Source organism: Aristolochia californica, unplaced genomic scaffold (genome assembly GCF_029961685.1).
Source record: "Aristolochia californica isolate CCGP_79_NKW_82.1479 unplaced genomic scaffold, dmAriCali1.0.hap1 SCAF_2, whole genome shotgun sequence".
NCBI classification, from domain to species: domain Eukaryota; kingdom Viridiplantae; phylum Streptophyta; class Magnoliopsida; order Piperales; family Aristolochiaceae; genus Aristolochia; species Aristolochia californica.
In genome coordinates this window covers 24477027-24765384 of record NW_027181881.1, presented here as the reverse complement: position 1 = coordinate 24765384, position 288358 = coordinate 24477027, and positions in this window count along the sequence as shown.

Genomic DNA, 288358 nt, shown 5'->3' with positions numbered 1-288358 from the left:
TTAAGCCTAGGAAAACAAAATGCCACTTTCGTAGGGAGCACGATTGCATTTAGCGCATGCAACAAGCCGTTAAACCCCTACTCTGCAGTAGTGGACGAGTTATGTCTCGTGAGGGTTTGCATGGAATTTACCCACAAAATTCATCTAAATCAATAATATAAAAAGAAAAAATGAAGAAAATTTACTCCTCATTATCATATGACTAACACTTAGTATCGTAAAATATCTGAAAATCATATGAGATCTTGCAAAATTTGAAAACCTGTGTAAAATATAGCCTATTATTAATCCAAATACACTCATTGTTACTCCACCTGAACCAATGTGATCCATAAGCTATTACTTCAACAGAACAAAGAGGCAACAAATAACAATAAAATCCTGGTCACATTACAATTAAGAGAAAATAGTAGAGTAAGCCTATTGTCTGACAATCTCACAAAAGAAATATACTAATTTCAATCTTGACCTGCAACTTCTTTCAAATTACAATTCGTCATCAAAGTTAAGGAAACTCATTGCTTCCAGATTTAAAACCATTTTACGCTATTACCAGCGCACTTTTGCTATTACCAGCGTAATTTTTTTTTCACTGAATACTTTTGGTATTACCATCATTTTGTATTCGTCTTCACTGCACATGCACTTATTTTTAAGTGACCGACTGTTCTGGTGCATGTCCCTGGGTTTGCCCAGGCTGTTTCTGAAGTTATTTGTCTTTTGCAAGCAAGAGCATTTTCATTCGCATTCATACATTACAACAAGGAATTTCACTGAGGTATACAAAGGAATGAGTTCAAACAGGCATACAAGACTATTCAGACTAACATAGATCAACACTAGATTTACATGTTCTCTTTTGCAACTAAGTTCCAAGTCTAATGCAATAGTAAGTTATCCCATTGAATTCTCATGAATCACAACAAATGATATCAGATTTCTAATAGGCATATTCTACACAGTTTTACGAAAATTTTTGAAACACATTTAAGCAACTTATTTTAACTCTACTAATGTTAACCACATACTAAGAGGAGTAGTTTGAAAACCACGAACAAAAATCAAAAGAAAATTATTGCTAAGGCATAAAAGAGTCGTTTTCCCCCCCCCCCCCCCAAACCTAAACCTAACATTGTCCTCAATGGGGAAAAGTTAAAACACTATAACGACTACAAAAAAAAAAAAAATAATAATAATAATAATAATAAAAATAACAGCTTAGCTAGTTATACTCCAACAGGGTGAGGGTTAAGCTCCCTCAGGGCTCCTAAATCCATAGGTGGGACCATATGTGTTAGGTCATCAACAATAATACCGAAAAGTCAATAAAGGCCCCCAGGAATGATACATAGTCTCCCTCGAAGAAGGTTTACTCGTATCAGCCGTACCCGTAGGTAATCATCCGTAGATGAAACCGCTATCCCACATCACACTTTGAAGAAATCTCCGTGTGACTGGCCATTGAAGGTAGCAGGAATCACGCACTGAACACAAGTCCTTAAGTTACTAACTATAAGGTTTTCATTCAATACTTCAAGATCGAACTAGTCAATCCCAGAACGGTTGTTTGAGTACAGACCTCTCAAACTAGGGACCAAAAGTCTGGTCATCGACTACCGGAACCATTTATGCTCTCAGCCGGCAAATAAGAATGAATAAACCAAAACAAAAAAACAAAAATAAAATAAAATAAATAAATAAATAAATAAATAAAATAAAATAAAAATAAAACTGTAATGTACAAAGGGATAAAAACGTGGGGATTGCCCACAATGTGCTAAGTTTATAGTCGTAAGCAAGACTTTGACGCATTCAAGATGAATTCTCACGACTTTTATACCTCGCAAGCGTACGAATCGTTCATGTAATCTAGCAGTAAGCGAGGGTCATATCCACAGGGAGGATTGAATTTCGTGTATTCTTCAGTCAACTAGCCTAACCAAATATGATGAATTAATATGAACTAAATACTAATTATATCCTAAATTATCAAGCAATAATTTAATTAACTACTTGCACAACAGGAAACGTCAACTCTGGATTTTACCGTGATTCGTGTCTCTCTCGAGCGCCATGTAACCACGAATCCGGATTCTCAATCCTTGCGTCTAGCCCCTCTCGATCGCCTAGAGTTAATGACAAAGATCGGATTACAATAGAATGCAGAGAATTAATTTCCTATTGTGATTATGCCAAAATTATCAACTTTGGATTATACCATGATTCGTGCCTCTCTCGAGCACCACGTAACCACGATTCCGAATTCTCAATCCTTGCGTCTAGCCCCTCTCGGGCGCCTAGAGTTAAAGACAGAAATCGAATTAAAATACCAAAATCTAACCTCAATTATAATCTTACCCTAATTAACTAATTTAATCAAATATCAAGAAAACAAATCTTAAATAAACCTTAATTATCAAATCAGATTCAATTAACATTCAAAACCTAAGTTCAAACCATATGAAAAATTAAATTCAATAATGACGAATTACTCCCCTTCTTCCTCCTCTCGCTCGGGCAGCAACTCGTTCTCACGGGTGCTGCGATTTCCGGAAATTGGTGGCGTCGGGTGGCAATAGTGAGTGGCCGGAGGTAGAGACGACGCCGGCGACGACGGTTAGAAGCCGACGGACGGAGGTAACGTCCGGCGAAGAGCGAAACAGAGCTGACGTTCTCTAACCGGCTCTCTCGAGTCTCGGTTGGAGTCGGAATGGCTCCGGGACTGGTCGGAATATGTAAACGACGCCGGAGGATGGTCGGAAAGAAGAAGTGGCACCGGAGAAGCTCTCTCGAATCCCCTCTTGGCCTGGCGAGCAAAGAATGGCAGCGTCGAACTCGGCGCGATGGAGACTCTCTCGAGCTCTCCTCGGGTCTGTTCTCGGTTGCCGGATGGTGGTGGACGACGGTGGCCCGGCGAACGGCTGTGGGTAACTCCTCTCGGATCCTCCCCTGTTTCGGTCGATGGTGCTCCTCTGTTTTTCAATACTCTCTCTTTTCCCTTCACGCTCCTTCCCCCCTCGGGTTTTCCCTCTCGGGTCTCGTTTCGACCTCCTCTTTCCACGCCCCTCTCTCGGGTCCCCCCTCTCGGGTCCCCTTTCGACCCCCTCTTTCCACGCCCCCCTCTCGCTTTAAATACCATTTTATTTATTTTAAAACGATTTGACCTAAAAATCATCTCCATTTCACTAAGGGCATTTTGGTAAATATCTCCTTCTCCACCATAATTCTCCTGAAATTCCATAATTAAATCTATAAAAAGCATTTCAGGAAGAAATAAACCTTAAAAACAATGAAATATAATTCAGGAGAGAAAAATATGCAATATCGACAATAATTAATGGCAAATTCAATAAATACTCATTTCATTTGAAAACCGATAAATAACCACCTATAACACAATTATAAAGGTTATTCTATTATAATTAACCTAGTTCTCATGTCAGAATATGACATCTATCAATGCCTAAAACATGTTGAAGATGCAAATGACCTAATGATCCAAAAATTTTGAGTAGGAATGATTCTAAAGTTAACGTGCGGTAGGATATTTACTAGAGCCAAACAACCCACTTTTTGCCTATTTACAAAAAGCGGATCTAACAATCATAGATCATTGTAAATATTTTGATTGATTAATGATATTTAATGGCTATAATTTTTGTTAGAAATGACTTATGGTTTGGGAGTCAACACTCGGTTAAAAATGCCTCGCCCCCCCTTTTCCGATGATTGCAAAACCTATATATATATAAAATTAAAAGAGTTTATAATCCTTAAAAATCACAGATACTTTTTGGAATTATCTCTCTCCGCATTTGTGCATTTTGATTTTGGATGTTCAATTTTTTTCAAATCCAAACTTGATTTTTCACTCTCCCATTTTTCTAGTAAACAAAAAGATAAGGCAAATAAATCACAAGAAATTGAAAATTTTACAGTTTATGTATGCAAAAAATGGAAAAATGTAACAAATGTAAGTGAATAAAATTATTTTACGCACTAAAAATGAACACCAAAGTTTTGTTATGCTTGTTTTGGAAATTCTACCCCCAATAGTTTGGTGGAATTTTATAAGAGAGATATTTCTAATTGATCCCAATATGTTTTAAATAAGGATATGCATATCTGAAACAAGTTGAAGATGCAAATGGCCTAATGATCCAAAAATTTCGAGCAGTAGGAAAAATTAAATTCTCAAGTTAACGTGCGGTGGGATATTTACATGAGCCAAACAACCCACTTTTTGCCTTTTTTCAAAAAGTGAACCTAACAATCATAGATCATCGTAAATGTTTTGATCGACTAATGATGTGTAATGGCTATAATTTTAGTTAGAATTGACTTATGGTTTGGGAGTCAACACTCGATGAAAAATGTCTCACCCCCCCTTTTCCGGTGATTGGAAAAGCTAATGTATAAAAAAAATAAAAGAGTTTAAAATCCTTAAAAATCAAAGATACTTTTTGGAATTATCTCTCCCAGCCTTCGTGTATTTCAATTTTGGATGTTCAATTTTTTTTCAAATTCCAAACTTGAGTTTTCACTCTCCCTTTTTTCTCGAAAACAAAAATATAAGGCAAGTAGATCACAAAAAATTGAAAAGTTTATAATTTATGTATGCAAATATTGAATACTATAAAAAATGTTTGTGAAGAAAATTATTTCACACTCTAAAAATGAACACCAAAGTTTTGTTATCCTTGTTTAGGAAATTCCACCAATACAACCCCTAATAGCTTGGTGGAGATTTATAGGAAATAGATTTCTAATTGATCCTAACATGTTTTAAATATGTATATGCATGCTTAAAACAAGTTGAAGATGCAATTGTCCTAATGATCCAAAAATTTCAAGGAGTACGAAAAATTAAATTCTCAAGTTAACGTGCAGTGGGATATTTACCAGAGCCAAACAACCCACTTTTTGCCTATTTACAAAAAGCGGACCTAAATATCATAGATCATCGTAAATGTTTTGATTGATGAATGATGTGTAATGGCTATAATTTTTATTTGGAATGACTTATGGTTTGGGAGTCAACACTCAGTTTAAAATCCCTCGCCCCCCCTTTTCCGATGATTGGAAAACCTAATATATTAAGGACTAAAAGAGTTTAAGATCCTTAAAAATCACAGATACTTTTTGGAATTATCTCTCTCAGCATTTGTGCATTTCCATTTTGGATGTTCAATTTTTTTTCAAATCCAAACTTGAGTTTTCACTCTCCCATTTTTCTCGTAAACAAAAATATAAGGCAAATAAATCACAACAAAATAATAATTTTAAATTTTATATATGAAAAAAATTGAAAACTATAATAAATGTAAGTAAAAAAAATTATTTCGCGCACTAAAAATGAACACCAAAGTTTTGTTATCCATGTTTGGGAAATTCCACTAGTACAACCCCTAATTGCTTGGTGGAATTTTATAAGAAAGAGATTTCTAATTGATCGTAACAACGTTTTAAATATGGACATACAAGCCTTAAAAATATTGAAGATGCAAATGACCTAATGATCCAAAATTTTCAAGAAGTAGGAGAAATTTAATTCTCAAGTTAACGTGCGGTGGGATATTTACCAAAGCCAAACAACCCAGTTTTTACCTATATACAAAAAGCGTACTTAACAATTATAGATCAATGTAAATTCTTTGATCGATCAATTATGTGTAATGGCTATAATTTTTGTTAGAAATGACTTATAGTTTGGGAGTCAACAGTCAGTTCTAAATGCCTCGTCCCCCTTTTACGATTATTGCAAAACCTAATATATAAAAAAATAAAAAAATTTACAATCCATAAAAATCACAGATACATTTTGGAATTATCTTTCTCAGCATTTGTGCATTTCCATTTTGGATGTTCAATTTTTTCCAAATCCAAACTTGAGTTTCACTCTCCCTTTTTCCCGTGAATAAAAAATAAGTCAAATAAATCACAAAAAAATGAAAATTTTAGATTTTATGTAAGCAAAAATTTGAAAACTAAAATAAATTTAAGTGAAGAAAATTGTTTCACGCCCTAAAAATGAACACCAAAGTTTGGGAAACTCCACCAGTACAACCCCTAATAGCTTGGTGGAATTTTATAAGAAAGAGATTTCTAATCGATCCTAACATGTTTTAAATATGGATATGCATGCCTGAAACATGTTGAAGATGCAAATGACCTTATGTTGCAAACATTTTAAGTAGTACGAAAAATTAAATTCTCAAGTTCACATGCGGTGGGATATTTACCAGCGCCAAACAACCCAGGTTTTGCCTATTTACGAAAAGCGGGCCTAACAATCATAGATCATCATAAATGTTTTGATCGATTAATTATGTGTAATAGCTATATTTTTGTTACAAATGACATATGGTTTGGGAGTCAACACTCAGTTAAAAATGCTTCACTCCCCTTTTTTCGATGATTGGAAAACATAATATATTAAGAACTAAAAGAGTTTACGATCTTTAAAAATCACTGATACTTTTTGGAATTACCTCACTCAACATTTGTGCATTTCCATTTTGGATGTTCAATTTTTTTGCAAATCCAAACTGAAGTTTTCACTCTCCCATTTTTCTCATAAACAAAAAGATAAGGCAAATAGATCACAACAAAATGAAAATATTAGAGTTTTTGTATGCAAAAAATTAAAAAACTATAACAAATGTAAGTGAAGAAAATTATTTCAGGCGCAAAAAATGAACACCAAAGTTTTGTTATCCATGTTTTGGAAATTCCACCAGTACCACCCCTAATAGCTTTATGGATTTTATAAGAAAGAGATTTCTAATTGATCCTAACATGTTTTAAATATGGATATGTTTGCCTAAAACATGTTGAAGATGAAAATGACCTAATGATCCAAAAATTTTAAGGAATAGGAAAAAATAAATCTTCAAGTTAACGTGCAGTGGGATATTTACCAGAGCCAAACAACCCACTTTTTGCCTATATACAAAAAGCGGACCTAAAAATCATAGATCATTGTAAATGTTTTGATCAATTAATGATGTGTAACGACTATAATTTTTGTTAGAAATGACTTATGGTTTGGGAGTCAACACTCGATGAAAAATGCCTCACCCCCCCTTTTCCGATGATTGGAAAAGCAAATTTATAAAAAAATAAAAGAGTTTAAAATCCTTAAAAATCAAAGATACTTTTTGGAATTATCTCTCCCAACATTCGTGCATTTCCATTTTGGATGTTCAATTTTTTTTCAAATCCAAACTTGAGTTTTCACTCTCCCTTTTTTCTCGAAAACAAAAATATAAGGCAAGTAGATCACAACAAAATGAAAATTTTGGAGTTTATGTGCACAAAAAATTGAAAACTATAATAAATGTTAGTGAAGAAAATTATTTCACGCACTAAAAATGAACACTAAAGTTTTGTTATCCATGTTTGGGAAATTCCACTAGTACAACCCCAAATAGCTTGATGGAATTTTTTAAGAAAGAGATTTGTAATTGATCCTAACAAATTTTAAATATGGATATGCATGCCTAAAACATGTTGAAGATTCAAATGACCTAATGATTCTAAAATTTCAAGGAGTAGGAAAAAATAAATTCTGAACTTAACGTCCGGTGGGATACTTACCGGAGCCAAACAACCCACTTTTTGCCTATTTACTAAAAGCGGACCTAACAATCATAGATCATTGTAAATTTTTTGATTGATTAATGATTTGTAACAGCTATAATTTTTGTTAGAATGACTTATGGGTTGGGAGTCAACACCCAGTTAAAAATGCCTAGCCCTTCTTTTTTCGATGATTGGAAAACCTTATATATAAAAAACAAAAAGAGTTTACAAGCCTTCAAAATAACATATACTTTTTGGAATTATCTCTCTCAGCGTTTGTGCACTTCCATTTTGGATGTTATATCTTTTTTCAAATCCAAACCTGAGTTTTCACTCTCCTATTTTCTCGTAAACAAAACGATATGGCAAATAGATAACGACAAAATGAAAATTTTAGAGTTTATGCATGCAAAACATTGATCCTAAAATGTTTTAAATATGGATAAGTATGCCTGAAACATGTTGAAGAAACAAATGACTTAATGATTCAAAATTTTCAAGGAGTAGGAAAAATTAAATTCTCAAGTTAACATGCGGTGGGATATTTACCAGAGCCAAACAACCCACTCTTTGTCAATTGACAAAAAGTGGACCAAACAATCATACATCATCGTAAATTTTTGATCAATTAATGAAGTGTAACGGCTATAATTTTTGTTACAGATGACTTATGGTTTGGCAGTCAACACGCAGTTGAAAATGCCTCCCCCCCCCCCCCCCCCCCCCCCCCCCTCACTCGCGCGCCTTTTCTGATGATTGCAAAACCTAATATATAAAAAACTGAAAGAGTTTACAATCCTTAAAAATTACATATACTTTTTGGAATTATCTCTCTCAGCATTTGTGCATTTTCATTTTGGATGTTAAATGTTTTTCAAATCCAAACTTGGGTTTTCACTCTCCCATTTTACTCGTAAACAAAAAGATAAGGCAAATAGATCACAACAAAATGAAAATTTTAGAGTTTATGTGTGCAAAAAATTGAAAACAACAATAAATATAGGTGAAAAAAATTATTTCACGCAAAAAAAATGAACAGCTAAGTTTTCTTATCCCTGTTTGGGATATTCCACCTATACAACCCCTAATAACTTGATGGCATTTTATAAGAAAGAAATTTCTAATTGATCCTCACATGTTTTAAATATGGATATATATGCCTGAAATATGTTGAAGATGCAAATGACCTAATAATCTAAAAATTTAAACGAAGAGAAAAAATTAAATTCTCAAGTTAAACGTGAGGTGGGATATTTACCTCAGCCAAACAACCCACTTTTTTCCTATTTAAATAAAGTGGACCTAACAATCATAGATCATTGTAAATGTTTTGATCGATTAATTATGTGTAACAGCTATAATTGTTTTTAGAAATGACTTATGTGTAAAATGCCTTGCTCCCCCTTTTCCGATAATTTGGAAACCTAATTTATTAAAAACTAAAAGATTTTAGGATCTTTTAAAATCTCTCATACTTTTTGGAATTATCTCTCTCAACATTTGTGCATTTCCATTTTGGATGTTCAATTTTTTTTCAAATCCAAAATTGAGTTTTCATTCTCCCATTTTTCTCGTAAACAAAAAGATTAGGCATATAGATCATAAAAAAATGAAAATTTTATAGTTTACGTATGCAAAAAATTGAAAACAATAACAAATTTAAGTGAAGAAAATTTTTTCACGCACTAAAAATGAAAACCAAAGTTTTGTTATCCATGGATGGGAAATTCCACCAGTCAACCCCTAATAGCTTGGTGGAATTTTATATGAAAGAGATTTCTAATTGATCCTAACATGTTTTAAATATGGATATGCATGCCTGAAACATGTTGAACATGCAAATGACCTAATGATCCAAAAATATCAAGGACAAGGAAAAATTAAATTCTCAAGTTTAACGTGTGGTAGGACATTTACAAGAGCCAAACAACCCACTTTTTGCCTAGTTACAAAAAGCGGACCTAACAATCATAGATCATCGTAAATGTTTTGATCGATTAATGATGTGTAATGGCTAAAATTTTTGTTAGAAATGACTTATGGTTTGAGAGTCAACACTCAGTTTAAAATGCATACCCCCCCTCCTTTTCCGATAATTGCATAACCAGATATATAAAAAAATAAAAGAGTTTACAATCCTTAAAAATCATAGATATTTTTTGGAATTATCTCTCTCAGCATTTGTGTATTTCCATTTTTTATGTTCAATTTTTTTTCAAATCCAAACTTGAGTTTTCACTCTCCCATTTTTCTCATAAACAAAAATATAAGGTGAATAGATCACAACAAAATGAAAATTTTAGAGTTCATGTATGTAAAAAATTGAAACCTATATTAAATGTAAGTGAAGAAAACTATTTCATGCACTAAAAATGAAAACCAAAGTTTTGTTATCCATGTATGGGAAATTCCACCAGTCAACCCTTAATAGCTTGGTGGAATTTTATAAGAAAAAGATTTCTAATTGATCCTAACATGTTTTAAATATGGATAAACATGCCTCAAACATGTTCAAGATGCAAATGACCTAATGGTCCAAATATTTCAAGGAGTAGGAAAAATTAAATTCTCAAGTTAAAGCATAGTGGGATATTTATCTAAGCAAAACAACCAACTTTTTGCCTATTAACAAAAAGTGGACCTAACAATTATAGATCATCATAAATGGTTTGATCAATTAATGATGTGTAACAGCTATAATTTTTGTTAGAAAAGACTTATGGTTCGGGAGTCAACACTCAATTAAATAACCTAACTTAGGCTTCGCCCCACTTCCCCACCCCTTTTCCGATGATTGAAAAACCTAATATATAAAAAACTAATGGAGTTTACGATCTTTAAAAATCACAAATAATTTTTGGAATTATCTCTCTCAGCATTTATGCATTTCCATTTTGGATGTTCAATTTTTATTCAAATCAAAACTTGAGTTATCATGCTCCCATTTTACTCGTAAACAAAAAGATAAGTCAAATAGATCACAACAAAATGAAAATTTTAGAATTTATGTATGCAAAAAATTGAAAACTATAATAAATGTAAGTGACAAAAATTATTTCGCGCAAAAAAAATGAACACAAAACTTTTTTTATCCATGTTTGGAAAATTCCACCAGTACAACTCCAAATAGGTTGGTGGAATTTTATAACAAAGAGATTTCTAATTGATCCCAACATATTTTAAATATGGATATGCATGCCTAAAACATGTTGAAGATGCAAATGATCTAATGATCTAAAAATTTCAAGGAGTAGCAAAAATTAGATTCTGAAGTTAACGTGCGGTAGGATATTTACTAGAGCCAAACAATACATTTTTTGCCTATTTAAAAAAAGAACACCTAACAGTCATGGATCATCGTATATGTTTTGATTGATTAATGATGTGTAATGGCAATAATTTTTGTTAGAAATGACTTAAGGTTTGGGAGTCTACACTTTGTTAAAAATACCTCGCCCCCCCTTTTTCGATGATTGCAAAACCTTTTATATAAAAAATTAAAAGAGGTTAAAATCCATCAAAATTACAGATACATTTTAGAATTATCTCTCTCAGAATTTGTGCATTTCCATTTTGGATGTTCAATTTTTTTCAAATCCAAACATGAGTTTTCAGTCTCCCATTTTTCTCGTAAACAAAAAGATAAGGCAAATAGATCACAAAAAAATGAAAATTTTAGACTTTATGTATGAAAAAATATGAAAACTATAATAAATTTAAGTGAAAAAAATTATTTCACAAACTAAAAATGAACACCAAAGTTTTGTTATCCACGTTTTGGAAATTCCACCAGTACAACCCCTAATAGCTTGATGGAATTTTATAAGAAATAGATTTCTAATTAATCCTAACATGTTTTAAATATGGATATGCATGCCTGAAACATGTCTACGATGCAAATGACCTAATGATCCAAATTTTCATGGAATTGGAAACTTAAAGTTTCAAGTTAACGTGTGGTGGGATATTTAACAGAGCCAAACAACCCACTTTTTGCCTATTTACAAAAAGTGGACCTAACAATCATAGATCATCGTAAATGTTTTGAATGATTAATGATGTGTAATGGCTATCATTTTTGTTAGCAATGACTTATGGTTTGAGAGTCAACTCTCGGTTAAAAATGCCTCGCACTCCCCCTCCCCCCCCCCCCCCCCCCCCCCCCCCCCCCCCCTTCCCCCCTTTTCCGATGATTGCAAAACCTAATATATAAAAAACTAAAAGAGTTTACAAAATTTAAAAATCACAAATACTTTTTTGAATTATCTCTCTCAGCATTTGAGCATTTTGATTTTGGATGTTCATTTTGTTTTCAACTCCAAACATGAGTTTTCACACTCCCATTTTTCTTGTAAACAAAATGATAAGGCAAATAGATCATAAAAAAAAAACTAAAATTTTAGAGTTTATGTATCCAAAAAATGGAAAACTATAACAAATGTAACTGAAGAAAATTATTTCACGCACTAAAAATGAACACCAAAGTTTTTTTATGCTTGTTTTGGAAATTCCACCAATACAACCCTAATAGCTTGGTGGAATTTTATAAGAAAAAGATTTCTAATTGATCCCAACATGTTTTAAATATCGATATGTATGCCTGAAACAAGTTGAAGATTTAAATGACCTAATTATCCAAAAATTTTGAGGAGTAGGAAAAATTAAATTTGCAAGTTAACGTGCGGTGGGATATTTACCAGAGCCAAACAACCCACTTTTTGCCGTTTTACAAAAAGCAACCTAAAAATCATTGATCATCATAAATGTTTTGATCGATTAATGATGTGTAATGGATATAAATTTTGTTAGAAATGACTTATGGTTTGGGAGTCAACACTCGGTGAAAAATGCCTCGCCACCCCCTTTTACGATGATTGGAAAAGCTTATATATAAAAAACTAAAAGAGTTTAAAATCCTTAAAAATCAAAGATACTTTTTTGAATTATCTCTCTCAGCATTTTTCCATTTACATTTTGGATTTTCATTTTTTGTTCAAATCCAAACTTGAGTTTTCACTCTTCCTTTTTTCTCGAAAACAAAAATATAAGGCAAGTAGATCACAAAAGGCTGAAAAATTTATAATTTATGTATGAAAAAAATTGAAAACTATAATAAATGTAAGTGAAGAAAATTATTTCGCGCACTAAAAATGAACATCAATGTTTTGTTATCCATGTTTAGGAAATTCCACCAGTACAACCCCTAATAGCTTGGTGGAAATTTATAAGAAAGAGATTTCTAATTGATCCTAACATGTTTTAAATATGGATATGCATGCCTGAAACAAGTTGAAGATGCAAATGACCTAAGGATCCAAAAATTTCAAGGAGTAGGAAAAATTAAATTTTCATGTTAACGTGCGGTGGGATATTTACCAGAGCCAAATAACCCATTTTTTGCCTATTTAAAAAAAGTGGACCTAAATATCATAGATCATCGTGAATGTTTTGATCGATTAATGATGTGTAATGGCTTTAATGTTTTTTAGAAATGACCTATGGTTTTGGAGTCAACACTCAGTTAAAATGCCTCCCCCCTCCTCCCATTTTCCGATGATTACAAAAGCTAATACATAAAAAGCTAAAAGAGTTTACAATCTTTAAAAATCACAAGTACTTTTTGGAGTTACCTCTCTCATCATTTGTGCATTTCCATTTTTTTTGTTCAATTTTTTTTTTAAAATCCAAACTTGAGTTTTATCTCTCCCATTTTTCTCATGTACAAAAGATAAGGCAAATAGATCACAACAAAATGAAAATTTTAGAGTTTATGTTTGAAAAAAAGAGAATACTATAATAAATGTAAGTGAAGAAAACTATTTCATGCACTAAAAATTAACACCAAAGGTTTGTTATCCATTTTTGGGAAATTCGACCAGTACAACCCCTAATAGCTTGGTTGAATTTTATAAGAAAAAGATTTCTAATTGATCCTAACATGTTTTAAATATGGATATGCATGCTTGAAACATGTTGAAGATGCAAATGACCTAATGACAAAAAATTTTCAAGGAGTAGGAAAAATTAAATTCTCAAGTTAACGTGTGGTGAGATATATACCAGAGCCAAACAACACATTTTTTGCCTAATAACAAAAAGCAGACCTAACAATCATAGATCATCATAAATGTTTTGATCGATTAATGATATGTAACTGATAGAATTTTGTTAGAAATGACTTATGGTTTGGGAGTCACTCACTCAGTTAAAAAGGCCTCACCCCCCTTTTCTGATTATTGCAAAACCTAATATATAAAAAACAAAAACAGTTTACAATCCTTAAAAATCACAAATACATTTTGGAATTATCTCTCTCAGCATGTGTGCATTTTCATTTTGGTTGTTCAATTTTTTTTCAAATTCAAACTTGAGTTTTCTCTCACCCATTTTTCTCGTAAACCAAAAGATAAGGCAAATAGATCACAACAAAATGAAAATTTTAGAGTTTATGTATGCAATGAAGTGAAAACTATAATAAAAGTAAGTGACAAAAAATTATTTCATGCACTAAAAATGAACACCAAAATTTTGTTATCCATGTTTTGGAAACTCCACCAGTACAACCCCTCATAGCTTGGTGGAATTTTATAAGAAAGAGATTTCTAATTGACCCTAACATGTTTTAAATATGGATAAACATGCATCAAACATGTTGAAGATGCAAATGACCTTATGATCCAAAAATTTCAAGAAGTAGGAAAAATTAAATTCATAAGTTAACGTGCGGTGGGATATTTACCAAAGCCAAACAACCCACTTTTCGCCTATTTACATAAAGCGGACCTAACAATCATCGATCATCTGAAATGTTTTGATTGATTAATGATTTGCAATGGCTATAATTTTTGTTAGAAATGACTTATGGTTTGGGAGTCAACACTCAGTTCAAAATGGCTCGCCCCTCCCTCTTTCGATGATTGCAAAACCTAATATATGAAAAAATAAAAGAGTTTACGATCCTTAAAAATTACAGATACTTTTTTGAATTATCTCTCATAGAATTTGTGTATTTCCATTTTGGATGTTCAATATTTTTTCAAATCCAAACTTGAGTTTTCACTCTCCAATTTTACTCATAAACAAAAAGATAAGGCAAATAGATCAAAATGAAACTTTTAGGGGTTATGTATGAAAACAATTGAAAACTATAATAAATGTAAGTGAAGAAAATTATTGCACTCACTAAAAATGACCACCAAAATTTTGGTATCCATGTTTGGGAAATTCCACCAGTACTACCCCAAATAGTTTTGTGGAATTTTATAAGAAAAAGATTTCTAATTGATCCTAACATATTTTAAATATGGACATGCATGCCTTAAACATCTTAAAGATGCAAATGACCTAATGATCCAAAAATTTCAAGGGGTATGAAAAATTAAATTCTCAAGTTAACGTGCGGTGGGATATTTACCAGAGCCAAACAACCCACTTTTTGCCTATTTACAAAAAGTGGACCAAACAATCATAGATCATCATAAATGTTTTGATCGATTAATGATGTGTAAAAGCTATAATTTTTATTAGAAAAGAGTTTTGAGTACACACTCAGTTAAAAAAGCCGTGCCCCCAACCAACACCCCCCCCCCCCCCCCCCCTCCCCTTTTCCAATTATTGCAAAACCTTATATATTAAAAAATAAAAGAGTTTACGATCCTTAAAAATCATAGATACTTTTAGGAATTATCTCTCTCAGCATTTGTGAATTTCCATTTTGGATGTTCAATTTTTTTTCAAATCCAAACTTGAGTTTTCACTCTCCCATTTTTCTTGTAAAAAAAAGATTAGGGAAACAAATCACAACAAAATGAAAATTTTAGATTTTATGTATGCAAAAAAATGGAAACTATAGTAAATGTAAGTGAAGAAAATTATTTCATTCAGTAAAAATGAACCCCAAAGTTTTGTTATCCATGTTTCAGAAATTCCACCTATATAACCCGTAATAGCTTGGGGGAATTTAGTTAGAAAGAGATTTCTAATTGATCCTAATATGTTTTAAATATGGATATGCATGCCTGAAACACGTTGAAGAAGCAAATGATCTAATGATCCAAAAGTTTTAAGCAGTAGGAAAAATTAAATTCTCAAGTAATCATGTGGTGGGATGTTTACCAGTGTCAAACAACCCCACTTTTTTCCTATTTAAAAAAAGCGGACCTAACAATCATAGATCATTGTCAATGTTTTAATTGATCAATGATGTGTAATAGCTATAATTTTTGTTAGAAATGATTTATGGTTTGGGAGTCCACACTCGGTTAAAAATTCCTCAACCCCCTTTGCCGATTATTGCAAAACCTAATATATAAAAAACTAAAAGAGTTTACAATCCTTAAAAATCACAGATACTTTTTGGAATTATCTCTCTCAGAATTTTTGCATTGCCATTGCGGATGTTCAATTTTTTTTCAAATCCAAACTTGAGTTTCCACTCTCCCATTTTTCACCTAAACAAAAAGATAAGGCAAATTGATCAGAACAAAATGAAAATTTTAGAGTTTATGGCAAATAGATCGCAACAAAATGAAAATTTTAGAGTTTATTTATTGAAAAAATTGAAAACTATAATAAATGTCCGTGAATAAAATTATTTCACACACTAAAAATGAACTCCAAAGTTTTGTTTTCCATGTTTGGGAAATTTCACCAGTACAACCCCTAATAGCTTGGTGAAATATTTTATGAAAGAGATTCTAATTGATCCTAACATGTTTTCAAAATGGATATGCATGCCTAAAACATGTTGCAGATGCAAATGACCTAATGATCCAAAATTTTCAAGGTGTAGGAAAAATTAAATTCTCAAGTTAATGTGTGGTGGGATATTTACTAGAGCCAAACAACCCACTTTTTGCCTATTTACAAAAAGTGGACCTAACAATCATAGATCATCGTAAATGTTTTGATTGATTAAGGATGTGTAACGGCTATAATTTTGGTTAGAAATGACTTATGGTTTGGGAGTCAACACTCGGTTAAAAATACCTCGCCCCCACATTTCCTGATGATTGCAAAACCTAATATATAAAAAACTAAAAGAGTTTAAAATCCTTATAAATCATAGATACATTTTGGAATTATCTCTCTCAGCATTTGTGCATTTCCATTTGGGTTTTAAATTTTTTTTCAAATCCAAACTTGAGTTTTCACTCTCCCATTTTTCTCGTAAACAAAAGGATAAGGCAAATAGATCACAACAAAATGAAAATTTTGGAGTTTATGTATGTAAAAAATTGAAAACTTTAATAAATGTAAGAGAAGAAAATTATGCCATGCACTAAAAGTCAACACGAAAGTTTTGTTATCCTTGTTTGGGAAATTCCACCTGTACAACCTCCAATAGCAGGGTGGAATTTTATATGAAAGAGATTTCTAATTGATCCTAACCTATTTTAAATATTGATAAGCATGCCTAAAACATGTTGAAGATGTAAATGACTTAATGATCCAAAATTTTCAAGGAGAAGGAAAAATTCAATTATGAAGTTAATGTGCGGTGGGATATTTACCACAGCCAAACAACCCACTATTTGCCTATTTAATAACAACAGACCTAACAATCATAGATCAACATAAATGTTTTGATCGATTAATGATGTGTAACGGCTATAATTTTTGTTAGAAATGACTTATGGTTTGGGAGTCAACACTCAGTTAAAAATGCCTCGCCCCCCCCATTTTCGATGATTGCTAAACCTTATATAGAAGAAAACAAAAAGAGATTAGGATCCTTAAAAATCATAGATACATTTTGGAAGTATCTCTCTCAGCATTTGTGCATTTCCATTTTGGATATTCAATTTTTTTTCAAATCTAAACTTGCTTTTTCACTCCTTTTTTCTCGTAAACAAAAAGATAAGGCAAATATATCACAACAGAATAAAAATTTTAGAGTTTATGTATGCAAAAAATTGAAAACTATAATAAATGTAAGTAAAGAAAATTATTTCATTCACTACAAATAATTACCAAAGTTTTGTTATCCATGTTTGGGAAATTCCACCAGTACAACCCCAAATAGCTAGGTGGAATTTATAAGAAAGAGATTTCAAATTGATCCTAACATGTTTTAAAATATGGATATGCATGCCTAAAACATGTAGAAGATGCAAATGACTTAATGATCCAAAATTTCAAGGAGTAGGAAAATTTTAATTCTCAAGTTAACATGCAGTGAGATATTTACCAGAGCCAAAAAACCCCAGTTTTTGCAGATTTACAAAAAGCGGACCTAACAATCATAGATCATCATAAATGTTTTGATTGATTAATGATGTGTAACGGCTACAATTTTCGTTAGAAATGACTTATGGTTTGGGTGTCACACTCAGTAACAATGCCCCCCCCCCTGCCCTTTTATGATGGTTGCAAAAACCTAATATATTAAAAACTAAAAGAGTTTACATTCCTTAAAAATCACTGATACTTTTTGGAATTATCTCTCTCAGGATTTTGGAGTTTAAGTATGCAAAAAATTTGAAAACTATAATAAATTTAAGGTGAAGAAAATTATTTCACTCACCTAAAAATGAACACAAAATTTTTGTTATCCATATTTGGGAATTCCCCAAGTACAACCCCAAATAGCTTGGTTGAATTTTATAAGAAATAGATTTCTAATTGATCCTAACATGTTTTAAATTTGGATATGCATGTCTGAAACATGTTGAAAATGCAAATGACCTAATGATCCAAACATTTCTAGAAGTAGGAAAAATTAAATTCTCAAGGTAACGTGCGGAGGGGATATTTACCAAAGCCAAACAACCCACTCTTTGCCTATTGTAAAAAAAGCAGACCTAACAATCATAGATCATCATAAATTTTTTGATGGATTAATGACGTGTAACAGCTATAATTTTTGTTAGAAATGACTTATGGTTTAGGAGTTAACATTCAGTAAAATTGCCTCGCCACCCCCACTCCCCCCCCCCCCCCCCCCCCCCCCTTTTTCTAATGATTGCAAAACCTAATATATAAAAAACTAAAATAGTTTATGATCTTTAAATATCATAGATACTTTTTGAAATTATCTCTCTCAAATATTGTGCATTTCTATTTTGGATGTCCCCCCCCCCCCCCCCCCCCCCCCCCCCCCCCCTTTTTCTAATGATTGCAAAACCTAATATATAAAAAACTAAAATAGTTTATGATCTTTAAATATCATAGATACTTTTTGAAATTATCTCTCTCAGATATTGTGCATTTCTATTTTGGATGTTCAATTTTTTTCAAATCCAAATCTGAGTTTTCACCCTCCTATTTTTCTCGTAAAAAAAAACATAAGGCAAATAGATCACAACAAAATTAAAATTTAATTTTAGAATTTATGTATGCAAAAAATTAAAAACTATAATAAAAGTAAGTGAAGAAAATTATTTCATGCACATAAAATGTACAACCAAAGTTTATGTTATCCATGATCGGGAAATTCCACCAGTACAACCCCTAATAGCTTGGTGGAATTTTATTAGAAAGAGATTTCTAATTGATCGTAACATGTTTTAAATATGAATATAAGCATGCCTAAAACATGTTGAAGATGCAAATGACCTAATGATCTAAAAAAATCGAGTAGGAAAAATTAAATACTCAAGTTAACGTGCGGTGGGATATTTTCAAGAGCTAAACAACCCACTTTTTGCTTATGTACAAAAAGCGGACCTAACAATCTTAGATCATCATAAATGTTTTCATTGATTAAAGATGTGTAACGGCTATAATTTTTGTTAGAAATGACTTATGGTTTGGGAGTCAACACTCAGTTAAAAATGGTCTCTCCCCCCCTTTTCCGATGATTGCAAATACTAATATAAAAAAAACTAAAAGAGTTTACAATCCTTAAAAATCACAGATACTTTTTGGAATTATCTCTCTCAGCATTTGTGCATTTCCATTTTGGATGTTCAATTTTTTTTTATATCCAAACTTGAGTTTTCACGCTCCCATTTTTCTCGTAAAACAAAAAGATAAGGCAAATAGATCACAACAAAGTGAAAATGTTAGAGTTTATGTAAGCAAAAAATTGAGAACTATAATAAATGTAAGTGAAGAAAATTATTTCACGCATAAAAAATGAACATCAAAGTTTTGTTATCCATGTTTGGGAAATTCCACCAGTACAATCCCTAATAGTTTGGTGGAATTTTATAAGAAAGTGATTTTGTAATTGATCCTAACAAGTTTTAAATATGGATATGCGTGCCTGAAACATGTTGAATATGCAAATCACCTAATGATCCAAAAATTTCAAGTAGGAAAAATTAAATTCTCAAGTTAACGTGCAGTTGAATCTTTGACAAAGTCTAACAACCCACTTTTTGCCTTTTTTTAAAAAATGGACTTGACAATTAAAGATCATCGTAATTATTTTAATCAATTAATGATGTGTAATGGCTATTATTTTTGTTAGAAATGAGTTATGGTTTGGCTATCAACACTCTGTTAAAATTGCCTCGCCCCCCTTTTTCAATGATTGAAAAACCTAATAAATAAAAAACTAAAAGAGTTTATGATCCTTAAAAATTACAGATACTTTTTTAAATTATCTCTCTCAGCATTTGTGCTTTTCCATTTTGGATGTTCAATTTTTTTTCAAATCTAAAATTGAGTTTTCACTCTCCCATTTTACACGAAAACAAAAACAAAAGGCAAATAGATCACAACAAAATGAAAATTTTATAGTTTTCAATTTTCTTTGCAAACATAAACTATAAAATTTTCATTTTATTCTTTTTGTTTACGAGAAAAATGGGAGAGTGAAAACTCAAATTTGGATTTGAAAAAAAATTGAACACCCAAAATGGAAATACACAAATGCTGAGAGTGATAATTCCAAAAAGTATCAGTGATTTTTAAGGATTGTAAACTCTTTTAGTTGTTTATATATTAGGTTTTTCAATCATCGAAAAAAGGGGGGTGAGGCATTTTTGACTGAGTGTTGTCTCCCAAACCATAACTCATTTCTAACATAAATTATAGCAGTTACATATAATTAATCGATCAAAGCATTTACGATGATTGTTAAGTCCGCTTTTTGTAAATAGGCAAAAACTGGGTTGTTTGGCTCTGGTAAATAACCCACGGCACGTTAACTTGAGAATTTTATTTTTTCTACTCCTTGAAATTTTTGGATCATTAGATCATTTGCATCTTCAACATGTTGCAAGAATGCATATCCATATTTAAAACATTTTAGGATCAGTTAGAATTCTCTTTCTTATAAAATTCCATCAAGATGTTAGGTGTTGTACTAGTGGAATTTCCCAAACATGGATAACAAAACTTTGGTGTTCTTTTTTAGTCCGTTAAATTATTTTCTTCACTTAAATATATTTTAGTTTTGAATTTTTTTACATACATAAACTATAAAATTTTCATTTTAATGTGATCGATTTGCGTTATCTTTTTGTTTACAAGTAAAATGGGAGAGTGAAAACTCATGTTTGGATTTGAAAAAAAATTGAACATCTAAAATCGAAATGCACAAATTCTGAGAAATATTATTCCAAAAAGTATCTATGATTTTCAAGTATATCGTAAAATCTTTTTTTATAAATTAGGTTTTCCTATCATCGAAAAAGGGGGGCGAGGCATTTTTACCTGAGAGTCGACTCCCAAACCATAAGTCATTTCAAACAAAAATTATAGTTGTTACACATCATTAATCGATCAATACATTTATGTTGATCTATGATTGTTAGGTCCGCTTTTTGTAAATAGGCAAAAAGTGGGTTGTTTGGCTCTGGTAAATAACCCACCGCACGTTAACTTGAGAATTTATTTTTTCCTACTCCTTGAAATTTTTGGATCATTAGGTCTTTTGCATCTTCAACATGTTTTAGGCATACATATCCTTATTTAAAACATGTTAGGATCAATTAGAAATCTCTTTCTTACAAAATTCCACCAAGCTATTTGGGGTTGTACTGGTAAAATTTCCCAAACATGGATAACAAAAGTTTGGTGTTCATTTTTTGTGGGTGAAATAATTTTCTTCACTAACATTAATTATAGATTTCAATTTTTTTCATACATAAACTGTAAAATTTTCATTTTGTTGTTATCTATTTGCCTTTTCTTTTTGTTTTCGTGTAAAATTGGAGAGTGAAAACTCAAGTTTAGATTTGAAAAAAAATTGAACATCCAAAATGGAAAAGCACAAATGCTGAGAGTGATAATTTAAAAAAATATCTGTAATTTTAAAGGACTGTAAACACTTTGAGTTTTTTATATATTAGGTTTTGCAATCATTGGAAAAGGGGGGGCGAGGCATTTTTAACAGAGTGTTGACAGCCAAACCATAACTCATTTCTAACCAAAATTATAGCCATTACACATCATTAATCGATTAAAACATTTACGATCATCTTTGATTGTCAGGTCCACTTTTTTAAAAAAGGCAAAAAGTGGGTTGTTGGACTCTGGCAAAGATTCAAAACTGCACGTTAACTTGAGAATTTAATTTTTCCTACTTGAAATTTTTGGATCATTAGGTGATTTGCATCTTCAACATGTTTCAGGCATGCATATCCAAATTTAAAACTTGTTAGGATCAATTAGAAATCACTTTCTTACAAAATTTCACCAAGCTATTAGGGGTTATACTAGTGGAATTTCCCAAACATGGATAACAAAACTTTGATGTTCATTTTTAGTGCGTGAAATAATTTTCTTCACTTACATTTATTATAGTTCTCAATTGTTTGCTAACATAAACTCTAAAATTTTCACATTGTTGTGATCTATTTGCCTTATCTTTTTTTTTTTTTTTGCGAGAATAATGGGAGAGTGAAATCTCAATTTTGGATTTGAAAACAAATTGAACATTCAAAATGGAAATGCACAAATGTTGAGAGAGATAATTCCAAAAAGTATCTATGATTTTTAAGTATTGTAAACTCTTTTAGTTTTTTTTTATATTTGTATTTGCAATCATCCCAAACCATAAGTCATTTCTAACAAAAATTATAGCCGTTACACATCTTTAATCAATCAAAACATTTGTGATGATCTATGATTGTTAGGTCCGCTTTTTGTACATAGGCAAAAAGTTGGTTGTTTAGCTCTGGAAAATATCCCACCGCACATTAACTTGAGAATTTAATTTTTCCTACTCCTTGAATGTTTTAGATCATTAGGTCATTTGCATCTTAAACATGTTTTAGGCATGCTTATATTCATATTTATAACATTTTACGATCAATTAGAAATCTCTTTCTTATAAAATTCCACCAAGCTATTAGGGGTTGTACTGGTGGAATTTCTCGATCATGGATAACATAACTTTGGTGTACATTTTTAGTGCATGAAATAATTTTCTTCACTTACATTTATTATAGTTTTTAATTTTTTGCATACATAAACTCTAAAATTTTCGTTTTGTGGTGATCTATTTGCCTTATGTTTTTTATTATGAGAAAAATAGGAGGGTGAAAACTCAGGTTTGGATTTGAAAAAAAATTGAACATCCAAAATGGAAATGCACAATTGCTGAGAGAGATAATTTCAAAAAGTATGTGTGATTTTTAAAGATCGTAAACTATTTTAGTTTTTTATATATTAACTTTTGCAATCATTGGATGTTAACTCCTAAACCATAAGTCATTTCTAACAAAAATTATAGTTGTTACATGTCATTAATCCATCATAAAATTTACGATGATCTATGATTGTTAGGTCCGCTTTTTGTAAATAGGCAAAGAGTGGGTTGTTTGGCTTTGGTAAATATCCCTCCGCACAATAACTTGAGAATTTAATTTTTCCTACTTCTAGAAATGTTTGGATCATTAGGTCATTTGCATCTTCAACATGTTTCAGGCATGCATATCCATATTTAAAACATGTTAGGATCAATTAGAAATCTATATCTTATAAAATTCGACCAAGCTATTTGGGGTTGTACTTGGGGAGTTTCCCAAACATGGATAACCAAACTTTTGTGTTCATTTTTAGTGCGTGAAATCATTTTCTTCACTTAAATTTATTATAGTTTTCAATTTTTTTGCATACATAAACTCCAAAATTCTAAGATAGATAATTCCAAAAAATATATGTGATTTTCAAGGAATGTAAACTCTTTTAGTTTTTAATGTATTAGGTTTTGCACTCATCATAAAGGGAGAGGGGGGGGGGAGGCATTGTTACTAAGTGTGACTCCCAATCCATAAGTCATTTCTAACAAAAATTGTAGCCATTACACATCATTAATTGATCAAAACATTTATGATGATCTATGATTGTTAGGTCCGCTTTTTGTAAATTGGCAAAAACTGGATTTTTTGGCTCTGGTAAATATCTCACTGCACGTTAACTTGAGAATTAAAATTTTCATTGAAAATTTTGAATCATTAAGTCATTTGCATAGTTAACATGTTTTTGGCATGCATACCCATATTTAAAACATGTTAGGATCAATTTGAAATCTCTTTCTTATAAAATTCCACCAAACTATTTGGGGTTGTACTGGTGGAATTTCCCAAACATGGATAACAAAACTTTGGTGATTATTTGTAGTGAATGAAATTATTTTCTTCACTTACATTTATTATAGTTTTCAATTTTTTACATACATAAACTCTAAAATTTTTATTCTGTTGTGATATATTTGCATTATCTTTTTGTTTACAAGAAAAAAAGGAGAGAGAAAACGCAAGTTTAGATTTGAAAAAAAATTGAACATGCAAAATGGAAATGCACAAATTCTGAGAGAGATACTTCCAAAATATATCTGTGATTTTTATGGATCTAAAACTCTTTTTGTTTTCTTATATATAAGGTTTAGCAATCATCGAAAATGGGGGGCGAAGCATTTTTAACTTAGTGTTGACTCCCAAACCATAAGTCATTTCTAACAAAAATTATAGCCATTACACATCATTAATCGATCAAAACATTTACGATGATCTATGATTGTTAGGGCCGATGTTATTAAATAGGAAAATAGTGGGTTGTTTGGTTGTGGTAAATATCCCACCACATGTTAACTTCAGAATTTTTCCCTCTCCTTGAAATTTTTGGATCATTAGGTCATTTGCATCTTCAACATGTTTTAGGCATACTTATCAATATTTAAAATAGGTTAGGATCAATTAGAAATCTCTTCTTTATAAAATTCTACTCTGTTGTTGGAGGTTGTACAGGTGGAATTTCCCAAACAAGGATAACAAAACTTTGGTGTTCATTTTTAGTGCATGACATAATTTTCTTCTCTTACATTTATTACAGTTTTCAATTTTTTCCATACATAAACTCCAAAATTTTCTTTTTGTTGTGATCTATTTGCCTTATCCCTTTATTTACAAGAAAAATGGGAGAGTGAAAACTCAACTTTGGATTTGAAAAAAAATTTAAAACCCAAATGGAAATGCACAAATGGTGTGAGAGATAATTCCAAAATGTATCTATGATTTTTAAGGATTTTAAACTGTTTTATTTTTTTATATATTAGGTTTTGCAATCATCAGGAAAAGGGGAAGCGAGGTATTTTTAACCGAGTATTGACTCCCAAACCATAAGTCATTTCTAACAAAAATTATACTCGTTGCACATCATTAATCAATCAAAAAAATTTCGATGATCTACGATAGTTAGGTCTACTTTTTGTAAATAGGCAAAAAGTGGGTTGTTTGGCTCTGGTAAATATCACATCGCACGTTAACTTGAGAATATAATTTTTCCTACTCCTTGAAATTTTTGGATCATTAGGTCATTTGCATCTTCAACTTGTTTCAGGTATGCACATCAATATTTAAAACATGTTAGGATCAATTAGAAATCTCTATCATAAAAAATTCCACGAAGCTATTAGTGGTTGTACTGGTGGAATTTCCAAAAAATGGATAACTAAACTTTGGTGTTCATTTTTAGTGTGTGAAATAATTTTCTTCACTTAAATTTATTATATTTTTCAATTTTTTGCATATATAAACTCTAAAATTTTCATTTTGTTGCGATCTATTTGCCTTATCTTCTTGTATACAAGAAAAATGGGAGAGTGAAAACTCTAGTATGGATTTGAAAACAAATTGAACATCCTAAATAGAAATGCAAAAATGCTGAGAGTGATAATTCCAAAAAGTATCTATGATTTTTAAAGATTTTAAACTCTTTTATTTTTTTATATATTAGGTTTTGCAATCATCGAAAAGGACAGGCGAGGCATATTTAACCGAGTGTTGACTCCTAAACCATAAGTCATTTCTAACAAAAATTATAGCCATTACACATCATTAATTGATCAAAACATTTATGATGACCTATGATTGTTAGGTCCGCTTTTTTTAAATTGGCAAAAAGTGGGTTGTTTGGCACTAGTAAATCTCCCACTGCACGCTAACTTGAGAATTTAATTTTTCCTACTCCAAGAAATTTTTGGATCATTAGGTCATTTGCATCTTCAACCAGTTTCAGGCATGCTTATCCATATTTAAAACTTGTTAGGATCAATTAGAAATCTCTTTTTTGTAAAATTCCACCAAGCTATTAGGGGTTGTACTTGTGGAATTACCCAAACAAGGATAACAAAACTTTGGTGTCCATTTTTAGTGCGCGAAATAATTTTTTTACTTACATTTATTATAGATTTAAATTTTTTACATACATAAACTCTAAAATTTTCATTTTGTTGTAATCTGTTTGCCTTATCCTTTTTTTTATGAGAAAAATGGGAGAGTGAAAACTCAAGTTTGGATTTGAAAAAAAATTGAACATCCAATATCAAAATGTACAAATGCTGAGAGAGATAATTCCAAAAAGTATATGTGTTTTTTAAGGATTGTAAACTCTTTTTGTTTTTTATATATTAGGTTTTGCAATAATAAGAAAGGGAGAGGAGAGGGGGAGGGGGGGCGGGGGGGAGGAATTTTTAACCAAGTGTGGACTCCCAAACCATAAATCATTGATCAATTAAAACATTGACGATCATCTATGATTGTTAGGTCCGTTTTTTTAAATAGGCAAAAAGTGGGTTGTTTGGCACTGGTAAATATCCCATCGCATGATAACTTGAGAATTTAATTTTTCCTACCGCTTAAATTTTTTGGATCATTAGGTCATTTGCTTCTTCAACGTGTTTCTGGCATGCATATCCATATTTAAAACATATTAGGATCAATTAGAAATTTGTTTCTAACAAAATTCCCCAAAGCTATTACGGGTTGTATAGGTGGAATTTCCGAAACATGGATAACAAAATTTGGGGTTCATTTTTACTGAATGAAATAATTTTCTTCACTTACATTTATTATAGTTTCAATTTTTTTGCATACATAAAATTTAGAATTTTCATTTTGTTGTGATTTGTTTCCTTTATCCTTTTTTTTACAAGAGAAAAGGGAGAGTGAAAACTCAAGTTTGGATTTGAAAAAAAAATTGAACATCCAAAATGGAAATGCACAAATGCTGAGAGAGACAATTCCAAAAAATATCTGTGATTTTTAAGGATCGTAAACTCTTTTATTTTTTAATATATAAGGTTTTGCAATATTTTGAAAGGGGGAGGGGGGGCCCGGGCATGGCTTCTTTAACTGAGTGTGTACTCCCAAACGAAAAATCTTTTCTAAAAAAATTATAGCCTTTACACATCATTAATCGATCAAAACATTCACAATGATCTATGATTGTTTGGTCCACTTTTTGTAAATAGGCAAAAAATGGGTTATTTGGTTCTGGTAAATATCCCACCGCACGTTAACATGAAAATTTAATTTTTTCTACTCCTTGAAACTTTTGGATCCTTAGGTCATTTGCATCATCAACTTGTTTCAGGCATGCATATCCATATTTAAAACATGTTAGGATAAATTAGAAATCTCTTTCTTATAAATTTCCACCAAGCTATTAGGGGTTGTACTGGTGGAATTTCCTAAACATGGATAACAAAAAATTAATGTTCATTTTTAGTGCACGAAATAATTTTCTTCACTTACATTTATTATAGTTTTCAATTTTTTACATACATAAATTATAAACTTTTCATTCTGTTGTGATCTACTTGCCTTATATTTTTGTTTTCGAGAACAAAGAGAGAGTGAAAACTCAAGTTTGGATTTGAAAAAAAATTGAAAATCCAAAGTGGAAATGCACAAATGCCGAGAGAGATAATTCCAAAAAGTATCTTTAATTTTTAAGGATTTTAAACTCTTTTAGTTTTTTATATATTAACTTTTCCAATCATCGGAAAACGGGTGGCGAGGCATTTTTCACCGAGTGTTGACTCCCAAACCATAAGTCATTTCTAAAAAACTTTATTGCCATTACACATCATTAATCAATCAAAACATTTACGATGACCTATGATTGTTAGGTCCTCTTTTCTTAAAAAGGCAAAAAGTAGGTTATTTGGCTCTGGTAAATATCCCACCGCACGTTAACTTGAGAATTTAATTTTTCCTACTCGAAATTTTTGGATAATTAGGTCATTTGAATCTTCAACTTGTTTTAGGCATGCATATCCTTATTTAAAACATATTGGGATCAACTAGAATTATTTTTCTTATAAAATTCCACCAAGCTATTAAGGGTTGTATTGGTGGAATTTCCAAAACAAGCATAACAAAACTCTAGTGTTCATTTTTAGTGCGTGAAATAATTTTCTTCACTTACATTTGTTATAGTTTTCAATTTTTTGTATACATAAACTCTAAAATTTTAGATTTTTTATGATCTATTTGCCTTATCATTTTGTTTACAAGAACAATGGTAGTGTGAAAACTCAAGTTTGGAGTTGAAAAAAAATTGAACATCCAAAATCAAAATGCTCAAATCCTGAGAGAGATAATTCAGAAAAGTATTTGTGATTTTAAAAATTTTTAAACTTAAGTCATTTCCAACAAATAGCCGTTACACATCATTAATCGTTCAAAACGTTTACGATGATCTATGAATGTTAGGTCCGCTTTTTGTAAATAGGCAAAAAGTGGATTGTTTGGCTCTGGTAAATATCCCACCGAACGTTAACTTGAGAATTTAAGTTTTAGATCATTAGGTCATTTGCATCTTCAACATGTTTCAAGCATGCATATCTATATTTAAAACATGTTAGGATTAATTAGAAATCTCTTTCTTATAAAATTCCATCAAGCTATTAGGGGTTGTACTGGTGGAATTTCCAAAACGTGGATTACAAAACTTTGGTGTTCATTTTTAGTTTGTGAAATAATTTTTTTCACTTAAATTTATTATAGCTTTCAATTTTTTTCATATATAAACTCTAAAATTTTCATTTTGTTGTGATCTTTTTGCCTTATCTTTTTGTTTACGAGAAACATGGGAGACTAAAAACTCAAGTTTTGATTTGAAAAAAATTGAACATCCAAAATGGAAATGCACGAATTCTGAGAGAGATAATTCCAAAACGTATCTGTAATTTTGATGGATTGTAAACTCTTTTAGTTTTTTATAGATAAGGTTTTGCAATCATTGGAAAAGGGCCGAGGCATTTTTAACAGAGTGTAGACTCCCAAACCATAAGTCATTTCTAACAAAAATTATAGCCATTACACATCATTAATCGATCAAAACATATAAGATGATCCATGATTGTTAGGTCTGCTTTTTGTAAATAGGCAAAAAGTGGGTTGTTTGGCTCTGGTAAATATCCTACCGCACGTTAATTTCAGAATTTAATTTTTGCTACTCGAAATTTTTGGATCATTAGGTCATTTGCATCTTCAGCATGTTTTAGGCATGCTTATCAATATTTAAAATAGGTTAGGATCAATTATAAATCTCTTTCTTATAAAATTCCACCCAGCTATTTGGGGTTGTACTGGTGGAATTTCCCAAACATGGATAACAAAACTTTGGTGTTCATTTTTAGTGCATGGCATAATTTTCTTCTCTTACATTTATTACAGTTTTCAATTTTTTGCATAAATAAACACTAAAATTTTTATTCTTTTGTGATCTATTTGCCTTATCCTTTTGTTTACAACAAAAATGGAAGAGTGAAAACTCAAGATTGGATTTGAAAAAATAAAATAAAATCCCAAATGGAAATGCACAAATGCTGAGAGAGAGAATTCCAAAAAGTATCTGTGATTTTATATATTAGGTTTTGCAATCATCAGAAAAGAGGGGGCGAGGTATTTTTAGCCTAGTGTTGACTCCAAAACCGTAAGTCATTTCTAACAAAAATTATAGTTGTTACACATAACTAATCAATCAAAAAAATTTCGATGATCTACGATTGTTATGTTTGCTTTTTGTTAATAGGCAAAAAGTGGGTTGTTTGGCTCTGGTAAATATCAGACCGCACGTTAACTTCAGAATTTAATTTTTCCTACTCCTTGAAATTTTTGAATAATTAGGTCATTTGCATATTCAACATGTTTCAGGCATGCACATCAATATTTAAAGCAAGTTAGGATCAATTAGAAATCTCTATCATAAAACATTCCACCAAGCTATTAGTGGATGTACAGGTGGATTTTCCAAAACATGGTTAACAAAACTTTGGTGTTCATTTTTAGTATGTGAAATAATTTTCTTCTCTTACATTTATTATAGTTTTCAATTTTTTGCATACATAAACTCTAAAATTTTCATCTTGTTGTGATCTAATTGCCTTATCTTTTTGTTTACGAGAAAAATGAGAGACTGAAAAATCAAGTATGGATTTGAAAAAAAATTGAACATCCAAAATAGAAATGCACAAATTCTGAGAGAGATAATTCCAAAAAGTATCTACTAATTTTAAGAATTTTAAACTCTTCTTGTTTTTTATATAAAAGGGGGCGAGGCATTTTTAAAACGAGTGTTGACTCCTAAACCATAAGTAATTTCTAAAAAAATTATTACTATTACACATCATTAAGCAATCAAAATATTTACGATGATCTATGATTGTTAGGTCCGCTTTTTGTAAATAGGCAAAAAGAGGGTTATTTGGCACTGGTAAATATCCCACCGCACATTAACTTGAGAATATAATTTTTCGTACTCAAAATTTTTGGATCATTAGGTCATTTGCTTCTTGAACATGGTCCAGGCATGCTTATCCATATTTAAAACAAGTTAGGATCAATTAGAAATCTCTTTCTTATAAAATTCCACCAAGCTACTAGGGGTTGTACTAGTGGAATTTCCAATACATGGGTAACAAAACTTTGGTGTTCATTTTTAATGTATGAAATAATTTTCTTCACTTACATTTATTATAGTTTTCAATTCTTTGCATACATAAACTCTAAAATTTTCAATTTGTTGCGATCTTTTTGCCTTATCTTTTTGTTTACGAGAAAAATGGGAGAGTGAAAACTCAAGTTTGGATTTGAAAAAAAATTGATCCAAAATTGAAATGCACAAATGCTGAGAGAGATAATTCCAAAAAGTATCTGTGATTCTTAGGGATCGTAAACTCTTTTCTTTTAGGTTATTAGGTTTTGTACTCATTGGAAAAGGGGGGGCGAGGCATTTTTAACTAAGTGTTGACTCCCAAACCATAAGTCATTTCTCACAAAATTTAAAACCATTACACATCATTAATCGATCAAAACATTTATGATGATCTATGATTGTTAGGTCCGCTTTTTTTAAATAGGCAAAAGTAGGTTGTTTGGCTCAGGTAAATACCCAACTGCACGTTAACTTGAGAATTAAATTTTTCCTACTCAAAATTTTTGGGTCATTAGGTCATTTGCATCATCAACCTGTTTCAGGCATGCATTTCCTTATTTAAAACATGTTAGGATCAATTAGAAATCTCTTTCTTATAAAATTCCACCAAGCTATTAGGGGTTGTACTGGTGGAATTTCCCAAACAAGGATAATAAAACTTTGGTGTCTATTTTTAGTGCACCAAATAATTTTCTTCACTTACATTTATTTTAGATTTCAACTTTTTGCATACATAAACTCTAAAATTTTCATTTTGTTGTGATCTATTCGCCTTACTTTTTTTTTTTACGAGAAAAATGGGACAGTGAAAACTCAAGTTTGGATTTTAAAAAAAATTGAACATCCAAAATGGAAATGCACAAATGCTGAGAGAGATAATTCCAAAAAGTATCTGTGATTTTTAAGGATTGTAAACTCTTTTAGTTTTTATATATTAGGTTTGAAATAATCGAAAAAGGGGGGTGAGGAATTTTTAACCGACTTTTGACTCCCAAACCATAAATCATTTCTAACAAAAATTATAGCTATTACACATGATTAATCAATCAAAATATTTATGATTATCTATGACTGTTAGGTCCATTTTTTTTAATAGGCAAAAAGAGGGTTGTTAGGCTCTGGTAAATATCCCACCGCATAATAACTTGAGAATTTTAATTTTTCATACAGCTTAAAATTTTGGAATCATTAGGTCATTTGCTTCTTCAACATGTTTCGGGCATGCATATCCATATTTAAGACATGTTAGGATCAGTTAGAAATCTCTTTCTTATAAAATTCCACCAAGCTATTACAGGTTGTATTGATGGAATTTCCCGTACGTGGATAACAAAATTTTGGTGTTCATTTTTAGAGAATGAAATAATATTCTCCACTTACATTTACTATAGTTTTCAATTTTTTGCATACATAAAATCTAAAATTTTCACTTTGTTGCAATCTGTTTGCCTTATCTTTTTCTTTACAAGAAAAATGGGAGAGTGAAAATTCAAGTTTGGATTTGAAAAAAAATTCAACATCAACGGAAATGCAAAAATACTGAGGGAGATAATTCCAAAAAGTATCTGTGATTTTTAAGGATTGTAAACTCTTTTATTTTTTTATATATAAGGTTTTATACTAATCAGAAAAGGGGGGGGGGAAGGCATTTTTAACTGAGTGTTGACTCCCAAACCATAAGTCATTTCTAACAAAAAAATATAGCTATTACACATTATTAATCGAACAAAACATTTTAGATGCTCTATGATTGTTAGGTCTGCCTTTTGTATATTGGCAAAAAGATGGTTGTTTGGCTTTGGTAATTATCCCACCGCACGATAATTTGAGAATTTAATATTTCCTACTCTTTAAAATTTTTGGATCATTAGGTCATTTTCATCTTCAACATGTTTGAGGCATGTTTATCCATATTTAAAACATGTTATGATCAATTAGAAATCTCTTTCTTATAAAATTCCGCCAAGCTATTAGGGGTTGTACTATTGGAATTTCCCAAACTTGGATAACAAAACTTTGGTGTTCATTTTTAGTGCGTGAAATAATTTTCTTCACTCACATTTATTATAGTTTTCACTTCTTTGCATACATAAACTCTAAAATTTTAATTTTTTTGTGATCTATTTGCCTTCTCTTTTTGTTTACGAGAAAAATGGGAGAGTGAAAACTCAAGTTTGGATTTGAAAAAAAATTGAACATCCAAAATGGAAATGCACAAATGCTGAGAGTGATAGTTCAAAATTTTATTTGTGATTTTTAAGGATTGTAAACTCTTTTTGTTTTATATATATTAGGTTTTGCAATAATCGGAAAAGAGGGGGGGGGGGGGGGGGGGGGGGGGGGGAGGACGACGACATTTTTAACTAAGTGTTGACTCCAAAACCATAAGGAATTTCTAACAAAAATTATAGCCATTACACATCATTCATTGATCAAAACATTTACGATGATCTATGATATTTAGGTTCGCTTTTTGTAAATAGGCAAAAAGTGGGTTGTTTGGCTCCGGTAAATATCCCACCGCATGTTAACTTGAGAATTTAATTTTTCGTACTCCTTGAAATTTTTGGATCATTAGGACATTTCCATCTTCAACTTGTTCCAAGCATGCATATCCATATTTAAAACATGTTAGGATCAATTAGAAATCTATTTCTTATAAACTTCCACCAAGCTATTGGAATTTCCTAAACAAGGATAACAAAACTTTGGTGTTCATTTTTACAGTGTGAAATAATTTTATTTACCTACATTTTTTATAGTATTCAATATTTTTCATGCATAAATTATAAACTTTTAAATTTGTTGTGATCTACTTGCCTTATATTTTTGTTTTCGAGAAAAAAGGGAGAGTGAAAACTCAAGTTTGGATTTGAAAAAACTTGAACATCCAAAATGGAAATGTACAAATGCTGAGAGAGATAATTCCAAAAATTTTCTTTGATTTTTAAGTATTTTAAACTCTTTTAGTTTTTTATACATTAGATTTTCCAATCATCGGAAAAGGGGGGGAGGCATTTTTCATCGAGTGTTCTCCCAAACCATAAGTCATTTCTAACTAAAATTATAGCCATTACACATCATTAATCAATCAAAACATTTACGATGACGTATGATTGTTAGGTTCACTTTTCGAAAAAAGGCAAAAAGTGGGTTGTTTGGCTCATGTAAATATCCCACCGCACGTTAACTTGAGAATTTAATTTTTCCTACTCCTCGAAATTTTTTGATCATTAGGCTATTTGCATCTTCAACTTGTTTTAGATATGCATATCCTTATTTAACACATATTGGGATCAATTAGAAATCTCTTGCTTATAAAATTCCACAAAGCTATTCGGGGCGGAATTTTAGAAACATGCATAACAAAACTTTGGTGTTCATTTTTAGTGCGTAAAATAATTTTATTCATTTACATTTGTTAAAATTTTCCCTTTTTTACATACATAAACTCTAAAATTTTCAAGTTCTTGTGATCTATTTGCCTTATCTTTTTGTTTACTAGAAAAATGGGAGAGTGAAAACTCAAGTTTGGATTTGAAAAAAAATTGAACATCCAAAATCAAAATGCTCAAATGCGAAGAGAGATATTTCCAAAAAGTATCTGTGATTTTTAAGGATAGTAAACTCTTTTAGTTTTTTATATATTAGGTTTTTCAATCATCGAAAAAAGGGGGGTGGAGGCATTTTTAACCGAGTGTTGACTCCCAAACCATAAGTCATTTCTAACAAAAATTATAGCCATTACACGTCATTTATCAGTCAAAACATTTATGATGATCTATGATTGTTAGGTCTGCTTTTTGTAAATAGGAAAAAAGTGGGTTGTTTGGCTCTAGTAAATATCCTACCGCACGTTAATTTCAGAATTAAATTTTTCCTACTCAAAATTTTAGCATCATTAGGTCATTTGCATCTTCAACATGTTTCAGGCATGCATATCCATATTTAAAATATGTTAGAATCAATTGGAAATCTCTTTGTTCTATAAATCCACCAAGCTATTTTGGTTTGTACTGGTGGAATTTTCCAAAAATGGATAACAAAACTTTTGTGTTCATTTTTAGTGCGCGAAATAATTTTTGTCACTTACATTTATTATAGTTTTCAAGTTTTTTCACACATAAATAATAAAATTTTCATTTTGTTGTGATCTATTTGACTTATCTTTTTGTTTACGAGTAAAAAGGGAGAGTGCAAACTCAAGTTTGGATTTGAAAAAAAAATTGAACATCCAAAATGGATATGCACAAATGCAGAGAGAGATAATTCCAAAAAGTATAGGTGATTTTCAAGGATCGTAAACTCCTTTAGTTTTTTATATATTATATTTTGTAATCATCAGAAAAGGGGGGCGAGACATTTTTAACTGAGTGTTGACTCCCAAACCATTAGTCATTTCTAAAAAAATTATAGTCATTACACATAATTAATCGATCAAAACATTTATGATGATCTATGATTGTTTGGTCTGCTTTTGGTTAATAGACAAAAAGTGGGTTGTTTGGCACAGGTAAATACCCACCGCACGTTAACTTGAGAATCTAATTTTTCCTGCTCCTTAAAATTTTGGATCATTAGGTTATTTGCATCTTCAAAATGTTTCAGGCTTGTATATCCATATTTAAAACATGTTAGGATCATGTAGAAATCTCTTTCTTATAAAAGTCCACCAAGCAATTAGGGGTTGTACAAGTGGAATTTCCCAAACATGGATAACAAAACTTTGGTGTTCATTTTTAGTGCGTCAAATATTTTTTTCATTTACATTTATTATTGTTTTAAATTTTTTGCATACAAAAACTCTAAAATTTTCATTTTGTTGTGATCTATTTGCCTTATATTTTTGTTTACGAGAAAAATGGTAGAGTGAAAACTCAAGTTTGGATTTGAAAAAAAATTGAACATCCAAAATGGAAATGCACAAATGCTGAGAGAGATAATTCCAAAAATTGTCTGTTATTTTTAAGGATCGTAAACTCTTTTAGTTTTTAATATATTAGGTTTTCCAATCATCAAAAAAGGGGATCGAGTCATTTTTAACTGAGTGTTGACTCTGAAACCATAAGTCATTTCTTTTAAAAATTATAGCCGTTACACATAATTAAGCGATTAAAACATTTATGAAGATCTATGATTTTTAAGTCTACTTTTTGTTAATTGGCAAAAAGTGGGTTGTTTGGCTCGAGTAAATATCCCACCGGACGTTAACTTGTGAATTTAATTTTTCCTACTCCTTGAAATTTTTTGATCATTAGGTCATTTGCATCATTAACATGGTTCAGGCATGCATATCCATATTTAAAACATGTTAGGATCAATTAGAAATATCTTTCTTATAAAATTCCACCAAGTAATTAGGGGGTGTACAGGTGGAATTTCCCAAACAAGGATAACAACACTTTAGTATTCATTTTTAGTGCATGAAATAGTTTTTATCACTTACTTTTATTATAGTTTTCAATTTTTTGCATACATGAACTCTAAAATTTTCATTTTGTTGTGATCAATTTGCTCTATCTTTTTGTTTACAAAAAAATGGGAGAGTGAAAGCTCAAGTTTGGATTTGAAAAAGAATTTAACATCCAAAATAGAAATGCACAAATGCTGAGTGAGATAATTCCAAAAAGTATCTGTGATTTTTAAGGATTGTAAACTCTTTTAGTTTTTATATATTAGGTTTGAAATAATTGGAAAAGCGGGGTGAGGAATTTTTAACCGACTTTTGACTCCCAAACCATAAATCATTTCTAACAAAAATTATAGCTATTACACATGATTAATCAATCAAAATATTTATGATTATCTATGACTGTTAGGTCCATTTTTTTTAATAGGCAAAAAGAGGGTTGTTAGGCTCTGGTAAATATCCCACCGCACAGTAACTTGAGAATTTTAATTTTTCATCCAACTTAAAATTTTGGGATCATTAGGTCATTTGCTTCTTCAACATGTTTCGGGCATGCATATCCATATTTAAGACATGTTAGGATCAGTTAGAAATCTCTTTCTTATAAAATTCCACCAAGCTATTACAGGTTGTAAATTGGTGGAATTTCCCAAACGTGGATAACAAAATTTTGTTGTTCATTTTTAGAGAACGAAATAATATTCTCCACTTACATTTACTATAGTTTTCAATTTTTTGCATACATAAAATCTAAATTTTTCACTTTGTTGCAATCTGTTTGCCTTATCTTTTTCTTTACAAGAAAAAAGGGAGTGAAAATTCAAGTTTGGATTTGAAAAAAAATTGAACATCAACGGAAATGCAAAAATACTGAGGGAGATAATTCCAAAAAGTATCTGTGATTTTTAAGGATCGTAAACTCTTTTATTTTTTAACATATAAGGTTTTATACTAATCAGAAAGGGGGGGGGGGGGGGGGGGGGGGGGGGGGGGGGGAGGCATTTTTAACTGAGTGTTGACTCCCAAACCATAAGTCATTTCTAACAAAAAAATATAGCTATTACACATAATTAATCGAACAAAACATTTTAGATGATCTATGATTGAATAATTTTCTTTTCTTAAATTTATTATAGTTTTCAATTGTTTGCATACATAAACTCTAAAATTTTCATTTTGTTGCGATATTTTTGACTTATCTTTTTGTTTACAAGTAAAGTGGGAGAGTGAAAATTCAAGTTTTGATTTGAAAAAAAATTGAACATCCAAAATGAAAATGCTCAAATGCTGAGAGAGATAATTCCAAAGAGTATCTGTGATTTTTAAGGTTCGTAAACTCTCTTTTTTTATATATATTAGGTTTTGCTATCATTGGTAAAAAAGAGGGCGAGGCATTTTTAATTGAGTGTTGACTCCCAAACCGTAACTCATTTCTAACAAAAATTACAGCCATTACACTTCATTAATATATCAAAATATTTATGATCATCTATGATAATTAGGTCCGCTTTTTGTAAATTGGCAAAAAGAGGGTTGTTTGGCTCTTGTAATTATTCCACCGCACGTTAACTTGAGAATTTAATTTTTTAGACTTCTTGAAATTTTTGGATCATTAGGTCATTTGCATCTTCAACATGTTTCAGGCATGCATATCCATATTTATGTCAGGATCAATTAGAAATCTCTTTCTTATAAAATTCCACATAGCTATTTGGGGTTGCACTGGTGGAATTTCCCAAACATTGATAACAAAACTTTGGTGTTCATTTTAGTGCCTGAAATAATTTTCTTCACTTACATTTATTATAGTTTTCAATTTTTTGCATACATAAACTCTAAAATTTTCTTTTTCTTGTGATCTATTTGCCTTATCTTTTTGTTTACGAGATAAATGGGAGAATGAAAACTCAAGTTTGGATTTGAAAAAAAATTGAACATCCAAAATCGAAATGCTCAAATGCTGAGAGAGTTAATTCCAAAAAGTATATGTGATTTTTAAGGATCGTAAACTCTTTTAGTTTTTTTATATATTAGGTTTAGCAATTATAGGAAAAGGGGGGAGATGCATTTTTAACTGAGTGTTTACTCCCAAACCATAAGTCATTTCTAACAAAAATTATAGCCATTACACATCATTAATCTATCAAAACATCTATTATGATCTATGACTTTTAAGTCCACTTTTTGTTAAGATTCAAAATGTGGGTTGTTTAACTCTGGTAAATATCCAACCGCACGTTAACTTGAGAATTTAATTTTTCCTACTTCTTGAAATTTGTGGATTATTAGGTCATTTACATCTTCAACATGTTTTAGGCATGCATATCAAAATTTAAAAAATCTTAAGATCAATTAGAAATCTCTTTCTTATAAAATTCCACCAAGCTATTAGGGGTTGAACTGGTGGAATTTCTCAAACATGAATAACATAACTTTGGTGTTCATTTTTACTGTGTTGAATAATTTTCTTCACTTAAATTTATTAATGTTTTCAATTTTTTTGCAATCATAAACTCTAAAATTTTTATTTTGTTGTGAAATTTTTTACTTATCTTTTTGTTTAAGAGAAAAATGGGACAGTGAAAACTAAATTTTGGATTTGAAAAACAATTGAACATCCAAAATGGAAATTTTCAAATGCTGAGAGAGATAATTCCAAAAAGTATCTGTTATTTTTAAGGATCGTAAACTCTTTTTATTTTTTATATATTAGGTTTTGCAATCTTCGAAAAATGGAGGGTGAGGCATTTTTAACTGTGTGTTGACTCCTAAACCATAAGTCATTTATTAAAAAAATTATAGCCGTTACACATCATTAATCGATCAAAACATTTACGATAATCTATGATTGTTAGGTCCGCTTTTTGAAAAAAGGCAAAAAGTGGGTTGTTTGGCTCTGGTAAATATCCTACCGCACATTAACTTGAGAATTTAATTTTTCCTAGTCCAAAAATTTCAAGCAGTAGAAAAAATTAAATTCTCAAGTTAATGTGCAGTGGGATATTTACCAGAACCAAACAACCCACTTTTTTCCAATTTATAAAAAGCGGACCGAACAATCATAGATCATCATAAATGTTTTGATCGATTAATGATGTGTAACACATAATTTTTGTTAGAAATGACTTAAGGTTTGGGAGTCAACACTCAGTTAAAAATGCCTCACCCCCCCTTTTTCGATGATTGCAAAACCTAATATATAAAAAAGTAAAAGAGTTTACAATCCTTAAGAATCACATATACTTTTTGGAATTATCTCTCTCGGGATTTGTGCATTTCCATTTTGGATGTTCAATTTTTTTTCAAATCCAAACTTGAGTTTTCATTCTCCCATTTTTCTCGTAAACAAAATGATAAGGCAAAAAGATCCCAACAAAATAAAAATTTTAGAGTTTATGTATGCAAAAAATTGAAAACTATAATAAATGTAAGTGAAGAAAATTATTCACGCACTAAAAATGAACACCAAAGTTTTTTTATCTATGTTTGGGAAATTCCACTAGTACAACCCCTAATAGCTTGTTGGAATTTTATAAGAAAGAGATTTCTAATTTATCCCATGTTTTAAATATGGATAAGCAAGCCTGAAACATGTTGAAGATGCAAATGACCTAATGATCCAAAAATTTTGGGTAGAAAAATTAAATTCTCAAGTTAACGTGCGGTGGGATGTTTTCTAGAGCCAAACAACCCGCTTTTTCCTTATTTACAAAAAATCAGACCTAACTATTATAGATCATCGTAACTATTTTGATCGATTAGTGATGTGTAACGGCTCTAATTTTTGTTAGAAATGACTTATGATTGCAAAAATTAATATATAAAAAACTAAAAGAGTTTACAATCCTTAAAAATCACAGATACTTTTTGCAAGTATCTCTCAGCATTTATACATTTCCATTTTCGATGTTTAATTCCTTTTCAAAACAAACTTGAGTATTCACTCTCCCATTTTTCTCGTAAACAAAAAGATAAGCCAAAAAGATCACAACAAAATGAAAATTTTAGAGTTTATTTCACGCACTATAAATGAACAACAAAGTTTTGTTATCCTTGTTTGGGAAATTCCACTTGTAACACCCCTAATAGCTAGGTGGAATTTTATAAGAAAGAGATTTGTAATTGATCCTCACATGTTTTAAAAATGGATATGCTAGCCTGAAACATGTTGAAGATGGAAATGACCTAATGATCCAAAAATTTCAAGGAGTTGAAAAAAATAAATTCTAAAGTTAACGTGCGATGGGAAATTTACCATAGACCAACAACCCTCTTTTTTCCGTTTACAAAAAGCGGACCAAACAATCATAGATCATCGTAAATGTTTAGATCAATTAATGATGTGTAACACCTATAATTTTTGTTAGAAATGACTTGTGGTTTGGGAGTCAACACTTAGTTAAAAATGCCTCGCCCCCCTTTTTCGATGATTGCAAAACCTAATATATAAAAAAATAAAGGAGTGTACAATAATGAAAAATCATAGATGCTTTTTCAAATTATCTCTCTCAACATTTGCGATTTTTGATTTTGGATGTTCAATTTTCTTTCAAATCCAAACTTGAGTTTTTACTCTCCCATTTTCCTCATAAAAAAAAAGATAAGGCAAAAAGATGACAACAAAATGAAAATTTTAGAGTATATGAATGGAAAAAATTAAAAACTATAATAAATGTAAGCTAAGAAAATTATTTCACAAACAAAAATTGAACACCAAATATTTGTTATCCATGGTTGGGAAATTCCACTAGTACAACCCCTAATAGCTTGGTGGAATTTTATAAGAAAGAGATTTCTAAATGATCCTATGTTTTAAAGAAGGATATGCATGCCTGAAACATGTTGAAGATGCAAATGTCCTAATGATCGAAAAATTTTGATTAGAAAAAATTAAATTCTCAAGTTAACATGCGGTGGGATGTTTTCAAGAGCCAAACGACCCACTTTTAACCTATTTACAAAAAAGTGAACCTAACAATCAGTTATACTCAGTTAACGATGTGTAACGGCTATAATTTTTGTTAGAAACGACTTATGGTTTGGGAGTCAACACAGTTATAAATGCCTCGCCCCCCTTTTCTAACGATTGCAAAACATAATATATAAAAAACTAAGAGAGTTTTCAATCCTTAAAAATCAAAGATACTTTTTGCAATTATCTCTCTCAGTTATAAATGACTTATGGTTTGGGAGTCAACACTCAGTTATAAATGCCTCGCCCCCCTTTTTCGACGATTTCAAAACCTAATATATAAAAAACTAAAAGAGTTTTCAATTCTCAAAAATCACAGATACTTTTTGAAATTATCTCTCTCAGCAATTGTGCATTACCATTTTGGATGTTCAATTTTGTTTCAAATCCAAACTTGAGTATTCACTCTCCCATTTTCTCGTAAAGAAAAAGATAAAGCAAATAGATCACAACAAGATGAAAATTTTAGAGTTTATATATGCAAAAAAATTGAATACTATAATAAATGTAAGTGAAGAAAATTATTTCATGCACTAAAAATGAACACCAAAGTTTTGTTATGCTTGTTCTGGAAATTCCACTCGTACAACCCTAATAGCTTGGTGGAATTTTATAAGAAAGTGATTTCTAATTGATCCTAACATGTTTTAAAAATGGATATGCATGTCTGAAACATGTTGAAGATGCAAACGACCTAATGATCCAAAAATTTCGAGTAGAGAAAAATAAATTTTCATGTCATCATGCGGTGGGATATTTACAAGAGCCAAACAACCCACTTTTTGCCTTTTTACAAAAAGCAGACCAAACAATCATAGATCATCGTAAATATTTTGATCAATTAATGATGTGTAACACCTATAATTTTTGTGTGAAATGACTTATGGTTTGGGAGTCAACACTTAGTTAAAAATTCCTCGCCCCCCTTTTCCGATGATTGCAAAACCAAATATATTAAAAACTAAAAGAGTTTACAATACTTTAAAGTCACAGATGTTTTTTCGAATTATCTCTCTCAGCATTTGTGATTTTCCATTTTGGATGTTCAATTTTTTTTCAAATCCAAACTTGAGTTTTCGCTCTCCCATTTTTCTCGTAAACAAAAAGATAAGGCAAAAAGATCATAACAAAATGAAAACTTTAGAGTTTATGTATGGAAAAATTAAAAACGTAAATAATTGTAAGTGAAGAAAAATTATTTCATGCTCTAAAAATGAACACCAAAGTTTTGTTATCCATGTTTGGGAAATTCCACAGGTACAACCCCTAATAACATGGTGGAATTTTATAAGAAAGAGACTTCTAATTGATTGTAACATGTTTTAAAAATGGATATACATGCGTGTAACATGTTGAATATACAAATGACCTAATGATCCTAAAATTTCAAGGAGAAGAAAAAAATAAATTCTCAAGTTCACGTGCGGTGGGATATTTACCAGAGTCAAACAACCCAATTTTGCCTATTTAAAAAAAGTGGACCAGACAATCATAGATCATCATAAATTTTTTTATCGATTAATGATGTGTAACGGCTATAATTGTTGTTAGAAATGACTTATGGTTAGGGAGTCAACACTTAGTTAAAAATGCCTCGCACCCCCTTTTTCGATGATTGCAAAACCTAATATATAAAAAACTAAAAGAGTTTACGATCTTTAAAAATCACAGATACTTTATGGAATTATCTCTCTCAGCATTTGTGCATTTCCATTTTGGAAGTTCAATTTTTTTTAAATCCAATTTGAGTTTTCACTCTTCCATTTTTCTCATAAACAAAAAGATAGGGCAAATAGTTCACAACAAAATGAAAATTTTAGAGTTTATGTATGGAAAAAATTGAAAACTATAATAAATGTAAGTGAAGAAAATTATTTCACGCACTGAAAATGAACACCAAAGTTTTGTTATCCATGTTTGGGAAATTCCACTAGTACAACCCCTAATAGCTTGGTAGAATTTTATAAGAAAGAGATTTGTAATTTATCCTAACATGTTTTAAATAAGGATATGCATGCCTAAAACATGTTGAAGATGCAATTGACCTAATGATCCAAATATTTCGAGTAGAAAAAATTAAATTCTCAAGTTAACGTGCGATGGGAAATTTACCAGAGCCAAACAACCCACTTTTTGCCTATTTACAAAAAGCTGACCTAACAATCATAGATCATCGTAAATGTTTTGATCGATTAATGATGTACAATGGCTATAATTTTTGTTAGAAATGACTTATGGTTTGGGAGTCAACACTCGGTTAAAAATGCCACCCCCCCCCCCCCCTTTTCCGATGATTCCAAAACCAAATATATAAAACCCTAAAAAAATTGACAATCCTTAAATATCACAGATACTTTTGGATTTATCTTTCTCAGCATTTGTGCATTTCCATTTTGGATGTTCAATTTTGTTTAAAACCCAAACTTGAGTTTTCTCTCTCCTATTTTTCTCGTTAACAAAAAAATAAGGCAAATATATCACAACAAAATGAAAATTTTAGAGTTTGTGTATGTAAAAAATTGAAAACTATAATAAGTGTAAGTAAAGAAAATTATTTCACGCACTCGAAATGAACGACAAAGTTTTTTTATCCATGATTGGGAAATTCCACTAATACAACCTCTAAAAGCTTGGTGGAATTTTATAAAAAAGAGATTTGTAATTGATCCTAACATGTTTTAAATATGGATATGCATGCCTGAAACATGTTGAAGATGCAAATGACCTAATGATCCAAAAATTTCAAGGAGTAGGAAAAATTAAATTTTCAATTTAACTTGCGGTGGGATATTTACCAGAGCCAAACAACCCACTTTTTGCCTATTTACAAAAAGCGGACCTAACGACTATAATTTTTTTTAGAAATGACATATGGTTTGGGAGTCAACACTCAAATAAAAATGCCTCGGCCCCCATTTTCCGATGATTGGAAAACCTAATGTATGAAAAATGAAAGGAGTTTACGATCCTTAAAATTCACATAATTTTTTTGGAATTATCTCTCTCAGAATTTTTGCATTTTTCCCTTTTGGATGTTCAATATTTTTTCAAATCCAAACTTAAGTTTTCACTCTCCCATTTTACTCGTAAACAAAAAGATAAGGCAAAAAGATAAAAAAAAATGAAAATTTTAGAGTTTATGTATGCAAAAAATTGAAAACCATAATAAATGTAAGTGAAGAAAATTATACAACACACTAAAAATGAACACTAGAGTTTTGTTATCCATGTTTGGGAAATTACACCAGTACAACCCCTAATAGCTTGGTAGAATTGTATAAGAAAGAGATTTCCAATTGATCCTAACATATTTCAAATACTGATATGCAATCCTATAACATGTTTAAGATCCAAATGATATAATGATCCAAAAAATTCAAGGAGTAGGAAAAATTAAATTTTGAAGCTAACGTGCGGTGGAATATTTTCCAGAGCCAAACAACCCACTTTTTGAATATTTAAAAAAAATGGACCTAACAATCATAGGTCATTGTAAATGTTTTGATCGATTAATGATGTGTAACGACTATAATTTTTTTTTTAGAAATGACTTATTCTTTGGGAGTCAACACTCAATTAAAAATGCTTCTGCCCCCATTTTTTGATGTTTGGAAAACCTAATGTATGAAAAATGAAAAGAGTTTACGATTGTTAAAAATCACAGAAATTTTTTGGAATTATCTCTCTTTGCATTTGTGCATTTCCATTTTGGATGTTCAATTTTTTTTCAAATCCAAACTTGAGTTTTCACTCTCCCATTTTACTCATAAACAAAAAGATAAGGCAGAAAGATCACAACAAAATAAAATTTTTGAGTTTATGTATGCAAAAAATTGAAAACTATAATAAATGTAAGCGAAGAAAATTATTCAACATACTTAAAATGAACAACAAAGTTTTGTTATCCATGTTTGGGAAATTCCACCAGTACAACTCCTAATATCATTGGTAGAATTTTATAAGAAAGAGATTTCTAATTGAACCTAACATGTTTTAAATATGGATATGCAAGCCTATAACATGTTTAAGATGCAAATGACCTAATGATCAAAATTTTCAAGGAGTAGGAAAAATTAAATTCTGAAGGTAATGTGCGGTGGGATATTTATCAGAGCCAAACAACCCTCTTTTTGCCTATTTAAAAAAATAGAACCTAATAATCAAAGATCATCGTAAATGTTTTGATCGATTAATGATGTGTAACGACTATAATTTTTTTTTAGAAAAAACTTATGCTTTGGGAATCAACACTCAGTTAAAAATGCCTCGCCCCCCTTTTTTCGATGATTGCAAAACTAATATATAAAAAATAAAAAGAGTTTTTGGAATTATCTCTCTCTGCATTTGTGAATTTCCATTTTAGATGCTCAATTTTTTTTAAATCCAAACTTGAGTTTTTAATCTCTCATTTTACTCGTAAACAAAAAGATAAGGCAAAAATATCACAACAAAAGAAAATTTTAGAGTTTATGTAGGAAAATATTGAAAACTACAATAAATGTAAGTGAAGAAAATTATTCAACACACTAAAAATTAACCCCAAAGTTTTGTTATCCGTGTTTTGGAAATTCCACCAGTACAACCACTAATAGCTTGCTAGAATTTTATAAGAAAGAGATTTCTAATTGATCCTCTCATATTTTAAATATGGATATGCATGCATAAAACATGTTGAAGATGCAAATAACCTAATGACCCAAAAATTTCAAGGAATAGGAAAAATTAAATTCTGAAGTTAACGTGCGGTGGGATATTTACCAAAGCCAAACAACCCACTTTTTGCCTATTTAAAAAAAGTAGACCTACCAATCATAGATCATCGTAAATTTTTCTATCAATTAATGATGTGTAACGGCTATAATTTTTGTTAAAAATGACTTATGGTTTGGGAGTCAACACTAAGTTAAAAATGCATCGCACCCCCTCTTTCGATGATTGCAAAACCTAATATATAAAAAACTAAAAGAGTTTACAATCTTTAAAAATCAAAAATACTTTTTGGAATTATCACTCTCAGTATTTGTTCATTTCCATTTTCGATGTTCAATTTTTTCTCAAATCCATACTAGAGTTTTCACTCTACCATTTTTCTCGTAAACAAAATGATAAGGCAAATAGATCACAACAAAATGAAAATTTTAGAATTTATGTATGAAAAAATTGAAAACTATAATAAATTTAAGTGAAGAACACTATTTCGCGCACTATAAATGAACACCAAAGTTTTGTTATCCTTGTTTGGGAAATTCCACCAGTACAACCCCTAATAGCTTAGTGAAATTTTATATGAAAGAGATTTGTAATTGATCCTAACAAGTTTTAAATAGGAATATGCATGCCTGAAACATGTTGAAGATGCAAATGACCTAATGATCCAAAATTTTCAAGGAGTAGGAAAAATTAAATTCTCAAGTTAACGTGGGATGGGATATTTACCATAGCCAAACTACCACTCTTTGCCTATTTACAAAAAGTGAACCAAAGAATCATAGATCATCATAAATGTTTTGATAGATAAATGATGTGTAACATCTAAAATTTTTGTCAGAAATGACTTATGGTTTGGGAGTCAACACTTAGTTAAAAATGCTTCACCCTCCTTTTTCCGATGATTACAAAACCCAATATATAAAAAATTAAATGAGTTTACAATCCTTAAAAATCTCAGACACTTTTTGGAATTACCTCTCTCATCATTCCTACATTTCCATTTTGGATGTTCAATTTTTTTTCAAATCCAAACTTGAGTTTTCACTCTGCCATTTTACTCTTAAACAAAAAGAAAGACAAAAAGATCACAACAAAATGAAAATTTTAGAGTTTACGTATCCAAAAAATTAAAAACTTCAATAAAAGTAAGTGAAGAAAATTATTCAAAGCAATAAAATTGAACTCCAAAGTTTTGTTATCCATGGTTGGGAAATTCCACCAATACAACCCCTAATAGCTTGGTGTAATTTTATATGAATGAGATTTGTAATTGATCCTAACATGTTTTAAATATATATGCATGCCTGAAACATGTTGAAAATTCAAATGACCTAATGATCCAAAAATTTCAAGGAGTAGAAAAAAATTAATTTCTCAAGTTAACGTGCGATGGGATATTTACCAAAGCCAAACAACCACTTTTTGCCTATTTACAAAAAGCGGACCTAACAATCATAGATCATCGTAAATATTTTGATCGATTAATGATGTGTAAAGACTATAACTTTGGTTAGAAATAACTTATGGTTTGGGAGTCAACATTCAGTTAAAAATGCCTCATACTCCTTTTTCCGATGATTGCAAAACCTAAAATAAAAAAATTAAAAGAATTTACGTTCCATAAACATAGATACTTTCTGGAATTATTTCTCTCAGCATTTTTGCATTTCCATTTTGGATGTTATTTTTTTTTTTGTAATCCAAACTTGTGTTTTCACACTCCCATTTCACTCGTAAACAGAAAGATAAGACAAAAAGATAAAAACAAAATGAAAATTTTAGAGTCTATGAATGCAAAAAATTAAAAACTATAATAAATGCAAGTGAAGAAATTTATTCAATGCTCTAAAAATGAACACCAATGTTTTGTTATCCATGTTTGGGAAATTCCATTAGTACAACTCCTAATAGCTTGGTGTAATTTTATAAGAACGAGATTTCTAATTGATCCTAACATATTTTAAATATGGATCTGCATGCCTAAAACATGTTGAAGATGCAAATGACCTAATGATCCAAAAATTTCAAGGAGTAGGAAAAATTAAATTCTCAATTTAACGTGCGGTGAGATATTTACTAGATCCAAACAACCCACTTTTTGCCTATTTACAAAAAGCATACCTAACAATCATTAATCATCATAAATGTTTGGATCAATTAATGATGTGTAACGGCTATAATTTTTGTTAGAAAAAGCTTATGGTTTGGGAGTAAACACTCAGTGAAAAATGCCTCGTCCCCCTTGTTTCAAATATTTGAAAACCTAAAGTATAAAAAATGAAAAGAGTTTATGATCCATTAAAATCACAGAAACTTTTTGGAATTATCTCTCTCAGCATTTGTGCATTTCCATTTTGGATGTTGAATATTTTTTGAAATCCAAACTGGAGTTGTCACTCTCCCATTATACTAGTAAACAAAAAGATAAGGCAAAAAGATCACAACAAAATTAAAATTTTAGAGTTTATGTGTGCAAAAAATTGAAAACTGTAATAAATGTTAGTGAAGAAAATTATTCAACGCACTAAAAATTAACACCAAAGTTTTGTTATCCATGTTTGGGAAATTCGTCGAGTACAACCCAAAATAGCATGGTAGAATTTTATAAGAAAGATATTTCTAATTGATCCTAACATATTTTAAATATTGATATGCATACCTAAAACATGTTGAAGATGCAAATGACCTAATGATCCAAAATTTTCAAGGAGTAGGAAAAATTAAATTCTGAAGTTAACTTGCAGTGGGATATTTACCAAAGCCCAATAACCCCCTTTTTGCTTATTTACAAAAAACAAACCTAACAATCATAGATCATCGTAAATGTTTTTATTGATTAATTATGTGTGATGGCTATAATATTTGTTAGAAATGACTTATGGTTTGGGAGTCAACACTAAGTTAAAAATGCCTCCCACCCCCTTTTCTGATGATGGCAAAACCTAATATATAAAAAACTGAAAGAGTTTACAATCTTTAAAAATCACAGATACTTTTTGGAATTATCTCTCTCAGTATTTGTGCATTTCCATTTTTGATGTTCAATTATTTTTTAAATCCAAACTTGAGTTTTCACTCTCCCATTTTTCTCGTTAACAAAAAGATAAGGCAAATAGATCACAACATTATTAAAATTTTATAGTTTATGTATGCAAAAAATGGAAAAACATAAAAATGAAAGAGAAGAAAATTATTTGACGCACTAAAAATGAACTCAAAAGTTTTGTTATCCATGTTTTGGGAATTCCACTAGTACAACCCCTAATAGCTTGGTGGAATTTTATGAGACTGAGATTTCTAATTGATCCTAACCTGTTTTAAATATGCAGGCCTGAAACATGTTGAAGATGCAAATGACCTAATGATCCAAAAATATCAAGGAGTAGGAAAACTTAAGTTCTTATGCTAACGTGTGGTGGGATATTTAACAGAGCCAAACAACCCACTTTTTGCCCATTTGCAAAAAGTAGACCTAACAATCATAGATCATCATAAATGTTTTGATCGATTAAGGAGGTGTAACGGCTATAATTTTTGTTAGAAATGACTTATATTTTTGGAGTCAACACTCAGTTAAAAATACCTTGCCCCCTTTTTCTGATGATTGCAAAACCTAATATATAAAAAATTTAAAAAGTTTCTATCCTAAAAAATCAAAGATACTGTTTGGAATTATCTCTCTTAGCATTTGTGAATTTCCATTTTGGATATTCAATTTTTTTTCAAATCCAAACTTGAATTTTCACTCTCTCATTTTACTCGTAAATAAAAAGATAAGACAAAAAGATCACAACAAAATAAAAATTTCAGATTTTATGTATGCAAAAAAATTGAAAACTATAATAAATGTTAGAGAAGAAAATTATTCAACACACCAAAAATTAACACCAAAGTTTTGTTATCAATGTTTGGGAAATTCACCAATACAACTCCTAATAGATTGGTAGAATTTTATAAGAAAGAGATTTCAAATTGATCCTAACATATTTTAAATATGGATATCCATGCCTAAAACATGTTGAAGATGAAAATAACCTAATGATCCAAAAATTTCAAGGAGTAGGAAAAATTAAATTCTGAAGTTAACGTACGGTGGGATATTTACCAGAGCCAAACAACCCACTTTTTGCCTATTTACAAAAAGTTGACCTAACAATCATAGATCATCGAAAATTTTTTGATCGATTAATTTTTTGTAACGGCTATAATTTTTGTTAGAAATGACTTACGGTTTTGGAGTCAACACTCAGTTAAAAACGCCTTGCCCCCCCCCCCCCCCCCCCCCCCCCTTTTCCGATGATTGCAAAACCTAATATATAAAAAACTAAAAGAGTTTTCGATCTTAAAAAATCACAAATACTTTTTGGAATTATCTCTCTTAGCATTTGTGCATTTCCATTATGGATGTTCAATTTTTTTTGAAATCCAAACTTGAGTTTTCACTCTTCCGTTTTTCTCGTAAACAAAAAAAAAGGAGAATAGATAACAAGAAAATAAAAATTTTGGAGTTCATGTATGCAAAAAACTGAAAACTATAATAAATGAAAGTGAAGAACATTATTTCGCACACTAAAAATGAACACTAGTGTTTTGTTATGCATGTTTGGAAATTCCACCAGTACAACCCTTAATTGCTTGGTGGAATTTTATAAGAAAGAGATTTGTTATTGATCCTAACATGTTTTAAATATGGATATGCATGCCTGAAACATGTTGAAGATGCAAATGACCTAATGATCCAAAAATTTGAAGGTGTAGGATAAATTAAATTCTCAAGCTAACGTGCAGTGGGATATTTACCAAATCCAAGCAACCCACTTTTTGCCTATTTACAAAAAGCAGACCTAAAATTCATAGATCATCGTAAATGTTTTGATGGATTAATGATGTGTAACAGATATAATTTTTGTTAGAAATGACTTATGGTTATGGAGTCAACATTCAGTTATAAATGCCTCGCCCCTTGCCCCCCTTTTCAGGTGATTGCAAAACCAAATATATAAAAAACTAAAAGAGTTTACGATCCTTAAAAATCATAGATACTTTTTGGCATTATCTCTCAGCATTTGTGCTTTTCCATTTTGGATGTTCCATTTTTTTTAAATCCAAACTTGTGTTTTCACTCTTCCATTTTTCTCGTAAAAAAAAGATGAGGCAAATAGACCACAACAAAATGAAAATTTTAGAGTTTATGTATGCAAAAAATTGAAAACTATAAAAAATGTAAGTGAAGAAAATTATTTCACGCACTAAAAATGATCACCAAAGTTTTGTTATCCATGTTTAAGAAATTCCATCAGTACAACCCTTATTACTTAGGTGTAATTTTATAAGAAAAAGATTTCTAATTGATCCTAATGTGTTTTAAATATAGACATGCATGCCTGAAACATGTTGAAGACGTAAATGACCTAATGATCCAAAAATTTCAAGGAGTTGGAAAAACAAAATTCTCAAGTTAATGTGTAGTGGGATATATACCAGAGCCAAACAACCCACTTTTTGCCTATTTATAAAAAGTGAACCTAACAATCATAGAGCACCATAAATGTTTTGATAATTAATGATGTGTAACGGCTATAATTTTTGTTAGAAATGACTTATGGTTTGGGAGTCAACACTCAGTTAAAAATTCCTCACCCCATTTTTTTTATTATTGGAAAACCTTATGTATTAAAAATGAAAAGAGATTACGATCCTTAAAAATCACAAGAACTATTTGGAATTATATCTCTCAGCATTTGTGCATTTTTATTTTGGATGTTCATTTCTTTTTCAAATCCAAACTTCAGTTTTTACTCTTCCCTTATACTCGTAAACAAAAAGATAAGGCAAAATGATCACAACAAAATAAAAATTTTAGAGTTTATGTATGCAAAAAAATGAAAATTATAATAAATGTAAGTAAAGAAAATTATTCAACATACGAAAAATGACCACCAAAGTTTATTTATCCATGTTTGGGAAATTCCACGAGTACAACCCCAAATAGCTTGGTAGAATTTTATAAGAAAGAGGATTCTAATTGATCCTGACATATTTTAAATATGGATATGCATGCCTAAAACATGTTGAAGAAGCAAATGACCTAATGATCCAAAAATTTCAAGAAGTAGGAAAAATTAAATTCAGAAGTTGACGTACAGTGGGATAATTACCACAGCCAAATAACCCACTTTTTGCCTATTTACAAAAAGCGGACCTAACAATCATAGATCATCGTAAATGTTTTGATCGGTTAATGATGTGTGATGGCTTAAATTTTTGTTAGAAATCACTTATGGTTTGGGAGTCAACACTCAGTTAAAAATGCCTCGAACCCCCTTTTGCGATGATTGCAAAACCTAATATATAAAAAAAATAAAAGAGTTTAAGATCTTTAAAAATCACAGATACTTTTTGGAATTATCTCTCTCTGCATTTTTGCACTTCCATTTGGGCTGTTCAATTTTTTTTTTAAATCCAAACTTGAATTTTCACTCTCCCATTTTTCTCGTAAACCAAAAGATAAGGTAGATAGATCACAACAAAATGAAAATTTTAGAGTTTATGTATGCAAAAACTTGAAAACCACAAAAATGAAAGTGAATAAAATTATTTGACGCACTAAAAATGAATACAAAAGTTTAGTTATCCATGTTTGGGAAATTCCCCTAGTACAACCCCTAATAGCTTGGTGGAATTTTATGAGACAAAGATTTTTAATTGATCCTAACCTTTTTTAAATGTGAATATGCATGCCTGAAACATGTTGAAGATGCAAATGACCTAATGATCCAAAAATTTCAAGCAGTAGGAAAAATTAAATTCTCAAGTTAACGTGTGGTTGGATATTTACCAGAGCCAAACAACCCACTTTTTGCCCATTTACAAAAAGCGGACCTAACAATCATAGATCATCATAAATTTTTTGATCGATTATTGATGTGTAACGGCTATAATGTTTTTAACAAATTAGTTAAGTTTTGGGAGTCAATATTCAGTTAAAAATGCATTGCCCCCCTTTTTCCGATGATTGCATTACCTAATATACAAAAAATTAAAAGAGTTTACGATTCATAAAAATCATAGATACTTTTTGGAATTATCTCTCTTAGCATTTGTGCATTTCCATTTTGGATGTTCAATTTTTTTTCAAATCCCAACTTGAGTTTTCGCTCTCTCGTTCTACTCGTAAAGAAAAAGATAATACAAGAAGAACACAAGAAAATAAAAAATTTAGAGTTAATGGATGCAAAAAAATGAAAACTATAATAAATGTAAGTGAAGAAAATTATTCAACACACTAAAAATTAACACCAAAGTTTTGTTATCCTTTTTTTGGAAATTCCACCAATACAACCCCTAATTGCCTGGTACAATTTCACAAGAAAGAGATTTCTAATTGATCCTAACAAATTTTAAATATGGATATGCATACCTAAAACATGTTGAAGATGCAAATAACCTAATGATCTAAAACTTTCAAGGAGTAGGAAAAATTAAATTTTCAAGTTAACATGCGGTTGGATATTTACCAGAGCCAAACAACCAACTTTTTGCCTATTTACACAAAGTGGACCTAACAGTCATAGATTATTGTAAATGTTTTAATTGATTAATTATGTGTAACAGTTATAATTTTTGTTAGAAATGACTTATGGTTTGGGAATCAACACTCAGTTAAAAATGCCTCGCCCCCCCTTTACCGATGATTGCAAAACCTAATATATATAAAACTAAAAGTGTTTACAATCATTAAAAATCACATATAATTTTTGGAATTATCTCTCTTGACATTTTTGCATTTCCATTTTGGATGTTCAAATTTTTTTCAAATCCAAACTTGTGTTTTCACTCTCCCATTTTAATCATAAACAAAAAGATAAGGCAAATAGATTACAACAAAATGAAAATTTAAGAGTTTATGTATGGAAAATTTTGAAAACCTAAATAAATTTAAGTGAAGAAAATTATTTCACACTCTACAAATGAAGACCAAAGTTTTGTTATCCATGTTTGGGAAATTCCACTAGTACAACCTTTAATAGCTTGGTGGAATTCTATAAGAAAGAGATTTATTATTGATTCTAAAATGTTTTAAATATAAATATGCATGCCTCAAACAAGTTGAAGATGCAAATGACCTAATGATCCAAAAATTTCAAGAAGTATAAAAAATTAAATTCTCAAGTTAACGTACGATGGGATATTTACTTGAGCCAAACTGCCCATTTTTTGCCTCTTTAAAAAAAGCTGACATAACAATCATAGATCATCGTAAATGTTTTGATCCATTAATGATGTGTATCGGTATTAATTTTGGTTAGAAATGACTTATGGTTTGTGAGTGAACACAGAGTTAAAAATGCAACCCCCCTCCCCCTTTTCCGATGATTGGAAAACCTTATAGATAAAAAATTAAAAGAGTTTACAATCCTTCAAAATCATAGATACTTTTTTCAATTATCTCTCTCAGCATTTGTGCATTTCCATTTTCGATATTCCATTTTTTTTCAAATCCAAACTTGAGTTTTCACTCTCCCTTTTTTCTCGTAAACAAAAAGATAAGGCAAATAGCTCACGACAAAATGTAAATTTTAGAGTTTATGTACGTAAAAAATTGAAAACTATAATAAATATGAGTGAAGAATATTATTTCACTCACTAAAAATGAACACCAAAGTTTTGTTATCCATGTTTGGGAAACTCCACTAGTATAATCCCTAATAGCGGTGTACAATTTTATAAGAAAGAGATTTCTAATTGATCCTAACATGTTTTAAATGTGGATATGTATCCCTAAAACATGTTGAAGATGTAAATGACCTAATGATCTAAAACTTTCTAGGAGTAGAAAAAATTAAATTCTCAAGTCAACGTATGGTGGGATATTTATCAAAGCCAAACAACCCACTTTTTGCCTATTTATAAAAAGCGGACCTAACAATCATAGATCATCGTAAATGTTTTGATCGATTAATGATGTGTAACGACTATAATTTTTGTTAGAAATGACTTCTTGTATGGGAGTCAAGACTCAGTTAAAAATGTCTGGCCCCCCGTTTTCCGATGATTGCAAAACCTAAGATATATAAAACTAAAAGAGTTTACAATCCTTAAAAGTCACTGATACTTTTTGGAATTATCTCTCTCAGCATTTGTGCATTTCCATTTTGGATGTTCAATTTTTTTTCAAATCCAAATTTGAGATTTCACTCGCTCATTTTTCTAGTAAACAAAAAGATAAGGCAAATAGATCGCAACAAAATGAAAATTTTAGAGTTTATTTATGAAAAAAGTTGAAAACTATAATAAATGTAAGTGCAGAAAATTATTGCACGCACTAAAAATGAACACAAAATTTTTGTTTGGAAAATTCCACTAGTACAACCCCTAATAGCTAGGTGGAATTTTGTAAGAAAGAGATTTCTAATTGATCCTAACATGTTTTAAATATGGATATGCATGCCTGAAACATGTTGAAGATGCAAATGACTTAGTGCTGAAAAACTTTCAAGGAGTAGAAAAAATTAAATTATCAAGTTAACTTGCGGTGGGATATTTACCAGAGCCAAACAACCCACTTTTTGCTATTTACAAATGGCGGACCTAACAATCAGACATCATCATAAATGTTTTGATCAATTAATGATGTGCAACTGGTATAACTTTTACGAGAAATGACTAATGGTTTGGGTGTCAACACTCAGTTAAAAATGCCACGCCCCCCATTTTTTATGATTGCAAAACCAAATATATAAAAAACTAAAAGAGTTTACAATCCTTAAAAATCATAGATACTTTTTGGCATTATCTCTCTCAGCATTTGTGCATTTCCATTTTGGATGTTCAATTTTTTTTCAAATCCAAACATGTGTTTTCACTCTCTCATTTTTCTCGTCAACAAAAAGATAAGGCAAATAGATCACAACAAAATGAAAATTTTAGAGTTTTGCATGCAAAAAATTATAATAAATTTAAGTGAAGAAAATTATTTCACGCACAAAAAATGAACACCAAAGTTTTGTTATCCATGTTTGGGAAATTCCACTAGTACTACCCCTAATAGCTTGGTGGAATTTTATAAGAAAGAGATTTCTCATTGATCCTAACATGTTTTAAATATAGATATGCATGCCTGAAACATGTTGAAGGTTCAAATGACCTAATAATCCAAAATTTTCAAAATTATATTCTCAAGTTAACGGGAGGTAGGATATTTACCAAAGCCAAACAACCAAGTTTTTTCCTATTTACTAAAAGCAGACATAACAATCATAGATCATCGCAAATGTTTTGATCGATTAATAATGTTTAACGGCTAGAATTTTTGTTAGAAATGACTTATGGTTTGGGAGTCAACACTCAGTTGAAAATACCTCGCCCCCCTTTTTCCGATGATTGCAAAATAAAATATATAAAAAACTAAAAGAGTTTACAATCCTTAAAAATCACAAATACATTTTGAATTACCTTTTTCAGAATTTGTGCATTTCCATTTTGGATGTTGAATTTTTTGTCAAATCCAAACTTGATTTTTCACTCTCCCATTTTTCTCGTAAACAAAAATATGGCAAATAAATCGCAACAAAATGAAAAATTTAGAGTTTATGAATGAAAAATAAATAAATCTAAAAAAAATGTAAGTGAAGAAAATTATTTCACACACTAAAAATGAACACCAAAGTTTTGTTATCCATTTTAGGAAAATTCCACAATTAAAACCCTTAATAGCTTGGTGGAATTTTATAAGAAAAATATTTCTAATTGACCCTAACTTGTTTTAAATATGAAGTAGAAAAAAAAAATTCTCAAGTTAACGTGTGGTGGGATATGTACCTGAGCCAAAGAACCCTGTTTTTGCCTATTCACCAAAAGTGAACCTAACAATCATAGAACATCATAAATTTTTTGATTGATTAATGATGTGTAATGGCTATAATTTTTGTTAGAAATGACTTATGGTTTGGGAGTCAACACTCAGTTAAAAATGCCTCACCCCCCCTTTTCCGATAATTGCAAAACCTAATATATAAAACACTAAAAGAGTTTAGAATCCTTAAAAGGCACAAATAATTTTTTGAATTATCTCTCTCAGCATTTGTGCCGTTGAATTTTGGATTTTCAATTTTTTTTCAAATCCAAACTTGTGTTTCTCTCTCCCATTTTTCTCATAAACTAAAAGATAAGGCAAATAGATCACATCAAAATAAAAATTTTAGAGTTTATGTATGAAAAATATTGAAAACTTTGATAAATGTAAGTGAAGAAATTTATTTCAAGCATTGAAAATGAACACCAAAGTTTTGTTATCCATGTTTGGGAAATTCCACTAGTACAATCCCTAATAGCTTGGTGGAATTTTATAAGAAAGTTTTTTCTAATTGATCCTAAAAATTTTTAAATATGGATATGCATGCCTGAAACATTTTGAAGAAGCAAATGACCTAATGATCCAAAAATTTCAAGGAGTAGATAAAATTAAATTCTAAAGTTAATGTGTGGTGGGATATTTAACAGAGCCAAACAACCCACTTTTTGCCTATTTACAAAAAGGGGACCTAACAATCATAGATCATCGTAAATTTTTTGATTGATTAATGATGTGCAACGGCTATAATTTTTGTTACAAATGACTTATGGATTGGGAGTTAACACTGAGTTAAAAATGCCTCGCCCCCTTTCCGAATGATTACAAAACCTAATACATAAAAACCTAAAAGATTTTTCAATCCTTAAAAATCACAGATACTTTTAAAAATAATCTCTCCTTTTTGGATGTTCAATTTTTTTTCAAATCCAAACTTGTGTTTTAACTCTGCCATTTTTCTCGTAAACAAAAAGATAAGGAAAAAAGATCACAACAAAATAAAAATTTTAGAGTTTTTGTATAGAAAAAATTGAAGACTAAAATAAATGTATGTGAAGAAAATTTTTTCAAACACTAAAAATAAACACCAAATTTTTGTTATCCTTTGTAGGGAAATTCCACAATTACAATCCTTAATAGCTTGGTGGAATTTTATAAGAAAAATATTTCTAATATCCTAACATGTTTTAAATATTGATATGCATCGCTGAACAGAGTTGAAGATGCAAATGACCTAATGACCCAAATATTTCAAGGAGAAGAAAAAATAAAATTCTCAAGTTAACGTGTGGTGGGATATTTACCAGAGCCAAACAACCCTATTTTTACCTATTCACCAAAAGCGACCCTAACAATCATTGATCATCATAAATGTTTTGATTTATTAATGATGTGTAATGGCTATAATTTTTGTTAGAAATGACTTATGGTTTGGGAGTGAACACTCAGTAAAAAATGCCTCACCCCCCTTTTCTGATGATTGCAAAATCTAATATATAAAAAAATGAAAGAGTTTAGAATCCTTAAAAAGCACAAATACTTTTTGGAATTATCTCTCTCATAATTTGTGCCTTTCCATTTTGGATGTTCAATTTTTTTTCAAATCCAAACTAGTGTTTTCTCTCTCTCATTTCTCTTGTAAAAAAAAGGATAAGGCAAATAGATCACAAAAAAATGAAAATTTTAGAGTTTATGTAAGCAAAAAATTGAAAACTTTAATAAATATAAGTGAAGAAAATTATTTCTAGCACTAAAAACGAACACCAAAGTTTTGTTATCCATGTTTTGGAAATTCCACTAGTACTACCCCTAATAGCTTTGTGGAATTTTATAAGAAAGAGATTTCTAATTGATCCTAAGATGTTTTAAATATGGATATGCATGCCTGAAACATTTTAAAAATGCAAATTACCAAATGATCCAAAAACTTCAAGGAGTACAAAAAAATTAATTCTCTAGTTAACATGCGGTGGGATATTTACCATAGCCAAATACCCACTTTTTGCCTATTTAAAAAAACGGACGTAAAAAATCATAGATCATCGTAAATACTTTGGACAATTAATTATATGTAATGGCTATAATTTTTGTTAGAAATGACTTATGGTTTCGAAGTCAACACTCAGCTAAGAATGCCACCCCCCCCCCCCCCCCCCCCCCTTCCCCCCCCTTTTCCGATGATTGCAAAATGTAATATATATAAAACAAAAAGAGTTTACAATCCTTAAAAATCAAAGCTACTTTTTGGAATTATCTCTCTCAGCATTTGTGCATTTCCTTTTTGGCTGTTCAATTTTTTTTCAAATCCAAACTTGGGTTTTCACTCTCCCATTTTTCTCGTAAAAAAAGATTTGGCAAAAACAAAATGATAATTTTAGAGTTTATATATGCAAAAAAATTGAAAACATTAATAAATATATGGGAAAAAAATTATTTATTGCACTAAAAATGAACATCAAAGTTTTGTTATCCATGTTTTGGAAATTCCACAAGTTCAACCCCTAATATCTTGGTGGAATTTTATATGAAAGAGATTTCTAATTGATCCTAACATGTTTTAAATATGGATATGCATGCTTGAAACATGTTGAAGATGCAAATGACCTAATGATCCAAAAATTTCAAGGAGTGGAGAAAAGTAAATTTTCAAGTTAACGAGCGGTGGGATATTAACAAGAGCCAAACAACCCACTTTTTGCCTATTTACAAAAAGTGAACCAAACACTCATTGATGATGTAAATGTTTTGATTGATTAATGATGTGTAACGGCTATAATTTTGTTTAGAAATGACTTATGCATTGGGAGTCAACACTCAATTAAAAATGCCACACCCACTCTTTTTCAATGATTGCAAAACCTAATATATAAAAAACTAAAAGAGTTTACAATCCTTAAAATCACTGATACTTTTTGGAATTATCTCTCTTAGAATTTCTGCATTTCCATTTTGGATGTTCAATTTTTTTTCAAATCCAAACTTGAGTTTTCACTCTCCCATTTTTATCGTAAACGAAAAGATAAGGTAAAAATATCATGACAAAATAAAAATTTTAGAGTTTTTGTATGCAGAAAATTGAAAACTGTAACAAGTGTAAGAGAAAAAAATTATTTAACACACTAAAAATGAACACCAAAGTTTTGTTATCCATGTTTGGGAAATTCCACTACTACAACCCCTAATAGCTTGGTGGAATTTTATAAGAAATTGATTTCTAATTGATCCTAACATGTTCTAAATATGTACATGCAAGCCTGAAACATGTTGAAGATGCAAATGACCTCATGATCCATAAATTTCAAGGAGTAGAAAAAATTAAATTCTCAAGTTAACGTCTGGTGGGATATTTACCTGAGCCAAACAACCCATTTTTTGCCTATTTACCAAAAGCAGACCTAAAATCATAGATCATCGTAAATGTTTTGATCGATTAATGATGTGTAACGGCTACAATTTTTGCAAGAAAAGACTTATGGTTTGGGAATCAACACTCAGTTAAAAATGCCTCGCACCCTCTTTTCCGATGATTGCAAAACCTAATATATCAAAAACTAAAAGATTTTACAATCCTTAAAAATCATAGATACTTTTTAGAATTATCTCTCTCAGCATTTGTTCATTTCCATTGTTGATGCTCAATTTTTTTTTAAATCCAAACTTGAGTTTTCACTCTCCTATTTTACTCGAAAATAAAAGATAAGGATAATGGCTTACAACAAAATAAAAATTTTAGAGTTTATATATGAAAAAAATTAAAAACTATAATAAATGTAAGTGCAGAAAATTATTTCCAGCACAAAAAATGAACACGAAAGTTTTGTTATCCATGTTTGGGAAATTCCACTAGTACTACCCCTAATAGTTTGGTGGAATTTTATAAGGAAGAGATTTCTAATTGATCCTACCATGTTTTAAATGTGGATATGCGTCCCTGAAACATGTTGAAGATGCAAATGACCTAATGATCCAAAATTTTCAAGGAGTAGAAAAAATTAAATTCTCAAGTTAACGGGAGGTGGGATATTTACCAGAGACAAACAACCTAGTTTTTGCCTATTTACAAAAAATGGACCTAACAATAATAGATCATCATAAATGTTTCGATTGATTAATGAAGTATAACGACCATAATTTTTGTTAGAACTGACTTATGGTTTGTGAGTCAACACTCAGTTAAAAATGCCTCGCCCCCCTTTTTCGATGATTGCAAAACCAAATATATAAAAAACTAAAAATGTTTACAATCCTTTAAAATCACAGATACTTTTTGGAATTATCTCTTTAAACATTTGTGCATTTCCATTTTGGATGTTCGATTTTTTTTCAAATCCAAACTTGAGTTTTCACTCTCCCATTTTTCTCGTAAACAAAAAGATATGGCAAATAAATCACAACAAAATGAAAATTTTAGAGTTTATGTTTGAAAAAAATTAAAAACTAAAATAAATGAAAGTGAAGAAAATTATTTCAAACACTAAAATTGAACAACAAAGTTTTGTTATCCTTTGTAGGGAAATTCCACAATTACAACCCTTAATAGCTTGGTGGAATTTTATAAGAAAGAGATTTATAATTGATCCTAACATGTTTTAAATATTGATATGCATGCCAGAAACAAGTTGAAGATACAAATGTCCTAATGATCCAAAAATTTCAAGGAGTAGAAAAAATAAAATTCTCAAGCTAACGTGTGGTGGGATATTTACCAGAGCCAAACAACCCTATTTTTGCCTAGTCACCAAAGTGACCCTAACAATCGTAGATCATCGTAAATGTTTTGATTGATTAATGATGTGTAACAACTGTTATTTTTGTTAGAAATGACTTATGGTATTGGAGTCAACACTCAGTTAAAAATGCCTCACGCCCCTTTTCTGATGATAGCAAAACCTAATATATAAAAAACTGAAAGAGTTTAGAAGCCTTAAAAAGCACAGATACTTTTTGGAATTATCTCTCTCAGTATTTGTGCATTTACATTTTGGATCATTTTTTTTCAAATCGAAACCTGAGTTTTCACTCTTCCATTTTTGTTGTATTTTTGTCAAAAACAAAAAGATATGGCAAATAGATCACTACAAAAATAAAATTTTAGAGTTTATGGATGTAAAAAATTGAAAACTATAATAAATGTAAGTGAAGAAAATTATTTCACGCACAAAAAATGAACACCAAAGTTTTGCTATCCCCCTTTTTCGATGATTGGATAACCTAATATATAAAAATATAAAAGAGTTTACAGTACTTCAAAATCACAGAAACTTTTTGGAATTATTTCTCTCAGCATTTGTGCAATTCCATTTTGGATGTTCAATTTTTTTTCAAATCCAAACAAGATTTTTGTCTCTCCCATTTTTCTCGTAAAGAAAACGATAAGGCAAATAGATCACAACAAAATGAAAATTTTAGAGTTTATGTTTGCAAAAAATTGAAAACTATAATAAATGTCAGTGAAGAAAACTATTTCACGCACTACAAATGAACACCAAAGTTTGTTATCCAGGTTTGGGAAATTCCATTTGTACAACCCCTAATAGCTTGGTGGAATTTTATAAGAAAGAGATTTCTAATTGATCCGAACTTTTTTTCAATGTAGATATGCATGCCTGTAATATGTTGAAGATGCAAAATGACCAAATGATTCAAAATTTCAAGGAGTAAAAAAAATTAAATTCTCAAGTTAACGTGCGGTGGGATATTTAATAGAGCCAAACAACCCACTTTTTGCCTATTTACAAAAAGCGGACCTAACAATCATAGATCATCATAAATTTTTTGATTGATTAATGATGTGAAATGGCTATAATTTTTGTTAGAAATGACTTTTGTTTTGGGAGTCCAGACTTAGTTAAAAATGCCTCTCCCCCCCCCCCCTCTTCTGATGATTGCAAAACCTAAAAGAGTGTACAATCCTTAAAAATCACATATAATTTTTGGAATTATCACTTTCGGCATTTGTGCAGTTCCATTTTGGATTAATTTTTTCAAATCGAAACTTGAGTTTTCACTCCTTTTTTCTCGTAAACAAAAAGCTAAGGCAAATAGATCACAAAAAAAAATTGAAATTTTTGAGTTTATGGATGCAAATAAATGAAAACTATAATAAATATAAGTAATGACAATTATTTCACACACTAAAAATGAACACCTAAGTTTTGTTATCCATGTTAGGGAAATTCCACTAGTACAACCCCTAATAGCTTGGTGGAATTTTGTAAGAAAGAGATTTCTAATTGATTCTAACATGTTTTAAATATGGATATGCATGCTTTAAACTTGTTGAAGATGCAAATGACGTAATGATCCAAAATTTTCAAGGGGTACAAAATATTAAATTCTCAAGTTTACGTACAGTGGAGCGAAAACACCTAATTTTTACTTTTTAACAATAAACGGACCTAACAATCATAGATCATCGTAAACGTTTTGATTGATTAATGATGTGTAATGGCAATAATTTTTGTTAGTCATGACTTATGGTTTGGGAGTCAACACTCAGTTAACAATGCCTCGTCCCTCTATTCCAATGATTGCAAAACCTAATATATAAAACACTAAAAGAGTTTACAATCCATAAAAATCATAGATACTTTTAGGAATTATCTCTCTCAGCATTTGTACGTTTCCATTTTGGATGTTCAATTTTTTTTTCAAATCCAAACTTGAGCTTTCAGTCTCCCATTTATCTTGTAAACAAAAAGATAAGGCAAATAGATCACAAAAAAATGAAAATTTCTGAGTTTATGTATGCAAAAAATTGAAAACTATAATAAATGTAAATGAAGAAAATTATTTCACGCACTAAAAATGAACACCAAAGTTTTCTTATCCATGTTTGGGAAATTCCACTAGTACAACCCCTAATAGCTTGGTGGAATTTTATAAGAAAGAGATTCCTAATTGATCCTAACATGTTTTAAATATGGATATGCATGCCTGATACATGTTGAAGATGCAAATGACCTAATGATCCAAAAATTTCAAGGAGAAGAAAAAATTAAATTCTCAAGTTAACGTGTGGTGGGATATTTACCAAAGCGAAACAACTTAGTTTTTGCCTTTTTAAAAAAAATTGACCTAACAATTCTTGATCATCGTAAATATTTTGATCATTTAATGATGTGTGACGGAACCAATTTTTCTTAGAAATGACTTATGTTTTTGGTGTCAACTCTCAGTAAAAGATTCCTCGCCCCTCAACCACCACCCCACCCCCCCCCCCCCTCTCCCTCTTCCGATGATTACAAAACCTAATATATAAAAAACTTAAAGAGTTTACAATCATTAAAATTCACATATAATTTTCAGAATTATCTCTCTCAGTATTTTTGCATTTCCGTTTTGGATGTTCAATTTTTTTTCAAATCCAAACTTCAGTTTTTACTCTCCCATTTTTCTTGTAAAGAAAAAGATAAGGCAATTAGATCACAACAAAGTGAAAATTTTAGAGTTTATGTACACAAAAAATTGAAAACTATAATAAATGTATGTGAAGAAAATTATTTCACTCACTAAAAATTAACACCAAAGTTTTGTTATCCATGTTTGGGAAATTCCACTAGTACAACCCCTAATACCTTGGTGGAATTTGATACAAAAGAGATTTCTAATTGGCCCTAACATGTTTTAAATATAGATACACATGCCAGAAACATGTTGAAGATGCAAATGACATAATGATCCAAAAATATCAAGGACAAGAAAAAATTAAATTCTCTAGTTAACATGTGGTGGGATATTTACCAGAGCCAAACAACCCACTTTTTAGCTTTTTAGGAAAAGTGGACCTAACAATCATAGATCATCGTAAATGTTTTTATCGATTAATGATGTGTAACAGCTATAATTTTTTTTAGAAATGACTTATGGTTTGGGAGTCAACACTCAGTTAAAAATGCCTCACCCCCTCACAACCCCCCCCCCCCCCCCCCCCCCCCCCCCCCTTCTTTTCCAATGATTGCAAAACCTAATATATAAAAATAAGAGAGTTTACATATACATTTTGGAATTATCTCTCCAGTATTTTTTCATTTCCATTTTGGATGTTAAATTTTTTTCAAATCCAATCTTGACTTTTCACTCTCCATTTTTCTCGTAAAAAAAAAAGAAAAGGCAAATAAACCACAAAAAATGAAAATTTTAGAGTTTATTTATGCAAAAAATCAAAAACTATTATAAATCTAAGTGAAGAAAATTATTTCACGAACTAAAAATGAACACCAAAGTTTTGTTATCCATGTTTGGGAAATTCCACTAGTATAACCCCTAAAAGCTTGATGGAATTTTATAAGAAAGAGATTTCTAATTGGATCCGAACATGTTTTAAATATAGATATGAATGCCAGAAACTTGTTGAAGATGCAAATGACCTAATTATCCAAAAATTTCCTGGAGAAGAAAAAATTAAATTCTCAAGTTAACGTGTGGTGGGATATTTACTAGAGCCAAACAACCCACTTTTTTCCGATTTAAAAAAGTGAACCTTACCATTATAGATCACTGTAAATGTTTTGAATGATTAATGATGTGTAACGGCTATAATTTTTGGTAGAAATGACTTAGGTTAGGGAGTTAACTCTCTGTTAAAAATGCCACGCCCCCCCCCCCCCCCCCCCTCCCTTTTCGATGATTGAAAAACCTAATATATAAAAAAATAAAAGATTTTACAATCCTTAAAAATCACAGATACTTTTTGGAATTATCTGTTTCAACATTTGTGCATTTCCATTTTGGATGTTTATTTTTTTTTCAAATCCAAACTTGAGTTTTCAAACTCCCATTTTTCTCGTAAACAAAAGGATAAGGCAAATAGATCACAACAAAAATAAAATTGTAGAGTTTATGTATGCAAAAAATTGAAAACTATAACAAATGTAAGTGTAGAAAATTATTTCACACACTAAACATTAACCCCAAAGTTTTGTTATCCATGTTTGGGAAATTCAACTAGTACAACCCCTAATAGCTTTGTGGAATTTTATAAGAAAGTGATTACTAATTGGATCCTAACATGTATTAAATATGGATATGCATGCCTGAAACATGTTGAAGATGCAAATGTACTATGATAAAAAATTAAATCAAGGAGTAGAAAAAATTAAATTCTGAAGTTAATGTGCGGTGGGATATTTACAAGAGCCAAACAACCCACTTTTTGCCTATTTAAAAAAACCGGACCTAGCAATCATAGATCATCGTAAATGTTTTGATCGATTAATGATGTGTTACTGCTATAATTTTTGGTAGAAATGACATATGGTATGGGAGTCAACACTTAGTTAAAAATGCCTCGCCCCCCATTTTCTGATGATTGAAAATCCTAATATATAAAAAACTAAAAGAATTTACAATCCTTAAAAATCACATGTACTTTTTGGAATTTTCTCTCTCAGTATTTTTGTATTTCCATTTTGGATTTTCCATTTTTTTTAAATCCAAACTTGACTCCCATTTTTCTCGTAAACAAAAAGATAAGGCAATTAGATCAAAATAGAATGAAAATTTAAGAGTTTATGTATGCAAAATATCGAAAACTATATTAAATGTAAGAGAAGAAAATTATTTCACTCAATAAAAATGAACATCAAAGTTTTGTTATCCATGTTGGGGATATTCCACTAGTAGAACCCCTAATACCTTGGTAAAATTTTATATTTCTAATTGATCTTAACATGTTTTAAATATAGATATACATGCCCTAAACATGTTAAAGATGCAAATGACCTAATAATCGAAAAATTTCAAGGAGTAGAAACAATTAAATTCTCAAGTTAACGTGCGGTGGGATATTTACCAGAGACAAACAACCCACTTTTTGCCTATTTACAAAAAGAGGAGCTTACAATCATAGATCATCGTAAAAGTGTTTATCGATTAATGATGTGTAACGGCTATAATTTTTGTTAGAAAAGACTTATGCTTTGGGATTCAACACTCAGTTAAAAATCCCTCGCCCCCCGTTTTTCAATGATTGCAAAACCTAATATATAAAAAATTAAAAGAGTTAACATTCCTTAAAAATCACAGATTAGTTTTGGAATTATCTCTCTTAGCATTTGAGCATTTCCAACTTGGATGTGCAATTTTTTTTCAAATCCAAACTTGAGTTTTCACTCTCCTATTTTTCTTGTAAACAGAAAGATAAGCCAAATAGATCACAAAAAAATGAAAATTTTAGAGTTTTGTATGCGAAAAAAAATTAAAACTATAATATATGTAAGTGATGAAAATTATTTCACGCACAAAAAATGAAAATCAAAGTTTTGTTATCCCTGTTTGGGAAATTCCACTAGTACAACCCCTAATAGCTTGGTGAAATTTTAAAAAGAAAGAGATTTCTAATTGATCCTAACTTGTTTTTAATATGGATATGCATGCCTGAAACATGTTAAAGATACAAATGACATAATGATCCAAAAATTTCAAGGAGTAGAAAAAATTAAATTCCCAAGTTAACGTGCGGTGGCATATTTACCAGAGCCAAATAACCCGGTTTTTGCCTATTTACAAAAAGCGGACCTAACAATGATAGATCATTGTAAATGTTTTTATCGATTAATGATGTGTAACGACTATAATTTTTGTTAAAAATGACTTATGGTTCGGGAGTCAACACTCAATCAAAAATGCCTCGCCCCCCTTTCCAATAATTGCAAAACCTAATATATAAAAAACTAAAAGAATTTATGTTGGAAGACAGGGCCCAAACCCACACGACCAAGGAAGACTCACATATTGAAGTGTATTTGAAGATGGGCCCAAGCCCATAAGACCAAGGAAGGCCCAAATATATAAGAGTATTATAAGATGGGCCACATGACCATGGAAGGCCCACAAGATGGGCTCAAGCACATAAGAAGTTGTACCCACAATGATTACCATGAACTGGCATCTTTATCACATCAGTTGGAAGATCAAGAAGGACTCCTAGTTCTACTCAAGTTAGTCTTCTAGTTGTTTAGATAGACTTACTTAAATTAGAGTAACTTAAATTGAAGAGTTAGAGTTGTAATGTAATTAGGATTGAATGATAAGTTGTATAAGGACTCTATATCCTCCTCTACTATAAATAGAGGTACATGTACTTTGATTACAACATGTTATTGAAGTCAATGAAGTATTTCTCTTTTCCATAAAATCAATATAGTATCAGAGCAGGTTCTGTGAGTTGAGGGTCAACTCACGGAGGTAATGTGATCCTTTTCTCTAAACCCTAAACCCTAAGTCTAGGTTCGTAGTTATTTGTTTTTTTCAGTCCCTACACCTGTAGATTTCTTTGAGTTTTTAACATCTATGATTAGTTTTTCATATTGCAAGATAAATATTGAAGGAAATATATTTGAGTCTACTTTCCAAAGAAGAAATTTTGTTCCAATCAAAGTTATCTATAGAGAGATATCGATATTTGAATGAGTGAAGGTCAGATTGCGAAAAGGTTCGAGCAGCAGCAGCAATCTTCAAATTTCGAGGTATTTTTTGCTATCAAGAACTAAACTTTATATGGAGAAATATATATCAAATGAAATATATTTAAGTATATTATTTTACCTATTCAATCAATTTTTTATCTGAGTTATGTGCAAAGATAAATCGATATTTAAACTAGCAACAACTCAGATTGAAAAAGAGGTTCGAGCGGCAACAGAAAGCTTCAAATTCCAAGGTATTTTAAGCAATCAATAAAGAGACTTTATATGGATAATTATATATCAAGAGAAAGTTATGTAAGGCTGTTTTATGACCTATTCAACCAATTCTTGGTATGATTTTTTTTAAGGAGATATTGATCTTGGAAGAGTCAATGGTCGTTCTGGAAAAACAGGAGAAACAGAACTTAGTTCAGCCAGATGACAGAGACCGAAACCTATCAGATTATTTATCTTCTGATAATTACATTTTATGAACATATGTTATACTTGGATGAAATTTTTTTAAGTCTACTTTCATAAGGAAAAACTTTCATGTCAATCTGATCTATATTGAAAGACATATTTGAATTGGAAGAATCAAAGGTCATGCTGATATTCTGTTGTATTGAAAAATCCGAATTTATGCCAATTGTTTTGGGTCACTTTTTGAGTTGATCAGGAAAATATCTCACTTCTCCTTGGTTTGAGGGTTTATTTATAAATCTCTGTTATTTGGGTTTATTGCTACGTCTATGATATTTGGTTCAAGCTGGGATCATTGCCATTACCTCCCAGTTTGAGGGGGAGAAGTAGAAGAAGAACAAGAATGAGGTATTTTATTCTTTATGTTGTGGATAAGTTTATGTGAGTAAAATATTCAAGAAAGGGGGAGCACAAAAGATGAAGCTTGTGCATCTAAGAAAAAATATTTATATTAGATTATGATTATTTCATGGGTCCTTCTACAAAGTTTATTATTTGGTTTGTGTTATATGTGTTGGAAGATGGTCATGTTATATAGAGTTGCTGCTATTATGTCTCTTTGGGGACATTAATATTGAAGAAGAGGTGGTCTCATATCATCATTTATTTTACCCCGTAAAAAAATATCACAGTTGGGAAACCATGACGGAGGATACCCTATCAAAAAATATCACGGTTAGGAAACAATGATGGGCCCCATAAAAAAAATATCACAGTTTGGAAACCATGATAGGCCCTGTAAAAAAAATTACGGTTGGGAAACCATGACAGAGGAACTTATTATTACATCAATGTTATCCCCCCCCCCCCCCCCCCCCCCCCCCCCCCCCCCCCCTATAATGGCTTTTTTGACTCCTACCACTTCAGAGTTGTTATCCTGTGGATGGACACAGTGGTGGACACTTCAGAGCAATGCCGATAGACACACTACCGATAGCAGTGGAGTGTGCCCTACATCCAGTATTAGGACTGGATTATGAAGCAATGGCTTATTGGCTAGGAGTGATTTTTACTCTCACTTATATAATGCCGCAAAGCCTCAATGAAGGACACAACAATGTGTGGGGGAATGTTGAAAGATGAAGGCATATTCGAAGATGTGCCATTTTATAGAAAAAATAAAAATATTCTATACATCATTTGCACCAAGCTGGGAGCTCATGTTGTTCTCTCACCCCCAGCTTGAGGGGGATAGTTGGAAGACAGGGCCCAAGCCCACACGACCAAGGAAGACTCACATATTGAAGTGTATTAGAATATGGGCACAAGCCCATAAGACCTAGAAAGGCCCACATATATAAGAGTATTATAAGATGGGCCACATGACCAAGGAAGGCGCACAAGATAGGCCCAAGCCCATAAGAAGTAGGACCCACAATGATTACCATGAGTTGGCATCCTTATCACATCAGTTGGAAGATAGAGAAGGACTCCTAGTTCTACTCAAGTTAGTCTTCTAGTTGTTTAGATAGACTTACTTAAATTAGACTTACTTAAATTGAAGAGTTAGAGTTGTAATGTAAATAAGATTGAATGATAAGTTGTAAGAGGACTCTACATCCTCCTCTACTCTAAATAGAGGTTCATGTACTCTGATTACAACATGTTATTGAAGTCAATGAAGTATTTCTCTTTTCCATCAATTCAATAGTATACAATCCTTAAAATCATAGATACTTTTTCGAATTATCTCTCTCAGCATTTGTGCATTTCCATTTTGGATGTTCAATTTTTATTCAAATCCAAACATGAGTTTTTACTCTGCCATTTTTCTCGTAAACAAAAAGATAAGGCAAATAGATCACAAGAAAATGAAAATTTTAGAGTTTATGTATGCAAAAAATTGAAGACTATAATAAATAAAAGTGAAGAAAATTATTTCACGCTCTAAAAATGAACACCAAACTTTTTTTATCCATGCTTGGGAAATTCCACCAGTAAAACCCCTAATAGCATGGTGGAATTTTATAAGAAAGAGATTTCTAATTGATCCTAACATAAATATGGTGATGCATGCCTGAAACATGTTGAAGATGCAAATGACCTAATGATCAAAAAATTTTGAGTAGAAAAAATTAAATTCTCAAGTTAACGTGCGGTGGGATATTTACCAGAGCCAAACAACCTACTTTTTAGCTATATAGGAAAAGTGCATCTAACAACCATAGATCTTCGTAAATATTTTTATCGATTAATGATGTAGAACGGCTATACTTTTGATTAGAAATGACTTATGGTTTGGGACAATCAGTTAAAAATGCCTCACCCCCCCCCCCCCCCCCCCCTGTTTCTGATGATTGCAAAACCTAATACATAAAAACCTAAAAGAGTTTACAATCCTTAAAAATCACATATATTTTTTGGAATTATTTCTCTCAAGATTTGTGCATTTCCATTTTTGTTGTTCAATTTGTTTTCAAATCCAAACTTGAGTTTTCAGTCTCCCATTTTTCTTGTGAACAAATAGATAAGGCATATAGATCACAACGAAATAAAAATTTCAAAGTTTATGTATGCAAAAAATTAAAAACTATAATAAACGTAACTAAAGAAAATTATTTCACGAACTAAAAATAAACACCAAAGTTTTGTTATCCATGTTTGGGAAATTCCACTAGTACAACCCCTAATAGTTTGGTGGAATTTTATAAGAAAGAGATTTCTAATTGATACTAACATGTTTTAAATATGGATATGCATGCCTGAAACATGTTGAAGATGCAAATGACCTAATGATCGGAAATTTCAAGGAGTAGAAAAAATTAAATTCTCAAGTTAACGTGCGGTGGGATATTTACCAGAGCCAAACAAGCCAGTTTTTTGCGTATTTACAAAGAGTGAACCAAACAATCATAGATCATCATAAATGTTTTGATCGATCAATGATGTGTAACCACTATAATTTTGGTTAGAAAGGACTTTTGGTTTGGGAGTCAATACTCAGTTAAAAATGCCTCATCCCCCCCTTTTTCGATGATTGCAAAACCAAATATATAAAACCTAAATTAGTTTACAATCCTTAAAAATCACAAATATTTTTTGGAATTTTCTTTCTCAAGATTTGTGTATTTCCATTTTTTATGTTCAATTTTTTTTTAAATCCTAACTTGAGTTTTCCCTCTCCCATTTTTCTCATAAACAAATAGATAAGGCATATAGATCACAACGAAATGAAAATTTCAGAGTTTATGTATGCAAAAAATTGAAAACTATAATAAATTTAATTGAAGAAAGTTATTTCACGCACTAAAAGTGAACACCAAAGTTTTGTTATCCATGTTTGGGAAATTCCACTACAACAACCCCTAATAACTTGGTGGAATTTTTTAAGAAAGTGATTTTTAATTGATCCTAACATATTTTAAATATGGATATGCATGCCTGAACAATGTTGAATATGCAAATGACCTAATGATAAAAAAATTTCAAGTATTAAAAATTAAATTCTCAAGTAAAATTAAATTAAATATGCGAGGGCAAATTTTAACAAAAGCCAAACAACCCACTTTTTGCCTATTTACAAAAAGTATACCTAACAATCATAGATCATCATAAATGTTTTGATCGATTATGGATATGCATGACCAAAAATGTTGAAGATGCAAATGATCTAATGATCCAAACATTTCAAGGTGTAGAAAAAATTAAATTCTCAAGTTAACGTGCAGTGGGATATTTACCAAAGCCGAACAACTCACTTTTTTGCCTTTTTAAAAAAAAAGGACCTAACAATCGTAGATCATCGTAAATGTTTTGATCAATTAATGATGTGTTATGGTTATAATTTTTTTTAGAAATAAGTTATGGTTTGGGAGTCAATACTCAGTTAAAAAAGTGTCGCCCCACTTTTCTGATGATTACAAAACCTAATTTATAAAAAACTAAAAGTGTTTACAATCCATAAAAATCAAAGATACTTTTTGGAATTATCTCTCTCCGCATTTGTGCATTTCCATTTTGGATGTTCAATTATTTTTCAAATCCAAACTTGATTTTTCACTCTCCTATTTTCGCGTAAACAAAAAGATAAGGCAAATAGATCACAATAAAGTGAAAATTTTAGAGTTTATGTATGGAAAAAATTGAAAAAATTTATAAATGTAATTGAAGAAAATTATTTCATGCACTAAAAAGGAAAAACAAGGTTTTGTTATCCATGTTTGGGAAATTCCACTAGTTCAACCCCTAATAACTAGGTAGAATTTTATAACAAAGATATTTCTAATTGATCCTAACATGTTTTAAATATGGATTTGTATGCTTGAAACATGTTGAATATGCAAATGACCTCATGATCCAAAAAATTAGAGTAGAAAAAATTAAATCCCCAAGTTAATGTGTGATGGGATATTTACCTCAGCCAAACAACCCAATTTTTGCCTATTTAGAAAAAACGGACCTAACAATCATAGATCATCGTAAATGTTTTTATTGATTAATTATGTGTAACAGCTATAATTTTTGGTAGAAAGGATGTATGGTTTGGGAATCAACACTTAGTTAAAAACGCCTCGCCCGCCCTTTTCCGATGGTAACAAAACTTAATTTTTAAAAAACTAAAAGAGGTTACAATCCATAAAAATCACATATACTTTTTGGAATTATCTCTCTCCGCATTTGTGCATTTCCATTTTGGATGTTCAATTATTTTTCAAATCCAAACTTGAGTTTTCACTCTCCCATTTTTTGCGTAAACAAAAAGATAAGGCAAATAGATCACAATAAAGTGAAAATTTCAGAGTTTATGTATGGAAAAAATTGAAAATTTTTATAAATGTAATTGAAGAAAAGTATTTCATGCACTAAAAAGAAAAACAAAATTTTTATATCCATGTTTTGGAAATTCCACTAGTTCAACCCCTAATAACTAGGTGGAATTTTATAACAAAGAGATTTCTAATTGATCCTAACATGTTTTAAATATGAATTTGTATGCTTGAAACATGTTGAAGGTGCAAATGACCTAATGATCCAAAAAATTAGAGTAGAAAAAAATTAATTCTCTAGTTAATGTGCGGTGGGATATTTACTAGAGACGAACAACCTACTTTTTGCCTATTTAGAAAAAGCGGACCTAACAATCATAGATCATTAAAAATATTTTGATTGATTAATGATGTGTAACGGCTATAATTTTTGTTAGAAAGGATTTATGGTTTGGGTGTCAACACTCATTTAAAAATGCCTCGCCCCCCTTTTTTCTGATGATAGCAAAACTTAATTTTTGAAAAACTAAAAGAGTTTACAATCCATAAAAATCACAGATACTTTTTGGAATTATCTCTCTCAACATTTGTGCACTTCCCTTTAAGATGTTTAATTTTTTTTCTAATCCAAACTTGATTTTTCACTCTCCCATTTTTCTCATAAACAAAAAGAAAAGAAAATTTCAGAGTTTATGTATGCAAAAAATTCAAAACTATAATAAATGTACGTGAAGAAAATTATTTCATGCACTAAAAATGAACACCTACCCCTAATAGCTTGGTGGAATTTTATAAGAAAGAAATTTCTAATTGATCATAACATGTTTCAAATATGGATTTGCATGCATGAAACATGTTGATGTTGCAAATGACCTAATGATCCAAAAATTTCAAGGACTAGAAAAAATAAAACTCTCAAGTTAACGTAGGGTGGGAAATTTACCAGAGCCAAACAACCCACTTTTTGCCTATTTACAAAAAGTGGACCTAACAATCGTAGATCATCGTAAATATTTTTATCGATTAATGATGTGTAACTGCTATAATTTTTGTCAAAAATGACTTATGGTTTCGGAGTCAATACTAAGTCAAAAATGCCTCGCCACCCTTTTTCCGAAGATTGCCAAGCCTAATATATAAAAAAACTAAAAGAGTTTACAATCCTTAAAAAGCACAGATACTTTCTGGAATTATCTCTCTTAGAATTTGTGCATTTGCACTTTGAATGTTCAATTTTTTCTCGTAAACAAAAAGATAAGGCAAATAGATCACAATAAAATTAAAATTTTAGAGTTTATGTATGAAAAAAATTGAAAACTATAATAAATGTAAGTGAAGAAAATTATTTCACGCACTAAAAATTAACCCTAAGTTTTGTTATCCTTGTTTGGGAAATTCCACAAGTACAACCCCAAATAGCTTCGTAAAATTTTATAAGAAAGAGATTCCTTATCGATCCTAACATATTTTAAATATAGATATGCATGACTGAAACATGTTGAAGATGCAAATGATCTAATGATCCAAAAATTTAATGGAGTCGGAAAAACTTAATTCTCAAGTAAACGTGCGGAGGGATATTTACCAGAGCCGAACAACCCACTTTTTGCCTATTTACAAAAAGCGGACCTATCAATCATAGATCATAATAAATGTTTTGATCGATTAATGATGTGTAACGTCTAAAAGTTTTGTTAAAAATGATTTATTGTTTGGGAGTCAACACCCAGTTAAAATGTCTCATGCCACCTTCTCCGATGATTGCAAAGCCAAATATATAAAAAAATAAAAGCGTTTACAATCCATAAAAATCATAGGTACTTTTTGGAATTATCTCTCTGAGTGATTTTGAATTTCCAATTTGGATGTTCATTTTTTTCAAATCCAAACTTATGTTTTCTCTCTCCCATTTTTCTCGTCAACAAAAAGATAAGGCAAATAGATCGCAACAAAATTAAAATTTTAGAATTTATGTATGCAAAAAATTGAAAACTATAATAAATGTATGTGAAGAAAATTATTTTTACACACTAAAAAGGAACACCAAAGTTTTGTTATCCATGTTTGGGAAATTCTACCAGTACAACCCCCAATAGCTTGGTGGAATTTTATAAGAAAGAGATTTCTAATTGATCCTGACATGTTTTAAATATGGATATGCATGCCTGAAACATGTTGTAGATGCAAATGACCTAATGATCCTATTCAAGGCGTAGGAAAACTTAAATTTTCAAGTTAACGTGTGGTGGGATATTTACCAGAGCCAAACAACCTTCTTTTTGTGTATTTACAAAAGGTGGACTTAACAATCATAGATCATCATAAATGTTTTCTTCAATTAATGATGTGTAACGACTATAATTTAGGTTAGAAATTACTTACGGTTTGGGAGTCAACACTCAGTTAAAAATGCCCAGCCCCCCCTTTTTGGTTGATTGTAAAACCTAATATAAAAAACAAATAGAGTTTAAAATCCTTAAAAACACATATACTTTTTGGAATTATCTCTCTCAGCATTTTTGCATTTCCATTTTGGATGTTCAATTTTTTATCAAATCAAAACTTGAGTTTTTACTCTCCCATTTTTCTCGTAAACAAAATGATAAGGCAAATAGATGACAAAAAAATGAAAATTTTAGAGTTTATGTATGCAACAAAATTCAAAACTATAATAAATGTATGTGAAGAAAATTATTTCACGCACTAAAAATGAACAGCTAAGTTTTGTTATCCATGTTTGCGAAATTTCACTAGTACAACCCCTAATAGCTTGCTGGAATTTTAAAAGAAAGAGATTTCTAATTGATCCTAACTTGTTTTTAATATGGATATGCATGCCTGAAACATGTTGAAGATGCAAATGACCTAATGATCCACAAATTTCAAGGAGTAGAAAAAATTAAATTCTCAAGTTAATGTGCGGTGGGATATTTACCAGAGCCAAACAAGCCAGTGTTTGCGTATTTACAAAAAGCGTACCAAACAATCATAGATTATTGTAAATGTTTTGATCGATTAATGATGTGTAACAGTTATAGTTTTTGTTAGAGATGACTTATGGTTTGGGAGTCAACACTCAGTTAAAAATTACTCGCCACCCCTTTTCCGATGATTGCAAAACCTAATATATAAAAAACTAAAAGAGTTTACAATCCTTAAAAATCACAGATACTTTTCAGAATTATCTCTCTCAGCATTTGTGCATTTCCATTTTGGATGTTCAATTTTTTTTCAAATCAAATCTTGAGCTTTCACTCTCACATTTTTCTCATAAACAAAAAGATAGGGCAAATAGATCACAACAAAATGAAAATTTTAATGTTTTTGGATGAAAAAATTGAAAACTATAATAAATGTATGTAAAGCAAATTATTTCACACACTAAAAATGAACACCAAAGTTTCGTTATCCATGTTTGGGAAATTCCACTAGTGTACAACCCCTAATAGCTTGGTGGAATTTTATAATAAATAGTTCTAAATGTATCCTAACATGTTTAATGTTTTAAATGAGGTGGATATGCATGACTGAAACATGTTGAAGATGCAAATGGCCTAATGATCCATAAATTTCAAGGAGAATAAAAAATTAAATTCGTAGGTTAATGTGCAGTGGGATATTTACCAGAGCCAAACCGCCCACTTTTTGCCTTTTTAAAAATAGCATACCTAACAATCAATGATCATCGTAAATTTTTTGATCGATTAAATATGTGTAACCGTTATAATTTTTGTTCAAAATGACTTACGGTTTGGGAGTAACACTCATTTAAAAATGCCTCGCACCACCTTCCTGATGATTGTAAAACCTAATAAATAAAAAACTAAAAGAGTTGAATATCCTTAAAAACCACAGATAACTTTTGGAATTATCTATCTCAGCATTTGTGCATTTCCATTTTGGAGGTTCAATTTCTTTTCAAATCCAAACTTGAGTTTTCACTCTCCCATTTTGTAAGTGAAGAAAATTATTTCACACACTAAAATGAACACCGAAGTTTTGTTATCCAAGTTTTGGAAATTCCACTAGTACAACCCCTAATAACTTGATGGAATTTTATAAGAAACAGATTTTCATTGATACTAAATGTTTTAAATATGGATATGCATGCCTGAAACATGTTGAAGATGGGAATGACCTAATGATCCAAAAATTTCGAGTAGAAAAAATTAAATTCGCAAGTTCAAGTGCGGTGGGATATTTACCAAAGCGAAACAACCCAGTTTTTGTCTTTTTATAAAAAGTGGACCTAACAATCATAGATCTGCGTAAATGTTTTGATTGATTAATGATGTGTAACGACATTAATTTTTGTTAGTAATGACTTATGGTTTGGGAGTCAACACTCAGTTGAAAATGTCTCCCCCCCCCCCCCCCCCCCCCCCCCCCCCCCTTCCCTCCCCAACTCTTTTTCGATGATTGCAAAACTTAATATATAAAAACCTACAAGAGTTTACAATCCTTAAAAATCACAGACACATTTTGGAATTATCTTTCTCAGTATTTTTTCATTTTCGTTTTGGATGTTAAATTTTTTTTCAAATCCAAACATGAGTTTTCACTCTCCCTTTTTTCTCGTAAACAAAAAGATATGGCAATTAGATCTCAACAAAATGAAAATTTCTGAGTTAAAAATGAACACCAAAGTTTTTTTTATCCATGTTTGGGAAATTCCTCTAGTACAACCCCTAATAGCTTGGTGGAATTTTATAAAAAAGAGATTTATAATTGATCCTAACATGTTTTAAATATTGATATGCTTGCTTGAAACATGTTGAAGATGCAAATCATCTAATGATCCAAAAAATTTTGGAGTAGAAAAAATGAAATTCTCAAGTTAACGTGCGGTAGGATATTTACCAAGGCCAATTTTTGCCTAGTAACAATAAGCGGATTTAACAATCATAGTTCATCATAAAAGTTTTGATTGATTAATGATGTGTAATGGCTATAATTTTTGCTAGAAATGACTTATGGTTTGGGAGTCAACACTCAGTTAAAATTGCATCTCCACCCCATTTCGGATGATTGCAAAACCGAATATATAAAAAACTAGAAGATTTTACAAACCTAAAAAATCACAAATACATTTTGGAATTATCTCTTTCAGCATTTGTGCATTTCTATTTTGGATGTTCGATGTTTTTCAAATCCAAACTTGAGTTTTCACTCTCCCATTTTACTTGTAAACAAAAAGATAAGGCAAATAGATCACAAAAAAAAAGAAAATTTTAGAGTTTATGTATGCAAAAAATTGAAAACTATAATAAACGTAAGTGAAGAAAATTATTTCATGCACTAAAAATGAACCCCAAAGTTTTGTTATCCATGTTTGGTTTTAGAGTTTATGTATGCAAAAAATTGAAAACTATAATAAACGTAAGTGAAGAAAATTATTTCATGCACTAAAAATGAACCCCAAAGTTTTGTTATCCATGTTTGGGAAATTCCACCAGTACAACCCCTAATAGCTTGGTGGAATTTTATAAGAAAGCAGTCTCTAATAGATCCTAACATATTTTAAATATGGATATGCATGCCTGAAACATGTTGGAGATGCAAATGAGCTAATGATCCAAAAATTTCAAGGAGTAGAAAAAATTTAATTCTCAAGTTAACGTGCGGTGGGATATTTACCAGAGCCAAACAACACAGTTTTTGCCTATTTAAAAAAAGTGGACCTAACAATTATAGATCATTGTAATTCTTTTGATTGATTGATGATGTGTAGCGGCAATAATTTTTGTTAGAAATGACTTATGGTTTGGGAGTCAACACTCAGTTAAAAATGCCTCGCCCACCCTTTTTCGATGATTAAAAAACCTAATATATAAAAACCTAAAAGAGTTTACAATCCTTAAAAATCACAGATGCTATTTGGAATTATCTCTCTCAGCATTTGTGCATTTCCATATTCGATGTTTAATTTCTTTTGAAATCCAAACTTTTGTTTTCACTCTCCCATTTTTCTAGTAAACCAAAAGATAAGGCACATAGATCACAATAAAATGAAAATTTTATATTTTATCTGTGGAAAAAAATTGAAAACTATAATAAATGTAACTGATGAAAATAATTTCATGCACTAAAAATGAACACCAATATTTTGGTATCCATGTTTGGGAAATTCCACTAGTACAACCCCTAATAGCTTAGTGGAATTTTATAAGATAGAGATTTCTAATTGATCCTAAAATTTTTTAAATATGGGTATGCTTGCCAGAAACATGTTGAAGATGCGAATGATCTAGTGATCCAAAAATTTCAAGTACTAGAAAAAAAATTAAATTCTCAAGTAAATGTGTGGTGGGATATTTAGCTAAGCAAAACTACTCAATTTTTACCTATTTAAAAAAAGCGGATCTCACAATCATAGATCATCGTGAATGTTTTGATTGATTAATGATGTATAACGGCTATAATTTTTGTTAGAAATGATTTATGGTTTCGGAGTCAACACTCAGTTAAAATTGCCTCGCCCACCCTTTTTCGATGATTATAAAACCTAATATATAAAAAACTAAAAGATTTTACAATCCTTAAAAATCACATATACTTTTTTAAATTATCTCTCTCAGCATTCGTGCATTTTCTTATTGGATGTTCAATTTTTTTTCAAATCCAAACTTTAGTTTTGACTCTCCCATTTTTCTCGTAAACAAAAAGATAAGCCAAATAGATCACAATAAAAAGAAAATTTTAGAGTTTATGCATGCAAAAAAATTGAAAACTATAATAAATGTAACAGAAGAAAATAATTTCATGCACTAAAAAATAACACCAAAATTTTGTTATCCATGATTGGGAAATTCCATTAGTACAAACCATAATAGCTTGGTGGAATTTCATAAGAAAGAGATTTCTAATTGATCCTTACATGTTTTAAATATGGATATGCATGCCAGAAACATGTTGAAGATGCGAATGATCTAATGATACAAAAATTTTAAGGTTTGGGAGTCAACACACAGTTAAAAATGCCCCGTCCCCCCTTTTTCGATGATTGCAAAACCTAATATGGATATGCGTGCCTGAAACATATTGAAGATGCAATTGACCTAATGATTGAAAAATATCAAGGTGTGGGAAAAATTAAATTCTCAAGTTAAAATGCGTTGGGATATTTACCAGAGCCAAACAACCCACTTTTTGTGTATTTACAACAAGCAGACCTAACAATCATAGATCATTGTAAATGTTTCGATCGATTAATAAAGTGTAACAGCTATAATTTTTGTCAGAAATGACTTATGGTTTGGGAGTCAACACGAAGTTAAAAATGCCTCGCCCCTCCTATTATGATGATTGCAAAACCTAATATATAAAAAACTAAAAGAGTTTACAATCCTTAAAAATTACAGATACTTTTTGGAATTATCTCTCTTAGAATTTGTGCATTTCCATTTTGGATGTTCAATTTTTTTTCAAATCCAAACTTGAGTTTTCACTCTCCCATTTTTCTCGTAAAGAAAAAGATAAGGCAAATAGATCAAAACAAAATAAAAATTTCAGAGTTTATGTATGAAAAAAACTGAAAAACTATAATAAATGTAAGTGAAGAAAATTATTTCACAAACTAAAAATGAACACCAAAGTTTTGTTATCCACGTTTGGGAAATTCCACTAGTACAACCCCTAATAGCTTGGTGGAGTTTTATAAGAAAGAGATTTCTAATTTAACCTAACATGTTTTAAATATGGATATGCATGCCTGAAACATGTTGAAGATGTGAAAGGTCTAATGACCCAGAAATTTCAAGGAGTAAAAATATTAAATTCTAAAGTTAAAGTGCTGTGGGATATTTACAAAAGCCAAACAACCCAGTTTTTGCCTATTTACAAAAAGTGGACCTAATTATCATAGATAATCATAAATTTTTTGATTGATTAATGATGTGTAATGGCTATAATGTTTTATAGAAATTACATATGGTTTGGGAGTAAATACACACTTAAAATGCCTTGTCCCCCATTTTCTGATGATTGCAAAACCTAATATAAAAAAAAAAGAGTTTACAGTCCTTAAAAATCACAGATACTTTTTTGAATTATCTCCCTCAGCATTTGTTCATTTCCTTATTGAATGTTCAATTTTTTTTCAAATCCAAACTTGAGTTTTCAATCTCCCATATTACTCGTAATAAAAAAGATAAGGCAAATAGATCACAACAAAACAAAAATTTTAGAGTTTATGTATGCAAAAAAATGAAAACCATAATATGAAAGTGATGAAAATTATTTGACTCACTAAAAATGAACACCAAAGTTTTGTTATCCTTGTTTGGGAAATTCCACCCGTACAACACCTAATAGCTTGGTGGAATTTTATAAGAAAGTGATTTCTAATTGATCCTAACAAATTTGGATATGCATGCCTGAAACATGTTGATGATGCAAATGATCCAATGATCCAAAAATTTGGGGCAGTCGAAAAAATTAAATTCTAAAGTTAACGTGTGATGGGATATTTACAAAATCTATACAACCCACTTTTTCTCTATTTACAAAAAGCGGACCTAACAATCATAGGCCAACATAAATATTTTGATCGATTAATGATGTGTAACGGCTATAAGTTTTGTTAGAAATGACTCATGGTTTGGGAGTCATCACTCAGTTAAAAATGCCTCGCCCCCTATTTCGATGATTGCAAAACCTAATATTTAAAAAACTAAAAGTCTTTACAATCCTTAAAAATCACAGATAATTTTTGGAATTATCTCTCTCAGCATTTGTGCATTTCCATTTTTTATGTTCAATTTTTTTTCAAATCCAAACTTGAGTTTTCTCTTTCCCATTTTTCTCGAAAGAAAAAAAGATAAGGCAAATAGACAAAAAAATGAAAATTTTAGAGTTTATGTATGCAAAAAATTTAAAACTATAATAAATGTAAGTGAAGAAAGTTATTTCACACAATAAGAATGAACACTAAAGTTTTGTTATCCTTGTTTGGGAAATTCCACTAGTACAACCCCTAATAGCTGGGTCAAATTTATAAGAAAGAGATTTCTACTTGATCCTAACATGTTTTATACATAGATATGCATGCCTGAAACATGTTGCAGATGCAAATGATCTAATGATCCAAAAATTTCAAGGTGTAGAAAAATTAAATTCTGAAGTTAACGTGCGGTGGGATATTTACCAGAGCCAAACAACCCACTTTTTGCCTATTTACAAAAAGCGGACCTAACAGACATAGGTCTTCGTATATTTTTTGATCGATTAATGATGTCTAACTATTATAATTTTTGTTCGAAATGACTTAAGGTTTGGGATTCAACACTCAGTTAAATAGGCCTCGCCCTTCCTTTTTCGAAGATTGCAAAACTTTATATATAAAAAACTAAAAGAATTTATAATCCTTAAAAATCACAGATACTTTTTTGAATTATCTCTCTCAACATTTGTGCATATCCATTTTGGATGTTCAATATTTTTTCAAATCCAAACTTGAGTTTTCACTCTCCCATTTTTCTCGTAAACAAAAAGATAAGGCGAATAGATCAGAATAAAATAAAAATTTCAGAGTTTATGTATGCAAGAACTTGAGAATTATAATAAATGTAAGGGAAGAAAATTATTTCATGAACTAAAAATGAACACCAAAGTTTTGTTATCCATGTTTGGGAAATTCCACTAGTACAACCCCTAATAGCTTGGTGGAATTTTATAATATAGAGATTTCTAATTGATCCTAACATGTTGAAGATGCAAATGATCTAATGATCCAAAAATTTGAACATGTAGAAAAAATTAAATTCTCAAGTTAACGTGCGGTGAATAATTTACCTAAGCCGAACTACTCAATTTTTTACCTATTTACAAAAAGCGGATCTAAATATCATGGATCATTTTAAATGTTGTGATTGATTAATGATGTGTAATGGCTATAACTTTTGTTAGAAATGACTTCTGGTTTTGGAGTCAATACTCAGTTAAAAATGCCTCGCCCTCTTCCGATGATTGCAAAACCTAATATATAAAAAATGAAAAGAGTTTACAGTCCTTAAAAATCTCAGATACTTTTTGGAATTATCTCTTTTAGCATTTGTGCGTTTCCATTTTGGATGTACAATTTTTTTTCAAATCCAAACTTGTGTTTTCCCACTACCTTTTTTCACGTAAACAAAAAGATAAGACAAATAGATCACTAGAAAATGAAAATTTTTGAGTTTATGTATTCAAAAAATTGAAAACTATAATAAATGTAAGTGAATAAAATTATTCCATGAATAGAATGAAGACCAAAGTTTTGTTATCCATCTTTGGGAAATTCCCCTAGTACAACCCCTAATAGCATGGTGGAATTTCATTAGAAAGTGATTTCTAATTGATCCAAACATGTTTTAAATATGGATATGCATGCCTGAAACATGTTGAAGATGCAAATGACCTAATGATCCAAAAATTTTATGGAGTTGAAAAACTTAAATTCTCAACTTAACGAGCGTTGGGATATTTACCAGAGCCAAACAGCCCACTTTTTGCCTATTTACAAAAAGCTGACCTAACAATCATAGATAATCGTAAATGTTTTGAGCCATTAATAAAGTGTAACGGCTATAATTTTTGTTAGAAATGACTTATGGTTTCGGAGTCAACACTCGAGTTAAAAATGCCTCGCCCCCCCTTTTCAGATGATTGAAAAACCTAATTTATAAAAAATTCAAAGAGTTTACAATCCATAAAAATCACAAATACTTTTCGGAATTATCTCTCTCAGTATTTGAGCATTTCCATTTATGATGTTCATTTTTTTTTCAAATCCAAACTTGAGTTTTCACTCTCCCATTTTACTCGTAAAAAAAAAGATAAGGCAAATAGATTACAACAAAATAAAAATTTAAGAGTTCATGTATGCAAAAGAAAATTAACTATAATAAATGTAAGTGAAGAAAATAATTTCACGCATTAAAAATGAACACCAAAATTTGGTAATCCATGTTTGGGAAATTCCACTAGTACAACCCCTAATAGCATGGTGGAATATTTTAAGAAAGAAATTTCTAATTGATCCTAACATGTTTTAAATATGGATATGCATGCGTGAAACAAGTTGAAGATGCAAATGACCTAATAATCCAAAAATTTCAAGGAGTAGGAAAAATTAAATTCTCAAGTTAACGGGCGGTGGGATATTTACTAGAGCCAAAAAACCCAATTTTTCCCTATTTACAAAAAGTATTCCTAAAAGTCATAGATCATTGTAAATATTTTGATGAATTAATGATGTGTAGCGGCTATAATTTTTGTTAGAAATGACTTATGGTTTGGGACTCAACACTCAGTTAAAACTCTCCCATTTTACTCATAAACAAAAAGATAAGGCAAATAGATCACAATAAAATGAAAACTTTAGAGTTCATGTATGCAAAAAAATTTAAAACTATAATAAATAAAAGTGAATAAAATAATTCACTCACTAAATATGAACGCCAAAATTTTTTTATCCATGTTTGGGAAATTCCACTAGTACAACCCTTAATAGCTTGGTGGAATTTTATAAGAAAGATATATCTAATTGATCCTAACATGTATTAAATAAGGATATGCAAGCTTGAAACATGTAGAAGATGCAAATGATCTAATGATCCAAAAATTTCTAGGAGTCGAAAAAATTAAATTCAAAAGTTAACGTGCGGTGTGATATTTACCAAAGCCACAAAAACCCAATTTTTGCCTATTTACAAAAACTGGACTTAACAATCATTGATCATCGTAAATATTTTGATCGATTAATGATGTGTAACGGCTTTAATTTTTGTTAGAAATGACTTATGGTTTGGGAGTCAACACAATTAAAAATGCCTCGCTCCCACTTTTCCTATGCTTATAAAACCTAATATAGAAAAACTAAAACAATTTAAAATCCTTAAAAATCACCGATTCTTTTTGGAATTATCTCTCTCAGCATTTGTGCATTTCCATTTGGGCTGTTCAATTTTTTTTCAAATCCAAACTTGAGTTTTCACTCACCCATTTTTTCGTAAACAAAAAGATAAGGCAAATAGATCACAAGAAAATGAAAACTTTAGAGTTTATTTATGCAAATTATTGAAAACTATAATAAATGTAAGTGAAGAAATTATTTCACGCACTAAAAATGAACACCAAAGTTTTGTTATCCATGTTTGAGAAATTCCACCAGTACAACTCCTAATAGCTTGGTGGGATTTTATAAGAATATGATTTCTAATGGATCCTAACATGTTTTGTATATGGATATGCATGCCTAAAACATGTTGAAGATGCAAATGACCTAATGATCCAAAAATTTCCAGGAGTAGAAAAAATTAAATTCTCAAGTTAACATGCAGTGGGATATTTACCAGAGCCATGCAACCCACTTTTTGCCAATTTACAAAAAGTGGTCCAAACAATCATAGATCATCGTAAATATTTTGGTCAATTAATGATGTGTAGCGGCTATAATTTTTGTTAGAAATGACTTATGGTTTAGGAGTCAACACTCAGTTAAAAATGCCGCTAAACCCTAAACCCTTTTCAGATAATTGCAAAACCTAATTTATAAAAAAACTAAAAGAGTTTGCAATCCATAAAAATCACAGATACTTTTTAGAATTATCCCTCTCAGCATTTGTGCATTTCCATTTCTGATGTTCAATTTATTTTTCAAATCCAAACTTGAGTGTTCACTCTCCCATTTTTCTCGTAAACAAAAAGATATGGAAAATAGATCACAACAAAAAATTTGAAAACTATAATAAATGTAAGTGCAGAAAATTATTTCAGGCACTAAAAATGAACACCAAAGTTTTTTTATCCATGTTTGGGAAATTCAAATAGTACAGCCCCTAATAGCTTGGTGGAATTTTATAAAAAAAGAAATTTCTAATTGATCCTAACATCTTTTAAATATCGATATGCATGCATGAAACGTGTTGAAGATGCAAATGATCTAATGAGCCAAAAATTTCAGGAGTAGAAAAAATTAAATTCTCAATCTTACGTGCGGAGGGATATTTACCAAAGCCAAACAACCCAGTTTTTGCCTATTAACAAAAAGCAAATCTAAAAATCATAGATCATCATAAAAGTTGTGATTGATTAAAATATGTGTAATGGCTATAATTTTTGTTACAAATGACTTATGGTTTGGGAGTCAACACTTAGTTAAAATTGCCTCACCCCCCTTTTCCGATGATTGCAAAACCTAAAAAATAAAAAAACTAAACGAGTTTACAGTCCTTAAAAATCACAAATACTTTTTTTAATTATCTCTTTTAGCATTTGTGCATTTCCATTTTGGATGTTCAATTTTTTTTCAAATCCAAACTGGAGTTTCCACTCTTCCATTATACTCGTAAACAAAAAGATAAGGCAAACAAATCACAAAAAATTGAAAATTTTAGAGTTTATGTATGCCAAAAATTGAAAAATATAATAAATGTAGGTGAAGAAAATTATTTCATGCACTAAAAATGAACACCAAAGTTTTGTTATCCATGTTTGGAAATTCCACCAGTACAACAACCCCTAATAGCTTGGTGAAATTTTATAAGAAAGAAATTTCTAATTGATCCTAACCTATTTTAAATATGGATATGCATGCCTGAAACATGTTGAAGATGCAAATGACCTAATGATCAGAAAATTTCAAGGACTAGAAAAATTTAAATTCTCAAGTTAATGTGTGGTGGGATAATTACCAAAGCCCAACAACAAACTTTTTGCCTATTTACAAAAAGCGGACCAAACAATCATAGATCATCATAAATGTGATGTGTAACGGCTATAATTTTTGTTAGAAATGACTTATGGTTTGGGAGTCAACACTCAGTTAAAAATGCATCGCCCTGCCTTTTTCGATGATTGCAAAACCTAATTTATAAAAAACTAAAAGAGTTTATAATCCATAAAAATCACAGAAACTTTTTAGAATTATCTCTCACAGTATTTGTGCATTTCCATTTTGGATGTTCATTTTTTTTCAAATCCAAACTTGAGTTTTCACTATCCCATTTTACTCGTAAATAAAAAGATAAGGCAAATAGATCACAATAAAATGAAAATTTCCGAGTTTATGTATGAAAAAAATTGAAAACAATTATAAATTTAATTAAAAAAATTTATTTAACGCACAAAAAATGAACACCAATGTTTTGTTATCCATGTTTGGGAAATTCCACTAGTACAACCCTAATAACTAGGTGGAATTTTATAAGAAAGAGATTTCTAATTGATCCTAACATGTTTTAAATAGGGATATGCATTCTTGAAACATGTTGAAGATGCAAATGACCTAATGATCCAAAAAATTAAAGGAGTAGGAAAAATTAAATTCTCAAGTTAACGTGCGTTGGGATATACGAGAGCCAAACAACCCACTTTTTGCCTGTTTAGAAAAAGCGGACCTAACAATGATAGATCATCGTAAATGTTTTGATCGATTAATGATGTGTAATGGCTATAATATTTGTTAGAAAGGACTTATGGTTTGTGAGTCTACACTCAGTTAAAAATGCCTCGCCCCCCTTTTTCCGATGATTGTAAAACCTAATTTATAAAAATCTTAAAGATTTTACAATCCATAAAAATCATAGGTACTTTTTTGAATTATCTCTCTCAGCATTTGTGCATTTCGATTTATGATGTTAAATTTTTTTTCAAATCCAAACTTGATTTTTCACTCACCCATTTTTTTCGTAAACAAAAAGATAAGGCAAATAGATCACAAAAAAATGAAAATTTCAGAGTTTATGTATGCAAAAAATTGAAAACTATAATCAATGTAAGAGAAGAAAATTATTTCATGCGCTAAAAATGAACACCAACATTTTGTTATCGATGTTTGGGAAATTCCACCTGTACAACCCCAAATAGCTTGGTAGAATTTTATAAGAAAGAGATTTTTATTTGATCCTAACAGGTTTTAAATATGGATATGCATGCTTGAAACACGTTGATGTTGCAAATGACCTAATGATCCAAAAATTTCAAGAAGTAGAAAAAATTAAATTCTCAAATTAACGTGCGGTGGGTTATTTACAAGAGCCAAACAACCCATTTTTTGCCTATTTACAAAAAGCGGACCTAACAATCGTACAGCATCATAAATGTTTTGATCAATTAATGATGGGTAACGACTATAATTTTTGTTAGAAATGACTTATGGTTTAGGAATCAACACTCAGTTCAAAATGCCTCGCACCCCCCCCCCCCCCCCCCTCCCTTTTTTCGAAGATTGCATAACCTAATATATAAAAAACTAAAAGAGTTTACAATCCTTAAAAATCATAGATACTTTTTGGAATTATCTCAATCAGAATTTCGTCATTTCCATTTTGGATGTTCAATTTTTTTTCAAATCCATACTTGATTTTTCACTCTCCCATTTTTCTCGTAAACAAAAAGATAAGGCAAATAGATCACAACAAAATGAAAATTTTAGAGTTTATGTATGCATAAAATTGGAAATTGTAATAAATTAAAGTGTAGAAAATTATTTCACGTACTAAAAATGAACACCAAAGTTTTGTAATCCATATTTTCGAAATTCCACCAGTACAACCCCAAATAGCTTGGTAGAATTTTATAAGAAAGAGATTCCTAATTGATCCTAACATATTTTAAATATGGATATGCATGACTGAAACTTGTTGAAGATGCGAATGATCTAATGATCCAAAAATTTCAAGGAGTCAAAAAAATTAAATACTCAAGTAAACGTGCGGTGGGATATTTACATGAGCCAAACAATCCACTTTATGTCTATTTACAAATAGTCGACCTATAAATCATAGATCATCATAAATGTTTTGATCGATAAATGATATGTAATGGCTAAATTTTTTGTTAGAAATGATTTATTGTTTGGGAGTCAACACCCAGTTAAAAATGCCTCGCGCCACCTTTTCCGATGATTGCAAAACCTAATATATAAAAAACTAAAAGAGTTTACAATCCATAAAAATCACAGATACTTTTTGGAATTATCTCTCTTAGTAATTTTGCATTTCTATTTTGGACGTTCAATTTTTTTCAAATCCAAACTTGTGTTTTGTCACACCCATTTTTCTCGTAAACAAAAAGATAAGGCAAATAGATCACAACAAAATGAAAATTTTAGAGTTTATATATGCAAAAAATTGAAAACTATAATAAATTTATTAGAAGAAAATTAATTCATACACTAAAAAGGAACACCAAAGTTTTATTATCCATGTTTGGGAAATTCCACCAGTACAACCCCCAATATATTGGTGGCATTTTATAAGAAAGTGATTTCTAATTGATCCTAACATGTTTTAAATATGGATAAGCATGTCTGAAACATGTTGTAGATGCAAATGACCTAATGATCCAAAAATTTCAAGGAGTAGGAAAAATTAAATTCTCAAGCAAACATGCAGTGGGATATTTATAAGAGCCAAACAACCCACTTTTTACATATTTAAAAAAATCGGACCTAACAATCATAGATCATCATAAATTTTTTGATCGATTATGATGTGTAAGGACTATAATTTATGTTAGAAATGGCTTATGGTTTGGGAGTCAACACTCTGTTAAAAATGAATCGATCCCCCCCCCCCCCCCCCCCCCCCCCCCCCCCCCCCCCCCCCGCCCCCCCTTTTCAGTTCATTATAAACCCTAATATATTAAAAAAAAGAGTCTACAATCCTTAAAAACACATGCTTTGTGGAATTATCTCTCTCAGCATTTGTGCATTTCTATTTTGGATGTTTAATTCTTTTAAAAATCAAAACTTGAGCTTTCACTCTCCCAATTTCTTCGTAAACAAAATGGTAAGGCAAATAGATCACAAAAAAATGAAAATTTTAGAGTTTATTTAAGCAAAATATTGAAAACTATAATAAATGTAAGTGAAGAAAATTATTTCACAAACTAAAAATGAACACCAAAGTTTTGGTATCCTTGTTTACGAAATTTTACTAGTACAACCCCTAATAGCTTGGTGGAATTTTATAAGAAAGATATTTCTAATTGATCCTAACATGTTCTAAATATGGATATGCATGCCTAAAACATGTTGAAGATTCAAATGACCTAATGATCCAAAAATTTGGAGTAGAAAAAAATAAATTCTCAAGTTAATGTGCGGGGGGATAATTTTTATTAGAAATGACTTATGGTTTGGGAGTCAACACTCAGTTAAAAATGCATAGCCCACCCCCACAACTCACCTCCCCCCCCCCCCCCCCCCCCCCCCCTTTTTCGATGATTACAAAACATAATATATAAAAAACTAAAAGAGTTTACAATCATTAAAAATCACAAATACTTTTTGGAATTATCTCTCTCAGTATTTGTGCATTTCCATTTTGGATGTTCAATTTTTTTTCAAATCCAAACTTGAGTTTTCACTCTCCCATTTTTCTCATAAACAAAAAGATAAACAAAATAGATCACAACAAAATGAAAATTTTAGAGTTTATGTATGTAAATAATTGAAAAAAATAATATATTTAAGTGAAGAAAATTATTTCACGCACTAAATATGAACCCCAAAGTTTTGTTATCCATGTTTGGGAAATTCCACTAGTACAACAAACCGTAAAAGCTTGGTGGAATTTTATAAGAATGAGATTTCTTATTGATCCTAACATGTTTTAAATATGGATATGCATGCTTGAAACATGTAGAAGATTAATATGACCTAATGATCCAAAAATTTTAAGGAGTAGAAAAAATTAAATTCTCAAGTGAAATTGCGGGGGGATATTTACTAGAGCCAACCAACCCACTTTTTGCGTATTTACAAAAAGCTGACCTAACAATCATAAATCATCGTAAATGTTTTGATGGATTAATGATGTGTAACAGCTATGATTTTTTTTAGAAATGACTTATGGATCTGGAGTCAACACTCAGTTAAAAATGCCTTGTCCCCCTTTTCCGATGATTGCAAAACCTAATATATCAAAAACTAAAAGAGTTTACAATCCTCAAAAATCTCAGATACTTTTTGGAATTACCTCTCTCAGCATTTGGGCATTTCCATTTTAGATGTTTAATTTTTTTTCAAATCCAAACTTGAGTTGTCACTCTGCCATTTTTTCTCATAAAAAAAAAAGATAAAGCAAATAGATCACAACAAAATGAACACCAAACTTTTATTATCCATGTTTGGGAAATTCCACTAGTACAACCCCTAGTAGTTTGGCAGAATTTTATAAGAAAGATATTTCTAATTGATCCTAACATGTTTTAAATATGGATAATCATGCCTGAAACTTGTTGAAGACGCAAATGACCTAATGATCCAAAAATTTAGAGGAGTAGAAAAAATTAGATTCTCAAGTTAACGTGCGGTGGAATATTTACCAGAGCCAAACCCCCCACTTTTTGCCTATTTAAAAAAAGCGAACCTAAGAATCATAGATCATCGTAAATGTTTTGATCGATTAATGATGTGTAACAGATATATTTCTTTTGTTACAAATGACTTATGGTTTGGGAGTCAACTTTCAGTTAAAAATGCCTTGGGCCCCCTTTTTCGATGATCGCAAAACTAATATATAAAAAACTAAAAGAGTTTACAATGCAAAAAAATCACAAATTTTTTTTGGAATTATCTCTCTCAGCATTTGTGCATTTCTGTTTTGGATGTTCTATTTTTTTTCAAATCCAAACTTAAGTTTTCACTCTCCCATTTTTCTCGTAAACGAAAAGATAAGGCAAATAGATAAAAAAAAATGAAAATTTTAGAGTTTATGTATGCAAAAAATTGAAAACTATAATAAATTTAAGTGAAGAAAATTATTTCACGCACTAAAAGGAACAACAAAGTTTTGTTATCTATGTTTTGGAAATTCCACTAGGAGAACACCTAATATCTTGGTTTAATTTTATAAGAAAGAGATTTCTAATTGATCCTAACATGTTTTAAGTATGGATATGCATGCCTGAAACATGTTGATGACGCAAATGACCTAATGAGCCAAAAGTTTAGTGGTGTAGAAAAAATTAAAGTCTCAAGTTAACGTGTAGTGGGATATGTACCAGAGCCAAACAAGCAACTTTTTGTCTATTTACAAAAACCGGACCTAAAAATCATAGATCATCGTAAATTTTTGGTGAGATTAATGATGTGTAACAGCGATACTTTTTGTTAGAAATGACTTATGGTTTGGGAGTCAATACTCAGTTAAAAATGCCTCGCCCACCCTTTTCCGATCTTTGAAAAACCTAATATATGAAAAACTAAAATAGTTTACAATCCTTAAAAATCATAGATACTTTTTGGAATTATCTCTCTCAGAATTTGTGCATTTCCATTTTGAATGTTCAATTTTTTATCAAATTCAAACTTGAGTTTTGACTCTCCCATTTTTCTTGTAAACAAAAAGATAAGGCAAATAGATCACAACAAAGTGAAAATTTTAGAGTTTATGTATGCAAAAAATTGAAAAGTATAATAAATGTAAGTGAAAAAATTATTTCACGCACTAAAAATGAACACCAAAGTTTTGTTATCCATGTTTGGGAAATTCCGCTAGTACAACCCCTAATCTCTTTGTGGAATTTTATAAGAAGGGATTTATAATTGATCCTAACATGTTTTAAATATGGATATGTATGCCTGAAAAAAGTTGAAGATGAAAATGACGTAATGATCCAAAAATTTCAAGGTGTAGAAAAAATTAAATTCTCAAGTTAACGTGTGGTGGGATATTTTTCTGAGCCAAACAACCCAGTTTTTGCCTATTTACAAAAAGCAGACCTAAAAATCATAGATCATCGTAAATATTTTTATCAATTAATGATGTGTAACCACTATAATTTTTGTTAGAAATGACTTTTGGTTTGGGAGTCAACACTCAATTAAAAAAGCCTCGCCCCCACCCCCCCCCCCCCCCCCCCCCCCCCCCCCCCCCCCCCCCCCCCTTTTCCGATGATCGCAAAACCTAATTTTTAAAAAAATAAAAGAGTTTAAAATCCTTAAAAATAAAAAATACTTTTTGGAATTATCTCTCTCAGCATTTGTACATTTCCCTTTTGGATGTTAAATTTTTTTTCAAATCCAAACTTGAGTTTTCACTCTCCCATTTTTCTCGTAAACAAAAAGATAAGGCATATTGATTATTACAAAATGAAAGTTTTAGAGCTTATGTATGCAAAAAATTGATAACTTTAATAAATGTAAGTGCAGAAAATTATTTCACGCTCTAAAAATGAACACCAAAGTTTTTTTGTCCATGTTTGGGAAAATCCACTTGTACAACCCCTAATAGCTTGGTGAAATTTCATTGGAAAGAGATTTCTATTTGATCCTAACATGTTTTAAAAATGGATATGCATGCCTGATACATGTTAAAGACGCAAATGACCTAATGATCCAAAAAATTCAAGGAGTTGAAAAACCTAAATTCTCTAGTGATATTTACAAGAGCCATACAACCCACTTTTTGCCTATTTACAAAAAGCAGACCTAACAATCATAGATCATCGTAAATGTTTTGATGGATTAATGATGTGTAACGGCTATAATTATTGTTAGAAATGACTTGTGGTTCGGGAGTCAAACACTCAGTTAAATATGACATGCACCCCCCCCCCCCCCCCCCCCCCCCTCCCCCCCCCTCTTTTCCACTGATTGGAAAACCTAATATATAAAACATTAAAATAATTTAAAATCCTTAGAAATCACAGATACTTTTTGGAATTATCTCCCTAACCATTTGTGCATTTCTATTTTGGATATTCAATATTTTTTCAAATCCAACCTGGAGTTTTCACTCTTCCATTTTTCTCGTAAACAAAAAGAGAAGGCAAATAGATCACAACAAAATGAAAATTTTTGAGTTTATGTTTGCAAAAAATTTAAAACTATAATTAAATGTAAGTTAAGAAAATTATTTCACACACTAAAAATGAACACCAAAGTTTTGTTATCCATGTTTGGGAAATTCCACTATTACAACCCCTAATAGCTTGGTGGAATTTTATAAGAAAGATATTTTGAATTGATCCTAACATGTTTTAAATATAGATATGAATGCCTAAAACTTGTTGAAGATGCAAAATAACCTAATGATCGAAAAATTTAGAACAGTAGAAAAAAATTAAATTCTCAAGTTAACGTGCGGCGGGATATTTACCAGAGGCAAAGAACTTTTTGCCTATTTACAAAAAGTGGACCTAACAATCATAGATCATCATAAATGTCTTGATCAATTAATGATGTCTAACGGCTATAATTTTTTTTAGAAATGACTTATGGTTTTGGAGTCAACACAAAGTTAAAGATGCCTCACCACCCCTTTTCGGATGATTGCAAAACCTAATATATAAAAAACTAAAAGAGTTTACAATCCTTAAAAATCACAGATACTTGTTGGAATTGTCTCTCTCAGCATTTTTTCATTTCCTTTTATGAGGTTCAATTTTTTTTTACTTCCATACTTGAGTTTTCACTCTCCCTTTTTTCTCTTAAACAAAAAGAAAAGGCAAAAAGAACACAAAAAAATTAAAAATTTTGAGTTTTTGCATGCAAAAAATTGAAAACTATAATAAATATAAGTGAAGAAAATTATCTCACACACTAAAAAAGAACACCAAAGTTTTGTTATCTATGTTCGGGAAATTCTACTAGTACAACCACTAATAGCTTGGTGGAATTTGATAAGAAAGAGATTTCTAATTGATCCTAACATGTTTTAAATATGGATATGCATGCGTAAAACATGTTGAAGATGCAAATGATCTCTAATGATCCAAAAATTTGAAATAGTAGAAAAAATTAAATTCTCAACTTAACTTGCGGTAGGATCACTAGAGCCAAACAAACCACTTTTTGACTATTTAAAAAATGCGGACCTAACAATCATTGATCATAAATGTCTTGATCGATTAATGATATGTAATGACTATAATTTTTGTTAGAAATGACTTATGGTTTGGGAGTCTACACTCAATTAAAAATACCTCGCCCCCCATTTTTCGATGATTACAAAACCTAATATATAAAAAACTAAAAGAGTTTAGATTCCTAAAAAATCACATATACTTTTTGCAATTTTCTCTCTCAGAATTTGTGCAATTCCATTTTGGATATTTAATTTTTTTTTCTGATCCAAAGAAGAGTTTTCACTCTCCCATTTTTCTCGTAAACAAAAAGATAAGGCAAATAAATCACAAAAAATGAAAATTTTAGAGTTTATGTATGCAAAAAAATCGAAAACTATAATAAATGTAAGTGAAAAAAGCTATTTCACGCACTAAAAATGAACACCTATGTTTTGTTATCCATGTTTGGGAAATTCCACTAGTACAACCCCTAATAGCTTGGAGGAATTTTATACGAATGAGATTTCTAATTGATTCTAACATGTTTTAATTATGGATATGCATGCCTGAAGCATGTTGAAGATGCAAATGACCTAATAATCCAAAAATTTAGAAGAGTAGAAAAAATAAATTCTCAAATTAACCAGCAGTAGGATATTTTCTAGAGTCAAACAACCCACTTTTTGCCTATTTACAAAAAGCAAACCTAACAATCATAGATAATCGTAAATGTTTGGTTAGATTAAGGATTTGTAACGGTGATACTTTTTGTTAGAAATTACTTATGGTATGGGAGTCAACACTCAGTTAAAAATGCCTCGTCCACCATTTTTCGATCATTGCAAAACCTAATATATAAAAAACTAAAAGAGTTTATAATCCTTAAATCGAAGATAATTTTTGGAATTATCTCTCTCAGCATCTGTGTATTTCCATTTGGGATGTTGAATTTATTTTCAAATCCAAACTTGAGTTTTCACTCTCCCATTTTTCTCATAAATAAAAAGATAAGGCAAATAGATCACAAAAAAAATGAAAATTTTAGAGTTTTTGTATGCAAAAAAATTGAAAACTATAATAAATGTAAGTGAAGAAAATTATTTGACGCACTAAAAAAGAACACCAAAGTTTTGTTATCCATGTTTAGGAAATTCCACTAGTACAACCCCTAATAGCTTGGTGGAATTTAAAAAAAAAAAGAGATTTCTAATTGATCCTAACAATCTTTAAATATGGATATGCCTGCAACATGTTGAAGATGCCAATCACCTAATGATCCAAAAATTTCAAAGAGTAGAAAAAATTAAATTCTCAAGTTAACGTACGGTGGGATATTTATCAGAGCAAAACAACCCACATTTTCACGCACTAAAAATGAACACAAAAGTTTTGTTATCCATGTTTGAGAAATTCCACCAGTACAACCCCTAATAGCGTATGGAATTTTATAAGAAAGAGATTTCTAATTGATCATAACTTGTTTTAAATATGGATATGCATGCCTGAAACTTGTTGAAGATGCTAATGTCCTAATGATCCAAAAATTTCATGGAGTAGAAAAAATTAAATTCTCAAGTTAACATGCGGTGGGATATTTACTAGAGCCAAACAACCAATTTTTTGGCTATTTACAAAAACTGACCTAACAATCATACATCATCATAAATGTTTTGATCAATTAATGACGTGTAATGGCTATAATTTTGGATAGAAATGACTTATGGTTTGGGAGTCAACATTCAGTTAAAAATGCCACCCGCCTTTTCGATGATTGCAAAACCTTATATTTAACAACTATAAGTGTTTACAATCCTTAAATAGCACTAATACTTTTTAGAATTGTCTCTCTCAGAATTTTTGCATTTCCATTTTGGATGTTCAATTTTTTTTCAAATCCAAACTTGAGTTTTCACTCTCCCATGTTTCTCGTAAACAAAAAGATAAGGCAAATAGATCACAACAAAATGAAAATTTTAGAGTTTATGTATGCAAAAAATTGAAAACTATTATAAATGTAAGTGAAGAAAATTATTTCACACACTAAAAAAGATCACCAAAGTTTTATTATTCATGTTTGGGAAATTCCACCAATACAACCCCTAATAGCTTGGTGGAATTTTCTAAGAAAGAGATTTCTAACTGATCCTAACATATGGTTTGTAAAACTAAAAGAATTTACAATCCTTAAAAATCACTGATACTTTTTGAAATTATCTCTCTCAGAATTTGTGCATTTCCTTTTTGGACATTCAATTTTTTTTCAAATCCAAACTTGAGTTTTCACTCCGCCATTTTTCTCATAAACAAAAGGATAAGGCAAATAGATCACAAGAAAATGAAAATTTATGAGTTTATGTATGCAAAATATTGAAAAATATAATAAATTTAAGTGAAGAAAATTATTTCATGCTCTAAAAATGAACACCAAAGTTTTGTTATCCATGTTTGGGAAATTCCACCAGTACATCCCCTAATAGCTTGGTGGAATTTTGCAAGAAAGGGATTTCTAATTGATCGTAACATGTTTTAAATATGGATGTGCATGCCAGAAATATGTTGAAGATGCAAATGACCTAATGATCCAAAAATTTCAAGGAGTAGAAAAAATTAAATTCTCAAGTTTACGAGTGGTGGAATGTTTACCAGAGCCAAACAACCAACTTTTTGCCTATTTTAAAAAGCGGTCCTTAGAATCATAGATCATCGTAAAAGTTTTCATCGATTAATGATGTGTAACGACTATAATTTTTGTTAGAAATGACTTATGTTTTGGAAGTCAACACTCAATTAAAAAGGTCACCCCCCCCCTCCCCCCCCCCCCCCCCCACCACTCTTTTCCGATGATTGCAAAACCTAATTTATAAAAACTAAAAGAGTTTACAATCCATAAAAATCACAAATACTTTTTTGAATGATCTCTCTCAGCATTTGTGCGTTTCCATTTTGGATGTTCAATTTATTTTTTAAATTCAAACTTGTGTTTTCACTCTCCCTTTTTTCTCGTAAACATAAAGATAAGGCAAATAGATCACAACATAATGAAAATTTCAGAGCTTATCTATGCAAAAAATTGAAAACTCTTATAAATGTAAATGAAGAAAATTATTTTACGCACTAAAAATGAACACCAAAATTTTGTTATCCATGTTTGGGAAATTCCATCAGTACAACTCCTAATAGCATGGTGGAATTTTATAAGCAAGATATTTCTAATTTATCCTAAAATTTTTTAAATATGGATATGTATGACTGAAACATGTTGAAGATGAAAATGATCTAATGATCCAAAAATTTCAAGGAGTCAAAAAAATTAAATTCTCAAGTTAACGTGCGGTGGGATATTTACCAGAGGCAAACAACCTACTTTTTTCCAATTTACACAAAGCAGACCAAACAATCATAGATCATCACAAATGTGTTGATCGATTAATGATGTGTAACGGCTATAATATTTTTTAGAAATGACATATCATTTGGGAGTCAACACCTAGTTAAAAATGCCTCGCCCCCACTTTTTCGTTAATTGCAAAATTTAATATATAAATAACTAAAAATTTTTACGATCCTTAAAAATCACTGATAATTATTAGAATTGTCTCTCTCAGCATTTGTGCATTTCCATTTTGGATGTTCAATTTTTTTTCAAATCCAAACTTGTGTTTCCCCTCTGCCATTTTTCTCGTAAACAAAAAGATAAGGCAAATAGATCACAAGAAAAAGAAAATTTTAGAGTTTATGTATGCAAAAAATTGAAAACTATAATAAACGTAAGAGAAAAAAATTATTTCATGCACTAAAAGTGAATACCAAAGTTTTGTTATCCACGTTTGGGAAATTCCACCAGTACAATCCCTAAGAGCGTGTGGAATTTTATAAGAAAGAAATTTCTAATTGATCCTACCATGTGTTAAATATGGATATGCATGCCTGAAACATGTTGAAGATGCAAATGACCTAATGATCCAAAAAATTAAAGAAGTAGAAAAAATTAAATTCTCCAGTTATTGTGTGGTGGGATTATTAGAGCCAAACAAGCCACTTTTTGCCTATTTAAAAAAAGTGGACCTGACAATCATAGATCATTGTAAAAGTTTTGATCAATTAATGATGTGTAATGGCTATAATTTTTTTAAGAAATGACTTATGGTTTGGGAGTCAATACTCAGTTAAAAATGCCCCACCCCCACTTTTCCAATGATTGTATAACCTCTTTATAAAAAACTAAAAGAGTTTACAAAAAATTGAAAACTATAATAAATGTAAGTGAAGAAAATTATTTCACGCACTAAAAAAGAACACCAAAGTTTTGTTATCTATGTTTGAGAAATTACACTAGTACAACCCCTAACAGCTTGGTGGAATTTTATAATAAAGAGATTTCTAATTGATCGTAACATGTTTTAAATACGGATCTGAATGCCTGAAACATGTTGAAGATGCAAATGATCTAAAGATCCAAAAATTTTGAGTAGAAAAAAAAATTCTCAAGTTAACGTGTGGTGAGATATACCAGAGCCAAACAACCCACTTTTTGCCTATTTACAAACAACGGACCTAACAATCATAGATCATCGTAAATGTTTTGATCAATTATTGATGTGTAATGGCTATAATTTTAGTTAAAAATAACTTATGGTTTGGGAGTCAACACTCAGTTAAAAATACCTTGCCGCCCCTTTTCCGATGATTGCATATCCTAATTTATAAAAAAACTAAAAGAGTTTACAATCCATAAAAACCCTAGACACTTTTTGGAATTATCTCTCTCAACATTTGTGCATTTATATTTTGGATGTTCAATTTTTTTTCAAATCCAAACTTGAGTTTTCACTCTAATTTTTCTCGTAAACAAAAATATAAGGCAAATAGATCACAAGAAAATGAAAATTTCAGAGTTTATGTATAACAAATGTAAGTAAAGAAAATTATTTAACCTACTAAAAATTAACACCAAAGTTTTGTTATCCATGTTTGGGAAATTCCACCAGTGCAACCCTTAATAGCTTGGTGGAATTTCATACGAAAGAGATTTCTAATTGATACTAACATGTTTTAAATATGAATATTCATGCCTGAAACATTTTGAAGATGCAAATGACCTAATGATCCAAAAATTTCAAGGAGTAGAAAAAATTAATTTCTCAAGTTAACGTGTGGTGGGATATTTACTAGAGCTAAACAACCCAGTTTTTGCCTATTTAAAAAAAGCAGACCTAACATTCATAGATCATCGTAAATGTTTTGATCAATTAAAACTATGTAACGGTTATAATTTTTGTTAGAAATGACTTATGGTTTGGGAGTCAACACTCAGTTAAACCCTCCCCCCCCCCCCCCCCCCCTTTCATATGATAACAAAATCTAATTTATAAAAAACTAAAAGAGTTTACAATCCATAAAAATCATAGATACTTTTTGGAATGATCTCTCTCAACATTTGTGCACTTCCATTTTGGATGTTCACTTTTTTTTTTCAAATCCAAACATGAGTTTTCACTCTCCTATTTTTCTCATAAGCAAAAAGATAAGGCTAATAGATCACAACAAAAAGAAAATTTCAGAGTTCATGTATGCAAAAAATTTAAAACTATAATAAATGTAACTGAAGAAAATTATTTCACACACTAAAAATTAACACCACAGTTTTGTTATCCATTTTTGGGAAATTCCACCTGCACAACCCCTAATAGCTTTGTGGAATTTTATAGGAAAGAGAGTTCTAATTGATCCTAACATTTTTTAAATATGGATATGCATGTCTGAAGCATGTTGAAGATGAAAATGATGTAATGATCCAAAAATTTTAAGGAGTCGGAAAAATTAAATTCTCAAGTTAAAGTGCGGTGGAATATTTACTAGAGCCAAACCGACTTTTAGCTAATTTACAAAAAGCGGACCTAATAATCATAGATCAACATACATGTTTTGATCAATTAATAATGTGTATCGGCTATAAATTTTGTTAGAAATGACTTATAGTTTGGGAGTCAACACTCAATTAAAAATGTCTTTCCCCCACTATTCCGATGATTGCAAAACCTAATACATAAAAAACTAAAAGAGTTTAAAATCCTAAAAATCACAGATACTTTTTGGAATTATCTCTCTCACCATTTGTGCATTTCCATTTTGGATGTTGAATTTTTTTTCAAATCCAAACTTGAGTTTTCTCTATGCCATTTTTCTCGTAAAAAAAAAGATAAGCAAAATAGATCACAAGTAAATGAACAGAAAAGTTTTGTTATCCATGATTGGAAAATTCCACTAGTACAACACGTAATAGCTTGGTAGAATTTTGTATGAAAGAGATTTCTAATTGATCCTAACATATTTTAAATATGGATATGCATGTCTGGAACATGTTGAAGATGATAATGACCTAATGATAAAAAAAATTCAAGAAGTAGAAAAAATTAAATTCTCAAGTTATCGTGCGGTAGGATATTTACAAGAGCCATACAAGCCACTTTTTGCCTATTTAAAAAAAGTGGACCGAACAATTATAGATTATCGTAAATGTTTAGATCAATTAATGATGTGTAACGGCTATAATTTTCGTTAGAAATGACTTTTGGTTTGGGAGTCAACACTGAGTTAAAAATGCCACACCCCCCTTTTCCGATGATTGCAAAACATAATTTATAAAAAACTAAAAGAGTTTACAATCCATAAAAATCACCGATACTTTTTAGAATTATCTCTCTCAGCATCTTTGTATTTCCACTTTGGATGTTCAATTCTTTTTCAAATCCAAACTTGAGTTTTCACTCTCCCGTTTTTCTCGTAAACAAAATGATAAGGCAAATAGATCACAACAAAATGAAAATTTTGGAGTTTATGTATGCAAAAAATTGAAAACTATAATAAATGTAAGTGAAGAAAATTAATTCACGCAATAAAAATGAACACAAAAGTTTTGTTATCCATGTTTGAGAAATTTCACCAGTATAAACCCTAATAGCTTGGTGGAATTTTATAAGAAAGAGATTTCCAACTGATCCTAACATATTTTAAATATGGATATGCATGACTAAAACATGTTGAAGATGCAAATGACCTAATGATCCAAAAATTTCAACTAGTCAGAAAATTTAAATTATCAAGTTAATGTGCAATGGGATATTAAACAGAGCCAAACAACCCACTTTTTGCCTATTTACAAATAGCGGACCTAAAAATCATAGATCATTGTAAATGTTTTGATCGATTAATGATATGAAATGGCATTAATTTTTCTTAGAAATGACTTATGGTTTGGGAGTCAACACTGTTAAAAATACCTTGCCCCCCTTTTCCGATGATTCCAAAACCTAATATATAAATAACTAAAATTGTTTACGTTCCTTAAAAATCACAAATAATCGTTGGAATTATCTCTCTTAGAATTTTTGCATTTCCATTTTTTCAAATCCAAACTTGATTTTTCACTCTGCCATTTTTCACGTAAACAAAAAGATCACAATAAAATGAACATTTTAGAGTTCATGTATGCAAAAAATTGAAAACTATTATAAATGTAAGTAAATAAAATTATTTCACACACTAAAAAAGAACACCTAAGTTTTATTATTCATGTTTGGGAAATTCCACCAATACAACCCCTAATAGCTTGGTGGAATTTTCTAAGGAAGAGATTTCTAATTGATCCTAACATATGGTTTGAGAGTCAACACTTAGTTAAAAATGCCTCGCCCCCCCTTTTTCGATAATTGAAAAACCAAATATAAAAAAAACTGAAAGAGATTTCTAATTGGTCGTAACATATTTTAAATATGGATATGCATGCTTCAAACATGCTGAAGATGCAAATGACCTAATTAACCAAAAATTTCGAGGAGTAGAAAAAATTAAAGTCTGAAGTTAACATGCGGTGGGATACTTACCAAAGCCAAACAGCCCACTTTTGGCTTATTTAAAAAAAGTGGACCTTACAATCATAGATCATCGTAAATGTTTTCATCGATTAATGATGTGTAACAACTATAATTTTTGTTAGAAATGAGTTATGTTTTGGGAGTCAACACTCAATTAAAAATGTCTCGCAACCCCTTTTCCGATGATTGGAAAACCCAATTTATTAAAAACTGAAAGAGTTTACAATCCATAAAAATCAGAGATACTTTTTTGAATGATCTCTCTCAGTATTTGTGCATTTCCATTTTGGATGTTCAAATTTTTTAAATCCAAACTTGAGTTTTCACTCTCCCATTTTTCTCGGTAACAAAAAGATAAGGCAAATAGATCACAACATAAAGAAAATTTCAGAGCATATCTATGCAAAAAATTGAAAACTATTATAAATGTTAGTGAAGAAAATAATTTCACGCACTAAAAATGAGCACCAAAATTTTGTTATCCATGTTTGGGAAATTCCACCAGTACAACCCCTAATAGCTTGGTGAAATTTTATAAGCAAGAGATTGAAACATGTTGAAGATGAAAATGATCGAATGATCCAAATATTTCAAGGAGTCAAAAAAATTTAATTCTCAAGTTCACGGGTGGTGGGATATTTACCAGAGCCAAACAACCCACTTTTTCCAATTTACACAAAGCAGACCAAACAATCATAGATCATTGGAAATGTGTTGATCGATTAATGATGTGTAACGGCTATAATGTTTGTTAAAAATAACCTAAAGTTTGGGAGTCAACACTCAGTTAAAAATGCTCCACCCCTCCTTTTCCGATGATTGAAAAACCTATTTATAAAAAAACTAAAAGATTTTAAAATCCATAAAAATCACAGATAATGTTTTGAATTATCTCTCTCAGCTTTTGTGCATTTCCATTTTGGATGTTCAATTATTTTTCAAATCCAATTCAGTTTTCACTCTCCCATTTTTCTCTTAAATAAAAAGATAAGGTTAATAGATCACAAAAAAATAAAAAATTTAGAGTTTATGCATGCAAAAAATTGAAAACTATAATAAATGTAAGAGAAGAAAATTATTTCACGCACTAAAAATGAAAACAAAAGTTTTGTTGTTCATGTTTGGGAAATTCCACCCATACAAACTCTAATAGCTTGGTGGAATTTTATATGAAAGAGATTTCTAATTGATCCTAACATATTTTAAATATGGATATGCATGACTGAAACATGTTGATGGTGTAAATGACCTAATGATCCAAAAATTTCAAGGAGTCAGAAAATTTAAATTCTTAAGTCAACGAGTGGTGGGATATTTACCAGAGCCAAACAACCCACTTCTTTCCTATTTACAAAAAGTGGACCTAAAAATCATAGATCATCGTAAATATTTTGATCAAATAATGATGTGTAACGGCTATAATTTTTGTTAGAAATGGCTTCTGGTTTGGGAGTGAAAACTCAGTTAAAAATGCATCGCCCCCCTTCTTCGATGATTGCAAAACCTAATATATAAAAGACTAAAAGAGTTTACAATCCTAAAAATCACAGATACTTTTTGGAATTATCTCTCACACCAATTGTGAATTTCCATTTTGGATGTTGAATTTTTTTTCAAATCCAAACTTGAGTTTTTACTCTACCATTTTTCTCGCAAACAAAAGGATAAGGCAAATAGATCACAAGAAAATGAAAATTTATGAGTTTATGTATGCAAAAAATTGAAAACTATAATAAATGAAAGTGAAGAAAATTATTTCACGCACTAAAAATGAACACAAAAGTTTTGTTATCCATGTTTGGGAAATTCCACCTGTACAAACCCTAATAGCTTGGTGGAATTTTATAAGAAAGAGATTTCCAATTGATCCTAACATATTTTAAATGTGGATATGCATGACTAAAACATGTTGAAGATACAAATCACCTAATGATCCTAAAATTTCAAGGCGTCGGAAAATTTAAATTCTCAAGTTAACGTGCGGTGGGATATTTACCAGAACCAAACAACCTACTTTTTGCCTATTTACAAAAAGCGGACCTAAAAATCATAGATCATCGTAAATGTTTTGAACGATTAATGATGTGTAATGGAATTAATATTTTTTAGAAATGACTTATGGTTTGGGAGTTAACACACAGTTAAAAATGCCACACCCCCCTTTTTCGATGATTACAAAACCTAATTTATAAAAAACTAAAAGAGTTTACAATCCAAAAAATCACAGATACTTTTTTGAATTATCTCTCTCAACATTTGTGCATTTTCATTTTGGATTTTCACTCTCCAATTTTTCTTGTTAACAAAAAGATAAGGGAAATAGATCACACCAAAATAAAAATTATAGAGTGTATGTATGCAAAAAATTGAAAACTATAATAAATGTAAGTCAAGAAAATTATTTCATGCACTAAAAATGAACACAAAAGTTTTTTTATCCATATTTTGGAAATTCCACTAGTACAAACCCTAATAGCTTGGTGGAATTTTATAAGAAAGAGCTTTCAAATTGATCCTAACATATTTTAAATATGGATATGCATGACTAAAACATGTTGAAGATGCAAATGACCAAATGATCCAAAAATTTCAAGGAGTCAAAAAATTTAAATTCTCAAGTGCGGTGGGATATTTACTAGAATCAAACAACCCACTTTTTCCCTCTTTAAAAATAGCGGACCTAAAAATCATAGATCATCGTAAATGTTTTGATCGATTAATGATGTGTATCGGCATTAATTTTTTTTAGAAATGACTTATGGTTTGGTGTCAACATTGTTTAAAAAACCTCGCTCCCCCTTTTCTGATGATTGCAAAACCTAATATATAAATAACTAAAATTTTTTACGATCCTTCAAAATCACAGATAATCTTTGGAATTATCTCTCTCAGCATTTGTGCATTTCATTTTGGGTGGTCAATTTTTTTTCAAATCCAAACTAGAGTTTTCACTCTCCCATTTTACTTGTGAACAAAGAGAAATGACAAATAGATCATAATAAAAATTAAATTTTAGAGTTTATGTATGCAAAAAATTTAAAACTATAATAAATGTAAGTGAAGAAAATAATTTCTCGCACAACAAATGAACACCAAATTTTTTGTTACCCATTTTTGGGAAATGCCACTAGTACAACCCCTAATGGCAAGGTCGAATTTTATAAGAAAGAGATTTCTAATTGATCCTAACATGTTTTAAATACGGATATGCATGCCTAAAACATGTTGAAGATGCAAATGACCTAATGATCCAAAAATTTTGAGTAGATAAAAATTAAATTCTCAAGTTAACATGCGGTGGGATATTTACCATAGCCAAAAAACCCACTTTTTTCCTATTTACAAAAAGCTGACCTAACAATCATAGATCATCGTAAATATTTTGATATATTATTGATGTGTAACTGCTATAATTTTTGTTAGAAATGACTTAAATTTTGGGAGCCCACACTCAGTTAAAAATGTCTCTCGCCCCCCTTTTCTGATGATTGCAAAACCTAATTTATATAAAAACTAAAAGAGTTTACAATCCATAAAAATCCAAGCAACTTTTTGGAATTATCTCTCTCAGAATTTGTGCATTTCCATTTTGGGTTTTCAATTTTTTTTCAAATCAAAACTTGAGTTTTCTCTCTACCATTTTTCTCGTAAACAAAAAAGATCAGGCAAATATATCACAACAATATGAAAATTTCAGAGTTTATGTATGCAAAAATTGATAACTATAATAAATGTAAGTGAAGAAAATTATTTCACGCACTAAAAATGAACACCAAAGTTTTGTGATCCATGTTTGGGAAATTCCATTAGTACAACCGCTAATAGCTTGGCGGAATTTTATAAGAAAGAGATTTCTAATTGATCCTAAAATGTTTTAAATATAGATATGCATGCATGAAACATGTTGAAGATACAAATGATCTATTGATCCAAAAATTTCAAGGAGTAGAAAAAATTAAATTCTCAAGTTAACGGGGGGTGGGATATTTACCAAAGCCAAATGACCCAGTTTTTGCCTACTAACAAAAAGTGGATCTAACAATCATAGATCATTGTAAATGTTTTGATTGATTAATGATGTGTAACGGCTATAATTTTTGTTAGAAATGACTTATAGTTTGGGTGTCAACATTCAGTTAAAAATTCCTCACCCCCTACCCCCCACCCCCTCTTCCGATGATTGCAAAACCTAATTCATAAAAATCAAAGACACTTTTTAGAATTATCTCTCTCACCTTTTTTTGCATTTCCATTTTGGATGTTCAATTTTTTTTCAAATCCAAACTTGAGTTTTCACTCTCCCATTTTTCTCGTAAAATAAAAGATAAGACAATAGATCACAAGAAAAGGAAAATTTTAGAGTTTGTGTTTGCAAAAAATTCTAAAATATCATAAATTTAAGTGAAGAAAATTATTTCACACACTAAAAATGAACACCGAAGTTTTGGTATCCATGTTTTGGAAATTCCACCAATACAACCCCTAATAGCTTGGTGGAATTTCATAAGAAAGAGATTTCTAATTGATCCGAACATGTTTTAAATATGGATATGCATGCCTGAACATGTTGAAGATGAAAATGACCTAATGATCCAAAAATTTCAACGAGTAGAAAAAATTAAATTCTCAAGTTAACGTGCTGTGGGATATTTACCAGAGCCAAACAACCCACTTTTACTCTACTGAAAAAAAAAGCAGACCTAACAATCATAGATCATCATAAATGTTTTGATCAATTAATGATGTTTAGCGGCTATAATTTTTGTTAGAAATGACTTATGGTTTGGGAGTCAACACTCAGTTAAAAATGTCTCACCCCCCCTTTTCCATTGATTGCAAAACCTAATTTATAAAAATTAAAAAGAGTTTACAATCCATAAAAATCAGAGATACTTTTTTGAATGATCTCTCTCAACATATGTGCATTTCCATTTTAGATGTTCAATTTTTTTTTAAATCCAAACTTGAGTTTTCACTCTTCCATTTTTCTCATAAACAAAAAGAAAAACCAAATAGATCACAACAGAGTGAAAATTTCAGAGTTTATCTTGGCAAAAAATTGAAAACTATTATAAATGTAATTGAAAAAAATGATTTCACGCACTAAAAATGAACACATAAATTTTGTTATCGATGTTTGGGAAATTCCACCAGTACAACCCCTAATAGCTTGGTGGATTTTTATAAGAAAGAGATTTCAAATTGATCCTAACATTTTTTAAATATGGATATGCATGACTGAAACATGTTGAAGATGAAAATGATCTAATGATCCAAAAATTTCAAGGAGTCGGAAAAATTAAATTCTCTAGTAAACGTGCGTTGGGATATTTACTAGAGCCAAACAACCAACTTTTTGCCTATTTACACAATGCGGACCAAACAATCATAGATCTTCGTAAATGTTTTGACCGATTAATAATGTGTAACGGCCATAATTTTTTTTAGAAATGACTTATGGTTTGGGAGTCAACACCCAGTTAAAAATGCCTCCCCCTCTCTTTTTCGATGATTGCAAAACTTAATATATAAATAACTAAAACTGTTTACAATCCTTAAAAATCACAGATAATTATATGAAATATCTCTCTGAGCATTTGTGCATTTCCATTTTGGATGATCAATTGTTTTTCATATCCAAACTTGAGTTTCCACTCTGCCATTTTTCCTGTAAAAAAAAGATAAAGGCAAATAAATCACAAGAAAATGAAAATTTTAGAGTTTATGTATGCAAAAATTTGAAAACTATAATAAATTTAAGTGAAGAAAATTATTTCACACACTAAAAATGGACACCAAAGTTTTGTTATCCTTTTTTTGGAAATTCCACCAATACAACCCCTAACTGCGTGTGGAATTTTATAAGAAAAAGATTTCTAATTGATCCTAACATGTGTTAAATATGGATATGCATGCCTGAAACATGTTGAAGATTCAAATGACCAAATGATCCAAAAATTTCAAGAAGTAGAAAAAATTAAATTCTCAAGTTATCGTGTCGTGGGATATTTACCAGAGCCAAACACCACTTTTTGCCTATTTACAAACAGTGGACCTAACAATCATAGATCATTGCAATTGTTTTGATCAATTAATGATGTGTGACTGCTACAAATATTCTTAGAAAAGACTTACGGTTTGGGAGTTAACACTTCGTTAAAAATGCCTCACCCCCCTTTTCCAATGTTTTCAAAACCTAATTTATAAAAAAACTAAAAGAGTTTACAATCCATAAAAATCACAGATACTTTTTTGAATTATCTCTCTCAGCATTTGTGCATTTCCATTTTGGATGTTCAATTATTTTTCAAATCCGAACTTCAGTTTTTACGCTCCCATTTTTCTCGTAAACAAAAAGATAAGGCAAATAGATCACAATAAAATAAAACTTTTAGAGTTTGTGTATGGAAAAAATTGAAAAATATAATTAATATAAGTGAAGAAAATTATTTCACGCACTAAAAATGAACACCTAAGTTTTGTTATCCTTGTTTGGGAAATTCCACCAGTACAACCCCTAATAGGTGGATGGAATTTCATAAGAAAGAGATTTCTAATTGATCCTAACATGTTTTAAATATGGATATGCATGACTGAAACATGTTGAAGATGCAAATTACCTAATGATCCAAACATTTCAAGGTGTAGAAAAAATTAAATTTTCAAGTTAATGTGTTGTGGATATTTACCAGAGCCAAACAACCCACTTTTTGCCTACTTAAAAAAAGCGTACCTAACAATCATGGATCATCGTAAATATTTTTATCTATTAGTGATATGTAACGGCTATAATTTTTTTAAGAAATGACTTGTGGTTTGGGAGTCCCCCATTTTCCAATGATTGTAAAACCTAATTTATCTAAAACGAAAAGAGGTTACAATCCATAAAAATCACAGATACTTTTTTGAATGATCTCTCTCATAATTTGTGCATTTCCACTTTGGATGTTCAATTTTTTTTCAAATCCAAACTTTAGTTTTCACTCTCCCATTTTTCTCGTAAACAAAAAATAAGGCAAATATATCACAACATAGTGAAAATTTCAGAGTTTCTCTATGACAAAAATTGCAAACTGTAATAAATGTAAGAGAAGAAAATTATTTCTCGCACTAAAATGAACACGGAAATTTTGTTATCCATGTTTGGGAAATTCCACCAGTACAACCCCTAATTACTTGGTGGAATTTTATAAGAAAGAGATTTCTAATTGATCCTAACATTTTTAAAATATGAATATGCATGACTGAAACATGTTGAGGATGAAAATGATGTAATGATCCAAAAATTTTAAGGAGTCGGAAAAATTAAATTCTCAAGTTAACGTGTGGTGGGATAATTACTAGAGCCAAACAACCCACTTTTTGCCTATTTACACAAAGCGGACCAAACAATCATAGATCATTGTAAATGTTTTGATCGATTAATGATATGTAACGGCTATAATTTTTGTTAGAAATGACTTGTGGTTTGGGAGTGAACACCCAATTAAAAATGTCTGGCCCCCACTTTTCTGATTATAGAAAAACCTAATATATAAAATAACTGAAATTTTTTACAATCCTTAAATATCACAGATAATTATATGAAAACTCTACCAGTTTTCTTGTAAACAAAAAGATAAGGCAAATACATGACAAGAAAATGAAAATTTTAGAGTTTAAGTATGCAAAAAATTGAAAACTATAATAAATGTAAGTGAAGAAAATTATTTCATGCACTAAAAATGAACACCAAAGTTTTGGTATCATTTTTTGGGAAATTCGACTAGTACAACCTCTAATAGCATGTGAAATTTTATAAGAAAGAGATTTCTAATTGATCCTAACATGTGTTAAATATGGGTATGCATGCCTGAAACATGATTCAAGTGACCTAATGATCCAAAAATTTAAAGAAGTAGAAAAAATTAAATTTCTCAAGTAATCGTGCGGTGGGATATTTACCAGAGCCAAACAAGCCACTTTTGCCTATTTACAAAAAGTGGACCTAACAATCATAGATCATCGTAAATTTTTTTATCAATTAATGATATGTAACAGCTATAATTTTTGTTAGAAATGACTTATGGTTTGGGAGTCAACACTCAATTAAAAATGCCTCACCCCCCTTTTCTGATGATTGCAAAACCTAATTTATAAAAAACTAAAAGAGTTTACAATCCATAAAAATTACAGATACTTTTTTGAATTATCTCTCTATGAATTTGTGCATTTCCATTTTGGATGTTCAACTATTTTTCAAATCCGAACTTGAGTTGTTACTCACCCATTTTTCTCGTAAAAAAAAAAAAGATAACGCAAATAGATCACAACAAAATTAAATTTTTAGAGTTATGTATGCAAAAAATTGTAAACTATAACAAATGGAAGTGAAGAAAATTATTTCATGCAGTAAAAATGAACACCAAAGTTTTGTTATCCATGTTTGGGTAATTCCACCAGTTGAACCCCTATTAGCTTGGTGGAATTTTATAAGAAAGAGATTTCTAATTGATCCTAACATGTTTTAAATATGGATATGCTTGCCTGAAACATGTTGAAGATTCAAAAGATCTATTGATCCAAAAATTTCAAGGAGTAGAAAAAATTAAATTCTCAAGTTAACATGCAGTGAGATATTTACGAGAGCCAAACAATGCCTATTTACAAAAAGTGGACCTAAAAATCATAGATCATCGTAAATGTTTTGATCAATTATTTATGAGTAACGGCTATAATTTTACTTAAAAAAGACTTATGGTTTGGGAGTGAACACTCAGTTAAAAATGCCTAGCATCCCCATCCCCCCTCTCCCCCCTCCCTTTTCCGTTGATTGCAAAACCTAATTTATAAAAAACAAAAAGAGTTTACAATTCTTAAAATCCCAGATACTTTTTGGAATTATCTCTCTCAGTTTTTGTGCATTTCCATTTTGGATGTTCAATTTTTTTCAAATCCAAACTTGAGTTTTCACACTAATTTTTCTCGTAAACAAAAAGAAAAGGCTAACAGATCACAAGAAAATGAAAATTTTAGAGTTTACATTTGCAAAAAAATGAAAACTATTATAAATGTAAGTGAAGAAAATTATTTCACATACTAAAAATAAACACCAAAGTTTTTTTATCCATGTTTGAGAAATTCCACCAGTACAACCCCTAATAGCTTGGCGGAATTTCATAAGAAAGAGATTTCTAATTTATCCTAACATGTTTTAAATGTGGATATGCATGCCTAAAACATGTTGAAGATGCAAATGACCTAATGATCCAAAAATTTCAAGCAGTAGAATAAATTAAATTCTCAAGTTAATGTGTGGTCGAATATTTACCAGAGCCAAACAACCCACTTTTTACCTATTTTAAAAAAATGGACCTAACAATCATAGATCATCGTAATTGTTTTGATCAATTAAAGCCATGTAACGGCTATAATTTTTGTTAGAAATGACTTATGGTTAGGGAGTCAACACTCAGTTGAAATTGACTCGCCCCCCTTTTCCTATGATTGCAAAATCTAATTTATAAAAAACTAAAAGAGTTTACAATCCACAAAAATCGCAGATACTTTTTGGAATGATATCTCTCAGCATTTGTGCACTTCCATTTTGGATGTTCAATTTTTTCTCAAATCCAAACTTGAGTTTTCTCTCTCATATTTTTCTCGTAAACAAAAAGATAAGGCAAATAGATCACAAAAAAATGATAATGTCAGAGTTTATGTTTGCAAAAACTTGAAAACTATAATAGATGTAACTGAAGAAAATTATTTCACGCACTAAAAATTAACACCACAGTTTTGTTATCCATGTTTCGAAAATTCCTCCAGTACCTCTAATAGCTTGGTGGAATTTTATAAGAAAGAGATTTCTAATTGATCCTAACAGCTTTTAAATATGCTTATGCATATCTGAAGCATGTTGAAGATGAAAAGGGTCTACTGATCCAAATATTTTAAGGAGTCGGAAAAATTAAATTCTCCAGTTAAAGTGCAAGGGGATATTTACTAGAACCAAACAATCAACTTTTAGCTTATTTACACAAATCAGACCTAACAATCATAGAACAACGTAAATGTTTTGATCGATTAATAATGTCTAACAACTATAATTTTTGTTAGAAATGACTTATAGTTTGGGAGTCAACTCTTAGTTAAAAATGCCTCACCGCCACTGTTTCGATGCTTGCAAAACCTAATATATAAATAACAAATTTTTTTTACAAACTGTAAAAATTATAGATAATTATTGGAATTATCTCTCTCAGCATTTGTGCAATTCCATTTTGGATGTTCAATTTTTTTTCAAATCCAAACTTGAGTTTTAACTCTACCATTTATCTCGTAAACAAAAAGATAAGGCAAAAAGATCAAAAGAAAACGAAAATTGTAGAGTTTATGTATGCAAAAAATTGAAAACTATAATAAATGTAAGAGAAGAAAATTATTTCACGCACTAAAAATGAACACCAAAGTTTTCTTATTCATGTTTGGGAAATTCCACCAGTAAAACCCCTAATAGCGTGTGCAATTTTATAATAAAGAGATTTCTAATTGATCCTAACATGTTTTAAATATAGATATGCATGCCTGAAACATGTTGAAGATGCAAATGACCTAATGATCCAAAAATTTCAAGGAGAAGAAAAAATTAAATTCTCATGTTAAAGGGCGGTGGGATATTTACTAGAGCCAAACAACCCACTTTTTGCCTATTTACAAAAAGCGAACCTGACAATCATAGATCATTGTAAATATTTTAATCAATTAATGATGTGTAAAGGCTACAATTTTTGTTAGAAATGACTTATGGTTTGGGACTCAACATTCAGTTAAAAATGCCTCAACCCCCCTTTTTCGATGATGGCAAAACCTAATTTATAAAAAACTTAAACAGTTTATAGTCCATAAAAATCACAAATACTTTTTTGAATTATCTCTCTCAGCATTTGTGCATTTCCAATTTTGATGTTCAATTTTTTTCTAATCCAAACTTGAGTTTTCTCTCTCCTATTTTTCTCGTAAAATAAAAGGTTAAGGCAAATAGATCACAACAAATTTAAAATTTCAGAGTTTATGTTTGAAAAAATTGAAAACTATAATAAATGTAAGTGAAGAAAATTATTTCAGGCACTAAAAATGAACACTAAAGTTTTGTTATCCATGTTTGGGAAATTCCACTAGTACAACCCCTAATAGCTTGGTGGAATTTATAAGAAAGAGCTTTCTAATTGAGCCTAACATATTTTAAATATGGATATGCATGACTGAAACATGTTGAAGATGCAAATGATCAAATGATCCAAAAATTTCAAGGACTGGGAAAAATTAAATTCTGAAGTTAACGTATATTTACGAGAGCCAAACAACTCACTTTTTGCATATTTAAAAAAAGAGGACCTAATAATCATAGATCATTGTAAATCTTTTGATCAATTAATGATGTGTAACGGCTGTAATTTTGGTTAGAAATGGCTTATAGTTTGGGAGTCAACACTTAGTTTAAAATGTCTCACCCCGTCTTTTTCGATGAATGCAAAAACTAATTTAAAATAACTGAAAGAGTTTACAATCCAAAAAAAATCATTGATACATTTTGAAATTATCTCTCTCATCATTTGTGCTTTTCCATTTTGGATGTTCAATTTTTTTTAAAAATCCAAACATGAGTTTTTACTCTCCCAATTTTCCCGTAAACAAAAAGATAAGCCAAATAGATCACAACAAAATGAAAGTTTTAGAGTTTAATTATGCAAAAAATTGAAAACTATAATAAATGTAAGTGAAGAAATTTATTTCACGCACTAAAAATGAGCACCAAAGTTTTGTTATCCATGTTTGGGAAATTCCACCAGTACAACCCCTAATAGCTTGGTGGAATTTTATAAGAAAGAGATTTCTAATTGATCCTAACATTTTTTAAATATGGATATGCATGACTGAAGCATGTTTAAGATGAAAATGATCTAATGATCCAAAAATTTTAAGGAGTCAAAAAAATTAAAATCTCAAGTTAATGTGTGGTGGGATATTTACAAGAGCCAAACAACCCACTTTTTGCCTATTTACACAAAGAAGACCTAACAATCATAGATCAACGTAAATGTTTTGATCGATTAATAATGTGTAACGGCTCTAATTTTAGTTAGAAATGACTTATAGTTTGGGAGTCAACACTCAATTAAAAATGCCTCACCCCCCCCCCCCCCCCCCCCCCCCCCTTCTCCCTTTTGCGATGATTGCAAAACCTAATTTATAAATAACTAAAATTTTTTACGATCCTTAAAAATCATAGATAATTATTGGAATTATCTCTCTCAGCATTTGTGCATTTCCATTTTGGATGTTCAATTTTTTTTCAAATCCAAAGTAGAGTTTTCACTCTACCGTTTTTCTCCTAAACAAAAAGATAAGGCAAATAGATCACAAGAAAATGAAAATTTTAGAGTTTATGTATGCAAAAAATTGAAAACTATAATAAATGTAAGTGAAGAAAATTATTTCATGCACTAAAAATGAATGCCAAAGTTTTGTTATCAATGTTTGGGAAATTCCAGTAGTACAACCACTAATTGCTTGGTGGAATTTCATAAGAAAGAGATTTCTAATTGATCCTTACATGTTTTAAATTTGGATATGCATGCCTGTAATATGCTGAAGATGCAAATGAGCTAATGATCCAAAAATTTCAAGGACCAGAAAAATTTTAATTCTCAAGTTAACGTGCAATGGATATTTACCAGATCTAAACAACCCACTTTTTGCCTATTTAAAGAAAGAGGACCTAACCATCATAGATCATCATAAATGTTTTGATCAATTAAGGATGTGTAACGGCTATAATTTTTGTTAGAAATGACTTATGGTTTTGGAGTAAACACTCAGTTAAAAATGACTCCCCCGCATTTTCCTATGATTGTAAAACCTAATTTAAAAAAAACTAAAAGAGTTTACAATTGATAAAAATCATAGATACTTTTTGGAATGATCTCTCTCAGAATTTGTGCATTTCCATTTTGGATGTTCAATTTTTTTTCAAATCCAAACTTGAGTTTTTACTCAATCATTTTTCGCCTGAACTAAAGGATCAGGCAAATAGATCACAAGAAAATAAGAAGTTTTGAGTTTATGTATGGAAAAATATTGAAAATTATAATAAATGTAAGTGAAGAAAAGTTTTTCATGCACTAAAAAGGAACACCAAAGTTTTGTTATCCATGTTTGGGAAATTCCACCAGTACAACCCCTAACAGCTAGGTGGAATTTTATTAGACAGAGATTTTTAATTGATCCTAACATGTTTTAAATAAGGATATGCATGCCTGAAACATGTTTAGAATGCAAATGACCTAATGATCCAAAAATTTCAAGGAGTAGAAAAAATTAATTTCTCAAGTTAAGCTGCGGTGGGATATTTACCAGAGCCAAACAACCCACTTTTTGCCTATTCACAAAAAGTGGATCCTAACAATCATAGATGATCATCAATGTTTTTATCAATTAATGATGTGTAACGGCTATAATTATTGTTAGAAATGACTTATGGTTTGGGAGTCAACACTCAGTTAAAAATGCCTCCACCCCCCTTTTTCGATGATTGTAAAACCTAATTTATAAACAACTAAAAGATTTTATAATACATAAAAATCACAAAAAGTTTTTGGAATTATCTCTCTCAGCATTTGTGCATTTCCATTTTGGATGTTCAATTATTTGTCAAATCCAACCTTGAGTTTCTGATCTCCCATTTTACTCGTAAACAAAAAGATAAAGCAAATAGATTACAACAAAATAAAAATTGTAGAGTTTAAGTCTGCAAAAAATTGTAAAATATAATAAATGTAAGTGAAGAAAATTATTTCACGCACTAAAAATGAACACGACTGGTTTGTTATCCATGTTTGGGAAATTCCACCAATACAACCCCTAATAGCTAGGTGGAATTTTATAAGAAAGAGATTTATAATTGATCCTAACATATTTTAAATATGGATATTCTTGACGGAAACATGTGCAAGATGGAAATGACCAAATGATCCAAAAATTTCAAGGCGTCGGAAAATATAAATTCTCAAGTGAACGTGCGGTGGGATATTTACCAGAGCCAAACAACCAACTTTTTGCCTATTTACAAAAAGCGGGCCTAACAATCATAGATCATCGTAAATACTTTGATCCATTAATGATGTGTAACACCTATAATTTTTGTTATAAATGACTTATGGTTTGGGAGTCAACACTCAGTAAAAAATGCCTCGCCCCCCCTTTTTTGATGATTGTAAAACCTAATATATAAAAAACTAAAAGAGTTTACAATCCTTAAAAATCACAGATACTTTTTGGTATTATCACTCTCAGCATTTGTGCATTTCAATTTTGGATGTTCAATATTTTTTCAAATGCAAACTTGAGTTTTCTCTCTGCCATTTTTCTCATAAACAAAAAGATAAGGCAAAGTGATCATAAGAAAATGAAAAATTTACAGTTTTTGCATGCAAAAAATTGAAAACTATAATAAATATAAGTGCATAAAATTATTTAATGCACTAAAAATGAACACCAAAGTTTTGTTATCTATGTTTGGGAAATTCCACTAGTACAACCCCTAATAGCTTGGTGGAATTTTAAAAGAAAGAAATTTCTAATTGATCCTAACATGTTTTAAATATGGATATGCATGCCTGAAACTTATTGAAGATGCAAATGACCCAAAGATCCAAAAATTTGAAGGATTAGAAAAAATTAAATTCTCAAGTTAATGTGCGGTGGGATATTTACCAAAGCCAAACAACCCACTTTTTACCTATTTAAAAATAGAGGACTTAACAATCATAGATCATCATAAATGTTTAGGTCGATTAATGATGTGTAACGGCTATAATTTTTGTTAGAAATGAGTTATGGTTTGAGAGTCAACACTCAGTTAAAAATGCCTCACCCCCCCTTTTCCGATGATTGCAAAACCAAATATATAAAAAACTAAAAGTGTTTACGATGCTTAAAAATCACGGATACTTTTTGGAATTAACTTGCTCAGAATTTGTGCATTTCTATTTTGAATGTTCAATTTTTTTTCAAATCCAAACTTTTGTTTTCACTCAGCCATTTTTTGCGTAAACAAAAGGATAAACCAAATAGATCACAAGAAAATGAAAATTTTAGAGTTTAGGTATGCAAAAAATTGCAAACTATAATAAATGTCAATGAATAAAATTATTTCATGCACTAAAATGGAACACAAAGGTTTTGTTATCCATGTTTACGAAATTCCACCAGTACAACCCCTAATAGCTTGGTGGAATTTTATCTAAAAGAGATTTTTAGTTGATCATAACATGTTTTAAATATGGATATGCATGCCTGAAAGATGTTGAAGATGCAAATAACCAAATGATCCTAAAATTTCAAGGAGTACAAAAATATTAACTTCTCACGTTAACGTCAGGTGGGATATTTACCAGAGCAAAACAACCAACTTTTTGCCTATTTACAAAAAGTGAACCTAACAATCATAGATCATCATAAATGTTTTGATCAATTAATGATGTGTAACGGCTGTAATTTTTGGTTAGAAATGACTTATGGTTTGGGAGTCAGCACTCAGTTAAAAATTCCACACCCCCCCATTTTCGATGATTGCAAAACCGAATATATAAAAAACTAAAAGTGTTTACGATCCTTAAAATTCATAGATAATTTTATGTATTATCTCTATCAACATTTATGTATTTCAATTTTGCATGTTCAATTTTTTTTCAAATCCAAACTTGTGTTTTCACTCTGCCATTTTTCTCGTAAACAAAAAGATAAGGCAAATAGATGACAAGAAAATGAAAATTTTGGAGTTTATGTATGGAAAAAATTGAAAAACATATTAAATTTAAGTGAAGAAAATTATTTCACGCACTAAAAATGAACACCAAAGTATTATTATCCATGTTTGGGAAATTCCACCAGTACAACCCCTAATTGCTTGGTGGAATTTTATAAGAAAGAGATTTCTAATTCATCTTAGCATGTTTTAAATATAGATATGCATGCCTGAAACAAGTTGAAGACGCAAATGACATAATGATCCAAAAATTTCAAGCAGTAGAAAAAATTAAATTCTCAAGTTAATGTGGCGTGGGATATTTACCAGTGCCAAACAACCCACTTTTTGCCTATTTACAAAAAGCGAACCAAAAAATCATAGATCTTCATAAATGTTTTGATCGATTAATGATGTGTAATGGCTATAGTTTTTGTTAGAAATGACTTATGGTTTGGGAGTCAACACTCCGTTAAAGATATCTCCTCCTCTCCCCCCTGCCCCTTTTCGATGATTGAAAAACCTAATTTATGAAAAACTTAAAGAGTTTACAATCCTTAAAAATGATAGATACTCTTTGGAATTATCTATCTTAGAATTTGTGCATTTCCATTTTGAATGTTCAATTTTTTTTCAAATCCACACTTGAGTTTTCACTCTACCATTTTTCTCGTGAACTAAAGGATAAGGCAAAAAGATCACAAGAAAATGAAAATTTTAGAGTTTATGTATGCAATAAAATTGAAAACTATAATAAATGTAAGTGAAGAAAAAATTTTCATGCACTAAAAAGGAACACCAAAGTTTTGTTATCCATGTTTGGGAAATTCCACCAGTACAACCCCTAATAGCTAGGTGGAATTATATTAGGAAGATATTTCTAATTGATCCTAACATGTTTTAAATATGGATATGCATGCCTGAAACATGTTTAGAATGCAAATGACCTAATGATTCAGAAATTTCAAGGAGTCGAAAAAATTAATTTCTCAAGTTAAGGTGTGGTGGGATATTTACTAGAGCCAAACAACCCACTTTTTGCCTATTCACAAAAGCGGATCCTAACAATCATAGATCATCATCAATGTTTTTATCAATTAATGATGTGTAACGGCTATAATTATTGTTATAAATGACTTATGGTTTGGGAGTCAACACTCAATTAAAAATGCCTCACCCCCCCCTTTTTCGATGATTGTAAAACCTAATTTATAAACAACTAAAAGAGTTTATAATACATAAAAATCACAAAAAGTTTTTGGAATTATCTCTCTCAACATTTGTGCATTTCCATTTTGGATGTTCAAATATTTTTCAAATCCAACCTTGAGTTTTCACTCTCCCATTTTACTCGTAAACAAAAAGATAAGGCAAATAGATTACAACAAAATAAAAATTTTAGAGTTTAAGTATACAAAAAATTTTAAAATATAATAAATGTAAGTGAAGAAAATTATTTCACGCACTAAAAATGAACACGAATGTTTTGTTATCCATGTTTGGAAAATTCCACCACTACAACCCCTAATAGCTAGGTGGAATTTTATAAGAAAGAGATTTCTAATTGATCCTAACATATTTTAAATATGGATATGCATGACGGAAATATGTACAAGATGCAAATGACCAAATGATCCAAAAATTTCAAGGCGTCGGAAAATATAAATTCTCAAGTGAACGTGCGGTTGGATATTTACCAGAGCCAAACAACCAACTTTTTGCCTATTTACCAAAAGCGGGCCTAATAATCATAGATCATCGTAAATACTTTGATCCATTAATGATGTGTAACGGCTATAATTTTTGTTATAAATGACTTATGGTTTGGGAGTCAACACTCAGTTATAAATGCCTCGCCCCCCCATTTCCGATGATTTTAAAACCTAATATATAAAAAACTAAAAGAGTTTACAATCCTTAAAAATCATAGATACTTTTTGGTATTATCACTCTCAGCATTTGTGCATTTCAATTTTGGATGTTGAATTTTTTTTCAAATCCAAACTTGAGTTTTCTCTCTGCCATTTTTCTCGTAAACAAAAAGATAAGGCAAAGAGATCATAAGAAAATGAAAATTTTACAGTTTTTACATGCAAACAATTGAAAACTGTAATATATATAAGGGAATAAAATTATTTAACGCACTAAAAACGAACACCAAAGTTTTGTTATCCATATTTGGGAAATTCCACTAGTACAACCCCTAATAGCTTGGTGGAATTTTAAAAGAAAGAGATTTCTAATTGATCCTAACATGTTTTAAATATGGATATGCATGCCTGAAACTTATTGAAGATGCAAATGACCCAAAGATCCAAAAATTTGAAGGATTACAAAAAATTAAATTCTCAAGTTAATGTACGGTGGGATATTTACTAGAGTCAAACAACCCACTTTTTACCTATTTAAAAATAGAGGACCTAACAATCAAAGATCATCGTAAATGTTTAGGTCGATTAATGATGTGTAACGGCTATAATTTTTGTTAGAAATGAGTTATGGTTTGGGAGTCAACACTCAGTTAAAAATTCCTCACCCGCCCTTTTCCGATGATTGCAAAACCAAATATATTAAAATCTAAACGTGTTTACTATGCTTATAAATCACAGATACTTTTTGGAATTAACTCGCTCAGAATTTGTGCATTTCTATTTTGAATGTTCAATTTTTTTTCAAATCCAAACTTTTTTTTTCATTCAGCCATTTTTCGCGTAGACAAAAGTATAAGGCAAATAGATCACAAGAAAATGAAAATTTTAGAGTTTAGGTATGCAAAAAATTGAAAACTATAATAAATGTCAATGAAGAAAATTATTTCACGCACTAAAATGGAACACAAAGGTTTTGTTATCCATGTTTGCGAAATTCCGCCAGTACAACCTCTAAGAGCTTGGTGGATTTTTATCTGAAAGAGATTTTTAATTGATCCTAACATGTTTTAAATATGGATATGCATGCCTGAAACATGTTGAAGACACAAAGGACCTAATGATCCTAAAATTTCAAGGAGTACAAAAATATTAAGTTCTCATGTTAACATCCGGTGGGATATTTTCCATAGCCAAACATCCAACTTTTTTCCCATTTACAAAAAGTGAACCTAACAATCATAGATCATCGTAAATGTTTTGATCAATTACTGATGTGTAATGGCTGTAATTTTTTGTTAGAAATGACTTATGCTTTGGGAGTCAACACTTATATAAAAATGCCACGCCCCCCCCCCCCCCCCCCCCCCCCCCTTTTCCGATGATTGCAAAACCTAATATATTAAAAACTAAAAGTGTTTTAGATCCTCATAATTCATAGACAATTTTATGTATTATCTCTGTCAACATTTTTGTTTTTCCATTTTGGATGTTCAATTTTTTTTCAAATCCAAACTTGAGTTTTTACTCTGCCATTTTTCTCGTAAATAAAAAGATAAGGCAAATAGATGACAAGAAAATGAAAATTTTAGAGTTTAAGTATGGAAAAAATTGAAAAATATATTAAATTTAAGTGAAGAAAATTATTTCATGCACTAAAAATGAACATCAAAGTTTTATTATCTATGTTTGGGAAATTCCACCAGTACAACCACTAATTGCTTGGCGGAATTTTATTAGAAAGAGATTTCTAATTGATCCAAGCATGTTTTAAATATATATAGGCATGCCTGAAACAAGTTGAGGATGCAAATGACATAATGATCCAAAAATTTCGAGTAGAAAAAATTAAATTCTCAAGTTAATGTGGCGTGGGATATTTACCAGTGCCAAACAACCCACTTTTTACCCATTTACAAAAAGCGAACCTAAAAATCATAGATCATCATAAATGTTTTGATCGATTAATGATGTGTAATGGCTATAATTTTTGTTAGAAATGACTTATGGTTTGCGAGTCAATACTCAGTTAAAAATATCTCCCCACTCTACCCCGGCCACTCCCCCTTTCTGATGATTCCAAAATCTATATAAAAAAACTAAAAGAGTTTACAATCCTTAAAAATCACAGATACTTTTTGGAATTATCTCTCTCAGAATTTGTGCATTTCAATTTTGGATGTTCAATATTTTTTCAAATCCAAACTTGATTTTTAAGTCAACATTTTTTCTTGTAAACAAAAGGTTAAGGCAAATAGATCACAAGAAAATGAAAATTTTAGAGTTTATGTATGGAGAAAATTGAAAACTATAATAAAAGTAAGTGAAGAAAATTTTTTCACGCACTAAAAAGGAACATTAAAATTTTGTTATCCATGTTTGGGAAATTCCACCAGTCAACCCCTAATAGTTTGGTGGAATTTTATAAGAAAGAGATTTCTAATTGATCATAACATGTTTTAAATATGGATATGCATGTCCTTAAACATGTTGAAGATGCAAAAGACCAAATGATCTAAAAATTTCAAGGTGTAGACAAATTAAATTCACAAATTAACATGCGGTGGGATATTTACCAGAGCCAAACAACTCACTTTTTGGCTATATACAAAAATAGGACCTAACAATCATAGATCATCGTAAATGTTTTGATCGATTAACTATAATGTTTTTAGAAATGACTTATGGTCTGGTAGTCAACACTTAGTTAAAAATGCATCGCCCTCCCCCCCTCCTCCTCCCGCCGCCGCCCCCCCCCCTCCCCCCCCCCCCCCCCCCCCCCCCCTCCCACCCCCTCCTGCTCCTCCTTTTCTAATGATTGCAAAACCTATATAAAAAACTAAAAGAGTTTACAATCCTTAAAAATCACAGATACTTTTTGGAATTATCTCTCTTAGAATTTGTGCATTTCCATTTTGGATGTTCAATTTTTTTTCAAATCCAAACTTGAGTTTTCACTCAACCATTTTCCTTGTAAACAAAAGGTTAAGGCTAATAGATCACAAGAAAATGAAAAATTTAGAGTTTATCTATGTAGAAAATTGAAAACTATAATAAATGTAAGTGAAGAAAAAATTTTCACGCACTAAAAAAGAACACAGAAGTTTTGTTATCCATGTTTGGGAAATTCCACCAGCACAGCCCCTAATAGCTTGGTGGAATTTTATAAGAAAGAGATTTCTAATTGACCCTAACATGTTTTAAATATGGATATGCAAGCCTTAAACATGTTTAAGATGCAAATGATCTAATCATCCTAAAATTTCAAGGAATAGAAAAAAATTAAATTCACAAGTTAACGTGTAGTGGAATATTTACCAGAGCCAAACAAGCCACCTTTTGCAATTTTACAAAAAGGGGACCTAACAATAATTGATCATAGTCAATGTTTTTAACAATTAATGATGTGTAATGGCTATAATTTTTGTTATAAATGACTTATGGTTTGGGAGTCAACACTCAGTTAAAAATGCCTCGCCCCCCCTTTTTTGATGATTATAAAACCTAATATATAAAAAACTAAAATTTTTTACGATCCTTAAAAATCATGGATAATTTTTGGAATTATCTCTGTCAACATTTGTGCATTTCCATTTTGGATGTTCAATTTGTTTTCAAATCCAAACTTGAGTTTTCTCTCAACCATTTTTCTTGTAAACAAAAGGTTAAGGCAAATAGATCACAAGAAAATGAAAATTTTAGAGTTTATGCATGCAGAAAATTGAAAACTATAATAAATGTAAGTGAAGAAAATTTTTTCACGCACTAAAAACCCCGAAGTTTTGTTATCCATGTTTGGGAAATTCCACTAGCACAACCCCCAATAGCATGGTGGAATTTTATAAGAAAGAGATTTGTAATTGATCCTAACATGTTTTAAATATGGATATGCAGGCCTTAAACAAGTTTAAGATGCAAATGATCTAGTCATCCAAAAATTTCAAGGAATAGAAAAAAATTAAATTCACAAGTTAACGTGCAGTTGAATATTTACCAGAGCCAAACAATCCACCTTTTGCCTATTTACAAAAAGGGGACCTAACAATAATTGATCATAGTCAATGTTTTGAACAATTAATGATGTGTAACGGCTATAATTTTTGTTTGAAATGACTTATGGTTTGGGAGTCAACACTCAGTTAAAAATGCCTCCCCCCCCCCTGTTTTCTGATGATTATAAAACCTAATATATAAAAAACTAAAAGTGTTTATGATGCTTAAAAATCGTAGATAATTTTTGAAATTATCTATGTCAACATTTGTCCATTTCCATTTTCGATGCTCAATTTGTTTTCAAATCCAAACTTGAGTTTTCACTCAACCATTTTTCTTGTAAACAAAAGGTTAAGGCAAATAGATCACAAGAAATTGAAAATTTTAGTGTTTATGTATGCATAAAATTGAAAACTATAATAAATGTAAGTGAAGAAAAAAATTTCACGCACTAAAAAGGAACACCAAAATTTTGTTATCCATGTTTGGGAAATTCCACCAGTACAACCCCTAATAGTTTGGTGGAATTTTATAAGAAAGAGATTTCTAATTGATCCTAACATGTTTTAAATATGGATATGCATGCCCTTAAACATGTTGAAGATGCAAAAGACCAAAAGATCTAAAAATTTCAAGGTGTAGAAAAATTTATTTCACAAGTTAACATGCAGTGGGATATTTACCAGAGCCAAACAACCCACGTTTTGCCTATATAAAAAAATAGGACCTAACAATCATAGATCATCGTAAATGTTTTGATCGATTAATGATGTGTAACGGCAATAATGTTTTTAGAAATGAGTTATGGTTTGGTAGTCAACATTTAGTAAAAAATGGCTCGCCCACCCCCCCCCCCCCCCCCCCCCCCCTCCCTCCTTTTCTGATGATTGCAGAACCGATATAAAAAACTAAAAGAGTTTACAATCCTTAAAAATCACAGATACTTTTCGGAATTATCGCTCTTAGAATTTGTGCATTTCCATTTTGGATGTTCAATTTTTTTTCAAATCCAAAATTGAGTTTTCACTTAACCATTTTTCTTGTAAACAAAAGGTTAAGGCAAATAGACCACAAGAAAATGAAAATTTTAGAGTTTATGTATGCAGAAAATTGAAAACTATATTAAATGTAAGTGAAGAAAATTTTTTCACGCACTAAAAAGGAACACCGAAGTTTTGTTATCCATGTTTGGGAAATTCCACCAGCACAACCCCTAATAGCTTGGTGGAATTCTATAAGAAAGAGATTTATAATTGATCCTAACATGTTTTAAATATTGATATGCATGCCTTAAACATGTTTAAGATGCAAATGATCTAATCATCCAAAAATTTCAAGGAATAGAAAAAAAATTAATTCACAAGTTAACGTGCGGTGGAATATTTACCAGAGCCAAACAAGTCACCTTTTACCTATTTACAAAAAGGGGACCTAACAATAATTGATCATAGTCAATGTTTTGAACAATTAATGATGTGTAACGGCTATAATTTTTGTTAGAAATGACTTATAGTTTAGGAGTCAGCACTTAGTTAAAAATGCCCCCCCCCCGTTTTCTGATGATTATAAAACCTAATATATAAAAAAAAAAAGTGTTTATGATCCTTAGAAATCATAGATAATTTTGTTATCCATGTTTGGGAAATTCCACCGGTACAACCCCAAATAGTTTGGTGGAATTTTATAAGAAATAGATTTCTAATTGATCCTAACATGTTTTAAATATGGATATGCATGCCCTTAAACGTGTTGAAGATGCAAAAGACCAAAAGATCTATAAATTTCAAGCTGTAGAAAAATTTATTTGACAAGTTAACATGCGGTGGGATATTTACCAGAGCCAAACAACCCACTTTTTGCCTATATACAAAAATAAGACCTAACAATCATAGATCATCGTAAATGTTTTGATAGATTAATGATGTGTAACGGCTATAATGTTTTTAGAAATGACTTATGGTTTGGTAGTCAACATTTAGAAAAAATGGCTCACCCTCCCCCCCCCCCCCCCCCCCCCCTCCTTTTCTGATGATTGCAAAACCTATATAAAAAACTAAAAGAGATTACAATCCTTAAAAATCACAGATACTATTTGGAATTATCTCTCTTAGAATTTGTGCATTACCATTTTAGTTGTTCAATTTTTTTTCAAATCCAAACTTGAGTTTTCACTCAACCATTCTTGTAAACAAAAGGTTAAGGCAAATAGATCAAGAGAAAATGAAAATTTTAGAGTTTATGTATGCAAAAAATTGAAAACTATAATGAAAGTAAGTGAAGAAAATTTTTTCACGCACTAAAAAGGAACACCGAAGTTTTGTTATCCATGTTTGGGAAATTCCACCAGAACAACCCCTAATAGCTTGGTGGAATTTTATAACAAAGAGATTTCTAATTAATCCTAACATGTTTTAAATATGGATATGCATGCCTTAAAAATGTTTAAGACACAAATGATTTAATCATCCAAAAATTTCAAGAAATAGAAAAAAATTAAATTCACAAGTTAACGTGCGGTGGAATATTTACCAGAGCCAAACAAGCCACCTTTTGCCTATTTAAAAAAAGGGGTCCTAACAATAATTGATCATAGTCTATGTTTTGAACAATTAATGATGTGTAACGGCTATAATTTTTGTTAGAAATGACTTATGGTTTGGGAGTCAACGCTCAGTTAAAAACGCCTCCCCCCCCCCCCCCCCCCCCCCCCCCCCCCTGTTTTCTGATGATTATAAAACCTAATATTTAAAAAACTAAAATTTTTTATGATCCTTAAAAATCATAGATAATTTTTGGAATTATCTCTATCAAAATTTGTGCATTTCCATTTTGGATGTTCAATTTTTTTTCAAATCCAAACTTGAGTTTTCACTCAACCATTTTTCTTGTAAACAAAAGGTTAAGGAAAATAGATCACAAGAAAATGAAAATTTTAGAGTTTACGTATGCAGAAAATTGAAAACTATAATAAATGTAAGTGAAGAAAAAAATTTCACGCACTAAAAAGGAACACCTAAATTTTGTTATCCATGTTTGGGAAATTCCACCAGTACAACCCCTAATAGTTTGGGGAAATTTTATAAGAAATAGATTTCTAATTGATCCTAACATGTTTTAAATATGGATATGCATGCCCTTAAACATGTTGAAGATGAAAAAGACCAAAAGATCTATAAATTTCAAGCTGTAGAAAAATTTATTTCACAAGTTAACATGCGGTGGGATATTTACCAGAGCCAAACAACCCACTTTTTGCCTATATAAAAAAATAGGACCTAAGAATCATAGATCATCATAAATGTTTTTATCGATTAAGGAAGTGTAATGGCTATAATGTTTTTAGAAATGACTTATGGTTTGGTAGTCAACCCCCCCCCCCTCCCCCCCCCCCCCCCCCCCCCCTGTACTCTTCCTTTTCTGATGATTGCAAAACCTATATAAAAAACTAAAAGAGTTTACAATCCTTAAAAATCACAAATACATTTTGGAATTATCTCTCTTAGAATTTGTGCATTTCCATTTTGGATGTTCAATTTTTTCTCAAATCCAAAATTGAGTTTTCACTCAACCAATTTTCTTGTAAACAAAAGGTTAAGGTAAATAGATCACAAGAATATGAAAATTTTAGAGTTTATGTATGCAGAAAATTGAAAACTATATTAAATGTAAGTGAAGAAAAATTTTTCACGCACTAAAAAGGAACACCGAAGTTTTGTTATCCATGTTTGGGAAATTCCACCAGCACAACCCCTAATAGCTTGGTGGAATTTTATAAGAAAGAGATTTCTAATTGATCCTAACATGTTTTAAATATGGATATGCATGCCTTAAACATGTTTAAGATGCAAATGATCTAATCATCCAAAAATTTCAAGGAATAGAAAAAAATTTAATTCACAAGTTAACGTGCGGTGGAATATTTACCAGAGCTAAACAAGCCACCTTTTGCCTATTTACAAAAAGGGGACCTAACAATAATTGATCATAGTCAATGTTTTGAACAATTAATGATGTGTAACGGCTATAATTTTTGTTAGAAATGACTTATAGTTTAGGAGTCAACAGTTTGTTAAAAATGCCTCGCCCCCCCCCCCCCCCCCCCCCCTGCCTTTTCTGATGATTATAAAACCTAATATATAAAAAACTAAAAGTGTTTACGATCCTTAGAAATCATAGATAATATTTGGAATTATCTCTGTGAACATTTGTGCATTTCCATTTTGGATGTTCAATTTGTTTTCAAATCCAAACTTGACATTTCACTCAACCATTTTTATTGAAAACAAAAGGTTAAGGCAAATAAATCACAAGAAAATTAAAATTTTAGAGTTTACGTATGCAGAAAATTGAAAACTGTAATAAATGTAAGTGAAGAAAAAATTTTCACGCACTAAAAAGGAACACCAAAATTTTTTTATCCATGTTTGTGAAATACCACCAGTACAACCCCTAATAGTTTGGTGGAATTTTATAAGAAAGAGATTTCTAATTGATCCTAACATGTTTTAAATAAGGATTGCATGCCCTTAAACATGTTGAAGATGCAAAAGACCAAATGATCTAAAAATTTCATGGTGTAGAAAAATTAAATTCACAAGTTAACGTGCGGTGTGATATTTACCAGAGCCAAAAACCCACTTTTTTCCTATATACAAAAATAGAACCTAACAATCATAGATCATCGTAAATGTTTTGATCGATTAATGAAGTGTAATGGCTATAATGTTTTTAGAAATGACATATGGTTTGGTAGTCAACACTTAGTTAAAAATGCCTCACCCTTCAAACCCTCCTCCTTTTCTGATGATTGCAAAACCTATATAAAAAACTAAAAGAGTTTACAATCCTTAAAAATCACAGATTCTTTTTAAAATTATCTCTCTTAGAATTTGTGCATTTCCATTTTGGATGTTCAATTTTTTTTCAAATCCAAACTTGAGCTTTCACTCAATCATTTTTCTTGTAAAAAAAAAGGTTATGGCAAATAGATCACAAGAAAATGAAAATTTTAGAGTTTATGTATGCAGGATATTGAAAACTATAATAAATGTAGGTGAAGAAAAAATTTTCACGCACTAAAAAGGAACACCGAAGTTTTGTTATCCATGTTTGGGAAATTCCACCAGCACAACCCCTAATAGCTTGGTCGAATTTTATAACAAAGAGATTTCTAATTGATCCTAACATGTTTTAAATATGGATATGCATGCCTTAAACATGTTTAAGATGCAAATGATCTAATCATCGAAAAATTTCAAGGAATAGAAAAAAGTTAAATTCACAAGTTAACGTTCAGTGGAATATTTACCAGAGCCAAACAAGCCACCTTTTGCCTAGTTACGAAAAGGGGACCTAACAATAATTGATCATAGTCAATGTTTTGAACAATTAATGTTGTGTAACGGCTATAATTTTTGTGAGAATTGACTTATGGTTTGGGAGTCAACACTAAGTTAAAAATGCCTCGCCCCCCGTTTTCTGATGATTATAAAACCTAATATATAAAAAAACTAAAAGTGTTTACGATCCTTAAAAATCATAGATAATTTTTGGAATTATCTCTGTCAACATTTGTGCTTTTCCATTTTGGATGTTCAATTTGTTTTCAAATCCAAACTTAGTTTTCACTCTGCTATTTTTCTCATAAACAAAAAGATAAGGCAAATAGATCACAAGAAAATGAAAATTTTAGAGTTTATGTATGCAAAAAATTGAAAAGTATTATAAATGTAAGTGATGAAAATTATTTCACACTAAAAATGAACACCAAAGTTTTGTTATCCATGTTTTGGAAATTCCGCTAATACAACCCTTAATAGCTTGGTGGAATTTTATAAGAAAGAGATTTCTAATTGATCCTAACATATTTGAAATATGGATATGCATGCCTGAAACATGTTGAAGATGCAAATGACCCAATGATCTGAAAATTTCATGAATTAGAAGAAATTAAATTCTCAAGTTAACGAGCGGTGGGATATTTACTAGAGCCGAACAACCAACTTTTTGCCTATTTACAAAGACCGGACCAAACAATCATAGATCTTCGTAATTTTTTTGATTGATTAATGAAGTGTAACATCTATAATTTTTGTTTGAAATGACTTATGGTTTGGGAGTCAACACTTTGTTAAAAATGCCTCACCCCCCCTTTTCTGATGATTGCAAAACCTAATATATAAAAAACTAAAAGTGTTTACGATGCTTAAAAATCTTAGATACGTTTAGGAATTATCTCTCTCAGAATTTGTGCATTTCCATTTTGGATGTTGAATTTTTTTTCAAATCCAAGCTTGAGTTTTCGCTCAACCATTTTTCTCGTAAACAAAAGGTTAAGGAAAATAGATCACAAAAAAATGAAAATTTTAGAGTTTATGTATGCAAAAAATTGAAAACTATAATAAATGTAAGTGAAGAAAATTATTTCACACACTAAAAAAGAACACCAAAGTTTTGTTATCCATATTTACGAAATTCCACCAGTACAACCTTAATAGATTGGTAGAATTTTATCAGAAAGAGATATCTAATTGATCCTAACATGTTTTAAATATGGGTATGCATGCCTGAAACATGTTGAAGATGCAAATGACCTAATGATCCATATATTTCAAGGAGTAGAAAAATATTAAGTTCTCAAGTTAACGTGCGGTGGGATATTTACCATAGCGAAACAACCAAAATTTTGCCTATTTACAAAAAGCGGACTTAACAATCATAGATTATCTTAAATTTTTTGATCAATTAATGATGTGTAACGGCTATAATTTTTTTGTTAGAAATGACTTAGGGTTTGGGAGTAAACACTTAGTTTAAAATGCCTCCCCCCCCCCCCCCCCCCCGCCCACCCGTTTTCCAATGATTGCAAAACCTAATATATAAAAAACTAAAAGTGTATACGATCCTTAAAAAATCATAGATAATTTTTGGAGTTATCTCTGTCATCATTTGTGCATTTCCATTTTGGAAGTTAATTTTTTTTTCAAATCCAAACTTCAGTTTTCACTCTGCCATTTTTCTCGTAAACAAAAAGTTAAGGCAAACAAATCACAAGAAAATGAAAATTTTAGATTTTATGTTTGAAAAAAAATTGAAAAATATATTAAAAGTAAGTGAAGGAAATTATGTCATGCACTAAAAATGAACACCAAAGTTTTGTTATCTATGTTTGGTAAATTCCACCAGTACAACCCCTAATAGCTTGGTGCAATTTTATAAGAAAGAGATTTCAAATTGATCCTAACATAATTTAAATATGGATATGCATGACTGAAACATGTTGAAGATACAAATGACCTAATGATCCAAAAATTTCATGGAGTAGAAATGAATTGATTAATGAAGTGAAACGGCTATAATTTTTGTTAGAAATGAATTATGGTTTGGGAGTCAACACTCAGTTAAAAATGCCACGTACCCCCCCCCCCCCCCCCCCCCCTTTCGATGATTGCAAAACCTAATATATAAAATACTAAAAGAGTTTACAATCATTAAAAATCATAGATACTTTTTTGGAATTATCTCTCCCAGAATTTTTCCATTTCCTTTTTGGATGTTCAATTTTTTTTCAAATCCAAACTTGAATTTTCACTCTCCCATTTTTCTCGTAAACAAAAAGATAAGTCAAACAGATTACAACAAAATGAAAATTTTAGAGTTTATGTATGCAAAAAATTGAAATCTGTAATAAATGTGAGTAAAAAAATTTATTTCATGCACTAAAAATGAACACAGAAATTTTGTTACCCATGTTTTGGAAATTCCACCAATATAACCCCTAATAGTTTGGTGGAATTTTATAAGAAAGAGGTTGCTAATGGATCCTAACGTGTTTTGAATATGGATATGCATACCTGAAACATATTGAAGATGCAAATGACCTAATGAACCAAAAATTTCTTGGAGTAGGAAAAAAATAAATTCTCAAGTTAACCTGCGGTGGTACCAGAGCCAAACAGCCGACTTTTTGCCTATTTTAAAAAAGCGGACCTAATAATCATAGATCTTCGTAAATGTTTTGATCGATTAATTATTTGTAATGACTATAATTTTTGTTTGAAATGACACAAGTTTTCGAAGTCAACCCTCAATTAAAAATGCCTCGCCCGCCCTTTTTCGATGATTGCAAAACCTAATATATAAATAACTAAAAGTGTTTACGATCCTTAAAAATCACATATAATTTTTTGAATTATCTCTCTCAGAGTTTTTGCATATTTTTTTTGGATGTTCCATTTTTTTTTCAAATCCAAACATGAGTTTTCACTCTACCATTTTTCTCGTAAACAAAACGATAACGCAAAAAAAAATGAAAATATTAGAGTTTTTGTATGCAAAAAATTGAAAATTATAATAAATGTAAGTGAAGAAACTTATTTCACGCACTAAAAATGAACACAAAAGTTTTAGTATCCATATTTGGGAAATTCCACCAGTACAACCCCTAATAGCTTGGTGAAATTTTCTAAGAAAGATATTTATAATTGATCCTAATATGTTTTAAATATGGATATGCGTGCCTGAAACATGTCGAAGATGCAAATGACCTAATGATCCAAAAAATTCGAGTAGAAATAATTAATTCTCAAGTAAACGTGTGGTGGGATATTTACCAGAGCCAAAGAACCCTCTTTTTGGCTATTGACAAAAACGGACCTAAAAATCATAGATCATCGTAAATGTCTTGATCTATTAATGATGTCTAATGACTATAATTTTTCTTAGAAATAACTTAAGGTTTGGGAGTCAACACTCTGTTAAAAATACCTCGCTCCCCCTTTTTCGATGATTGGAAAACCTAATATATAAAAATCTAAAAGAGTATACAATCCATAAAAGTCACAGATACTATTTGGAATTATCTCTCTTAGAATTTGTCCATTTCCATTATGGATGTTCAATTATTTTTCAAATCCAAACTTGAGTTTTCACTCTCCCATTTTTCTCCTAACAAAAAGATAAGGAATATAGATCAGAACAAAATGAAAATTTCTGAGTTTATGGATGCAAAAAATTGAAAACTATAATAAATGTATGTGATGAAAAATATATCACGCACTAAAAATGAACACCAAGGTTTTTTTATCCATGTTTGGGAAATTCCACCAGTCAACCCCTAATAGCTTGGTGGAATTTTATAAGAAAGAGATTTCTAATTGATCCTAACTTATTTTAAATATGGGTATGCATGCATGAAACAAGTTAAAGATGCAAATGATCTAATGTTCCAAAATTTTGAGTAGAAAAAATTAAATTCTCGTGTTAATGTGCGGTGGGATATTTACCAGAGCCAAACAGCCCACTTTTTGCCTATTTACAAAAAGCAGATCTAACAATCATAGATCTTCGTAAATATTTTGATCGATTAATTATATGTAACGACTATAATTTTTGTTAGAAATGACTTATGATTTGGGAGTCAACCCTCAGTTAAAAATGCCTCGCCGGCCCTTTTCCGATGATTGCTAAATCTAATATATAAAAAACTAAAAGTGTTTACGATCCTTAAAAATCGCATATACTTTTTGGAATTATCTCTCTCAAAGTTTTTGCATTTTATTTTTGGATGTTCAATTTTTTTTCAAGTCCAAACATGAGTTTTCACTCTCCCATTTTTCTCGTAAACAAAAGGATAACTTAAAAAAATGCCACACCCCCCCTTTTTCGATGATTGCAAAACCTAATAAATAAAATAATAAAAGATTTTACAATACTTAAAAATCATAGATACTTTTTGGAATTATCTCTCCCAGAATTTGTCCATTTCCTTTTTGGATGTTTAATTTTTTTCAAATCCAAACTTGAGTTTTCACTCTCCCATTTTTCTCGTAAACAAAAAGAAAAGGAATATAGATCACAACAAAATGAAAATTTCGTAGTTTCTGTATGCTAAAAATTGAAAAATATAATAAATGTAAGTGATGAAAAATATTTCACGCACTAAAAATGAACACCAAAGTTTTGTTATCCATGTTTGAGAAATTCCAACCACTAATAGCTTGGTGGAATTTTATAAGAAAGAGATTTCTAATTGATCCTAACTTATTTTAAATATGGGTATGCATGCATGAAACATGTTGAAAATGAAAATGATCTAATGTTCCAAAAATTTCAAGGAATAGGAAAAATTAAATTCTCGTGTTAATGTGTAGTGGGATATTTACCAAAGCCAAACAACCTAGTTTTTGCTTATTAACAAGAAGCAGATCTAACAATCATACATCATCATATATGTTTTGATTGATTAATGATGTGTAACAGCTATAATTTTTGCTAGAAATGACATATGGCTTGCGAGTTAACACTCAGTTAAAAATGCCACACCCCCTCTTTCGATGATTGCAAAACCTAATATATAAAATACTAAAAGAGTTTACAATCCTTAAAAATCATAGATAATTTTTGGAATTATCTCTCCCAGAATTTGCCCATTTCCTTTTTGGATGTTCAATTTTTTTTCAAATCCAAACTAGAGTTTTTACTCTCCCATTTTTCTCGTAAACAAAAAGACAAGACAAATAGATTACTACAAAACGAAAATGTTAGAGTTTATGCATGCAAAAAATTGAAATCTATAATAAATGTAAGTGAAGAAAATTATTTCATGCACTAAAAATGAATACAGAAGTTTTATGGTCCATGTTTGGGAAATTCCACCAATACAACCCCTAATAGTTTGGTGGAATTTTATAAGAAAGAGATTGCTAATTGATCCTAACGTTTTTTTAATATGGATATGCATGCCTGAAACTTGTTGAAGATGTAAATGACCTAATGATCCAAAAATTTCTTGGAGTAGAAAAAATAAATTCTCAAGTTAACCTGCGGTGGGATATTACCAGAGCCAAACAGCCCATTTTTTGCCTATTTACAAAAAGCGGACCTAATAATCATAGATCTTCGTAAATGTTTTGATCGATTAATTATTTGTAATGACTATAATTTTTGTTTGAAATGACACATGTTTTCGAAGTCAACCCTCAATTAAAAATGCCTCGCCCACCCTTTTTCGATGATTGCAATACCTAATATATAAAAAAATAAAAGTGTTTACGATTGTTAAAAATCACATATACTTTTTGGAATTATCTCTCTCAGAGTTTTTGCATTTTCTTTCTGGATGTTCCATTTTTTTTCAAATCCAAACTTCAGTTTTCACTCAACCATTTTTCTCGTAAACAAAATGATAATGCAAAAAAAAAAATGAAAATATCAGAGTTTATGAATGCAAAAAAATGAAAATTATAATAAATGTAAGTGAAGAAACTTATTTCAGGCACTAAAAATGAACACAAAACTTTTGGTATCCATGTTTGGGAAATTCCACTAGTACAACCCCTAATAGCTTGGTGAAATTTTCTAACAAAGATATTTCTAATTGATCCTAACATGTTTTAAATATGGATATGCATGCCTGAAACGTGTTGAAGATGCAAATGACCTAATAATCCAAAAAATTCAAGTAGAAAATATTAATTCTCAAGTCAACGTGCGGTGGGGTATTTACCAGAGCCAAACAACCCACATTTTGGCTATTGACAAAAATGAACCTAAAAATCATAGATCATCGTAAATGTCTTGATCTATTAATGATGTCTAACGGCTATAATTTTTGTTAGAAATAACTTATGGTTTGGGAGTCAACACTTTGTTAAAAATACCTTGCTCCCCCTTTTCCGTTGATTGCAAAACCTAATATATAAAAATCTAAAAGAGTGTACAATCCATAAAAATCACAGATGCTATTTGGAATTATTTCTCTCAGAATTTTTCCATTTCCATTATGGATGTTAAAGTTGTTTTTCAAATCCAAACTTGAGTTTTCACTCTTCCATTTTTCTCGTAAACAAAAGATAAGGAATATAGATTACAACAAAATGAAAATTTCTGAGTTTATGTATGGAAAAAATTGAAAACTAAGATAAATGCAAGTGATGAAAAATATTTCATGGACTAAAAATGAACACCAAGGTTTTGTTATCCATGTTTGGGAAATTCCACCAGTCAACCCCTAATAGCTTGGTGGAATTTTATAAGAAAGAGATTTCTAATTGATCCTAACTTATTTTAAATATGGTTATGCATGCACGAAACATGTTGAAGATGCAAATGATCTAATGTTCCAAAAATTTCAAGGAGTAGAAAAAATTAAATTCTCATGTTAATGAGCAGTGGGATATTTACGAAAACCAAACAACCTAGTTTTTGCCTATTAACAAAAAGCAGATCTAACAATCATAGATCATCATAAATGTTTTGATTTATTAATGATGTGTAACGGCTATAATTTTTTATAGAAATGAATTTTGGTTTGGTGGTCAACACTCTGTTAAAAATGACACGCCCCCCCTTTTTCAATGATTGCAAAACGTAATATATAAAATACTAAAAGAATTTAAAATCCTTAAAAATCATAGATACTTTTTGGAATTATCTCTCCCAGAATTTTTCCATTTCCTTTTTGGATGTTCAATTTTTTGTCAAATCCAAACTTGAGTTTTCACTCTCCCATTTTTCTCTTAAACAAAAAGATAACACAAATAGATTACAACAAAAAGAAAATTTTAGAGTTTATTTATGCAAAAAATTGAAATCTATAATAAATGTAAGTGAAGAAAATTATTTCACACACTAAAAATGAACACAAAACTTTTGTTATCCATGTTTGGGAAATTCCACCAATACAACCCTAATAGTTATGTGAAATTTTATAAGAAAGAGATAGCTAATTGATCCTAACGTGTTTTGAAAATGGATATGCATGCCCGAAACATGTTAAAGATGCAAATGACCAAATGATCCTAAAATTTCTTGGAGTAGAAAAAAATAAATTCTCAAGTTAACCTGCGGTGGGATATTACCAGAGCCAAACAACCCACTTTTTGCCTATTTACAAAAAGCGGACCTAATAATCATAGATCTTCGTAAATTTTATGACCGATTAATTATATGTAACGTCTATAATTTTTATTTGAAATGACTTATAGTTTGGGAGTCAACCCTCAGTTAAAAATGCCTCGCCCGCCCTTTTCCGATGATTGCAAAACCTAATATATAAAAACCAAAAAGTGTTTACGATCCTTAAAAGTCACATATACTTTTTGGAATTATCTCTCTCGGAGTTTTTGCATTTTCTTTTTGGATATTCAATTTTTTTTCAAATTCAAACTTGAGTTTTCACTCTACCATTTTTCTCGTAAACAAAAGGATAACACAAAAAAATTCCACGCCCCCCCTTTTTCGATGATTGCAAAACCGAATATATAAAATACTAAAAGAGTTTACAATCCTTAAAAATCATAGATACTTTTTGGAATTATCACTCCCAGAATTTGTCCATTTCCTTTTTGGATGTTTAATTTTTTTTCAAATCCAAACTTGAGTTTTCACTCTCCCATTTTTCTCTTAAACAAAAAGATAACACAAATAGATTACAAAAAAATGAAAATTTTAGAGTTTATGTATGCAAAAAATTGAAATCTATAATCAACATAAGTGAAGAAAATTATTTCACGCACTAAAAATGAACACAGAATTTTGTTATCCATGTTTGGGAAATTCCACCAATACAACCCTAATAGTTATGTGAAATTTTATAAGAAAGAGATTGCTAATTGATCCTAAAGTGTTTTGAATATGGATATGCATGCCTAAAACATGTTGAATATGCAAATGACCTAATGATCCAAAATTTTCTTGGAGTAGAAAGAAATAAATTCTCAAGTTAACCTGCGGTGGGATATTACCAGAGCCAAACAACCCACTTTTTGCCTATTTACAAAAAGCGGACATAATAATCATAGATCTTCGTAAATGTTTTGATCGATCAATTATATATAACGACTATAATTTTTATTTGAAATGACTTATGGTTTAGGAGTCAACCCTCAGTTAAAAATGCCTCACCAGCCCTTTTTCGATGATTGCAAAACCTAATATATAAGAAACTAAAAGTGTTTACGATCCTTAAAAATCACATATACTTTTTGGAATTATCTCTCTCAGAGTTTTTGCATTTTCTTTTTGGATGTTCAATTTTTTTTCAAATCCAAACTTGAGTTTTCACTCAGCCATTTTTCTCGAAAACAAAAGGATAACGCACAAAAAAAATGAAAATATTAGAGCTTATGTATGCAAAAATTTTAAAATTATAATAAATGTAAGTGAAGAAACCTATTTCACTCACTAAACATGAACACAAAATTTTTGGTATCCATGTTAGGGAAATTCCACCTGTACAACCCCTAATAGCTTGGTGAAATTTTCTAAGAAAGATATTTCTAATTGATCCTAACATGTTTTAAATATAGATATGCATGCCTGAAACATGTTGAAGATGCAAATGACCTAATGATCCAAAAAATTCGGGTAGAAAAAATTAATTCTGAAGTTAACGTGCGGTGGGATATTAACCAGAGCCAACAACCCACTTTTTGGTTATTTACAAAAACGGACCTAAAAATCATAGATCATCGTAAGTGTCTTGATCTATTAATGATGTCTAATAGGTATAATTTTTGTTTGAAATAACTTATGGTTTGGGAGTCAACACTCTGTTAAAAATACCTCGCTCCCCCTTTTTCGATGATTGCAAAACCTAAAATATAAAAATCTAAAAGAGTATATAATCCATAAAAATCACATATACTATTTGGAATTATCTCTCTCAGAATTTGTCCATTTCCATTAAGGATGTGCATTTTTTTTTCAAATCCAAACATGAGTTTACACTCTCCCATTTTTCTCGTAAACAAAAAGATAAGGAATATAGATCACAACAAAATAAAAATTTCTGAGTTTATGTATGCAAAAAATTGAAAACTATAATAATTTAAGTGATGAAAAATATTTTACGCACTAAAAATGAACACCAAAGTTTTGTTATCCATGTTTGGAAAATTCCACCAGTCAACCCCTAATAGCTTGGTGGAATTTTATAAGAAAGAGATTTCTAATTGATCTAACTTATTTTAAATATGGGTATGCATGCCTGAAACATCATGAAGATGCAAATGATCTAATGTTTCAAAAATTTTAAGGAATAGAAAAAATTAAATTCTCATGTTAATGTGCGGTGGGATATTTACTAATGTCAAACAACCTAGTTTTTGCCTATTAACAAAAAGCAGATCTGACAATCATGGATCATCATAAATGTTTTCATTGATTAATGATGTGTAACGGCTATAATTTTTGTTAGAAATGACTTATGGTGGTTTGGGAGTCAACATTCTGTTAAAAATGCCTCGCCCCCTCCCCCCCTCCCCCTTTTCCGATGATTGTAAAACCTAATTTATAAAAAACTAAAAGAGTTTACAATCAATAAAAATCATAGAAACTATTTGGAATTATCTCTCTCAGCATTTGTGCATTTCCATTTTTGATGTTCAATTATTTTTCAAATCCAAACTTGAGTTTTCACTCTCCCCTTTTACTCGTAAACAAAAAGATAAAGCAAAACTATTACAAAAAAGTTAAAATTTTAGAGTTTATGTATGCAAAAACTTTAAAACTAAAATAAATGTATGTGAAGAAAATTATTTCACACACTAAAAATGAACACCAAAGTTTTGATATCCATGTTTGGGAAATTCCACCAGTACAACCACTAATAGCTTGGTGGAATTTTATAAGAAAAAGATTTCTAATTGATCCTAACATATTTTAAGTATGGATATGCATGACTGAAACATTTTTAAGATGCAAATGATCTAATGATCTAAAAATTTCAAGGTGTCAAAAAATTAAAATTCTCAAGTTATCGTGTGGTGGGATATTTACCAGAGCCAAAAAGCGGACCTAACAGTCATAGATCATTGAAAACGTTTTGATCAATTAAATATGTGTAACGACAATAATTTTTGTTCGGAATGACTTTATGTTTGGGAGTCAACACTCAGTTAAAAATGCATCCCCCCTCCTCCCCTCATTTTCCAATGATTGCAAAACCTAATGTATAAAAAACTAAAAGTGTTTTCGATCCTCAAAAATCATAAATAATTTTTGGAATTATCTCTGTCAGCATTTGCGCATTTCCATTTTGGATGTTCAATTTTTTTCAAACACAAACTTGAGTTTCACTATGCCATTTTTCTCGTAAACAAAAAGATAAGGCAAATATAACTCAAGAAAATGAAAATTTTAGAGTTTAAGTATGAAAAAAATGGAAAACTATAATAAATGTAAGTGAAGAAAATTATTTCACGCAGTAAAAATGAACATCAAAGTTTTGCTATCCATGTTTGGGAAATTCCACTTGTACAATACCTAATAGCTTGGTGGAATTTTATAAGAAAGAGATTACTAATTGCTCCTAACATGTTATAAATATGGATATGCATGCCTGAAACATGTTGAAGATGCAAATAACCTAATGATCCAATAATTTCATGGAGAAGAAAAAAATTAAATTCTCAAGTTAACGTGCGATGGGATATTCACCTGAGCCAAACAACCCACTTTTTGCCTATTTACAAAAAGCGGACCTAACAATCATAGATAATCGTAAATGTTTTGATTGATTAATGATGTGTAATGGCTATAATTTTATTTAGAAATAACTAATGGTTTGGGAGTCAACACTCAGTTAAAAACGCACCCCCCCCCTTTTCCAGTGATTGCTCAACCTAATGTAGAAAAAACTAAAAGTTTTTTCGATCCTTAAAAATCATAAATAATTTTTGGAATTATCTCTGTCAGCATTTGTGCATTTCATTTTGGATGTTCAATTTTTTTTCAAATACAAACTTGAGTTTTCACTCTGCCATTTTTCTCATAAACAAAAAGATAATTCAAATAGATCTCAAGAAAATGAAAATTTGAGACTTTATGTATGCAAAAATTGAAAAATATAATAAATGTAAGTGAAGAAAATTATTTCATGCAGTAAAAAAGAACACCAAAGTGTTGTTATCCATGTTTGTGAAATTCCACTGATACAACCCCTAATAGCTTGATGGAATTTTATAAGAAAGAGATTATTAATTTATCCTGACATGTTTTAAATATGGATATGCATGCTTGAAACATGTTGAAGATGCAAATGTCCTAATGATCTAAAAATTTGGAGTAGAAAAATCTAAATTATCAAGTTAACGTACAGTGGGATATTCACCTCAGCCAAACAACCCAGTTTTGCCTAGTTACAAAAAGCACACCTAACAATCATAGATCATTGTAAATGTTTTGATTGATTAATGATGTGTAACGGCTATAATTTTAGTTAGAAATGACTAATGGTTTTGGAGTAAACACTAAATTAAAAATGCCTCACCCCCCATTTCTCGATGATTGCAAAACCAAATATATTAAAATCTAAAAGAGTTTACAATCCTTTAAAATCACAGATACTTTTATGAATTATCTCTCTTAGAATTTGTGCATTTCCATTTGGATGTTTTATTTTTTTTCAAATCCCAACTCTTGTTTTCACTCTCCCATTTTTCTCGCAAACAAGAACATAAGGAAAAAAGATTACAACAAAATTAAAATTATAGAGTTTATGTATGCAAAAAATTGAAAACTATAATAAATGTAAGTGAAGAAAATTTTCAGACGCACTAAAAATGAACACCAAAGTTTTGTTATCCTTGTTTGGGAAATTCCACCAATACAACCCCTAATAGCTCAGTGAAATTTTATAAGAAAAAGATTTATAATTGATCCTAACATGTTTTAAATATAGATAAGCTTGCCTGAAACATGTTGAAGATGCAAATGACCTAATGATCCAAACATTTGAAGGAGTAGAAATAATTAAATTCTCAAGTTAATGTGCAGTGGGTTATTTACCAGAGCATAAAACCCACTTTTTACCTATTTACACAAAGAGGACCTAACAATCATAGATCATTGTAAATGTTTTGATGAATTAATGATGTGTCATGGCTATAATTTTTGTTAGAAATGACTCATGGTTCGGGAGTCAACACTCAGTTAAAAATGCCTCGCACACCCCCCCACACCCCCCCGTCTTTTCCAGTGATTGCAAAACTTACTATATAAAAAACTAAAAGAGTTTAAAATCCTTAAAAATCACATATACTTTTTGGAATGATCTCTCTCAGAATTTGGGCATTTCCATTTTCGATGTTCAATTTTTTTTCAAATCCAAACTTGAGTTTTCTCTCAACCATTTTTCTTGTTAACAAAAGGATAAGTAAATAGATCACAAGAAAATGAAAATTTTAGAGTTTATGCAGGAAAAAAAATTGAAAACTATAATAAATGTAAGTGAATAAAATTATTTCATGCTAAAAATGAACCCCAAAGTTTTTTTATCCATGTTTGGGAAATTCCACTCATACAACCCCTAATAGCTTGGTGGAATTTTATAAGAAAGAGATTATTAATTGATCCTGAAATGTTTCAAATATGGATATGCATGCCTGAAACATGTTCAAGATGCAAATGACCTAATGATCCAAAAATTTCTAGGAGTAGAAAAAATTAAATTCTCAAGTTAATGTGAGGAGGGATATTTACCTGAGCTAAACAACCCACTTTTTGCCTATTCACAAAAAGCGGAACTAACAATCATAGTTCACCGTAAATGTTTTGATCAATTAATGATGTGTAACTGCTATAACTTGTTTTAGAAATGACCTATGGTTTAGGACTCAACACTCAACTAAAAATGCCTTGCCCTCACGCCCCCCCCCCCCCCCCCCCCCCCCCCCCCTTTTCCGATGATTGTAAAATCTAATTTATAAAAAACTAAAGGAGTTTACAATCCATAAAAATCACAGAAACGTTTTGGAATTATCTCTCTCAGCATTTGTACATTTGCATTTAGGATGTTCAATTATTTTTCAAATCCAAACTTGAGATTTCACTCTCCCATTTTACTCTTAAACAAAAGTATAAGGCAAAAATATTACAACAAAATAAAAATTTTAGATTTTATGTATGCAAAAAATTGAAAACTACAATAAAAAAACTAAAAGAATTTACAATCCTTAAAGATCACATATACTTTTTGGAATTATCTCTCTCAGTCTGTTAAAAATGCCTCACCCCCCTTTTTCGACGATTATAAAACCTAATATACAAAAAAACTAAAAGTGTTTACGATCCGTAAAATCATAGATAATTTTTGGAATTATCTCTGTCAGCATTTGTGCATTTCCAGTTTGGATGTTCAATTTTGTTTCAAATCCAAACTTGAGTTTTCCCTTTGCCATTTTTCTTGTAAACAAAAATTTAAGGCAAATAGAGCACAAGAAAATGAAAATTTTATACTTTATGTAAGTAAAAATTGAAAACTATAATAAATATATGTGAAGAAAATTATTCCATGCACTAAAAGGGAACACCAAAGTTTTGTTATCTGTGTTTGGGAAATTCCACCAGTACAACCCCTAACGGCTTGGTGGAATTTTATAAGAAAGAGATGTCAAATTGATCCTAACATGTTTTTAATATGGATAAGCATGACTAAAAAATGTTGAAGATGAAAATGACCCAATGATCCAAAAATTTCAAGGAGTCAGAAAAAATTAAATTCTCAAGTTAACGTGCTGTTGGAAATTTACCAAAGCCAAACTACCCAGTTTTTACCTCTTTACAAAAAGCGGATCTAACAATCATTTATCATCATCATAAATGTTTTGATTGATTAATGATGTGTAATGGCTATAATTTTTCTTAAAAATGACTTATGGTTTGGGAGTCAACACTCAGTTAAAAATGCCTCGCCCCCCTTTCCCGATGATTGTAAAACCTAATATATAAAAAACTAAAAGAGTTTACAGTCCTTAAAAAATCACATATACTTTTTGGAATTATCTCTTTCAGTATTTGTGCATTTCCATTCTGGATGTCCAATTTTTTTTCAAATCTAAACTTGAGTTTTCACTCTCCCATTTTACTCGTAAACAAAAAGATAAGGCAAGTACATCACAACAAAAAGAAAATTTTAGAGTTTACGTGTGCAAAAAATTGAAAACTATAACAAATATAAGTGAAGAAAATTATTTCACGCACTAAAAAGGAACACCAAAGTTTTGTTATCCATATTTGGGAAATTCCACTAGTATACCCTCTAATAGCTTGGTGGAATTTTATAAGAAAGAGATTTCTAATTGATCCTAACATGTTTTAAATATGGATATGCATGCCTGAAACAAGTTGAAGATGCAAATGACCTAATGATCCAAAAATTTCAATGAGTAGAAAAAATTAAATTCTCAAGTTAACGTGCAGTGGGATATTTACCAGAGCCAAACAACCCACTTTTTGCCTATTTTAAAACCTAATTTATAAAAAAATAAAAGAGTTTACAATCCATAAAAATCACAAAAACGTTTTGGAATTAACTCTCTCAGCATTAGTGCATTTCCATTTTGGATGCTCAATTATTTTTCAAATCCAAAATTGAGTTTTCACTCTCCCATTTTACTCGTAAACAAAAAGAAAGCTAAATAAATCACAACAAAATAAAAATTTTAGAGTTTATGTACGCGAAAAATTGAAAACTATAATAAATGGAAGTGAAGAAAATTATTTAACACTCTAAAAATGTACACCACAGTTTTGTTATCCTTGTTTGGGAAATTCCACTAGTACAACCCCTAATAGCTTGGTGGAATGCTATAAGAAAGAGATTTCTAATTGATCCTAAAATGTTTTAAATATGGAAATGCATGCCTGAAACATGTTGAAGATGCAAATGACCCAATGATCCAAAATTTCAAGGAGTAGAAAAAAATAAATTCTCGAGTTAGCGTGCGGTGGGTTATTTACCAGAGCAAAAAAACCAACTTTTTGCCTATTTACAAAAGGCAGACCTAACAATCATAGATCATCGTAAATGTTTTGATCGATTAATGATATGTAATGGCTATAATTTTTTTAAGAAATGACTTATGGTTTGGGAGTCACCACTCAGTTAAAAATGCCTCGTCCCCTCTTTTCCGATGATTGAAAAACCTAATATATAGAAAACTAAAAGAGGTTACAATCTTGAAAAATCATAGATACTTTTTTGAATTATCTCTCTATGAATTTGTTCTCTATGAATTTGTGCATATCCATTTTGGATGTTCAATTTTTTTTCAAATCCAAACTTGAGTTTTCACACTGCCATTTTTCGCGTAAACAAAAGGTAAAGGCAAATGTTTTGAATGCAAAAATTTGAAAACTATAGTAAATGTAAGTGAAGAAAATTATTTATCGCACTAAAAAGGAACACCAAAGCTTTGTTATCCATGTTTGGGAAATTCCACCAGTACAACCCCTAATAGCTTGGAGGAATTTTATATGAAAGAGATTTCTAATTGATCCTAACATGTTTTAAATATATATATGCATGCCCGAAACTGGTTGAAGATGCAAATGACCTAATGATCCAAAAATTTCAAGGAGTAGAAAAAATTAAATTCTCAAGTTAATGTGTGGTGGGATATTTACCAGTGCCAAACAACCCACTTTTTTCCTATTTACAAAAAGAAGACCTAACAATGATAAATCATTGTAAATGTTTTGATCGATAAATAATGTGTAACGGATATAATTTTTGTTAGAAAAGACCTATGGTTTGGGAGTTGTCACTCAGTTAAAAATGCCTCGCTCTCTCATTTTCCGATGATTGCAAAACCTAGTATATAAAAAAAACTAAAAGAGTTTACAATACTTAAAAATCACAAATAGTTTTGGAGTTATCTCTCTCAGAATCTATGCGTTTCCATTTTGGATGTTCAATTTTTTTTGAAATGCAAACTTGAGGTTTCACTAAACCATTTTTCTCGTAAACAAAAGAATAAGGCAAAAAGATCACAAGAAAATGAAAATTTTAGAATTTATGAATGAAAAAATTGAAAACTATTATAAATGTAAGTGAAGAAAATTATTTCATGCACTTAAAAGGAACACAAAAATTTTGTTATCCATGTTTGGGAAATTCCACCTGTACAACCCCTAATAGCTTGGTGGAATTTTATAAGAAAGAGATTTCTAATTGATCCTAACATATTTTAAATATGGATACGCATGACAGAAACATGTTGAAGATGCAAATGACCTTAAGATCAAAAAATTTAACGTGCAGTGGGATATTTACCAGAGCGAAACAACCCGCTTTTTGCCTATTTACAAAAAGCAGACCGAACAATCATAGATCATCATAAATGTTTTAATCCATTAATGATGTGTAAAGGAAATATTTTTTGTTAGAAATGACTTATGGTTTGGGAATCAACAGTCAGTTAAAAATGCCTCGCCCCCCCCCCCCCCCCCCCCCCCCCTTTTTCGATGATTGTAAAACCAAATATATAAAAAACTAAAAGTGTTTACGATCCTTAAAAATCATAGATAAGTTTTGGAATTATCTCTATCAGTATTTTTGCATTTCCATTTAGGATGTTCAGTTTTTTTTCAAATCCAAACTTGAGTTTTCACTCTACTATTTTTATCGTAAACAAAAAGATAAGGCAAATAGATCACAAGAAAATGAAAATTTTAGAGTTCATGTATGCAAAAATTGAAAACTATAATAAGTGTAAGTGAAGAAAATTATTTAACACACTAAAAATGAACACCAAAGTTTTGTTATCCATGTTTGAGAAATTACACTAGTACAACCCCTAATAGCTTGGTGGAATTTTATAAGAAAGAGATTTCTAATTGAACCTAACAAGTTTTAAATATGAATATGCATGACTGAAACATGTTGAGGATGCAAATGACCTAATGTTCCAAAAATTTCAAGGAGTAGAAAAAATTAAATTCACAAGTTAACGTGCGGTGGGAGATTTACCAGAGCCAAACAACCCACTTTTTGCCTATATACAAAAAGCGGACCTAAAAATCATAAATCATCGTAAATGTTTTGATCGATTAATGATGTGTAACGGCTATAATTTTTTTTAGAATTGACTTATGGTTTGGGAGTCAACACTCTGTTAAAATTACCTCGCCCCCCATTTTCCGATGTTTTCAAAATCTAATATATGAAAAACTGAAAGAGTTTACAATCCTTAAAAATGACAGATACTCTTTGAAATTATCTCCCTCAGCATTTGTGCATTTCCATTTTGGATGTTCAATTTTTTTTCAAATTCAAACATGAGTTTTCACTCTGCCATTTTTCTCATAAACAAAAAGATATGGCAAATAGCTCATAAAAAAATAAAAATTTTAGAGTTTATGTATGCAAAAAAATTGAAACTATAATAAATTTATGTGAAGAAAATTGTTTCACGTACTAAAAATGAGCACCAAAGTTTTGTTACCCTTGTTTCGGAAATTCCTTTGGTACAACCCCTAATAGCTTGGTGGAATTTTATAAGAAAGAGATTTCTAATTGATCTTTACATATTTAAAATATGGATATGCATGACTGTAACATATGGAAGATGCAAATGACCTAATCATTCAAAAATTTCTAGGAGTCAAAAAAATTAAATTCTCAAGTTAACAGGCGTTGGGATATTTACCAGAGGCAAACAACCAACTTTTTGCCTCTTTACAAAAAGCAGACCTAACAATCATAGATCATCATAAATGTTTTGATCAATTAATTATGTGTAACGATTATAATTTTTGTTAGAAGTGACTTATGGTTTGGGAGTGAAAACTCAGTTAAAAATGCCTCGCCCCCCTTTTCCGATGATTGCAAAACCTAATTTCATAAACTTTTTGGAATTATCTATCTCAGCATTTGTGCATTTCCATTTTGGATGTTCAATTATTTATCAAGTCCAAACTTGAGTTTTTACTCTCCCATTTTACTCGTAAAAAAAAGATAAGGCAAATAGATCACAACAAAATGAAAATTTTAGAGTTTTTGTATGGAAAAAATTGAAAACTATAATAAATTTAAGTGAAAAAAATTATTTCACGCACTAAAAATGAACACTAAAGTTTTGTTATCCATGTTTGGGAAATTCCACTAGTACAAACCCAAATAGCTAGGTGGAATTTTATAATAAAGAGATTTCTAATTAATCCGAACATGTTTTAAATATGGAAATACATGCCTTAAACATGTTGAAGATGCAAATGACCTAATGATCCTAAAATTTCAAGGAGTAGAAAAAATTAAATTATCAAGTTAACGTGCGGTGGGATATTTACCAGAGACAAACAACCCAGTTTTTGCCTATTTACAAAAAGCAGACCCAACAGTCATAGATCATCATAAATGTTTTGATCGATTAATGATGTGTAATGGCTATAATTTATGTTAGAAATGACTTGTGGTTTGGGAGTCAACCTCAGTTAAAAATGCCTCCCCCCCTCGTTTTTCAATGATTGCAACACCTAATACATAAAAAACTAAAACATACTTTTTGGAATTATCTTTCTCAGTCCTCGTGCATTTCCATTATGGATGTTGAATTTTTTTCCAATCTAAACTTGAGTTTTCGCTCTGCCATATTTCGCGTAAACAAAAGGATAATGCAAATAGATCACAAAAAATGAAAATTTTAGAGTTTATGTATGCAAAAAAATTGAAAACTATAATATATGTAAGTGAAGAAAATTATTTCACGCACTAAAAAGAAACACCAAAGTTTTGTTATCCATGTTTGGGAAATTCCACCCGTACTACCCCTAATAGCTTGGTGGAATTTTATAAGAAAGAGATTTCTAATTGATCCTAACATGTTTTATATATGGATATGCATGCTTGAAACATGTTGAAGATGCAAATGACCTAATGATCCAAAAATTTGGAGTAGAAAAAATTAAATTCTCAACTTAACGTGCGGTGGAATATTTACCAAAGCCAATCAACCCTCTTTTTGCCAATTTACAAAAAGTTGACCTAACAATCATAGGTCATCGTAAATGTTTTGATCAATTAAGGATGTGTAACGGCTATAATTGTTTTTAGAAATGACTTATGGTTTGGGAGTCAACACTTAGTTAAAAATGCCTCGCCCCCCCTTTTTTGATGATTGCAAAACCTAATTTATAAAAGACTAAAAGAGTTTACAATCCATAAAAATAATAGAAACTTTTTTGAATTATTTCTCTCAGAATTTGTACATTTCCATTTTGGATGTTCAATTATTTTTCAAATCCAAAGTTGAGTTTTCACTCTCCCATTTTACTCGTAAACAAAAAGATTAGACAAATAGATCACAACAAAATGAAAATTTCAGAGTTTATGTATGCAAAAAAATTAAAAATATAATAAATGTAAGTGAAGAATATTATTTCAAGCATTAAAAATGAACACCAAAGTTTTGTTAGGACTACTTTTTGTGAATAGGCAAAAAATGGGTTGTTTGGCTCTGGTAAATATTCCGCTGCACATTAACTTGAGAATTTAATTTTTTCTACTCCTTGAAAGTTTTGGATCATTAGGTCAATTGCATCTTCAATATGTTTCAGGCATGCATATCCATATTTAAAACATATTAGGATCAATTAGAAATCTCTTTCTTATAAAATTCCACCAAGCTATTAGGGGTTGTAATAGTGGAATTTCCGAAACATGGTTAACAAAAATTTGGTGTTCATTTTTAGTGCGTGAATAATTTTCTTTAGTTACATTTATTATAGTTTTTAATTTTTTGCATACATGAACTCTAAAATTTTCTTTTCGTTGTGATCTATTTGCCTCATCTTTTTGTTTACGAGAAAAATGGGACAGTGAAAACTCAAGTTTGGATTTGAAACAAAATTGAACATCCAAAATGGAAATGCAGAAATGCTGAAAGAGATAATTACAAAAAGTATACGTGATTTTTAAGGATTGTAAACTCTTTTTGTTTTTTATATATTAGGTTTTCTTTGTTTGGTACTCTCATTGTAAGCTTATAGGGTTGGATGTATTCCTAGAAATTCTTTTGACATCTTAGCTACCAATCCTTTCAAGATATTGGCTATAGATATTTAGGTATTAGCTCGTTTTTGGTCTTCAGGAAGGTTGTCCCACCAATGAGCTACATTACCCTATTAAGCATGGTTAAGAAATTAAATGCTGAATCTTTGTCCTAAGATTCATGCATATTTGCAGCATTGCTCATGCCTCTTTCCAGTTCTTTAAAGACTTTTTCTCCATCCTTGGGACATTCCAAGTTGAGATGAAATTCAAAAGGGTTTATGCTATGTATGGATGTGTGTCCCTTAGTAGCATTTGACGGATCAAAATTTTTGTATTTTTTCGAATACCGTGTTCCTCCCAAGGATATTTTGGAGTGGGAGAAACTTTCTCGTTCTTGCAGGTCAACCGCAGTACGATTTTGGAAGTTATCTTGAAAGCTATCTTCCATAAGGGTGTCTTGTACCCTTGATGTTTCTACTTCATGTTGGTTACTACTGCGAAGCATTCGAAATCTTTTACCAATATCATCTGCCTTTTTGTCTTTAGGAGAGTAGTTTATTTTCTTGGTATTTTCTTCTACAACTTAATCAGATTCCCAGGCCTCTGGTTCACTGTCTTGTTGCTCTTTTTGTTTACTAGAGGAAGGTTTATCCTTTTGAACATAATAAATCGGTTGGCGATCGAAAGTATTATATTCTGCTTAAACTTCATCATCTGTAGAGGATGATGCTTTAGAAGCGATCCCAAAAGCCCCTTCAAGTAACAGTCGGCTCAGGAGAAAATATATTTCTTCTGGTAGAAGCCCGAAACATTCATCTCGACATTGGAGGTGACAAATTTAAAATCCCAAAACTCATTAGTTTAGGACCAAACATCAACTCAGGATCAGATTTAGTCCTATGAAATGAATGGCTCATGTTTCATGCCCTTGTAGAGCAATGACCAGCCTAGTATAAACTTCGATGTCATACTCGATGTGAAATCGATAATTCTGCTATATTTGTCTATGCAGTAAAACCCGCTGAAGCCTTTGCCATTTCCGACAATGGAGACATCCTCCATCAAGTCTTCAAAATACTCAGCCTGTGTGGTGATGAGGTTCCTCCCCTTGAATCTCTCCTCCTCACAGAATCCTGCGAATCAGAAGTTCAATAACTTCTAGAATCCACTTGTTTTGAGAAACCCTTAGAATGGTGGAATAAACAAAAACCATATGCCGACCTCGAACTTCTTGATCCTGAAAAAGAAATCTGAGAAAAACCTATGGTTTACACTCCTTCTGATGCTGAAGAATTCTCAACACAGATAAATGACTTGCTAACTCAAGGTTTAATCTGTGCAAGTTATTCTCCACATACATCTCCTGCTTTCCTGGTTCAAAATCATGCAGAGATAAAACGTGGAAAAGCTAGAATGGTCATTAATTATAAAAATATTAATGAAGCCACAAAAATGGATGGCTACTATCTTCCTAACAAAGAAAGATTAATAGTTGTCATAAGAGGAAAACAATGGTTTTCCAAGTTTGATTGCTAATCAGGGTTTTGGCAAATTTGTCTAACCGAAAGAGCTATTCCCCTTATTGCATTCAGTTGTCCTTTAGGACATTATGAGTGGCTTGTAATGCCCTTCGGGTTAAAACTAGCACCCAACATATTTCAAAGAAGAATGGATGATATCCTCAAACCATTCTTTAAAATTTGCTTATTTTAAGTTGATGAGATCCTGGTCTTTTTAGAAACAAAGGATCAACATAAAGAGAAATTACTAAAGGTATTAAATGCCTTAAAAAATGTTGGGATAGCACTCAGCAAAAAGAAATCAGATTTGTTTAAAACCAAGATTGACTTCTTAGGTCTAAACATCTCAAAAGGAGAAATCATCCTCCAAAATCATATTCTGGAAAAACTAGCTACTTTTCTTAATGAAATTAAAGATGTAAAACAACTTCAACGTTTCTTAGGATGCCTAACATATGCTGAACAATTCTTAAAGAATTTAGCAGAAATTAGGAAACCCTTTCAAAAGAAACTAAAGAAAGACGACAACTGGGAATGGACATCCACTGATAGTCTAGAAGTAATCAGGATCAAACAAATGATGAAACAACTCCCGGTGTTAACTCTACCAGATCCAGATGCAAAACTGACTTTAGAAACTGATGCCTCGGATCATACTTGGGCAGAAGTTCTAAAATGCAAAATTAATGATTTTGAGAGAATATGCAAATATACATCAGGAACATTTTCATCTATTGAAACGAACTATCTTTCTTATGAAAAAGAAATTTTAGCAGTAAAAAATGGGATAAAGAAGTTTTATATTTTTCTTGCTCCCAAAGAATTTATGGTAAGAACTGACTTTAAAAATTTTGTCGGTTTTATGACAAGAAATTTAGAAGATTTACTTTGTCACGGTAGACTACTCCGTTGGCAGAAATGGTTCTTCCAATTCTCTTTTACTGTTGAACACATTAAAAGAGATTAAAATTATTTACTTGATACTCTTACTCGAGAATTTTCTTGTATTACAGACAGGTAAAATGGATCCTCTCAGCAGCACACTGACTGGCCTAGCAACAGCAATCGCCACACTCATGGTATTGCTCTTAACCCTAAAGTCACTATTTGATAGTCTTTTAGTTCTCTCACAACGAGGAGACATACATGAGAATTGGGCCCGTTATCGATTAAGTGGAGAACTTCTACAACTCAAGGTTAAGGAATTAACCGAAGAGTTAAAAGAACTCACTAAAAGGCATGATATGCCAAGATCCTCTGGGACTTCTATCGGATCTCCATCTTGAGAAAAGGAAGCCACAACATCAGCTAATTAGTAGACGGATGATTTTAATGTTTTGATAAACACAAGTCGACCCAGGATTTCTACCGGTCAAGCCAGGCATGAGAAGGAAATCATAACCCAGTCTTCTTTGAAGATAGGGGAATCAGGGATTTCTACCTACCAGTCTAGAGCTGGAAAGGAAACCTTAACAATTTCGATGAAATCAGAATCAGGGACTTCTACTTGCCAGTCTCGAGCTGGAAAGGAAGTCACAACGGATCCATCACTGATGGAAATGGACTTGTCATGAAATGAGAAATCATTCAAGACAAAATTGGTTACCCCGTCTAAGTTCACAAGGTTGAAAAGCCTAAATAAACCAGATAAAAATAGTTTTAATGAGTTTGAGTTTTTTAAGAAATTTAAACCTTTGAAACTTTCAGATATTATGTCTGAGGAACGCTCGCTAAGCCCTCAAAAGGTGGACAACATTCATTCAAAGATCGAATCCGATCATACTGTTCAATCCCATAGATGGAATGAGCAAATTGGACAAGGGATGAACACTCCCTTCTTCACCACTGAGTCCAGCAATAGTTGGAATCAAGTGAAGCTGAGTCATGAAATAGACTCTAAATATGCATCCATGCTTTATTCATATGAATTCATAAAGCAGATGGTACTTCACTCCACCGACTTATCAGTTTTGGAGAAAATGCCAAAAGAGATTATGGAGGCTTGCAAAAGTTTTATCTCCATAACAAAGAGTAAAGGAATTCGAATCAATTTCATTTCTTGTATTGCTGAGATTGTTATTGACAATAAGATGTTTCCAAGCATGTCTGTCTTGACACTTGAAGGCATCAAAGAAGGTGACGCTGCAAAGGAATATGATCCCAGACATGTTCCAAAAGCCAAGCCATGCCCAAAAGCAGTCTGGCCAACTAGGCGTATCCACAAACTCAAGAACTTGATACAGATCCTACAATTGCTGACTCAAAAAAAGAAAAGCTTTGTCTACATGACCTCCGTCCCACTGATGATCGTCTTGAAGAGCTATAAAGAGACTCTAGCACCTGTCCAGACCAGTCTCGAAGCAACCCTAAAGAAACTTTTTAGAGGAAATATCTCCTTCAACAAAGCAACAAAGGAAAGCTTCTGCCAGATGGCCCAGAAGACTTTTCCAAAGGAGCACACCTGTAGATTGTGCATAGAAAGGCAGTTGTTCAAATGAACAGTCAGCAACCACGTCAGTAGACAAGTTAGCAGCCATTCCGGCCAAAGACAAAATCAAAGTCAGCAAAGGCAGCTATAAAAGTCCACAAAGGCGGCTATATAAAGTCCGCAAAGGTGGCTTCAAAAATCATCAAAGGTGGCTACACAAAGTCAGCAATGGTGGCTACAAAAGATTCCTGCACGTCAGCATCATGACATCACATGAAGAAAAGTCATTTCTACCCCTATTTTCTGTGCTGAAAGGTAATAGTGCAAGGGCAAAAATGGAGAACCAAAAAGACAAAAGATACTCTTTGTCTTTAAATACACACCCTTCGTTTAAGGGTAAAAGAGGAAGAAAAGAAAATTCTTCACCTCTAAATTTGAGGCTCCTCCAGAGGTTGAGACATTCGAAAAACAGAGAAGAAAAAAGACTTTCATTCGAAGAAGAAGAAGAATGTGATTTTCGGCGAGCATCCTCCGACAAGTTCCTTTAAAGCATGGTATGTGCTTAACAGCCATAATGGCTGAGTAGAAAAGAGGGAACCGACCGGTACCACGGTTGGTAACTTCGGGAGTTATGTAGATAAGTAGCTTTTATTTTCCTTTTTTTAAGGATATGTATTTAGTTATTTTATTTTGTTTGAAACAATGTTTTTATATTTCCGCATGTTTGTAATATTGTGATTCGTACAGTATTTGTTATTACTGTTCATGTTCATGTTCCGCATCAATATATATGATCTCCACAGTGTTTGTTTTTACTATTCCAAAGTTACTATTCAAAAGTACTGTTCATTTTCACTGTTCATAGTTACTATTCACGTTCCTATTCATGTTTACTGTTCACTCGTAAAAACAAATAGTATCAAAATAGTGGCAAATAGGACATAAGCTAGACAATTGGAATTATTCGGCTACGCTCCGAGGTAAAAAATGAAACGGATTTGTACTCTACCCTGTTGAAGCAACCATGGAGCCACAACGGTTAACATGCATGGCTTGGGGCCCTCTGGAAACTGTGAGGACCGCAATGACGGACTGCCCACGTGGTGGTAAGCTGGCAGGAGTAGGGTCAAACCCCAAAGAAGTTCTGAGTAGCAGCAGAAGTCATGTTGGGCCTATTAGATAGCTATTAAAAAAGACACAAATGAGTAAATAACAGTGACATGTGGTAGGAAGCAGGAGTAATATGATGGTGAAATGATAGGATGTATGAAGAGAAACTATAGGAATAGTATTGTGTGAGTCATAGTTGTTTTCCGTCGCCCCCATCTTGTTTTTCGCTGACCGTAGTCAGTGTGTAGTTGAGGTGATATCAGAGCAATTAGTGCTTTTGATATCTGTTCACCCTATGTTCCACTGTGTTTAGGTTGTTTAAAACCTTCGTCCTATTTAAATTGGTATCAAAACAATTAGGGCTTTTTATATCTGTTCACCCTGTGTTCCACTGTGTTTGGGCTGTTAGAGCTTCGTCCTCTTAAAATTGGTATAGGAGCCAAGTATTAGACTTGGTCCTTGCAGAGCCATGGAATCAGTTTGCAGGCATAAGTAAGAGTCAAAGAATTCAAATCTTAACTTTGAATCTTTCCGTTTAGGTATACATACTCCCAAACAGTTACGACCCACACCGGTCTCATCCCATGTAACATTTGTAAGGAACAAATGTACAACAACCCAAAACTTCCAATATGGAACAAAGTAGGTCTAATCCATCGATAAGACTTATCAGCTATTCACGACTGTGAGAATATATCATAATCAGAAGGTATGATAATCAAATCAAATTCCAAAAGGTCTGGATTCGACAATTAAATGATCGGCTCTTACGAGTTCAACCCAAACTCAAAGAGTTATAAGCAAATCCTTTAGTTGTAGAATACAACAACGAAGGAAAAAGGATAATCCGAGATGGATGATTCTTAGGACTCGGCGTAGAAGGATTAAAACGAGTTATCAAAGACCTAAAACATCAAATCAGGATTGAACAATTCGAACTTCAAGAATATGCTATCTAAGCAATTCTTAGAAGATTTGGTCATCATTCTACAAAGAGAAATCTACAGAATGACCCAAGAAGAAACCGTATCTCAACCTGTAGACACCGCTTCAACAGGAGAAACCTCTACAAGTATATGCGGAAAACCAGAAAAAACAAAATACTGGTATGTTGTCTTCATCGGAAGAGAAATAGGAATATATGACAGCTAGGAAGAAGCCCAAGCACAAGTCATTGGATTTCCCAGAAATTCTCATAGAAAATTCCGGACAAAGGAAGATACTGAACAAGCATGGACAGCATCCCGAAATAGATGATCTATAGGCAAAAAATTTTAGATCATTTAAAAAGAAAAAGAGATGGCCTTGCCTTTACTCTTTCACTAAGAAACATGCTTCAGCCCGAAGATGCAACAATCTATTCCATGGAAATGTACTATTTCCATTGGGAAAGATATATGAATCGCATCCATAGACTACGATGCAAGATCAAAAGAATTAAACAAAAGCTAAACCTCTTAGCTTTGTAAAAATGGATGAGTTTTTCTATTTAATGGATATGGAAACTCCATTACCATTAGGCCCTCATGACATTACCGGATGGCTTAAAAACCTAGTGTACTTTGCAACACCTTGTGTAACACCTAGAAAAAAGGATATAACACCACCTACTTTTAGGATCGCTTCTAAAGCATCATCCTCTACCAATGATGAAGTTTATGCAGAACATAATACTTTTGGTCACCAACCAATTTATTATGTTCAAGAGGAAAAACCTTCCTCTAGTAAACAAAAAGAGCAACAAGACAGTGAACGAGAGGCCTGGAAATCTGATGAAGTTGTAAAAGAAAATACCAAGAAAACAGACTACTTTTCTAAAGACAAAAAGGCAGATGATCTTGGTAAAAGATTTCAAATACTTTGCGGTAGTCAACAACATGAAGTAGAAACATCAATGGTACGAGACACCCTTATGGAAGATAGCTTTCAAGATAACTTCCAAAACCATACTGCGGTTCACCCGCAAGAACGAGAAAGGTCTCCCAATCCAAAATATCTTTGGGAGGACAATGGTATTCGACAAAATACACAAATGTCGATCTGTCAAATGCTACTAAGGGACACACATCCATAGATAGCATAAACCCTTTTGGATTTTATCTCAACTTGTATTGTCCCAAGGATGGAGAAAATGTCCTTAAAGACTGGTAAAGAAGCATGAGCAATGTTGCAAATATGCATGAATCTTGGGACAAAGATTCAACATTTAAGTTCTTTACCCATGCTTTACTAGGTAATGTAGCTCGTTGGTGGGACAACCTTCCCAAAGACCAAAAATGAGCTAATACCTCAATATCTATAGCCAAAATCTTGAAAGGATTGGTGGCTAAGATATCAAAAGAATTTCTAGGAATAAATCCAACCCTAGAAGCTTACAATGAGAGTACCAAACAAAGAAAATGTTTGGAAACTATTTAGAAACTAAACAAGTTACAAATTTGTAACATTTATTTTTATGAGAAGTATTATTGTGAATTTGCAAGTTACTTCTATAAACTACAAAAAGAAGATCATAAACCTTATCTGTCTATCTTTTATGCAAAATTAACAGAACCTTTTGCACATGTAGCTGAAAAAGACTACATTATGAAATATTGGCAAAATAATCAAGAATATGGTACTTTAACCATGGATAATTTCCTAAACTTTGACACGTTAGGAAGAAGACACAGATTTGTACAAGACATGTTGGCAAATCTCTGTGAAAGCCAAAAACTACAAAAGAAAAGTAGTAAGGCACACAAACAAACATTATGTTGTTCAAATGAGAACAAAAATGTAGGATCTTATGGTTGTAAAACCATCTCCCATAAGCAAAGAAAATATCCTAAGAAATTTCAACAGAAAAAATTTAGGATACAAAAAAGTTCTACAACTAGGTATACTCCTAAGAAGAGAAACTTTAGAAAAAGAACAAATTCTGGCCCTACCACATCCAGTAAAGGGTCAAATGCATATTGCCCAAAGGGAAACCTCCAAGCAAAGGCAAATGCTGGATATGCCAGAAAGAAGGACATTTTGTAAAAGATTGTCCAAATGATAAAAAACAACGGCAATACAGTGCTTATATGCTACTAGCCGAAGAAAATGGATTGGAAATCATCTAGAAACTGAGTCTTCCTCCTCGAAAAACTCAGAGAACCTATCCGACTCTTTAGGCACCTTCTCTGAATGAGTATCCGCATAAACACAGAGCATGTAGCATTTGGAAATTCTTATATCACGGTCATGCTTAAGCTACCCGGAATATAGAATTCCATATACACGCTCTCGTAGATACAGGAAGTTCATATTGCCTAGCCAGACAAAATCTACTTCCCACAAATCTATGGAAACCACTTGAAGTACCCCTTCAAGTAACAGTCGACTCAGGAGAAAATATATCTCTTCCTACAGGTAACTCAGTGTTTAAATTCTTGGAAAAGGGGGGGTGAGGCATTTTTAACTCAGTGTTAACTCCCAAACTATAAGTCATTTCTAACAAAAATTATTGCCGTTACACATCATTTATCGATCAAAACATTTATGATGATCTATGATTGTTAGGTCCGCTTTTGGTAAATAGACAAAAACTAGGTTGTTTGGCTCTGGTAAATATCCCACCGTACGATACCTTGAGAATTTAATTTTTTCTACTCCTTGAAATTTTTGGATCATTAGGTCATTTGCATCTGCACCATGTTTCAGACATGCATATCCATATTTAAAATAAGTTAGGATCAATTAGAAATATCTTTTTTATAAAATTCCACCAAGGAATTAGGGGTTGTAATAGTGGAATTTCCCAAACATGGATAAAAAAACTTTGGTGTTCATTTTTAGTGAGTGAAATAATTTTCTGCAGTGACATTTATTATAGATTTCAATTTTTTTGCATACATAAATTCTAAAATTTTCATTTTGTTGTGATCTATTTGCCTTATCTTTTTGTTTACGAGAAAAATGGGATAGTGAAAACTCATGTTTGGATTAGAAAAAAATTGAACAACCAAAATGGAAATACACAAATGCTGAGAGAGATAATTCCAAAAATTATCTGTGATTTTTAAGGATTGTAAACTCTTTTAGTTTTTTATATATTAGGTTTTGCAATCATCGAAAAAGGGGGAGGGGGGCGTAGCTTTTTCTACTGAGTGTTGACTCCCAAACCATAAGTCATTTCTAACAAAAATTATAGCCGTTACACGTTATTAATCGATCAAAACATTTACGATGATCTATGATTGTTAGGTCCAGTTTTTGTATATAAGCAAAAATTGTGTTGTTTGGTTCTTGTAAATATCCCACCGCTAGTTAACTTGAGAATTTAATTTTTTCTACTCTTTGAAATTTTTTGACCATTAGGTCATTTGCATCTTCAATATGTTTCAGGCATGCAGATCCATATTTAAAACATGTTAGGATCAATTAGAAATTCCACCAAGCTATAAGGGGTTGTACTAGTGGCTTTTCCCAAACATGATACCAATACTTTGGTGTTCATTTTTAGTGCGTGAAATAATTTTCTTCACTTACATTTATTATAGTTTTCAAATTTTTACAAACATAAACTTTAAAATTTTCATTTTTTTGTGATCTATTTGCCTTATCTTTTTGTTTACAAGGAAAATGGGAGGGTGAAAACTCAAGTTTGGATTTTTAAAAAAATTGAACATCCAAAATGGAATTACACAAATGCAGAAAGAGATAATACAAAAAATTATCTGTGATTTTTAAAGATTGTAAACTCTTTCAGTTTTTTATATATTAGGTTTTGCAATAATTGGAAACGGGAGGCGAGGCATTTTTAACTGAGTGTTTCTCCCAAACCATAAGTCATTTCTACCAAAAATTATAGTTGTTACCCAATTTAATCGATCAAAATGTTTTTGATGATCTATGATTGTTAGGTCCGCTTTTTGTGAATAGGCAAAAAGTGGGTTGTTTGGCTCTAGTAAATATCCCATTGCACGTTAACTTGAGAATTTAATTTCTTCTTCACCTTGAAATTTTTGGATCATTAGGTCTTTTGCATCTTCAACATGTTTCAAGCATGCATATCCATATTTATAACATGTTAGGATCAATAATAAATCTCTTTCTTATAAAATTCCACCTAGCTATTAGGGGTTGTACTAGTGGAATTTCACAAACATGGATAACAAAACTTTGGTGTTCATTTTTAGTGCGTGAATTAATTTGCTTCACTAACATTTATTATAGTTTTTAATTTTTTGCATATATAAACTCTAAATTTTACATTTTGTTGTGATCTATTTGCCTTATCTTTTTGTTTACGAGAAAAATAGTAGAGTAAAAACTCAAGTTTGGATTGTAAAAAAAAATGGAACATCCAAAATGGAAATACACAAATTCTGAGAGAGATAATTCCAAAAAGTATCTGTGATTTTTAAGGATTGTAAACTCTTTTAGTTTTTTATATATTAGGTTTACCAATCATCGAAAAAGGGAGGCAAGGCATTTTTAACTGAGTGTTGTCTCCAAAACCATAAGTCACTTCTAACAAAAATAATAAGCGTTACACAATTTAATTGATCAAAGCATTTACGATGATCTATGATTGTTAGGTCCGCTTTTTGTGAATAGGCAAAAAGTGGGTTGTTTGGCTCTGGTATATCCCATCGCACGTTAACTTGTGAATTTAATTTTTTCTACTCCTTGAAATTTTTGGATCATTAGGTCATTTTCATCTTCAACATGTTTAAGGCATGCATATCCATATTTAAAACATGTTAGGATCAATTAGAAATCTCTTTCTAATAAAATTCCACCAAGCAATTAGAGGTTGTAATAGTGGAATTTCCCAAACATGGATACCAAAACTTTGGTGTACATTTTTAGTGCGTGAAATAATTTTCTTCACATAAATTTATTATTGTTTTCAATTTTTTGCATACATTAATTCTAAAATTTTCATTTTATTGTGATCTATTTCCCTTATCTTTTTGTTTACGAGAAAAATGGGATAGTGAAAACTCTTGTTTGGATTTGAAAAAAAATTGAACATCAAAAATGGAAATGGAAAATGCTTATAGAGATAATTCCAAAAAGTATATGTGATTTTTAAGGATTGTAAACTCTTTTAGTTTTTAATGTATGTGATTTTTTAGGATTGTAAACTCTTTTATTTTTTTATATATTAGGTTTTGCAATCTTCGGAACAAGGGGGCGAGGAAGTTTTAACTGAGTGTTGACTCCCAAACCATAAGTCATTTATAAAAAAAATTATAGCCGTTACACATAATTAATCAATCAAAACATTTACGATGATCTATGTTTGTTAGGTTTGCTTCTCTTATACAGGCAAAAAGTGGGTTGTTTGGCTCTAGTAAATATCCCAGCGCGCATTAACTTGTTAGGATCAATTAGAAATCTCTTTCTTATAAAATTCCACCAAGCTACTAGGGGTTGTACTAGTGGAATTTCACAAACATGGATAACAAAACTTTGGTGTTCATTTTTAGTGAGTGGTATAATTTTCATCACTTTCATTTGTTATAGTTTTAGATGTTTTGAATACATTAACTCTAAAATTTACATTTTGTTGTGTTCTATTTGCCTTATCTTTTTGTTTATGAGAAAAATGGGAGAGTGAAAACACAAGTTTGGATTGTAAAAAAAATCGAACATCCAAAATGGAAATGCAAAAATGTTGAGAGAGATAATTCCAAAAAGTATATGTGATTTTTAAGGATTGTAAACTCTTTTTAGTTTTTTATATATTAGGTTTTGTAATAATCGGAAAGGGGGGCGGGGCATTTTTAACTCAGTGTTGACTCCCAAACAATAAATCATTTCTAACAAAAATTATAGCCGTTACACATCACTAATTGATCAAAACATTTATGAAGATTTATGATTGTAAGATCCACTTGTTGTAAATAGATAAAAACTAGGTTGTTTGGCTATGGTAAATATCCCAACGCATGTTAACTTGAGAATTTAATTTTTTCTACTCCTTGAAATTTTTGGATCATTAGGTCATTTGCATCTTCACCATGTTTCAGGCATGCATATCCATATTTAAAACATGTAAGGATTAATTAGAAATCTCTTGCTTATAAAATTCCACCAATCTATTAGGGGTTAAAATAGTGGAATTTTCTAAACATGGATAACAAAACTTTTGTGTTCATTTTTAGTGCGTGAAATATTTTTTTGCACTTACATTTATTATAGTTTTGAATTTTTTCATACATAAATTATAAAATTTTTATTTTGTTGTGATCTATTTGCCTTATCTTTTTGTTTAGGAGGAAAATGGGATAGTAAAAACTCATGTTTGGATTTCAATAAATATTGAACATCCAAAATGTAAATGCACAAATGTGGAGAAAGATATTTCCCAAAAGTATCTGTAATTTTTAAGGATTGTAAACTCTTTTAGTTTTTTATATATTAGGTTTTGCTATCATCGGAAAAGGGGGCACGAGGCATTTTCAACTGAGTGTTGACTCCCAAAACATAAGTCATTTTTAAAAAACATTATAGCCATTACACATCATTAATCGATCAAAATATTTACGATGATCTATGATTGTTAGGTCCGCTTTTTGTTAATAGGCAAAAACTAGGTTGTTTGCCTCTATTAAATATCCTACTGGACGTTAACTTGAGAATTTAATTTTTTCTTCTCCTGGAAATATTTGGATCACTAGGTTAGTTGCATATTCAACATGTTTCAGACACCCATATACATATTTAATACATGTTAGGATATTTTAGAAATCTCTTTCTTATAAAATTCCACCAAGCTATTAGGGGTTCAAATAGTGGAATTTCCCAAACAAGGATAACAAAACTTTGGAGTTCATTTTTTGTGCGTGAAATAATTTTCTGCACTTACATTTATTATATTTTTTAATTTTTTGCAAACATAAATTCTAAAATTTTCATTTGGTTGTGATCTATTTGGCTTATCTTTTTTGTTTATGAGAAAAATGGGATAGTGGAAAGTCATGTTTGGATTTGAAAGAAATTGAACATCCAAAATGGAAATGCACAAGTGCTGAGAGAAATAATTCCAAAAAGTATCTGTGATTTTTAAGGATTGTAAACTCTTTTAGTTTTTTATATATTAGGTCTTGCAATCATCGGAAAAGGGGGGGGGGGGGGGGATGCATTTCTAACTGAGTGTTGTTTCCCAAACCATAACTCATTTCTAACAAAAATTATAGCCATTACACAGTTTAATCGATCAAAACATTTATAATGATCTATGATTGTTTGGTTCGCTTTTTGTGAATAGGCAAAAAGTGGATTGTTTGGCTCTGTTAAATATCCCATTGCACGTTAACTTGAGAATTTAATTTTTTTCTACTCTTTGACATTTTTGTATCATTAGGTCATTTGCGTCTGCAACATGTTTCAGGCATGCATATCCATATTTAAAACATGTTAGGATCAATTAGAAATCTCCTTCTTATAAAATTCCACCAAGCTATTAGTGGTTGTAATAGTAGAATTTCCCAAAACTTTGGTGTTCATTTTTAGTGCTTGAAATAACTTCTTCACTTACATTTATTATGGTTTTAAATTTTTTCATCTATTTGCCTTATCTTTTTGTTTATGAGAAAAATAGGAAAGAGAAAACTCATTTTTGCATTTTAAAAAAAATTGAACATCCAAAATGGAAATGCACAAATGCTGAGAGAGATAATTCCAAAAAGTATTTGTGATTTTTTGGATTGTAAACTCTTTTAGTTTTTAATATATTAGGTTTTGCAATCGTCGGAAAAGGGGGGCGAGGCCTTTTTAGTAGAGTTTTGACACCCAAACCATAACTGATTTCTAACATAAATTATAGCCGTTACACATTATTAATCGATCAAAAAAAATTTCGATGATCAATGATTGTTTGGTCCATTTTTGTAAGTAGGCCAAACTTGGGTTGTTGGGCTCTGGTAAATATCCCATCGCACGTTAACTTGAGAGTTTAATTTGGTCTAATCCTTGAAATTTGTGGATCATTAGGTCATTTGCATCTTCAACATGTTTCAGGCATTTATATCCATATTTAAAACTTGTTAGGATCAAATAGGAATCTCTTTCATATAAAATTCCACCTAGCTATTAGGGGTTGTACTAGTGGAATTTCCCAAACATGGATAACAAAACTTTGGTGTTCATTTTTAGTGCGTAAACTAACTTTCTTCACTTACATTTATTATAGTTTTCAATTTTTTGCGTACATAAAATATAAAATTTTCATTTGGTAGTGATGTATTTGCCATATCATTTTGTTTAAGAGAAAAATGGGAGAATGAAAACTCAAGTTTGGATTTGAAAAAAAATTGAACATCCAAAATGGAAATGCACTAATGCTGAGAGAGATAATTCCAAAAAGAATCTATGATTTTTAAGGATTCTAAACTCTTTTAGCTTTTTTAAAATTAAGTTTTGCAATCATCGAAAAAAGGGAGGCGAAGCATTTTTAAATGAGTGTTGTCTCCCAAACCAAAAGTCTTTTTGAACAAAAATTCTAGCCGTTACACAATGTAATCGATCAAAACATTTACAATGATCTATGATTGTTAGGTCCACTTTTTGTAAATTGGCAAAAAGTGGGATGTTTGGCTCTGGTAAATTCCCACTACACGTTAACTTGAGAATTTAATTTTTCTACTCCTTGAAATTTTTGGATTATTAGGTCATTTGCATCTTCAACATGTTTCAGGCATGCATATCCAAAATTAAAACATGTTAGGATCATTTAGAAATATCTTTCTTATAAATTTCCTCAGAGCTATTAGGGGTTGTACTAGTGGAATTTCACAAACATGGATAACAAAACTTTGGTGTTCATTTTTAGTGCGTCAAATAATTTTCTTAACTTACATTTATTATACTTTTCAATTTTTTGCATACATAAACTCTAAAATTTTCATATCGTTGTGATCTATTTGCCTTATCTTTTTGTTTACGAGAAAAATGCGAGAGCGAAAACACTAGTTTGGATTTGAAACAAAATCTAACATCCACAATGGAAATGCACAAATGCTAAGAGAGATAATTACAAAAAGTATCTATGATTTTTAAGGATTTTAAACTCTCTTAGTTTTTTATATATTAGGTTTTGCAATCATCGGAAAAGGGGGGGGGGGGGGGGGGGGGGGGGGAGGCATTTTTAACTCATTGTTGACTCCCAAACCATAAGTCATTTCTAACAAAAATTATAGCAGTTACACATCATTAATCGATCAAAACATTAACGATAATCTATGATTGTTTGGTCCGCTTTTTGTAAATAGCCAAAAATTGGGTTGTTTGGCTCTGGTAAATATCCCACCGCACATTAACTTGAGAATTTAATTTTTTCTAATGTTAAAATTTTAGGATCATTAGCTCATTTTCATCTTCACCATGTTTCAAGCATGCATATCCATATTTAAAACATGTTAGGACCAATTAGAAATCTCTTTCTAATAAAATTCCACCAAGATATTAGGGGTTTTACTAGTGGAATTTCCAAAACCTGGACAACAACACTTTAGTGATCTTTTTTAGTGCGTGAAATAATTTTCTTCCCATACATTTATTATAGTTTTCAATTTTTTGCATACTTAAACTCTAAAATTTTCATTTTGTTGTAATCTATTTGCCTTATCTTTGTGTTTACGAGAAAAATGGGAGTGTGAAAACTCAAGTTTGGATTTGAAAAAAAATTGAACAACCAAAATGGAATAGCACAAATGCTGAGAGAGATAATTCCAACAAGTATTTGTGATTTTTAAGGATTTTAAACTCTTTTAGTTTTTTATATATTAGGTTTTTCAATCATCGAAAAAGGGAGGCGAGGCATTTTTAACTGAGTGTTGACTCCCAAACCATAAGGCAATCCAAACAATAATTATAGTTGTTACACGTCATTAATCGATCAAAACATTTACAATGATCTATGATTGTTAGGGCCCCTTTTTATAAATTGACAAAAAGTGGGTTGTTTGACTCTTGTAAATATCCCACTGCACGTTCACTTGAGAATTTAATTTTTTCTACTCAAAATATTTGGATCATTAGGTCATTTGCATCTTCAACATGTTTCAGGCGTGCATATCCATATTTAAAACATGTTAGGATCAATTAGAAATCTCTTTCTTAGAAAATTCCACCCAAGCTATTAGGGGTTGTACTTGTAGAATGTCCCAAACATGGATAACAAAATTTTGGTGTTCATTTTTAGTACGTAAAATAATTTTCTTCACTTACATTTATTATAGTTTTCATTTTTTTGCATACATAAACTCGAAAATTTTCATTTTGTTGTGATCTATTAGCCTTATCATTTTGTTTACGAGAAAAAAGGGAGTGTGAAAACTCAAATTTGGATTTAAAAAAAATTGAACTTCCAAAATGGAATAGCACAAATGCTGAGAGAAATAATTTTAAAAAGTATCTGTGACTTTTAAGGATTGTAAACTCTTTTAGTTTTTTATATATAAGGTTTTGCAATCATTGGAAAAGGGGGTGCGAGGCATTTTTAATTGAGTGTTGACTCCCAAACCATAACTCATTTCAAACAAAAATTTAGCAGTTACAAATCATTAATCTATATATACATTTACGATGATCTATGATTGTTAGGTCCTCTTTTTTTTTAATAGGCAAAAAGTTGGTTGTTTGGCTCTAATAAATATCCCACCACACGTTAACTTGAGAATTTAATTTTTTCTACTCCTTGAAATTTTTAGATCATTAAGTCATTTGCATCTTCAACAATTTTCAGGCATGAATATCCATATTTAAAACATGTTAGGATCAATAAGAAATCTCTTTTTTATAAAATTCCACCAAGCTATTAGGGGTTGTACTAGTTGAATTTCCCAAAAATGGATGACAAAACTTTGGTGTTCATTTTTAGTGCTTGAAATAATTTTCTTTACTTACATTAATTATAGTTTTCAATTTTTTGCATACATAAACTCTAAAAATTTTATTTTATTGTGCTCTATTTGCCTTATCTTTTTGTTTAAGAGAAAAATGGGAGAGTGAAAACTCACGTTTGGATTTGAAAAAAAAATGAACATCCAAAATATAAATGCAAAAATTCTGAGAGAGATAATTCTAAAAAGTATCTATGATTTTTATGGATTGTAAACTCTTTTAGTTTTTTGATATGTTAGATTTTGCAATCATCGGAAAAGGGGGGGGGGGGGGGGGGGGGGGGGGGGGGTGAGGCATTTTGAACTAAGTGTTGACTCCCAAACCATAAGTCATTTATAACAAAAATTATAGTCGTTACACATCATTAATCGATCAAAACATCTACAATGATGTACGAACCTTGACCTAGGGTTTAGGGTTTAGAGAAAAGGATCACTTTACCTTCGTGAGTTGACCAAGTCAACTCACAAGACCAGCTCTGATACCATGTTGAATTTATGGAAAAGTGAAATACTTAATTGACATCGATAACTTGTTATTATCAAAGTCCATGCTCTATTTATAATAGAAGAAGGTAGTACAGGCTAATTACAATAAAACTACCCTTGTCCTAATTACACCCACTCTCTCACACTTAAGGTAAGTCCTTACATAATTAGGTTACTCAATATTGATAAAAGATAAATATAACTTAAACTAAAACTCTTCTTGGTCGTGACCCTAAGATAAAGATACTTTTGTGAGTCTTTCTTTATCTTCCAACTGATGTGATAAGGATGCCAGCTCTTGGTAATATTTGTGGGTCCTACTTCTTATGTGCTTGGGCCCATCCTATTGGCCTTACTTGGTCATGTGGTCCATCTTATAATAATCTTACATATGTGGGCCTTCCTTGGTCGTTTGGGCTTGATCTTATCTTCCAACAACAAGTTTCAGGCATGCATGTCCATATTTAAAACATGTTAGGAAAATTAAGAAATCTCTTTCTTAAAAATTCCACCAAGCTATTAGGGGTTGCACTAGTGGAATTTCCTAAACATGAATAACAAAAGTTTGGTATTCATTTTAGTGCGTGAAATAATTTTCTTCATTTACATTTATTATAGTTTTCAATTTTTTGCATACATAAACTCTAAAATTTTCATTTTGATGTGATCAATTTGCCTTATCTTTTTGTTTACGAGAAAAATGGCATGTCAAAACTCAAGTTTGGATTTGAAATAAAATTGAACATCCAAAATGGAAATGCACAAATTTTGAGAGAGATAATTCCAAAAAGTATCTGTGATTTTTAAGGATTGTAAACTATTTTAGTTTTTTTTATGTTAGGTTTTGCAATCATCGAAAAAGGGGGGGCGAGGCATTTTTAACTGAGTGTTGACTCCCAAACTGTAAGTCATTTCTAACAAAAATTATAGCCGTTACACATCATTAATTGATCAAAACATTTATGATGATCTATGATTGTTAAGTCCGCTTTTTGTAAATAGGAAAAAAACTGGGTTCTTTGGCTTATGTTTTTGTTTATGAGAAAAATGGGATAGTGAAAACTTATGTTTGAATTTGAAAACAAATTGAACATCCAAAATGGAAATGCACAAATGCTTAGATAGATTATTCCAAAAAGTATCTGTGATTTTTAAGTATTGTGAACACTTTTATTTTTATATATTTTAGACTTTGCAATCTTCGGAAGAGGGAGGCGAGGCAATTTTATCTGAGTATTGAGTCCCAAACAATAAGTCATTTCTAAAAAAATTATAGCCGTTACACATAATTACTCAATCAAAACATTTACGATGATCTATGTTTGTTAGGTCCGTTTTTTGTAGATAGGCAAAAATTGGGCCGTTTGGCTCTGGTAAATATACCACCGCACGTTAACTTGAGAATTTAATTTTTTCTACTCATTGAAATTTTTAGATCATTAGGTCATTTGCATCTTCAACATGTTTTAGGCACGCATGTCCATATTTAAAACATTTTAGGATCAATTAGAAATCTCTTGGTACAAAATTCTAAAGAGCAATTAGGGGTGGTATTAGATGAATTTCCCAAACATGGATAACAAAACTTTGGAGTTCATTTTTAGTGCATGATATAATTTTCTTCACTTACATTTGTTATATTTTTTAGATTTTTTAAATACATAAACTCTAAAATTTACATTTTGATGTGTTCAATTTTCCTTATCTTTTTGTTTACGAGAAAAATAGGGGTGTGAAAACACAAGTTTGGATTGTAAAAAAAATTGAACATCCAAAATGGAAATTCAGAAATGCTGAGAGAGATAATTCCAAAAATTATTTTTGATTTTTAAGGATTGTAAACTCTTTTTAGTTTTTTATATATTAAGTTTTACAATCATCGGAAAAGGGGGGGCGTGGCATTTTTAACTCAGTGTTGACTCCCAAACCATAAGTCATTTCTAAAAAAAATTATAACCATTACACATCATTAATCGATCAAAACATTTATGATGATCTGTGATTGTTGGGACCGCTTTTAGTAAATAGGAAAAAACTAGGTTGTTTGACTCTGGTAAATATCCCACCGCACGTTAACTTGAGAATTTAATTTTTTCTACTCGAATTTTCTGATGATTAGGTCATTTGTATCTTCACCATGTTTAAGGCATGCATATCCATAATTATAAGATGTTAGGATCAATTAGAAATCTCTTTCTTATAAAATTCTACCAAGCCATTTGGGGTTGTAATAGTGGAATTTCCCAAACATGAATAACAAAACCTTGGTGTTCATTTTTAGTGCGTGAAATAATATTTTGCACTTATATTTATAATAGTTTTCAATTTTTGCATACATAAATTCTAAAATTTTAATTTTTTTGTGATATATTTGCCTTATCTTTTTTTTTATGAGAGAAATGGGATAATGAAAACTCATGTTTCGATTTTAAAAAATATTGAACATCCAAAGTGGAAATGCAAAAATGCTGAGAAAGATATGTCCAAATAGTGACTGTGATTTTTAAGGATTTTAAACTCTTTTAATTTTTTTATATATTAGGTTTTGCAATCATTTCAAAAAGGGGGGGGGGGGGGGGGGGGGGGGGGGGGGGGTGGGTTTCGAGGCATTTTCAACTTAGTGTTGACTCCCAAACCATAAGTCATTTCTAACAAACATTAAAGCCGTTACACATCATTAATCGATCAAACCATTTACGATGATCTATGATTGATAGGTCCGGTTTTTGTATTAAGGCAAAAATTGTGTTGTTTGGCTCTGGTAAATATCCCACTGTTCATTAACTTGAGAATTTAATTTTTTCTACTCTTTGAAATTTTTGGATCATTAGGTCATTTGACTCTTCAACATGTTTCAGGAATGTAGATCCATATTTAAAACAGGTTTGGATCAATTAGAAATCTCTTCCTTATAAAATTCCACCATGTTATTATGGGTTGTACTAGTGGAATTTTCCATACATGGATAACAAAACTTTTTTGTTCATTTTTAGTGCGTGAAATAATTTTCTTCACTTACATTTATTATAGTTTTCAATTTTTTACATACATAAACTCTAAAATTTTCATTTTTTTGCGATCTATTTGCCTTATCTTTTTGTCTACGAGAAACATGGGAGAGAGAAATCCCAAGTTTGAATTTAAAAAAAAATTGAACTTCCAAAATGGAATTACACAAATGTTGCGAGAGATAATTCAAAAAAGTATCTGTGATTTTTAAGGATTTTAAACACTTTTGGTTTTTTATATATTAGGTTTTGCAATCATCGGAAAAGGGGGGCGAGGCATATTTAAGTGAGAGTTCTCTCCCAAACCATAAGTCATTTCTAACAAAAATTAAAGCCGTTACACAATTTAATTGATCAAAACATTTATGATGATCTAAGATTGTTAGGTCCGCTTTTGTGAATAGGCAAAAAATAGGTTGTTTGGCTCTTGTAAATATCCCATTGCACGTTAACTTGAGAATTTAATTTTTTCTACTCCTTGAAATTTTTGTATCATTAGGTCATTTGGATCTTCAACATGTTTCAGGCATGCATATCCATATTTAAAACATTTTAGGATCAATTAGAAATCTCTTTCTTATAAAATTCCACCTAGCTATTAGTGTTTGTAATAGTGGAATTTCCCAAACATGGATAACAAAACTTTGGTTTTCATCTTTAGTGCGTGAAATAATTTTCTTCACTTACATTTATTGTAGTTTTCAATTTTTTGCATACATAAATTCTAAAATTTTCATTTTGTAGTGATCTATTTGCCTTATCTTTTTGTTTACGAGAAAAATGGGAGAGTCAAAACCAAAGTTTAGATTTGAAAAAAAATTGAACATCCAAAATGGAAATGCACAAATGCTGAGAGAGATAATTCCAAAAAGTATCTGAGATTTTTAAGGATTGTAAGCTCTTTTAGTTTTTAATATATTAGGTTTTGCAATCATCGGAAAAGGGGGGGGGCGAGGTATTTTTAACAAAATCTTGACTCCCAAACCATAAATCATTTCTAACAAAAATTATAGCCGTTACACATTATTAATCGATAAAAACATTTACGATGATCTATGATTGTTAGGTGCGCTTATTGTAAATAGGCAAAAACTGGGTTGTTTGGCTCTATTAAATATCCCACCGCACGTTAACTAGAGAATTTAATTTTTTCTACTCCTTGAAATTTTGGATCATTAGGTCATTTGCATCTTCAACATGTTTCAGGCATGCATATCCATCTTCAAAACATGTTAGGATCAATTAGAAATCTCTTTGTTATAAAATTCCACCAAGCTATTAGGGGTTGTACTAGTGGAATTTCCCAAACATGAATAACAAAACTTTTGTGTTCATTTTTAGTGCGTAAAATAATTTTCTTCATTTACATTTATTATAGTTTTCAATATTTTGCATACTTAAACTCAAAAATTTTCATTTTGTTGTGATCTTTTTTCCTTATCTTTTTTTTTACGAGAAAAATGGTATAGTGAAAACTCAAGTTTGGATTTTAAAAAAAATTGAACATCCAAAATGGGATTGAATAAATGCTGAGAGAGATAATTAAAAAATCTATCTGTAATTTTTAAGGATTGTAAACTCATTTAGTTTTTTATATATTAAGTTATCCAATCACTGGAAAAGGGGGGCGAGACATGTCCAACTGAGGGTTGTCTCCAAACCAAAAGTCATTTCTAACCAAAGTTATAGCTGTTTCACAATTTAATCGATAAAAAATTTATGATTCTCTATGATTGTTTGGTCTGCTTTTTGTGAATAGGCAAAAGGTGCATTGTTTGGTTCTGGTAAATATCCCATCGCACGTTAACTAGAGAAATTAGTTTTTTCTACTTGAAATTTTTGGATCACTAGGTCATTTGGATCTTCAACATGTTTCATGCATGCATATCCATATTTCAAATATGTTAGGATCGATTAGAAAACTCTTTCTTATAAAATTCCACCAAGCTATTAGGGGTAGTACTAGGGGAATTTCCCAAAAATAGATAACAAAACTTTGGCATTCATTTTTAGTGCGTGAAATAATTACTTCACTTACATTTATTATAGTTTTCAATTTTTTGCATACATAAACTCTAAAATTTTCATTTTGTTGTTATCTATTTGTCTTATCTTTTTGTTTACGAAAAAAATGGAAAGTGAAAACTCAACTTTGGATTTGAAAAAAAATTGAACTTCCAAAATGGAAATGCACAAATGTTGAGAGAGATAATTAGAACAAGTATCTGTGATTTTTAAGGATTGTAAACTCTTTTAGTTTATTATATATTTGGTTTTGCAATCATAAGAAGAGGAGGGGCGAGGCATTTTTAACTAAGTGTTGACTCCCAAACCATAAGTCATTTCTAACAAAACTTATAGCCATTACACATCATTAATCAATCAAAACATTTACGATAATCAATGATTGGTAGGTCTGCTTTTTTTAAATAGGCCCAAACTGGGTTGTTTGGCTGTGGTAAATATCCCACCTCACCTTAATTTGAGAACTTAATTTTTTATCCTCCTTCAAATTTATTGATCATTAGGTCATTTGCATCTTAACCATGTTTCAGGCATGCATATCCATATTTAAAACTGTCAGGATCAATTAGAAATATCTTTCTTATAAAATTCCTGCAAGCTATTAGGGGTTTAATAGTGGAATTTCCCAAACATGGACAACAAAATTTTGGGGTTCATTTTTAGTGCGTGAAATAATTTTTTTCACTTACATTTATTATAGTTTTCAATTTTTGACATACATAAATTCTAAAAATTTTATTTTGTTGTGATCTATTTGCCTTATCTTTTTGTTTATGAGAAAAATGGGATAGTGAAAACTCATGTTTGGAATTGAAAAAAAATTGAACATCCATAATGAAATGCACAAATGCTGAGAGATATAATTCCAAAAAGTATCTGTGTTTTTTTAGGATTGTAAACTCTTTTAGTTTTTTATATATTAGGTTTTGCAATCATCGAAAAAGGGGAGCGAGGCATTTTTAACTGAGTGTTGTCTCCCAAACCAAAAGTTACTTCTAACAAAAATTATAGCTGTTACACAATTTAATTGATCAAAACATTGACAATGATCTATGATTGTTAGGTTCGCTTTTTGTAAATAGGCAAAAAGTGGGTTGTTTGGCTCGGGTAAATATCCCACCACACATTAACTTGGGAATTTAATTTTTTCTACTCCTTGAAATTTTTGGATCATTAGGTCATTGGCATCTTCAACATGTGTCAAGCATGCATATCCATATTTAAAACATGTTAGGATCAATTAGAAATCTCTTTCTTATAAAATTCCTTCAAGCTATTAGGGGTTATACTAGTGGAATTTCCCAAACATGGATAACAAAACTGCTATTAGGGGTTGTACTAGTGGAATTTCCCAAACATGGAAAAGAAAACTTTTGCGTTCATTTTTAGTGCATGAAATAATTTTTTTTCACCTACATTTATTATATTTTTTAATTTTTTGCATACATAAACTCTAAAATTTTCATATCGTTGTGATCTATTTGCCTTATCTTTTTTTTTACGAGAAAAATGGGAGAGTGAAAACTCAAGTTTGGATTTGAAAAAAAATTGAACTTCCAAAATGGAAATGGATAAATGCTGCGAGAGATAATCCCGAAAAGTATCTATGATTTTTATGGATTGAATACTCTTTTAGTTTCTTATATATTAGGTTTTGCTATCATCGGAACAAGGGGGCGAGGCATTTTTAACAGAGTGTTGGCTCCCAAACAATAAGTCATTTCTAACAAAAATTATAGCCTTTACACATAATTAATCGATCAAAACATTTACGATGATCTATGTTTGTTAGGTCCGCTTTTTGTATATAGGAAAAAAGTGGGTTGTTTGCCATTGGTAAATATCCAACTGTACGTTAACTTGAGAATATAATTTTTTCTACTCTTTGAAAATTTTGGATCATTAGGTCATTTGTATGTTCAACATGTTTCAGGCATGCATATCCATATTTAAAACAAGTTAGGATCAATTAGAAATCACTTTTTTATAAAATTCCACAAAGGTATTAGGGGTTGTAATAGTGGAATTTCCCAAATATGGATAACAAACCTTTGGTGTTCATTTTGAGTACGTGAATAAATTTTCTTCACTTACATTTATTATAGTTTTCAATTTTTGGCATACATAAACTCTAAAATTTTTATTTTGTTGTGATTTATTTGCCTAATCTTTTTGTTTATGAGAAAAATGGGAGAGTGAAAACTATGGTTTGGCTTTTAAAACAAATTAAACATCCAAAATGGAAATGCACAAATGCTGAGAGAGATAATTCAAAAAAGTATCTAGGATTTTTAAGGATTGTAAACACTTTTAGTTTTTTATATATTAGGTTTTGCAATCATCGTAAAAGGGGTGGCGAGGCATTTTCAACCAAGTGTTGTCTCCCAAACCATAAGTCATTTCTAACCAAAATTATTGCCGTTACACAATTTAATCGAACAAAATATTTATGATGATCTATGATTGTAAGGTCCGCTTTTTGTGTATAAGCAAAAAGTGGGTTGTTTGGCTCTGGTAAATATCCCATCGCCTGTTAACTTGAGAATTTAAGTTTTTCTTCGACTTGACCGTTTTGGATATTTAGGTTATTTGCATCTTCAACATGTTTCAGGCATGCATATCCATAATTAAAATATGTTAGCATCAATTAGAAAATTTCACCAAGCTATTAGGGGTTGTAATAGTGGAATATCCCAAACATGGATAACAAAACTTTGGTGTTCATTTTTAGTGCGTGAAATAATTTTCTTCAATTACATTTGTTATAGTTTTCAATTTTTTACGTACATAAACTTTAAAATTTTTATTTTGTTGTGATCTCTGTCTTATCTTTTTGTAGACGAGAACAAATGGGAGAGTGAAAACTCAAGTTTGGATTTGAAAAAAAATTGAACATCCAAAATGGAAATGCACAAATACAGAGAGAGATAATTCAAAAAAGTATCTGTGATTTTTAAGGGTTGTAAACTCTTTTAGTTTTTTATATATTAGATTTTGCAATCATCGGAAGAGGGGGGTGAGGCATTTTCAATTGAGTGTTGTCTCCCAAACAAAAAGTCATTTCTAACAAAAATTATAGCCGTTACACAATTTAATCGATCAAAACATTTAGGTTGACCTATGATTGTTAGGTCCGTTTTTTCTGAATAGGAAAAAAGTGGGTTGTTTGGCTCTTTTAAATATCCCACCGCACATTAACTTGAGAATTTAATATTTTCTACTCCTTAAAAGTTTTGGATCATTAGGTCATTTGCTTCTTCAACATGTTTCACGCATGTATATCCATATTTAAAACATGTTAGGATCAATTAGAAATATGTTTCTTACAAAATTCCACCAAGCTATAAGGGGTTGTAATAGTTGAATTTCCCAAACATGGATAACAAAACTTTGATGTTCATTTTTAGTGCGTGAAATAATTTTCTTCACTTACATTTCTTATAGTTTTAAATTTTTTGCATACATAAATTCTAAAATATTCATTTTGTTGTGATCTATTTGCCTTATCTTTTTGTTTACGAGAAAAATGGGAGAGTGAAAACTCAAGTTTGGATTTGAAAAAAAATTGAACAGCCAAAATGGTTATGCACAAATGCTGAGAGAGATAATTACAAAAAGTATCTGTGATTTTTAAGGATTGTAAACTATTTTAGTTTTTATATATTTGGGTTTGAATTCATCGGAAAAGGGGGGGCGAGTCATTTTTAACCAAGTGTTGACTCCCAAACCATAAGTCATTTTTAACAAAAACTATAGCCGTTACACATTATTAATTGATGAAAACATTTATGATGATTTATGATTGTTAGGTCCACTTCTTTTAATTAATCAAAAACTGGGTTGTTTGGGTTTGGTAAATATCCCACTGCACATTAACTTGACAATTTAATTTTTTCTACTCCAAATTTTTGGATCATTAGGTCATTTGCATTTTCACCATGTTTCAGGCATGCATATCCATATTTGATACATGTTAGGATCAATTAGATATCTCTTTCTTATAAAATTCCACCAAGCTATTAGGGGTTGTAATAGTGGAATTTTCCAAACATGGATAACAAAACTTTGGTGTTAATTTTTAGTGTGTGAAATAATTTTCTTCATTTAAATTTATTATAGTTTTCAAATTTTTGCATACATAAACTCTAAAATTTTCATTTTTTTGTGATCTGTTTGCCTTATCTTTTTGTTTATGAGAAATGTGGAAGAGTGAAAACTAAAGTTTGGATTTTAAAAAAAATTGAAAATCCAAAATGGAAATGCACAAATGCTGAGAGAGATAATTTCAAAAAGTCTCTGATTTTTAAGGATTGTATACTCTTTTAGTTTTTTATATATTAGGTTTTGCTATCATCAGAATAGGAGGGGGGCGAGAAATTTTTATCTGAGTGTTGACTCCCAAACCATAAGTCATTTATAACAAAAATTAAAGCCTTTACACATTAATCGATCAAAACATTTACGATGATCTATGTTTTTTAAGTCCGCTTTTTGTAAATAGGCAAAAAGTAAGTTGTTTCGCTCTAGTAACTATCCCACCGCACGTTAAATTGAGTATTTAATATTTTCTACTCTTTGAAATTTTTGGATCATTAGGTGATTTGCATATTCAATATGTTTGAGTCATGCGTATCCACATTTAAAGCATGTTAGGATCAATTAGAAATTTTTTTCTTATAAAATTCCACCAAGTTATAAGGGGTTGCAATAGTGGAGTTTCCCAAACATGGATAACAAAACTTTGGTGTTCATTTTTAGTGCTTGAAGTAATTTTCTTCACTTACATTTATTATAGTTTTCAATTTTATGCATACATAAACTCTAAAATTTTCATTTTGTTGTGACCTAGTTGCCGTATCTTTTTGTTCACAAGAAAATGGGAGATTGAAAACTCAAGTTTGGATTTTAAAAAAAATTAAACTTCCAAAATGGAAATGCACAAATGCTGAGAGTGATAATTCGAAAAAGTATCTGTGATTTTTAAGGATTGTAAACACTTTTAGTTTTTTATATATTAGGTTTTGCAATCATCGGAAAAGGGGGGGAGGCATTTTCAACTGAGTATTGTCTCCCAAACCATAACTCATTTCTAAAAAAAATTATAGCCATTCAACAATTTAATCGATCAAAAAATTTACGATGATCTATGATTGTTAGGTCTGCTTTTTGTGCATAGGGAAAAATGGGTTGCTTGGGTATGGTAAATATCCCACCGCACGTTAACTTGAGAACTAAATTTTTTCTACTCCTTGAAATTTTTGGATCTTTTGCATGTTTCAGGCATGCATATCCATATTTAAATCATGTTAGGATCAATTGGAAATCTCTTTTGTTATAAAATTCCACCAAGCTATTAGGGGTTGTAATAGTGGAATTTGCCAAACATGGATAACAAAACTTTGGTGTTCATTTTTAGTGCGTGAAATAATTTTCTGCACTTACATTTCATATAGTTATAAATTTTTAGCATACATAAATTTTAAAATATTAATTTTGTTGCGATCTATTTGCCTTATCTTTTTGTTTACGAAAAAAATGGGAGAGTGAAAACTCAAGTTTGGATTTGAAAAAAAATTGAAGATCCAAAATGGTAATGCACAAATGCTGAGAGAGATAATAACAAAAAGTACCTGTGATTTTTAAGGATTGTAAACTCTTTTAGTTTTAATATATTAGGGTTTGCAATCATTGAAAAAGGAGGGGTGAGGCATTTTTAACCAAGTGTTGACTCCCAAACCATATGTCAATTCTAACAAAAATTATAGCAGTTACACATCATTAATCTATCAAAACATTTTTGATGATCTATGATTGTTAGGTCCGCTTTTTGTAAATAGGCAAAAACTTGGTTCTTTGGCTTTGGTTATCCCACTGCACGTTAACTTGACAATTTAATTATTTCTGCTCCAAATTTTTGGATCATTAGGTCATTTGCATCTTCACCATGTTTCAGGCATGCATATCCATATTTCAAACATGTTAGGATAAATTAGATATTTCTTTCTTATAAAATTTCACCAAGCTATTAAGGGTTGTAATAGTGGAATTTTCCAAACATATGTAACAAAACTTTGGTGTTCATTTTTAGTGTGTGAAATAATTTTCTTCACTTACATTTATTATAGTTTTTAATTTTTTGCATACATAAACTCTAAAATTTTCACTTTGTTGTGATCTATTTTCCTTATCATTTTGTTTACGAGAAAAATGGGAGAGTGAAAACTCAAGTTTGGATTTGAAAAAAAAAATTGAACATCCAAATTGGAAATGCACAAATGCTCAAAGAGATAATTCCAAAAAATATATGTGATTTTTAAGGACTGTATAGTCTTTTAGTTTTTTATATATTTGGTTTTACTGTCACAGGAACAGGGGGAAGAGGCATTTTTAACTGAGTGTTGACTCCCAAACCATATGTCTTTTCGAAAAAAAATTATGGCCTTTACACATAATTAATCGATCAAAACATTTACGATGATCTATGTTTGTTAGGTCTGTTTTTTGTATATAGGCAAAAAGTGGGTTGTTTGGCTCTGGTAAATATCCCACCACACGTTAACTTGAGAATTTAATATTTTCTACTCTTCAAAATTTTTGGACCATTAGATCATTTGCATCTTCAACAAGTTTCAGTCATGCGTATCCATAATTAAAACATGTTAGGATCAATTAGAAATGTCTTTGTTATAAAATTCCACCCAGCTATTAGGGGTTGTAATAGTGGAGTTTCCCAAACATGGGTAACAAAACTTTGGTGTTCATTTTTAGTGCGCGAAGTAAATTTCTTCACTTAAATTTATTATAGTTTTCAGTTTTTTGCATACATAAACACTAAAATTTTCATTTTGATGTGATCTATTTTCCTTATCTTTTTGTTTACCAGAAATATGGGAGAGTGAAAACTGAAGTTTGGATTTAAAAAAAAATTAAACATCCAAAATGGAAATGCAAAAATGTTTAGAGAGATAATTCGAAAAAGTATCTGTGATTTTTAAGGAGTGTAAACACTTTTAGTTTTTTATATATAAGGTTTTGCAATCTTCGAAAAACGGGGGCGGAGGTATTTTTGACTGAGTGTTGTCTCCCTAACCATAAGTCGTTTCTAACCAAAATTATAGCCGTTACACATTAATAATCGATCAAAATATTTATGATGATCCATGATTGTTAAGTCCGCTTTGTGTGTATAGGCAAAAAATGGGTTGTTTGGCTCTAGTAAATATCCCACCGCATGTTAACTTGAGAATTTAATTTTTTATACACCTTGAAATTTTTGGATCATTAGGTTGTTTACATCTTCAACATGTTTCAGACATGCTTATCCATATTTAAAACATGTTAGGATCAATTAAAAATATTTTTCTTATAAAATTCCACCAAGCTATTAGGGGTTGTAATAGTGGAATTACCAAACATAGATAACAAAACTTTGGTGTTCATTTTTATTGAGTGAAATAATTTTTTGCACTTATATTTATTATAGTTTTAAAATTTTTGCATACATAAATTATTAAATTTTCATTTTTTTGTGATCTATTTGCCTTATCTTTTTGTTTACGAGAAAAATGGAATAGTGAAGACTAATGTTTTGATTTGAAAAAAAATTGAACATCCAAAATGGAAATGCACAAATGCTGAGAGAAAAAATTTTATAAAGTATTCGTGATTTTTAATGATTGTAAACTCTTTTATTTTTTTATATATTTGGTTTTGCGATCAACAGAAAAGGGGGGGGCACGACATTTTCAACTGAGTGTTGACTCCCAAGCCAAAAGTCATTTAAAAAAAAATTATAGCGGTTACACATCATTAATCGATCAAAACATTTATGATGATCTATGATTGTTAGGTCCCTTTTTTGTATATCGGAAAAAAGTGTGTTGTTTGGCTCAGGTAAATATCCCACCGCACATTAATTTGAAAATTTAATTTTTTCTACTCCTTGAAATTTTTGGATCAATAGGTCATTTGCATCTTCAACATGTTTCAAGCATGCATATCCATATTTAAAACATGTTAGGATCAATTAGAAATCGGTTTCTTATACAATTCCACAAAGCAATTAGGGGTTGTACTAGTGGAATTTCACAAACATGGATAACAAAACTTTGGTATTCATTTGTAGGGTGTGAAATAATTTTCTTCACTTACATTTATTATAGTTTTCAATTTTTTACATACATAAAATCTAAAACTTTCATTTGGTTGTGATCTATTTGCCTTATCATTTTGTTTACGAGAAAAATGGGAGAGTGAAAGCTCAAGTTCGGATTTGAAAAAAAAATTGAACATCCAAAAATAGAAATGCACTAATTCTAAGAGAGATAATTCCAAAAAGAATCTGTGATTTTTAAGGATGGTAAACACTTTTACCTTTTTATAAATTAAATTTTGCAATCATCTGAAAAGGGGGGGGGGGGGGGGGGGGGGGGGGTGTACTTTTTAACTAAGTGTTGTCTCCCAAACCAAAAGTCATTTCTAACAAAAATTATAGTTGTTACACTATTTAATCGATCAAAAAATTTACAATGATGTATGATTGTTTGGTCCACTTTTTTAAAATAGACAAAAAGTGGGTTGTTTGGCTCTGGTAAGTATCCCTTCGCACGTTTACTTGAGAATTTAATTTTTTCTTTCTCCTTGAAATTATTGGAGTATTAGGTCATTTGCATCTTCAACATGTTTCAGGCATGCATATCCATATTTATAAGATGTTAGGAGCAATTAGTAATATCTTTCTTATAAAATTCATCCAACCTATTAAGGGTTGTACTAGTGGAATTTCCAAAACTTGGATAACAAAACTTTGGTGTTCATTTTTAGTGCATGAAATAATTTTTTTCATTTAAATTTATTACAGTTTTTTTATTTTTTGCATACATAAACTCTAAAATTTTCATATTGTTGTGATCTATTTGCCTTATCTTTTTGTTTACGAGAATAATGTGAGAGTCAAAACTCATGTTTGGATTTCAAAACAAATTGAACATTCAAAATGGAAATGCATAAATGCTGTGAGAGATAATTTCAAAAAATATCTATCATTTTTAAGCATTGTAAACTATTTTAGTTTTTTATATATTAGGTTTTGCTATCATCGGAACAGGGGGGGGGGGGGGGGGAGGCATTTTTAACTAAGTGTTGACTCTCAAACCATAAGTCATCTCTAGCAAAACTTATAGTTGTTACACATAGTTAATCGATCAAAACATTTACGATGAGCTATGTGTTAGGTCGCTTTTTGCATATAGGCAAAAAGTGGGTTGTTTGGCTTTGGAAAATATCCCACAGCACATTAACTTGAGAATTTAATGTTTTCTATTCTTTGAAATTTTTGGATCATTAGGTCATTTGAATCTTCAACGTGTTTCAGGCATGAATATCCATATTTAAAACATGTTAGGATCAATTAGAAATCCCTTTCTTAAAAATTCCTCCAAGCTATTAGGGGTTGTACTAGAGGAATTTCCGGAAGATAGATAACAAAACTTTGGTGTTCATTTTTAGTGCATGAAATAATTTTCTTCACTTACATATGTTATAGTTTTCAATTTTTTGAATACATATACTCTAAAATTTACTTTTTGTTGTGTTCTATTTGCCTTATCTCTTTGTTTACGAGAAAAACAGAAGAGTGAAAACACAAGTTTGGATTGTAAAAAAAATTGAACATCCAAAATGGAAATTTATAAAAGTTTAGAGAGAAAATTCCAAAAAGTATTTGTGATTTTCAAGGAGTGTAAACTCTTTTAGTTTTTTATATATTAGGTTTTGCAATCATCGGAAAAAAAAGGGGGGAGGCATTTTTAATTGAGTCTTGTTTCCCATACCATCAGTCATTTTTAACCAAAATTATAGCCATTACACAATTAAATCTGTCAAAATATTTACAATGATCTATGATTCTTAGTTCCACTTTTTGAGAATAGGCAAAAAACGGGTTGATTGGCCTTGTTATCCCACCGCACGTTAACTTGAGAATTTAATTTTTTCTACTCCTTGAAATTGTAAGATCATTAGGTCATTTGCATCTTCAACATGTTTTAGGCATGCATATCTATATTTAAAACATGTTAGGATCAATTATAAATCTCTTTCTTATAAAATTCCACCAAGCTAGAAGGGGTTGTAACAGTGGAATTTCCCAAACATGGCAAACAAAACTTTGGTGTTCATTTTTAGTGCGTGAAATAATTTTCTTCACTTACATTTATTATAGTTTTAAATTTTTGCCATACATAAACTCTAAAATTTTCATTTTTTTGTGATCTATTTGCCTTATCTTTTTGTTTACGAGAAAAATGGGAGAGTGAAAACTCAAGTTTGGATTTTAAAAAAATTTGAACATCCAAATTGGAAATGCACAAATGTTGAGAGAGATAATTCAAAAAAGTATCTGTGATTACACAATTAAATCGATCAAAACATTTACAATGATCTATGATTGTTAGGTCCACTTTTTTTTAATAGGAGATAGATGCCATATTCTTACATGAGAACTAGGTTAATTATAATAGAATAACCTTTATAATTGTGTTATAGGTGGTTATTTATCAGTTTTCAAATGAAATGTGTATTTATTGAATTTGGCATTAATCACTGTCTATATTGCATATTTTTCTCTCCTGAATTATATTTCATTGTTTTTAAGGTTTATTTCTTCCTGAAATGCTTTTTATGGATTCAATTATGGAATTTCAGGAGAATTTTGGTGGAGAAGGAGATATTTACCAAAATGCCCTTAGTGAAATGGAGGTGATTTTTAGGGCAAATCGTTTTAAAACAAAGGAAAATCGAATTAAAAGAGGAAGAAGAGAGGAGAACATGAAGAGAAAAGAGAGGGCGTCGACCAAAACAGAGCACCGGAAACAGGGGAAGACTTGAGAGGAGTTTCCCACCGTCGTTCGACGTGCCACTATCTGTCGCCGCACCACCGCCGTCCACCGCCGTCCAGCAACCGAGAACAAACCCGAGGAGAGCACGAGAGAGTCTCCATCGAGGTGAATTCGACAGTGCTAGTGTCCGCTCGCCAGGCCGAGAGGTGATCCGAGAGGGCTTCTCGGGTACCAATTCCGCATTCCGACCATCCTCCGGCGTCGATTACGTATTTCCAACCATTCTCGGAGCTATTCCGACTCCGACCGAGACTCGAGAGAGCCGGTTAGAGAACTTCATCTCTGTTTCGTTCTTCGCCGAACGTCACCTCCGTCCGTCGGCTTCTATCCTTCGTCGCCGGCGTCATCTCTACCTCTGGCCACTCACTCTTGCTACCCGAAGCCATCAATTTCGGGAAATTGCAGCACCCATGAGAACGAGTTGCTGCCTGAGCGAGAGGAAGGAGAAGGGGAGTAATTCGTCATTTTTGAATTTAATTTTTTAAATAGTTTGAACTTAGGTTTTGAATGTTTATTGAATCTGATTTGATAATTAATGTTTATTGAATATTTGTTTTTCGAATATTTAATTAAATTAGCTAATTAGGGTAGGATTATAATTGAGGTTGGATTTTGGTATTTTAATACGATTTCTATCTTTCACTCTATGCGCCCGAGAGGGGCTAGATGCAAGGATTGAGAAATCGGATCCGTGGTTACGTGACGCTCAAGAGAGGCACGAATCACCGTAAAATCCAGAGTTGATGTTTCTTGTTGTGCAAGTAGTTAACCAGATGATTGCTTGATAATTTAGGATATAATTAGTGTTTAGTTCATATTAATTCATCATATTTGGTTAGGCTAGTTGACAGAAGAATACACAAAATTCAGCCCTCCCTGTGGATATGACCCTCGCTTCCCGCTAAATTACATGAATGATTCACAAATGCCGGAAATGCACAAATGCTGAGAGAGATAATTCAAAAAACTATCTGTGATTTTTATGCATTGTAAAATCTTTTAGTTTTTTATATATTAGGTTTGGCAATCATCGGAAAAGGGGGGCCGTGGCATTTTTAACTGAGTGTTGTCTCCCAAACCAAAAGTCATTTCTAACCAAAATTATAGCCGTTACACAATTAAATCGATCAAAACATTTACGATGATCTATGATTGTTAGGACCACTTTTTTTAATAGGAAAAAAGTGGGTTGTTTTGCTCTGGTAAATATCCCACCACCCTTTAACTTGAGAATTTAATTTTTTCTACTTCTTGAATTTTATGGATCATTAGGTCATTTTATTTTTCAACATGTTTGACGCATGCATTTCCATATTTAAAACATGTTAGGATCAATTAGAAATATTTTTTCTAATAAAATTCCACAAAACTATTAGTGGTTGTACAAGTGGAATCTCCCAAACAAGGATAACAAAACTTTGGTGTTCATTTTTAGTGCGTGGAATAATTTTCTTCACTTATATTTGTTATAGTTTTCAATTTTTTGCATACAAAACTCTAAACTTTACATTTTGTTGTGATCTATTTGTCTTAAGTTTTTGTTTACAAGAAAAATGGGAGAGTGAAAACTCTAGTCTGGATCGTAAAAAAAATTCAACATCCAAAATGGAAATGCACAAATGTTGAGAGAGATAATTCAAAATAGTATCTGTGATTTTAAAGGGTTGTAAACTCTTTTAATTTTTTATATATTAGGTTTAATCATTGGAAAAGGGGGGGGCGAGGCATTTTTAACTAAGTGTTGTCTCCCACACCAAAACTCATTTCTAACAAAAATTATGGACGTTACACAATTTAATCGATAAAAACTTTTACAATGATCTATGATTGTTAGGTCCGCTTTTGCTGAATAGGCAAAAAGTAAGTTGTTTGACTCTGGTAAATATCCAACTGCACATTAACTTGACAATTTAATTTTTCTTGAAATTTTTGGATCATTAGGTCATTTGCATCTTCAACATGTTTCAGGCATGCATATCCATATTTAAAACATTTTAGGATCAATTAGAAATCTCTTTCTTATAAAATTCCACCAAGCTATTAGGGGTTGTAATAATGGAATTTCTCAAACATGGATACCAAAACTTTGGTGTTCTTTTTTATTGAGTGAAATAATTTTCTTCACTTAAATTTATTATATTTTTCAATTATTTTCATACATAAATTCTAAAATTTTCAATTTGTAGTTATCTATTTGCCTTATCTTTTTGTTACGAGAAAAATGGGATAGTGAAAACTCATGTTTGGATTTGAAAAAATATTGAACATCCAAAATGTAAATGAACAAATGCTGAGAGTGATAATTTAAAAAAGTATCTATAATTTTAAGGATTGTAAACTCTTTTAGTTTTTAATATATTAGGTTTTGCAATCATCGGAAAACGGGGGGGCGTGACATTTTTAACAGATTGTTGACTCCCAAACCATTAGTCATTTCTAAAAAAAATTATAGCCGTTACACATTATTAATCGATCAAAACATTTATGATTATCCATGATTGTTAGGTCCGCTTTTTGTAAATAGGCAAAATTTGGGTTGTTAGGCTCTTGCAAATATCCCAACGAACGTTAACTTGAGAATTTATTTTTTTCTTCTCAAAATTTTTGGATCATTAGGTCATTTGCATCTTCAACATGTTTCAGGCATGCATATATATAAAACTTGTTAGGATCAATTAGAAATCTCTTTCTTATAAAATTCCACCAAACTATTAGCGGTTGTACTAGTGGAATTTCCCAAACATGGATAACAAAACTTTGGTGTTCATTTTTAGTGCGTGAAATAATTTTCTTCACGTACATTTATTATTGTTTTCAATTTTTTGCATACATAAACTCTAAAATTTTCATTTTGTTCTGATCTATTTGCCTTATCTTTTTGTTTATGAGAAAAATGGGAGAGTAAAAACTCATGTTTGGATTTGTAAAAAAAATTGAACATCCAAAATGGAAATGTACAAATACTAAGAGAGATAATTCCAAAAAGTATCAGTGATTTTTAAGGATGTTAACTCTTTTAGTTTTTTATATCTTAGGTTTTGCAATCTTCACAAAAGGGGAGTGAGGCATTTTCAACCGAGTGTTGTCTCCCAAACCAAAAATCATTTCTAACAAAAATTATTGTTGTTACACAATTTAATTGATTAAAACAGTTATGATGATCTATGATTGTTAGGTCCGCTTTTTGTGAATAGGCAAAAAGTGGGTTGTTTTGCTCTGGAAAATATCCCACCGCACGTTTACTTGAGAATTTAATTTTTTCTACTCCTTGAAATTTTTGGATCATAAGTTCATTTGCATCTTGAACATGTTTCAGGCATGCATATCCATATTTAAAACATGTTAGGATCGATTAGAAATCTCATTCTTATAAAATTCCACCAAGCTATTAGGGGTTGTAAGAGGGGAATTTCCCAAACATGGATAACAAAACTTTGGTGTTCATTTTTAGTGCGTGAAATAATTTTCTTCACTTGAATTTATTATAGTTTTCTCTTTTTTGCATACATAATTTCCAAAATTTTCATTTTGTTGTGATCTGTTTGCCTTATATTTTTGCTTACCAGAAAAATGGGATAGTGAAAGCTCATATGTGGATTTGAAAAAAAATTGAACATCCAAAATGGAAATAAAAAAATGCTGAGAGTGATAATTCCTAAAAGTATATGTGATTTTTAAGGATTGTAAATTCTTTTAGTTTTTAATATATTATGTTTTTCTTTCATTGGAAAAGCGGGGGGGGGGGGGGGGGGGGGGGGGGGGGGGGGCGTGGGGAGGCATTTTTAACAGAGTGTTGACTCCCAAACCATAAGTCATTTCTAACAAAAATTATAGCCGTTACACATTATTAATCGATCAAAACATTTATGATGATCCATGATTGTTAGGTCCGGTATTTGTAAATAAGCAAAAACTGGGTTGTTAGGCTCTAGTAAATATACCAACGAACGTTAACTTCAGAATTTAATTTTTTCTACTCGAAATTTTTGGATCATTAGGTCATGTGCATCTTCAACATGTTTCAAGCATGCATATCCATACTTAAAATTGTTAGGATCAATAAGAAATCTCTTTCTTATAAAATTTTCATTTTGTTTTGATCTATTTGCCTAATATTTTTGTTTATGAGAAAAAAGGGATAGTAAAAACTCTTGTTTGGATTATAAAAAAAAATTGAACATCCAAAATGGAAATGCACAAATTGTGAGAGAGATAATTCCAAAAGTATCAGTGATTTTTATGGATTGTAAACTCTTTTAGTTATTTATATATTAGGTTTTGCAATCTTCGGAAAAGGGGGGACGAGGCATTTTCAACTGAATGTTGTGTCCTAAACCAAAAGTCATTTCTAACAAAAATTATAGCCGTTACAAAATTTAATTGATCAAAACATTTACGATGATCTATGATTGTTAGGTTTGCATTTTGTGAATAGGCAAAAAGTAGGATATTTTGCTCTGGTAAATATCCCACCGCACATTAACTTGAGAATTTAATTTTTTCTACTCAAAAATTTTGGATCATTAGGTTATTTGGATCTTCAACATGTTTCAGGCATGCATATCCATATTTAAAACCAGTTAGGATCAATAAAAAATCTCTTTCTTTTAAAATTCCACTGAGCTATTAGGTTGTAATAGTGGAATTTCGCAAACATGGATAACAAAACTTTGGTGTTCGTTTTTAGTGAGTGAAATAATTTTCTTCACTTAAATTTATTATAGTTTTCAATTTTTTGCATGCATAAATTTTAAAATTTTCATTTTGTTGTGATCTATTTGCTTTTTCTTTTTATTTACAAGAAAAATGGGATAGTGAAAAGTCATGTTTGGATTTGAAAAAAAATTGAACAGCCAAAATGGAAAAGTAGAAATTCTGAGAGTGATAATTCCAAAAACTATCTATGATTTTCAAGGATTGCAAACTCTTTTAGTTTTTAATTTATTAGGTTTTGCTAACATCGGAAAAGGGAGGGCGGGGCATTTTTAACCAAGTGTTGACTCCCAAACCATAAGTCATTTCTAACAAAACTTATAGCCATTACACATTATTAATCGATCAAAATATTTACGATGTTCTATGATTGTTAGGTCTGTTTTCTGTAAAAAGGCAAACACTGGGTTGTTAGGCTTGGTAAATATCCCAACGAACATTAACTTGAGAATTTAATTTTTTCTACTCCTTGAAATTTGGGATCATTAGGTCATTTGCATCTTCAACATGTTTCAAGCATGCATATCCATATATAAAATTTGTTAGGATCGATCAGAAATCTCTTTCTTATAAAATTCCACCAAGCTATTAGGGGTTGTACTAGTGGAATTTCCCAAACATGGATAACAAAACTTTGGTGTTTATTTTTAGTGGGTGAAATAAATTTCTTCACATACATTTATTATATTTTTCAATTTTTTGCATACATAAACTCTTAAATTTTCATTTTGTTGTGATCTATTTGCCTTAGTTTACGAGAAAAATAGGATAGTGAAAACTCATGTTTGGATTTGAAAAAAAATTGAACATCCAAAATGGAAATGCACAAATGCTGAGAGTGATAATTCAATAAAGTATCTATGATTTTTAAGGATTGTAAACTCTTTTAGTTTTTAATATATTAGGTTTTGCAATCATTGGAAAATGGGGGGCGAGGCATTTTTAATAGAGTGTTGACTCCCAAACCATAAGTCATTTCTAACAAAAATTATAGCCGTTGCACAATATTAATCAATCAAAACTTTTACGATGGATCTATGATTGTTAGGTCCGCTTTTTGTAAATAGGCAAAAACTGGGTTGTTAGGCTCCGGTAAATATCCCAACGCAAGTTAACTTGAGAATTTATGTTTTTCTACTCCTTGAAATATTATGATCATTAGGTGATTTGCATCTTCAACATGTTTCAGGCATGCATATCCATAGTTAAAACTTGTTAGCATCAATTAGAAATCTCTTTCTTATAAAATTTCACCAAGCTATTAGGGGTTGTACTAGTGGAATTTCCCAAACATGGATAACAAAAATTTGGTGTTTATTTTTAGCGCGAGAAAATTTTTTCTTCACTTCCATTTATTATAGTTTTTTATTTTTTGAATTCATAAACTCTAAAATTTTCATTTTGTTGTGATCTATTTGCCTTATCTTTTTGTTTAGGAGAAAAATGGGAAAGTGAAAACACAAGTTTGGATTTGAAAAAAAATTGAACATCCCAAATGAAAATGCACAAATGTTGAGAGAGACAATTACAAAAATTAGCTGTGATTTTAAGGATTGTAAACTCTTTTAATTTTTTATATATTAGGTTTTGCAATCATCTGAAAAGGGGGGGCGAGGCATTTTCAACTGAGTGTTGATTCCCAAACCATAAGTCATTTCTAACAAAAATTATAGCCGTTACACATCATTAATCGATCAAAAAATTTAGGATGATCTATGATTGTTAGGTACGGTTGTTCTTTATCGGCAAAAAGTGTGTTGTTTGGCTTTAGTAAATATCCCACCGCACATTAATTTGAGAATTTAATTTTTTCTACTCTTTGAAATTTTTGGATCATTATGTCATTTGCATCTTCAACGTGTTTCACGCATGCATATCCATATTTAAAACATGTTAGGATCAATTAGAAATCTCTTTCTTATAAAATTCCACAAAGCTATTAGGGGTTATACTAGTGGAATTTCACAAACATGGATAACAAAACTTTGGTGTTCATTTGTAGTGCGACAAATAATTTTCTTCACTTACATTTATTATAGTTTTCAATGTTTTACATACATAAAATCTAAATTTTTTATTTGGATGTGATCTTTTTGCCTTATCATTTTGTTTACAAGAAAAATGGGAGAGTGAAAACACAAGTTCGGATTTGAAAAGAAAATGAACATCCAAAAGGGAAATGCACTAATGCTGAGAGAGGTAATTCAAAAAAGAATTTCTGATTTTTAAGGATTGAAAACTCTTTTAGCTTATTATAAATTAAGTTTTGCAATCATCAGATAAGGGAGGGGGGGGGGGGGGGGGGGGGGGCGTCGTATTTTTGACTGACTGTTGTCTCCCAAACCAATAGTCATTTCTAACAAAAATTATAGCCGTTACACTATTTAATCGATAAAAAACATTACAATGTTCTATGATTGTTTGGTCTGCTTTTTGTAAATAGGCAAAAAGTGGATTGTTTGGCTCTAGTAAATATCCCACCGCATGTGAACTTGAGAATTTAATTTTTTCTACTCCTTGAAATTATTGGATCATTAGGTCATTTGCATCTTCAACATGTTTCAGGCATGCATATCCATATTAATAACATGTTAGGAGCAATTAGTAATATCTTTCATATAAAATTCCTCCAAGCTATTAGGGGTTGTACAAGTAGAATTTCCCAAACATAGATAACAAAACTTTGGTGTTTATTTTTAGTGCGTGATATAATTTTCTTCATTTACATTTATTATAGTTTTTTATTTTTTGCACATATAAACTCTAAAATTTTCATATCGTTGATCTATTTGCCTTTTCTTTTTGTTTATGAGAAAAATGGGAGAGAGAAAACTCAAGTTTGGATTTGAAAAAAAATTGAACATCCAAATGGAAATGCACAAATGCTGTGAGAGATAATTTCAAAATGTATCTGAGATTTTTAAGCATTGTAAACTCTTTTAGTTTTTTATATATTAGGTTTTTCTATCATCGGAACAGGGGGGCGAGGCATTTTTAACTGAGTGTTGACTCCCAAACCATAAGTCATTTCTAACAAACATTATAGCTATTATACAAAGTGAATCGACTAAAACATTTACGATGAGCTATGTTTGTTTGGTAGCTTTATGTATATAGGAAAAAAGTGGGTTGTTTGGCTCTGGTAAATATCCCACAACACGTTAACTTGAGAATTTAATTTTTTCTACCCTTTGAAATTTTTGGATAATTAGGTCATTTGCATCTTCAACATGTTTCAGGCATGCATATCCATATTGAAAACATGTTAGGATCAATTAGAAATCTCTTTCTTATAAAATTCCACCAAGCTATTAGGGGTTGTACTAGTGGAATTTCCCAAACATGGATAACAAAACTTTGGTGTTCATTTTTAGTGCGTGATATAATTTTCTTCACTTACATTTGTTATATTTTTCAATTTTTTGAAAACATATACTCTAAAATTTATATTTTTTTGTTTTCTATTTGCCTTATCTTTTTGTTTACGAGAAAAATAGATGAATGAAAGCACAGGTTCGAATTGTAAAAAAAATTGAACATCCAAAATGGAAATTCAGAATTGCTCAGAGAGATAATTCCAAAAAGTATCTGTGATTTTTAAGGATTGTAAACTCTTTTAGTCTTTTACATATTAGGTTTTGCAATCTTCGGAAAAGGGGGGACGAGGCATTTTCGACTAAGTGTTGTGTCCTAAACCAAAAGTCATTTCTAACAAAAATTATAGCCGTTACATAATTTAATTGATCAAAACATTTACGATGATCTATGATTGTTAGGTCCGGTTTTTGTGAATAGGAAAAAAGTAGGTTGTTTAGCTCTAGTAAATATCCCACCGCACGTTAACTTGAAAATTTAATTTTTTTCTACTAGAAATGTTTTGATCATTTGGTTATTTGCATCTTCAACATGTTTCAGACATGCATATACATATTTAAAAGAAGTTAGGATCAATTAAAAATCTCTTTCTTTTAAAATTTCATCGAGCTATTAGGGGTTGTAATAGAGGAATTTCGCAAACACGGATAACAAAACTTTGGTGTTCATTTTTAGTGAGTGAAATAATTTTCTTCACTTAATTATAGTTTTCAATTTTTTGCATACATAAATTCTAAAATTTTCATTTTGTTGTGATCTATTTGCTTTATCTTTTTATTTATGAGAAAAATGGGATACTGAAAACTCATGTTAAGGATTGTAAACTCTTTTAGTTTTTAATTTATTAGGTTTGTCAATCATCGGAAAAGGGAGGGCGAGGCATTTTTAACAGAGTGTTGACTCCCAAACCACCAGTCATTTCTGACAAAAATTAAAGCCATTACACATTATTAATCGATCAAAAAATTTACGATGATCTATGATTGTTAGGTCCACTTTTTGTAAAAAGGAAAATACTGGGTTGTTAGGCTTGCTAAATATCCCAACACACGTTAACTTGAGAATTTAATTTTTTCTACTCCTTGAAGTTTTTTTATCATTAGGTCATTTGCATCTTCAACTTGTTTCAAGCATGCATATCCATATTTAAAACTTGTTAGGATCAATTAGAAATCTCTTTCTTATAAAATTCCACCAAGCTATTTGGGGTTGTACTAGTGGAATTTCACAAACATGGATAACAAAACTTTGGTGTTCATTTTTTGTGCGTGAAATAAATTTCTTCACTTACATATATTATAGTTTTCAATTTTTTGCATACTTAAACTCTAAAATTTTCATTTTTTTGTGATCTATTTGCCTTATCTTTTTGTTTACGAGAAAATTGGGAGAGTAAAAACTCATGTTTGGATTTTAAAAAAAAATTGAACATCCTAAATGGAAATGCACAGATGATGAGAGAGATAATTTCAAAAAGTATCAGTGATTTTTATGGATTGTAAAATCTTTTAGTTTTTAATATATTAGGTTTTGCAATCATCAAAAAAAGGGGGGCGAGGCATTTTTAACTAAGTGTTGACTCCCAAACCATCAATCATTTCTACAAACATTTATAGCCATTACACATCATTGATCGATCAAAACATTTATGATGATGTATGATTGTTTGGTCCGCTTTTTCCGAATAGGCAAAAAGTGGGTTGTTTGGCTTTGGTAAATCTCCCACCGCACGTTAACTTGAGAATTTAATTTTTTCTATTCCTTCAAATTTTTGGATCATTAGGTCATTTGCATCTTCACCATGTTTTAGGCATGCATATCCATTTTTAAAACATGTTAGGATCAATTAGAAATCTCTTTCTTATAAAATTCCACCAACCTCTTACAGGTAGTAGTAGTGGAATTTCCCAAACATAGATAACAAAACTGTGTTCATTTCTAGCGCGTGAACTAATTTTCTGCACTTACATTTGTAATAGTTTTAAATTTTTTGCATAAATAAATTCTAAAAGTTTAATTTTGTTGTGGTCTATTTGCCTTATATTTTTGTTTATGATAAAAATGGGATAGTGAAAACTCATATTTGAATTTGAAAAAAAATTGAACATCCAAAATTGAAATGCACAAATGCTAAGAGAGATTATTCAAAAAATAAGCAGTAATTTTTAAGGATTTTAAATTATTTAATTTTTTTATATATTAGGTTTTGCAATCATCGAAAAAGGGGGGGGGGGGGGGGGGGGGGGGGGGGGGGGGGAGGGAGGGGGGAGGCATTCTCAACTGAGTGTTGACTCCCAAACTATAAGTCATTTCGAATAAAAATTTTAGCCGTTACACATCATTAATTGATCAAAACATTTACAATGATCTATAATTGTTAGGTGCAGTTTTTGTACATCAACAAAAAATGTGTTGTTTGGCTCTGGTAAATATCCCACCGCACGTTAACTTGAGAATTTAATTTTTTCTACTAATTGAAATTTTTGGATCATTAGGTCATTTGCATCTTCAACATGTTTCACGCATGCATATCCAAGTTTTAAACATGCTAGGATCTATTAGAAATCTCTTTCTTATAAAATCCAACCAAGCTATTAGGGGTTGTACTATTGGAATTTACCAAACATGGATAACAAAACTTTGGTGTTCATTTTTAGTGCGTGAAATAATTTTCTTCACTTACATTTATTCTAGTTTTCTATTTTTTGAATACAAAACTCTAAAATTTTCAATTTGTTGTAATCTATTTGCCTTATCTTTTTGTTTAAGAGAAAAATGGGAAAGTGAAAACTCATGTTTGAATTTGAAAAAAGAACATCCAAAATGGAAATGCACAAATGCTGAGAGGGATAATTCCAAAAATTAGCTGTGATTTTTAAGGATTGTAAACTCTTTTAATTTTTTTATATATTAGGTTTTCCAATCATCAGAAAAGGGGGGGCGAGGCTTTTTCATCTGAGTGTTGACTCCCAAACCATAAGTCATTTCTAACAAAAATTATAGCCATTACACATCATTAATCGATCGAAAAATTTACGATGATCTATGATGTTAGGTCCGATTTTTGTATATTGGCAAAAAGTGTGTTGTTTGGCTCTGGTAAATATCCCACCGCACCTTAACTTGAGAATTTAATTTTTTTTACTCGAAAATTTTGAATCATTAAGTCATTTGCATCTTCAACATGTTTCACGCAAGCATATCCATATTTAAAACAGGTTAGGATCAATTAGAAATATCTTTCTTATAAAATTCCACAAAACTATTAGGGGTTGTACGAGTGGAATTTCACAAACATGGATAACAAAACTTTGGTGTTCATTTTTTGTGCATGAAATATTTTTCTTCACTTACATTTATTATAGTTTTCAATGTTTTACATACATAAAATCTAAAATTTTCATTTAGTTGTGATCTATTTGCCTTTTCATTTTGTTTACGAGAAAAATGGGAAAGTGAAAAGTCAAGTTCGGATTTGAAAAAAAATTGAACATCCAAAATGGAAATGCTCTAATGCTGTGCAAGATAACTCCAAAAAGAATCTGTGATTTTTACGGATGGTAAACTCTTTTAGTTTTTTAAATTAAGTTTTGCATTGATCGGAAAGGGGGGTGAGGTATGTTTAACTGAGTGTTGTCTCCCAAACCAAAAGTCATTTCAAACAAAAATTATAGCCGTTACACTATTTAATCGATCAAAACATTTACAATGATCTATGCATTTTTTGTCTGTGGGTTGTTGGGCTCTAGTAAATATCCCACCGCACGTTAACTTGAGAATTTAATTTTTTCTTCTCCTTGAAATTATTGGATCATTAGGTCATTTGCATCTACAACATGTTTCAGGCATGCCTATCCATATTTATAACATGTTAGGAGCAATTAGTAATCTCTTTCTTATAAAATTCATCAAGCTATTAGGGGTTGTACAAGTGGAATTTCCCAAACATGGATAAAAAAACTTTAGTGTTCATTTTTAGTGTGTGAAATAATTTTCTTCATTTACATTTATTATAGTTTTTTATTTTCTACATACATAAATTCTAAAATTTTCATATCGTTGTGATCTATTTGCCTTATCTTTCTGTTTACGAGAAAAATGGGAGAGTTAAAACTCAAGTTTGGATTGTAAAAAAAAATTGAACCTCAAAAATGGAAATTCAGAAATGCTTAGAGAGATAATTCCAAAACGTATATGTGATTTTTAGTGCGAGAAAATTTTTTCTTCACTTACATTCATTATAGTTTTCATTTTTTTGAATACATATACTCTAAAATTTACATTTTGTTGTGTTCTATTTGCCTTATCTTTTTGTTTACGAGAAAAATGGAAGAGTGAAAACACAAGTTTGGATTGTAAAAAAACTTGAACATCCAAAATGGAAATTCAGAAATGCTTAGTGAGATAATTCCAAAAAGTATCTATGATTTATAAGGATTGTAAACTCTTTTATTTTTTTATATATAAGGTTTTGCAATCATCGGAAAAGGGGGGCAGGGGGGGGGGGGGGGGGGGGGGGGTGGGGGGGGGAGGCATTTTTAACTGAGTGTTGTTTACCAAACCAAAAGTCATTTCTAACCAAAATTATAGCCGTTACACAATTAAATCGATCAAAACATTTTTTATGATCTATGATTGTTAGGTCCGCTTTTTGTGAATAGGGAAAAAGTGGGTAGTTTGGTTCTGGTAAATATCCCACCGCCCATTAACTTGAGAATTTAATTTTTTCAACTCCTTGAAATTTTTGGATCATTAGGTCATATGATTTTTCAACATGTTTCACACATGCATATCCATATTTAAAACATGTTAGGATCAATTAGAAATCTCTTTGTGATAAAATTCCACCAAGCTATTAGGGGTTGTGCGATTGTAAAATATTTTAGGTTTTTATATATTAGGTTTTGTAATCTTCGAAAAAGATGGGGGGGGGGGGGGGGGGGGGGGGATGGGATAAGGCATTCTTAATAGAGTATTGACTCCCAAACCATAACTCATTTCTAACAAAATTATAGCCCTTACACATTACTAATCGATCAAAACATTTACGATGATCTATGATTTTTAGGTCCGCTTTTTGTGAATAGGCGAAAAGTGGATTGTTTGGCTTTGGTAAATATCCCAACACACGTGAACTTGAGATTTTAATTTTTTCTACTCCTTGAAAATTTTGGATCATTAGGTCATTTGCATCTTCAACATGTTTCAGGCAGGTATATCCATATTTAAAAATTTTTAGGATCAATTAGAAATCTCTTTCTTATAAAATTCCATCAAGCTATTAGGGGTTGTACTAGTGAAATTTCCCAAACATGGATAACAAGTGTTCATTTTTAGTGCGTGAAATAATTTTCTGCATTTACATTTGTTATAGTTTAAAATATTTTGCATACATAAATTATAAAAATTTTATTTTGTTGTGATCTATTTGACTTATCTTTTTTAATACGTGAAAAAGGGGAGAGTAAAAATGCATGTTAGGATTTTAAAAAAAATTGAGCATCCAAAATGGAAATGCACAAATGCTGAGAGCGATAATTCCAAAAAGTATCAGTGATTTTCAAGGATTGTAAACTCTTTTAGTTTTGTATATATTAAGTTTTTTAATCTTCGGAAAAGGGGGGGTGAGGCAATCTTAACAGAGTGTTGACTCCCAAACCATAAGTCATTTCTAACTAAAATTATAGCCCTTACACATTACTAATCAATCAAAACATTTATGATGATCTATGATTTTTAGGTTCGCTTTTATTAAATTGGCAAAAATTGGGTTGTTAGGCTCTGGTAAATATCCCAACGCACGTTAACTTGAGAATTTAATTTTTTCTACTCCTTGAAATTATTGGATCATTAGGTCATTTGCATCTTCAATATGTTTCAGGCATGCATATCCATATTTAAAACTTTTTAGGTTCAATTAAAAATCTCTTTCATTTAAAATTCCACCAAGGTATTAGGGGTTGTACTAGTGGAATTTCCCAAACATGGATAAAAAAACTTTTGTGTATATTTTTAGTACGTGAAATAAATTTCTTCACTAAAAGTTATTATAGTTTTCAATTTTTTTCATAAATCAATTCTAATATTTTCAATTTGTAGTGCTCTATTTGCCTTATCTGTTACTTACGAGAAAAACATAAACTCTAAAATTTTCATTTTGTTGTCATCTATTTGCCGTTTCTTTTTGTTTATGAAAAAAATGGGAGAGTAAAAACTCCTGTTTTGATTTTAAAAAAATATTCAACATCCACAATGGAAATGCTCAAATGTTGAGAGAGATAACTTAAAAAAGTATCAATAATTTTTATGGATTGTAAACTCTTTTAGTTTTTTATATATTAGGTTTTGCAATCTTCTGATATGGAGGGCGAGGCATTTTCAACTGAGTGTTGACTCCCAAACCATTAGTCATATCTAACAAAAATTAAAGCCGTTACACATCATTAATCATTCAAAACATTTACGATGATGTATGATTGTTAGGTCCGCTTTTGTAAAAAGGCAAAAATTTGGTTGTTTGGCTCTGGAAAATATCCCAACGCACGTTAACTTGAGAATTTAATTTTTTCTACTCCTTGAAATTTTTGGATCGGTTAGGTCATTTGCATCTTCAACATGTTTCAAGCATGCATATCCAAATTTAAAACATGTTAGGATCAATTAGAAATCTCTATCTTATAAAATTCCACCAAGTTATTAGGGGTTGTAATAGTGGAACTTCCCAAACATGGATAACAAAAACTTGGTGTTCATTTTTAGTGCATGAAATAATTTTCTTCACTTAAATTTATTATAGTTTTTAAGCTTTGCATACTTAAATTCTAAAATTTTCATTTTGTTGTGATCTATTTACCTTATCTTTTTTATTACAAGAAAAATGGGATAGTGAAAACTCATGTTTGGATTTGAAAAAAAATTAAACATCCAAAATGGAAATGCACAAATGCTGAGAGTGATAATTCCAAAAATTATCTGTGATTTTTAAGGATTGTAAACTCTTTTAGTTTCTAATATATTAGGTTTTCCAATCCTCGAAAAAGGGGGGCGAGGTATTTTTAACAGAGTATTGACTCCCAAAGTTGAAGTCATTTCTAAATAAAATTATAGCCATTACACATTATTAATCGATCAAAACATTTATGATGATTTATGATTGTTAGGTCCGCTTTTCGTAAATAGGCAAAAACTGCGTACTTAGGCCTTGGTAAATACCCCAATGCACGTTAACTTGAGAATTTAATTTTTTCTACTCGAAATTTTTGGATCATTAGGTCATTTGCATCTTCCAAATGTTTCAAGCATGCATATCCATATTTAAATTTTGTTAGGATCAATTAGAAATCTCTTTCTTATAAAATTCTACCAATCAATTAGGGGTTGCACTAGTGGAATTTCCTAAACATGGAGAACTAAACTTTGGTGTTCATTTTTAATGCATGAAATAATTTTTTTCACTTACATTTATTATAGTTTTCAATTTTTTGCATACTCAATCTCTAAAATTGTCATTTTGTTGTGATCTATTTCCCTTATCTTTTTGTTTATGAGAAAAATGGGAGAGTAAAAACTCATGTTTGGATTTAAAAAAAAAATTGAAGATCCAAAATCGAAATGCGGAAATGTTGAGAGAGATAATTCTAAAAACTATCAATAATTTCTATGGATTGTAAACTCTTTTAGTTTTTTATATATTAGGTTTTGTAATCTTTGGAAAATGGGGGCAAGGTATTTTCAACGGAGTGTTGTCTCCCAAGCCAAAAGTCATTTCTAACAAAAATTATAGCTGTTACACAACTAAATTGATCCAAACATTTACGATGATCTATGATTGTTAGGTCCGATTTTTGTGAAGAGGCAAAATGTGGATTGTTTTGTTCTGGTAAATATCTGTCCACACGTTAACTTGAGAATATAATTTTTTCTTCTCCTTGAAATTTTTGGATCATTAGGACATTTGCATCTTTGACATGTTTTAGTCATGCATAAACAAGGTAGGATCAATTAGAAATCTCTTTCTTATAAAATTCCACCAAGCTATTAGGGGTTGTAGTAGTGGAATTTCCCAAACATGGATAACAAAACTTTGCTATTCATTTTTAGTGCTTGAAATAATTTTCTTCACTTACATTTATTATAGTTTTAACCTTTTTACAGACATAAACTCTATAATTTTCATTTTTTTATGATCTATTTGCCTTATCTTTTTATTTACAAGAAAAATGGGAGAGTCAAAAGTCATGGTTGGATTTGAAAAAAAATTGAACATCCAAAATGGAAATGCACAAATGCTGAGAGAGATAATTATAAAAAGTATCTGAGATTTTTAAGGACTGTAAACACTTTTAGCTTTTTTATATATTAGGTTTTGCAATCTTCGGAAAACATGGGGTGAGGCTTTTTTTACTGTGTTTTGACTCCCAAACCATCAGTCATTTCTTACAAAAATTATGGTCGTTACACATCTTTAATCGATCAAAAAATTTCGGTGATGTATGACTGTTAGGTCCGCTTTTTGTAAAAAGGCAAAAATTGGGTTGTTTCATTGTCGTAAATATCCCACCGCACGTTAACTTGAGAATTTAGTTTTTTCTACTCCTTGAAATTTTTGGATCATTAGGTCATTTGCATCTTCAACATGTTTCAGGCATGCATATCCATATTTAAAACATGTTAGGCTCAATTAGAAATCTCTTTCTTATAAAATTCCACCAAGCTATTAGGGATTGTAAAAGTGGAATTTCCCAAACATGGATAACAAAACTTTGGTGTTCATTTTTAGTAAGTGAAATATTTTTCTTCACTTAAATTTATTATAGTTTTCAATTTTTGCATACATAAATTCTAAAATTTTCATTTTGTTGTGATCTATTTGCCTTATCTTTTTTATTATGAGAAAAATGGTATAGTGAAAACTCATGTTTGGATTAGAAAAAATATTGAACATCCAAAATGGAAATGCACAAATGCAAAGAGTGATCATTCCAAAAAGTATCTGTGATTTTTAAGGATTGTAAACTCTTTTAGTTTTTAGTATATTAGGTTTTGCAATCATCAGACAAGGTGAGGTGAGGCATTTTTAACCAAGTGTTGACTCCCAAACCATAAGTCAATTCTAACAAAAATTATAGCCATAACACATTATTAATCGATCAAAACCTTTACAATGATCTATGATTGTTATGTCTGCTTTTTGTAAATAGGCAAAATCTAGGTTGTTAAGCTTCGGTAAATATCCCATTGCACGTTAACTTGAGAATTTAATTTTTTCTACTCCTTGAAATTTTTGGATCATTAGGTCATTTGCATCTTCAACATGTTTCTGGCATGCATATCCATATTTAAAACATGTTAGGATCAATTAGAAATATCTTTCTTATAAAATTCCACCAAACTATTAGGGGTTTTAATAGTGAAATTTCCCAAACATGGATAACAAAATTTTGGTGTTCATTTTTAGTGCGTGAAATAATTTTCTTCACTTAAATTTATTACGGTTTTAAATTTTAGCATACATAAATTCAAAAAAATTCATTTTGTTGTGATCTATTTGCCTTATCTTTTTGTGTACAAGAAAAATGGGAGAGAGAAATTTTCATTTTGTGGTGATCTATTTGCCTTATCTTTTTGTTTATGTGAAAAATGAGAGAGTCAAAACTCAAATTTGGATTTGAAAAACATTGAACATCCAAAATGGAAATGCGCAAATGCTGAGAGAGATAATTACAAAAAATATCTAAGATTTTTAAGCTTTGTAAACACTTTTAGTTTTTTATATATTAGGTTTTGAAATCATCGGAAAAGGGGGGGCCGAGGCATTTTCAACTGAGTGTTGACTCCCAAACCATCAGTCATTTCTAACAAAAAATATAGCCATTACACATCATTAACTGATCAAAACATTTACAATGATGTATGATTGTTAGGTCCGCTTTTTGTAAAAAGGCAAAAATTGGGTTGTTTGGCTCTGGTAAATATCCCACAGCATGTTAACTTGAGAATTTAATTTTTTCTACTCCTTGAAATTTTTGGATCATTAGGTCATTTGCATCTTTAACATGTTTCAGGCATGCATATCCATATTTAAAACATGTAAGGATTAATTAAAAATCTCTTTCTTATAAAATTCAACCAAGCTATTAGGTGTTGTAATAGTAGAATTGCCCAAACATGGATAACAAAGCTTTTGTGTTCATTTTTCAAGTTTTTGCATACATAAATTCTAAAATTTTCATTTTGTTATGATCTATTTGCCTTATCTTTTTTATTACGTAAAAAATGGGAGAGTAAAAATGCATGTTAGGATTTTAAAAAAAAGTTGAGCATCCAAAATGGAAATGCACAAATGCTGAGAGTGATAATTCCAAAAAGTATCACTGATTTTCAAGGATTGTAAACTCTTTTAGCTTTGTATATATTAGGTTTTGTAATCTTCGGAAGAGGGGGGTGAGGCATTCTTAACAGAGTGTTGACTCCCAAACCATAACTCATTTCTAACTAAAATTATAGCCCTTACACATTACTAATCGATAAAAAAATTTACGATGATCTATGATTTTTAGGTCCGCTTTTTGTGAAAAGGCGAAAAGTTGGTTGTTTGGCTCTGGTAATTATCCCAACGCACGTGAACTTGAGAATTTAATTTTTTCAACTCCTTGAAATTTTTGGATCATTAGGTCATTTGCATCTTCAACATCTTTCAGGCATGTATATCCATATTTAAAACTTTTTAGGATCAATTAGAAATCTCTTTCTTATAAAATTCCACCAAGCTATTAGGGGTTGTACTAGTGGAATTTCCCAAACATGGAAAACAAGTTTTCATTGTTAGTGCGTGAAATAATTTTCTGCATTTACATTTGTTATAGTTTAAAATTTTTCTAATACGTAAATTCTAAAATTTTCATTTTGTTGTGATCTATTTACCTTATCTTTTTTATTACGTGAAAAAGGGGAGAGTAAAAACACATGTTAGGATTTAAAAAAAAATTGAGCATCCAAAATGGAAATGCACAAATGCTGAGAGCGATAATTCCAAAAAGTATCAGTGATTTTCAAGGATTTTAAACTCTTTTAATTTTGTATATATTAGGTTTTGTAATCTTCGGAAGAGGGGGGTGAGGCATTCTTAACAGAGTGTTGACTCCCAAACCATAAGTCATTTCTAACTAAAATTATAGCCCTTACACATTACTAATAGATCAAAACATTTACGATGATCTATGATTTTTAGGTCCGCTTTTTGTAAATAAGCAAAAATTGGGTTGGTAGGCTCTGATAAATATCCCAATGCACGTAACTTGAGAATTTAATTTTTTCTAGTCCTTGAAATTATTGGATCATTAGGTCATTTGCATCTTCAATATGTTTCAGTCATGCATATCCATATTTAAAACTTGTTAGGTTCAATTAGAAATCTCTTTCAAATAAAATTCCACCAAGGTATTAGGGGTTGTACTAGTGGAATTTCCCAAACATGGATAACAAAACTTTTGTGTTGATTTTTAATACGTGAAATAATTTCCTTCACTTACATTTATTATAGTTTTCAATTTTTTGCATACATAAACTCTAAAATTTTCATTTTGTTGAGATCTAATTTCCTTATCGTTTTGTTTACGAGAAAAATGGGAGAGTAAAAACTCATGTTTGGATTTTAAAAAAAAATTGAACGTCCAAAATGGAAATGCACAAATGCTGAGAGAGATAATTCCAAAAAGTTTCAGTGATTTTTATGGACTATAAACTCTTTTAGTTTTTTATATATTAGGTTTTGCAATCTTCGGAAAAGGGGAGGCGAGGCATTTTCAACTGAGTGTTGTCTCCAAAACCAAAAGTCATTTCTAACCAAAATTATAGCTTTTACACAATTTAATTGATCAAAGTATTTACAATGATCTATGATTGTTAGGTCCGCTTTTTGTGAATAGGCAAAAAGTTGGTTGTTTGACTTAGGTAAATATCCCACCGCACGTTAACTTGTGAATTTAATTTTTTCTATTGCTTGAAATATTTGGATCATTAGGTCATTTTCTTCTTCAACATGTTTCAGGCATGCATATCCATATTGAAAACATGTTAGGATCAATTACAATTCTCTTTCTTAAAAAATTCCACCAAGCTATTAGGTATTGTACTATTGGAATTTCACATCTTCACCATGTTTCTAGCATGCATATCCACCACATTTAAAACATTTTTGGATCAATTATAATATCTTTCTCATAAATTTCCACAAAGCAATTAGGGGTTGTACTGGTGGAATTTCCCAAACATGGATGACAAAACTTTTGTGTTCATTTTTAGTGCGTGAAATAATTTTCTTCACTTACATTTATTATAGTTTTCAAATTTTTTTGCTTATGTAAACTCTAAAATTTTAATTTTGTTGTGATCTATTTGCCTTTTCTTTTCTTTTTTAAGAGAAAAAAGGAAGAGTGAAAACACAAGGTTGGATTTGAAAAAAAATTGAACACCCAAAATGCACAAATGGAAAGAGAGAGAATTCCACAAACGTATGTATGATTTTTAAGGATTGTAAACTCTTTTATTTTTTGATATATTGGATTTTGCAATCATCGGAAGAGAGAGGGGGGGGGGGGGGAGAGGGGGGGGGGAGAGGGGGGGGGGGGGTGGGCAGACATTTTTAACTGAGTGTTGACTCCCAAACCATAAGTTATTTTTTTAAAAAAATTATAACCGTTACACTTCATTAATCGATCAAAACATTTACAATTTTCTATGTTAGTTAGGTTCGCTTTTTGTAAAATAGGAAAAAAGTTTGGTTGTTTGGCTCTGGTAAATATCCCACTGCACGTTAACTTGAGAATTTAATTTTTTCTACTCCTTGAAATTTTTGGATCATTAGGTCATTTGCATCTTCAACATGTTTCTAGCATGCATATTCACCACATTTAAAACATGTTAGGATCAACTAGAAATCTCTTTCTTTAAAAATTCCACAAGCTAATAGGGGTTGTACGAATGGAATTTCCCAAACATGGATAACAACACTTTGGTCTTCATTTTTAGTGCGTGAAATAATTTTCTTCACTTACATTTATTATAGTTTTCTAATTTTTTTGCATATATAAGCTCTAAAATTTTCATTTTGTTGTGATCTATTTGCCTTTTCTTTTTGTTTATGAGAAAAATGGGGGAGTGAAAACTCAGGTTTGGATTTGAAAAAAAATTGAACTTCTAAAATGGAAATTCACAAATACTGAGAGAGATAATTCCAAAACATATCTGTGATTTTTGAGGATTGTAAACTCTTTTTAGTTGTTGATATATTGGGTTTTCCAATCATCGGGCGTGGCAATTTTCACTGAGTGTTGACTCAAAAACCATAAGTCATTTCTAACAAAAATTATAGACGTTACACATTATTAATCGATCAAAATATTTACGATGATCTTTCATTGTTAGGTCCGCTTTTTGTAAAATAGGCAAAAAGTGGGTTGTTTGGCTCTGGTAAATATCCCACCGCACGTTAACTTGAGAATTAAAACTTTTCTACTCCTTGAAATTTTTGGATCATTTGGTCATTTGCATCTTCAACATTTTTTTGGCATGCTTATCCACCACATTTAAAACATGTGAGGATCAATTAGAATCTCTTTCTTATAAAATTCCACCAAGCTATTAGGGGTTGTACTAGTGGAATATCCCAAACATGGATCACAAAACTTTGGTGTTCATTTTTAGTGCGTGAAATAATTTTCATCACTTACATTTATTATAGTTTTCAAAAAATTTTCCATACATAAACTTTAACATTTCATTTAGTTATGATCTATTTGCCGTATCTTTTTAATTACAAGAAAAAAGGGAGAGTGAAAACTCAAGTTTGGATTTGAAAAAAAATTGAACACCCAAAATGCAAAAATGCTGAGAGAGATAATTCCACAAACGTATCTGTGATTTTTAAGGATTATAAACTCTTTTAGTCTTTCATATATTGGGTTTGGCAATCAACAGAAGAAGAGGGGGGGGGGGGGGAGGGGGGGCATTTTTAACTAAGTGTTGACTCCCAAACTATAAGTTATTTCTAGCAAAAATTATAACTATTACACATCATTAATGGATCCAAACATTTATGATGATCAATGATTGTTGGGTCCACTTTTTGTAAAATAGGGAAAGAGTGGGTTGTTTGGCTCTAGTAAATAGCCCACCGCATGTTAACTTGAGAATTTAATTTTTTCCTCTCCTTGAAATTTTTGGATTATTAGGACATTTGCATCTTCAACATGTTTCTAGCATGCATATCCACAACATTTAAAACATGTTCGGATAAAGTAGAATCTCTTTCTTATAAAATTCCACCAAGCTATAAGGGGTTGTACAAGTGGAATTTCCCAAACATGGATCACAAAACTTTGCCGTTCATTTTTAGTGTGTGAAATAATTTTCTTCACTTACATTTATTGAAGTTTTCTAATTTTTTTGTGTACACAAACTCTAAAATTTTTATTTTGTTGTGATCTATTTGCCATATCTTTTTGTTTTTGAGAAAAAATGGACAGAGAAAACGCAAGTTTGGATTTGAAAAAAATTGAACACCCAAAATGCACAAATGCTGAGAGAGATAATTCCACAAATGTATCTATGGTTTTTATGGTTTGAAAACTCTTTTAGTTTTTCATATATTGGATTTTGCAATCATCGGAAGAGGAGGAGGGGGGGGGGGGGGGGGGGGGCTGAGTGTTGACTCCCAAACCATAAGTCATTTTTAACAAAAATTATAACCGTTACACTTCATTAATCGATCAAAACATTTATGATGATCTATGATTGTTAGGTCCGCTTTTTGTAAAATAGGAAAAAAGTGGGTTGTTCTGGCTCTGGTAAATATCCCACCGCACGTTAACTAGAGAATTTAATTTTTTCTACTCCTTAAAATTTTTGGATCATTAGGTCATTTGCATCTTCAACATGTTTCTGGCATGCATATCCACCACATTTAAAACATGTTAGGATCAATTAGAATCTCTTTCTTATAAAATTCCCCCAAGCTATTAGGGGTTGAACTAGTGGAATTTCCCAAACATGGATCACAAAACTTTGGTGTTCATTTTTTAGTGCATGAAATAATTTTCATCACATACATTTATTATAGTTTTCAATTTTTTTTGCATACATAAACTCTAAAATTTTCATTTTGTTGTGATCTATTTCCCTTATCTATTTATTTACGAGAAAAAAAGGAGAGTGAAAACTCAAGTTTGGATTTGAAAAAAATTTGAACACCCGAAATCCACAAATGCTGAGAGAGATAATACCACAAACGTATCTGTGATTTTTATGGATTGTAAACTCTTTTAGTTTTACATATATTGGGTTTTGCAATCATCGGAAGTGGCATTTTTCACTGAGTGTTGACTCCCAAACCATAAGTCATTTCTAACAAACATTATAGCCATTACACATCATTAATCGATCAAAACATTTACGATGATCTATGATTGTTAGGTCCGCTTTTTGTAAAATAGGAAAAAAGTTGGTTGTTTCGCTCTGGTAAATATCTCACCACACGTTAACTTGAGAATTTAATTTTTTCTGCTCCTTGAAATTTTTGGATCATGAAGTCATTTGCATCTTCAATATTGTTTTTGGCATGCATATCCACCACATTTAAAACATGTTAGGATCAATTATAATATCTTTCTTCTAAAGTTCCACCAAATTATTAGGGGTTGTCCTAGTGGAATTTCCCAAACTTGGATAACAAAACTTTGGCGTTCGTTTTTCATGCGTGAAATAATTTTCTTGATTTAATATAATTGTCAATTTTTTGCATACATAAAATCTAAACTCTAAAATTTTCATTTTGTTGTGAACTAATTGTCTTATCTTTTTGTTTACCAGAAAAAAGGGAGAACGAAAACTCAAGTTTGGATTTGAAAAAAAATGAACTCCCAAAATGCACAAATGCTAAGTGAAATAATTCCACAAACATATCCATGATTTTTAAGGATAGTAAACTCTTTTAGTTTTTCATATATTGGGTTTTGCAATGAGCGGAAGAGAGAGGGGGGGGGGGGGGGGGGGGGGGGGGGGGGGGGGGGAGGTATTTTTAATTGAGTGTTGACTCCCAAACCATAAGTCATTTTTAACAAAAATTAGAAGCGTTCACATCATTAATTGATGAAAACATTTACGATGATCTATGATTGTTAGGTCCACTTTTTGTAAAATAAGTAAAAAGTGTGTTGTTTGGTTCTGGTAAATATCCCACTGCACGTTAACTTGAGAATTTAATTTTTTCTACTCCTCTAAATTTTTGGATCATTAGGTCATTTGCATCTTCAACATGTTTCTGACATGCATATCCAACACATTTAAAACATGTTAGGATCAACTATAAATCTATTTCTTATAAAATTCCTCCAAGCTATTAGTGGTTGTACTAGTGGAATTTCCCAAACAAGCATAACAAATATTTGGTGTTCATTTTTAGTGTGTGAGATAATTTTCTTCGCTTACATTTATTATAGTTTTCTAATTTTTTTGCATACATAAACTCTAAAATTTTCATTTTGTTGTGAGCTATTTGCCTTATCTTTTTATGTACGAGAAAAATGGGAGAGTGAAAACTCAAGTTTGGATTTGAAACAAAATTGAACTTCCAAAATGGAAACGTAAAAATGCTGAGAGAAATAATTCTAAAAATTTTCAGTTATTTTTAAGGATTGTAAAATCTTTTAGTTGTTTATATATTGGGTTTTGCAATCATCGGAAGATGCATTTTTCACTGAGAGTTGACTCCCAAACCATAAGTCATTTCTAACAAAATCTATAGCTATTACACATCATTAATCGATCAAAACATATACGATGATCTATGATTGTTAGGTCCGGTTTTTCTAAAATGGGCAAAAAGTGGGTTGTTTAGCTCTAGTAAATATCCCACCGCACGTTAACTTGAGAATTTAATTTTTTCTACTCGAAATTTTTGGATCATTAGGTCATTTGCATCTTCAACATGTTTCTGGCATGCATATCCAACACATTTAAAACATGTTATGATCAATTAGAATCTCTTTCTTATAAAATTCCACCTAGCTATTAGAGGATGTACTAGTGGAATTTCCCAAACATGGATCACAAAACTATGGTGTTCATTTTTAATGCTTGAAATAATTTTCTTCACTTACATTTATTATAGTTTTTAATGTTTTTTGCATACATAAACTCTAAAATTTTAATTTTGTTGTGATCTATTTGTCTTATCTTTTTGTTTACGAGAAAAAAGGGAGAGAGAAAACTCAAGTTTGGATTTGAAAAAAAATTGAACAGCCAAAATGCACAAATGCTGAGAAAAATAATTCCACAAACATATCTCTGATTTTTAAGGTTTGAAAACTCTTTTAGTTTTTCATATAGTGGGTTTTGCTATCATCAGAAGAGGGGGGAGGAGGCATTTTTAACTGAGTGTTGACTCCCAAACCATTAGTCATTTTTTAAAAAAACTATAACCGTTACACATCATTAATCGATCAAAAACATTTACGATGATCTATGATTGTTAGGTCCGCTTTTTGTAAAATAGGCAAAAAGTGGGTTGTTTGGCTCTGGTAAATATCCCACTACATGATAACTTGAAAATTTAATTTTTTCTACTCCTTGAAATTTTTGGATCATTTGGTCATTTGCATCTTCAACATATTTCTGGCAGGCATATCCACCACATTTAAAACTTGTTAGGATCAATTATAATCTATTTCTTATAAAATTCCACAAAGCAATTAGGGGTTGTACTAGTGGAATTTCCCAAACATGGATCACAAAACTTTGGTGTTGATTTTTAGTGCGTGAAATAATTTTCTTCACATACATTTATTTTTTTCATATATTTTTGCATACATAAACTCAAAAGTTTTCATTTTGTTCTGATCTATTTGCCTTATCTTTTTGTTTACGAGAAAAAAGGGAGAGTGAAAACACAAGTTTGGATTTGAAAAAACATCGAACACCCAAAATGCACAAATGCAGAGAGAGATAATTCCACAAATGTATCTGTGATTTTTAAGGATTGTAAACTCTTTTAGTTTTTCATATACTGGGTTTTGCAATCCTTTGAAGAGGGGAAGGGGGAGGGGGTGGCTTTTTTAAATGAGTGTTGACTCCCAAACCGTTAGTCATTTCTATCAAAAATTATAGCCGCTACACATCTTTAATCGATCAAAATATTTATGATGATCTATGCTTGTTTGGTGTGCTTTTTGTAAAATAAGAAAAAAGTGGGTTGTTTGGCTCTAGTAAATATCCCATCGCACGTTATCTTGAGAATTTAATTTTTTCTACTCCTTGAAAATTTTGGATCATTAGGTCATTTGCATCTTCAACATGTTTCTGGCATGCATATCCACCACATTTAAAACATGTTATGATCAATTAGAATCTCTTTCTTATAAAATTCCACCAAGCTATTAGGGGTTGTACTAGTGGAATTTCCCAAACTTGGATCACAAAACTTTGGTGTTCATTTTTAGTGCATGAAATAATTTTCTTCACTTTCTTTTATTATTGTTTTTAATTTTTTTTGCATACATAAACACTAAAAGTTTCATTTTGTTGTGATATATTTGCCTTATCTTTTTGTTTACAAGAAAAAAGGGAGAGAGAAAACCCAAGTATGGATTTGAAAAAAAATTGAACACCCAAAATGCACAAATGCTGAGAGAGATAATTCCACAAACGTGTCTATGATTTTTAAGGTCTGTAAACTCTTTTAGTTTTTCAAATATTGGGTTTTGCAATCATCGGAAGAGGGGGGGGGGGGGGGGGGGGGGGGGGGGGGGGGGGGGTGAGGTTTTTTTAACTATATGTTGACTCCCAAACCATAAGTCATTTCTAACAAAACTTATAGCCGTTACACATCATTAATCGATCAAAACATTTACAGTGATAAATGATTTTAGGTTTGATTTTCTTAAAATAGGCAAAAAGTGGGTTGTTTGGCTCTGGTAAATATCCCACTGCATGTTAATTTGAGAATTTAATTTTTTCTACTCCTTGAAATTTTTGGATCATTAGGTCAGTTGCAACTTCAACATGTTTCTGGCATGCATATCCACCACATTTTCAACATGTTTCTGGCATGCTCATCCACGACATTTAAAACATGTTAGGATCAACTAGAAATCTCTTTCTTATAAAATTCCACCAAGCTATTAGGCGATGTACCAGTGGAATTTCCCAAACATGGATAACTAAACTTTAGTGTTCATTTTTAGTGCGTGAAATAATTTTCTTCACTTACATTTATTATAATTTTCTAATTTTTTTGCATACATAAAGTCTAAAATTTTAATTTTGTTGTGATTTATTTTCCTGATCTTTTTGTTTATGAGAAATGGGAGAGCGAAAACTCAAGTTTGGATTTGAAAAAAAATTGAACACGTAAAATGCACAAATGGTGAGAGAGATAATTCCACAAACGTATATGTCATTTTCAAGGATTGTAAACTCTTTTAGTTTTTCATATATTGGGTTTTGGAATTATTGGAAAAGGAGGGGGAGGGGGGGGAGGCATTTGTTTCTCCAAAATCATAAGCCTATTCTATAAAAAAATTATAGCCATTACAAATCATTAATCGATCAAAACATTTCCGATTATCTATGATTGTTAAGTCCACTTTTTGTATAATAGGCAAAAAGTGGGTTGTTTGGCTCTATTAAATATCCCACCACACATTAACTTGAGAGTTTAATTTTTTCTACTCCTTGAAGTTTTTGGATCATTAGGTCATTTGCAACTTCAACATGTTTCTGGCATGCATATCCACCACATTTAAAACATGTTAGGATCAATTAGAATCTCTTTCTTATAAAATTCCACCAAGCTATTAGGGGTTGTACTAGTGGAATTTCCATAACATGGATCACAAAACTTTGGTGTTCATTTTTAGTGCAAAAATCATTTTCATCATTTAAATTTATTATAGTTTTGAAATTTTTTTGCATACACAAACACTAAAATTTTCATTTTGTTGCGATCTATATGACTTATCTTTTTATTTACGAGAAAAAAGGGAAAGCGAAAACTCAAGTTTTGATTTGAAAAAAAATATATCACCTAAAATGCACATATGCTGAGATAGATAATTCCAAAAACGTATCTGTGATTTTGAAAGATTCTAAACTCTTTTAGTTTTTCATATATTGGGTTTCACAATCATCGGAAGAAGGGGGGGGGCAAGGCATTTTTAACTGAGTGTTGATTCCCAAACCATAAGTCATTTTAACAAAAATTATAACCGTTACACATCATTAATTGATCAAAACATTTACGATGATCTATGATTGTTAGGTCTGCTTTTTGTAAAATAGGCAAAAAGTTGGTTGTTTGCCTATGGTAAATATCCCACTGCACGTTAACTTGAGAATTTAATTATTTCTCCTCCTTGAAATTTTTTTAATCATTAGGTCATTTGCATCTTCAACATGTTTCTTGCTTGCATATCCACCACATTTAAAACATGTTTGGATCAACAAGAAATCTCTTTCTTATAAAATTCCACCAAGCTATTAGGCGTTGTACTAGTGGAATTTCCCAAACATGGATAACAAAACTTTGGTGTTCATTTTTAGTGCGTGAAATAATTTTCTTCTCTTACTTTTATTATATTTTTCAAATTTTTATGCATACATAAATCTAAAATTTCCATTTTGTTGTGATCTATTTGTCTTTTTTTTTTTACGAGAAAAATGGGAGAGTGAAAGCTCAAGTTTGGATTTGAAAAAAAATTAAAATTCCAAAATAGAAATGCGCAAATGCTGAGAGAGTTAATTCCAAAAAATATCTGTGATTTTAAAGGATTGTAAACTCTTTTAGTTGTTTATATATTGGTTTTTGCATTCATCGGAAGAGGCATTTTTCACTGAGTATTGACTTCCAAACCATAAGTCATTTCTAACACGAATTATATCCGTTACACATCATTAATCGATCAAAACATTTATGATGATCTATGATTGTTAGGTCTGCTTTTTGTAAAATAGTTAAAAACTGGGTTGTTTGGGTCTGGTAAATATCCCACCTCATGTTATCTTGAGAATTTAATTTTTTCTACTCCTTGAAATTTTGGGATCATTAGGTCATTTGCATCTTCAACATGTTTCTGGCATGCATATCCACCACATTTAAAACATGTTAGGATCAATTAGATTCTCTTTCTTATAAAATTCCACCAAGTTATTAGGGGTTGTACTAGTGGAATTTCCCAAACTTGGATCACAAAACTTTGGTGTTCATTTTTAGTGCATGAAATAAATTTTTTCACTTTCATTTATTCAATTTTTTAATTTATTTTGCAGACATAAACTCTACAAGTTTCATTTTGTTGTGATCTATTGGCCATATCTTTTTGCTTACGACAAAAAAGGAAGGGAGAAAACTCAAGTTTGGATTTGAAAAAAAATATAATCACCCAAAATGCACATATGCTGAGAGAGATAATTCAAAAAACGTCTCTATAATTTTGAAGCATTCTAAACTCTTTTAGCTTTTCATATATTGGGTATCACAATCATTGGAAGAAGGGAGGGGGGGGGGGGGGGGGGGGGTGGAGGGGAGGTGGGGAGGGGAGGCATTTTTAACTGAGTGTTGACTCCCAAACCGTAAGTCATTTTTAATAAAAATTATAACCGTTACACATCATTAATTGGTCAAAACATTTACGATGTTCTATGATTGTTAGGTTCACTTTTGTAAAATAGGCAAAAAGTGGGTTGTTTGGCTAAGGTAAATATCCCATTACACGTTAACTTGAGAATTTAATTATTTTTACTCTTTGAAATTTTTCTGATCATTAGGTTATTTTCATCTTCAGCATGTTTCTGGCATGCATATCCACCACATTTAAAACATGTTAGGATCAACAAGAAATGACTTTCTTATAAAATTCCACAAACCTACTAGGCGTTGTACTAGTGGAATTTCCCAAACATGGATAACAAAACTTAGGTGTTCATTTTTAGTGCGTGAAATAATTTTCTTCACTTAAATTTATTATAGTTTTCAAATTTTTATGCATACATAAACTCTAAAATTTCCATTTTGTTGTGATCTATTTGTCTTATCTTTTTGTTTACAAGAAAAATGGGATAGTGAAAACTCAAGTTTGGTTTAAAAAAAAAATTGAAATTCCAAAAAAGAAATGCACAAATGTTGAGAGAGTTAATTCCAAAAAATATCTATGATTTTAAAGGATTGTAAACTCTTTTAGTTGTTTATATATTGGGTTTTTCATTCATCGGAAGAGGCATTTTTCACTGAGTCATTTCTAACAAAAATTATAGCCGTTACACATCATTAATCGATCAAAACATTTATGATGATCTATGATTGTTAGGTCTGATTTTTGTAAAATTGGAAAAAAGTGGGTTGTTAGGCTCTGGTAAATATCCCACCGCACGTTATCTTGAGAATTTAATTTTTTCTAGTCCTTCAATTTTTGGATCATTAGGTCATTTGCATCTTCCACATGTTTCTTCACTCACATTTATTGTAGTTTTCTAATTTTTTTTGAATACATATACTCTAAAATTTTCATTTTGTAGTGACCTATTTGCCTTATTTTATTGTTTACGAGAAAAAGGGGAGAGTGAAAACTCAAGATTGGATTTGAAAAAAAATTGAACACCCAAAAAGCACAAATGCTGAGAGAGTTAATTCCACAAACGTATATGTGATTTTTAAGGATTGTAAATTCTTTTAGTTGTTTATATATTGGGTTTTGCAATCATCAGAAGACGGGGGGGGGGGGGGGTTGGGCGCTTGGCTTTTTTTACTGAATGTTGACTCCAAAACCAAAAGTAATTTTTAATAATAATTATAACCATTACACATCATTAATCAAGCAAAAAATTTCTGATGATCTATGATTGTTAGGTCTGCTTTTTGTAAAATAGGCAAAAAGTGGGTTGTTTGGTTTTGGTTTATATACCACTACACTCTAACTTGAGAATTTAAATATTTCTACTCCTTGAAATTTTTGGATCATTAGGTCATTTGCATCTTCAACATGTTTCTGGCATGCATATCCACCACATTTAAAACATAGGGATCAAGTAGAAATCTCTTTCTTACAACATTCCACCAAGCTATCTGGGGTTGTACTAGTGGAATTTCTGAAACATGGATAACAAAACTTTGGTATTCGTTTTTAGTGCATGAAATAATTTTCTTCACTTACATTTATTATAGTTATCTAATTTTTTTGCATACATAAACTCTAAAATTTTCATTTTGTTGTGATCTATTTGCGTTATCTTTTTGTTTACGATAAAAATGGGAGAGTGAATACTCAGGTTTGGATTTGAAAAAAAATTGAACTTCCAAAATGATATGCACAAATTCTGAGAGAGATAATTTCAATAAATATTTGATTTTAAAAGATTTTAAACTCTTTTAGTTGTTTATACATTGGGTTTTGCAATCATCGGAAGAGGCATTTTTCACTGAGTGTTGACTCCCAAACCATAAGTCATTTCTAACAAATATTAAAGCCTTTACACTTCATTGATCGATCAAAACATTTACGATGATCTATGATTGTTAGGTCTGCTTTTTGTAAAATAGGAAAAAAGTGGGTTGTTTGGCTCTGGTAAATATCCCACCGCACGTTAACTTGAGAATTTCATTTTTCCTACTCCTTGAAATTTTGGGATCATTAGGTCATTTGCATCTTCAACATGTTTCTGGCATGCATATCCACCACATTTAAAACAAGTTAAGATCAATTAGAATCTCTTTCTTATAAAATTCCACCAAGCTACTAGGGGTTGTACAAGAGGAATTTCCCAAACATGGATATCAAAACTTTGGTGTTCATTTTTAGTACGTGAAATAATTTTCTTCACTTAAATTTATTGTTGTTTTCTATTTTTTTAGCATACCATAACTCTAAAATTTTCATTTTGTTGTGATCTATTTGCCTTATCATTTTGTTTACGAGAAAAAAAGGAGAGTGAAAACTCAAGTTTGGATTTGAAAAAAAATTGAACACCCAAAATGCACAAATGCTGAGATAGATAATTCCACAAACGTATCTGTGATTTTTAAGGATTTAAAACTCCTTTAGTTGTTTATATATTGGTTTTTGCTATCTTTGGAAGAGGCATTATTCACTGAGTGTCGACTCCCAAACCATAAGTCATTTCGAACAAAAATTATAGCCGTTACACATCATTAATCGATCAAAACATTTACGATGATCTATGATTGTTAGGTCCGCATTATGTAAAATAGGCAAAAAGTGGGTTGTTTGGCTCTGGTAAATATCCCACCGCACGTTAACTTGAGAATTTAATTTTTTCTACTCCTAGAAATTTTTGGATCATTAGGTCATTTGCATCTTCAACATGCTTCTGGCATGCATATCCACCACATTTAAAACATGTTATGATCAGCTAGAATCTCTTTCATATAAAATTCCACCAAGCTTTTAGGGGTTATACTAGTGGAATTTCCCAAACATGGATCACAAAACGTTGGTGTTCATTTTTCATGCGTGAAATAATTTTCTTCTCTTACATTTATTATAGTTTTCCAATTTTTTTGCATACATAAACTCTAATATTTTCATTTTGTTGTGATCTATTTGCCTTATCTTTTTGTTACGAGAAAAAAAGGGAGTGTGAAAACTCAAGTTTGGATTTGGAAAAAAATTGAACACCCAAAATGCACAAATGCTGAGAGTGATAATTCCACAAACCTATCTGTGATTTTTAAGAATTGTAAAATCTTTTAGTTGTTTATATATTGGGCTTTGCAATCATCGGAAGAGGCATTTTTCACTGAGTGTTGACTCCCAAACCATAAGTCATTTCAAAGAAAAAGTAAAGCCGTTACACATCATTAATTAATCAAAACATTTACGATGATTTATGATTGTTAGGTCCGCTTTTTGTAAAATTGGAAAAAGGTGGGTTGTTTGGCTCTAGTAAATATCCCACCGCAAGTTATCTTGAGAATTTAATTTTTTCTACTCTATTAAAATTTTGGATCATTAGGTCATTTGCATCTTCAACATGTTTCTGGAATGCATATTCACCCCATTTAAAACATGTTAGTATAAATTAGATATCTGTTTATTAAAAAATTCCACCAAGCTATTAGGGGTTGTACTAGTGGAATTTCCTAAACATGGATAACTAAGCCTTTGTGTTCATTTTTAGTGCGTGGAATAATTCTCTTCACTTACATTTATTATAGTTTTCTAATTTTTTGCAAACATAAACTCTTAAATTTTTATTTTGTTGTGATCTATTTGCCTTATCTTTTTGTTTACGAGAAAAATGGGAGAGTGAAAAAACAAGTTTGGATTTGAAAAAAAATTGAACTTCCAAAATGGAAATGCACAAATGCTGAAAGAAATAATTCCAAAAAATATCTGTGATTTTTAAGGATTGTAAACTCTTTTAATTGTTTATATATTGGGTTTTGCAATCATCGGAAGAAGCATTTTTCACTGATTGTTGACTCCCAAACCATAAGTCATTTCTTAAAAAAAATTATAGCTGTTACATATCAATACTCAATCAAAACATTTACAATGATCTAAGATTGTTAGGTCTGCTTTTAGTAAAATTGGCAAAAAGTGGGTTGTTTGGCTCTGGTAAATATCCCACTTCACGTTAACTTGAGAATTTAATTTTTTCTACTCCTTGATATTTTTGGATCATTAGGTCATTTGCATCTTCAACATGTTTCTGGCATGCATATCCACCATATTTAAAACATGTTAGGATCAACTAGAAATCTCTTTCTTATAAAATTCCACCAAGCTATCAGGGGTTGTACTAGTTGAATTTCCCAAAGATGGATCACAAAACTTTGGTGTTCTTTTTTAGTAAATGAAATAATTTTCTTGACTTACATTTATTATAGTTTTCTAATTTTTTTGCATACATAAACTCTGAAATTTTCATTTTGTTGTGATCTATTTGCCTTATCTTTTTGTTTACGAGAAAAAAGGGAGAGTGTAAACTCAAGTTTGGATTTGAAAAAAAGTTGAACTTCCAAAACAGAAATGCACAAATGCTGAGAGAGATAATTCAAAAAATTATCTGTGATTTTTAAGGATTGTAAACTCTTTTAGTTGTTTATATATTGGGTTTTGCATTCATTGGAAGAGACATTTTTCACTGAGTGTTGACTCCCAAACATTAAGTCATTTCTAACAAAAATTATAGCCGTTACACATCATTTATCAATCAAAACATTTACGATGATCTATGGTTGTTAGGTCTGCTTTTTTAAAAGTAGGGAAAGAGTGGGTTGTTTGGCTCTGGTAAATATCCCACCACACGTTAACTTGAAAATTTAATTTTTTTCTTCTCCTTGAAAATTTTGGATCATTCGGTCATTTTCTTCTTCAACATATTTTGGGCATGCATATCCACCACATTTAAAACATGTTAGGATCAATTAGAATCTCTTTCTTATAAAATTCCACCAAGCTATTAGGGGTTGTACTAGTGGAATTTCCCAAACATGGTTCACAAAACTTTGTTGTTCATTTTTAGTCGTGAAATAATTTTCTTCACTTACATTATTATAGTTTTCAAATTGTTTTGCATACATAAACTCTAAAATTTTAATTTTTTGTGATCTATTTGCCTTATATTTTTGTTTAAGAGAAAAAAAGGGAGTGTGAAAACTCAAGTTTTGATTTTAAAAAAAATTGAACAACCAAAATGCACAAATTCTAAGAGAGGTAATTCCACAAACGTATCTATGATTTTTAAGGATTCATATATTGGGTTTTGCAATCATCAAAAGAGGGGGAGGGGGGGGGCACATTTTTATCTGAGTGTTGACTCCCAAACCCTAAGTCATTTTTAACAAAAATTATAACCGTTACACATCATTAATCGATCAAAACATTTACAATGATCTATTATTGTTAGGTTCGCTTTTTGTAAAATAGGCAAAAAAGTGGGTTGTTTGGCTTTGGTAAAATATGCCACTGCACGTTAACTTGAGAATTTAATTTTTTCTACTCCTTGAAATTTTTGGATCATTAGGTCATTTGCATCTTGCACATGTTTCTGGCATGCATATCCACCACATTTATAACATGTTAGGATCAACTAGAAATCTCTTTCTTATAAAATTCCACCAAGCTATCAGGGGTTGTACTAGTGGAATTTCCCAAACAAGGATAACAAAACTCTGGTGTGAATTTTTAGTGCGTGAAATAATTTTCTTCACTTACATTATTTATAGTATGCTAATTTTTTTGCATACATAAAATCTAAAATTTTCATTTTGTTGTGATCTATTTGCCTTATCGTTTTGTTTACGAGAAAAATGGGAGAGTGAAAACTCAAGTCGGATTTTAAAAAAAATTAAAATTCTAAAATGGAAATGCATAAATGCTGAGAGTGATAATTCCACAAAATATCTATAATTTTGAGGATTGTAAACTATTTTAGTTGTTTATATAATGGTTTTTGCAATCATCGGAAGGGGCCTTTTTCACTTTGTGTTAACTCCCAAACCATAAGTCAATTTTAACAAAAAATATAGCCATTACACATAATTAGTTGATCAAAACATTCATGATAATCTATAATTGTTAGGTCTGCTTTTATTAAAATAGGCAAAAAGTGGGTTGTTTCACTATGGTAAATATGCCACTGCACGTTAACTTGAGAATTTAATTTTTTCTACTCGAAATTTTTGGTTCATTAGGTCATTTTCATCTTCTACATGTTTCTCGCATGCATATCCACCACATTTAAAACTTGTTAGGATCAGCTAGAAATCTCTTTCTTATAAAATTCCACCAAGCTATCAGGGGTGGTACTAGTGAAATTTCCCAAACATGGATAATTAAACATTGGTGTTCATTTTTGTACGTGAAATAATTTTCTTCACTTACATTTATTATAACTTATAATTTTTTTGCATACATAAACTCTAAAATTTTATTTTTCTTGTGATCTATTTGCCTTATCCTTTTGTTTACGACAAAAATGGGAGAGTGAAAACTCGAGTTTGGATTTGAAAAAAAATTGAACTTACAAAATGGAATGCAAAAATGCTGAGAGAGATAATTCCAAAAAATATCTGTAATTTTTAAGGATTGTAAACCCTTTTAGTTGTTTATATATTGGGTTTTACAATCATCGGAAGAGGCATTTTTCACTGAGTGTTGACACCCAATACATAAGTAATTTTTAACAAAAATTATAGCCATAAAACATCATTAATTGATCAAAACATTTACGATGATCTATGATTACTAGGTCTGCTTTTTGGAAAATCGGCAAAAAGTGGGTTGTTTGGCTCTGGTAAATATCCAACCACACGTTAACTTGAGAATTTAATTTTTTGTAGTCCTTGAAATTTTTGGATCATTAGGTCATTTGCATCTTCAACATGTTTCTAGCTTGCATATCCACCACATTTAAAATATGTTAGGATCAATTAGAAATCTCTTTCTTATAAAATTTCACCAAGCTATTAGGGGTTGTACTAGTGGAATTTCACAAACGTGGATAACAAAGCTTTGGAGTTCATTTTTAGTGCGTGAAATAATTCTCTTCATTTACATTTATTATAGTTTTCGAATTTTTTTGCAACCATAAACTCAAAAATTTGCCTTTTGTTGTGATCGTTTTGTTTACGAGAAAAGAGGGAAAAGTTTGGATTCGAAAAAAATTTGAACATCCAAAATGGAAATGCACAAATGCTGAGAGAGACAATTCCAAAAAGTATTTGTGATTTTTTTGGATAGGCAAAAAGTGGGTTGTTTGGCTCTTGTAAATATCCAACCACACGTTAACATGAGAATTTACTTTTTTCTTTTCCTTCAAATTTTTGGATCATTAAGTCATTTGCATCTTCAACATGTATCTGGCATACATATCCACCACTTTTAAAAAAATGTTAGGATCAATTAGAAATCTTTTTCTTATAAAATTCCACCAAGCTATTAGGGGTTGTACTAGTGGAATTTCCCAAACATGGATAACAAAACTTTGGACTTCATTTTTAGTGCGTGAAATAATTTTCTTCACTTACATTTATTATATTTTTCAATTATTTTTGCATACATGAACTCTAAAATTTTCATTTTGTTGTGATCGATTTGTTTATGAGAAAAGTGGGAAGTGTTTGTATTTGAAAAAAAATTGAACATCCAAAATGGAAATGCAAAAATGCTGAGAGAGATAATTTCAAAAAGTATCTGTGATTTTTAAGGATAGGCAAAAAGTGGGTTGTTTGGCTCAGGTAAATATCCAACCACACGTTAACTTCAGAATTTACTTCTTTCTCCTAAAATTTTTGGATCATAAGGTCATTTGCATCTTCAACACGTTTTTGGCATGCATATCCACCACATTTAAAACATGTTAGGATCAATTAGAAATCTCTTTCTTATAAAACTCCACCAAGCTATTAGGGGTTGTACTAGTGGAATTTCCCAAACATGGATAAAAAAACTTTGAAGTTCATTTTTAGTGCGTGAAATAATTTTCTTCACTTACATTTATTATAGTTCAAATTTTTTTGCATTCATAAACTCTAAAATTTTCATTTTTTTGTGATCGTTTTGTTTATGAAAAAAGTCAGAAGTGTTTGTATTTGAAAAAAAATTGAACTTCATAAATGGAAATGCACAAATGCTGAGAGAGATAATTCCACAAAGTATCTGTGATTTTTAAGGATAGGCAAAAAGTGGGTTGTTTGCCTCTAGTAAATATCCAACCACATGTTTACTTAAGAATTTAATTTTTTCTACTACTTTAAGTTTTTGGATAATTAGGTCAATTGCATCTTCAACATGTTTCTAGCATGCATATCCACCACTTTTAAAACGTGTTAGGATCAATTAGAAATCTCTATCTTATAAAATTCCACCAAGCTATTAGGGGTTGTACTAGTGGAATATCACAAACATGGATAACAAAAGTTTGGAGTTCATTTTTAGCGCGTGAAATAATTTTCTTCGCTTACATTTATTATAGTTTTAAAATTTTGATGCATACATAAACTCTAAAATTTTTATTTTATTGTGATCGTTTTGTTTACGAGAAAAGTGGGACTTGTTTGGATTTGAAAAAAATTTGAACATCCAAAATGGAAATGCACAAATGCTGAGAGAGATAATTCCAAAAAGTATCTATGATTTTTAAGGATAGGCAATAAGTGGGTTGTTTGGTTTTGGTAAATATCCAACCACACGTTAACTTGAGAATTTAATTATTTCTACTCCTTCAAAATTTTGGATCATTAAGTCATTTGCATCTTCAACATGTTTCTGGCATGCATATCCACCACATTTGAAACATGTTAGGATCAATTAGAAATCACTTTCTTATGAAATTCCAACTAGCTATTATGGGTTGTACCAGTGGAATTTCCCAAACATGGATAACAAAACTTTGGAGTTCATTTTTATTGCATAAAATAATTTTCTTCTCTTACATTTATTATAGTTTTCAATTTTTTTTGCATACATAAACTCTAAAATTTTACATTTGATGTGATCGTTTTGTTTACGAGAAAAGTGGGAAACGTTTGGATTTGAAAAAAAATTGAACATCCAAAATGGAATTGCACAAATGCTGAGAGAGATAATTCCAAAAAGTATATGTGATTTTTAAGGATAGGGAAAAAGTTGGTTGTTTTGGTCTGGTAAATATCCAACCACACGTTAACTTGAGAATTTAATTTTTTCTACTCCTAGAAAATTTTGGCTCATTAGGTTATTTGCATCTTCAACATGTTTCTGGCATGCATATCCACAATTTTTAAAACATGTTAGGGTCAATTAGAAATCCCGGTCTTATAAAATTCTAACTAACTATTAGGGGTTGTACTAGTGGAATTTCCCAAACATTGATAACAAAACTTTGGAGTTCATTTCTAGTTCTTGAAATAATTTTCTTCACTCACATTTATTTTAGTTTTGAAATTTTTTTGCATACATAAACTCTAATATTTTCTTTTTTTTGTGATCGTTTTCTTAACGAGAAAAGTGGGACAAGTTTGGATTGAAAAGAACTTGAACATCCAAAATGGAAATGCATAAATGCAGAGAGAGGTAATTCCAAAAAGTATCTGTGATTTTTAAGGATAGGCAAAAAATGGGTTGTTTTGTTCTGGTAAATATCAAACCACACGTTAACTTGAGAATTTAATTTTTTCTAGTCGAAATTTTTGGATCATTTGGTCATTTGCATGTTCAACATGTTTCTCGCATGCATATCCATCACATTTAAAACATGTTAGGATCAATTAAAAATCTCTTTCTTATAAAATTCCACAAAGCTATTAGGGGTTGTACTAGTGGAATTTCCCAAACATGGATAACAAAACTTTGGAGTTCATTTTTATGGCATGAAATAATTTTCTTCTCTTACATTTATTATAGTTTTCAAATTTTTTTGCATACATAAACTCTTAAATTTTACATTTGATGTGATCGTTTTGTTTACGAGAAACATGGGAAACGTTTGGATTTGAAAAAAAATTGAACATTCAAAATGGAAATGCACAAATGCTGAGAGAGATCATTCCAAAAAGTATATGTGATTTTTAAGGAAAGGGAAAAAGTGGGTTGTTTTGGTTTGGTAAATATCCAACCACACGTTAACTTGAGAATTTAATTTTTTCTACTCCTAGAAATTTTTGGATCATTAGGTTATTTCCATCTTCAACATGTTTCTGGCATGCATATCCACCATTTTTAAAACATGTTAGGGTCAATTAGAAATCCCGTTCTTATAAAATTCCACCTAGATATTAGGGGTTGTACTAGTGGAATTTCCCAAACATGGATAACAAAACTTTGGAGTTCATTTTTAGTGCATGAAATAATTTTCTTCACTTACCTTTATTATAGTTTTCAAATTTTGTTGCATCCATAAACTTTAAAAATTTCATTTTGTTGTGATCTTTTTGTTTACGAGAAATGTGGGACAAGTTTGGATTTAAAAAAAATTGAACATCCAAAATGGAAATGCACATATGCTGAGAGTGATAATTCAAAAAAGTATCTGTGATATTTAAGGATAGGCAAAAAGTGGGTTGTTTGGCACTGGTAAATATCCAACCACACGTTAACTTGAGAATTTCATTTTTTCTACTCCTTGAAATTTTTGGATCTTTAGGTCATTTGCATCTTCAACATGTTTCTGGCATGCTTATCCACCCTATTTAAAACATGTTAGGATCAATTAGAAAATTGTTTTATATAAAATTCCACCAAGCTATTAGGGGTTGTATTAGTGGAATTTCCCAAACATGTACAACAAAACTTTGGAGTTCATTTTTAGTGCGTGAAATAATTTTCTTCACTTACATTTATTATAGTTTTCAAATTTTTTTGCTTTCATAAACTCTAAAATTTTCATTTAGTTGTGATCGTTTTGTTTATGTGAAAAGTGGGACAAGTTTGGATTTGAGAAAAAAATGAACATCCAAAATGGAAATGCACAAATGCTGAGAGAGATAATTCCAAAAAGTATCTGTGATATTTAAGGATAGGCAAAAAGTGGGTAGTTTGGCTCTGGTAAATATCCAACCACACCTTAACTTGAGAATTTAATTTTTTCTACTCGAAATTTTTGGATCATTTGGTCATTTGCATCTTCAACATGTTTCTGGCTTGCATATCCACCATATTTTAAACATGTTAGGATAAATAAGAAATCTCTGTCTTATAAAATTCCAACTATCTATTAGGGGTAGTAATAGTGGAATTTCCCAAACATGGATAACAAAACTTTGGAGTTCATTTTTAGTGTGTGAAATAATTTTCTTCAATTACATTTATTTTTGCATACATAAACTCTAAAATTTTCCATTTGTTGTGATCGTTTTTTTACGAGAAAAGTGGGACAAGTTTGGATTTGAAAAAAAATTGAACATCCAAAATGGAAATGCACAAATGCTGAGCGAGATAATTCCAAAAAGTATCTGTGATTTTTAACGATAGGGAAAAAGTGGGTTGTTTGGCTCTGGTAAATATCCAACCACACGTTAATTTGAGAATTTAATTTTTGCAACTCCTTGAAAATTTTGGATCATTAGGTCATTTGCATCTTCAACATGTTTCTGGCATGCATATCCACCATATTTAAAACATGGTAGGATCAATTAGAAATCTCGCTCTTATAAAATTTCACCAAGCTATTTGGGGTTGTGCTAGTGGAATTTCTCAAACATGGATAACAAAAATTGGAGTTCATTTTTAGTGCGTGAAATAATTTTCCTCACTTACATTTATTATAGTTTTCAAATTTTTTTGCATACATAAACTCAAAAATTTTCATTTTGTTGTGATCGTTTTGATTACGAAAAAAGTGGGACAAGTCTGGATTTGAAAAAAAATTCTACACCCAAAATGGAAATGCACAAATGATGGGAGAGAATTCAAAAAAGTATCTGTGATTTTTAAGGATCGGCAAAAAGTGGGTTGTTTGGCTATGGTAAATATCCAACCACACGTTAACTTGAGAATTTAATTTTTTCTACTCCTTGAAATATTTGGATTTTCAGGTCATTTGCATCTTCAACATGTTTCTGGCATGCATATCCACCATATTTAAAACATGTTAGGATCAATTAGAAAACTTTTTCATATAAAATTCCACCATGCTATTAGGGGTTGTACTAATGGAATTTTCCAAACATGGATAACAAAACTTTGGAGTTCATTTTTAATGCGTGAAATAATTTTCTTCACTTACATTTATTATTGTTTCCAAATTTTTTTGCTTACATAAACTCTAAAATTTTTATTTTGTTGTGATCATTTTGTATACGAGAAAAGTGTGACAAGATTGGATTTGAAAGAAAATTGAACATCCAAAATGGAAATACCCAAATGCTGAGAGAGATAATTCAAAAATGTATCTATGATTTTTAAGGATAGGCAAAAAGTGGGTTGTTTGGCTCAGATAAATATGCAACCACACGTTAACTTGAGAATTTAATTTTTTTCTACTCAAATTTTTTTATCATTAGGTCATTTGCATCTTCAACATGTTTCTGGCATGCATATCCTCCACCACATTTAAAATATGTTAGGATCAATTAGAAATCTCTTTCTTATAAATTTTAACTAGCTATTTGGGGTTGTACTAGTGGAATTTCCCAAACATGGATAACAAAACTTTGAAGTTCATTTTTAGTGCGTGAAATAATTTTCTTTACTTACATTTATTATAGTTTTTAATTTTTTTTTACATACATAGACTCTAAAATTTTCATTTTGTTGTGACCGTTTTTTTTACGTGAAAAGTAGGACAAGTTTGGATTTGAAAAAAAATTGAACATCCAAAATGGAAATGTACAAATGCTGAGAGAGATAATTCCAAAAAGTATATGTGATTTTGAGGATAGGCAAAAAGTTGGTTGTTTGGCTCTGGTAAATATCGAACCACACGTTAACTTGAGAATTTAATTTTTTCTACTCCTTGAAAATTTTGGATCATTAGGTCATTTGCATCTTCAACATGTTTCTGGCATGCATATCCACCACATTTAAAACATGTTAGGATCAATTAGAAATCTCTTCCATATAAAAATCCACAAAGCTATTGAGGGTTGTACTAGTGGAATTTCCCAAACATGGATAACAAAACTTTGGAGTTCATTTATAGTGCGTGAAATAATTCTCTTCTCTTACATTTCTTATAGTTTTCATAAGTTTTTTCATTCGTAAGCTCTAAAATTTTTCATTTTGTTGTGATCGTTTTGTTTACAAGAAAAGTGCGGCAAGTTTGGATTTGAAAAAAAAAGAACATGCAAAATGGAAATTCACAAATGCTGTGAGAGATAATTCCAAAAAGTATCTGTGATTTCTAAGGATAGGTAAAAAGTGGGTTGTTTGGCCCTGGTAAATATCCAGCGACATGTTAACTTTAGATTTTAATTTTTTTCCTCCTAGAAACTTTTGGATCATTAGGTCATTTCCATCTTCAACATGTTTCTGTCATGCATATCCACCATATTTAAAACATGTTAGGATCAAATAGAAATCTCGTTCTTATAAAATTCCACCAAGCTATTTGGGGTTGTACTAGTGGAATTTCCCAAACATGGATAACAAAACTTTGGAGTTCATTTTAAGTGGATGAAATAATTCTCTGTAGTTACATTTATTATAGTTTTCTAATTTTTTTGCAGGCATAAACTCTAAAACTTTCATTTTGTTGTGATCGTTTTGTTTAAGAGAGAAGTGGAACATGTTTTGATTTGAAAATAAATTGAACATCCACGATGGAAATGCACAAATGCTGAGAGAGATAAATCAAAAAAATATCTGTGATTTTTAAGGAGAGGCAAAAGTGGGTTGCTTGGCTCTCGTAAATATCCAACCACACATTAACTTGAGAATTTAATTTTTTCTACTCCTTGAAATTTTTGGATCATTAGGTCATTTGTTTCTTCAACATGTTTGTGGCATGCATATCTACCACATTTAAAACATATTAGGATCAATTAGGAAACTTTTTCTTATTAAATTCCACCAAGCTATTCGGGGTTGTACTAGTGGAATTTCGTAAACATGGATAACAAAACTTTGGAGTTCATTTTTTGTGAGTGAAATAAATTTCTTCACTTACATTTATTATAGTTTTCAAATTTTTATGCACACATAAACTCTTAATTTTTCCTTTTGTTGTGATCATTTTTTTTATGCAAAATGTGGGACAAGTTTGGATTTGAAAAAAAATTGAACATCCAAAATGGAAATGCATAAATGCTGAGAGAGATAATTCCAAAAAGTATCTCTGATTTTTAAGGATCGGCAAAAAGTGGGTTGTTTGGCTCTGGTAAATACCAACCACACGTTGACTTGAGAATTTAATTTTTTCTACTCTTTGAAATTTTGGGATCTTTAGGTCATTTGCATCTTCAGCATGTTTCTGGCATGCCTATCCACCACATTTAAAAGAAGTTAGGATCAATTAAAAATCTCTTTCTTATAAAATCCCACCAAGCTATTAGGGGTTGTACTAGTAGAATTTCCCAAACATGGATGACAAAACTTTGGAGTTCATTTTTATTGTGTGAAATTGTTTTCTTCACATACATTTATTTTAGTTTTCAAATTTTTTTGCATACAAAAACTCTAAAATTTTCATTTTGTTGTGATCGTTTTGTTTACGAGAAAAGTGGGACAAGTTTGGATTTGAGAAAAAACTTGAACATCCAAAATGGAAACGCACAAATGCTGAGAGAGATAATTCCAAAAAGTATCTGAAATTTTTAAGGATTGGCAAAAAGTGGGTTGTTTGGCTCTTGTAAAATATCCATCCACACGTTAACTTGATAATTTAATTTTTTCTACGCCTTGAAATTTTTATATCATTAGGTCATTTGCATCTTCAACATGTTTCTGCCATGCACATCAACCACATTTAAAACATTTTAGGATCAATTAGAAATCTCTTTCTTATAAAATTTCACCAAGCTATTAGGGTTTGTAGTAGACGAATTTCCCAAACTTGGATAACAAAACTTTGGTGTTCATTTTTAGTGCGTGAAATAATTTTCTTCCCTTACATTTATTATAGTTTTCAAATTTTTTTAGATATATAAACTTTAAAATTTTCATTTTGTTGTGAACATCTTTTTTACGACAAAAGTGGGAGAAGTTTGGATTCAAAAAAAAATTGAACATCGAATATGGAAATGCAGAAATGCTGAGAGAGGTAATTCCAAAAAGTATCTGTGATTTTTAGGGATAGGCAAAAAGTGGGTTCTTTGGCTTTGGTATATATCCAACCACACGTTAACTTGATAATTTAATTTTTTCTACTCCTTGAAATTTTTGGATCATTAGGTCATTTGCATCATGCTTGTGGCATGCATATCCACCACATTTAAAACATCTTAGGATCAATTAGAAATCTCTTTCTTATAAAATTCCGCCATTCTATTAGGGGTTGTACTAGTGGAATTTCCCCAACATGGACAAAAAAACTTTGGAGTTCATTTTTAGTGCGTGAAATAATTTTCTTCACTTACATTTATTATAGTTTTCAAATTTTTTTGCATATATAAACTCTAAAATTTTCGTTATGTTGTGTACGTTTTGTTTACGGGAAAAGTGGGACAAGTTTGGATTTGAAAAAAAAAATTGAACATCCAAAATGGAAATACACAAATGCTGAGAGAGATAATTCCAAAACGTATCTGTGATTTTTAAGAATAGGCAAAAAGTGGGATGTTTGGGTCTGGTAAATATCCAACCACACGTTAACTTGAGAATTTATTTTTTTCTACTCCTTGAAATTTTTGGATCATTAGGTCATTTGCATCATGTTTCTGGCATGCATATCTACCACTTTTCAAACATGTTAGGATCAATTAGAAATCTCTTTCTTATAAAATTCCACCAAGCTATTAGGGGTTGTACTAGTGGAATTTTCCAAACATGGAGAACAAAACTTTGGAGTTCATTTTTAGAGAGTGAAATAATTTTTCTTACTTACATTTATTATAGTTTTCATATTTTTTTGCATACATAAACTCTAAAATTTTCATTTGTTGTAATCATTTTGTTAACAAAAAAGTTGGACACGTTTTGATTTGAAAAAAAATTGAACATCCAAAATGGAAATGCACAAATGCTGAGAGAGATAATTCCAAAATGTATCTATGATTTTTAAGGATAGGCAAAAAGTGGGTTGTTTGGCTCTGGTAAATATCCAACCGCACGTTAACTTGAGAATTTAATTTTCTTTGCTTGAAATTATTGGATCATTAGGTCATTTGCATCTTCAACATGTTTCTGGCATGCATACCCACCACATTTAAAACATGTTAGCATCAATTAGAAATCTCTTTCTTATAAAATTCCACCAAGCTATTAGGGGTTGTACTAGTGGAATTTCCCAAACATTGATAACAAAACTTTGGATTTCATTTTTAGTGCGTGAAATAATTTTTTTCACTCACATTTATTATAGTTTTCAAATTTTTTTGCATACATGAACTCTAAAATTTTTATTTTGTTTACGGGAAAAGTGGGATGGGTTTGGATTTGAAAAGAACTAGAACACCCAAAATGGAAATGCACAAATGCTGAGAGAGATCATTCCAAAAAGTATCTCTGATTTTGAACGATAGGCAAAATGTGGGATGTTTGGCTCTGGTAAATATCCAACAGAAGTTAACTTGAGAATTTAATTTTTTCTACTCCATGAATTTTTTGGATCATTAGGTCATTTGCATCTTCAACATGTTTCTAGCATGCATACCCACCACATTTAAGACATGTTAGGATCAATTAGAAATCTCTTTCTTATAAAATTCCACAAGGCTATTAGGGTTTGTACTAGTGGTATTTCCTAAACATGGATAACAAAACTTTGGAGTTCATTTTTAGTTCTTGAAATAATTTTTTTAACTTACATTTATTATAGTTTTCAAATATTTTAGCATACATGAACACTAAAATTTTCATTTTGTTTACGAGAAAAATAAGACAAGTTTGGATTTGAAAAAAATTGAACATAAAAAATGGAGCTAAGAGAGATAATTCCAAAACGTATCTCTGATTTTGAAGGATAGGCAAAAAGTTGGGTGTTTGGCTCTGGTAAATATCAAACCACACGTATACTTGAGAATTTAATTTTTTCTACTCGAAATTTTTGGATCATTAGGTCATTTTGCATCTTCAACATGTTTGTGCCATGCATACCAACCACATTTAAAACATGTTAGGATCAATTAGAAATCTCTTTCATATAAAATTCCACCAAGCTATTAGGGGTTGTACAAGTGGAATTTCCAGATAACAAAACTTTGGAGTTCATTTTTAGTGGATGAAATAAATTTCTTCAATTATATTTATTATAGTTTTCAAATTTTTTTGCATACATGAACTCTAAAATTTTCATTTTGTTTACGAGAAAAGTGAGACAAGTTTGGATTTGAAAAAAAATTGAACATCCAAAATGGAAATGCACAAATGTTGAGAGAGATAATTCCAAAAAGTATCTATGATTTTGAAGGATAGCCTAAAAGTGGGTTGTTTGGCTCTGGTCAATATCCAACCACACGGTAACTTGAGAATTTATTTTTTCTACTCCTTGAAACTTTGGGATCAAGAGGTCATTTGCATCTTCAACATGTTGCTGGCATGCATACCCACCACATTTAAATATGTTAGGATCAATTAGAAATCTCTTTCTTATAAAATTCCACCAAGCTATTAGGGGTTGTAGTAGTAGAATTTCCCAAACGTGGATAACAAAACTTTGGAGTTCATTTTTAGTACGTGAAATAATTTTCTTTGATTACAATTTTTTTAGTTTTCAAATTTTGAAGCATACATAAACTCTAAAATTTTCATTTTGATGTCATCGTTTTGTTAATGAGAAAAGTGGGGCAAGTTTGGATTTGGGAAAAAACTGAACATCCGAAATGGAAATGTGAGTTGTTTGGCTTTGGTATATGTGATTTTTAAAGATAGGAAAAAAGTCGGTTGTTTGGCTTTGGTAAATATCCAACCACACGTTAACTTGAGAATTTAATTTTTTCAACTCCTTGAAATTTTTAGATCATTAGGTCATTTGCATCATCAACATGTTTCTGGCATGCATATCCACCACAGATTAAACATGTTAGGATCAATTAGAAATCTCTTTTTTATAAAATTCCAACTAGCTATTAGTGGTTATACTAGTGGAATTTCCCAAACAAGGATAACAAAACTTTGGAGTTCATTTTTAGTGCGTGACATAATTTTCTTCACTTACATTTATATTAGTTTTCAAATTTTTTTGCATACATGAACTCTAAAATTTTCATTTCGTTTACGAGAAAAGTGGGACAAGTTTCGATTTGAAAAAAAATTGAACATCCAAAATGGAAATGCACAAATGCTGAGAGAGATAATTCCAAAAAGTATCTCTGATTTTGATGGATAGGCAAAAAGTGGGTAGTTTGGCTCTGGTAAATATCCAACCACAAGTTAACTTGAGAATTTAATTTTTTCTACACCTTGAAATTTTTTTATCATTAGGTCATTTCCATCTTCAACATGTTTCTGGCATGCCTACCCACCACATTTAAAACATGTTAGGATATATTAGAAATCTCATTCTTATAAAATTCCACAAGCTATTAGGGGATGTACTAGTGGAATTTCCCAAACATGGATAAGAAAACTGCGGAGCTCATTTGTAGTGCGTGAAATAATTTTCTTCACTTACATTTATTTTAGCTTTCAAATTTTTTTGCATACACGAACTCAAAAATTTTTCGTTTTGTTTAAGAGAAAAGTGGAACAAGTTTAGATTTGAAAAAAAAAATTGAACATCCAAAATGGAAATGCACAAATACTGAGAGAGATAATTCCAAAAAGTTTTTATGATTTGGAAGGATACGCAAAAAACGGGTTGTTTGGCTCTGGTAAAGATCCAACCACAAGTTAACTTGAGAATTTAATTTTTTCTACTCCATGAATTTTTTGGATCATTAGGTCATTTGCATCTTCAACATGTTTCTGGCATGCATACCCACCACATTTAAAACATGTTAGGATCAATTAGAAATCTCTTTCTTATAAAATTCAACCAAGCTATTAGGGTTTGTACTAGTGGTATTTCCTAAACTTGGATAACAAAACTTTGCAGTTCATTTTTAGTGCTTGAAATAATTTTTTTCAATTAGATTTATTATAGTTTTCAAATTTTTTAGCATACATGAACACTAAAATTTTCATTTTGTTTACGAGAAAAATAAGACAAGTTTGGATTTGAAAAAAATTGAACATAAAAAATGGAAATGAAAAAACAGCTAAGAGAGATAATTCCAAAAAGTATCTCTGATTTTGAAGGATAGGCAAAAAGTTGGGTGTTAGGCTCTGGTAAATATCCAACCACACGTCAAACTTGAGAATTTAATTTTTTCTACTCCTCGAAATTTTTGGATCATTAGGTCATTTGCATCTTCAACATGTTTGTGGCATGCATACCAACCGCATTTAAAACATGTTAGGACCAATTAGAAATCTCTTTCATATAAAATTCCACCAAGCTATTAGGGGTTGTACAAGTGGAATTTTCGGATAACAAAACTTTGGAGTTCATTTTTACTGCATGAAATAATTTTCTTCACTTACATTTATTCTAGTTTTCAAACTTTTTTGCATACATGAACTCTAAAATTTTCATTTTCTTTACAAGAAAAGTGGGACAAGTTTGGATTTTAAAAAAAATTGAACATCCAAAATGGAAATGCTCAAATGCTGAGAGAGATAATTCCAAAAAGTATCTCTGATTTTGAAGGATAGGCTAAAAGTGGCTTGTTTGGCTCTGGTAAATAACCAACCACACGTTAACTTGAGAATTTAATTTTTTTACTCCTTGAAAATTTTGGATCAAGAGGTCATTTGCATCTTCAACATGTTGCTGGCAAGCATACCCACTACATTTAAAACATGTTAGGATCAATTAGAAATATCTTTCTTATAAAATTCCACCAACCTATTAGGGGTTGTACTAGTGGAATTTACCAAACGTGGATAAAAAAAATTTCGAGTTCTTTTTAGTGCGTGAAATAATTTTATACACTTACATTTATTATATTTTTCAAATTTTTTTGCATACATGAACTCTAAAATGTTCATTTTGTTTACGGGAAAAGTGGGACAAGTTTGGATTTGAAAAAAAATTGAACATCCAAAATGGAAATGCACAAATGCTGAGAGAGATAATTCCAAAAAGTATCTCTGATTTTGAAGGATAGGCAAAAAGTGGGTTGTTTGGATCTGGTAAATATCCAACCACACGTTTACTTGAGAATTTAATTTTTTTCTAATCGAAATTTTTGGATCATTAGGTCATTTGCATCTTCAACATGTTTGTGGCATGCATTCCCACAACATTTAAAACATGTTAGGATCAATTAGAAATCTCTTTGTTATAAAATTCCACCAAGCTATTTGGGGTTGTACTAGTGGAATTTTCCAAACATGTATAACAAAACTTTGCAGTTCTTTTTTAGCCCGTGAAATAACTTTCTTCACTTACATTTATTATAGTTTTCAAAATTTTTTTGCCTACATGACCTCTAAAATTTTTATTTTGTTTACAGCAAAAGTGGCACAAGTTTGGATTTTAAAAAAATTGAACATCCAAATTGGAAATGCAAAAAGTGTTGAGAGAGATAATTCCAAAAATTATCTCTGATTTTGAAGGATAGGCAAAAAGTTGGCTGTTTGGTTCTGGTAAATATCCAATCACAAGTTAACTTGAGAATTTAATTTTTTCTACTCCTTGAAATTTTTGGATCTACAGGTCATTTGCATCTTCAACATGTTGATGGCAAGCATACCCACCACATTTAAAACATGTTAGGATCAATTAGAAATTTCTTTCTTATAAAATTTCACCAAGCTATTAGGGGTTGTACTAGTGGAATTTCCCAAACGTGGATAACAAAACTTTGGAGTTCATTTTTAGTGCGTGAAATAATTTCTAAACTTACATTTATTATAGTTTTCAAATTTTTTTGCATACATGAACTCTAAAATGTTCATTTTATTTACGAGAAAAGTGGGACAAGTTTGGATTTGAAAAAAATTGAACATCCAAAATGGAAATGCACAAATGTTGAGAGAGATAATTCCAAAAAGTATCTCTGATTTTGAAAGATAGGCAAAAAGTGGGTTGTTTGGATCTGGTAAATATGCAACCACACGTTAACTTGAGAATTTAATTTTTTCTAATCGAAATTTTTGGATCATTAGGTCATTTGCATCTTCAACATGTTTTTGGCATGCACTCCCACAACATTTAAAACATGTTAGGATCAATTAGAAATCTCTTTCTTATAAAATTCCACCAAGCTATTTTGGGTTGTACTAGTGGAATTTTCCAAACATGGATAACAAAACTTTGGAGTTCTTTTTTACCGCTTGAAATAACTTTCTTCACTTACATTTATTATAGTTTTCAAATTTTTTTGCATACATGAACTCTAAAATTTTCATTTTGTTTACTGGAAAAGTGGCACAAGTTGGGATTTTAAAAAAAATTGAACAACCATAATGGAAATGCAAAAAGTGCTGAGAGAGATAATTCCTAAAAGTATCTCTGATTTTGAAGGATAAGCAAAAAGTGGGCTATTTGGTTCTGGTAAATATCCAACCACAAGTTAACTTGAGAATTTATTTTTTTCTACTCCTTGAAATTTTTGGAGCATTAGGTCATTTGCATCTTCAACATGTTGATGACAAGCATTCCCACAACATTTAAAACATGTTAGGATCAATTAGAAATCGCTTTCTTATAAAATTCCACCAAGCTATTTGGGGTTGTTCTAGTGGAATTTTCCAAACATGGATAACAAGACTTTGGAGTTCATTTTTAGCGCGTGAAATAACTTTCTTCACTTACATTTTTTATAGTTTTTAAAATTTTTTTGCATACATGAACTCTAAAATTTTCTTTTTGTTCACAGGAAAAGTGGCACAAGTTTGGATTTTTTAAAAAATTGAACATCCAAATTGGAAATGCAAAAAGTGCTGAGAGAGATAATTCCAAAAATTATCTCTGATTTTGAAGGATAGGCAAAAAGTTGGCAGTTTGGTTATGGTAAATATCCAACAAAAAGTTAACTTGAGAATATAATTTTTTCTACTCTTTGAAATTTTTGGGTCATTAGGTCATTTGCATCTTCAACATGTTTGTGGCATGCATACCCACAACATTTAAAACATGTTAGGATCAATTAGAAATCTCTTTCTTATAAAATTCCACCAAGCTATTAGGGGTTGTACTAGTGAAATTTCCCAAACATGGATAACAAAACTTTGGAGTTCATTTTTAGTGCGTTAAATAATTTTCTTCACTTACATTTTTTATAGTTTTCAAATTTTTTGCATACATGAACTCTAGAATTTTTATTTTGTTTACGAGAAAAGTTGGACAAGTTTCGATTTGAAAAAAATTTGAACATCCCAAATGGAAATGCACAAATGCTAAGAGAGATAATTCCAAAAAGTATCTCTGATTTTGAAAGATAGGCAAAAAGTGGGTTAATTTTTTCTACTCCTTGAAATTTTTCAATCATTAGGTCATTTGCATCTTCAACATGTTTCTGGCATGCATACCCACCCCATTTAAAACATGTAAGGATCAATTAGAAATCAGTTTCTTATAAAATTCCACCAAGTTATTTGTGGTTGAACTAGTGAAATTTCCCAAACATGGATAACAAAACTTTTCACTTTGAGTGCATGAAACAATTTTCTTCACTTACATTTATTATTGTTTTCAAATTTTTTTGCATACATGAACTCTAAAATTTTCATTTTTTTATCGAGAAAAGTGGGACAAGTTTGGATTTGAAAAAAAATTGAGCATAAAAAATGGACATGCAAAAAGTTTGAGCGAGATAATTCCAAAAAGTATCTCTGATTTTGAAGGATAGGCAAAAAGTGGGTTGTTTGGTTCTGGTAAATATCCAACCACACGTTAACTTGAGAATTTAATTTTTTCTACTCCATGAAATTTTTTGATCATTAAGTCATTTGCCTCTTCAACATGTTTTTGGCATGCATACCACCACATTTAAAACATGTTAGCATCAATTACAAAAATCTTTCCAATAAAATTCCACCAAGTTATTAGGGGTTGTACTAGTGGAATTTTTCAAACATGGATAACAAAACTTTGGAGTTCATTTTGAGTGCGTGAAACAATTTTCTTCACTTACTTTTATTATAGTTTTTAATTTTGTTTGTATACATGAACTCTAAAACTTTTATTTTGTTTACGAGAAAAGTGGGACAAGTTTGGATTTGAAAAAAAATTGAACATCAAAAATTTAAATGCAAAAGTGCTAAGAGAGATAATTCATAAAAGTATCTCTGATTTTGAAGGATAGGCAAAAAGTGGGTTGCTTGGTTCTGGTAAATATCCAACCACACGTTAACTTGAGAATTTATTATTTTCTACTCCAAGAAAATTTTAGATCATTAGGTCATTTGCCTCTTCAACATGTTTTTGGCATGCATACCCACCACATTTAAAACATGTTAGGATCAATTAGAAAACTCTTACTGATAAAATTCCATCAAGCTATTAGGGGTTGTACTAGTGGAATTTACCAAACATGGATAACACAACTTTGGAGTTCATTTTTAGTGTGTGAAATAATTTTCTTCACTTACATTTATTATAGTTTTCCAGTTTTTTTGCATACATGAACTCTAAAATTTTCATTTTGTTTACGAGAAAAGTGGGACAAGTTTGGATTTGAAAAAAAATTGAACATGCAAAAAGGAAATACACAGATTCTGAATGTGATAATTCCAAAAAGTATCTTTGATTTTGAAGGATAGGCAGAAAGTGGGTTGTTTGGCTCTTGTAAATATCCACACACATGTTAACTTGAGAATTTAATTTCTTCTACTCCTACAAATTTTTGGATCATTAGGTCATTTGCATCTTCAACATGTTTTTGGCATGCATACCAACCACATTTAAAACATGTTAGGATCAATTAGAAATCTCTTTCTTATAAAATTCCACCAAGCTATTAGTGGTTGTACTAGTGGAAATTCCCAAACATGGATAACAAAAATTTGGAGTTCATTTTTAGTGCGTGAAATAATTTTCTTCACTTACATTTCTTATAGTTTTCAAATTTTTTTGCATACATGAACTCTAAAATTTTCTTTTTGTTTACGAGAAAAGTAGGACAACTTTGGATTTGAAAAAAAATTGATAATCAAAAATGGAAATACAAAAAGTGGTGAGAGAGATAATTCCAAAAAGTATCTCTGATTTTGAAGGATAGCAAAGAAGTGGGTTGTTTGGCTCTGGTAAATATCCAACCATACGTTAACTTGAGAATTTAATTTTTTATACTCTTTGAAATTTTTAGATCATTAGGTCATTTGCATCTTCAACATGTTTGTGGCATGCATACCCACCTCAGTTAAAACATGTTACGATCAATTAGAAATTTCTTTCTTATAAAATTCCACCAAGCTATTAGGGTTTGTACTAGTGGATTTTCCCAAAGATGGATCACAAAACTTTGGAGTTCATTTTTTGTGGGTAAAATAATTTTCTGCACTTTCATTTATTATAGTTTTCAAATTGTTTTGCATACATGAACTCTAAAATTTTCATTTTGTTTACGAGAAAAGTGGGACAACTTTGGATTTGAAAAAACTTGAACATCAAAAATGGAAATGCAAAACGTGCTGAGAGAGATAATTCCAAAAAGTATCTCTGATTTTGAAGGAAAGCCAAAAAGTGGGTTGTTTGGCTCTGGTAAATATCCAACCACACGTTAACTTGAGAATTTAATTTTTTTTACTCAAAATTTTTGGATCAATAGGTCATTTGCATCTTCAACATGTTTCTGTCCTATAAACCCACCACATTTAAAACAAGTTAGGATCAATTCGAAATCTCTTCTTATAAAATTCGACCAGGCTATTTGGGGTTGTACTAGTGGAATTTCCCAAACATGGATAACAAAATGTTGGTGTTCATTCTTAGTGCGTGAAATGATTTTCTTTACTTACATTTATTATATTTTTCAAATTTTTATGCATCCATGAACTCTTAAATTTTCATTTTGTTTACGAGAAAAGTGGGACAAGTTTGGATTTGAAAAAAAATTGAACTTCCAAAATGGAAATGCACAAATACTGAGAGAGATAATTCCAAAAAGAATATTTGGTTCTGAAGGATAGGCAAAAAGTGGGTTGTTTGGCTCTGGTAAATATCCAATCACACGTTAGCATGAGAATTTTATTTTTTCTACCTTAAATTTTTGGATCATTAGGTCATTTGCATATTCAACATTTTTCTGGCGTGCATACCCACCTCATGTAAAACATGTTAGGATCAATTACAGATTTCTTTCTTATAAAATTCCACCAAGCTATTAGGGGTTGTACTAGTGGAATTCCCAAACTTTGGAGTTCATTTTGAGTGCGTGAAACAATTTTCTTCACTTACATTTATTATAGATTTCATATTTTTTTGCATACATGAACTCTAAAATTTTCATTTTGTTTTCGAGAAAAGTGGGTCAAGTTTGGATTGGAAAAAAAATTGAACATAAAAAATTGAAATGCAAAAAGTGTTGAGAGAGATAATTCCAAAAAGTATCTTTGATTTTGAAGGATAGGCAAAAAGTGAGTTGTTTGGTTCTCATAAATATCCAACCACAAGTTAACTTGAGTATTAAATTTTTTCTACTCCATGAAATTTTTAGATCATTAGGTCATTTGCCTCTTCAACAAGTTTTTGGCATGCATACCCACCACATTTAAAACATGTTAGGATCAATTAGAAAACTCTTTCCGAAAAAATTCCACCAAGCTATTAGGGGTTGTACTAGTGGAATTTTCCAAACATGGATAACAAAACTTTGGAGTTCATTTCGAGTGCGTGAAACAATTTTCTTCAATTACATTTATTAAAGTTTTCAAATTTTTTTGCATACATGAACTCTAAAATTTTCATTTTGTTTACGAGAAAGTGGGACAAGTTTGGATTTGAAAAAAAATTGAACATCAAAAATGGAAATGCAAAAAGTGCTGAGGGAGATAATTCCAAAAAGTATCTCTGATTTTGAAGGATAGGCAAAAAGTGGGTTGTTTGGTGCTGGTAAATATCCAACCACACGTGAACTTGTGAATTTAATTTTTTCTAGTCCATGAGATTTTTAGATCATTAGGTCATTTGCCTCTTCAACATGTTTTTGGCATTCATACCCACCACATTTAAAACATGTTAGGATCAATTAGAAAACTCTTTCTAATAAAATTCCACCAAGCTATTAGGGGTTGTTCTAGTGGAATTTCCCAAACATGGATAAAAAAATTTGGAGTTCATTTTTAGTGCATGAAATAATTTTCTTCCCTTACATTTATTATAGTTTTCAAATTGTTTTGCATACATGAACTCTAAAATTTTCATTTTGTTTACGAGAAAAGTGGGACAAGTTTGGATTTGAAAAAAAATTGATAATAAAAAATGGAAATGCAAAAAGTGCTGAGAGAGATAATTCCAAAAAGTATCTCTCATTTTTAAGGATAGCCAAAAAGGGGGTTTTTTGCTCTGGTAAATATCCAACCACACGTTAACTTGAGAATTTTAATTTTTATACTCCTTGAAATTTTTAGATCATTTGGTCATTTGCATCTTCAAAATGTTTCTGGCATACCCACCTCATTTAAAACAAGTTAGGATCAATTAGAAATCTCTTTCTTATAAAATTCCACCAAGCTATTAGGGGTTGTTCTAGTGGAATTTCCCAAACATGGATAAGAAAACTTTGGAGTTCATTTTTAGTGCGTGAAATAATTTTCTTCCCTTACATTTATTATAGTTTTCAAATTGTTTTGCATACATGAACTCTAAAATTTTCATTTTGTTTAGGAGAAAAGTGGGACAAGTTTGGATTTGAAAAAAAATCGAACATCCAAAAAGGAAATACACAAATTCTGAAAGTGATAATTCCAAAAAGTATCTCTTATTTTGAAGGATAGGCAAAAAGTGGGTTGTTTGGCTCTTGTAAATATCCACCCACTTGTTAACTTGAGAATTTAATTTCTTCTACTCCTTCAAATTTTTGGATCATTAGGTCATTTGCATCTTCAACATGTTTCTGTCCTGCATACCCACCACATTTAAAACATGTTAGGATCAATTCGAAATCTCTTTCTTGTAAAATTCCACCAAGCTATTTGGGGTTGTACTAGTGGAATTTCCCAAACGTGGATAAAAAAATGTTGGAGTTCATTTTTTGTGCGTTTAATGATTTTTTTTACTTACATGTGTTATATTTTCCAAAATGTTTTGCATCCATGAACTGTAAAATTTTCATTTTGTTTACGAGAAAAGTGGGACAAGTTTGGATTTGAAAAAAAATTGAACTTCCAAAATGGAAATATGCAAATACTGAGAGAGATAATTCCAAAAAAAATTTCTTTGGTTCTGAAGGATAGGCAAAAAGTGGGTTGTTTGGCTATGGTAAATATCCAACCACACGTTAACTTGAGAATTTTAGTTTTTCTACTCCTTGAAATTTTTGGATCATTAGGTCATTTGCATATTCAACATTTTTCTGGCATGCATACCCACCACATTTAAAACAAGTTAGGATCAATTACAGATCTCTTTCTTATAAAATTCCACCAAGCTATTAAGGGTTGTACTAGTGGAATTTCCCAAACATTGATAACAAAACTTTGGATTTAATTTTTAGTGTGTGAAATAATTTTCTTCACTTACATTTATTATAGTTTTCAATTTTTTTTGCAGACATCAACTCTAATATTTTCATTTTGTTTACGAGAAAAGTGGGACAAGTTTGGATTTAAAAAAAAATTGAACATAAAAAATGGAAATGGACAAATTCTGAGAGAGATAATTCCGAAAAGTATATCTGATTTTGAAGGATAGGCTAAAAGTGGGTTGTTTGGCTCTAGTAAATATCCAACCACACGTTGACTTGAGAATTTAATTTTGTCTACTCCTTAAAATTTTAGGATCATTAGGTCATGTGCATCATCAACAAGTTTCTGGCATGCAAGTCCACCACATTTAAAACATGTAAGGATCAATAAAAAATCTCTTTCTTAGAAAATTCCACTAAGCTATTAGGGGTTTTACTAGTGGAATTTCCCAAACATGGATAACAAAACTTTGGGGTTCATTTATAGTGCGTGAAATAATTTTCTTCACTTACATTTATTACAGTTTTAAAATTTTTTTGTACACATCCTCTTAAATTTTCATTTTTTTACGAGAAAAGTAGGAAAAGTTTGGATTTGAAAAAAAATTGAACATCCAAAATGGAAATGCATAGATGTTAAGAGAGATAGTTCCAAAAAGTTTTTCTGATTTTGAAGTACAGGCAAAAAGTGGGTTGTTTGGCTCTGGTAAATATCCAACCTCTCGTCAACTTGAGAATTTAATTTTTTCTACTCAAAATTTTTGGATCATTAGGTCATTTGCATCTTCAATATGTTTCTGGCAAGCATACCGACCACATTAAAAACAAGTTAGGATCAATTAGAAATCTCTTTCTTATAAAATTTCACCAAGCTATTAGGGGTTGTACTAGTGGAATTTCCCAAACATGGATAACAAAACTTTGGAGGACATTTTTAGTGGGTGAAATAATTTTCTTCATTTACATTTATTATAGTTTTCAATTTTTTTTGCACTCATGAACTTTAAAATTTTCATTTTGTTTACGGGAAAAGAGGGACAAGTTTGGATTTGAAAAAAAATTGAACATCCAAAATGGAAATACACAAATGTTGAGAGAGATAATTCCAAAAATTATCTATGATTTTGAAGGATAGGCAAAAAGTGTGTTGTTTGGCTTCGGTAAATATCCAACCACACGATAACTTGAGAATTTAATTTTTTCTACTCCTTGAAATTTTTTTATCATTAGGACATTTGCATTTTCAACATGTTCTTGGCACGCACCCACCACATTTAAAACATGTTAGGATCAATTGGAAATATCTTTCTTATAAAATTCCACCATGCTTATTAGGGATTGTACTAGTGGAATTTCCCAAACATTGATAACAAAACTTTGGAGTTCATTTTTAGTGCGTGAAATAATTTTCTTCACTTACATTTATTATAGTATTCAAATTGTTTTGCATACATAAACTCTAAAATTTTTATTTCGTTTACTAGAAAAGTGAGACAAGTTTGGATATGAATAAAATTTTAACATCCAAAATGGAAGTGCACAAATGCTGAGAGAGATAATTCCCAAAAGTATCTCTGATTTTGATGGATAGGCAAAAAGTGGGTTGTTTGGCTCTGGTAAATATCCAACCACACGTTAACTTGAGAATTTAATTTTATCTACACCTAGAAATTTTTGGATCATTAGGTCATTTCCATCTTCAATGTGTTTCTGGCATGCTTATCCACCATATTTAAATCATGTTAGGATCAATTAGAAATCTCGTTCTTATAAAATTCCACTAGGCTATTAGGGCTTCTACAAGTGGAATTTTCCAAACATGGATAAGAAAACTTTGGAGTTCATTTGTAGTGCGTGAAATAATTTTCTTCACTTACATTTATTTTAGTTTTCAAATTTTTTTGCATACACGAACTTAAAAATTTTTGTTTTGTTTACGAGAAAACTGGGACAAGTTTGGTTTAAAAAAAAATTGAACATCCAAAATGGAAATGCACAAATGCTGAGAGAGATAATTCCAAAAGGTTTCTATGATTTTGAAAGATTGGCAAAAAGTCGGTTGTTTCGCTCTGATAAATATCCAACCACACGTTAACTTGAGAATTTAATTTTTTTATTCCCTGAATTTTTTTAGATCATTAGGTTATTTGGATCTTCAACATGTTTGTGGCATGCATACCCACCTCATTTAAAACATGTTAGGATCAATTAGAAATCTCTTTCTTATAAAATTCCACCAAGCTATTAGGGTTTGTACTAACGGAATTTCCCAAAGATGGTTAACAAACTTTGGAGTTCATTTTTAGTGCGTGAAATAATTTTCTTCACTTCCATTTATTATAGTTTTAAATTTTTTTTTTATACATGAACTCTAAAATTTTCATTTTGTTTACGAGAAAAGTGGGACAACTTTGGATTTGAAAGAAATTGAACATCAAATATGGAAATGCAAAAAGTGCTGAGAGAGATAATTCCAAAAAGTATCTCTGATTTTGAAGGAAAGGCAAAAAGTGGGTTGTTTGGCTCTGGTAAATATCCAACCACATGTTAACTTGAGAATTTAATTTTTTTTACTCATTGATATTTTTGGATCAGTAGGTCATTTGCATCTTCAACATATTTCTGTCCTGCATACCCATCACATTTAATACATGTTAGGATCAATTCGAAATCTCTTTCTTATCAAATTCCACCATGCTATTTGGGGTTGTACTTGTGGAATTTCCCAAACATGGATAACAAAATGTTGGAGTTCATTTTTAGTGCGTGAAATGATTTTCTTTACTTACATTTATTATATTTTTCAAATTTTTTTGCGTCGAAGAACTCTAAAATTTTCATTTTGTTTACGAGAAAAGTGGGACTAGTTTAGATTTGAAAAAAAATTGAACTTCCAAAAAGGAAATGTACAAATACTGAGAGAGATAATTCCGAAAAGTATCTTTGGTTCTGAAGAATATGCAAAAAGTGGGTTGTTTGGCTCTGGTAAATATCCAACCACACGTTAACTTGAGAATTTTATTTTTTCTACTCCTTGAAATTTTTGGATCATTAGGTCATTTGCGTATTCAACATTTTTCTGGTGTGCATACCCACCACATTTAAAACATGTTAGGATCAATTATAGATCTCTTTCTTATAAAATTTCACCAATCTCTTAGGTGTTGTACTAGTGGAATTTCCCAAACATTGATAACAAAACTTTGGAGGTTATTTTTAGTGCGTGAAATAATTTCTTGACTTACATTTAATATAGTTTTCAAATTTTTTTGCATACATGAACTCTAAAATTTTCATTTTGTTTACAAGAAAAGTGGGACAAGTTTGGATTTAAAAAAAATTGAACATAAAAAATGGAAATGGACAAATTCTGAGAGAGATAATTCTGAAAAGTATATCTGATTTTGAAGGACAGGCTAAAAGTAGGTTGTTTGGCTCTAGTAAATATCCAACCACACGTTAACTTGAGAATTTAATTTTGTCTACTCCTTGAAATTTTTGGATCATTAGGTCATGTGCATCATCAACAAGTTTTTTGCATGCAAGTCCACCACATTTAAAACATGTTAGGATCAATTAGAAATCTCTTTCTTAGAAAAACACACTAAGCTATTCGGGGTTGTACTAGTGGAATTTCCCAAACATGGATAACAAAACTTTGGGGTTCATTTATAGTGCGTGAAATAATTTTCTTCACTTACATTTATTATAGTTTTCAAATTTTTTTGCATACATGAACTCTTAAATTTTCATTTTTTTTATGAGAAAAGTGGGACAAGTTTCGATTTGAAAAAAAATTGAACATCCAAAATGGAAATACACAGATGCTGAGAGAGATAATTCCAAAAAGTTTTTCTGATTTTGAAGTACAGGCAAAAAGTGGTTTGTTTGGCTCTGGTAAATATCCAACCTCACGTCAACTTGAGAATTTAATTTTTTCTACTCCTTCAAATTTTTTGATCATTAGGTCATTTGCATCTTCAACATGTTTCTGGCATGCGTACCCACCACATTTAAAACATGTTAGGATCAATTGGAAATCTCTTTCTTATAAAATTCCACCATGCTATTAGGGATTGTACTAGTGGAATTTCCCAAACATTGATAACAAAACTTTGGAGTTCATTTTTAGTGCGTGAAATAATTTTCTTCACTTACATTTATTATAGTATTCAAATTTTTTTGCATACATGAACTCTAAAATTTTCATTTCGTTTACGAGAAAAGTGAGAGAAGTTTGGATTTGAAAAAAAATTTAACCTGCAAAATGGAAGTGCACAACTGCTGAGAGAGGTAATTCCAAAAAGTATCTCTGATTTTGATGGATAGGTAAAAAGTGGGTTGTTTGGCTCTGGTAAATATCCAACCACAAGTTAACTTAAGAATTTAATTTTTTCTACTCCTTGAAATTTTTGGAGCATTAGGTCATTTGCATCTTCAACATGTTTCTGGCTTGCATACCCACCACATTTAAAACATGTTAGGATCAATTATAAATATGTTTCTTATAAAATTCCACCAACCTATTTGGGGTTGCACTAGTTGAATTTCCCAAACATGGATAAGAAAACTTTGGAGTTCATTTGTAGTGCGTGAAATAATTTTCTTCACTTACATTTATTTTAGCTTTCAAATTTTTTTGCATACACGAACTCTGAAATTTTCGTTTTGTTTACGAGAAAACTGGGACAAGTTTGGATATGAAAAAAAAATTGAACATCCAAAATGGAAGTGCAAAAATACTGAGAGAGATAATTCTAAAAAGTATCTCTGATTTTGAAGGATAGGCAAAAAGTGGGATGTTTGGCTCTGGTAAATATTCAACCACAAGTCAACTTGAGAATTTAATTTGTTCTACTGCTTGAAATTTTTGGATCACTAGGCCTTTTGGATCTTCAACATGTTTCTGGCATGCATACCCACCACATTTAAAACATGTTAGGATCAATTACAAATCTCTATCTTATTAAATTCCACAAGCTATTAGGGTTCGTACCAGTGGAATTTTCCAAACATAGATAACAAAACTATGCAGTTCAATTTTAATGCGTTAAATAATTTTCTTCACTTACATTTATTATAGTTTTCAAATATTTTTTGCATACGTGAAGTCTAAAATTTTGATTTTGTTTACGAGAAAAGTGGGACAAGTTTGGATTTGAAAAAAAATTGAACATCCAAAATTGAAATGCTCAAATCTTGAAAGAGATAATTGCAAAAAGTATCTCTGAAAAGATAAGCAAAAGGTTGGTTGTTTGGCTCTGGTAAAAATCCAACCACTCGTTAACTTGAAAATTTAATTTTTTCTACACCTTGAAATATTTGGATCATTAGGTCATTTGCATCTTCAACATGTTTCTGGCATGCATACCCACCACATTTAAAACATGTTAGGATCAATTATAAATATCTTTCTTATAAAATACCACAAAGCAATTAGGGGTTGTACTAGTAGAATTTCCCAAACATGGATAACAAAACTTTGGAGTTCATTTTTAGTGCGTGAAATAATTTTCTTCACTAAAACTTTTTATAGTTTTCAAATGTATTTGTATACACGAACTCTAATATTTTCATTTTTTTTACGAGAAAACTGGGAAAAGTTTGGATTTAAAAAAAAGTTTAACATCGAAAATGGAAATGCACAAATTCTGAGAGAGATAATTCCAAAGGTTGTTAGGCTCTGGTAAATATCCAACCCTACGTTAACTTGAGAATTTAATTTTTTCTACTCGAAATTTTTGGATCATTAGGTCATTTGCATCTTCAACATGTTTCTGGCATGCATACCCACTGCATTTAAAACATGTTAGGATAAATTAGAAATCTTTTCTTTATACAATTCGACCAAGCTATTAGGGGTTGTACTAGTGGAATTTCCAAAACATGGATAACAAAACTTTGGAGTTCATTTTTAGTGCATGAAATAATTTTTTTCACTTACATTTATTATAGTTTTCAAATTTTTTTCCATACATGAACTCTAAAATTTTCATTTTGTTTATGAGAAAAATGCGACAAGTTTGGATTTGGAAACAAATTCAACAACCAAAATGGAAATTGACAATGCTGAGAGAGATAATTCCAAAAAGTATCTTTTATTTTGAAGGATAGGCAAAAAGTGGGTTGTTTGGCTCTGGTAAATATTCAACCACACGTTAACTTGAGAATTTTATATTTTCTACTTCTTGAAATTTTTGGATCATTAGGTCATTTGCATATTCAACATTTTTCTCGTGTGCATACCCACCATATTTAGAACATGTTAGGATCAATTACAGATCTCTTTCTTATAAAATTCCACCAAGCTATTTGGGGTTGTACTAGTGGAATTTCCCAAGCATGGATAACAAAACTTTAGAGTTCATTTTTAGTGCATGAAATAATTTTCTTCATTTACATTTATTATAGTTTTCAATTTTTTTTGCCAAATTGAACTCTAAAATTTTCATTTTGTTTACAAGAAAAGTGGAATAAGTTTGGATTGAAAACAAAATTCAACATAAAAATTGGAAATGTACAAATTCTGAGAGAGATAATTCTAAAAAGTATCTCTGAATTTGAAGGATTGGCTGAAAGTGTGTTGTTTGGCTCTAGTAAATATCCAACCACACGTTAACTTGAAAATTTAATTTTTTCTACTCCTTGAAATTTTTCAATCATTAGGTCATTTGCATCATCAACATGTTTCTGGCATGCATGTCCATCACATTTAAATCATGTTAGGATCAATTAGAAATCTCTTTCTAAGAAAATTCCACTAAGCTATTAGGGCTAGTACTAGTGGAATTTCCCAAACATGGATAACAAAACTTTGGGGTTCAATTTTAGTGCTTGAAATAATTTTCTTCATTTACATTTATTAAAGTTTTAGAATTTTTTTGCATTCAATAACTCTAAAATTTTCATTTTTTTTTCAAAAAAAGTGGGACAAGTTTGGATTTGAAAAAAAATTGAGCATCCAAAATGGATATGCCCAGATGCTAAGATGGATAATTCCAAAAAGTATCTCTGATTTTGTAGGTTAGGCAAAAAGTGGGTTGTTTGGCACTAGTAAATATCCAACCACACATCAACTTGAGAATTTAATTTTTTCCACTCCTTGAAATTTTTGGATCATTAGGTCATTTGCATCTTCAACATGTTTCTGGCATGCATACCCACCACATTTAAAACTTGTTAGGATCAATTAGAAATCTCTTTCTTATAAAATTCCACCTAGCTATTTCGGGTTGTACTAGTGGAATTTCCAAAACATGGTTGCCAAAACTTTGGAGTTCATTTTTAGTGCGTGAAATAATTTTCTTTACTTACATTTATTATAGTTTTCACAGTTTTTGCATACATGAACTACAAAATTTTCATTTTGTTTACGAGAAAAGTGGGACAACTTTGGATTTGGAAAAAAATTGAAAATCTAAAATGGAAATGCAAAAATACTGAGAGAGATAATTCTGAAAAGTATCTCTGATTTTGAAGGATAGGCAAAAAGTGGGATGTTTGGATCTGGAAGATATCCAACCATAAGTTAACTTGAGAATTTAATTTTTTCTACTGCTTGAAAATTTTGGATCAATAGGTCATTTGCATCTTCAACATGTTTCTGGCTTGCATATCCAGCATATTTAAAACATGTTAGTATCAATTAAAAATCTCTTTCTTATTAAATTCCATAGACCTATTAGGGTTTGTACTTGTGGTACTTCCTAAACATGGATAACAAAACTTTGGAATTCATTTTTATTGCTTGAAATAATTTTCTTTACTTACATTTATTATATTTTTCAAATATTTTTGCATACATGAACTCTAAAATTTTCATTTTGTTTACGAGAAAAATGCGAGAAGTTAGGATTTGAAAAAAATTTAACATAAAAATTGGAAATGCAAAAACTGCGGTGAGAGATAATTCCAAAAAGTATCTCTGATTTTGAAGGATAGGCAAAAGGATAGTTGTTTGGCTCCGGTAAATATCCAACCACACGTCAACTTGAGAATTTAATTTTTTCTACTCCTTGAAATTTTTAGATCATTAGGTCATTTGCATCTTCAACATGTTTCTGGCAATCATACCCACCACATTTAAAACATGTTAGGATAAATTAGAAATCTCTTTCTTTAAAAATTCCACCAAGCTATTAGAGGTTGTACTTGTGGAATTTCCCAAACATGGATAACAAAACTTTGGAGTTCATTATGAGTGCGTGAAATAAATTTTTTCACTTACATTTATTATAGTTTTCAAAATTTTTTACATACATAAACTCTAAAATTTACATTTTGTTTACGAGAAAAGTGGGACAAGTTTGGATTTGAAAAAAAATTTAACATAAAATATGGAAATGCTAAAAGTACTGAGAGAGAGAATTCCAAAAAGTATCTCTAATTTTGAAGGATAGGCAAAAAGTGGGTTGTTTGGCTCTTGTAAATATCCAGCCACACGTTAACTTGAGAATTTAATTTTTTCTACTCCTTGAAAATTTTGGAACATTAGGTCATTTGAATCTTCAACATGTTTCAGGCATGCATACCCACCACATTTAAAACGTGTTAGGATAAATTAGAAAACTCTTTCTGATAAAATTTCACCAAGCTATTAGGGATTGTACTAGTGGAATTTTCGAAACATGGATAACAAAACTTTTAAGTTCATTTTTAGTGCGTGAAATAATTTTCTTCACTTACATCTATTATAGTTTTCAAATTGTTTTGCATACATGAAATCTAAAATTTTCATTTTATTTATGAGAAATGTGGGACAAGTTTGGATTTGAAAAAAAATTGAACATCCAAAAAGGACATACACAAATGCTGAAAGTGATAATTCCAAAAAGTATCTTTGATTTTGAAGGATAGGCAAAAAGTGGGTTGTTTGGCTCTGGTAAATATCCAACCACACGTCAACTTGAGAATTTAATTTTTTCTACTCCTTGAAATTTTTGGATCATGAGGTCATTTGCCTCTTCAACATGTTTCCGGCATGCATACCCGCCACATTTAAAACATGTTAGGATCAATTAGAAATCTATTTCTTATAACATTCCACCTTCCTATTAGAGGTTGTACTTTTGGAATTTCTCAAACATGGATAACAAAACTTTGGAGTTCATTTTTAATGCGTGAAATAATTTTCATCACTTACAATAGTTATTGTTTTCAAATTTTTTTGCATACATGAACTCCAAAATTTTCATTTTGTTAGGGAGAAAAGTGGGACAAGTTTGGATTTGAAAAAAAATTGAACATCCAAAATGGAAATGCAAAAAGTGTTGATAGAGATTATTCCAAAAAGTATCGCTGATTTTGAAGGATGGGCAAAAAGTGGGTTGTTTGGCTCTGGAAAATATCCAATCACACGTTAACTTGAGAATTTTATTTTTTCTACTCCTTGAAATTTTTGGATCATTAGGTCATTTCCATCTTCAACATGTTTCTTGCATGCCTACCCACCACATTTAAAACATGTTAGGATCAATTAGAAATCTTTTTCTTATAAAATTCCACCAAGCTATTTGGGGTTGTACTAGTGGAATTTCCCAAACACTGATAACAAAACTTTGGAGTTCATTTTTAATGCGTGAAATAATTTTCATCACTTACAATAGTTATTGTTTTCAAATTTTTTTGCATACATGAACTCTAAAATTTTCATTTTGTTAGGGAGAAAAGTGGGACAAGTTTGGATTTGAAAAAAAATTGAACATCCAAAATGGAAATGCAAAAAGTGTTGATAGAGATTATTCCAAAAAGTATCGCTGATTTTGAAGGATGGGCAAAAAGTGGGTTGTTTGGCTCTGGAAAATATCTAATCACACGTTAACTTGAGAATTTTATTTTTTCTACTCCTTGAAATATTTGGATCATTAGGTCATTTCCATCTTCAACATGTTTCTTGCATGCATACCCACCACATCTAAAACATGTTAAGATCAATTAGAAATCTCTTTCTTATAAAATTTCCACCAAGCTATGGGGGGTTGTCCCAAACATGGATAATAAAACGTTGGAGTTCATTTTTAGTGCGTGAAATAATTTTCTTCACTTACATTTATTATAGTTTTCGAATTTGTTTGCATACTTGAACTCTAAATTTTCAATTTGTTTACAAGAAAAGTGGGAGAAGCTTGGATTTGAAAACAGATTGAACATCCAAAATGGAAATGCACAAATACAGAGAGAGATAATTCCAAGAATTATCTCTGATTTTGAAGGATACTCAAAAAGTGGGTTGTTTGGCTCTCGTAAATATCCAACTACATGGTAACTTGAGAATTTAATTTTTTCTACTCCTTAAAATTTTTGGATTATAAGGTCATTTTCATCTTCAACATGTTTCTGGCATGAATACCCACCACATTTAAAACATGTTAGGATCAATTAGAAATCTCTTTCTAATAAAATTCCACAAAGATATTAGGAGTTGTACTAGTGGAATTTCCCAAACATGGATAACAAAACTTTAGAGTTCATTTTTAGTGTCTGAAATAATTTTCTTCACTTACATTTATTATAGTTTTGAAATTTTCTTGCATACATAAACTCTAAAATTTTCATTTTGTTTACGAGAAAAGTTTGGATTTGAAAAAAATTTGAAAATCTAAAAAGGAAATTCACAAATGCTGAGAGAGATAATTCCAAAAAGTATCTCTGATTTTGAAGGATAGGCAAAAAGTGGGTTGTTTGGCTCTGGTAAATATCCAACCACACGTCAACTTGAGAATTTAAATTTTTCTACTCCTTTTAATTTTTGGATGATTAGGTCATATGCATCTTCAACATGTGTCTAGCATGCATACCCACCACATTTAAAACATGTTACGATCAATTAGAAATCTCTTTCTTAAAAAATTTCACGAAGTTATTAGGGGTTGTACTTGTGGAATTTCCCAAACGTGGATAACAAAACTTTGGAGTTCATTTTTAGTGCGTGAAATAATTTTCTTCACTTAAATTTATTATAGTTTTCAACTTTTTTTGCATATGTGAACTCTAAACTTTCATTTTGTTTATGAGAAAAGTGGGACAAGTTTGGATTTGAAAAAAAAATTGAACATTCAAAATGGAAATGCACAAATCTAGAGAGAGATAATTCGAAAAAGTATCTCTGAATTTGAATGATAGGCAAAAAGTGGGTTGTTTGGCTCTGGTAAATATCCAACCACACGTCAACTTGAGAATTTAATTTCGTCTATTCCTTGAAATGTTTTGTTCATTAGGTCATTTGCATCTTCAACATGTTTCAGGCATGCATACCCACCACATTTAAAACATGTTAGGATCAATTCAAAATCTCTTTCTTATAAAATTCCACAAGCTATTAGGGCTTGTATTAGTAGAATTTCCCAAACATGGATAACAAAACATTCGAGTTCATTTTTAGTGCGTGAAATGATTTTCTTTACTTAAATTAATTATATTTTTCAAATTTTTTTGCATCCATGTACTCTAAAATTTTCATTTTGTTTACGAGAAAAATAGGACAAGTTTGGATTAAAAAAAAAATTGAACATCCAAAATGAAAATTTACAAATGCTGAGAGAGATAATTCCTAAAAGTATCTCTGATTTTGATGGATAGGCAAAAAGTGGGTTGTTTGGCTCTGGTAAATATTCAACCACACGTTAACTTGAGAATTTTATTTTTTCTACTCCTTGAAATTTTTGGATCATTAGGTCACTTGCATCCTCAACATATTTCTGGCATACATATCCACGACATTTAAAAAATGTTTGGATCAATTATTTATCTCTTTCTTTTAAAATTCCACCAATCTATTAGGGGTTGTACTAGTGGAATTTCCCAAACATGGATAACGAAACTTTGGAGTTCATTTTTAGTGAGTGAAATAATTTTATACACTTACATTTATTATAGTTATCAAATTTTTTTGCATACAAGAACTCTAAAATTTTCATTTTGTTCACGAGAAAACATGGACAAGTTTGGATTTGAAAAAAAATTGAACATAAAAATTGGAAATGCACAAATGCTGAGAGAGATAATTCCAAAAAGTAACTCTGATTTTGAAGGATAGGCTAAAAGTGGGTTGTTTGGCTCTGGTAAATATCCAACCACACGTTAACTTGAGAATTTAATTTTTTCTACTCCATGAAATTTTACGATCATTTGGTCATTTGCATCTACAACATGTTTCTGGCATGCATGTCCACCACATTTAAAACATGTTAGGATCAATTAGAAATCTCTTTCTTAAAAAATTCCACTAAGCTATTAGGGGTAGTACAAGTGGAATTTCCCAAACATGGATAACAAAACTTTGGAGTTCATTTTTAGTGAGTGAAATAATTTTCTTCACGTACATTTATTATAGTTTTCAAATTTTTTTGCATACCTGAACACTAAAACTTTCATTTCTTTTTACGAGAAAAGTAGGACAAGTTTGGATTTGAAAAAAAATTGAGCATCCAAAATGGAAATGCACAAATACTGAGAGAGATAATTCCAAAAAGTATCTCTGATTTTGAAGTATAGGCAAAAAGTGAGTTGTTTGGCTCTGGTATATAGCCAACCACACGTCAACTTGAGAATTGAATTTTTTCTACTCGAAATTTTTGGATCATTAGGTCATTTCCATCTTGAACTTGTTTCTGGCATGCATACCCACCACATTTAAAACATGTTAGGATCAATTAGAAATCTCTTTCTTATAAAATTCCACCAAGCTAGTAGGGGTTGTACTAGGGGCATTTCCCAAACATGGATAACAAAACTTTCGAGTTCATTTTTAGTGTGTGAAATAATTTTCTTCACTTACATTTATTATAGTTTTCAAATTTTTTTGCATACATGAACTCTAAAATTTTCATTTTGTTTGCAGGAAAAGTGGAACAAGTTTGGATTTGAAACAAAATTGAACATCTAAAGTGGAAATACACAAATGCTGAGAGATATAATTCCAAAAAGTATCTCTAATTTTGAAGGATAGGGAAAAAGTGGGTTGTTTGGATCAGGTAAATATCCAACCTCACGTTAACTAGAGAATTTAATTTTTTCTACTCCTTGAAATTTTTGGATCATTAGGTCATTTGCATCTTCAACATGTTTCTGGCATGCATATCAACCACATTTAAAACAAGTTAGGATCAATTAGAAATCTTTTTCTTGTAAAATTCCACCAAGCTATTAGGGGTTGTACTTGTGGAATTTCCCAAACATGGATAACAAAACTTTGGGTTTCATTTTGCGTGCTGTGAAATAATTTTCTTCACTTACATTTATTATAGTTTTCAAATTTTTTTTCATACATGAACATTAAAATTTTCATTTATTTATGAGAAAAGTGGGACAAGTTTGGATTTGAAAAAAATTGAACATAAAAAATGGAAATGCAAAAAGTGCTGAGAGAGCTAATTCCAAAAAGTATCTCTGATTTTGATGGATAGGCCAAAAGTGGGTTGTTTTGCACTGGAAAATATCCAACCACACTTTAACTTGAGAATTTAATTATTTCTACTCCTTGAATTTTTTGGATCATTAGGCCACTTGCATCTTCAACATGTTTCTGGCATGCATACCCACCACATTTAAAACATTTTAGGATAAATTAGAAATCACTTTCTTATAAAATTCCACCAAGCTATTAGGGGTTGTGCTAGTGGAATTTTCCAAACAAGGATAACAAAACTTTGGAGTTCATTTTAAGTGCGCGAAATAATTTTCTTCACTTGTATTTATTATAGTTTTCAATTGATCTTTGCATGCATGAACTTTAAAATTTTTATTTTGTTTACGAGAAAAGTTTGGAATTAAAAAAAAATTAATATCCAAAATGGAAATGCACAAATGCTGAGAGAGATAATTGCAAAAAGTATCTCTGATTTTTAAGGGTAGGCAAAAAGTGGGTTGTTTTGCTCTAGTAAATATCCAACCACACGTTAACTTGAGAATTTAAATTTTTCCACTCCTTGCAATTTTTGGATAATTTGGTCATTTGCATCTTCAACATGTTTATAGCATGCATACCCACCACAATTAAAACATGTTAGGATCAATTAGAAAATTTTTTCTTATAAAATTCCACCAAGCTATAAGGGGTTGTACTAGTGGAATTACCCAACCATGGATAACAAAACTTTGCGGTTCATTTTTAGTGCGTGAAATAATTTTCTTCTGTTGCATTTATTATAGTTTTCAAATTATTTTGCATACACGAACTCTAAAATTTTCATTTTGTTTACGAGAAAAGTGGGACAACTTTGGATTTCAAAAAAAATTGAACATCCAAAATGGAAATGCACAACTGCTGAGAGAGATAATTCCAAAAAGTATCTCTGATTTTGAAGGATAGGTAAAAAGTGGGTTGTTTGGCTCTGGTAAATATCCAACTATACATCAACTTGAGAATTTAATTTTTTCTACTCCTTGAAATTTTCGGATCAATAGGACTTTTGCATCTTCAACATGTTTCTGGCATGCGTACCCACCACATTTAAAACATGTTAGGCTCAATTAGAAATCTCTTTCTTATAAAATTCCACAAAGCTATTAGGGGTTGTACTAATGGAATTTCCCAAACATGGATAACAAAACTTTGGAGTTCATTTTTAGTGCGTGAAATAATTTTCTTCACTTCCATTTATTATAGTTTTCAATTTTTTTGTAATACATGAACTCTAAAATTTTCATTTTTTTTTGAGGAAAGTGGGACAAGTTTGGATTTGAAAAAAAAATTGAACATCCAAACTGGAAATGCAAAAATTTCTGAGTGAGATAATTCCAAAAAGTATCTATGATTTTAAAGGATACGGAAAAAGTCGATTGTTTGGCTCTGGTAAATATCTAATTACACATTAACTTGAAAATTTTATTTTTTCTGCATGTTGAAATTTTAGAATATTTAGGTCATTTGCATCTTCAACATGTTTCTTGCATTCATACCCACCACATTTAAAACATGTTTGGATCAATTAGAAATCTCTTTCTTATAAAATTCCACCAAGCTAATAGGGGTTGTACTAGTGGAATTTCCCAAACATGGATAAATAAACTTTGGAGTTCATTTTTAGTGCGTGAAAATAATTTTCTTCACTTACATTTATTATAGTTTTCAAATTTTTTTGCATATATGAACTCTAATATTTTCATTTTGTTTACAAGAAAAGTGGGACAAGTTCAGATTTGAAAATAAATTGAACATCCAAAATGGAAATAAAAAAAGTGCTGAGAGAGATGATTCTAAAAAGAATCTCTGATTTTGAAGGATAGGCAAAAAGTGGGTTGTTTGGCTCTGGAAAATATCTACCCACACGTTAACTTGACAATTAAATTTTTTCTACTTCTTGAAATTTGTGGATCATTAGGTCATTAGCATCTTCAACATGTCTCTTGCATGCATACCCACCACATTTAAAACATGTTAGGATCAATTAGAAATCTCTTTCTTATAAACTTCCACCAAGCTATTAGGGGTTGTACTAGTGGATTTTTCCAAACATGGATAACAAAACTTTGGAGTTCATTTTTAGTGCATGAAATAATTTTATTTCAAATATTTTAGGATACATGAACTCTAAAATTTTCATTTTCTTTACGAGAAAAGAGGGACAAGTTTGGATTTGAAAAAAAATTGAACATCCAAAATAGAAATGCAAAAAGTGGTGAGAGAGATAATTCCAAAAAGTATCTCTGGTATTGAAGGATAGGCTAAAAGTGGGTTGTTTGGTTCTGGTAAATATCCAACACGTTAACTTGAGAATTTAATTTTTTCAACTCCTTAAAATTTTATCATCAACATGTTTTCTGCATGCATACCCACCACATTTAAAACATGTTAGGCTCAAATAGAAATCTCTTTCTTAAAATATTCCACCAAGCTATTAAGGGTTGTACTAGTGGAATTTCCCAAACAAGGATATAAAAACTTTGGAGTTCATTTTTAGTGCGTGAAATAACTTTCCTCACATTTATTATAGTTTTAAATTTTTTTGCATAATGAACTTTAAAATTTTCAATTTCTTTACGAGAAAAGTTTGGATTTGAAAAAAAATTGAAAATCCAAAATGGAAATCGACAAATGATGAGAGAGATAATTCCAAAACCTATCTTTGATTTTGAAGGATAAGCAAAAAGTGGGTTGTTTGGCTCTGGAAAATATCCAACCACACTCAACTTGAGAATTTAATTTTTTCTAATCCTTGAAATTTTTGGATCATTAGGTCATTTGCATCTTCAACATCTTTCTGGCATGCATACCCACCACATTTAAAACATGTCACGATCAATTAGAAATCTCTTTCATAAAAAAATCCACCATGTTATTAGGGGTTGTACTAGTGGAATTTCCCAAACATGGATAACTAAACTTTGGAGTTCATTTTTAGTGCGTGAAATAATTTTCTTGACTTACAATTGTTTTCAAATTTTTTTGCTTACATGAACTCTACAATTTTCATTTTGTTTACGAGAAGAGTGGGACAAGTTTGGATTTGAAAAAACCTTGAACATCCAAAATGGAAATGCACAAATGCTGAGAGAGATAATTCCAAAATGTATCTCTGATTTTGAAGGATAGGCAAAAAGTAGGTTGTTTGGTTTTTGGTAAATATCCAACCACACTTTGACTTGAGAATTTAATTTTTTCTACTCCAAATTTTCTGATCATTAGGTCTTTTTCATCTTCAACATGTTTCTGGCATGCATACCCACCACATTTAAAACATGTTAGGATCTATTAGAAATCTCTTTCTTATATAATTCCACCAAGCTATTAGGCGTTGTACTAGTGGAATTTCCCAAACAGGAATAACAAAACGTTCGAGTTCATTTTTAGTGAGTGAAATGATTTTCTTTAGTTACATTTATTATATTTTTCAAATTTTTTGCATCCATGAACTCTAAAATTTTCATTTTGTTTACGAGAAAATTGGGACAAGTTTTGATTTGAAAAAAAATTGAACTTCCAAAATGTTAATCCACAAATGCTGAGAGAGATAATTCCAAAAAGTATCTCTTATTTTGATGAATTGGCAAAAAGTGGGTTGTTTGGCTCTGGTAAATATCCAACCACACGTTAACTTGAGAAATTAATTTTTTCTACTCCTTCAAATTTTTGGATCATTAGGTCATTTGCATGTTTAACATGTTTCTGGCATGATACCCACCACATTTAAAACATGTTAGGATCAATTACAGATCTCTTTCTTATAAAATTCCACCAAGCTATTAGGGGCTATACTAGTGGAATTTCCCAAACATGGATAACAAAACTTTGGAGTTGTGTTTTAGTGAGTGAAAGAATTTTATTCACTTACATTTATTATAGTTTTCAAATTTTTTTGCATACATCAACTCTAAAATTTTCTTTTCTTTTACGAGAAGAGTGGAACAAGTTTGGATTTAAAAAAAAATGTACATCTAAAGTGGAAATACACAAATGATGAGAGATATAATTCCAAAAGTATCTCTGATTTTTTATGGATAGGGAAAAAGTGGGTAGTTTGGCTCTGGTAAATATCAAACCACACGTTAACTTTAGAATTTTAATTTTTTCTACTGCTCGAAATTTTTGGATCATTAGGTCATTTGCAACTTCAACATGTTTTTGGCATGCATACCCACCTCATTTAAAACATGTTAGGATCAATTAGAAATCTCTTTCTTTTAAAATTCCACCAAGCTATTAGGGGTTGTACTAGTGGAATTTCCCAAACGTGGATAACAAAACTTTGGAGTTCATTTTTAGTGCGTGAAATTATTTTCTTCTCTTACATTTATTATAGTTATCAAATTTTTTCGCATACATGAACTCTAAAATTTTGTTTTTATTTACGATAAAAGTTTGGATTTGAAAAAAAATTGAACCTCCAAAATGGAAATGCAAAAAGTTCTGGGAGAGATAATTCCAAAAAGTATCTCTGATTTTGATGCATAGGCAAAAAGTGGTTTGTTTGGCTCTGGTAAATATCCAACCACACGTTAACTTGAGAATTTACTTTTTTCTACTCCTCGAAATTTTTGGATAATTAGGTCATTTGCGTCTTCAACATGTTTCTAGCATGCATACCCACCACATTTAAAACATCTTAGGATCAATTTGAAATCTCTTTCTTACAAAATTCCACCAAGCTGTTAGGGGTTGTACTAGTGGAATTACCCAAACATGGATAACAATACTTTGGAGTTCATTTTTAGAGCGTGAAATAATTTTATTCACTTACATTTATTATAGTTTTCAACATTTTTGGCATACATGAACTATAAAATTTTCATTTTGTTTACTAGAAAAATGGGACAACTTTGGATTTCAAAAAAAAAAATTGAAAATCCAAAATGGAAATGCACAAATGCTAAGAAAGATAATTCCAAAAAGTATCTCTGATTTTTAAGGATAGGAAAAAAGTGGGATATTTGGCTCAGGTAAATATCCAACTTTTTTTTTTTTTTTAACAAATCTTAAATAAACCTTAATTATCAAATCAGATTCAATTAACATTCAAAACCTAAGTTCAAACTATATGAAAAATTAACTTCAATAATGACGAATTACTCCCTTTCTTCCTCCTCTCGCTCGGGCAGCAACTCGTTCTCACGGGTGCTGCAATTTCCGGAAATTGGTGGCGTCGGGTAGCAATAGTGAGTGGCTGGAGGTAGAGACGACGCCGGAGACGACGGTTAGAAGCCGACGGACGGAGGTAACGTCCGGCGAAGAACGAAACAGAGCTAACGTTCTCCAACCGGCTCTCTCGAGTCTCGGTTGGAGTCGGAATGGCTCCGGGACTGGTCGGAATATGTAAAAGACGCCGGAGGATGGTCGGAAAGAAGGAGTGGCACCGGAGAAGCCCTCTCAGATCCCCTCCCGGCCTGGAGAGCAAAGAATGGCAGCGTCGAACTCGCCGCGACGGAGACTCTCTCGAGCTCTCCTCGGGTCTGTTCTCGGTTGCCGGATGGTGGTGGACGATGGTGGACGACGGTGGACGACGGTGGCCCGGCGAACGGCGGTGGGGAACTCCTCTCGGATCCTCCCCTGTTTCCGGTCAAACAAACTCTGCTTTTGGTCTCCCTTTTTCCTGCTCTTCACGCTGCCTTCCCCCCTCGGGTTTTCCCTCTCGGGTCCCCCCTCTCGGATCCCCTTTCGACCCCCTCTTTCGACACCCCCCTTTTCCTTTAAATACCATCTTGTTTATTTTAAAACAATTTGACCTAAAAATCATCTCCATTTCACTAAGGGCATTTTAGTAAATATCTCCTTCTCCACCATAATTCTCCTGAAATTCCATAATTAAATCTATAAAAAATATTTCAGGAAGAAATAAACCTTAAAAACAATGAAATATAATTCAGGAGAGAAAAATATGCAATATCGACAGTGATTAATGCCAAATTCAATAAATGCTCATTTCATTTGAAAACTGATAAATAACCACCTATAACACAATTATAATGGTTATTCTATTATAGTTAACTTAGTTCTCATGACAGAATATAGCATCTATCACACCCCCAAACCTAAATCTTTGCTAGTCCCTAGCAAAACAACAATTGAACCAAAATTAAGCTTAAGAAAACAAAATGCCACTTTCGTAGGGAGCACGATTGCATTTAGCGCATGCAACAAGCCGTTAAACTCCTACTCTGCAGTAGTGGACGAGTTATGTCTCGTGAGGGTTTGCATGGAATTTACCCACAAAATTCATCTAAATCAATAATATAAAAATAAAAAAAACTGAAGAAAATTTACTCCTCATTAGCATATGACTAACACTTAGTATCGTAAAATATCTGAAAATCATATGAGATCTTGCAAAATTTTGAAAACCTATGTAAAATATAGTCTATTATTAATCCAAATACACTCATTGTTACTCCACCTAAACCAATGTGACCCATAAGCTATTACTTCAACAGAACGAAGAGGCAACAAATAACAATAAAATCCTGGTCACATCACAATTAAGAGAAAATAGTAGAGTAAGCCTATTGTCTGACAATCTCACAAAAGAAATATACTAATTTCAATATTGACCTGCAACTTCTTTCAAATTACAATTCGTCATCAAAGTTAAGGAAACTCATTGCTTCCAGATTTAAAACCATTTTACGCTATTACCAGCGCACTTTTGCTATCACAAGTTTTTGGCGCCGTTGCCGGGGAGGCACGTAATTAAGTGTATTTCTTTGTTCTCCATGGTCTTAGGTTAGATTTATTTTTATTTTATTTTATTATTTTATTTTATTATTTTATTTTATTTTATTTATTTATTTATTTATTTATTTATTTTTATTTTATTTTTTATTTTTATTTATTTTTGCTTTCATAATTTTAGCTTGGTGATTTTTTTTTTTTTTGGAATTATTTTTATTTCTTCTAGTTAGTTCATATTTTTAGTAGTGAGTTTGTTAGCTTAATTTGGTAGTTTGGTTTGTTTGTTTTTGTGTTTTTATGCACGGGCGCCGCTCCGTAGGTGGACCATTAGCTCCCTTTGTTGAAGAGGTAGAACAGATTTGTAGGAAAACACCCGAAGTCAAAGAAGGAGCTACCATGGCCAATCAGGGTGAACCATTACAGTTACCTGCAGCAGGGAAGCTAAGATCCAGGTGGTCCGGTCCATTTGAGGTCACACAGGTGTTTCCTCATGGCGCTATTGAGATCTGCAATCACGGAGATGGGTCGGTCTTCAAAGTTAACGGTCAGAGGCTCAAACCGTATCTTGAGAATGTCCCCACACCGGAGGAGGTGATGGTGATTTTCTTGGAGGAACCTGTCATTTCATCTTGAATGCGTCAGAGTCTTTCTTACGACTATAAACTTAGCACATTGTGGGCAATCCCCACGTTTCTATCCCTTTGTACATTACTGTTTTATTTTTATTTTTATTTTATTTTATTTTATTTTATTTATTTATTTATTTATTTATTTATTTATTTATTTATTTATTTATTTTTTTATTTATTAATTTTTTAATTTTTTAATTTTTTTTTTTGGTTTATTCATTCTTATTTGCCGGCTGAGAGCATAAATGGTTCCGATAGTCGATGACCAGACTTTTGGTCCCTAGTTTGAGAGGTCTATACTCAAACAACCGTTCTGGGATTGACCAATTCGATCTTGAAGTATTGAATGAAAACCTTATGGTGAGTAACTTAAGGACTTGTGTTCAGCGCGTGATTCCTGCTGCCTTCAGTGGCCAGTCACACGGAGATTTCTTCAAAGTGTGATGTGGGATAGCGGTTTCATCTACGGATGATTACCTACGGGTACGGCTGATACGAGTAAACCTTCTTCGAGGGAGACTATGTATCATTCCTGGGGGCCTTTATTGACTTTTTGGTATTATTGTTGATGACCAAACACATATGGTCCCACCTATGGATATAGGAGCCCTGAGGGAGCTTAACCATCACCCTGTTAGAGAATAACTAGCTAAGCTGTTATTTTATTTTTTTTATTATTATTTTTTTTATTTTTTGTAATCGTTATAGTGTTTTAACTTTTCCCCATTGAGGACAATGTCAGGTTTAGGTTTGGGGGGGAAACGACTCTTTTATGCCTTAGCAATAATTTTCTTTTGATTTATGTTCGTGGTTTTCAAACTACTCCTCTTAGTATGTGGTTAACCTTAGTAGAGTTAAAATAAGTTGCTTAAATGTGTTTCAAAAATTTTCCTAAAACTGTGTAGAATATGCCTATTAGAAATCTGATATCATTTGCTGTGATTCATGATAATTCAATGGGATAACTTACTATTGCATTAGACTTGGAACTTAGTTGCAAAAGAGAACATGTAAATCTAGTGTTGATCTATGTTAGTCTGAATAGTCTTGTATGCCTGTTTGAACTCATTCATTTTTATACCTCAGTGAAATTCCTTGTTGTAATGTATGAATGCAAATGGAAATGCTCTTGCTTGCAAAAGACAGATAACTTCAGAAACAGCCTGGGCAAACCTAGGGACATGCACCGGAATAGTCGGTCACTTAAAAAATAGTGCATGTGCAGTGAAGACGAATACAAAATGGTGGTAATACCAAAAGTATTCAGTGAAGAAATAAACCTTAAAAACAATGAAATATAATTCAGGAGAGAAAAATATGCAATATCGACAGTGATTAATGCCAAATTCAATAAATGCTCATTTCATTTGAAAACCGATAAATAACCACCTATAACACAATTATAAAGGTTATTCTATTATAGTTAACTTAGTTCTCATGTCAGAATATAGCATCTATCACACGTCAACGTGAGAATTTAATTTTTTCTACTCCTTGAAATTTTTTGATCATTTTCTCATTTGCATCTTCAACATGTTTCTGCCATGCATACCCACCACATTTAAAACATGTTAGGATCAATTAGAAATCACTTTCTTATAAAATTCCACCATGCTAGTAGGGGTTGTACTAGTGGAATTTCCCAAACATGGATAACAAAACTTTGGAGTTCATTTTTAGTGCTTGAAATAATTTTCTTCACTTACATTTATTATAGTTTTCAATTTTTTTCTTCAAACATGAACTCTAAAATTTAATTTTTTTTTTAGAAAAAAAGTGGGACAAGTTTGGATTTCAAAAAAAAAAAATTGAACATCCAAAATGGAAATGCACAAATGCTGAGAGAGATAATTCCAAAAAGTATCTCTGATTTTGAAGCATAGGCAAAAAGTGGGTTGTTTGGCTTTGGTAAATATCCAACCACACGTTAACTTGAGAATTTAAATTTTTCTGCTCCTTAAAATATGGATCATTAGGTCATTTGTATCTTCAACATGTTTCTGGCATGCATACCCACCACATTTAAAACATGTTAGGATCAATTTGAAATCTCTTTCTTATAAAATTCCACCAAGCTATGAGGGGTTGTACTAATGGAATTTTCCAAACTTGGATAACAAAACTTTGGAGTTTATTTTAAGTGCGTGAAATAATTTTCTTCACTTCCATTAATTATAGTTTTCAATTTTTTTTGCATACATGAACTCTAAAATTTTGTTTTTGTTTACGAGAAAATTTTGATTTGAAAAAAATTGAACCTCCAAAATGGAAATGCAAAAAGTGCTGAGAGTGATAATTCCAAAAAGTATCTCTGATTTTGATGCATAGGCAAAAAGTGGGTTGTTTGGCTTTGGTAAATATCCAACCACAAGTTAACTAGAGAATTTAATTTTTTCTACTCATTTTTGGATAATTAGGTCATTTGCATCTTCAACATGTTTCTAGCATGCATACCCACCACATTTAAAACATCTTAGGATCAATTAGAAATCTCTTTCTTATAAATTCCACCAAGTTGTTAGGGGTTGTACTAGTGGAATTACCCAAACATAGAAAACAAAACTTTGGAGTTCATTTTTAGAGCATGAAATAATTTTCTTCACTTACATTTATTGTAGTTTTCAACTTTTTTTGCATACATGAACTATAAAATTTTCATTTTGTTTACTAGAAAAATGGGACAACTTTGGATTTAAAAAAAAATTGAACATACAAAATGAAAATGCACAAATGCTGAGAGAGATAATTCCAAAAAGTATCTCTGATTTTGAAGGATAGGCAAAAAGTGGGTTGTTTGGCTCTGGCAAATATCCAACCACACGTTAACTTGAGAATTTAATTTTTTCTACTCCTTGAAATTTTTGGATCATTAGGTCATTTGAATCTTCAACTTGTTTCGGGCATGCGTACCAACCACATTTAAAACATGTTAGGATCAATTAGAAATCTCTTTCTTATAAAATTCCACCAAGTTATCAGAGGTTGTAGTAGTGCAATTTCCCAAACATGGATAACAAAACTTTGGAGTTCATTTGTAGTGCATGAAATAATTTTCTTCACTTACATTTATTATAGTTTTCAAATTTTTTCTTCAAACATGAGCTCTAAAATTTTCATTTTGTTTACGAGAAAAGTGGGACAAGTTTGGATTTGAAAAAAAAAATTGAACATCCAAAATGGAAATGCACAACTGCTGAGAAAGATAATTCCAAAAAGTATCTCTCATTTTGAAGGATAGGCAAAAAGTGGATTGTTTGGCCCTGATAAATATCCAACCACACGTTAACTTGAGGATTTAATTTTTTCTACTCCTTGAAATTTTTGGATCATTAGGTCATTTGCATCTTCAACATGTTTCTGCCATGCATACCCACCATATTTAAAACATGTTAGGATTAACTAGAAATCTCTTTCTTATAAAATTCCACCAAGCTACAAGGTATTGTACTAGTGGAATTTCCCAAACATGGATAACAAAACTTTGGAGTTCATTTTTAGTGCATGAAATAATTTTCTTCACTTACATTTATTAAAGTTTTCAAAATTTTTCTGCATACATGAGCTCTAAAATTTTCATTTTGTTTATGAGAAAAGTGGGACAAGTTTGGATTTGAAAAAAAAAATTGAACATCCAAAATGGAAATGCACAAATGCAGAGAGAGATGTTTTAGAAAAGTATCTCTGATTTTCAAGGATAGGCAAAAAGTGGGTTTTTTGGCTCTTGTAAATATCCAACCACACGTTAATTTGAGAATATAATTTTTTCTACTGCTTGAAATTTTTAGATCATTAGGTCATTTGCATCTTCATAATGTTTCTGGTATGCATACCAACCACATTTAAAACATGCTTTAAGTTAGGTGGATATGCATGCCAGAAACATGTTGAGGATGAAAGTGGACCTAATGAACCAAAAATTTCGAGTAGAAAAAATCAAAATCTCAAGTGGTTGGATATTTACCAGAGCTAAACAACCCACTTTTTGCCTATCCTTAAAAATCATAGATAGTCTTTGGAACTATCTCTCTCAGCATTTTTTGGATGTTCAAATTTGTTTTCAAATCCAAACTTGAGTTTTCACTCCCCCATTTTTCTCGTAAACAGAAAAACATATAAGGCATAATGAAATGAAAATTTTAGAGTCCATGCATGCAAAAAAAATTTGAAAATTATTTCACGCAATAAAAATGAACTCCAAGGTTTTGTTATCCATGTTTTGGAAATTCCACTAGTACAACCCCTAATAATAAGATTGGTGGAATTTTATAGGAAAGGGACTTCTAACTAATCCTAACATGCTTTAAGTGTGGTGGATATGCGTGCCAGAAACATGTTGAGGATGCAAGTGGACCTAATGCTCCAAAATTTTCAAGAATTAGAAAAAATCAAATTCTCAAGTGGTTGGATATTTACCAGAGCCAAACAACCCACTTTTTGCCTATCCCTAAAAATCATAGATACTCTTTGGAACTATCTCTCTCAGCATTTTTTGGATGTTCAAATTTGTTTTCAGATCCAAACATGAGTTTTCACTCCCCCATTTTTCTCGTAAATAAAAAAACATATAAGGCATAACAAAATGAAAATTTTAGAGTCCATGCATGCAAAAAAAATTTGAAAATTATTTCACGCACTAAAAATGAACTCCAAGGTTTTGTTATCCATGTTTGGAAAATTCCACTAGTACAACCCCTAATAATAAGCTTGGTGGAATTTTATAGGAAAGCGTCTTCCAACTGACCTAACATGCTTCAAGTGTGGTGGATATGCATGCCAGAAATATGTTGAGGATGCAAGTGGACCTAATGATCCAAAAATTTGAAGGAGTAGAAAAAATGAAATTCTCAAGTGGTTGGATATTTACCAGAGCCAAACAACCCACTTTTTGCCTATCCTTAAAAATCATAGATACTGTTTGGAACTATCTCTCTTAGCATTTTTTGGATGTTCCAATTTCTTTTTAGATCCAAACATGGAGTTTTCACTCACCTATTTTTCTCGTAAACAAAAAAAGATATAAGGCATAACAAAATGAAAATTTTAGAGTCCATGTATGCAAAAAAAAATTTAAAATTATTTCTCGCACTAAAAATGAACTCCATGTATTTATTATCTATGTTTGGGAAATTCCACTAGTACAACCCGTAATAATAAGCTTGGTGGAATTTTATAGGAAAGGGACTTCTAACTGATCCTAACATGCTTTAAGTGTGGTGGATATGAATGCCAAAAACATGTTGGGGATGCAAGTGGACCTAATGATCCGAAAATTTCAAGGAGTACAAAAAATCAAACTCTCAAGTGGTTGGATAATTACCAGAGCTAAAAAACCCACTTTTAGCCTATCCTTAAAAATCACAGATACTCTTCGAAACTATCTCTCTCAGCATTTTTGGATGTTCAAATTTGTTTTCAGATCCAAACTTGAGTTTTCACTCCCCCATTTTTCTCGTAACAAAAAAAAGAAATAAGGATAACAAAATGAAAATTTTAGAGTCCATGGATGCAAAAAAAATTTGAAAATTATTTCACGCACAAAAAATGAACTCCAAGGTTTTGTTATCCATGTTTGGAAAATTCCACTAGTACAACCCCTAATAATAAGCTTGGTGGAATTTTATAGGAAAGGGACTTCTAACTGATCCTAACATGCTTTAAGTGTGGTGGATATGCATGCCAGAAACATGTTGAGGATGCAAGTGGACCAAATGATCCAAAATTTTCAAGGAGTAGAAAAAATCAAATTCTCAAGTGGTTGGATATTTACCTGAGCCAAACAACCCACTTTTTGCCTATCCTTAAAAATCACAGATACTCTTTGGAGCTATCTCTCTCAGCATTTTTTGGATGCTCAAATTTGTTTTCAGATCCAAACTTGAGTTTTCACTCCCCCATTTTTCTCGTAAACAAAAAAACATATAAGGCATAAGAAAATTAAAATTTTAGAGTCCATGCATGCAAAAAAAATTTGAAAATTATTTCACGCACTACAAATGAACTCCAAGGTTTTGTTATCCATGTTTGGGAAATTCCACTAGTACAACCCCTAATAATAAGCTTGGTGGAATTTTATAGGAAAGGGACTTCTAACTGATCCTAACATGCTTTAAGTGTGGTGGATATGCATGCCAGAAACATGTTGAGGATGCAAGTAGACCTAATGATCCAAAATTTTCAAGGAGTAGAAAAAATCAAATTCTCAAGTGGTTGGATATTTACCAGAGCCAAACAACCCACTTTTTGCCTATCCCTAAAAATCACAGATACTCTTTGCAACTATCTCTCTCAGCATTTTTTGGATGTTCAAATTTGTTTTCAGATCCAAACTTGAGTTTTCACTCCCCCATTTTTCTCGTAAACAAAAAAAGATATAAGGCATAACAAAATGAAAATTTTAGAGTCTATGTAGGCAAAAAAAATTTGAAAATTATTTCACGCACTGAAAATGAACTCCAAGGTTTTGTTCTCCATGTTTGGGAAATTCCACTAGTACAACCCCTAATAATAAGCTTGGTGGAATTTTATAGGAAAGGGACTTCTAACATATCCTAACATGCTTTAAGTGTGGTGGATATGCATGCCATAAACATGTTGAGGATGAAAGTGGACCTAATGATCCAAAAATTTCGAGTGGAAAAAATTAAAATCTCAAGTGGTTGGATATTTACGAGAGCCAAACAACCAACTTTTTGCCTATCCTTAAAAATCAAAGATACTCTTTGGAACTATCTCTCTCAGCATTTTTTGGATGTTCAAATTTTTTTTCATATCCAAACTTGAGTTTTCACTCCCGCATTTTTCTCGTAAACAAAAAAAGATATAAGGCATCACAAAATGAAAATTTTAGAGTCCATGGATGCAAAAAAATTTGAGAATTATATCTCGCACTAAAAATGAACTCCATGGTTTTGTTATCCATGTTTGGGAAATTCCACTAGTACAACCCATTATAATAAGCTTGGTGGAATTTTATCGAAATGGACTTATAACTGATCCTAACATGCTTTAAGTGTGGTGGATCTGCATGCCAGAAACATGTTGAGGATGCAAGTGGACCTAATGAATCAAAAATTTCAAGGAGTAGAAAAAATCAAATTCTCAAGTGGTTGGATATTTACCAAACCCAAACAACCCACTTTTTGCCTATCCTTAAAAATCACAGATACTATTAGGAACTATCTCTCTCAGCATTTTTTGGATGTTCAAATTTGTTTTCAGATCCAAACTTGAGTTTTCACTCCCCCATTTTTCTCATAAACAAAAAAAGATATAAGGCATAACAAAATGAAAATTTAAGAGTCCATGTATGCAAAAAAAATTTGAAAATTATTTCACGAACTAAAAATGAACTCCAAGGTTGTGTTATCCGTGTTTGGATAACTCCACTAGTACAACCCCAAATAATAAGCTTGGTGGAATTTTATAGGAAAAAGACTTCTAACTTATCCTAAAATGCTTTAAGTGTGGTGGATATGCATGCCAGAAACATGTTGAGGATGAAAGTGGACCGAATGATCCAAAAATTTGAAGGAGTAGAAAAAATCAAATTCTCAAATGGTCGGATATTTACAAGAGCCAAACAACCCACTTTTTGCCTATCCTTAAAAATCACAGATACTCTTCTGAACTATCTCTCTCAGCCGTTTTTGGATGTTCAAATTTTTTTTCAGATCGAAACTTGAGTTATCACTACCCCATTTTTCTCGTGAACAAAAAAAGATATAAGGCATAACAAAATGAAAATTTTAGAGTCCAAGTATGCAAAAAAAGTTTGAAAATTTTTTCACGCACTAAAAATTAACTCCAAGGTTTTGTTATCCATGTTTGGGAAATTCCACTAGTACAACCCCTAATAAATAAGCTTGGTGGAATTTTACAGGAAAGGGTCTTCTAACTGATCCTAACATGCTTTAAGTGTGGTTGATATGCATGTCAAAAACATGTTGAGGATGAAAGTGGACCTAATGTTCCAAAAATTTCGATTAGAAAAAATAAAATTCTGAAGTGGTTGGATATTTACCAAAGCCAAACAACCCACTTTTTGCCTATCCTTAAAAATCATAGATACTCTTTGGAACTATCTCTCTCAGAATTTTTTGGATGTTGAAATTTGTTTTCAGATCCAAACTTGAGTTTTCACTCCCCCGTTTTTCTCGTAAACAAAAAAAGATATAAGGCATAACAAAATGAAAATTTTAGAGTCCATGTATGCCAAAAAAATTTGAAAATTATTTCACGCACTAAAAATGAACTCCAAGGTTTTGTTATCCATGTTTGGGAAATTCCACTAGTACAACCCCTAATAATAAGCTTGGTGGAATTTTATAGGAAAGCGTCTTCCAACTGACCTAACATGCTTTAAGTGTGGTGGATATGCATGCCAGAAACATGTTGAGGATGCAAGTGGACCTAATGATCCAAAAATTTGAAGGAGTAGAAAAAATGAAATTCTCAAGTGGTTGGATATTTACCAGAGCCAAACAACACACTTTTTGCCTATCCTTAAAAATCATAGATACTGTTTGGAACTATCTCTCTTAGCATTTTTTGGATGTTCCAATTTCTTTTTAGATCCAAACATGGAGTTTTCACTCACCTATTTTTCTCGTAAACAAAAAAAGATATAAGGCATAACAAAATGAAAATTTTTGAGTCCATGTATGCAAAAAAAAAATTTAAAATTATTTCTCGCACTAAAAATGAACTCCATGTATTTATTATCTATGTTTGGGAAATTCCACTAGTACAACCCGTAATAATAAGCTTGGTGGAATTTTATAGGAAAGGGACTTCTAACTGATCCTAACATGCTTTAAGTGTGGTGGATATGAATGCCAAAAACATGTTGGGGATGCAAGTGGACCTAATGATCCAAAAATTTCAAGGAGTACAAAAAATCAAACTCTCAAGTGGTTGGATAATTACCAGAGCTAAAAACCCCACTTTTAGCCTATCCTTAAAAATCACAGATACTCTTCGAAACTATCTCTCTCAGCATTTTTGGATGTTCAAATTTGTTTTCAGATCCAAACTTGAGTTTTCACTCCCCCATTTTTCTCGTAACAAAAAAAAGAAATAAGGATAACAAAATGAAAATTTTAGAGTCCATGGATGCAAAAAAAATTTGAAAATTATTTCACGCACAAAAAATGAACTCCAAGGTTTTGTTATCCATGTTTGGAAAATTCCACTAGTACAACCCCTAATAATAAGCTTGGTGGAATTTTATAGGAAAGGGACTTCTAACTGATCCTAACATGCTTTAAGTGTGGTGGATATGCATGCCAGAAACATGTTGAGGATGCAAGTGGACCAAATGATCCAAAATTTTCAAGGAGTAGAAAAAATCAAATTCTCAAGTGGTTGGATATTTACCTGAGCCAAACAACCCACTTTTTGCCTATCCTTAAAAATCACAGATACTCTTTGGAGCTATCTCTCTCAGCATTTTTTGGATGCTCAAATTTGTTTTCAGATCCAAACTTGAGTTTTCACTCCCCCATTTTTCTCGTAAACAAAAAAACATATAAGGCATAAGAAAATTAAAATTTTAGAGTCCATGCATGCAAAAAAAATTTGAAAATTATTTCACGCACTACAAATGAACTCCAAGGTTTTGTTATCCATGTTTGGGAAATTCCACTAGTACAACCCCTAATAATAAGCTTGGTGGAATTTTATAGGAAAGGGACTTCTAACTGATCCTAACATGCTTTAAGTGTGGTGGATATGCATGCCAGAAACATGTTGAGGATGCAAGTAGACCTAATGATCCAAAATTTTCAAGGAGTAGAAAAAATCAAATTCTCAAGTGGTTGGATATTTACCAGAGCCAAACAACCCACTTTTTGCCTATCCCTAAAAATCACAGATACTCTTTGCAACTATCTCTCTCAGCATTTTTTGGATGTTCAAATTTGTTTTCAGATCCAAACTTGAGTTTTCACTCCCCCATTTTTCTCGTAAACAAAAAAAGATATAAGGCATAACAAAATGAAAATTTTAGAGTCTATGTAGGCAAAAAAAATTTGAAAATTATTTCACGCACTGAAAATGAACTCCAAGGTTTTGTTCTCCATGTTTGGGAAATTCCACTAGTACAACCCCTAATAATAAGCTTGGTGGAATTTTATAGGAAAGGGACTTCTAACATATCCTAACATGCTTTAAGTGTGGTGGATATGCATGCCATAAACATGTTGAGGATGAAAGTGGACCTAATGATCCAAAAATTTCGAGTGGAAAAAATTAAAATCTCAAGTGGTTGGATATTTACGAGAGCCAAACAACCAACTTTTTGCCTATCCTTAAAAATCAAAGATACTCTTTGGAACTATCTCTCTCAGCATTTTTTGGATGTTCAAATTTTTTTTCATATCCAAACTTGAGTTTTCACTCCCGCATTTTTCTCGTAAACAAAAAAAGATATAAGGCATCACAAAATGAAAATTTTAGAGTCCATGGATGCAAAAAAATTTGAAAATTATATCTCGCACTAAAAATGAACTCCATGGTTTTGTTATCCATGTTTGGGAAATTCCACTAGTACAACCCATTATAATAAGCTTGGTGGAATTTTATCGAAATGGACTTCTAACTGATCCTAACATGCTTTAAGTGTGGTGGATCTGCATGCTAGAAACATGTTGAGGATGCAAGTGGACCTAATGAATCAAAAATTTCAAGGAGTAGAAAAAATCAAATTCTCAAGTGGTTGGATATTTACCAAACCCAAACAACCCACTTTTTGCCTATCCTTAAAAATCACAGATACTATTAGGAACTATCTCTCTCAGCATTTTTTGGATGTTCAAATTTGTTTTCAGATCCAAACTTGAGTTTTCACTCCCCCATTTTTCTCATAAACAAAAAAAGATATAAGGCATAACAAAATGAAAATTTAAGAGTCCATGTATGCAAAAAAAATTTGAAAATTATTTCACGAACTAAAAATGAACTCCAAGGTTGTGTTATCCGTGTTTGGATAAGTCCACTAGTACAACCCCAAATAATAAGCTTGGTGGAATTTTATAGGAAAAAGACTTCTAACTTATCCTAAAATGCTTTAAGTGTGGTGGATATGCATGCCAGAAACATGTTGAGGATGAAAGTGGACCGAATGATCCAAAAATTTGAAGGAGTAGAAAAAATCAAATTCTCAAATGGTCGGATATTTACAAGAGCCAAACAACCCACTTTTTGCCTATCCTTAAAAATCACAGATACTCTTCTGAACTATCTCTCTCAGCCGTTTTTGGATGTTCAAATTTTTTTTCAGATCGAAACTTGAGTTATCACTACCCCATTTTTCTCGTGAACAAAAAAAGATATAAGGCATAACAAAATGAAAATTTTAGAGTCCAAGTATGCAAAAAAAGTTTGAAATTTTTTTCACGCACTAAAAATTAACTCCAAGGTTTTGTTATCCATGTTTGGGAAATTCCACTAGTACAACCCCTAATAAATAAGCTTGGTGGAATTTTACAGGAAAGGGTCTTCTAACTGATCCTAACATGCTTTAAGTGTGGTTGATATGCATGTCAAAAACATGTTGAGGATGAAAGTGGACCTAATGTTCCAAAAATTTCGATTAGAAAAAATAAAATTCTGAAGTGGTTGGATATTTACCAAAGCCAAACAACCCACTTTTTGCCTATCCTTAAAAATCATAGATACTCTTTGGAACTATCTCTCTCAGAATTTTTTGGATGTACAAATTTGTTTTCAGATCCAAACTTGAGTTTTCACTCCCCCATTTTTCTCGTAAACAAAAAAAGATATAAGGCATAACAAAATGAAAATTTTAGAGTCCATGTATGCCAAAAAAATTTGAAAATTATTTCACGCACTAAAAATGAACTCCAAGGTTTTGTTATCCATGTTTGGGAAATTCCACTAGTACAACCCCTAATAATAAGCTTGGTGGAATTTTATAGGAAAGCGTCTTCCAACTGACCTTACATGCTTTAAGTGTGGTGGATATGCAGGCCAGAAACATGTTGAGGATGCAAGTGGACCTAATGATCCAAAAATTTGAAGGAGTAGAAAAAATGAAATACTCAAGTGGTTGGATATTTACCAGATCCAAACAACCCACTTTTTGCCTATCCTTAAAAATCATAGATACTGTTTGGAACTATCTCTCTTAGCATTTTTTGGATGTTCCAATTTCTTTTTAGATCCAAACATGGAGTTTTCACTCACCTATTTTTCTCGTAAACAAAAAAAGATATAAGGCATAACAAAATGAAAATTTTAGAGTCCATGTATGCAAAAAAAAATTTAAAATTATTTCTCGCACTAAAAATGAACTCCATGTATTTATTATCTATGTTTGGGAAATTCCACTAGTACAACCCGTAATAATAAGCTTGGTGGAATTTTATAGGAAAGGGACTTCTAACTGATCCTAACATGCTTTAAGTGTGGTGGATATGAATGCCAAAAACATGTTGGGGATGCAAGTGGACCTAATGATCCGAAAATTTCAAGGAGTACAAAAAATCAAACTCTCAAGTGGTTGGATAATTACCAGAGCTAAAAAACCCACTTTTAGCCTATCCTTAAAAATCACAGATACTCTTCGAAACTATCTCTCTCAGCATTTTTGGATGTTCAAATTTGTTTTCAGATCCAAACTTGAGTTTTCACTCCCCCATTTTTCTCGTAACAAAAAAAAGAAATAAGGATAACAAAATGAAAATTTTAGACTCCATGGATGCAAAAAAAATTTGAAAATTATTTCACGGACTAAAAATGAACTCCATGGTTTTGTTATCCATGTTTGCGAAATTCCACAAGTACAACCCCTAATAATAAACTTGGTGGAATTTTATAAGAAAGGGACTTCTAACTGATCCTAACATGCTTTAAGTGTGGTGGATATGCATGCCAGAAACATGTTGAGGATGCAAGGGACCTAATGATCCAAAAATTTCGAGGAGTAGAAAAAATCAAATTCTCAAGTGGTTGGATATTTACCAGAGCCAAACAGCCCACTTTTTCCCTATCCTTAAAAATCATAGATACTTTTTGGAACTATCTATCTTAGCATTTTTTGGATGTTCAAATTTGTTTTCAGATCCAAACTTGGAGTTTTCACTCCCCTATTTTTCTCATAAACAAAAAAAAATATAAGGCATAACAAAAAGAAAATTTTAGAGCCCAAGTATGCAAAAAAAAAATTTGAAAATTATTTCACACACTAAAAATGAACCCCTAGGTTTTGTTGTCCACGTTTGGGAAATTCCACTAGTACAATCCCCAATAATAAGTTTGGTGAAATTTTATAGGAAAGGGACTTCTAACTGATCCTAACATGCATTAAGTCTGGTGGATATGCATGCCAGAAACATGTTGGGGATGCAAGTGGACCTAATGATTCTAAAATTTCAAGGAGTAGAGAAAATCAAATTCCTAAGTGGTTGGATATTTACGAGAGCCAAACCTCCCACTTTTTGCCTATCCTTAAAAATCACAGATACTCTTTGGAACTATCTCTCTCAGCATTTTTGGATGTTCAAATTTGTGTTCAGATCCAAACTTGAGTTTTCACTACCCCATTTTTCTCGTAAACAAAAAAAGATATAAAACATCATAAAATAAAAATTTTACAGTCCATGGATGCAAAAAAAAATTGAAATTATAACACGCACAAAAAATGAACTCCAAGGTTGTGTTATCCATGTTTGGGAAATTCCACTAGTACAACCCCTTATAATAAGCTTGGTGGAATTTTATAGGAAAGGGACTTCTAACTGATCCTAACATGCTTTAAGTGTGGTGGATCTGCATGCCAGAAACATGTTGAGGATGCAAGTGGACCTAATGAATCAAAAATTTCAAGGAGTAGATAAAATCAAATTCTCAAGTGGTTGGATATTTACCAAAGCCAAACAACCCACTTTTTGTCTATCCTTAAAAATCACCGATACTCTTTGGAACTATCTCTCTAAGCATTTTTTGGATGTTCAAATTTGTTTTTAGATCCAAACTTGAGTTTTCACTCCCCCATTTTTCTCGTAAACAAAAAAAGATATAAGGCATAACAAAATGAAAATTTTAGAGTCCATGTACGCAAAAAAAAATTGAAAATTATTTCACGCACTAAAAATCAACTCCAAGGTTTTGTTATCAGTGTTTGGGAAAGTCCACTAGTACAACCCCAAATAATAAGCTTGGTGGAATTTTATAGGAAAGGGACTTCTAACGGATCCTAAAATGCTTGAAGTGTGGTGGATATGCATGCCAGAAACATGTTGAGGATGCAAGTGGACCTAATGATCCAAAAATTTCGAGTAGAAAAAATCAAATTCTCAAGTGGTTGGATATTTATGAGAGCAAAACAACCCACTTTTTGCCTATCCTTAAAAATCACAGATACTCTTTGGAACTATCTTTCTCAGTATTTTTTGGATGTTCAAATTTTCTTTCAGATCCAAACTTGTGTTTTCACTTCCCCATTTTTCTCTTTAAAAAAAAAAGATATAAGGCATAACAAAATGAAATTTTAGACTCCATGCACGCAAACAAAATTTGAAAATTATTTCACACACGAAAAATGAACTCCAAGGTTTTGTTATCCATGTTTGGGAAATTCCAATAGTACAACCCCTAATAATAAGCTTGGTGGAATTTTATAGGAAAGGGACTTCTAACTGATCCTAACATGCTTTATGTGTGGTGGGTATGCATACCAGAAACATGTTGAGGATGGAAGTGGACCTAATTATCCAAAAATTTCAAGGAGTAGAAAAAATCAAATTCTCAAGTGGTTGGATATTTACCAAAGCCAAACAACCCACTTTTTGCCTATCCTTAAAAAACACAGATACTCTTTTGGAACTATCTCTCTCAGCATTTTTATGATGTTCAAATTTGTTTTCAGATCCAAACTTGACTTTTCACTCCCCCATTTTTCACGTGAACAAAAAAAGATATCATGCATAAAAAAATGAAAATTATAGAGTCCAAGTATGCAAAAAAAATTTAAAAATTATTTCACGCACTAAAAATGAACTCCAAGGTTTATTTATCCATGTTTGGGAAATTCCACTAGTACAACCCCTAATAATAAGGTTGGTGGAATTTTATAGGAAAGGTCTTCTAACTGACCCTAACATGCTTTAAGTGTGGTGGATATGCATGTCAGAAACATGTTGAGGATGCAAGTGGACCTAATGATCCAAAAATGTCAAGGAGTAGAAAAAATCAAATTCTCAAGTGGTTGGATATTTACCAGAGCCAAACAACCTACCTTTTGCCTATCCTTAAAAATTACAGATACTCTTTGGAACTATCTCTCTCAGCATTTTTTGGATGTTAACATTTCTTTTCAGATCGAAACTTGAGTTTTCACTCCGCCATTGTTCTCGTAAACAAAAAAAGGTATTAGGCATAACAAAATGAAAATTTTAGAGTCCATGGATGCAAAAAAAATTTGAAAATTATTTCACGCACTAAAGATGAACTCCAAGGTTTTGTTATCCATGTTTGTGAAATTCCACTAGTACAACCCCTAATAATAAGCTTGGTGGAATTTTAAAGGAAATGGACAACTAACTGATCCTCACATACTTTAAGTGTGGTGGATATGCATGCCAAAAACATGATGAGGATGAAAGTGAACATAATGATCAAAAAATTTCGAGTAGAAAAAATATAATTTTCAAGTGGTTGGATATTTACCAATGCCAAAAATCCCACTTTTTGCCTATCCTTAAAAATCACAGATACTCTTTGGAACTATTTCTCTCAGCATTTTTTGGATGTTCAAATTTGTTTTCAGATCCAAACTTGAGTTTTCACTCTCCCATTTTTCTCGTAAACAGAAAAGGATAAAAGGCATAACAAAATGAAAATTTTAGAGCCCATGTATGCAAAAAAAATTTCAAAATTATTTCACGCACTAAAAATGAACTCCAAGGTTTTGTTATCCATGTTTGGGAAATACTACTAGTACAACCCCTAATAATAAGCTTGGTGGAATTTTATAGGAAAGCGTCATCTAACTGATCCTAACATGCTTTAAGTGTGGTGGATATGCATGCCAGAAATATGTTGAGGATGCAAGTGGACCTAATGATCCAAAAATTTCAAGGAGTAGAAAAACTGAAATTCGCAAGTGGTTGGATTGTTACCAGAGCCAAACAACCCACTTTTTGCCTATCCTTAAAAATCACAGATACTCTATGGAACTATCTCTCTCAGCATTTTTTGGATGTTCAAATTTTTTTTCAGTTCCAAACTTGAGTTTTCACTCCCCAATTTTTCTCGTAAACAAAAAAAGATATAAGGCAGATAAAAATGAAAATTTTTGAGTCCATGAATGCAAAAAAAATTTAAAAATTATTTCACGCACTAAAAATGAACTCCAAGGTTTTGTTATCCATGTTTGGGAAATTCCACTACTACAATCACCCCTAATAATAAGCTTGGTGGAATTTTATAGGAAGGGGAGTTCTAACTGATTCTAACATGCTTTAAGTGTGGTGGATATCATGCCAGAAACATGTTGAGGATGCAAGTGGACCTAATGATCCAAAAATTTCTAGTAAAAAAAATCAAATTCTCAAGTGGTTGGATATTTACCAGAGCACTTTTTGCCTATCCTTAAAAATCACAGATATTCTTTGGAACTATCTCTCTCAGAATTTTTTGGATGTTCAAATTTATTTTCAGAACCAAACTTGAGTTTCCACTCCCCCATTTTTCTCGTAAACAAAAAAACATATAAGGCATAAAAAAATGAAAATTTCAGAGTCTATGTATGCCAAAAAATTTGAAAATTATTTCACGCACTGAAAATGAACTCCAAGTTTTTGTTATCCATGTTTGGGAAATTCCACTAGTACAACCCGTAATAATAAGCTCGGTGCAATTTTATAGGAAAGGGACTTCTAACTGATCCTAACATGCTTTAAGTGTAGTGGATATGCATGTCAGAAACATGTTGAGGAAGCAAGTGGACCTAATGATCCAAAAATTTCAAGGAGAAGAAAAAAATCAAATTCTCAAGTGGTTGGATATTTACCAGAGCCAAACAACCTACTTTTTGCCTATCCTTAAAAATCACAGATACTTTTTGGAACTATCTCTCTCAACATTTTTTGGATGTTCAAATTTGTTTTCAGATCCAAAGTTGGATTTTTCACTCCCCCATTTTTCTCGTAAACAAAAAAAGATATAAGGCATAACGAAATGAAAATTTTAGAGTCCATGTATGCAAAAAAAATTTGAAAATTATTTCACGCACTACAAAAGAACTCCAAGGTTTTATTTCCATGTTTGGGAAAATCCACTAGTACAACCCCTAATAATAAGCTTGGTGGAATTTTATAGGAAAGGGACTTCTAACTGATTGTAACATGCTTTAAGTGTGGTGCATATGCATGCCAGAAACATGTTGAGGATGCAAGTGGACCTAATGATCCAAAAATTTCAAGGAGTAGAAAAAATCAAATTCTCAAGTGGTTGGATATTTACCAGAGCCAAACAACCACGTTTTGCCTGTCGTTAAAAATCACAGATACTCTTTGGAACTATCTCTCTCAGCATTTTTTGGATGTTCAAATTTGTTTTCAAATCCAAACTTGAGTTTTCACACCTGTATTTTCCTCGTCATAATAAAAAAGATATAAGGCATAACAAAATGAAAATTTTAGAGTCCATGTAGGCAAAAAAAATTTGAAAATTATTTCACGTACTAAAAACTGAACTCCATGGTTTTGATATCCATGTTTGGGAAATTCCACTAGTACAACCCCTAATAATAAGCTTGGTGGAATTTTATAGGCAAGGGACTTCTAACTGATCTTAACATGCTTTAAGTGTGGTGGATATGCATGCCAGAAACATGTTGAGGATGCAACCGGACCTAATGATGCAAAAATTTCCAGGAGTAGAAAAACTCAAATTCTCAAGTGGTGGGATATTTACTTGGGCCAAACAACCCATTTTTTGCCTATCCTTAAAAATCATAGACACTCTTTGGAACAATCTCTCTCAGCGTTTTTTGGATGTTCAAATTTGTTTTCAGATCCAAACTTGAGTTTTCACTCCCCCATTTTTCTCGTAAACAAAAAAAGATATAAGGCATAACAAAATGAAAATTTTAGAGTCCATATATGAAAAAAAAATTGAAAATTATTTCATTCACTAAAAATGAACTCCAAGGTTCTGTTATCCATGTTTGGGAAATTCCACTAGTACAACCCCTAATCATAAACTTGGTGGAATTTTATAGGAAAGCGACTTCTACCTGATCCTAACATGCTTTAAGTGTGGTGGATATGCATGCCAGAAACATGTTGTGGATGCAAGTGGACCTAATGACCCAAAAATTTCAAGGAGTAGAAAAAATCAAATTCTGAAGTGGTTGGATATTTATGAGAGCCAAATAACCCACTTTTTGCCTATCCTTAAAAATCACATATACTCTTTGGAACTATCTCTCTCAACATTTTTTGGATGTTCAAATTTGTTTTCAGATCCAAACTTGAGTTTTCACTCCCCCATTTTTCTCGTAAACAAGAAAACATATAAGGCATAACAAAATTAAAATTTTAGAGTCCATGCATGCAAAAAAAATTTGAAAATTATTTCACGCACTAAAAATGAACTCCAAGGTTTTGTTATCCATGTTTGGGAAATTCCACTAGTAGAACCCCTAATAATAAGCTTTTGTGGAATTTTATTGGAAAGGGACTTCTAACTGATCCTAACATGCTTTAAGTGTGGTGGATATGCATACCAGAAACATGTTGAGGATGCAAGTGGACCTAATGATCCAAACATTTCAAGGAGTAGAAAAAATCAAATTCTCAAGTGGTTAGATATTTTCATGAGCCAAGCAACCCACTTTTTGCCTATCCTTAAAAATCATAGATACTTTTTGGAAGTATCTCTCTCAGCATATTTTGGATGTTCAAATTTATTTTCCGATCCAAATTTGATTTTTCACTCCCCCATTTTTCTCGTAAACTAGTACAACCCCTAATAATAAGCTTGGTGGAATTTTATAGGAAAGGGAGTTCTAACTGATCCTAACATGCTTTAAGTGTGGTGGATATGCATGCCAGAAACATGTTGAGGATGAGTGTGGAGCTAATGATCCAAAAATTTCAAGGAGTAGAAAAAATCAAATTCTCAAGTGGTTGGAGATTTACCAGAGCCAAACAACCCACTTTTTGCCTCTCCTTAAAAATCACAGATACTCTTTGGAACTACCTCTCTCAGCATTTTTTGGATCTTCAAATTTGTTTTCAGATCCAAACTTGAGTTTTTACTCCACCATTTTTCTCGTAAACAAAAAAAGATATACGGATGGAAATTTTAGAGTCCATGAATGCCAAAAAAATTTGAAAATTATTTCACACACTAAAAATGAACTCCAAGGTTTTGTTATCCAATTTTGGGAAATTCACTAGTACAACCCCTAATAATAAACTTGGTGGTATTTTTTAGGAAAGAGACTTCTAACTGATCCTAACATGCTTTAAGTGTGGTGGATATGCATGCCAGAAACATGTTGAGGATGCTTGTGGACCTAACGATCCAAAACTTTCAAGGAGTAGAAAAAATCAAACTCTCAAGTGGTTGGTTATTTACCAGAGCCAAACCACCCACTTTTTGCCTATCCTTAAAAATCACAGATACTCTTTGGAACTATCTCTCTCAACATTTTTTGGATGTTCAAATTTGTTTTCAGATCCAAACTTGAGTTTTCACTCCCCCATTTTTCTCGTAAACAAGAAAACATATAAGGCATAACAAAATTAAAATTTTAGAGTCCATGCATGCAAAAAAAATTTGAAAATTATTTCACGCACTAAAAATGAACTCCAAGGTTTTGTTATCCATGTTTGGGAAATTCCACTAGTAGAAACCCTAATAATAAGCTTGGTGGAATTTTATTGGAAAGGGACTTCTAACTGATCCTAACATGCTTTAAGTGTGGTGGATATGCATACCAGAAACATGTTGAGGATGCAAGTGGACCTAATGATCCAAACATTTCAAGGAGTAGAAAAAATCAAATTCTCAAGTGGTTGGATATTTACATGAGCCAAGCAACCACTTTTTGCCTATCCTTAAAAATCATAGATACTTTTTGGAAGTATCTCTCTCAGCATATTTTGGATGTTCAAATTTATTTTCAGATCCAAAATTGAGTTTTCACTCCCCTATTTTTCTCGTAAACTAGTACAACCCCTAATAATAAGCTTGGTGGAATTTTATAGGAAAGGGACTTCTAACTGATCCTAACATGCTTTAAGTGTGGTGGATATGCATGCCAGAAACATGTTGAGGATGAAAGTGGACCTAATGATCCAAAAATTTCAAGGAGTAGAAAAAATCAAATTCTCAAGTGGTTGGATATTTACCAGAGCCAAACAACCCACTTTTTGCCTATCCTTAAAAATTACAGATACTCTTTGGAACTATCTCTCTCAGCATTTTTTGGATGTTCAAATTTGTTTTCAGATCCAAACTTGAGTTTTCACTCCCCCATTTTTCTCGTAAACAAAAAAGCATATAAGGCATAACAAAATGAAAATTATAGAGTCCATGTACGCCAAAAAAATTTGAAAATTATTTCACGCACTAAAAATTAACTCCAAGGTTTTGTTATCCATGTTTGGGAAATTCCACTAGTACAACCCCTAATAATAAGCTTGGTGCAATTTTATAGGAAAGAGACTTCTAACTGATCCTAACATGCTTTAAGTGTGGTGGATATGCATACCAGAAACATGTTGAGGATGCAAGTGGACCTAATGATCAAAAAATTTCAGTGAGTAGAAAAAATCAAATTCTCAAGTGGTTGGATATTTACCAGAGCCAAACAACCCACTTTTTGCCTATCCTTAAAAATCATAGATAGTCTTTGGAACAGTCTCTCTCAGCATTTTTTGGATGTTCATATTTGTTTTCAGATCCAAACTTGAGTTGTCACTCCCCCATTTTTTTCGTAAACAAAAAAAGATATAAGGCATAACAAAATGAAAATTTTAGAGGCAATGTATGAAAAAAAAATTGAAAATTATTTGACGCACTAAAAATGAACTCCAAAGTTCTGTTATCCATGTTTGGGAAATTCCACTAGTACAACACCTAATCATAAGCTTGGTTGAATTTTATAGGAAAGGGACTTCTAACTGATCCTAAGATGCTTTAAGTGTGGTGGATATGCATGCCAGAAACTTGTTGTGGATGCAAGTGGACCTAATGATCCAAAAATTTCATGGAGTAGAAAAAATCAAATTCTCAAGTGGTTGGATATTTACCAGAGCCAAACAACCCACTTTTTGCCTATCCCTTAAAATCAAAGATACTTTTTGGAACTATCTCTCTAAGCATATTTTAGATGTTCAAATTTATTTTCCGATCCAAACTTGAGTTTTCACTCCCCCATTTTTCTCGTAAACTAGTACACCCCCTAATAATAAGCTTGGTGGAATTTTATAGGAAAGGGACTTCTAACTGATCCTAACATGCTTTAAGTGTGGTGGATATGCATGCCAGGAATATGTTGAGGATGAGTGTGGAGCTAATGATCCAAAAATTTCAAGGAGTAGAAAAAATCAAATTCTCAAGTGGTTGGAAATTTACCAGAGCCAAACAACCCACTTTTTGCCTATCCTTAAAAATCACAGATACTCTTTGGAAATATCTCTCTCAGCATTTTTTGGATGTTCAAATTTGTTTTCAGATCCAAACCTGAGTTTTTACTCCACCATTTTTCTCGTAAACAAAAAAAGATATACGGCATAACAAAATGGAAATTTTAGAGTCCATGAATGCCAAAAAAATTTGAAATTATTTCACACACTAAAAATGAACTCCAAGGTTTTGTTATCCAATTTTGGGAAATTCACTAGTACAACCCCTAATAATAAGCTTGGTGGTATTTTTTAGGAAAGAGACTTCTAACTGATCCTAACATGCTTTAAGTGTGGTGGATATGCATGCCAGAAACATGTTGAGGATGCATGTGGACCTAACGATCCAAACCTTTCAAGGAGTAGAAAAAATCAAACTATCAAGTGGTTGGTTATTTACCAGAGCCAAACAACCCACTTTTTGCCTATCCTTAAAAATCACAGATACTCTTTGGAACTATCTCTCTCAGCATTTTTTGGATGTTCAAATTTGTTTTCAGATCCAAACTTGAGTTTTCACTCCCCCATTTTTCTCGTAAACAAAAAAAGATATAAGGCATAACAAAATGAAAATTTTAGAGTCTATGTAGGCAAAAAAAATTTGAAAATTATTTCACGCACTGAAAATGAACTCCAAAGTTTTTTTTCCATGTTTGGGAAATTCCACTAGTACAACCCCTAATAATAAGCTTGGTGGAATTTTATAGGAAAGGGACTTCTAACTGATCCTAACTTGCTTTAAGTGTGGTGGATATGCATGCCAGAAACATGTTGAGGATGAAAGCGGACCTAATGATCCAAAAATTTCGAGTAGAAAAAATCAAAATCTCAAGTGGTTGGATATTTACCAGAGCCAAACATCCCACTTTTTGCCTATCCTTAAAAATCACATATACACTTTGGAACTATCTGTCTTAGCATTTTTTGGATGTTCAAATTTTTTTTTCAAATCCAAACTTGACATTTCACTCCCCCATTTTTCTCGTAAACAAAAAATATATAAGGCATAACAAAATGAAAATTTTAGAGATGATGCATGCAAAAAAAATTTGAAAATTATTTCACGCACTAAAAATGAACTCCAAGGTTTTTTTATCCATGTTTGGGAAATTCCACTAGTACAACCCCTAATAATAAGCTTGGTGGAATTTTATAGGAAAGGGACTTCTAACTGATCCTAACATGCTTTAAGTGTGGGGGATATGCATCCCAGAAACATGTTGAGGATGAAAGTGGACCTAATGATCCAAAAATTTCGAGTAGAAAAAATCAAAATCTCAAGTGGTTGGATATTTACCAGAGCCAAACAACCCACTTTTTGCCTATCCTTAAAAATCACAGATACTCTTTGGAAATATCTCTCTCAGCATTTTTTGGATGTTCAAATTTGTTTTCAGATCCAAACCTGAGTTTTTACTCCACCATTTTTCTCGTAAACAAGAAAAGATATACGGCATAACAAAATGGAAATTTTAGAGTCCATGAATGCCAAAAAAATTTGAAATTATTTCACACACTAAAAATGAACTCCAAGGTTTTGTTATCCAATTTTGGGAAATTCACTAGTACAACCCCTAATAATAAGCTTGGTGGTATTTTTTAGTAAAGAGACTTCTAACTGATCCTAACATGCTTTAAGTGTGGTGGATATGCATGCCAGAAACATGTTGAGGATGCATGTGGACCTAACGATCCAAACCTTTCAAGGAGTAGAAAAAATCAAACTATCAAGTGGTTGGTTATTTACCAGAGCCAAACAACCCACTTTTTGCCTATCCTTAAAAATCACAGATACTCTTTGGAACTATCTCTCTCAGCATTTTTTGGATGTTCAAATTTGTTTTCAGATCCAAACTTGAGTTTTCACTCCCCCATTTTTCTCGTAAACAAAAAAAGATATAAGGCATAACAAAATGAAAATTTTAGAGTCTATGTAGGCAAAAAAAATTTGAAAATTATTTCACGCACTGAAAATGAACTCCAAAGTTTTTTTTCCATGTTTGGGAAATTCCACTAGTACAACCCCTAATAATAAGCTTGGTGGAATTTTATAGGAAAGGGACTTCTAACTGATCCTAACTTGCTTTAAGTGTGGTGGATATGCATGCCAGAAACATGTTGAGGATGAAAGCGGACCTAATGATCCAAAAATTTCGAGTAGAAAAAATCAAAATCTCTAGTGGTTGGATATTTACCAGAGCCAAACATCCCACTTTTTGCCTATCCTTAAAAATCACATATACTCTTTGGAACTATCTGTCTTAGCATTTTTTGGATGTTCAAATTTTTTTTTCAAATCCAAACTTGACATTTCACTCCCCCATTTTTCTCGTAAACAAAAAATATATAAGGCATAACAAAATGAAAATTTTAGAGATGATGCATGTAAAAAAAATTTGAAAATTATTTCACGCACTAAAAATGAACTCCAAGGTTTTTTTATCCATGTTTGGGAAATTCCACTAGTACAACCCCTAATAATAAGCTTGGTGGAATTTTATAGGAAAGGGACTTCTAACTGATCCTAACATGCTTTAAGTGTGGGGGATATGCATCCCAGAAACATGTTGAGGATGAAAGTTGACCTAATGATCCAAAAATTTCGAGTAGAAAAAATCAAAATCTCAAGTGGTTGGATATTTACCAGAGCCAAACAACCCACTTTTTGCCTATTCTTAAAAATCACATATACTCATTGGAACTATCTCTCTCAGCATTTTTTGGATGTTCAAATTTGTTTTCAGATCCAAACTTGAGTTTTCACTCCCCCATTTTTCTCGTAAACAAGAAAACATATGAGGCATAACAAAATTAAAATTTTAGAGTCCATGCATGCAAAAAAAATTTGAAAATTATTTCACGCACTAAAAATGAACTCCAAGGTTTTGTTATCCATGTTTGGAAAATTCCACTAGTAGAACCGCTAATAATAAGCTTGGTGGAATTTTATAGGAAAGGGACTTCTAACTGATCCTAACATGCTTTAAGTGTGGTGGATATGCATACCAGAAACATGTTGAGGATGCAAGTGGACCTAATGATCCAAACATTTCAAGGAGTAGAAAAAATCAAATTCTCATGTGGTTGGATATTTACATGAGCCAAACAACCCACTTTTTGCCTATCCTTGAAAATCTTAGATACTTTTTGGAATATCTCTCTCTGCATATTTTGGATGTTCATATTTGTTTTCAGATCCAAAATTGAGTTTTCACTCCCCCATTTTTCTCGTAAACTAGTACAACCCCTAATAATAAGCTTGGTGGAATTTTATAGGAAAGGGACTTCTAATTGATCCTAACATGCTTTAAGTGTGATGGATATGCGTGCCAGAGACATGTTGAGGATGAAAGTGGACCTAATGATCAAAAAATTTCAAGTAGTAGAAAAAATCAAATTCTCAAGTGGTTGGATATTTACCAGAGCCAAACAACCCACTTTTTGCCTATCCTTAAAAATCATAGATACTTTTTGGAAGTATGTCTCTCAGCATATTTTGGATGTTAAAATTTGTTTTCAGATCCAAACATGAGTTTTCACTCCCTCAATTTTCTCATAAACAAAAAACGATATAAGGCATAACAAAATGAAAATTTTAGAGTCAATGTATGCAAAAAAAAACTGAAGATTATTTCACGCACTGAAAATGAACTCCAAGGTTTTGTTCTCCATGTTTGGGAAATTCCACTAGTACAACCCCTAATAATAAGCTTGGTCGAATTTTATAGGAAAGGGACTTCTTACTGACCTAACATGCTTTAAGTGCGGTGGATATGCATGCCAGAAACATGTTGAGGATGAAAGTGGACGTAACCATCCAAAAATTTTGAGGAGTACAAAAAATCAAATTCTCAAGTGGTTGGATATTTACCGGAGCCAAAGAACCCACTTTTTGCCTATCCTTAAAAATCATAGATACTTTTTGGAACTATGTCTCTCAGCATATTTTGGATGTTCAAATTTATTTTCCGATCCAAACTTTAGATTTCACTCCCCCATTTTTCTCGTAAACTAGTACAACCCCTAATAATAAGCTTGGTGGAATTTTATAGGAAAGGGACTTCTAACTTATCCTAACATGCTTTAAGTGTGGTCGATATGCATGCCAGAAACATGTTGAGGATGAAAGTGGACCTAATGATCCAAAAATTTCAAGGAGTAGAAAAAATCAAATTCTCAAGTGGTTGGATATTTTCCAGAGCCAAACAACCCACTTTTTGCCAACCCCTAATAATAAGCTTGGTAGAATTTTATAGGAAATGGACTTCTAACTGATCCTAACATGTTTTAAGTGTGGTGGATATGCATGCCAGAAACATGCTGAGGATGCAAGTGGACCTAATGATCGAAAAATTTCAAGGAGTAGAAAAAATCAAATTCTCACGTGGTTGGATATTTACCAGAGCCAAACAACCCACTTTTTGCCAATCCTTAAAAATCACAGATACTCTTTGGAACTATCTCTCTCAGCATTTTTTGGATGTTCAATTTTTTTTTCAGATCCAAACTTTTGTTTTCACTCCCCCATTTTTCACATAAACAAAAAAAGATATAAGGCTTAAATTAAATGAAAATTTTAGAGTCCATGTATGCAAAAAAAATTTGAAAATTATTTCACGCAGTAAAAATGAACTCCAACGTTTTGTTAACCTAGTTAGGGAAATTCCACTAGTACAACCCCTAATAATAAGCTTGGTGCAATTTTATAGGAAAGGGACTTCTAACTGATCCTAACATGCTTTAAGTGTGGTGGATATGCATGCCAGAAACATGTTGAGGATGAGTGTGGAGCTAATGATCCAAAAATTTCAAGGAGTTGAAAAAATCAAATTCTCAAGTGGTTAGAAATTTACCAGAGCCAAAGAAGCCACTTTTTGCCTATCCTTAAAAATCACAGATACTATTTGGAACTGTCTCTCTCAGCATTTTTTGGATGTTCAAATTTGTTTTCAGATCCAAACTTTAGTTTTTACTCCACATTTTTTCTCGTAATAAAAAAAA